This window comes from Scyliorhinus torazame, chromosome 18 (genome assembly GCF_047496885.1).
Source record: "Scyliorhinus torazame isolate Kashiwa2021f chromosome 18, sScyTor2.1, whole genome shotgun sequence".
NCBI lineage: Eukaryota > Metazoa > Chordata > Chondrichthyes > Carcharhiniformes > Scyliorhinidae > Scyliorhinus > Scyliorhinus torazame.
The window spans coordinates 35,350,570-35,638,927 of NC_092724.1; the positions used below are offsets into that span (position 1 = coordinate 35,350,570).

The window sequence follows — 288,358 nt, forward strand, 5'->3', positions numbered from 1 at the left end:
ACTAGGGGCCCATGCTCCTCACTATTACTGGTGAACAACAGGATGTCGTCCACATACTGCACCAGCTTGTGTGGCTCACTGAAACCCTTTAAGCATTCGGCCATGCATTGATGGAAAATGCTCGGGCTGTTGTGGAATCCCTGCGGGAGACAGGTCCATGTGTACTGTTGCCCCTTAAAGGTAAAGGCAAACTTGTATTGGTCTTCCCTTCTGACCGGGACGGACCAAAATCCATTCGAAATATCCAGCACCGTAAAAATTGAGGCGGATGCTGGAATTTCTCCTAACAAGTCTGCCACGGCCGCCACCGTTGGGGCGCAGGCCGGAATGTGTTTATTCAGGACTCTGTAGTCCACGGTGGCCCTCCAGGAGTTGTCCGGCTTCCTCACCGGCCAGAGCGGGGAGTTTACATGGGTGGCAATTGTCCTCAACACCCCTTGCCGCACCAGTGAGTTTAGGGCCACCTCCAAGTCTGCCTCTGCTTCCCGGGGGAAGCGGTACTGTTTCTGGGGCTGGGACATGGGGTCCCCATCTACCCTGACCTCTGTCCCAGTAACTCTCCCACAATCATGCTTGTGGGTGGCGAAAGCAGCCAGATTCTTGCGGACATACTCCCTGAACTCTTCCGGGGTATTCCTCTCCAGGGCTTCTAGATCGTACCCTTCTTTTGGCTGTACCACGCACAAAGCTCCCTTCTCCTGGGCTCTGTCTATTACTCTCAACTCCCTTTCAGTCCCTTCCGTTGCTGCACCCCACAGGCAGTGATTTCTTAGGTCCACCAGGATCTGATGAGCCACTATAAAGTCAGCTCCTAGGATCCCTTTCCCCTCCTGTTCCCATCTCATCAGGACGCATTTCCAGTGCGCCTGGAGTGCCCCTAACCTGATAGACAGGGGAACAGAGAAAAAACCCATTTTTTCGTTCCCGGTAAACCCAATGAGGCTATAGGGTACCCCGCTAGACAGAGGGGATTCTCGGGGATTGTCCGTGTGGACTATAGTACTGGAAGCCCCTGTGTCCAGTAGGTAACTCCCGACCGTATCCTGGACCTCCATTTTTACCCAGGGTCTCCCGCATGGGCCATACTCCAGTGGGCATAGAAAGGTGGGTTGCTGAGGGGCTAGTCATTCGGAGGCTTCCCTGGGTGCGGGGGCGGGCTGACCCTGGCCCGTTGCCATAGCCACCTGTCCTGAGCCTTGCAAAAGGGCTAAAATTTTACTTATCTCGATGGTTCCCGGGGCAGCTGCTCCTGCCACCGGGGTCTGACTCTCTACTGCGGGAGCCCTCTCCTGCTTGCTGGGGTTTTTACATTCCCTCTTGAAATGCCCGGCCTTCCCACACCCGTAGCATACCGGTTTCTTGTCGGAGGTCCGGGTGCCCTCATGCTTCCACTCTCTCTTAGGGGCTGCTGGCACGATTTCGTGCACTTTACCCTTAAGAGGCTTGTCCTCACCCCTCTCCCCATTACGATATGCGAGGGTAAGTTTCCTAAGGACCTCTTCCTCATTAAGGGCCGGGGTCTGCGGGTCGAACCAGTGTTCGGCTTTTGCCCTAACGTTAGGGAGACAGTTGGCAACTAGGGTCTTCAGCCAGTGGGCGGTTCTTTCCCCTAAATTCCGTCTATCCGCTTGAACCCCGCATGCCTCCATATAGACAATCCACAGCCTGTCTGCGAACATGGTGGGAGATTCCCCTGGTTGCTGCTTGGTTTCCCCCACTCTCATGAAAGGGCTCCCCAGATTCAAGCCCATCGCCTCCAGAACAGCAGTCTGTGCGGCCGCCCATGTGTCAGGTCTTCCCCCATTCCCAGAGGTCACTGTCCTGCATAGCTGTGCATCTAGGGTCATCAGGAGCATCCTTATTTGCTCCCCCTCGTCGCAGTCATTAATGCTGGCGGCCTGCTCCACCTCCATAAAATGAAGCGACGGATCCCCTTTTGGAGTTAGCCTGGGAACGTGGGCCACCATCCCCCTGAGCGCGGGTGCCCCATGAGGAATGATAATGTCGCCCTCAACCGGTCCCCTATTCGCCAGCCCCGCCGGGGGACCATACCTTCTTTGTCTGACAGGGCACATCCGCCCTACCTGGGGTTCCTGCTCCTCCTCCCCACTGTCCAGCTCTCCTGCCCCGTTGGGTAGCCCCCCTGTCCCCGGGCTAACCACCCATATAGGAGACGCCGCTATCTGGGGATACACTGCCGACCCCCCTTGGACTTGCCCCTGACCGTGCAGCCCGATCCCCCCCTGCCGACCCGGACACAATCCCGGTGCCTCAGGAGGCGGTCTATTCCCCTTGGCCTTTGGGGAATCATCCGCTGCGAGGAGCACCTTGCCCCTTGGGAACCCCCCTGGACCTACCAGGTGTATCTGTCCCCTGAACTTGGACAAGGTCTCCTCCAACTCCGTTATTCGTGCCTGGCACGGCCCATGGACACAGTCCCCTACTTCCTCGCGAGCCACTCGGTACGCTGCCTGGATGTCCCGGAACTTCCCCTCCAGCTTCCTACACTGCTCTGTACTCCGAGCATAGAGTTCCTGGAGCCTCCGTTCCTTTTCTTTACCCTCCACTATCTGGCAGTGGAGATAGTCCTTCTCGCACCGCTTAGACTCGCTTTCCTGTTTCATTTCTGCCAATTCCTCCCGCAGTCGTTCCGCTGCGCTAGCCTCCTGCTCTAACTCTTCGATCCTTTGCTCTGTGTTGACTACCTGCTGAGACAGGCAAACCAGCCAAACTGCCTTCTCCAAGTGCCTTTTGTGCGCCTTGCTTTCTGTCCATGCAGCCGCTGCCATTACCGGTTGCTCCGCATTGATCAATTCTGAGACCCAAGGTTTGGTGAGGTTGACCTTTTGCCACAAATATGAGGATATTCTCTCCTCCATTTTGCTTCGTTCCCTCACCCCCTCTGCCAAGTCACATACTCCAAACCACCGGGGTCCTGCCGCGGTCGCCATTGTAGAGGGTGCCGTCTTCGCTACTCCACTACTGGGCCGATATCTGGGGTTTGAGTATCTGTGTGTGTCTCTCTCCAGCTGACACTGAAACTTCAGAGGCCAGGGGATGTCGCACTGGGACACTTCCACTGAAGAGAGCACTGATTCAAGCCTGCCGTTTATTCCTAACCGGCAGCCTGAGGCTTATATCACACAGATCTCCAGACCCCTACCAATACCCAGGTGATTCTCTCTCTTGCCGGTGGTGTAACACCCACCCGGTTCCTACTTCGCTAGAGTAGCTTTCCCAAGAGAGAGAATAGGACACTGCTGTTTATTTCCTAACCAGCAGTCTGTCCTGAGTGAATCGCTCAAGATGACCCTCGATTCTTGAACCCGGAATTAAGGTGAGGAGTATTTTAACAATGACTTGGTCAGAGATCGCTGGTGAAAGATTGAAGAATTTAAACGACTCCAATTATCATCAAATCAAGGTTTATTGCAAAACCCAGGTCAAAATCATCAACAGAAGAAATACAATAAAATCTTATGCTCTAATACAAACTAAGTCTATTCAAAAATAATATATCGGACACAACGAAAATTCTTATGATTACACAGTTTATAGCAATAGCACAAGGCACAAAACAAGTTCCCTTCCCCAAAGCCTCAACCACTATTAAAGTCAAGGGAGTTTCGCAAGCTGCTGCAGGGTACTTACGGTCACAGGCTGCAGAGGTCAAGTCAGGGGTGCAGAGGTCGAGCCAAGAACGAAGAGAGCCCCAATCGAAAACACAGCCCCTTTTATATTGTTTTACCTGGCTTTGTTCTGTGATCGGCCAGCCCCTTTTGCATTGAAAAAGGTAAGATTTAAAGTTCCCGCTGGTCCCGCCCCCTTTGAGCCGGTCAGAGCTGTATGTTTCCGGGTATTCCTCGCAGGTCCGCTCCTTCCAGCTAGGCAGACCTGCGCGATTTGAATTTGGCGCTGACTCCGCCCCCTCCTTCCAGTGAGTTTCTGCCGGTAGCTTCTGTCAAGATTGGAGTACCTCCCCCAGGTCCGCCTCCAACATGGTTTTTTCTACCGTCCGCGATTTGAATTTGGCGCTGGCTCCGCCCCCCTCCTCCCAGTGAGTTTCTGCCGGTAGCTTCTGTCAAGATTGGAGTACCTCCCCCAGGTCCGCCTCCAACTTGGTTTTTCTCTACCGCTGATCTTACAGGGGCTTTTCCAGCGCAATATGCTGAACCCAGACAGTCTGTTTCCTAGGATAACGAGGTTAAGCTCTCTTGTGAAGAATTTCAGTGTCTTCCAGCTGCTCCGGAGATGGCTGCTATTCTCACCTCGCTATGTTGATGGGGTGTTAATTGGATTCTGCTCTGGTGGAGGCCAGGTCATTTACATTTGCAGGGGGCTATGACCATCCCATTGTCCTGCTTGCAGGCGAGCCTCCTGTGTATTCCCGTGCCCCTTTGTCTGTGTTTTGATGTTATCTCGTTGTCTGGCTCCTTCTTCCTTGTAGCTCCTAGGGGGGGTTTGTAAATATTTATGTACTTATGTCCCTACTCAGCTCAGCGGACCAAGCCTGTTGGGAAAACTGGTTCTGTTTTCTTGGCTGAAAAGTCAGTTTACAGTCTCTGAGTTTTTATTCTTGGGCAGTTCCAAAAAGGCCGAATTGCCCGAAAACCTTACAGTTAGTTGCACTGAACATTATGTAAAGAAGGTGAATTATCAGCTACAATGCTTGCATCTTCTGCCAGATATGTTTTTTGACCTCGAAAAGACTGTCACACATTGAAGCCTCTGAAACAGAATAGTCAACTGCAAACATACAAACAGCCACCACAGTACAAACTGTTACACCAGCTCCACCCTGAACAAGTACAATTGCAAGAATAACTGCACTGAACCCGACAGAAACATTGGCAACTCCAGAAGCATCAATCACAACATTTGTCCCTTCTACAAGTGGTGAGCATGGGAGTGCTACCTAATCAGTTCTGCCATTTCCATTCATTCTGCCAACTTAATGTGCAGAAGCACTTCACTGAATATCATCAAAGGAGTATAGCATGCGGCTGACCACAATTGTCCCAAGAAGAAGAATATGCAGATGAAATTTGCTCATTCATTTTGCTTAAAAATGCCTAGGTTACATTCATAATATCGAGGACATGCGAGCTCAAGGAAAATGTTTTTTGGGCTAAATATGTTCTGTGCCTTTCCTTGCTTTTTATACAACTTCTAAGTCTGTCACCTATGTTCACACCAGTAGAGGAATTTTCAGCTTTAACTACTGAAACATCCACAGCAGCACAAAGCACAGCGTCAACTTCTATCTCAACTATTACAACGGCGCTAAAACCAACAGTGAGCTCCACAGAAGCATTAACTACTGAAGCAACAACAGGCACTACACCACCCCAATCAACAAATGGTGAGTAATTGAAAATACTCTTTGCAATCATCCCATTCTCAGTCCTGAAAATCTACTCATAGTTAGAAACACATGAAGGCAGTATAAAAATAATATATTATTATGTTCTTGGCTGTAATTATACATGGAAAAATCTAGTGCTCATCTCTGCCATGGAGGAAATAGCACAGTGATGTTTACACTGGGCTAATAATCCAGAAACCCCAAGTAATTCTCTGGTGACTCTGGTTCAAATACCACCACTGCAGGTGGGGAAATTTGAATTTAATTTTGAAAAGTCTGGAATTCAAAGTCAAAAGATGACCACAAAATGATTGTCTCTTAAATGTCCCTTCATGGGATGGGCAGTGAATGCTGGCACAGCCTGCGATGCCCACGTCCAGGAACAAATAATAAAATAAATTCTTGCAGCTGTACGTCAGTAATTAACAAAGCCACATTAAATTATTTAATGAAGCCCATTAGACATCAGTGTGAACAAGTCATAAAGGACATGCGGTGTGGAAAAATTAGAATATATTATTCATGCTCCCTATTTAACTGACTAAAATCATTACCTCTTTAAATAATAGCGGCAGAATCATCCACTACAAGCACACAGATAACCACAGCAGCACTGACCTCCCCATCATCTACTCCCGCAACAAGTGAAACAGCTTCAACATCAACAGTGGGCTCTACTGAAGGATCAACAACTGCAGAGTCGACATACACTACGTCACTCTCATCAACAAGTGGTGAGCACACAAAATCACACTTATGCAGCAATTCAAATATTAATCATTTGAAAGTGTTGGAAGATGGAAGTAAATAGCAATAACCATTTTAAACGTCTGGAATTCAAAGTCATAAGATGACCACAAAACAATTGTCTGAAAAAACCATCTGGTTCAATAATATCCGCCAGGGTAGGAAATATGCCACCCTCACGTGGTCTGACCTACATGTGACTCCAGACAAGAGTTGGAAGATCGAAGTATATAGCAAAAACCATCAGGTGATTTCAGCAGTATATTGTTTCCTATAATTGCACCGGATAAATGATATGTAAAATACAATTGGTGGCCATTGTAGTCAAAATTCTCGGCTATTTTATTAGCTATAATCATAATCTATATTACTGCAACAAGCAGGCTTACATTATTACGGCAATGAAGTTACTGTGAAAATCCCCTCGTCGCCACGCTCCGGCACCTGATCGGGTACACTGAGGGAAAATTCAGAAGGTCCAATTCACTTAACAAGCACGTCTTTTGGGGCTCATTATATTTCCGTATACATGTCATTTCACTAAACACTATAAGAGAAATATGCCTAAAAACAATTATATATTGATACATCCTTTCCTGTTCCCTCAATAAGAATGTACACTTTTTAAATCACAGAGCCACCAGTATCGACAACAAATACACAGACTTCCACTGCAGCACCAACATCTATATCAGCACCTCCCTCACCAAGTACAATATCACTAACATCGGAAGCAAGCTCCATTGAATCATCGACACCTGAAGCAACAACCATAACAACATCAATAAGTTCAACAAGTGGTGAGTTTGAGTGCTCTCTGCTGACTTCTAATATTCTGAACTGTTTCACCGACTGCAAGTCTAAAAACACATAATTGAAATTTAACAGACGAATATGGCATGATTTGGGCTATCAATTTGCAAAGTAGAATAATATGCAAATTCCATTTTCTGATTTCTGCATTGTAACATGGGTCATTAGTTAGTTGTTCTCTATATCATGTTATGAAGATAGATTTTCTGCTATAATGTTAGGGTCTTTTTCCAGACATGCTGTATACCTCTTTAAGGCTGTCATCTATTTTAACCGTAGCAACAGAACAGTCGACTCCAATCATACAGACATCCAGTGCAGCACAAACTGTTACATCAGCTGCTCCCTCAACAAGTACAATTGCAACAACAACCGCACTGAGCTCCACAGAAGCATTGACGACTCCAGAAGCATCAATCACAACATCTCTCACTTCAACCAGTGGTGAATATGCAATTGCTCCCTTATCAGTTCTGCCATTTCTATTTGTTATGACAAATCCAAGTGTAGAAACACTCAACTGAAGATTGTCAAGGAGTACATAGCATAGGGCTGCCCAGAATTGCCCAAAAAAGAATAATGCGCAGATGAGATTTGATCATCCGATTTATTTTAAAATGCCTATCATGCATTAGTAATATACATGATACGGGAGTTCAAAGAAGATGAATTTTGGGCTCAACATTTTGTGTGGTTTTTTATGCCTTTTATGCACTTTCTAAGTCTGTCACCTATATTCATAGTAGTAGAAGAAACTTCCGCTGCAGCTACAGAGACATCCACAGCAGCACAAAGTTCGACATCAGCGTCCGTCTCAACAAGTACAACAATGCAAACACCTACAGTGAGCACCACTGAAGCACCAACGACTGAAGCAGCAACAGGCACGACACCACCTCCATCAACAAGTGGTGAGAAAGCGAAAGCACTCTTTGCACCTATTCCATTCTCAGTGCTGAAAAACTACTTGCAGTTAGAAACACATAAAGGCAGTATAAAAATAAAATTAAACTAACTTGATGGCTCTAATTACACATGGAACAATCTGGTGCTCATATCTCGTGGCGCTGTACATGCAGATAAAACAAAGCCATATTAAATGACTCTGCATATCCCATGATACATGAGTCTTAACATGATATAAAGTACAACCGTCGTGGAAAAATGATAATATATTACCCATGCTTCCTGTTTACTGAAGGATCAACAACTGAAGAGTCGACATACAATACGTCACTCCCATCAACAAGTGGTGAGCACACAAAATCACACTTATGCAGCAGTTCAAACACTAATCATTTGAAACTGCTGGAAGATGGAAGTACATAGCAAAAACCATCAGAAGATTTTAGCAGTATGTTGTTTCCGCTAATTGCACAGGGTTAATGAGATGTAAAACACAATTGGTGGCCGAATGTTGTCACAATTCTGGGCTATTTTATGAAGCTGATTATAGTCCATATACATGTCATTTCACAAAAAGTATAACACAAATATGAATAATATCTTTTATATTTTAATCCATCCTTTCTAGTTCCCTCAATAACAAAGTGCACTTTCTAAATCACAGAGCCATCTGTAGCGACAGCACAGACTTCCACTGCAGCACCAACATCTACATCAGCACCTACCACACCAAGTACAATAGCACCAACATCTGGAGCAAGCGCTATTGAATCATCGACAACTGAAGAAACCACAATAACAACATCACTCCTTTCCAGTGAGTATTATTGCTCTCCATTCTATTGTAATATTCTGAATTAATTCACCTGCTGCAACTTTAAAAACACATAATGGAAATGTAACAACAATGGTATATCAGCTATCATAATGTGGAATAATGTGCAACTGCCTTTTGACCATTGCTGCCTTGCCGCCTGGCCATGTTAATTAGCCAACAATATATGAAACTATGAAGGCGACCTTCTCATCGCCTAGAATGCTGCTCCATGCCTGCATATCTCATTACGGCTGTCCTCTATTTCAGTAACAGCAACAGAACATTTCACTGCAAATATGGAGACATCCACTGTCGCACAAACCTCCACACCAGCTCCTCCCTCAACAAGTACATTAGCACCAACAACTACAGGAACCTCCCTTGAAGCATCAACGACAATGACGACCTCCCTCCTCTCAACAAGTAATGAGTTTGCGAGTGCTCTTTTATCAGTTGTAAATTTCTGAATCTTTTCAATCTACTGTCAAGTTAGAAATACAGAATGGAAAGATAGCCCATGATTGTGTTGGCTCTAGAATGTAGGTTCAAATGTGTCCCTACATTTGAACCAGAAGCTGTGGGTTCAATTCCCGCTCAAGGACTTATTGGTAATGGAAGGATAATCATATTGCCGATCGAGCTCCAATTTAAGCAGGGCTGGTATATGCTCCATTATTAAATCTCAATACGTCACCCTGTATTAACATCAGAATTTCACCCCATACCCAGCTAAAGCAGCAGCTTCATACTTTGAAGGCAAAAGAATAGGATGATAGGATATGAACATTTGTGTAACAATGTTGAATGTTCTCTTTCGTGCAACAGAAACATCAACACCATCAGGCAGAGAAACTCCTTCTACAGCTATTCAAACCTCAACAAGCTCAGCTGTGCCCGTGACTACCAATGAAGCATTTACAACAGGAACAACCAGCCTAATGACAGGTACACGCAGCAACAACAATGAGCTGCATATTTATGCAGGGGAGTTCTATCAATTATTTTGATCTTTGTCTAAGAAGTGTTTTTGTACCATCAATTGAAATAGTTTCCACGTCTGTAAGTTGGAATATCTCTGATGTTTGGAAATATAGAGAGGTGGAAGCAGATCTCACCCTCATGCATATTCTGGGCAGTGATTTGCAGGAATGCATCATTCAGCCGCACCATTAACCTGATTGGACTTTGGTCACATATTGACTGCCAGGTTGCAGTAGGGTTGGGTCAGTGGGTTGCAGATGGAAGCTAATGAAATTTCAAACAGAATTAATCAGCAGATTCCACCCAGATGCAATGTATCATATAGATAATACAACTATTGGAAAATCAAAGAAATCTGAGGTTATGGCTGTACAGGAAGCTAAATTGATGGGATACTTCGTGTGTGGCTTCTCCAGCCTGTTCAATTTCTGTAATTTGAGGCATCAGGCAGATCTCCCTGGAAAGCCAATAATGTACTCTACTGATAATAGTGAGCTTTTCAGTCATCAATATTGTTTCAGAGTAAAATTAACATCGACCTCCGGAATCTGCACATGTACAGTTAAACATGAAAATGTGGAAGCTGCTGTCAATTATATTCTTTTCCTTCATCGGCTGTCTTGCAGCTGTTTTTGCTGATGGATCTGCAACAAAATCACTGTTGTAAACATGGGTTAGGTGCTACTAAAGTTGTGACAAATGCTGATGACATATTCAAGTCTATTTCAATCAGAAGTAACTATGTTTTCAATGCATTAGTACGCCAGAATTATTTCTGAACATCCTCTCTGACCGTCAAAAAAAATATCATTTCAGGGTGAACTTATCATTCCTTAGAAGAAAAATAATGTTGCAGACTTTTTAAAATTAAATGTTTTGCTCTTTTCCGTCTTGCTCCTAAAAAACACACTTTATTTCAGTTTCTGAACAATGATTTAAATTTAATAAATGCTTCCTGTTTATTATTTCCTGCTTTGTCTTCTATGAAGATACTCCAATTTCATTGGTTAGCAGATTTCCTACTCGATTGAGAGTTTACAAAATTCAAGCCACCAATGGAAGAGTAAGAATTTCTGCTGGCAAGGTCATTAGAAGTCTCTGGGCAACTGAACAGAGGTGGACAGCCAAAGCTGTTCCTTCACCAGTCTCAAATAAATCTGAGCTAATAACTTGTCATCCTTACTTGAAAAGATGTAGATTTTTTGACCTTAATTCTTTTTGCATCTTTTGTTTTTATAGTGGAACCCCCAATTGTTCCTGTAACAGTCAATCCAAATCTAGGGACACAGGCAAAAGAATTTAATGTAACCTTCACTGTGCTCACACTGTCATTCACATCAAGTCTGCAAAATCTCAGTTCGCCGTTGTATATAGCAAACTCAAGCAAAATCCGTGAAGAGGTATGGTTGTCCAAGTAATTTTGAAAGAAAATATTCGCTTTCAATGTATTTTTCGTACTAAAATGCAACATTTTAATTCCTTACAGCTCAATAATCTGTTTGGCAATAGCAATGTCAAGTCAAAATTCATAAATTGTCAGTCTGTGTCTTTCAGGTAAGAAATTAACATTATTCCGAACAGTCCAAGTTAAACTGAATCCACACCTGAATTTTTATGTTGATGTTCCAGTGACCAGGTTTTAAAAACTTAAATAAAATTTGAAAAGTGTTAGAAAATGATTTTCTCAATGTCATGGATTGATGAGGTCATTGTCAAACTGCATCGTTGCAAACCCCACATACCCAATCTTCCACCATTTCAGAGAGCTGATTCCATGACCTTCCCCACAAAGCGGAAGTCACTTCAAAACTCTGACTGTGAAATATGTCCACACTCATGGCTCGGAGAAAATGGTTTTGCCTCAGGTATTGAATAATGTAGCCGTAGATGAACAGGGAGGCTGCAGGTAGCCCTCCTTCCCATTGTGAAACAATAAGGCAGAGAAAACCACAGTTTTCAGTTTGAAAGACCAACTCCAATGCACTTGCTATTTGTTACTTTATCTGTGACAACAAAATGAGATAAGACACTATGGCCAGAATTTGACGTGTTCCCTATTCCCCACCTTTCCCAAGTGGGGTAGGTGTGTGGGAACACGGTGGTGCTGCCAAGTTGGCAAAATTACTTGGGTTCCATATTTGCAGCATCACACCTATTTCTATTGATATTTAATGAACTGTGGGAGATAGTTAACAGCCTGCTTGCCCATAGGCCAATTAGACCATTCTAAACATCCAAATAATACACAATTAAGGGCTTCTTCCTCCCAACAATGGTATATTACCAGTGGTTTGCGGTGCCCAGGACACTTGGCGAGGTCACTTCGTAAAGCTTAGCAGATATCAACCACAGGGTGAGAGTGGTGGCTCCTAATCAGGTACCCTGTGCCCAACAAACTCTTTCCTGACGTACTCTGCTCCACCATGTGAGTGACACAACCACCGTCCCAAACCCAGCTGCCACCCCCCTTGTGGGGTACTTTGTAAGACCCTTTACCTTGTCAACAGGTTAATTTATCTTTACTCTGGGTAAAACTGTCACAACAATTTGGATGAAATTTCACCAAGGTAATAAACATTTATTAAACCATGAATCAATGATAAATACTGACTACAATGCAGGTTGATTAGGTAATTTGTGTGACAAACCCTGTCGCGGTTGTAATCCAATAATAAAACCCTCTGTGTATGTCTTTTGAGCAACTCACAAAATTGTTCCAACCACTGCAGATATTTCTTTGCACCATAGAAACCCTACAGTGCAGAAGGAGGAACAATGAGTAGGCACTGACCTTCCGAAAGAAACCTCTACCTAGGCCCAATTCCCCGCCATATCCCCGTAACCCCACCTAACGTTTAGGGGCAATTTAGCAAGGCCAATTCACTTAATCTGCACATCTTTGACTGTGGGAGGAAACGGGAGCACCCGGAGGAAACCCACGAGGCATGGGGAGAATGTGCAAACTCCACACAGTCAGCGGAGTCAGAATCAAACCTGGATCGCTGGCGCTGTGAGGCAGCAGTTCTAACTATTGTACCACTGTGCTGCCCTTCCCCCTTTATCCCATGTCCTAATCATTTTATCGAGCTTTGCTGATAATAGCAAAGCTTTGACTTGAATAGATTGACCATCATGCTTTGTGATTTGAGCCCACAGTGCAGTTCAGTACAGTTATTTATATATCTTCAGTATTCAGATCCTTTATTTCTATGTTACCACCATTGAACAGATTTGACACACACAGGATTACACTAAAACCAGTCTACATTGTATAATATCATAGTAATAAGATATTAGTTCCATGATTAAAAAGTGTTTGTACGGTAAAAATGTAAATAATATGTCATTTTAAAACTTCCAGCCTGGACCCTGCATTACCCAGGTATAACTTATATTCCCAACTTCATGATCAATCTTGTTTTGTCTGCCCGAGTGGCACTGTTAGGAAAAGGGAGCTGCCAGCAGGCAAGGGGCAAAATGAATAATTGAGGGTGGGACCGACCCAACTTTTAAGCTAACATGTAGGCACCCGTTTCTGTTCGCTTGGTAAAATTTGTTCATAGCAACCTTCTGTCCACTTGTGGCAGCATCGAGTGGAGAATATCCAATACCCCGGCATTGTGTTCTTGAATAATGCTCATGCCACTAAATAGCCTCAGCCTTATCCACATGTACAAACACCAAAACGTACAGTAGTGTGAAAAATCCTCACTGCCTTTTCAAACACTAAGAAATGTACCATCATTCAGAAAATAACGATCACATAGATGACTTCAGAAATGTATCGTGCAAATTTTAAGCACAGCTTTCGAATGTTGAAAACTATTGGCCTGGAATTTACAGGATTTCCGAAGGCGCCTAGACAGCTTTCATTGTCAATATGGTGCAGGTTAATGCAGAAATCCTACATTTGCTGCTTGTGATCCACTGCTCTGCCAGTTCAGGGAAAGTGAAGCTTCGATGAGGATCCACCAACACCAGACCCACCACCCCCTCACCCCCAACACAAAACTCACTCCCACCCCCACCCCATCCATCCAGTGCCAGCAATCACTGAAATCATTTGATTTGCCGACATTTCCCATTTTCCACTCTGACACTACTGTGAGCCATCACCAGAAGGTTAAGCCTTAATTCAACAAGGAGTCAATATCAGTACTCAATGTTTCTAACTTAAATCCATGTGAATGTCACAATCTATATTTTATTCTCAGCAATGTATTTTGAGAGTGATTTGATTGTACATGTTATTCATTTCCTGCTTGGCTGTCTATGACAATTCTTGAATGTAATTGTTTTTTGGGCTACCTGGGGCTGGTTTAGCACTCTGGGCTAAATCGCTGGCTTGTTAAGCAAAACAAGGCCAGCATCGTAGGTTCAATTCCCGTACCAGCCTCCCTGAACAGGCGCCGGAATGTGGCGGCTAGGGGCTTTTCACGGTAACTTCATTGAAGCCGACTTGTGACAATAAGTGATTATTATTATTATTACCTGGGAGTGATACTGTTGCAGTCTCGCACTGGCAATCCCCATTCACAATCTTACAATCAATTGCACATTGAAAGAGTTGGATTTCTTGCCACAGAGAATGTGAAATCTCACAGTGAGGCTTTCTATGAGGCGAGTGGCTAGTGCTCATGCTTCACCGCGGAACACAAAAACCCAGCCATTCAATGATTCTGCGTTAAATTTAAAATTTTAAAACAAATTAATCACCTGGTTTGTGTATGTGGCAGGCCTGCAAGTGATGGCAGCAGTACGGTTGAGGCAATCTGCACTTGGAGTGCTACTGCTCAAGTTGATAAAGTTCTACTCTACCATGAATTCCAAAACAACACGCAGGGCATCACCACCTTCGGACCATATTCACTGGACAGCAACAGCCTCTTTGTCAATGGTAAGTGCTCATTTTCATTAAATATTGATCTGATTTTACATAAAATTGCGGAGTCTGCAATTTCTCCCGTGTCTGCGTGTCTTTCCTCCGGGTGCTCCCACAAGTCCCAAAAGCCTGCTTGTTGGGTGAATTGCAAATTCTGAATTCTGCCTCCGTTTCCCGAACAGGCTCCGTAGTGTGGCAACTGGGGGATTTTCACAGTAATTTCATTGCAGTATTAATGTAAGCCTACTTGTGACGCTAATAAAGATTATTACTAATCTGTATCTGACACATGTAATTAATTGCAGTTTTAACATAAAGTTATTTCACCTCCTGAAGTCATCCATTTCATTTCTGATTTTTCAGGTTATCATGAATCAATTGTTTTAACCAGTAAGTATTATAACTATCTTGGTTCTGTTAATATTGTTGTTTAGTATCTCTACAATCTTACAACAACTTGACCTGAGACAATAAACATGTTGTGAAAGCTTTCTCTGTGCCATACTGAAATTATAAGCACATTCTCTCTTGCTCAGTTTAGGACCGCGCTGGAACTAATACACAGATAAACATTGATTCTTGTGTTAGTTGGGAGCACTCTCACCAATGTTTCAGAAACTTGCAGGTTCAAGTCCAACCGCAGGACTAAAGTGCAAAAATCTATATTGTCACACCAGTGGGGTGTTGCACTCATCACTGACTCTGAAGTTACTGAAGTTAAATGTTCCACACACTATTGTGAAAAAGAGCAGGGAGATATCTTTCTACCAACATCACAGAAAACAGTTTATTTGGCCATGATCGCACTGCTGTATGTGAGCTTGCAACATTTCAACAGTGACTATCCTTCAGAAAAAGAACTTTGTTAGCTATAATGTGCTGAGGGACATCAGATGTTCGTGAAAGGTGCTACATCATGCAAGAATTTTATTTTTACTTTATTGTAGAACTTAAACTATGTGGTGAATATGATTGCCTGAAAAGATATTGATTAAACTTTTAAAATTTGGAAATGTAAATGCTAAAGCACATATTGAGTGGGAAACGTCTGAATTAAAAGTAAAATCTGGTGCTCAATGAATTTTGATTCAATCAGTAGAATTAGTGGCTGCAGGTAGGGTTTAAAAATTAAGAATTTGTATATTTACTATAAATGTAACTGAAAACGGGACTGTCCTTACTGTTGCCCAAAGATCTCAGTTCACTGAACTGCTCTTGCAAAATCAATTTTGTTACTAGCCTTCGGTAATAAAATGCAATCTGTTTCAAGTTTGACCATAACGTCAATTTATGTAGAAAAATAAATATCACACACAACTGAGCTTTTGATCATATTTGATCATATTTCTCAGATTATCAATGATATGAGCAAGAAGAGATTGGTAATAATACTGTGAGATATTCATGTATGAATGTTTAACATTGTTGGCATGGTGGCACAGTGGTTAGCACTGCAGCCTCAAAGTGCATTGGACCCAGGTTCGATCCCGGCCCAGGGTCACTGTCATGTGGAGTTTGCACAGCTATAATATGAGGGTCTTGTTCTAGATATGCTGTACACCTCTTTAGGACTGTCACCAATTTTAAACGCAGCAACAGAACAGTCGACTGCAAACATAAAGGGCGGGATTCTCTGACACCCCGCCCCTGGCCAGGTCGGAGAATTCCCGGAGGGCGGCATGAATCCTGCCCCGCTGCTCCGACGCCAGCTTCTCTATTCTCCGGTGCCGGTTTGCGGGCAGGGGCGGAGTTTACGCCGCGCCGGTCTAGGGCCGTTGGCAGCAGCCCCCCCCCCCCGGCAATTCTCCAGGTCCCGATGGGCTAAACAGCCGTCGCTTCCTGGCCAGACCCACCTGTGTGAAATGGACATGGTCCATCATGGTGGGACCTGGCATGTAGGCTGGCTAGGTGATTCCTCGGGTGGGCGCGGGGGTATCTGGCTCCAGGGGGGTGCCCCCACGGTGGCCTGACCCGTGATTGGGGCCCACCGATCTGCAGGCGGGCCTGTGCCATGGGGGCACTCTTTCTTTCCGCGCCGGCCTCCGTGGGGCTCCGGCATGGCCGGCGCGGAGAAGAACCCCCCTGGGCATGCGCAGGAAACAGGCCGGCCGGTCTGCGTATGCGTGGAATCACGCATGCGACAGCTCGTGTCGGCACCTCGACACCCGTTGGCATGTCGCCAACCCCTCCGTCGCCGGCCTAGTCCCCGGAAGTGCGGAGGATTATGCACATTCCGGTCGGCCCGACGCCAGAGTGCTTCGCGCCGCTCTTGGTGCCGGCACGCGCCATCCAGCCAGTTGCGGGAGATACCCGCCCAAAGACTTCCACTACTGCACAAACTGTTACATCAGCTCCACCACCAACGAGTACAATTGTAACAATAACCGCACTGAGGTCAACAGAAACATTGACAACTCCAGAAGCTTCAATCACAACATCTCTCCCTTCAACAAGTGGTCAGTGTACGTGTGCTCTCTTTTCAGTTCTACCATTTCTATTCGTTCTGCCAACTCCAAGTGTAGAAACACTGTACTGAAAATTATCAAAGGAGTATAGGATGTGGCTGTCTACAGTTGACCCAAGTAGAATAATGTGCAGATGAGATTTACTCATTCGTAATGTTTCAACATGTCTTGGTTATATTAGCAATATCAATGACACACGATTTCAAGGAAGTTGATTTATGGGCTCAACGTTTTGTGTGTTTATCCGTGCTTTTTATACACTTTCTAAGTCTAATATCTATTTCCATAGCAGTAGCAGAAACATCCACTGCAACTACTGAGACATCCACAACAGCACAAAGCTCAACATCAGCTCCCGTCTCAACAAGTACACCAACGCAAACAGCCACAGTGAGCTCCACTGAAGCACCAACTACTGAAGCAACAACAGGCACTACACCACCCCTATCAACAAGTGGTGAGTAACCGAGAGCACTCTTTGCACCTATTCCATTCTCAGTCCCGAAAAACGACTCAGGTAGAAATAAATAAAGGCAGCAAGAAAATAATATAATATGATGGTGATGGCTGTAATACGTGGAACAATCTGGTGCTCGTATCTCTTGGAGCTGTACCTTCAGTTAAAACAAAAGCATGTTAAGTGACTCAGCAAATCACGTGATACATGAGTATTAACATAATATAATGGACACACATTGTGGAAAAATGATAATATATTACCCATGCTCACTGTGCAACTGAATAAAATCATTACCTATCTCAATAATAGCGGCAGAAACATCAACTACAAGCACACAGACAACCACAGAGGCACAAAGCTCCCCATCATCGCTGCCCGCAACAAGTCAAACAGCATCAACATCAACAGTGGGCTCTACTGAAGGATCAACAACTGAAGAGTCGACATACACTACGTCACTCTCATCAACAAGTGGTGAGCACACAAAATCACACTTATGCAGCAATTCAAATATTAATCATTTGAAACTGCTGGAAGATGGAAGTACATAGCAAAACCATCAGGAGATTTCAGCAGTATGTTGTTTCCTATAATTGCACAGGATTAATGACGTGTAAAACACAGTTGGTGCCTTAATGTTATCACTATTCCAGGCTATTTTATCCAGCTCATTATAGTTCCCTATACATGTCATTTGACAAAAACTATAACACCAATATGAGTAAAAACTGTTATATGTTGATCCACCTGATAGTTCCATCGACTACAATGCACACTTTTTAAATCACAGAGCCATCAGTATCGACAGCAAATGCACAGACTTCCACTGCAGCACCAACATCCACATCAAATCCTACCACACCAAGTACAATAGCACCAACATCTGGAGCAATCTCCAAAGAATCGTCGACCACTGAAGCAACGACAATAACAACATTAATCCTTTCAACAAGTGGTGAGTATGTGTGCTCTCTGCTCAGTTCTAATATTCTGATCTGTTTCACCAACTGCAAGTATAAAAACACACCATGGAAATTTAACAGAAGAATATGGCATCATTTTGGCTATCAATATGCAGAGTTAAATAACATGCAAATGCCACTTTGTGTTTTCTGCTCTGCAACATGGCCATTAGTTAGTTGCACGTTATATCATGCTATAAAGGTGGATTTTCAGCTATAATGTTGTATACCTTTATAAGTCTGTCATGTATTTGAACTGCAGCAGCAGAACAGGTGACTGCAAACATACAGACATCCACTGCAACACCAGCTGTTCCATCACCTCCATCGTCAATGAGTACAATTGCACCAACTACCGCATTGAGCTCAACAGAAACATTGATAAATCCAGAAGCATCAATAACAACATATCGTTCGTCAACAAGCGGTGAGTATACGAGTGCTGCACTATCAGTTCCACCAGTTGTATTTGTTCACTAACTCCAAGTGAAGAAACACTTTACTGAAGTTTATCAAAGGAATATATCATGTGGCTGCCCTCACTTGCCCCAAGTAGAACAATGAGAAGAAGAGATTTTCTCATTTATGATGTTTTAACGTGTCAAGGTCACATTAGTGATATCCATGATATAGGAGTTCAAGGAAGTTTTGTTTTGGGCTTGAAGGTTTGTGTGTTTTTCCATGCTTTATGTGCACTTTCTAAGTCTATCACCTATTTTCACAGCAGGAGAAGAAACTTTGGCTGCAACTACATTGGCAGCACGGTAGCACAGTTGTTAGCACAGTTGCTTCACAGCTCGCAGGTTCCGAGTTCGAATCCTGGCTTAGATCACTGTCCATGCGGAGACTACACATTCTCCCCGTGTATGCGTGGGTTTCCTCCGGGTGCTCCGGTTTCTTCCCACAGTCCAAAGTTGTGCAGGTTAGGTGGTTTGGCCAAGATAAATTGTCTTTAGTGTCCAAAGGGGTTGCTGGGTTACCGGTATGGGGCGGAGTTCTGGGCTTACGTGGGGTGCTCTTTCCAAGGGCCAGTGCAGACTCGATGGGCTGAATGGCCTCCTTCTGCACTGTACATTCTATGATTCAATGACATCCACAGTAGCACAAAGCTCAACATCAGCTTCCGTCCCAACAGGTACAACAGCGCAAACACCTACAGTGAGCTCCATGGAAGCATCAACTACAAAAGCAACAACAGGAACTACATCACCCCCATCAACAAATGGTGACTAACCAAAAACACCATTTGCACATATTCCATCCTCAGTCCTGAAAACTACTCATAGTTAGAAAGAAAGAAATGTAATATGAAAATAATATATTATTACGGTGATGGCTATAATTCAACATGGAACAATCTGGGGCTCATATTCCCTGGAGGTGTACCTTCAGTTAAAACAAAGCCATGTTAAATGACTCAGTAAATCCCATGATACATGAGTATCAACATTATTTTAAGGTCAATTGTTGTGGACAAATTGTAACATATTACCCATGCTCCGTGTAACTGAATAAAATCATTACTTCTTTCAATAATAGCGGCAGAAACATCAACTACAAGCACACAGACAACCACAGCAGCATTGACCTCCCCAACATCTACTCCCGCAACAAGTCAACCAGCATCAACATCGACAGTGGGCTCGACTGAAACATCAACAACTGAACAGTTGACATACACTACGTCACTCCCATCAACAAGTGGTGAGTAACTGAAAACACTCTTTGCACCTATTCCAATATTAATCATTTGAAACTGCTGGAAGATAGAAGTACACAGCAAAAACCATCAGAAGATTTCAGCAGAATGTAGTTTCCTATAATTGCACAGGGTTAATGAGATGTAAAACACAATTGGTTCTCTAATGTTGTCACAATTCCAGGTTATTTTATCCAGCTTATTGTCTTCCCATTTACATGTGATTTGACAAAAACTATAACATACATATGAATAAAACCTGTTATAAATTGATCCATCCTTTTCAGTTACCTTAGAAATATACACTTTTTAAATCACAGAGCCATCAGTTTCGACAGCAAGTATACAGCCTTCCACTGAAGCACCAACATCTACATCAGCACCAACCTCACCAAGTACAATAGCACCAACATCTGGAGCAAGCTCCATTGAATCAGCGACACCTGAAACAACGACAATGACAACATCAATCCTTTCAACAAGTGGTGAGTTTGAGTGCTCTCTGCTGACTTCTAATATTCTGAACTGTTTCACCGGCTGCAAGTATAAAATCACATAATGGAAATGGAACTGAAGAATTTGACATGATTTTGGCTGTCAATTTGCAGAGTAGAATAATATGCAAATTCCATTTTCTGATTTCTGGGGCGAAATTCTCCCCCAACGGCGGGATGCCCGCCGACTGGCGCCAAAGCCGGCGCAAATCAGACGGGCATCGCGCCGGCAAAAAGGTGCGGAAGTCTCCGCATCTTTGGCGGCCTAGCCCCAACATTGAGGGGCTAGGCCGACGCCGGAGGGATTTCCGCCCCGCCAGCTGGCGGAAATGGCGTTTGTTGCCCCGCCAGCTGGCGCGGAAATGCGGCGCATGCGCGGGAGCGTCAGCGGCCGCTGTCAGTTTCCCCGCGCATGCGCGGGAGCGTCAGCGGCCGCCGAAAGTTTCCCGCGCATGCGCAGTGGGGAGAGTCTCTTCCGCCTCCGCCATGGTGGAGGCCGTAGCGGAGGCGGAAGGGAAAGAGTGCCCCCACGGCACAGGCCCGCCCGCGGATCGGTGGGCCCCGATCGCGGGCCAGGCCACCGTGGGGGCACCCCCCGGGGTCAGATCGCCCCGCGCCCCCCCCCAGGACCCCGGAGCCCGCCCACGCTGCCTGGTCCCGCCGGTAAATACCAGGTTTGATTTACGTCGGCGGGACAGGCAGTTTCTGGGCGGGACTTCGGCCCATCCGGGCCGGAGAATCCAGCGGGGGGTCCCGCCAACCGGCGCGGCTGGATTCCCGCCCCCGCCCAATCTCCGGGAGCGGAGACTTCGGCGGGGGCGGGGGCGGGATTCACGGCGGCCAACGGCCATTCTCCGACCCGGCGGGGGGTCGGAGAATGACGCCCCTGCATTGTATCATGGTCATCAGTTAGTTTTACTCTATATCATGTTAAGAAGATAGATTTTCAGCTGAAATGTTAGGATCTTGTTCCAGACATGCTGTATACCTCTTTAAGGCTGTCATCTATTTTAACCGCAGCAACAGAACAGTCAACTGCAAACATACAGACATCCACTACAGCGCAAACTGTTACATCAGCTGCTCCCTCAACAAGTACAATTGCAACAACAGCCGCACTGAGCTCCACAGAATCATTGACAACTCCAGAAGTATCGATCACAACATCTCTCACTTCAACAAGTGGTGTGTATGCGATTGCGCCCTTATCAGTTCTACCATTTCTATTTGTTCTGCCAAATCCAAGTGTAGAAACACTCAACTGAAGATTGTCAATGGAGTATAGCATATGGGTGCCCTCAATTACCCAAAAAATAATGCACAAATGTGATTTGCTCATTCGTGTTGTTTAAAAATGCCTAGGTTACATTAGTAATGGACATGTTATGGGAGATCAAAGAAGGTGATTTTTGGGCTCAACATTTTGTGTGTTTTCTGTTTTTATACACTTTCTCAGTCTATCCTATTTTCATAGCAGTAGAAGAAACATCCACTGCAGCTACTGAGACATCAACAGCAGCACAAAGCTCAAAATCAGCTGCTGCCTCAACAAGTACAACAGCGAAAACACCGAGAGTGAGCTCCACTGAAGGATCAACTACTGAAGCAACAACAGGCACTACACCACCCCTATCAACAAGTGGTGAGAAACCAAAAACACTCTTTGCACATATTCCATTCTCAGTACTGAAAAACCACTCACAGCTTGAAAGACATAAAGGCAGTATAAAAATAATATAATATTAACTTTCTTGGCTATAATTGTACATGGAACAATCTGGCGCTTATATCTCGTGGAGCTGTACATTCAGTTAATACAACGACGTTAAATGATTATGTAAAGGCCATTAGCCATAAGTGTTAACATGATATATAAAGTACAACCGTTGTGTAAAAATGATTATATATTACCCAAGCTCCCTGTTTAACTGAATGAAAGTATTACCTCTTTCAATAACAGCTGCAGAAACACCAACTACAAGCACACAGGCAGCCACAGCAGCACTGACCTCCCCATCATCTAATCCCGTAACAAGTGAAACAGCATCAACATCAACAGTGGGCTCTACTGAAGGATCAACAACTGCAGAGTCGACATACACTACGTCACGCCCATTAATAATTGGTGAGCACACAAAATCACATTTATGCAGCAATTCAACTATGCATTACTTGAAACTGCTGGAAGATGGAGGTACACAGCAAAAACCATCAGAACTTTCAGCAGCATATTGTTTCCTGCAATTGTGCAGGCTTAATGATAATTGCTGGTCTAATGTTGTCACAATTCGTACCATATTATCCAGCGGATTATCTTCCCATATACATGTAATTAAACATGTAAATAAAAAACTATGACACAAACATGAATAAAAACTTTTATCTGTTGCTCCATACCTTTTCAGTTCCCTCAAAAGTACACTTTTTAAATCACAGAGCCATCAGTCTCGACAGCAAGTACACAGACTTCCACTGAAGCAGCAACGTCTACATCAGCACCTACCTCACTAAGTACAATAGCACCAACATCTGTAGCAAGCTCCATTGAATCATCGACACCTGAAACAACGACAATGACAACATCAATCCTTTCAACAAGTGGTGTGTATGAGTGCTCTCTGCTCAGTTCTAATATTCTGAACTGTTTCATCGACTGCAAGTATAGAATCACATAATGGAACTGATGAATTTGGCAAGATTTTGGCTATCAATTTACAGAGTAGAATAATATGCAAATTCCATTTTCCGATTTCTGCATTGTGACATGGTCATCAGTTAGTTTTACTCTATAACACGTTAAGAAGATAGATTTACAGCTGAAATTTTAGGATCTTGTTCCAGACAAGCTGTATACCTCTTTAAGACTGTCATCTATTTTAACCGCAGCAACAGAACAGTCAACTGCAAACATGCAGGCTTCCACTGCAGCACAAACTGTTACATCAGCTGCTCCCTCAACAAGTACAATTGCAACAACAGCCGCACTGAGCTCCACAGAAGCATTGACAACTCCAGAAGCTTCGATCACAACATCTCTCACTTCAACCAGTGGTGAGTGTGTGATTGCTCCCTTATCAGTTCTACCATTACTATCTGTTCTGCCAATTGAGTGTAGAAACACTCAACTGAAGATTGTCAAAAGGAGTACATATCATTTATGGCTGCCCAAAATTGCCCCAAAAAGAATAATATGCAGATAAGATTTGATCATTTGAATTATTTAAAAATGCCTATCTTACATTGATAATATACATGATATGGGAGCTCAAAGAAGATGATTTTGGGGCTCAATATTTTGTATGTTTTTCAATGTTTTTATACACTTTCTAAGTCTATCACCAATTTTCATTGCAGTGGAAGAAACTCCCGCTGCAGCGACTGAGACATCCACAGCAGCACAAAGCTCAACATCAGCTTTCGTCTTAACAAGTACAACAGCGCAAACACCTGCAGTGAGCTCCTCTGAAGAATCAAGTACTGAAGCAACAACAGGCACGACACCACCCACATCAACAAGTGGTGAGTAACCAAAAACACTCTTTGCACTTTTCCACTCTCAGTCCTGAGAAACTACTCATAGTTAGCAACACATAAATGCAGTAAAAAAATGATATAATATTATCTTGTTGGCTCTAATTTTACATGGAACAATCTGGTGCTCATATCCCGTGAAGCTGTACATTCAGTTACAACAAAGCTATGTTAAATGATTCTGTACACCCCATGATACAAGAGTATTAACATGATATGAAGTACAAATGTTGTGGAAAAATGATAATATATGACCAATGCTCCCTGTTTAACTGAATAAAATCATTCCCTCTTTCAATAATAGCGGCAGAAACATCAACTCCAAGCACACAGACAACCACAGCAGCACTGACCTCCCCATCATCTACTCCTGCAACAAGTCAAACTGCACCAACATCGTCAGTGGGTCCGACTGAAGGATCAACAACTGAAGAGTCGACATACACTACGTCACTCCCATCAACAAGTGGTGAGAACACAAAATCACACTTATGCAGCAATTCAAATATTAATCATTTGTAACTGCGGGAAGATGGAAGTACATAGCAAAAACCATAAGAAGATTTCTTGTTGCTTCCAATAATTGAACTGGCTAAATGAGATGGAAAACACAATTGGTGCTCTAATGCGGCCACAATTTGAGGCTATTTTATCCAGCTCATTATCTTCTGATATACATGCGATTTGACAAAAACTAGGACACAAACATAAATAAAAACATTTATATATTGATCTATGCCTTTCCAGTTCCCTCAAAAGCAATGTACACTTTTTAAATCACAGAGCCATCAGTATCGGCAGCAAGTACACAAACTTCCACTGAAGCAGCAACATCTACATCAGCACCTCCCTCACCAAGTACAACAGCACCAACATCTGGGGCAAGTTCCATTGAATCAACGACAATGACAACATCAATACAGTCAACAAGTGGTGAGTATGAGTGGTCTCAGCTCAGTTCTAATATTCTGATCTGTTTTACTGACTGCAAGTATAAAACCACATCATGGAAATTTAACAAAAGAATTAAGCATGATTTTGGCTATCAATTTACAGAGTAGAATAAAACGCAAATTCCATTTTCTGATTTCTGCATTGTAACAAGGCCATTAGTTAGTAGCACTCTATATCATGTTAAAAAGATAGAGTTTCAGCTGTAATGTTCGCATCTTGTTCCAGACATGCTGTTTACCTCTTTAAGGCTGTCATCTATTTTAACCGCAGCATCAGAACAGTCGACTGCAAACATACAGACTTCCACGACAGCACAAACTGTTACATCAGCTGCTCCCTCAACAAGTACAATTGCAACAACAGCCACTGTGAGCTCCACAGAAGCATTGACAGCTACAGCATCATCGATCACAACATTTCTCACTTCAACAAGTGGTGTGTATATGAGTGCTCCCTTATCAGTTCGACCATTTCTATTTGTTATGCCAAATCCAGGTGTAGAAACACTCAACTGAACATTGTCAAAGGAGTACATAGTATATGGCTGCCCAAAATTGCCCCCAAAAGAATAATGTGCAGATGAGATTTCATCGTTCGAATTATTTTAAAATGCCTATCTTACATTAGAAATATTACATGATATGGAAGCTCAAAGAAGATGATTTTTGGGCTCAACATTTTGAGTGTTTTTCTATGTTTTTTACACACTTTCTAAGTCTGTCTCTTATTTTTATAGCAGTCGAAGAAACTTCCGCTGCAGCTACTGAGACATCCACAGCAGCACAAAGCTCAACATCAGCTTCCGTCTCAACAAGTACAACAGCGCAAACACCTACAGTGAGCTCCACTGAAGCATTAACTACTGAAGCAACAACAGGCACTACACCACCCCCATCAACAAATGGTGAGTAATCGAAAATACTCTTTGCAATCATCCCATTCTCAGTCCTGAAAATCTACTCATAGTTAGAAACACATGAAGGCAGTATAAAAATAATATATTATTATGTTCTTGGCTGTAATTATACATGGAAAAATCTAGTGCTCATCTCTGCCATGGAGGAAATAGCACAGTGATGTTTACACTGGGCTAATAATCCAGAAACCCCAAGTAATTCTCTGGTGACTCTGGTTCAAATACCACTACTGCAGGTGGGGAAATTTGAATTTAATTTTGAAAAGTCTAGAATTCAAAGTCAAAAGATGACCACAAAATGATTGTCCGAAAAACCCATCTTTTTCAATAATATCTGTCAGGGAAGGGAATATGTTGTCCTCACCTGGTCTGACCTACATGTGACTCCAGACACAAAGCAATGTGGTTAACTCTTAAATGTCCCTTCATGGGATGGGCAGTGAATGCTGGCACAGCCTGCGATGCCCACGTCCAGGAACAAATAATAAAATAAATTCTTGCAGCTGTACGTCAGTAATTAACAAAGCCACATTAAATTATTTAATGAAGCCCATTAGACATCAGTGTGAACAAGTCATAAAGGACATGCGGTGTGGAAAAATTAGAATATATTATTCATGCTCCCTATTTAACTGACTAAAATCATTACCTCTTTAAATAATAGCGGCAGAATCATCCACTACAAGCACACAGATAACCACAGCAGCACTGACCTCCCCATCATCTACTCCCGCAACAAGTGAAACAGCTTCAACATCAACAGTGGGCTCTACTGAAGGATCAACAACTGCAGAGTCGACATACACTACGTCACTCTCATCAACAAGTGGTGAGCACACAAAATCACACTTATGCAGCAATTCAAATATTAATCATTTGAAAGTGTTGGAAGATGGAAGTAAATAGCAATTACGATTTTAAACGTCTGGAATTCAAAGTCATAAGATGACCACAAAACAATTGTCTGAAAAAACCATCTGGTTCAATAATATCCGTCAGGGTAGGAAATATGCCACCCTCATGTGGTCTGACCTACATGTGACTCCAGACAAGAGTTGGAAGATCGAAGTATATAGCAAAAACCATCAGGAGATTTCAGCAGTATATTGTTTCCTATAATTGCACCGGATAAATGATATGTAAAATACAATTGGTGGCCATTGTAGTCAAAATACTCGGCTATTTTATTAGCTATAATCATAATCTATATTACTGCAACAAGCAGGCTTACATTATTACGGCAATGACGTTACTGTGAAAATCCCCTCGTCGCCACGCTCCGGCACCTGATCGGGTACACTGAGGGAAAATTCAGAAGGTCCAATTCACTTAACAAGCACGTCTTTTGGGACTCATTATATTTCCGTATACATGTCATTTCACTAAACACTATAAGAGAAATATGCCTAAAAACAATTATATATTGATACATCCTTTCCTGTTCCCTCAATAAGAATGTACACTTTTTAAATCACAGAGCCACCAGTATCGACAACAAATACACAGACTTCCACTGCAGCACCAACATCTATATCAGCACCTCCCTCACCAAGTACAATATCACTAACATCGGAAGCAAGCTCCATTGAATCATCGACACCTGAAGCAACAACCATAACAACATCAATAAGTTCAACAAGTGGTGAGTCTGAGTGCTCTCTGTTCAGTTCTAATATTCTGAACTGTTTCACCGACTGCAAGTCTAAAAACACATAATTGAAATTTAACGGACGAATATGGCATGATTTGGGCTATCAATTTGCAGAGTAGAATAATATGCAAATTCCATTTTCTGATTTCTGCATTGTAACATGGGTCATTAGTTAGTTGTTCTCTATATCATGTTATGAAGATAGATTTTCTGCTATAATGTTAGGGTCTTTTTCCAGACATGCTGTATACCTCTTTAAGGCTGTCATCTATTTTAACCGTAGCAACAGAACAGTCGACTCCAATCATACAGACATCCAGTGCAGCACAAACTGTTACATCAGCTGCTCCCTCAACAAGTACAATTGCAACAACAACCGCACTGAGCTCCACAGAAGCATTGACGACTCCAGAAGCATCAATCACAACATCTCTCACTTCAACCAGTGGTGAATATGCAATTGCTCCCTTATCAGTTCTGCCATTTCTATTTGTTATGACAAATCCAAGTGTAGAAACACTCAACTGAAGATTGTCAAGGAGTACATAGCATAGGGCTGCCCAGAATTGCCCAAAAAAGAATAATGCGCAGATGAGATTTGATCATCCGATTTATTTTAAAATGCTTATCATGCATTAGTAATATACATGATACGGGAGTTCAAAGAAGATGAATTTTGGGCTCAACATTTTGTGTGGTTTTTTTATGCCTTTTATGCACTTTCTAAGTCTGTCACCTATATTCATAGTAGTAGAAGAAACTTCCGCTGCAGCTACAGAGACATCCACAGCAGCACAAAGTTCGACATCAGCGTCCGTCTCAACAAGTACAACAATGCAAACACCTACAGTGAGCACCACTGAAGCACCAACGACTGAAGCAGCAACAGGCACGACACCACCTCCATCAACAAGTGGTGAGAAAGCGAAAGCACTCTTTGCACCTATTCCATTCTCAGTGCTGAAAAACTACTTGCAGTTAGAAACACATAAAGGCAGTATAAAAATAAAATTAAACTAACTTGATGGCTCTAATTACACATGGAACAATCTGGTGCTCATATCTCGTGGCGCTGTACATGCAGATAAAACAAAGCCATATTAAATGACTCTGCATATCCCATGATACATGAGTCTTAACATGATATAAAGTACAACCGTCGTGGAAAAATGATAATATATTACCCATGCTTCCTGTTTACTGAAGGATCAACAACTGAAGAGTCGACATACAATACGTCACTCCCATCAACAAGTGGTGAGCACACAAAATCACACTTATGCAGCAGTTCAAACACTAATCATTTGAAACTGCTGGAAGATGGAAGTACATAGCAAAAACCATCAGAAGATTTTAGCAGTATGTTGTTTCCGTTAATTGCACAGGGTTAATGAGATGTAAAACACAATTGGTGGCCGAATGTTGTCACAATTCTGGGCTATTTTATGAAGCTGATTATAGTCCATATACATGTCATTTCACAAAAAGTATAACACAAATATGAATAATATCTTTTATATTTTAATCCATCCTTTCTAGTTCCCTCAATAACAAAGTGCACTTTCTAAATCACAGAGCCATCTGTAGCGACAGCACAGACTTCCACTGCAGCACCAACATCTACATCAGCACCTACCACACCAAGTACAATAGCACCAACATCTGGAGCAAGCGCTATTGAATCATCGACAACTGAAGAAACCACAATAACAACATCACTCCTTTCCAGTGAGTATTATTGCTCTCCATTCTATTGTAATATTCTGAATTAATTCACCTGCTGCAACTTTAAAAACACATAATGGAAATGTAACAACAATGAGAGTCTTTATATCAGCTATCATAATGTGGAATAATGTGCAACTGCCTTTTGACCATTGCTGCCTTGCCGCCTGGCCATGTTAATTAGCCAACAATATATGAAACTATGAAGGCGACCTCCTCATCGCCTAGAATGCTGCTCCATGCCTGCATATCTCATTACGGCTGTCCTCTATTTCAGTAACAGCAACAGAACATTTCACTGCAAATATGGAGACATCCACTGTCGCACAAACCTCCACACCAGCTCTTCCCTCAACAAGTACATTAGCACCAACAACTACAGGAACCTCCCTTGAAGCATCAACGACAATGACGACCTCCCTCCTCTCAACAAGTAATGAGTTTGCGAGTGCTCTTTTATCAGTTGTAAATTTCTGAATCTTTTCAATCTACTGTCAAGTTAGAAGTACAGAATGGAAAGATAGCCCATGATTGTGTTGGCTCTAGAATGTAGGTTCAAATGTGTCCCTACATTTGAACCAGAAGCTGTGGGTTCAATTCCCGCTCAAGGACTTATTGGTAATGGAAGGATAATCATATTGCCGATCGAGCTCCAATTTAAGCAGGGCTGGTATATGCTCCATTATTAAATCTCAATACGTCACCCTGTGTTAACATCAGAATTTCACCCCATACCCAGCTAAAGCAGCAGCTTCATACTTTGAAGGCAAAAGAATAGGATGATAGGATATGAACATTTGTGTAACAATGTAGGGGCAGCACGGTAGCACAAGTGATTATCACTGTGGCTTCACAGCGCCAGGGTCCCAGGTTCGATTCCCCGCTGGGTCACTGTCTGTGCGGAGTTTGCACGTTCTCCCCGTGTCCGCGTGGGTTTCCTCCGGGTGCTCCGGTTTCCTCCCACAGTCCAAAGACGTGCAGGTTAGGTGGATTGGCCATGCTAAATTACCCGTAGTGTCCATAAAGGTTGGGAGGGGTTATTGGGTTGCGGGGATAAGGTGGAAGTGAGGGATTAATGTGGGTCGGTGCAGACTCGATGGGCCGAATGGCCTCCTTCTGCACTGTATGTTCTATGTACTGTCTATGTACTGAATGTTCTCTTTCGTGCAACAGAAACATCGACACCATCAGGCAGAGAAACTCCTTCTACAGCTATTCAAACCTCAACAAGCTCAGCTGTGCCCGTGACTACCAATGAAGCATTTACAACAGGAACAACCAGCCTAATGACAGGTACACGCAGCAACAACAATGAGCTGCATATTTATGCAGGGGAGTTCTATCAATTATTTTGATCTTTGTCTAAGAAGTGTTTTTGTACCATCAATTGAAATAGTTTCCACGTCTGTAAGTTGGAATATCTCTGATGTTTGGAAATATAGAGAGGTGGAAGCAGATCTCACCCTCATGCATATTCTGGGCAGTGATTTACAGGAATGCATCATTCAGCCGCACCATTAACCTGATTGGACTTTGGTCACATATTGACTGCCAGGTTGCAGTAGGGTTGGGTCAGTGGGTTGCAGATGGAAGCTAATGAAATTTCAAACAGAATTAATCAGCAGATTCCACCCAGATGCAATGTATCATATAGATAATACAACTATTGGAAAATCAAAGAAATCTGAGGTTATGGCTGTACAGGAAGCTAAATTGATGGGATACTTCGTGTGTGGCTTCTCCAGCCTGTTCAATTTCTGTAATTTGAGGCATCAGGCAGATCTCCTTGGAAAGCCAATAATGTACTCTACTGATAATAGTGAGCTTTTCAGTCATCAATATTGTTTCAGAGTAAAATTAACATCGACCTCCGGAATCTGCACATGTACAGTTAAACATGAAAATGTGGAAGCTGCTGTCAATTATATTCTTTTCCTTCATCGGCTGTCTTGCAGCTGTTTTTGCTGATGGATCTGCAACAAAATCACTGTTGTAAACATGGGTTAGGTGCTACTAAAGTTGTGACAAATGCTGATGACATATTCAAGTCTATTTCAATCAGAAGTAACTATGTTTTCAATGCATTAGTACGCCAGAATTATTTCTGAACATCCTCTCTGACCGTCAAAAAAAATATCATTTCAGGGTGAACTTATCATTCCTTAGAAGAAAAATAATGTTGCAGACTTTTTAAAATTAAATGTTTTGCTCTTTTCCGTCTTGCTCCTAAAAAACACACTTTATTTCAGTTTCTGAACAATGATTTAAATTTAATAAATGCTTCCTGTTTATTATTTCCTGCTTTGCCTTCTATGAAGATACTCCAATTTCATTGGTTAGCAGATTTCCTACTCGATTGAGAGTTTACAAAATTCAAGCCACCAATGGAAGAGTAAGAATTTCTGCTGGCAAGGTCATTAGAAGTCTCTGGGCAACTGAACAGAGGTGGACAGCCAAAGCTGTTCCTTCACCAGTCTCAAATAAATCTGAGCTAATAACTTGTCATCCTTACTTGAAAATATGTAGATTTTTTGACCTTAATTATTTTTGCATCTTTTGTTTTTATAGTGGAACCCCCAATTGTTCCTGTAACAGTCAATCCAAATCTAGGGACACAGGCAAAAGAGTTTAATGTAACCTTCACTGTGCTCACACTGTCATTCACATCAAGTCTGCAAAATCTCAGTTCGCCGTTGTATATAGCAAACTCAAGCAAAATCCGTGAAGAGGTATGGTTGTCCAAGTAATTTTGAAAGAAAATATTCGCTTTCAATGTATTTTTCGTACTAAAATGCAACATTTTAATTCCTTACAGCTCAATAATCTGTTTGGCAATAGCAATGTCAAGTCAAAATTCATAAATTGTCAGTCTGTGTCTTTCAGGTAAGAAATTAACATTATTCCGAACAGTCCAAGTTAAACTGAATCCACAACTGAATTTTTATGTTGATGTTCCAGTGACCAGGTTTTAAAAAGTTAAATAAAATTTGAAAAGTGTTAGAAAATGATTTTCTCAATGTCATGGATTGATGAGGTCATTGTCAAACTGCATCGTTGCAAACCCCACATACCCAATCTTCCACCATTTCATGATTCCATGACCTTCCCCACAAAGCGGAAGTCACTTCAAAACTCTGACTGTGAAATATGTCCGCACTCTTGGCTCGGAGAAAATGGTTTTGCCTCAGGTATTGAATAATGTAGCCGTAGATGAACAGGGAGGCTGCAGGTAGCCCTCCTTCCCATTGTGAAACAATAAGGCAGAGAAAACCACAGTTTTCAGTTTGAAAGACCAACTCCAATGCACTAGCTATTTGTTACTTTATCTGTGACAACAAAATGAGATAAGACACTATGGCCAGAATTTGACGTGTTCCCCATTCCCCACCTTTCCCAAGTGGGGTAGGTGTGTGGGAACACGGCGGTGCTGCCAAGTTGGCAAAATAACTTGGGTTCCATATTTGCAGCATCACACCTATTTCTATTGATATTTAATGAACTGTGGGAGATAGTTAACAGCCTGCTTGCCCATAGGCCAATTAGACCATTCTAAACATCCAAATACACAATTAAGGGCTTCTTCCTCCCAACAATGGTATATTACCAGTGGTTTGCGGTGCCCAGGACACTTGGCGAGGTCACTTCGTAAAGCTTAGCAGATATCAACCACAGGGTGAGAGTGGTGGCTCCTAATCAGGTACCCTGTGCCCAACAAAATCTTTCCTGACGTACTCTGCTCCACCATGTGAGTGACACAACCACCCTCCCAAACCCAGCTGCCACCCCCCTTGTGGGGTACTTTGTAAGACCCTTTACCTTGTCAACAGGTTAATTTATCTTTACTCTGGGTAAAACTGTCACAACAATTTGGATGAAATTTCACCAAGGTAATAAACATTTATTAAACCATGAATCAATGATAAATACTGACTACAATGCAGGTTGATTAGGTAATTTGTGTGACAAACCCTGACGCGGTTGTAATCCAATAACAAAACCTTCTGTGTATGTCTTTTGAGCAACTCACAAAATTGTTCCAACCACTGCAGATATTTCTTTGCACCATAGAAACCCTACAGTGCAGAAGGAGGACCAATGAGTAGGCACTGACCTTCCGAAAGAAGCCTCTACCTAGGCCCAATTCCCCGCCATATCCCCGTAACCCCACCTAACGTTTAGGGGCAATTTAGCAAGGCCAATTCACTTAATCTGCACATCTTTGACTGTGGAGGAAACGGGAGCACCCGGAGGAAACCCACGAGGCCTAGTCAGCTTTCATTGTCAATATGGTGCAGGTTAATGCAGAAATCCTACATTTGCTGCTTGTGATCCACTGCTCTGCCAGTTCAGGGAAAATGAAGCTTCGATGAGGATCCACCAACACCAGACCCACCACCCCCTCACCCCCAACACAAAGCTCACTCCCACCCCCACCCCATCCACCCAGTGCCAGCAATCACTGAAATCATTTGATTTGCCGACATTTCCCATTTTCCACTCTGACATTACTGTGAGCCATCACCAGAAGGTTAAGCCTTTATTCAACAAGGAGTCAATATCAGTACTCAATGTTTCTAACTTAAATCCATGTGAATGTCACAATCTATATTTTATTCTCAGCAATGTATTTTGAGAGTGATTTGATTGTACATGTTATTCATTTCCTGCTTGGCTGTCTATGACAATTCTTGAATGTAATTGTTTTTTGGGCTACCTGGAGCTGGTTTAGCACTCTGGGCTAAATCGCTGGCTTGTTAAGCAAAACAAGGCCAGCATCGTAGGTTCAATTCCCGTACCAGCCTCCCTGAACAGGCGCCGGAATGTGGCGGCTAGGGGCTTTTCACGGTAACTTCATTGAAGCCGACTTGTGACATTAAGCGATTATTATTATTATTACCTGGGAGTGATACTGTTGCAGTCTCGCACTGGCAATCCCCATTCACAATCTTACAATCAATTGCACATTGAAAGAGTTGGATTTCTTGCCACAGAGAACGTGAAATCTCACAGCGAGGCTTTCTATGAGGCGAGTGGCTAGTGCTCATGCTTCACCGCGGAACACAAAAACCCAGCCATTCAATGATTCTGCGTTAAATTTTAAAACAAATTAATCACCTGGTTTGTGTATGTGGCAGGCCTGCAAGTGATGGCAGCAGTACGGTTGAGGCAATCTGCACTTGGAGTGCTACTGCTCAAGTTGATAAAGTTCTCCTCTACCATGAATTCCAAAACAACACGCAGGGCATCACCACCTTCGGACCGTATTCACTGGACAGCAACAGCCTCTTTGTCAATGGTAAGTGCTCATTTTCATTAAATATTGATCTGATTTTACATACATGTACCTGGTGAAATCTTTATTTCAGAGACATTCCCACTACTGCTGCTCTGCCATCCTACCGCCACCTCACTCGCAAGCAATGCTCTAACTTTACAATCATTTTTTTAACTGTCAATTCCTGTCGACTGATTCTCTGCTACTCTGTTGGCTTCCTTATCCTTGGCCTGTTGCCTCTTACTCACTGTCATTCACTCCTGATCAGGTGACCGCATCTTGTTATTGCTCTGCTGGTTCTAGTCTATTCATTGGTGAAAGCAAACAGCTAAATGAACAAAAACAATTATTGTGTGAAATCCACTTTAGAGTTTTGAAAAGTTTAACTTTGAAAATGTGCAATATCGTATCCAAGCCATCACAATATCTGACACTTGAGTAAGTGGGCGGCACGGTAGCATAATGGTTAGCACTGCTGCTTCACAACACCAAGGACCCAGGTTCGCTTTCTGGCTTGGGTGACTGTGCGGAGTCTGCAATTTCTCCCGTGTCGGCGCGTCTTTCCTCCGGGTGCTCCCACAAGTCCCAAAAGCCTGCTTGTTGGGTGAATTGCAAATTCTGAATTCTGCCTCCGTTTCCCGAACAGGCTCCGTAGTGTGGCAACTGGGGGATTTTCACAGTAATTTCATTGCAGTATTAATGTAAGCCTACTTGTGACGCTAATAAAGATTATTACTAATCTGTATCTGACACATGTAATTAATTGCAGTTTTAACATAAAGTTATTTCACCTCCTTAAGTCATCCATTTCATTTCTGATTTTTCAGGTTATCATGAATCAATTGTTTTAACCAGTAAGTATTATAACTATCTTGGTTCTGTTAATATTGTTGTTTAGTATCTCTACAATCTTACAACAACTTGACCTGAGACAATAAACATGTTGTGAAAGCTTTCTCTGTGCCATACTGAAATTATAAGCACATTCTCTCTTGCTCAGTTTAGGACCGCGCTGGAACTAATACACAGATAAACATTGATTCTTGTGTTAGTTGAGAGCACTCTCACCAATGTTTCAGAAACTTGCAGGTTCAAGTCCAACCGCAGGACTAAAGTGCAAAAATCTATATTGTCACACCAGTGGGGTGTTGCACTCATCACTGACTCTGAAGTTACTGAAGTTAAATGTTCCACACACTATTGTGAAAAAGAGCAGGGAGATATCTCTCTACCAACATCACAGAAAACAGTTTATTTGGCCATGATCGCACTGCTGTATGTGAGCTTGCAACATTTCAACAGTGACTATCCTTCAGAAAAAGAACTTTGTTAGCTATAATGTGCTGAGGGATATCAGATGTTCGTGAAAGGTGCTACATCATGCAAGAATTTTATTTTTACTTTATTGTAGAACTTAAACTATGTGGTGAATATGATTGCCTGAAAAGATATTGATTAAACTTTTAAAATTTGGAAATGTAAATGCTAAAGCACATATTGAGTGGGAAACGTCGGAATTAAAAGTAAAATCTGGTGCTCAATGAATTTTGATTCAATCAGTAGAATTAGTGGCTACAGGTAGGGTTTAAAAATTAAGAATTTGTATATTTACTATAAATGTAACTGAAAACGGGACTGTCCTTACTGTTGCCCAAAGATCTCAGTTCACTGAACTGCTCCTGCAAAATCAATTTTGTTACTAGCCTTCGGTAATAAAATGCAATCTGTTTCAAGTTTGACCATAACGTCAATTTATGTAGAAAAATAAATATCACACACAACTGAGCTTTTGATCATATTTGATCATATTTCTCAGATTATCAATGATATGAGCAAGAAGAGATTGGTAATAATACTGTGAGATATTCATGTATGAATGTTTAACATTGTTGGCATGGTGGCACAGTGGTTAGCACTGCAGCCTCAAAGTGCATTGGACCCAGGTTCGATCCCGGCCCAGGGTCACTGTCATGTGGAGTTTGCACAGCTATAATATGAGGGTCTTGTTCTAGATATGCTGTACACCTCTTTAGGACTGTCACCAATTTTAAACGCAGCAACAGAACAGTCGACTGCAAACATAAAGGGCGGGATTCTCTGACACCCCGCCCCTGGCCAGGTCGGAGAATTCCCGGAGGGCGGCATGAATCCCGCCCCGCTGCTCCGACGCCAGCTTCTCTATTCTCCGGTGCCGGTTTGCGGGCAGGGGCGGAGTTTACGTCGCGCCGGTCGTGGGCCGTTGGCAGCAGCCCCCCCCGGCAATTCTCCAGGCCCCGATGGGCCAAACAGCCGTCGCTTCCTGGCCAGACCCACCTGTGTGAAATGGACATGGTCCATCATGGTGGGACCTGGCATGTAGGCTGGCTAGGTGATTCCTCGGGTGGGCGTGGGGGGATCTGGCTCCAGGGGGGTGCCCCCACGGTGGCCTGACCCGTGATTGGGGCCCACCGATCTGCAGGCGGGCCTGTGCCATGGGGGCACTCTTTCTTTCCGCGCCGGCCTCCGTGGGGCTCCGGCATGGCCGGCGCGGAGAAGAACCCCCCTGGGCATGCGCAGGAAACAGGCCGGCCGGTCTGCGTATGCGTGGAATCACGCATGCGACAGCTCGTGTCGGCACCTCGACACCCGTTGGCATGTCGCCAACCCCTCCGTCGCCGGCCTAGTCCCCGGAAGTGCGGAGGATTATGCACATTCCGGTCGGCCCGACGCCAGAGTGCTTCGCGCCGCTCTTGGTGCCGGCACGCGCCATCCAGCCAGTTGCGGGAGATACCCGCCCAAAGACTTCCACTACTGCACAAACTGTTACATCAGCTCCACCACCAACGAGTACAATTGTAACAATAACCGCACTGAGGTCAACAGAAACATTGACAACTCCAGAAGCTTCAATCACAACATCTCTCCCTTCAACAAGTGGTCAGTGTACGTGTGCTCTCTTTTCAGTTCTACCATTTCTATTCGTTCTGCCAACTCCAAGTGTAGAAACACTGTACTGAAAATTATCAAAGGAGTATAGGATGTGGCTGTCTACAGTTGACCCAAGTAGAATAATGTGCAGATGAGATTTACTCATTCGTAATGTTTCAACATGTCTTGGTTACATTAGCAATATCAATGACACACGATTTCAAGGAAGTTGATTTATGGGCTCAACGTTTTGTGTGTTTATCCGTGCTTTTTATACACTTTCTAAGTCTAATATCTATTTCCATAGCAGTAGCAGAAACATCCACTGCAACTACTGAGACATCCACAACAGCACAAAGCTCAACATCAGCTCCCGTCTCAACAAGTACACCAACGCAAACAGCCACAGTGAGCTCCACTGAAGCACCAACTACTGAAGCAACAACAGGCACTACACCACCCCTATCAACAAGTGGTGAGTAACCGAGAGCACTCTTTGCACCTATTCCATTCTCAGTCCCGAAAAACGACTCAGGTAGAAATAAATAAAGGCAGCAAGAAAATAATATAATATGATGGTGATGGCTGTAATACGTGGAACAATCTGGTGCTCGTATCTCTTGGAGCTGTACCTTCAGTTAAAACAAAAGCATGTTAAGTGACTCAGCAAATCACGTGATACATGAGTATTAACATAATATAATGGACACACATTGTGGAAAAATGATAATATATTACCCATGCTCACTGTGCAACTGAATAAAATCATTACCTATCTCAATAATAGCGGCAGAAACATCAACTACAAGCACACAGACAACCACAGAGGCACAAAGCTCCCCATCATCGCTGCCCGCAACAAGTCAAACAGCATCAACATCAACAGTGGGCTCTACTGAAGGATCAACAACTGAAGAGTCGACATACACTACGTCACTCTCATCAACAAGTGGTGAGCACACAAAATCACACTTATGCAGCAATTCAAATATTAATCATTTGAAACTGCTGGAAGATGGAAGTACATAGCAAAACCATCAGGAGATTTCAGCAGTATGTTGTTTCCTATAATTGCACAGGATTAATGACGTGTAAAACACAGTTGGTGCCTTAATGTTATCACTATTCCAGGCTATTTTATCCAGCTCATTATAGTTCCCTATACATGTCATTTGACAAAAACTATAACACCAATATGAGTAAAAACTGTTATATGTTGATCCACCTGATAGTTCCATCGACTACAATGCACACTTTTTAAATCACAGAGCCATCAGTATCGACAGCAAATGCACAGACTTCCACTGCAGCACCAACATCCACATCAAATCCTACCACACCAAGTACAATAGCACCAACATCTGGAGCAATCTCCAAAGAATCGTCGACCACTGAAGCAACGACAATAACAACATTAATCCTTTCAACAAGTGGTGAGTATGTGTGCTCTCTGCTCAGTTCTAATATTCTGATCTGTTTCACCAACTGCAAGTATAAAAACACACCATGGAAATTTAACAGAAGAATATGGCATCATTTTGGCTATCAATATGCAGAGTTAAATAACATGCAAATGCCACTTTGTGTTTTCTGCTCTGCAACATGGCCATTAGTTAGTTGCACGTTATATCATGCTATAAAGGTGGATTTTCAGCTATAATGTTGTATACCTTTATAAGTCTGTCATGTATTTGAACTGCAGCAGCAGAACAGGTGACTGCAAACATACAGACATCCACTGCAACACCAGCTGTTCCATCACCTCCATCGTCAATGAGTACAATTGCACCAACTACCGCATTGAGCTCAACAGAAACATTGATAAATCCAGAAGCATCAATAACAACATATCGTTCGTCAACAAGCGGTGAGTATACGAGTGCTGCACTATCAGTTCCACCAGTTGTATTTGTTCACTAACTCCAAGTGAAGAAACACTTTACTGAAGTTTATCAAAGGAATATATCATGTGGCTGCCCTCACTTGCCCCAAGTAGAACAATGAGAAGAAGAGATTTTCTCATTTATGATGTTTTAACGTGTCAAGGTCACATTAGTGATATCCATGATATAGGAGTTCAAGGAAGTTTTGTTTTGGGCTTGAAGGTTTGTGTGTTTTTCCATGCTTTATGTGCACTTTCTAAGTCTATCACCTATTTTCACAGCAGGAGAAGAAACTTTGGCTGCAACTACATTGGCAGCACGGTAGCACAGTTGTTAGCACAGTTGCTTCACAGCTCGCAGGTTCCGAGTTCGAATCCTGGCTTAGATCACTGTCCATGCGGAGACTGCACATTTTCCCCGTGTATGCGTGGGTTTCCTCCGGGTGCTCCGGTTTCTTCCCACAGTCCAAAGTTGTGCAGGTTAGGTGGTTTGGCCAAGATAAATTGTCTTTAGTGTCCAAAGGGGTTGCTGGGTTACCGGTATGGGGCGGAGTTCTAGGCTTACGTGGGGTGCTCTTTCCAAGGGCCAGTGCAGACTCGATGGGCTGAATGGCCTCCTTCTGCACTGTACATTCTATGATTCAATGACATCCACAGTAGCACAAAGCTCAACATCAGCTTCCGTCCCAACAGGTACAACAGCGCAAACACCTACAGTGAGCTCCATGGAAGCATCAACTACAAAAGCAACAACAGGAACTACATCACCCCCATCAACAAATGGTGACTAACCAAAAACACCATTTGCACATATTCCATCCTCAGTCCTGAAAACTACTCATAGTTAGAAAGAAAGAAATGTAATATGAAAATAATATATTATTACGGTGATGGCTATAATTCAACATGGAACAATCTGGGGCTCATATTCCCTGGAGGTGTACCTTCAGTTAAAACAAAGCCATGTTAAATGACTCAGTAAATCCCATGATACATGAGTATCAACATTATTTTAAGGTCAATTGTTGTGGACAAATTGTAACATATTACCCATGCTCCGTGTAACTGAATAAAATCATTACTTCTTTCAATAATAGCGGCAGAAACATCAACTACAAGCACACAGACAACCACAGCAGCATTGACCTCCCCAACATCTACTCCCGCAACAAGTCAACCAGCATCAACATCGACAGTGGGCTCGACTGAAACATCAACAACTGAACAGTTGACATACACTACGTCACTCCCATCAACAAGTGGTGAGTAACTGAAAACACTCTTTGCACCTATTCCAATATTAATCATTTGAAACTGCTGGAAGATAGAAGTACACAGCAAAAACCATCAGAAGATTTCAGCAGAATGTAGTTTCCTATAATTGCACAGGGTTAATGAGATGTAAAACACAATTGGTTCTCTAATGTTGTCACAATTCCAGGTTATTTTATCCAGCTTATTGTCTTCCCATTTACATGTGATTTGACAAAAACTATAACATACATATGAATAAAACCTGTTATAAATTGATCCATCCTTTTCAGTTACCTTAGAAATATACACTTTTTAAATCACAGAGCCATCAGTTTCGACAGCAAGTATACAGCCTTCCACTGAAGCACCAACATCTACATCAGCACCAACCTCACCAAGTACAATAGCACCAACATCTGGAGCAAGCTCCATTGAATCAGCGACACCTGAAACAACGACAATGACAACATCAATCCTTTCAACAAGTGGTGAGTTTGAGTGCTCTCTGCTGACTTCTAATATTCTGAACTGTTTCACCGGCTGCAAGTATAAAATCACATAATGGAAATGGAACTGAAGAATTTGACATGATTTTGGCTGTCAATTTGCAGAGTAGAATAATATGCAAATTCCATTTTCTGATTTCTGCATTGTATCATGGTCATCAGTTAGTTTTACTCTATATCATGTTAAGAAGATAGATTTTCAGCTGAAATGTTAGGATCTTGTTCCAGACATGCTGTATACCTCTTTAAGGCTGTCATCTATTTTAACCGCAGCAACAGAACAGTCAACTGCAAACATACAGACATCCACTACAGCGCAAACTGTTACATCAGCTGCTCCCTCAACAAGTACAATTGCAACAACAGCCGCACTGAGCTCCACAGAATCATTGACAACTCCAGAAGTATCGATCACAACATCTCTCACTTCAACAAGTGGTGTGTATGCGATTGCGCCCTTATCAGTTCTACCATTTCTATTTGTTCTGCCAAATCCAAGTGTAGAAACACTCAACTGAAGATTGTCAATGGAGTATAGCATATGGGTGCCCTCAATTACCCAAAAAATAATGCACAAATGTGATTTGCTCATTCGTGTTGTTTAAAAATGCCTAGGTTACATTAGTAATGGACATGTTATGGGAGCTCAAAGAAGGTGATTTTTGGGCTCAACATTTTGTGTGTTTTCTGTTTTTATACACTTTCTCAGTCTATCCTATTTTCATAGCAGTAGAAGAAACATCCACTGCAGCTACTGAGACATCAACAGCAGCACAAAGCTCAAAATCAGCTGCTGCCTCAACAAGTACAACAGCGAAAACACCGAGAGTGAGCTCCACTGAAGGATCAACTACTGAAGCAACAACAGGCACTACACCACCCCTATCAACAAGTGGTGAGAAACCAAAAACACTCTTTGCACATATTCCATTCTCAGTACTGAAAAACCACTCACAGCTTGAAAGACATAAAGGCAGTATAAAAATAATATAATATTAACTTTCTTGGCTATAATTGTACATGGAACAATCTGGCGCTTATATCTCGTGGAGCTGTACATTCAGTTAATACAACGACGTTAAATGATTATGTAAAGGCCATTAGCCATAAGTGTTAACATGATATATAAAGTACAACCGTTGTGTAAAAATGATTATATATTACCCAAGCTCCCTGTTTAACTGAATGAAAGTATTACCTCTTTCAATAACAGCTGCAGAAACACCAACTACAAGCACACAGGCAGCCACAGCAGCACTGACCTCCCCATCATCTAATCCCGTAACAAGTGAAACAGCATCAACATCAACAGTGGGCTCTACTGAAGGATCAACAACTGCAGAGTCGACATACACTACGTCACGCCCATTAATAATTGGTGAGCACACAAAATCACATTTATGCAGCAATTCAACTATGCATTACTTGAAACTGCTGGAAGATGGAGGTACACAGCAAAAACCATCAGAACTTTCAGCAGCATATTGTTTCCTGCAATTGTGCAGGCTTAATGATAATTGCTGGTCTAATGTTGTCACAATTCGTACCATATTATCCAGCGGATTATCTTCCCATATACATGTAATTAAACATGTAAATAAAAAACTATGACACAAACATGAATAAAAACTTTTATCTGTTGCTCCATACCTTTTCAGTTCCCTCAAAAGTACACTTTTTAAATCACAGAGCCATCAGTCTCGACAGCAAGTACACAGACTTCCACTGAAGCAGCAACGTCTACATCAGCACCTACCTCACTAAGTACAATAGCACCAACATCTGTAGCAAGCTCCATTGAATCATCGACACCTGAAACAACGACAATGACAACATCAATCCTTTCAACAAGTGGTGTGTATGAGTGCTCTCTGCTCAGTTCTAATATTCTGAACTGTTTCATCGACTGCAAGTATAGAATCACATAATGGAACTGATGAATTTGGCAAGATTTTGGCTATCAATTTACAGAGTAGAATAATATGCAAATTCCATTTTCCGATTTCTGCATTGTGACATGGTCATCAGTTAGTTTTACTCTATAACACGTTAAGAAGATAGATTTACAGCTGAAATTTTAGGATCTTGTTCCAGACAAGCTGTATACCTCTTTAAGACTGTCATCTATTTTAACCGCAGCAACAGAACAGTCAACTGCAAACATACAGGCTTCCAGTACAGCACAAACTGTTACATCAGCTGCTCCCTCAACAAGTACAATTGCAACAACAGCCGCACTGAGCTCCACAGAAGCATTGACAACTCCAGAAGCTTTGATCACAACATCTCTCACTTCAACCAGTGGTGAGTGTGTGATTGCTCCCTTATCAGTTCTACCATTACTATCTGTTCTGCCAATTGAGTGTAGAAACACTCAACTGAAGATTGTCAAAAGGAGTACATATCATTTATGGCTGCCCAAAATTGCCCCAAAAAGAATAATATGCAGATAAGATTTGATCATTTGAATTATTTAAAAATGCCTATCTTACATTGATAATATACATGATATGGGAGCTCAAAGAAGATGATTTTGGGGCTCAATATTTTGTATGTTTTTCAATGTTTTTATACACTTTCTAAGTCTATCACCAATTTTCATTGCAGTGGAAGAAACTCCCGCTGCAGCGACTGAGACATCCACAGCAGCACAAAGCTCAACATCAGCTTTCGTCTTAACAAGTACAACAGCGCAAACACCTGCAGTGAGCTCCTCTGAAGAATCAAGTACTGAAGCAACAACAGGCACGACACCACCCACATCAACAAGTGGTGAGTAACCAAAAACACTCTTTGCACTTTTCCACTCTCAGTCCTGAGAAACTACTCATAGTTAGCAACACATAAATGCAGTAAAAAAATGATATAATATTATCTTGTTGGCTCTAATTTTACATGGAACAATCTGGTGCTCATATCCCGTGAAGCTGTACATTCAGTTACAACAAAGCTATGTTAAATGATTCTGTACACCCCATGATACAAGAGTATTAACATGATATGAAGTACAAATGTTGTGGAAAAATGATAATATATGACCAATGCTCCCTGTTTAACTGAATAAAATCATTCCCTCTTTCAATAATAGCGGCAGAAACATCAACTCCAAGCACACAGACAACCACAGCAGCACTGACCTCCCCATCATCTACTCCTGCAACAAGTCAAACTGCACCAACATCGTCAGTAGGTCCGACTGAAGGATCAACAACTGAAGAGTCGACATACACTACGTCACTCCCATCAACAAGTGGTGAGAACACAAAATCACACTTATGCAGCAATTCAAATATTAATCATTTGTAACTGCGGGAAGATGGAAGTACATAGCAAAAACCATAAGAAGATTTCTTGTTGCTTCCAATAATTGAACTGGCTAAATGAGATGGAAAACACAATTGGTGCTCTAATGCGGCCACAATTTGAGGCTATTTTATCCAGCTCATTATCTTCTGATATACATGCGATTTGACAAAAACTAGGACACAAACATAAATAAAAACATTTATATATTGATCTATGCCTTTCCAGTTCCCTCAAAAGCAATGTACACTTTTTAAATCACAGAGCCATCAGTATCGGCAGCAAGTACACAAACTTCCACTGAAGCAGCAACATCTACATCAGCACCTCCCTCACCAAGTACAACAGCACCAACATCTGGGGCAAGTTCCATTGAATCAACGACAATGACAACATCAATACAGTCAACAAGTGGTGAGTATGAGTGGTCTCAGCTCAGTTCTAATATTCTGATCTGTTTTACTGACTGCAAGTATAAAACCACATCATGGAAATTTAACAAAAGAATTAAGCATGATTTTGGCTATCAATTTACAGAGTAGAATAAAACGCAAATTCCATTTTCTGATTTCTGCATTGTAACAAGGCCATTAGTTAGTAGCACTCTATATCATGTTAAAAAGATAGAGTTTCAGCTGTAATGTTCGCATCTTGTTCCAGACATGCTGTTTACCTCTTTAAGGCTGTCATCTATTTTAACCGCAGCATCAGAACAGTCGACTGCAAACATACAGACTTCCACGACAGCACAAACTGTTACATCAGCTGCTCCCTCAACAAGTACAATTGCAACAACAGCCACTGTGAGCTCCACAGAAGCATTGACAGCTACAGCATCATCGATCACAACATTTCTCACTTCAACAAGTGGTGTGTATATGAGTGCTCCCTTATCAGTTCGACCATTTCTATTTGTTATGCCAAATCCAGGTGTAGAAACACTCAACTGAACATTGTCAAAGGAGTACATAGTATATGGCTGCCCAAAATTGCCCCCAAAAGAATAATGTGCAGATGAGATTTCATCGTTCGAATTATTTTAAAATGCCTATCTTACATTAGAAATATTACATGATATGGAAGCTCAAAGAAGATGATTTTTGGGCTCAACATTTTGAGTGTTTTTCTATGTTTTTTACACACTTTCTAAGTCTGTCTCTTATTTTTATAGCAGTCGAAGAAACTTCCGCTGCAGCTACTGAGACATCCACAGCAGCACAAAGCTCAACATCAGCTTCCGTCTCAACAAGTACAACAGCGCAAACACCTACAGTGAGCTCCACTGAAGCATTAACTACTGAAGCAACAACAGGCACTACACCACCCCCATCAACAAATGGTGAGTAATCGAAAATACTCTTTGCAATCATCCCATTCTCAGTCCTGAAAATCTACTCATAGTTAGAAACACATGAAGGCAGTATAAAAATAATATATTATTATGTTCTTGGCTGTAATTATACATGGAAAAATCTAGTGCTCATCTCTGCCATGGAGGAAATAGCACAGTGATGTTTACACTGGGCTAATAATCCAGAAACCCCAAGTAATTCTCTGGTGACTCTGGTTCAAATACCACTACTGCAGGTGGGGAAATTTGAATTTAATTTTGAAAAGTCTAGAATTCAAAGTCAAAAGATGACCACAAAATGATTGTCCGAAAAACCCATCTTTTTCAATAATATCTGTCAGGGAAGGGAATATGTTGTCCTCACCTGGTCTGACCTACATGTGACTCCAGACACAAAGCAATGTGGTTAACTCTTAAATGTCCCTTCATGGGATGGGCAGTGAATGCTGGCACAGCCTGCGATGCCCACGTCCAGGAACAAATAATAAAATAAATTCTTGCAGCTGTACGTCAGTAATTAACAAAGCCACATTAAATTATTTAATGAAGCCCATTAGACATCAGTGTGAACAAGTCATAAAGGACATGCGGTGTGGAAAAATTAGAATATATTATTCATGCTCCCTATTTAACTGACTAAAATCATTACCTCTTTAAATAATAGCGGCAGAATCATCCACTACAAGCACACAGATAACCACAGCAGCACTGACCTCCCCATCATCTACTCCCGCAACAAGTGAAACAGCTTCAACATCAACAGTGGGCTCTACTGAAGGATCAACAACTGCAGAGTCGACATACACTACGTCACTCTCATCAACAAGTGGTGAGCACACAAAATCACACTTATGCAGCAATTCAAATATTAATCATTTGAAAGTGTTGGAAGATGGAAGTAAATAGCAATTACGATTTTAAACGTCTGGAATTCAAAGTCATAAGATGACCACAAAACAATTGTCTGAAAAAACCATCTGGTTCAATAATATCCGTCAGGGTAGGAAATATGCCACCCTCATGTGGTCTGACCTACATGTGACTCCAGACAAGAGTTGGAAGATCGAAGTATATAGCAAAAACCATCAGGAGATTTCAGCAGTATATTGTTTCCTATAATTGCACCGGATAAATGATATGTAAAATACAATTGGTGGCCATTGTAGTCAAAATACTCGGCTATTTTATTAGCTATAATCATAATCTATATTACTGCAACAAGCAGGCTTACATTATTACGGCAATGACGTTACTGTGAAAATCCCCTCGTCGCCACGCTCCGGCACCTGATCGGGTACACTGAGGGAAAATTCAGAAGGTCCAATTCACTTAACAAGCACGTCTTTTGGGACTCATTATATTTCCGTATACATGTCATTTCACTAAACACTATAAGAGAAATATGCCTAAAAACAATTATATATTGATACATCCTTTCCTGTTCCCTCAATAAGAATGTACACTTTTTAAATCACAGAGCCACCAGTATCGACAACAAATACACAGACTTCCACTGCAGCACCAACATCTATATCAGCACCTCCCTCACCAAGTACAATATCACTAACATCGGAAGCAAGCTCCATTGAATCATCGACACCTGAAGCAACAACCATAACAACATCAATAAGTTCAACAAGTGGTGAGTCTGAGTGCTCTCTGTTCAGTTCTAATATTCTGAACTGTTTCACCGACTGCAAGTCTAAAAACACATAATTGAAATTTAACGGACGAATATGGCATGATTTGGGCTATCAATTTGCAGAGTAGAATAATATGCAAATTCCATTTTCTGATTTCTGCATTGTAACATGGGTCATTAGTTAGTTGTTCTCTATATCATGTTATGAAGATAGATTTTCTGCTATAATGTTAGGGTCTTTTTCCAGACATGCTGTATACCTCTTTAAGGCTGTCATCTATTTTAACCGTAGCAACAGAACAGTCGACTCCAATCATACAGACATCCAGTGCAGCACAAACTGTTACATCAGCTGCTCCCTCAACAAGTACAATTGCAACAACAACCGCACTGAGCTCCACAGAAGCATTGACGACTCCAGAAGCATCAATCACAACATCTCTCACTTCAACCAGTGGTGAATATGCAATTGCTCCCTTATCAGTTCTGCCATTTCTATTTGTTATGACAAATCCAAGTGTAGAAACACTCAACTGAAGATTGTCAAGGAGTACATAGCATAGGGCTGCCCAGAATTGCCCAAAAAAGAATAATGCGCAGATGAGATTTGATCATCCGATTTATTTTAAAATGCTTATCATGCATTAGTAATATACATGATACGGGAGTTCAAAGAAGATGAATTTTGGGCTCAACATTTTGTGTGGTTTTTTTATGCCTTTTATGCACTTTCTAAGTCTGTCACCTATATTCATAGTAGTAGAAGAAACTTCCGCTGCAGCTACAGAGACATCCACAGCAGCACAAAGTTCGACATCAGCGTCCGTCTCAACAAGTACAACAATGCAAACACCTACAGTGAGCACCACTGAAGCACCAACGACTGAAGCAGCAACAGGCACGACACCACCTCCATCAACAAGTGGTGAGAAAGCGAAAGCACTCTTTGCACCTATTCCATTCTCAGTGCTGAAAAACTACTTGCAGTTAGAAACACATAAAGGCAGTATAAAAATAAAATTAAACTAACTTGATGGCTCTAATTACACATGGAACAATCTGGTGCTCATATCTCGCGGCGCTGTACATGCAGATAAAACAAAGCCATATTAAATGACTCTGCATATCCCATGATACATGAGTCTTAACATGATATAAAGTACAACCGTCGTGGAAAAATGATAATATATTACCCATGCTTCCTGTTTACTGAAGGATCAACAACTGAAGAGTCGACATACAATACGTCACTCCCATCAACAAGTGGTGAGCACACAAAATCACACTTATGCAGCAGTTCAAACACTAATCATTTGAAACTGCTGGAAGATGGAAGTACATAGCAAAAACCATCAGAAGATTTTAGCAGTATGTTGTTTCCGTTAATTGCACAGGGTTAATGAGATGTAAAACACAATTGGTGGCCGAATGTTGTCACAATTCTGGGCTATTTTATGAAGCTGATTATAGTCCATATACATGTCATTTCACAAAAAGTATAACACAAATATGAATAATATCTTTTATATTTTAATCCATCCTTTCTAGTTCCCTCAATAACAAAGTGCACTTTCTAAATCACAGAGCCATCTGTAGCGACAGCACAGACTTCCACTGCAGCACCAACATCTACATCAGCACCTACCACACCAAGTACAATAGCACCAACATCTGGAGCAAGCGCTATTGAATCATCGACAACTGAAGAAACCACAATAACAACATCACTCCTTTCCAGTGAGTATTATTGCTCTCCATTCTATTGTAATATTCTGAATTAATTCACCTGCTGCAACTTTAAAAACACATAATGGAAATGTAACAACAATGAGAGTCTTTATATCAGCTATCATAATGTGGAATAATGTGCAACTGCCTTTTGACCATTGCTGCCTTGCCGCCTGGCCATGTTAATTTGCCAACAATATATGAAACTATGAAGGCGACCTCCTCATCGCCTAGAATGCTGCTCCATGCCTGCATATCTCATTACGGCTGTCCTCTATTTCAGTAACAGCAACAGAACATTTCACTGCAAATATGGAGACATCCACTGTCGCACAAACCTCCACACCAGCTCTTCCCTCAACAAGTACATTAGCACCAACAACTACAGGAACCTCCCTTGAAGCATCAACGACAATGACGACCTCCCTCCTCTCAACAAGTAATGAGTTTGCGAGTGCTCTTTTATCAGTTGTAAATTTCTGAATCTTTTCAATCTACTGTCAAGTTAGAAGTACAGAATGGAAAGATAGCCCATGATTGTGTTGGCTCTAGAATGTAGGTTCAAATGTGTCCCTACATTTGAACCAGAAGCTGTGGGTTCAATTCCCGCTCAAGGACTTATTGGTAATGGAAGGATAATCATATTGCCGATCGAGCTCCAATTTAAGCAGGGCTGGTATATGCTCCATTATTAAATCTCAATACGTCACCCTGTGTTAACATCAGAATTTCACCCCATACCCAGCTAAAGCAGCAGCTTCATACTTTGAAGGCAAAAGAATAGGATGATAGGATATGAACATTTGTGTAACAATGTAGGGGCAGCACGGTAGCACAAGTGATTATCACTGTGGCTTCACAGCGCCAGGGTCCCAGGTTCGATTCCCCGCTGGGTCACTGTCTGTGCGGAGTTTGCACGTTCTCCCCGTGTCCGCGTGGGTTTCCTCCGGGTGCTCCGGTTTCCTCCCACAGTCCAAAGACGTGCAGGTTAGGTGGATTGGCCATGCTAAATTACCCGTAGTGTCCATAAAGGTTGGGAGGGGTTATTGGGTTGCGGGGATAAGGTGGAAGTGAGGGATTAATGTGGGTCGGTGCAGACTCGATGGGCCGAATGGCCTCCTTCTGCACTGTATGTTCTATGTACTGTCTATGTACTGAATGTTCTCTTTCGTGCAACAGAAACATCGACACCATCAGGCAGAGAAACTCCTTCTACAGCTATTCAAACCTCAACAAGCTCAGCTGTGCCCGTGACTACCAATGAAGCATTTACAACAGGAACAACCAGCCTAATGACAGGTACACGCAGCAACAACAATGAGCTGCATATTTATGCAGGGGAGTTCTATCAATTATTTTGATCTTTGTCTAAGAAGTGTTTTTGTACCATCAATTGAAATAGTTTCCACGTCTGTAAGTTGGAATATCTCTGATGTTTGGAAATATAGAGAGGTGGAAGCAGATCTCACCCTCATGCATATTCTGGGCAGTGATTTACAGGAATGCATCATTCAGCCGCACCATTAACCTGATTGGACTTTGGTCACATATTGACTGCCAGGTTGCAGTAGGGTTGGGTCAGTGGGTTGCAGATGGAAGCTAATGAAATTTCAAACAGAATTAATCAGCAGATTCCACCCAGATGCAATGTATCATATAGATAATACAACTATTGGAAAATCAAAGAAATCTGAGGTTATGGCTGTACAGGAAGCTAAATTGATGGGATACTTCGTGTGTGGCTTCTCCAGCCTGTTCAATTTCTGTAATTTGAGGCATCAGGCAGATCTCCTTGGAAAGCCAATAATGTACTCTACTGATAATAGTGAGCTTTTCAGTCATCAATATTGTTTCAGAGTAAAATTAACATCGACCTCCGGAATCTGCACATGTACAGTTAAACATGAAAATGTGGAAGCTGCTGTCAATTATATTCTTTTCCTTCATCGGCTGTCTTGCAGCTGTTTTTGCTGATGGATCTGCAACAAAATCACTGTTGTAAACATGGGTTAGGTGCTACTAAAGTTGTGACAAATGCTGATGACATATTCAAGTCTATTTCAATCAGAAGTAACTATGTTTTCAATGCATTAGTACGCCAGAATTATTTCTGAACATCCTCTCTGACCGTCAAAAAAAATATCATTTCAGGGTGAACTTATCATTCCTTAGAAGAAAAATAATGTTGCAGACTTTTTAAAATTAAATGTTTTGCTCTTTTCCGTCTTGCTCCTAAAAAACACACTTTATTTCAGTTTCTGAACAATGATTTAAATTTAATAAATGCTTCCTGTTTATTATTTCCTGCTTTGCCTTCTATGAAGATACTCCAATTTCATTGGTTAGCAGATTTCCTACTCGATTGAGAGTTTACAAAATTCAAGCCACCAATGGAAGAGTAAGAATTTCTGCTGGCAAGGTCATTAGAAGTCTCTGGGCAACTGAACAGAGGTGGACAGCCAAAGCTGTTCCTTCACCAGTCTCAAATAAATCTGAGCTAATAACTTGTCATCCTTACTTGAAAATATGTAGATTTTTTGACCTTAATTATTTTTGCATCTTTTGTTTTTATAGTGGAACCCCCAATTGTTCCTGTAACAGTCAATCCAAATCTAGGGACACAGGCAAAAGAGTTTAATGTAACCTTCACTGTGCTCACACTGTCATTCACATCAAGTCTGCAAAATCTCAGTTCGCCGTTGTATATAGCAAACTCAAGCAAAATCCGTGAAGAGGTATGGTTGTCCAAGTAATTTTGAAAGAAAATATTCGCTTTCAATGTATTTTTCGTACTAAAATGCAACATTTTAATTCCTTACAGCTCAATAATCTGTTTGGCAATAGCAATGTCAAGTCAAAATTCATAAATTGTCAGTCTGTGTCTTTCAGGTAAGAAATTAACATTATTCCGAACAGTCCAAGTTAAACTGAATCCACAACTGAATTTTTATGTTGATGTTCCAGTGACCAGGTTTTAAAAAGTTAAATAAAATTTGAAAAGTGTTAGAAAATGATTTTCTCAATGTCATGGATTGATGAGGTCATTGTCAAACTGCATCGTTGCAAACCCCACATACCCAATCTTCCACCATTTCATGATTCCATGACCTTCCCCACAAAGCGGAAGTCACTTCAAAACTCTGACTGTGAAATATGTCCGCACTCTTGGCTCGGAGAAAATGGTTTTGCCTCAGGTATTGAATAATGTAGCCGTAGATGAACAGGGAGGCTGCAGGTAGCCCTCCTTCCCATTGTGAAACAATAAGGCAGAGAAAACCACAGTTTTCAGTTTGAAAGACCAACTCCAATGCACTAGCTATTTGTTACTTTATCTGTGACAACAAAATGAGATAAGACACTATGGCCAGAATTTGACGTGTTCCCCATTCCCCACCTTTCCCAAGTGGGGTAGGTGTGTGGGAACACGGCGGTGCTGCCAAGTTGGCAAAATAACTTGGGTTCCATATTTGCAGCATCACACCTATTTCTATTGATATTTAATGAACTGTGGGAGATAGTTAACAGCCTGCTTGCCCATAGGCCAATTAGACCATTCTAAACATCCAAATACACAATTAAGGGCTTCTTCCTCCCAACAATGGTATATTACCAGTGGTTTGCGGTGCCCAGGACACTTGGCGAGGTCACTTCGTAAAGCTTAGCAGATATCAACCACAGGGTGAGAGTGGTGGCTCCTAATCAGGTACCCTGTGCCCAACAAAATCTTTCCTGACGTACTCTGCTCCACCATGTGAGTGACACAACCACCCTCCCAAACCCAGCTGCCACCCCCCTTGTGGGGTACTTTGTAAGACCCTTTACCTTGTCAACAGGTTAATTTATCTTTACTCTGGGTAAAACTGTCACAACAATTTGGATGAAATTTCACCAAGGTAATAAACATTTATTAAACCATGAATCAATGATAAATACTGACTACAATGCAGGTTGATTAGGTAATTTGTGTGACAAACCCTGACGCGGTTGTAATCCAATAACAAAACCTTCTGTGTATGTCTTTTGAGCAACTCACAAAATTGTTCCAACCACTGCAGATATTTCTTTGCACCATAGAAACCCTACAGTGCAGAAGGAGGACCAATGAGTAGGCACTGACCTTCCGAAAGAAGCCTCTACCTAGGCCCAATTCCCCGCCATATCCCCGTAACCCCACCTAACGTTTAGGGGCAATTTAGCAAGGCCAATTCACTTAATCTGCACATCTTTGACTGTGGAGGAAACGGGAGCACCCGGAGGAAACCCACGAGGCCTAGTCAGCTTTCATTGTCAATATGGTGCAGGTTAATGCAGAAATCCTACATTTGCTGCTTGTGATCCACTGCTCTGCCAGTTCAGGGAAAATGAAGCTTCGATGAGGATCCACCAACACCAGACCCACCACCCCCTCACCCCCAACACAAAGCTCACTCCCACCCCCACCCCATCCACCCAGTGCCAGCAATCACTGAAATCATTTGATTTGCCGACATTTCCCATTTTCCACTCTGACATTACTGTGAGCCATCACCAGAAGGTTAAGCCTTTATTCAACAAGGAGTCAATATCAGTACTCAATGTTTCTAACTTAAATCCATGTGAATGTCACAATCTATATTTTATTCTCAGCAATGTATTTTGAGAGTGATTTGATTGTACATGTTATTCATTTCCTGCTTGGCTGTCTATGACAATTCTTGAATGTAATTGTTTTTTGGGCTACCTGGAGCTGGTTTAGCACTCTGGGCTAAATCGCTGGCTTGTTAAGCAAAACAAGGCCAGCATCGTAGGTTCAATTCCCGTACCAGCCTCCCTGAACAGGCGCCGGAATGTGGCGGCTAGGGGCTTTTCACGGTAACTTCATTGAAGCCGACTTGTGACATTAAGCGATTATTATTATTATTACCTGGGAGTGATACTGTTGCAGTCTCGCACTGGCAATCCCCATTCACAATCTTACAATCAATTGCACATTGAAAGAGTTGGATTTCTTGCCACAGAGAACGTGAAATCTCACAGCGAGGCTTTCTATGAGGCGAGTGGCTAGTGCTCATGCTTCACCGCGGAACACAAAAACCCAGCCATTCAATGATTCTGCGTTAAATTTTAAAACAAATTAATCACCTGGTTTGTGTATGTGGCAGGCCTGCAAGTGATGGCAGCAGTACGGTTGAGGCAATCTGCACTTGGAGTGCTACTGCTCAAGTTGATAAAGTTCTCCTCTACCATGAATTCCAAAACAACACGCAGGGCATCACCACCTTCGGACCGTATTCACTGGACAGCAACAGCCTCTTTGTCAATGGTAAGTGCTCATTTTCATTAAATATTGATCTGATTTTACATACATGTACCTGGTGAAATCTTTATTTCAGAGACATTCCCACTACTGCTGCTCTGCCATCCTACCGCCACCTCACTCGCAAGCAATGCTCTAACTTTACAATCATTTTTTTAACTGTCAATTCCTGTCGACTGATTCTCTGCTACTCTGTTGGCTTCCTTATCCTTGGCCTGTTGCCTCTTACTCACTGTCATTCACTCCTGATCAGGTGACCGCATCTTGTTATTGCTCTGCTGGTTCTAGTCTATTCATTGGTGAAAGCAAACAGCTAAATGAACAAAAACAATTATTGTGTGAAATCCACTTTAGAGTTTTGAAAAGTTTAACTTTGAAAATGTGCAATATCGTATCCAAGCCATCACAATATCTGACACTTGAGTAAGTGGGCGGCACGGTAGCATAATGGTTAGCACTGCTGCTTCACAACACCAAGGACCCAGGTTCGCTTTCTGGCTTGGGTGACTGTGCGGAGTCTGCAATTTCTCCCGTGTCGGCGCGTCTTTCCTCCGGGTGCTCCCACAAGTCCCAAAAGCCTGCTTGTTGGGTGAATTGCAAATTCTGAATTCTGCCTCCGTTTCCCGAACAGGCTCCGTAGTGTGGCAACTGGGGGATTTTCACAGTAATTTCATTGCAGTATTAATGTAAGCCTACTTGTGACGCTAATAAAGATTATTACTAATCTGTATCTGACACATGTAATTAATTGCAGTTTTAACATAAAGTTATTTCACCTCCTTAAGTCATCCATTTCATTTCTGATTTTTCAGGTTATCATGAATCAATTGTTTTAACCAGTAAGTATTATAACTATCTTGGTTCTGTTAATATTGTTGTTTAGTATCTCTACAATCTTACAACAACTTGACCTGAGACAATAAACATGTTGTGAAAGCTTTCTCTGTGCCATACTGAAATTATAAGCACATTCTCTCTTGCTCAGTTTAGGACCGCGCTGGAACTAATACACAGATAAACATTGATTCTTGTGTTAGTTGAGAGCACTCTCACCAATGTTTCAGAAACTTGCAGGTTCAAGTCCAACCGCAGGACTAAAGTGCAAAAATCTATATTGTCACACCAGTGGGGTGTTGCACTCATCACTGACTCTGAAGTTACTGAAGTTAAATGTTCCACACACTATTGTGAAAAAGAGCAGGGAGATATCTCTCTACCAACATCACAGAAAACAGTTTATTTGGCCATGATCGCACTGCTGTATGTGAGCTTGCAACATTTCAACAGTGACTATCCTTCAGAAAAAGAACTTTGTTAGCTATAATGTGCTGAGGGATATCAGATGTTCGTGAAAGGTGCTACATCATGCAAGAATTTTATTTTTACTTTATTGTAGAACTTAAACTATGTGGTGAATATGATTGCCTGAAAAGATATTGATTAAACTTTTAAAATTTGGAAATGTAAATGCTAAAGCACATATTGAGTGGGAAACGTCGGAATTAAAAGTAAAATCTGGTGCTCAATGAATTTTGATTCAATCAGTAGAATTAGTGGCTACAGGTAGGGTTTAAAAATTAAGAATTTGTATATTTACTATAAATGTAACTGAAAACGGGACTGTCCTTACTGTTGCCCAAAGATCTCAGTTCACTGAACTGCTCCTGCAAAATCAATTTTGTTACTAGCCTTCGGTAATAAAATGCAATCTGTTTCAAGTTTGACCATAACGTCAATTTATGTAGAAAAATAAATATCACACACAACTGAGCTTTTGATCATATTTGATCATATTTCTCAGATTATCAATGATATGAGCAAGAAGAGATTGGTAATAATACTGTGAGATATTCATGTATGAATGTTTAACATTGTTGGCATGGTGGCACAGTGGTTAGCACTGCAGCCTCAAAGTGCATTGGACCCAGGTTCGATCCCGGCCCAGGGTCACTGTCATGTGGAGTTTGCACAGCTATAATATGAGGGTCTTGTTCTAGATATGCTGTACACCTCTTTAGGACTGTCACCAATTTTAAACGCAGCAACAGAACAGTCGACTGCAAACATAAAGGGCGGGATTCTCTGACACCCCGCCCCTGGCCAGGTCGGAGAATTCCCGGAGGGCGGCATGAATCCCGCCCCGCTGCTCCGACGCCAGCTTCTCTATTCTCCGGTGCCGGTTTGCGGGCAGGGGCGGAGTTTACGTCGCGCCGGTCGTGGGCCGTTGGCAGCAGCCCCCCCCGGCAATTCTCCAGGCCCCGATGGGCCAAACAGCCGTCGCTTCCTGGCCAGACCCACCTGTGTGAAATGGACATGGTCCATCATGGTGGGACCTGGCATGTAGGCTGGCTAGGTGATTCCTCGGGTGGGCGTGGGGGGATCTGGCTCCAGGGGGGTGCCCCCACGGTGGCCTGACCCGTGATTGGGGCCCACCGATCTGCAGGCGGGCCTGTGCCATGGGGGCACTCTTTCTTTCCGCGCCGGCCTCTGTGGGGCTCCGGCATGGCCGGCGCGGAGAAGAACCCCCCTGGGCATGCGCAGGAAACAGGCCGGCCGGTCTGCGTATGCGTGGAATCACGCATGCGACAACTCGTGTCGGCCCCTCGACGCCGGTTGGCATGTCGCCAACCCCTCCGTCGCCGGCCTAGTCCCCGGAAGTGCGGAGGATTATGCACATTCCGGTCGGCCCGACGCCAGAGTGCTTTGCGCCGCTCTTGGTGCCGGCACGCGCCATCCAGCCACTTGCGGGAGAAACCCGCCCAAAGACTTCCACTACTGCACAAACAGTTACATCAGCTCCACCACCAACGAGTACAATTGTAACAATAACCGCACTGAGGTCAACAGAAACATTGACAACTCCAGAAGCTTCAATCACAACATCTCTCCCTTCAACAAGTGGTCAGTGTACGTGTGCTCTCTTTTCAGTTCTACCATTTCTATTCGTTCTGCCAACTCCAAGTGTAGAAACACTGTACTGAAAATTATCAAAGGAGTATAGGATGTGGCTGTCTACAGTTGACCCAAGTAGAATAATGTGCAGATGAGATTTACTCATTCGTAATGTTTCAACATGTCTTGGTTACATTAGCAATATCAATGACACACGATTTCAAGGAAGTTGATTTATGGGCTCAACGTTTTGTGTGTTTATCCGTGCTTTTTATACACTTTCTAAGTCTAATATCTATTTCCATAGCAGTAGCAGAAACATCCACTGCAACTACTGAGACATCCACAACAGCACAAAGCTCAACATCAGCTCCCGTCTCAACAAGTACACCAACGCAAACAGCCACAGTGAGCTCCACTGAAGCACCAACTACTGAAGCAACAACAGGCACTACACCACCCCTATCAACAAGTGGTGAGTAACCGAGAGCACTCTTTGCACCTATTCCATTCTCAGTCCCGAAAAACGACTCAGGTAGAAATAAATAAAGGCAGCAAGAAAATAATATAATATGATGGTGATGGCTGTAATACGTGGAACAATCTGGTGCTCGTATCTCTTGGAGCTGTACCTTCAGTTAAAACAAAAGCATGTTAAGTGACTCAGCAAATCACGTGATACATGAGTATTAACATAATATAATGGACACACATTGTGGAAAAATGATAATATATTACCCATGCTCACTGTGCAACTGAATAAAATCATTACCTATCTCAATAATAGCGGCAGAAACATCAACTACAAGCACACAGACAACCACAGAGGCACAAAGCTCCCCATCATCGCTGCCCGCAACAAGTCAAACAGCATCAACATCAACAGTGGGCTCTACTGAAGGATCAACAACTGAAGAGTCGACATACACTACGTCACTCTCATCAACAAGTGGTGAGCACACAAAATCACACTTATGCAGCAATTCAAATATTAATCATTTGAAACTGCTGGAAGATGGAAGTACATAGCAAAACCATCAGGAGATTTCAGCAGCATGTTGTTTCCTATAATTGCACAGGATTAATGACGTGTAAAACACAGTTGGTGCCTTAATGTTATCACTATTCCAGGCTATTTTATCCAGCTCATTATAGTTCCCTATACATGTCATTTGACAAAAACTATAACAACAATATGAGTAAAAACTGTTATATGTTGATCCACCTGATAGTTCCATCGACTACAATGCACACTTTTTAAATCACAGAGCCATCAGTATCGACAGCAAATGCACAGACTTCCACTGAAGCACCAACATCCACATCAAATCCTACCACACCAAGTACAATAGCACCAACATCTGGAGCAATCTCCAAAGAATCGTCGACCACTGAAGCAACGACAATAACAACATTAATCCTTTCAACAAGTGGTGAGTATGTGTGCTCTCTGCTCAGTTCTAATATTCTGATCTGTTTCACCAACTGCAAGTATAAAAACACACCATGGAAATTTAACAGAAGAATATGGCATGATTTTGGCTATCAATATGCAGAGTTAAATAACATGCAAATGCCACTTTGTGTTTTCTGCTCTGCAACATGGCCATTAGTTAGTTGCACGTTATATCATGCTATAAAGGTGGATTTTCAGCTATAATGTTGTATACCTTTTTAAGTCTGTCATGTATTTGAACTGCAGCAGCAGAACAGGTGACTGCAAACATACAGACATCCACTGCAACACCAGCTGTTCCATCACCTCCATCGTCAACGAGTACAATTGCAACAACTACCGCATTGAGCTCAACAGAAACATTGATAACTCCAGAAGCATCAATAACAACATATCGTTCGTCAACAAGCGGTGAGTATACGAGTGCTGCACTATCAGTTCCACCAGTTGTATTTGTTCACTAACTCCAAGTGAAGAAACACTTTACTGAAGTTTATCAAAGGAATATATCATGTGGCTGCCCTCACTTGCCCCAAGTAGAACAATGAGAAGAAGAGATTTGCTCATTTATGATGTTTTAACGTGTCAAGGTCACATTAGTGATATCCATGACATAGGAGTTCAAGGAAGTTTTGTTTTGGGCTTGAAGGTTTGTGTGTTTTTCCATGCTTTATGTGCACTTTCTAAGTCTATCACCTATTTTCACAGCAGGAGAAGAAACTTTGGCTGCAACTACATTGGCAGCACGGTAGCACAGTTGTTAGCACAGTTGCTTCACAGCTCGCGGGTTCCGAGTTCGAATCCTGGCTTAGATCACTGTCCATGCGGAGACTACACATTCTCCCCGTGTATGCGTGGGTTTCCTCCGGGTGCTCCGGTTTCTTCCCACAGTCCAAAGTTGTGCAGGTTAGGTGGTTTGGCCAAGATAAATTGTCTTTAGTGTCCAAAGGGGTTGCTGGGTTACCGGTATGGGGCGGAGTTCTGGGCTTACGTGGGGTGCTCTTTCCAAGGGCCAGTGCAGACTCGATGGGCTGAATGGCCTCCTTCTGCACTGTACATTCTATGATTCAATGACATCCACAGTAGCACAAAGCTCAACATCAGCTTCCGTCCCAACAGGTACAACAGCGCAAACACCTACAGTGAGCTCCATGGAAGCATCAACTACAAAAGCAACAACAGGAACTACATCACCCCCATCAACAAATGGTGACTAACCAAAAACACCATTTGCACATATTCCATCCTCAGTCCTGAAAACTACTCATAGTTAGAAAGAAAGAAATGTAATATGAAAATAATATATTATTACGGTGATGGCTATAATTCAACATGGAACAATCTGGGGCTCATATTCCCTGGAGGTGTACCTTCAGTTAAAACAAAGCCATGTTAAATGACTCAGTAAATCCCATGATACATGAGTATCAACATTATTTTAAGGTCAATTGTTGTGGACAAATTATAACATATTACCCATGCTCCGTGTAACTGAATAAAATCATTACTTCTTTCAATAATAGCGGCAGAAACATCAACTACAAGCACACAGACAACTACAGCAGCATTGACCTCCCCAACATCTACTCCCGCAACAAGTCAACCAGCATCAACATCGACAGTGGGCTCGACTGAAACATCAACAACTGAACAGTTGACATACACTACTTCACTCCCATCAACAAGTGGTGAGTAACTGAAAACACTCTTTGCACCTATTCCAATATTAATCATTTGAAACTGCTGGAAGATAGAAGTACACAGCAAAAACCATCAGAAGATTTCAGCAGAATGTAGTTTCCTATAATTGCACAGGGTTAATGAGATGTAAAACACAATTGGTTCTCTAATGTTGTCACAATTCCAGGTTATTTTATCCAGCTTATTGTCTTCCCATTTACATGTGATTTGACAAAATCTATAACATACATATGAATAAAACCTGTTATAAATTGATCCATCCTTTTCAGTTACCTTAGAAATATACACTTTTTAAATCACAGAGCCATCAGTTTCGACAGCAAGTATACAGCCTTCCACTGAAGCACCAACATCTACATCAGCACCAACCTCACCAAGTACAATAGCACCAACATCTGGAGCAAGCTCCATTGAATCAGCGACACCTGAAACAACGACAATGACAACATCAATCCTTTCAACAAGTGGTGAGTTTGAGTGCTCTCTGCTGACTTCTAATATTCTGAACTGTTTCACCGGCTGCAAGTATAAAATCACATAATGGAAATGGAACTGAAGAATTTGACATGATTTTGGCTGTCAATTTGCAGAGTAGAATAATATGCAAATTCCATTTTCTGATTTCTGCATTGTATCATGGTCATCAGTTAGTTTTACTCTATATCATGTTAAGAAGATAGATTTTCAGCTGAAATGTTAGGACCTTGTTCCAGACATGCTGTATACCTCTTTAAGGCTGTCATCTATTTTAACCGCAGCAACAGAACAGTCAACTGCAAACATACAGACATCCACTACAGCGCAAACTGTTACATCAGCTGCTCCCTCAACAAGTACAATTGCAACAACAGCCGCACTGAGCTCCACAGAAGCACTGACAACTCCAGAAGTATCGATCACAACATCTCTCACTTCAACAAGTGGTGTGTATGCGATTGCGCCCTTATCAGTTCTACCATTTCTATTTGTTCTGCCAAATCCAAGTGTAGAAACACTCAACTGAAGATTGTCAATGGAGTATAGCATATGGGTGCCCTCAATTACCCAAAAAATAATGCACAAATGTGATTTGCTCATTCGTGTTGTTTAAAAATGCCTAGGTTACATTAGTAATGGACATGTTATGGGAGCTCAAAGAAGGTGATTTTTGGGCTCAACATTTTGTGTGTTTTCTGTTTTTTATACACTTTCTAAGTCTATCCTATTTTCATAGCAGGAGAAGAAACATCCACTGCAGCTACTGAGACATCAACAGCAGCACAAAGCTCAAAATCAGCTGCTGCCTCAACAAGTACAACAGCGAAAACACCTAGAGTGAGCTCCACTGAAGGATCAACTACTGAAGCAACAACAGGCACTACACCAACCCTATCAACAAGTGGTGAGAAACCAAAAACACTCTTTGCACATATTCCATTCTCAGTACTGAAAAACCACTCACAGCTTGAAAGACATAAAGGCGGTATAAAAATAATATAATATTAGCTTTCTTGGCTATAATTGTACATGGAACAATCTGGCGCTTATATCTCGTGGAGATGTACATTCAGTTAATACAACGACGTTAAATGATTCAGTAAAGGCCATTAGCCATAAGTGTTAACATGATATATAAAATACAACCGTTGTGTAAAAATGATTATATATTACCCAAGCTCCCTGTTTAACTGAATAAAATTATTACCTCTTTCAATAACAGCTGCAGAAACACCAACTACAAGCACACAGACAGCCACAGCAGCACTGACCTCCCCATCATCTAATCCCGTAACAAGTGAAACAGCATCAACATCGACAGTGGGCTCTACTGAAGGATCAACAACTGCAGAGTCGACATACACTACGTCACGCCCATTAACAATTGGTGAGCACACAAAATCACATTTATGCAGCAATTCAACTATGCATTACTTGAAACTGCTGGAAGATGGAAGTACACAGCAAAAACCATCAGAACTTTCAGCAGCATATTGTTTCCTGTAATTGTGCAGGCTTAATGATAATTGCTGGTCTAATGTTGTCACAATTCGTACCATATTATCCAGCGGATTATCTTCCCATATACATGTAATTAAACATGTAAATAAAAAACTATGACACAAACATGAATAAAAACTTTTATCTGTTGCTCCATACCTTTTCAGTTCCCTCAAAAGTACACTTTTTAAATCACAGAGCCATCAGTCTCGACAGTAAGTACACAGACTTCCACTGAAGCAGCAACATCTACATCAGCACCTACCTCACTAAGTACAATAGCACCAACATCTGTAGCAAGCTCCATTGAATCATCGACACCTGAAACAACGACAATGACAACATCAATCCTTTCAACAAGTGGTGTGTATGAGTGCTCTCTGCTCAGTTCTAATATTCTGAACTGTTTCATCGACTGCAAGTATAGAATCACATAATGGAACTGATGAATTTGGCAAGATTTTGGCTATCAATTTACAGAGTAGAATAATATGCAAATTCCATTTTCCGATTTCTGCATTGTAACATGGTCATCAGTTAGTTTTACTCTATAACACGTTAAGAAGATAGATTTTCAGCTGAAATTTTAGGATCTTGTTCCAGACAAGCTGTATACCTCTTTAAGACTGTCATCTATTTTAACCGCAGCAACAGAACAGTCAACTGCAAACATGCAGGCTTCCAGTACAGCACAAACTGTTACATCAGCTGCTCCCTCAACAAGTACAATTGCAACAACAGCCGCACTGAGCTCCACAGAAGCATTGACAACTCCAGAAGCTTCGATCACAACATCTCTCACTTCAACCAGTGGTGAGTGTGTGATTGCTCCCTTATCAGTTCTACCATTACTATCTGTTCTGCCAATTGAGTGTAGAAACACTCAACTGAAGATTGTCAAAAGGAGTACATATCATTTATGGCTGTCCAAATTTGCCCCAAAAAAGAATAATATGCAGATGAGATTTGATCATTTGAATTATTTAAAAATGCCTATCTTACATTGATAATATACATGATATGGGAGCGCAAAGAAGACGATTTTGGGGCTCAATATTTTGTATGTTTTTCAATGTTTTTATACACTTTCTAAGTCTATCACCAATTTTCATTGCAGTGGAAGAAACTCCCGCTGCAGCTACTGAGACATCCACAGCAGCACAAAGCTCAACATCAGCTTTCGTCTTAACAAGTACAACAGCGCAAACACCTGCAGTGAGCTCCGCTGAAGGATCAAGTACTGAAGCAACAACAGGCACGACACCACCCCCATCAACAAGTGGTGAGTAACCAAAAACACTCTTTGCACTTTTCCACTCTCAGTCCTGAGAAACTACTCATAGTTAGAAACACATAAATGCAGTAAAAAAATGATATAATATTATCTTGTTGGCTCTAATTTTACATGGAACAATCTGGTGCTCATATCCCGTGGAGCTGTACATTCAATTACAACAAAGCTATGTTAAATGATTCTGTATACCCCATGATACAAGAGTATTAACATGATATGAAGTACAAATGTTGTGGAAAAATGATAATATATGACCAATGCTCCCTGTTTAACTGAATAAAATCATTCCCTCTTTCAATAATAGCGGCAGAAACATCAACTCCAAGCACACAGACAACCACAGCAGCACTGACCTCCCCATCATCTACTCCCGCAACAAGTCAAACTGCACCAACATCGTCAGTGGGTCCGACTGAAGGATCAACAACTGAAGAGTCGACATACACTACGTCACTCCCATCAACAAGTGGTGAGAATAAAAAATCACACTTATGCAGCAATTCAAATATTAATCATTTGTAACTGCGGGAAGATGGAAGTACATAGCAAAAACCATAAGAAGATTTCTTGTTGCTTCCAATAATTGCACTGGCTAAATGAGATGGAAAACACAATTGGTGCTCTAATGCGGCCACAATTTGAGGCTATTTTATCCAGCTCATTATCTTCTGATATACATGCGATTTGACAAAAACTAGGACACAAACATAAATAAAAACATTTATATATTGATCTATGCCTTTCCAGTTCCCTCAAAAGCAATGTACACTTTTTAAATCACAGAGACATCAGTATCCGCAGCAAGTACACAAACTTCCACAGAAGCAGCAACATCTACATCAGCACCTCCCTCACCAAGTACAACAGCACCAACATCTGGGGCAAGTTCCATTGAATCAACGACAATGACAACATCAATACTGTCAACAAGTGGTGAGTATGAGTGCTCTCAGCTCAGTTCTAACATTCTGAACTGTTTCACAGTCTGCAAGTATAAAACTACATAATGGAAATGGAACTGAAGAATTAAGCATGATTTTGGCTATCAATTTACAGAGAAGAATAATATGAAAATTCCATTTTCTGATTTCTGCATTGTAACATGGCCATTAGTTGCACTCTATATCATGTCAAGAAGATAGAATTTCAGCTGCAATGTTAGCATCTTGTTACAGGCTTGCTGTATACCTCTTTAAGGCTGTCATCTATTTTAACCACAGCATCAGAACAGTCGACTGCAAACATACAGACTTCCACTACAGCACAACCTGTTACATCAGCTGCTCCCTCAACAAGTACAATTGCAACAACAGCCGCTGTGAGCTCCACAGAAGCATTGACAGCTCCAGCATCATCGATCACAACATTTCTCACTTCAACAAGTGGTGAGTATGCAAGTGCTCCCTTATCAGTTCTACCATTTCTATTCGTTCTGCCAAATCCAATTGTAGAAACACTCAACTCAACATTGTCAAAGGAGTACTGTCGTGGAAATTATAATAAAGGCAAATTCTTCGAGGTTCGATTTAAGGAAATTTATTTACACAAATATAATTGTGGAGAGAGAGTGTTCTGGCTTTTTAGCCAGTCCACGACACTCTGAGATTCGATGGAAGGAAGCATATCTATATAATCTGAAATAACAGCTTGAAGTAAACAGTCATGTTTATATTAAAAAGACAATGGAAAGTACATAAGATGAAATATGTAGTACGTATGTTCTTGCCCTTGGCTAAAAACAACTCGAGTACACATTTTGTTGTCTTTTGGAGGAGATTGTGTTAACATAATAACGCCGAGACCAATATATGAAGCAGTATTTTGTTTATATTACCTGAGCTACTTATTTTCGTTCAAAAGCAGTGTTAAACTATATAGACGGGCATTTTCCCAGCTTGCTTCTAAGTTGGCAACTCATTAATTTCCCTTCCACAAGTACATAGCATATGGCTGCCCAAAATTGCCCCAAAAAGAATAATGTGCAGATGAGATTTCATCATTCGAATTATTTTAAAATGCCTATCTTACATTAGGAATATTACATGATATGGAAGCTCAAAGAAGATGATTTTTGGGCTCAACATTTTGTTGTTTTTCTATGTTTTTTACACACTTTCTAAGTCTGTCTCTTATTTTTATAGCAGTCGAAGAAACTTCCGCTGCAGCTACTGAGACATCCACAGCAGCACAAAGCTCAACATCAGCTTCCGTCTCAATAAGTACAACAGCGCAAACACCTACAGTGAGCTCCACTGAAGCACCAACTACTGAAGCATCAACAGGCATTACACCACCCCCATCAACAAGTGGTGAGTAAACAAAAACACTCTTTGCACCTATTCCAGTATTAAACATTTCAAACTTCTGGAAGATGGAAGTACACAGCAAAAACCAGCAGAAGAATTCAGCTAAATGTAGTTTCCTATAATTGCATAGGCTTAATGAGATGTAAAACACAGTCTGTGCCCTAATATTGTTACAATTCATGGCTATTTTATCCAGCTCATTACCTTCCTATGTACATGTGATTTGACAAAATCTATGACACAAACATGAATTAAAAACTCTAATAAATTGGTCCATCTTTTCAGTTTCCTCAATAACAATGTACACTTTCGAAATCACAGAGCCATCAGTATCGGCAGCAAGTACTCAATCTTCCACTGAAGCAGCAACATCTGCATCAGCACCTACCTCACCAAGTACAACAGCACCAACATCTGGAGCAAGCTCCATTGAGTCGACGACACCAGAAGCAACAACAATGACAACATCAATCCTTTCAACAAGTGGTGAGTATGAGTGGTCTCAGCTCAGTTCTAATATTCTGATCTGTTTTACTGACTGCAAGTATAAAATCACATCATGGAAATTTAACAAAAGAATTAAGCATGATTTTGGCTATCAATTTACAGAGTAGAATAAAACGCAAATTCCATTTTCTGATTTCTGCATTGTAACATGGCCATTAGTTAGTTGCACTCTATATCATGTTAAGAAGATAGAGTTTCAGCTGTAATGTTCGCATCTTGTTCCAGACATGCTGTTTACCTCTTTAAGGCCGTCATCTATTTTAACCGCAGCATCAGAACAGTCGACTGCAAACATACAGACATCCACTACAGCACAAACTGTTACATCAGCTGCTCCCTCAACAAGTACAATTGCAACAACAGCCACTGTGAGCTCCACAGAAGCATTGACAGCTACAGCATCATCGATCACAACATTTCTCACTTCAACAAGTGGTGTGTATATGAGTGCTCCCTTATCAGTTCGACCATTTCTATTTGTTATGCCAAATCCAGGTGTAGAAACACTCAACTGAACATTGTCAAAGGAGTACATAGTATATGGCTGCCCAAAATTGCCCCAAAAAGAATAATGTGCAGATGAGATTTCATCATTCAAATTATTTAAAAATGCCTATCTTACATTAGGAATATTACATGATATGGAAGTTCAAAGAGGATGATTTTTGGGCTCAACATTTTGTCTGTTTTTCTATGTTTTTTACACACTTTCTAAGTCTGTCTCTTATTTTTATAGCAGTCGAAGAAACTTCCGCTGCAGCTACTGCGACATCCACAGCAGCACAAAGCTCAACATCAGCTTCCGTCTTAACAAGTACAACAGCGCAAACACCTACAATGAGCTCCACTGAAGCACCAACTACCGAAGCATCAACAGGCACTACACCACCCCCATCAACAAGTGGTGAGTAAACAAAAATGCTCTTTGCACCTATTCCAATATTAATCATTTCAAACTTCTGGAAGATAGAAGTACACAGCAAAAACCAGCAGAAGAATTCAGCAGAATGTAGTTTCCTTTAATGCACAGGCTTAATGAGATGTAAAACACAGTCGGTGCCTTAATATTGTCACAATTCGTGGCTATTTTATCCAGCTCATTTTCTTCCTATGTACATGTGATTTGACAAAATCTATGACACAAACATGAATTAAAAACTCTAATAAATTGGTCCATATTTTCAGTTTCCTCAATAACAATATACACTTTTTAAATCACAGAGCCATCAGTATCGGCAGCAAGTACACAAACTTCCACAGAAGCAGCAACATCTACATCAGCACCTCCCTCACCAAGTACAACAGCACCAACATCTGGGGCAAGTTCCATTGAATCAACGACAATGACAACATCAATACTTTCAACAAGTGGTGAGTATGAGTGCTCTCTGCTCAGTTCTAACATTCTGAACTGTTTCACAGTCTGCAAGTATAAAACTACAAAATGGAAATGGAACTGAAGAATTAAGCATGATTTTGGCTATCAATTTACAGAGAAGAATAATATGAAAATTCCATTTTCTGATTTCTGCATTGTAACATGGCCATTAGTTGCACTCTCTATCATGTCAAGAAGATAGAATTTCAGCTGCAATGTTAGCATCTTGTTCCAGACATGCTGTATACCTCTTTAAGGCTGTCATCTATTTTAACCGCAGCATCAGAACAGTCGACTGCAAACATACAGACTTCCATTACAGCACAACCTGTTACATCAGCTGCTCCCTCAACAAGTACAATTGCAACAACAGCCGCTGTGAGCTCCACAGAAGCATTGACAGCTCCAGCATCATCGATCACAACATTTCTCACTTCAACAAGTGGTGAGTATGCAAGTGCTCCCTTATCAGTTCGACCATTTCTATTCGTTCTGCCAAATCCAATTGTAGAAACACTCAACTCAACATTGTCAAAGGAGTACTGTCGTGGAAATTATAATAAAGACAAATTCTTCGAGGTTCGATTTAAGGAAATTTATTTACACAAATATAATTGCGGAGAGAGAGTGTTCTGGCTTTTTAGCCAGTCCACAACACTCTGAGATTCGATGGAAGGAAGCATATCTATATAATCTGAAATAACAGCTTGAAGTAAACAGCCATGTTTATATTAAAAAGACCTTGGAAAGTACGTAAGATGAAATATGTAGTACGTATGTTCTTGCTCGTGGCTAAAAACAACTCGAGTACACATTTTGTTGTCTTTTGGAGGAGAATGTGTTAACATAATAACGCCGAAACCAATATATGAAGCAGTATTTTGTTTATGTTACCTGAGCTACTTATTTTCGTTCAAAAGCAGTGTTAAACTATATAGACGAGCATTTTCCCAGCATGCTTCTAAGTTGGCAACTCATTAATTTCCCTTCCACAAGTACATAGCATATGGCTGCCCAAAATTGCCCCAAAAAGAATAATGTGCAGATGAGATTTCATCATTCGAATTATTTTAAAATGCCTATCTTACATTAGGAATATTACATGATATGGAAGCTCAAAGAAGATGATTTTTGGGCTCAACATTTTGAGTGTTTTTCTGTTTTTTACACACTTTCTAAGTCTGTCTCTTATTTTTATAGCAGTCGAAGAAACTTCCGCTGTAGCTACTGAGACATCCACAGCAGCACAAAGCTCAACATCAGCTTCCGTCTCAACAAGTACAACAGCGCAAACACCTGCAGTGAGCTCCACTGAAGCACCAACTACTGAAGCAACAACAGGGACGACGCCAACCCCATCAATAAGTGGTGAGTAAACAAAAACACTTGTTGCACCTATTCCAATATTAATCATTTCAGACTTCTGGAAGTTGGAAGTACACAGCAAAAACCAGCAGAAGAATTCAGCAGAATGTAGTTTCCATAATTGCACAGGCTTAATGAGATGTAAAATACAGTCGGTGCCCTAATATTGTCACAATTTAAGGCTAATTTATCCAACTCATTATCTTCCCATGTACATGTGATTTGACAAATTCAATGACACAAAAATGAATAAAAACTCTTATAAATTGGTCCATCCTTTTCAGTTCCCTCGAAGTCAATTTACACTTTTTAAATCGCAGAGGCATTAGTATCGACAGCAAGTACACAGACTTCCACTCTGGCACCAACATCTACATCAGCACCTACCTCACCAAGTACAACAGCACCAACATCTGGAGCAAGTTCCATTGAAACAACGACACCTGAAGCAACGACAATGACAACATCAATCCTTTCAACAAGTGGTGAGTTTGAGTGCTCTCTGCTCAGTTCTAATATTGTGAACTGTTTCACCAACTGCAAGTATAAAATCACATACTGGAAATGGAACTGAAGAATTAAGCATTATTTTGGCTATCAATTTACAGAGAAGAATAACATGCAAATTCCATTTTCTGATTTCTGCATTGTAACATGGCCATTAGTTGCACTCTATATCATGTCAAGAAGATAGAATTTCAGTTGTAATGTTAGCATCTTGTTCCAGGCTTGCTGTATACCTCTTTAAGGCTGTCATCTATTTTAACCGCAGCATCAGAACAGTCGACTGCAAACATAATTGTCCAAAACTTGTCCAAAATTGCCCTTAGTGTTGGGTGGGGTTACTGGGTTATGGGGATAGGGTGGCGGTGTTGACCTTGGGTAGGGTGCTCTTTCCAAGAGCCGGTGCAGACTCGATGGGCCGAATGGCCTCCTTCTGCACTGTAAATCCTATGAATCTATGATACAGACAGCCACTACAGCACAAACTGTTACATCAGCTGCTCTCTCAACAAGTACAATTGCAACAACAGCCAGCCGCTGTGAGCTCCACAGAAGCATTGACAGCTCCAGCATCATCGATCACAACATTTCTCACTTCAACAAGTGGTGAGTGTGCAAGTGCTCCCTTATCATTTCTACCATTTCTATTCGTTATGCCAAATCCAATTGTAGAAACACTCAACTCAACATTGTCAAAGGAGTACTGTCGTGGAAATTATAATAAAGACAAATGCAGATGAGATTTGATCATTCGAATTATTTTAAAATGCCTATCCTACATTAGGAATATTACATGATATGGATGCTCAAAGAAGATGATTTTTGGCCTCAAAATGTTGAGTGTTTTTCGATGTTTTTTACACACTTTCTAATTCTGTCACCTATTTTCATAACAGTAGAAGAATCTTCCGCTGCAGCTACTGAGACATCTACAGCAGCACAAAGCTCAACATCAGCTTCCGTCTCAACAAGTACAACAGGGCAAACACCTACAGTGAGCACCACGGAAGGATCAACTACTGAACAAACAACAGGCACGACACCACCCCCATCAACAAGTGGTGAGTAAGCGAAAGCACTCTTTGCACCTATTCCATTCTCAGTGCTGAACAACTACTCGCAGTTAGAAACACATAAAGGCAGTAAAAAAATAATATAGTATTATCTTGTTGGCTCTAATTATACATGGAACAATCTGGTGCTCATATCTCGTGGAGCTGTACATTCAGTTACAACAAAGCCAGGTTAAATGATTCTGTATATCCGATGATACATGAGTATTAATATGATATAAAGTACAACCGTTGTGGAAACATGTTAATATATTACCCATGTTCCCTATTTAACTGAATTAAATCATTGCCTCTTTCAATGATAGCGGCAGAATCATCAACAAGCACAAGCACACAGACAGCCACAGCAGCACTGACCTCTCCATCATCTACTCCCGCAACAAGTCAAATAACATCGACAGTGGGCTCTACTGCAGGATCAACAACTGAAGAGTCGACGTACACTGCTTCACTCTCATCAACAAGTGGTGAGCACACAAAGTAACACTGATACAGAAAACAAATATTAATCATTTGAAACTGCTGGAAGATTGAATTACACAGCAAAAACTATCAGAAGATTTCAGCAGTATGTTGTTTCCTATAATTGCACAGGGTTAATGACGTGTAAAACACAATTGGTTCCCCTAATGTTGTCACTATTCCTGGCTATTTTATCCAGCTCATTATAGTTCCATTCTACATGTCAAGTGACCAAAACTATAACACAAATATGAATAAAAACTTTTATATGTTCATCCACCTTATAGTTCCCTCGATTACAATGTACACTTTTTAAATCACAGAGCCATCAGTATCGACAGCAATTACACTGAGTTCCACTGCAGCACCAACGTTGACATCAGCACCCACCACACCAAGTACAATAGCACCAACATCTGGAGAAAGCGCCAATGAATCATCGACACATGAAACAACGACAATGTCAACATCAATGCTTTCTACAAGTGGTGAGTATGAGTGCTCTCTGCTCATTTCTAATATTCCAATCTGTTTCACCGAATGCAAGTATAAAAACACATAATGGAAATTTAACAGAAGAATGTAGCATGATTTTGGCTATCAATATGCACAGTAGAATAACATGCAAATCCCATTTTGTGATTTCTGCATTGCAACATGGCCGTTAGTCAGTTACATTTTTTATCATGTTATGAAGGTCGATTTTCAGAAGCAACAAATACAACATATCTTCCATCAATAAGTGGTGAGTAAACGAGTGCTCCCTTTGCAGTTCTACCATTTCAATTTGTTCCACCAACTGCAAGTGTAGCAACAATTTACTGAAGATTATCAAAGGAGTATATCATGTGGCTGTCCACAATTGCCCCAAGTCGAACAATGTGCAGATGTGATTTGCTTATTCATGATGTTTTGCATGTCTAGGTCACATTCGTAATATCCATGACATGGGAGCTCAAGGAAGTTAATTTTTGGGCTCGAGGTTTTACGTGTTTATCCGTGCTTTTTGTAGACTTTCTAAGTCTGTCACCTATTTTCATACCAGTAGAAGAAACTACTGAGATATCCACAGCAGCACAAAGCTCAACATCAGCTTTCGTCTCAACAACTCCAACAGTGCAAACCCCTACAGTGAGCTCCACTGAAGCACCAACTGCTGAAGAAACAACAGGCACTACACCACCCCCATCAACAAATGGTGAGTAACCGCAAACACTCTTTGCACCTATCCCATTCTCAGTCCTGATCAACTACTCATAGTTAGAAGCCTATGAAAGCAGTATAAAAATATTATATCATTACGTAGCTGGCTCTAATTATATTGCAACAACCTGGTGCTCATGTTCCTTGGAACAGTTGAAACAAAGTCATGTAAAATGATTCAGTAAATGCCATGATACATGAGTACTAACATGATATAAAGTACAACCACTGAGGAAGAATTATAATATATTACCCATGCTCACTGTTCAACTGATTAAAATCATTACCTCTTTCAATAATAGCTGCAGAAACATCAACTACAAGCACACAGGCAGCCACAGCAGCACTGACCTCCCCATCATCTACTCCCGCAACAAGTGAAACAGCATCAACATCAACAGTGGGCTCTACTGAAGGATCAACAACTGAACAGTTGACATACACTACATCATTCCCATCAACAAGTGGTGAGCACACAAAATAACACTTATGCAGCAATTCAAACATTAATCATTTGAAACTGCTGGAAGATGGAAGTACACAGCAAGAAACATTCGAAGATTTCAGCAGTTGTTGTTTCCTATAATTGCACTGGCTTAATGAGATGTAAAACACAATTGATGCCCAAAGGCTGTCACAATTGGAGGATATTTTATCCAGCTCAGTATCTACCCATATACATGTTATTTGAAAAAACTACAGCACAAATATGAATAAAAACTTATGTATATTGATCCATCCTTTCCAGTTCCTTGAGTAACAATGTACACTTTTTAAAACGCAGAGCCATCAGTATCAGCAGCAAATATACAGACTTCCACTGCGGCACCAATATTTACATCGGCACCTGCCTCACCAAGTACAATAGCACCAACATCTGGAGCAAGCTCCATTGAATCAATGGCAACTGAAACAACCACAAGAACAACATCAATCCTTTCCAGTGAGTATTATTGATCTCTATTCAATTGTAATATTCTGAATTAATACACCTGCTGGAACTCTTAAAACACATAATGGAAATTTAACAACAAAGTATACCTTGGGCGAGATTCTCCGATCCCCCGCCGGGTCGGAGAATCGCCGGGGGCTGGCGTGAATCCCGCCCCCGCCGGTTGCCGAATTCTCCACCACCGGATATTCGGCGGGGGCGGGAATCGCGCCGCGCCGGTTGGGCCCCCCCCGCGATTCTCCGGCCCGGATGGGCCGAAGTCCCGCCGCTAAAATGCCTGTCCCGCTGGCGTAGATTAAACCACCTACCTTACCGGCGGGACAAGGCGGCGCGGGCGGGCTCCGGGGTCCTGGGGGGGGCGCGAGGCGATCTGGCCCCGGGGGGTGCCCCCACGGTGGCCTGGCCCGCGATTGGGGCCCACCGATCCGCGGGCGTGACTGTGCCGTGGGGGCACTCTTTCCCTTCCGCCTTCGCCACTGTCTCCACCATGGCGGAGGCGGAAGAGACTCCCTCCACTGCGCATACGCGGGAATGCCGTCAGCGGCCGCTGACGCTCCCGCGCATGCACCGCCTGGAGATGTCATTTCCGCGCCAGCTGGCGGGGCACCAAAAGCCTTTTCCGCCAGCTGGCGGGGCGGAAATTCGTCCGGCGCCGTCCTAGCCCTTAAGGTTGGGGCTCGGCCCCCAAAGATGTGGAGCATTCCGCACCTATGGGGCGGCGCGATACCCGACTGATTTGCGCCGTTTTGGGCGCCAGTCGGCGGACATCGCGCCGTTTCTGGAGAATTTTGCCCCTTGTATCAGCTATGATAATCGAAAGTGCAATAATGTGCAAATGTCTTTTGCCCATTAATGCCTTGCCACATTGCCATGTTAATTAGCCAACAATATATGACTATGAATGTGACCTTCCGGTTAGAATGTTAGGATGCTGCTCCATGTCTGCATATCTAATTATGGCTGTCCTCTATTTCGATAACAGCAACAGAACATTTCACGACAAATATGGAGACATCCACTGTAGCACAAACCTCCACACCAGCTCCTCCCTCATCAAGTACATTAGCACCAACAACGACAGCAGCCTCCCCTGAAGCATCAACAACAATGACGACATCCCTCCTCTCAACAAGTCGTGAGTTCATGAGTGCTCTTTTATCAGTTGCAACTTTCTGAATCTTTTCAATCTACTGCAAAGTTAGAAATACAGGATGGAAAGATAGTCCATGATTGTGTTGGCTCTAGAATGTAGTTCGTGTCCCTGCATTTGAAACAGAAGCTGTGGGTTCAGTCCCCACTCCAGGACTTGTTGACCACGGAAAGATTTTCATATTGAGCTTCAGTAGGTTGATAATCATATTGCCGATCGAGCTCCAATTTAAGCAGGGCTGGTTTATGCTCCATTATTAAATCTCAATATGACGCATTGTGTTAACACCAGAATTTCACCCCATATCCAGCTAAAGCAGCAGCTTCATAATCTGAAGGCAACACAATAGGATGACTGTCGGATATATGAACGCTGTGTAACAATCCTGAATGTTCTTTTTTGTGCAACAGAAACATCAACACTGTCAGGCAGAGAAACTCCTTCTACATCTATTCAAACCTCAACAAGCTCCGCTGTGCCCGTGACTATCAGTGAAGCATTTACAACACGAACAACCAGCCTAATGACAGGTACACACAGCAACAACAATGAGCTGTATAGTTTTTGTAGAGGAGTTCTTTCAATTATTTAGATCTTTCTCTAAGAAGTGATTTTGTCCCTTCATTTGAAATGTTTTCCCTGTCTGTAAGTTGGAATATCTCTGATGTTTGGAAATAAAGGGAGGTGGAAGCAGATCTCTCCCTCATGCATATTCTGGGCAGTGATTTGGGGGAATGCATCATTCAGCCGCACAATTAACCTGATTGGACACTGGGCACATATTGAGTGGATCAGTAGGCTGCAGATCGAAGCTAATGAAATTTTAAACAGAATTGATGAACAGATTTCTGCAGATTCCACCCAAGTGCAATGTATCAAATAGATAATACAACTATTGGAAAACTCAGAGAAATCTGAGTTTGTATCTGTATCGGAAGCTAAATTAACAGCATATGTGCAGTTAAACATGAAAATGTGGAAGATGCTGTCAATTATACTCTTTTCCTTCACAGGCTGATTTGCAGCAGTTTTTGCTGATGGAATCTGCACCAAAATCACTGTTGTAAATGTGGGTTAGGTGTTACTATAGTCGTGCCAGATGTTGATGAAATATTCAAATCTATTTCAATCAGAAGTAACAATGTATTTAATGGAATGGTATGCCAGAATTATATTTGAACACCTTCTCTGATCCTGAACACAAAGTTAAATCAGGGTGAATTCATAGTTCCTTCGAAGAAAATTTATGTAGCAGACTTTTTTTATTTAAAATCATCAAATGTCACGGTTGTATTTTGCTCTTTTCTGTCTTCCTCGTAGATAAAGTGCATCAAACACGCTTTATTTCAGTTCCTGAACAATGATTTAAATTTTATAAATACTTCCTGTTTATTATTTCCTGCTTCATCTTCTCTGAAGCTACTTCAATCTTATTGGTTGACAGATTTCCTACTCGATTGAGAGTTTACAAAATTCAAGCTAACTATGGAAGAGTAAGAATTTCTGCTGGCATGGCCATTAGAAGTCTCTGGGCAACTCAATGGCCAAAGCTGTTCCTTCACCAGTCTCAAATAAATCTGAGCCAATAACTTGTCATCCTTACTTGAATAGATGTCGATTTTTTGACCTCAATTCTTTTTGCATCTTTTGTTTTTATAGTGGAACCCCCAATTGTTCCTGCAACAGTCAACCCAAATCAAGGGACACAGGCAAAAGAATTTAATGTAACCTTCACTGTGCTCACACTGTCATTCACATCAAGTCTACAAAATCTCAGTTCGCCGTTGTATATAGCAAACTCAAGCAAAATTCGTGAAGAGGTATGGTTGTCCAAGTAATTTTGAAAGAAAGTATTCGATTGCAATGTATTTTTCATACTAAAATGCAAAATTTTAATTCCTGACAGCTCAATAATCTGTTTGGCAATAGCAATGTCAAGTCAAAATTCAGAACTTGTCAGTCTGTGTCTTTCAGGTAAGAAATTAACATTATTCTGGACAGTCCAAGTTAAACTGAATCCACACCTGCATTTTTATGTTGATGTTCCAGTGACCAGGATTTATTTCAGAAAACCAAAGTAAAATTTTACAAGTGGTAGAAAATGATTTTCTCAATGTCATAGTCTGGTGAGGTCATTTCCAAACTACATTCTTGCAAACACCACAAAACCAATCTTCCACCATTTCAGAGAACTCATTCCATGATCTACCTCACAAAGCGGAAGTCACTTCAAAACTCTGACTGTGAAATATGTCCACACTCATGGCTCTCTGAGAGAATGACTTTGCCTCAGGTATTAGATAATGTAGCTATAGATGAACAGGGTGGCTGCATGTAGTCCTCCTTCACATCTTGAAATAATAGGGCAGAGAAAACTGCAGTTTTCAGTTTGAAACACCCGCTCCAATGCACTTGTTTATTGTTACTTAATCTAAAACAACAAATTGCGATCAGATACAATGGCCAGAATTTTACATGTTACTCCATCTCCCCTTTCCCAAGGGGGATGGGTGTGTGAGAGCACAGCAGGGTTGCCATGTTGGGAACATGAACTTGGGTACCGTATTTGCAGCATCACACCCATTTCAATTGGTATTTAATGACCAGTGGGAGATAATAAACCGCCTGCTTGCCCACAACTAATTAGGCCACTCTAAGCATCCAAATAATACACCATTAAGGGCTTCTTCCTCCTTGAATGGTATTTTGTCAGTGGTATGAGGTGCCCGGGTCACATGGCGAGGTCACTTCGTAAAACTTAGCAGCACGGATGTCAACCACATGGTGAGAGGTGTGGCTCCTAATCAGGTACCCTGTGCCCAACAAAAACTTTTCTGAAGTATTCTGACCCCACCATGTAAGTGACACAGCCACCCTCCCAAACCCAGCTGCCAGCCCCCGTGTTGGGTACCGTCTAAAACCTGATACCTTGTCCAAAGGTTAATTTCTCTTTACTCTGGGTAAAACTTGACTAATCCTCATACCACTGAATAGCCTCGGCCTTGTCCACGTGTACAGACACCAAAACGTACAGAAGCGTGAAAAGTCCTCACTGTCATTTCAAACACCAAGTAATGTACCATCATTCAGAAAATAACGATCACATAAATAACTTCAGACATCGATCCTGCAAACAAATTCTAAGCGTAGCTTTTTCATGTTGAAAACTATTGACCTGGAATTTACAGGGTTTCCGATGGCGCCTAGTCAGCTTTCATTGTCAATACAGTGCAGGTTAATGCAGACATCCTAAATTTGCAGCTTATGATCCACTGCTCTGTCAGTTCAGGAAAAATGAAGCTTCACTGTGGATGCGCCAACACCACACCCACCACACCCTCACCCACCCACCCCAACACAAACTCACTCCCACCCCAATCCACCTAGTGCGAGCAATCAGTGAAATCATTTGATTTGTCGAAATTTCCCATTTCCCACTCTGGCATTACTGTGAGAAATCCCCAGAAAGTTAAGCCTCAATTCAACAAGGAGTCTAGGCTGGTTTAGCACAGTGGGCTAAACAGCTGGCTTGTAATGCAGAACAAGGCCAGCAGCACGGTTCAATTCCCGTGCCAGCCTCCCTGAACAGGTGCCGGAATGTGGCGGCTAGGGGCTTTTCACAGTAACTTCATTGAAGCCAACTTGTGACAATAAGCACTTATTATTATTATTAAATCAATACGCAGTGCTTTCTATGAGGCAAGTGGCTAGTGCTCATGCTTTGCCGCTGAACACAAAAAAACAGCCATTCAATGATTCTGCATTAAGTTAAAATTTAAAAACAAATTAACCACTTGGTTTGTTCATGTGGCAGACTTGCAAGTGATGGCAGCAGTACGGTTGAGGCAATCTGCACTTGGAGTGCTACTGCCCAAGTTGACAAAGTTCTACTCTACCATGAATTTCAAAACAACACGCAGGGCATCACCACCTTCGGACCGTATTCACTGGACAGCAACAGCCTCTTTGTCAATGGTAAGTGCTCATTTTAATTAAATATTGATCTGATTTTATACACATTGTACCTGGTGGAATATTTATTTCTGAGGCATTCCCGCTCCTGCTGCTCTGCCATCCTACTACCACCTCACTCGCAAGCAATGCTCGAACTTTACCATAATTTGGCTCACTCTCATTCCTTGCCGACTGATTCTCTGCGACTCTGTTGGCTTCCCTACTCTTGGCCTGTTACCTCTTACTCACTGTCATTAACTCCTGATCAGGTGGCCGCACCTTCCTGTTGCTCTGCTGGCTCTAGCCTAATCATTGGTGAAAGCAAACAGCTAAATGAACAAAAACAGTTATTGTGTTAAATCCACTTTCGAGTTTTGAAAAGTTTAGCTTTGAAAATGTGCAATATCTTATCAAAGCCATCACATTATCTGACACTTGTCTAAGTGGGCAGCACGGTAGCACAGTGGTTAGCCCTGCTCCTTCTCAGCATCAGGGACCCAGGTTCAATTCCCCGCTGGGTCACTGTCTGTGCGAAGCCTGCACGTTCTCCCTGTGTCTGCGTGTGTTTCATCCGGGTGCTACGGTTTCCTCCCACAGTCCAAGACGTGCAGGTTAGGAGGATTGGCGATGCTAAATTGCCCTTGGTATCCAAAAAGGTGAGATGGGGTTATTGGGTTTGGGGATAGGGTGGAAGTGAGGGCTTAAGTGGTCGTTGCAGATTCGATGGGCTGAATGGCCTCCTTCTGCACTGTATGTTCTATGTTCTATAGCTGCCATATGTAATTAATTGCAATTTTAACGTAAAGCAATTGAACCTTCTTAAGTTATCCATTTCATTTTTGATTTCAGGTTACCATGAATCAATTGTTTTAACCAGTAAGTATGATAACTATCTCAGTTCTGTTAATATTGTTGTTTAATATCTTTTCAATCTTACAACAACCTGACCTGGGACAATAAACATGTTGTGAAAGCTTTCTCTGTATCATACTGAAATTCTAAGCTCATTCTCTCATGCTCAGTTTAGGACCGCGTTCGAACTAATAAACAGATAAACATTCATTCTTCTGTCAGTTGGGTGCACTCTCGCCAATGTTTCAAAGAAATGCAGGTTCAAGTCCAACCGCAGGACTAAAGTGCAAAAATCTATATTGACACACCAGTGGGGTGCTGCACTCATTACTGACTCTGAAGTTACTGAAGTTAAATGTTCCACACACTATTGTGAAAAAGAGCAAGGAGATATCTCTCTACCAACATCACAGAAAACAGTTTATTTGGCCATGATCGCACTGCTGTATGTGAGCTTCCAACATTACAACAGTGGCTATCCTCCAAAAAAGTAATTTGTTGCCTCTCATGTGCTGAAGGATATCTGTTGTTCGTGAAAGGTGCTACATCATGCAAGAATTTTATTTGTACTTTATTGTAGAACTTAAACTAAGTGGTGAATCTGATTTCCTGAAAAGGTATTGATCAAACGCTTAAAATTCAGAAATGGAAATCCCAGTTGCTAAAGCATCTATTGAGTGGGGAACAGGTGAACTAAAAGTAAAATCTAGTGCTCAAGAATGATCATTCAGTCAGAATAATCAGTGGCTACTCTGAACAAGGAGTTTTTGATCATATTCCTCAGATTCTCAATGACATGGGCAAGAAGAGATTGATTATGGAATGATGCTGTGAGATATTTATGTATGAATGTTTAACATCGGCGGCACGGTGGTGTAGTGGTTAGCACTGCTGCCTCCAAGTGCTGAGAACCCGGGTTCAATCTCACCGGGTTCGGTCACTGTCATGTGGAGTTTGCACATTCTCCCTGTGTTTGTGTGTGTCTCACTTCCACAACTCAAAGATGTACAGGGTAGGCGAATTGGCCATGCTAAATTGCCACTTAATTGGAAAATGATTGTTTAACATTAGGGGCAATGCTGAGCCATTCAAATCAAATGTGTTTTAATAGTTCTGCTGAAATGCCAAACAGTGAGATTTCAGGAAACCGCATTGAAGAAGAAGTGTGTAATCAGAGCAAAGATAGAGAATGGTGTCCATGGAGCATTTCGCCGAATGCCTTCTTGGCGCAGTTGTTCGCATAAATATTGTATATTTGCTTTGCAACATGGCCATTACTTTGTGGCACTCTATATCATGTTAAGAAGGTGGATTTTCAGCTATAATGTTAGGATCTTGTTCCAGACATGTTGTATAGCACTTTAAGGCTGTCACCTATTTTAACCTCAGCAACAGAACAGTCGGCTGCAAACATAAAGACTTCGACTACAGCACAAACTGTTACATCAGCAGTTCCCTCAATGAGTACAATTGCAACAACAGCCACACTGAGCTCAACAGAAGCATCGATAACGACATCTCTCACTTCTGCAAGTGGTGAGTTGACGACTGTTCTCTTATCAGTTCTACCATTTCTATTCATTCTGCCAACTCCAAGTGCAGAAACACTTTACCGAAGATTATCAAAGGAATATAGCATGTGGCTATCCACAATTGCTCCAAGTAGAACAATGTGCAGACAGCATTTGCTTATTCAGGATGTTTTAACATTTCTCAGTTACTTTAGTAATGTCCATGACATGGGAGTTCAAGTAAGTTGTTTTTTGGGCTGAAGGTTTTTTGCTTGTTTATCCATGCTTTTTTGTACATTTTCTAAGTCTATCACCTATTTCCATTCCAGGGGAAGAAACCTCAGCTGCAGCTACGGAAACATCCACAGCAGCACAAAGCTCAACATCAGCTTCCATCTCAACAAGTACAACAGCGCAAACACCTACAGTGAGCACCACTGAAGGATCAACTACCGAAGCAACAGCAGGCACTACACCACCCCCATCAACAAGTGGTGAGTAACCAAAAACATTCTTTGCACCTATTCCATTCTCAGTCTTGGCAAATACTCACAGTTAGAAAGACATTAAGGCAGTATAAAAATAATATAATATTATCTTGTTGGCTCTGATTATACATGGAACAATCTAGTGCTCATATCTCGTGGAGCGGTACCTTCAGTTAAAACAAAGCCATGTTATATTACAAAGTGAATTCCATGTTCAATGAGTATTAACAAGATATAAAGGACAACCGTTGAGGATAGAGTATAATGAATCACGCATGCCTCCCGGTTTAACTGAATAAAATCATTACCTTTATCACTACTAGCGGCAGAATCATCAACTACAAGCACGCAGACATACACAGCTGCACTGACCTCCCCATCATCTACTCCCGCAACAAGTGAAACAGCATCAACATCGACAGTGGGCTCTATCGAAGGATCAACAACTGAAGAGTCAACATACACTACGTCACTCCCATCAACAAATGGTGAGCAGACAAAATCACACTTATACTAAAATTCAAAGATGAATCATTTGAAACTGCTGGAAGATGGAAGTACATAGCAAAAACCATGAGATTATTTCAGCAATATGTTGTTTCCTCTCATTGCACAAGGTTAATGATATGTAAAACACAATTGGTGCCCTAATGTAGTCATAATTCCAGGCTATTTTATCCAGCTCATTATCGTTCCATATGATGTCATTTGACAGAAATGATAACACAAATACGAAGAAACATTTTAGATTGATCCATCCTGTTCAGTTCCTTCAATAACAATGTACACTTTTTAAATCACAGAGCCATCAGTATCGACAGTAAGTTCACAGACTGCATTACCAACATCTAGATCAGCACCTACCACACCAAGTACAATAGCACCAACATCTGTAGCAAACTCCATTGAATCATCGACACCTGAAGCAACGACAATGACAACACCAATCCTTTCAACAAGTGGTAAGTATGAATGCTCTCTGAGGGCAGCATATGGCGCAGTGGTTAGCATTGGCATTGCGGCGCTGAGGACCCGGGTTCGAATCCCGGCCCTGGGTCACTGTCCGTGTGCCGCTTGCACATTCTTCCCATGTCTGCGTGGGTTTCGCCCCCACAACCCAAACATGTGCTGGTTAGGTGGATATGCCATGCTAAATTGCCCTGTAATTGGAAAAAGAAAAATAATTGGCTACTCAACATTTTTTTTTTTTAAATGAGTGCTCTCTGCTCAGCTCTAATATTCTGATCCATTTCCCTGACTGCAAGTATAAAAACATACCAAGGAAAGTTAACAAAAAAGGTGACATGATTTTGGCTATCAATTTGAATAGCAGAATTCCACCAACTTCAAGTGTAGAAACGTTTTACTGACTATCATCAAAGAGTACCGTGTGCAGCACGGTAGCACAGTGGTTAGTACTGTGGCTTCACAGCGCCAGGGTCCCAGGTTCGATTCCCCGCTGGGTCACTGTCTGTGCGGAGTCTGCACGCTCTCCCCGTTTCTGCGTGGGTTTCCTCCGGGTGCTCCGGTTTCCTCCCACAGTCCAAAGACGTGCAGGTTAGGTGGATTGGCTGTGATAAATTGCCCTTAGTGACCAAAAAGGTTTGGCGGGGTTATTGGATTACGGGGATAGGGTGGAAGTGAGGGTTTAAGTGGGTCGGTGCAGACTCATAGAACAAAAACAATACAGCGCAGTACAGGCCCTTCGGCCCACGATGTTGCACCGAAACAAAAGCCATCTAACCTACACTATGCCATTATCATCCATATGTTTATCCAATAAACTTTTAAATGCCCTCAATGTTGGCGAGTTCACTACTGTAGCAGGTAGGGCATTCCACGGCCTCACTACTCTTTGCGTAAAGAACCTACCTCTGACCTCTGTCCTATATCTATTACCCCTCAGTTTAAAGTTATGTCCCCTCGTGCCAGCCATATCCATCCGCGGGAGAAGGCTCTCACTGTCCACCCTATCCAACCCCCTGATCATTTTGTATGCCTCTATTAAGTCTCCTCTTAACCTTCTTCTCTCCAACGAAAACAACCTCAAGTCCATCAGCCTTTCCTCATAAGATTTTCCCTCCATACCAGGCAACATCCTGGTAAATCTCCTCTGCACCCGCTCCAAAGCCTCCACGTCCTTCCTATAATGCGGTGACCAGAACTGTACGCAATACTCCAAATGCGGCCGTACCAGAGTTCTGTACAGCTGCAACATGACGTCCCGACTCCGGAACTCAATCCCTCTACCAATAAAGGCCAACACTCCATAGGCCTTCTTCACAACCCTATCAACCTGGGTGGCAACTTTCAGGGATCTATGTACATGGACACCTAGATCCCTCTGCTCATCTACACTTTCAAGAACTTTACCATTAGCCAAATATTCCGCATTCCTGTTATTCCTTCCAAAGTGAATCACCTCACACTTCTCTACATTAAACTCCATTTGCCACCTCTCAGCCCAGCTCTGCAGCTTATCTATATCCCTCTGTAACCTGCTACATCCTTCCACACTATCGACAACACCACCGACTTTAGTATCGTCTGCAAATTTACTCACCCACTCGATGGGCCGAATGGCCTCCTTCTGCACTGTAAATTCTGTATGTTCTGTATGTACTGTATGTATGTAGTACAGCATGTGGCTGTCCACAAACGCCCCAAGTAGGACAATGTACAGATGAGATTTGCTCTTTCATGATCTTATGACATGTCAAGGTTACATTAGTAATATCCACGACATGGGAGTTCAAGGAAAATGATTATTGGACTCAAGGTTTTGCGTGTTTTTCCATGCATTTTGTACACATTCTAAATCTATCACCTATCTCCACAGCAGCAGAAAAAACATCCGCTGCAGCTACGGAGATATCCACAGCAGCACAAAGCTCAACATCAGCTTCCATCTCAACAATTACAACAGCGGAAACACCTACAGTGAGCTCCACTGAAGCACCAACTACTGAAGCAAGAACAGGCACTGCACCACCCCCATCAACTAATGGTGAGTAACCAAAAACACTCTTTGCACTAATTCCACTCTCAGTCCTGAAAAACTGAGAGTTAGAACCACACAAAGACAGTATAAAAATTCAATAATATTGTATTTTGCTGTTGGCTATAATTAAACATGGAACAATCGAGTGCTCATCTTCCTTGGAGCTGTACCTTCAGGCAAAACAGAGCCAAGTTAAATTACTCAGTAAAGCCCATGGTGCATGAGTATGAACAAGATAATGGACATGTGATGTGGAAAAAATATAATATATTACCCATGCTCGCTGTTACATGGAATAAAATCATTACATTTTTCAATAATAACAGCAGAATCATCAACTACAAGCACACTGACAACCACAGCATCGTTGACCCCCTCATCATCTAGTCCCGCAACAAGTCAAACAGCATCAACATCGACAGTGGGCTCTACTGAAGGATCAACAGCTGAAGAGTCGACATACACTACGTCACTCCCATCAACAAGTGGTGAGCACACAAAATCACACTTATGCAGCAATTCAAATATTAATCATTTGAAAGTGTTGGAAGATGGAAGTAAACAGCAAAAACCATCAGGAGATTGCACCAGTATGTTGTTTCCTATAATTGCACAGGCTTAATCAGATGTAAAACACAATTAGTGCTCTAATGTTTTCACATTTCGAGGCTATTTTATCCAGCTCATTATATTCCCATATACATGTCATTTCATAAAAATTATAACACACACATGAATAAAAACTTTTATATATTTATCCATCCTTTACAGTTCCCTCAATAACAATGTCCACTTTTTATATCACAGAGCAATCAGTATCGACAACAAATACACAGACTTCCACTGAAGCAGCAACATCCAGATCAGCACCAACTTCACCAAGCACACTTGCACCAACATCTGGAGCAAGCTCCATTGAATCAACGACACCTGAAGCAACGACAATGACAACATCAATCCTTTCAACAAGTGGTGAGTATGAGTGCTCTCTGCTCAGTTCTATGATTCTGAAATGTTTCACCTGCTTCAACTCTAAAAACGTAATGGAAATTTAACAACAAAGTATATTTTTCTATCAGCTATGATAATGTAGAGCAGAATAAGGTGCAAATGCCTTTTGCCCATTGCTGCCTTGCCAGGCCATGTTAATTAGCCAACGATATATGAGACTATGAAGGCGACCTTCCGGTTAGAATGTTAGGATGCTGCTCCATGTCTGCATATCTAATTATGGCTGTCCTCTATTTCGATAACAGCAACAGAACATTTCACGACAAATATGGAGACATCCACTGTAGCACAAACCTCCACACCAGCTCCTCCCTCATCAAGCACATTAGCACCAACAATGACAGCAGCCTCCCCTGAAGCATCAACAACAATGACGACATCCCTCCTCTCAACAAGTCGTGAGTTCATGAGTGCTCTTTTATCAGTTGCAACTTTCTGAATCTTTTCAATCTACTGCAAAGTTAGAAATACAGGATGGAAAGATAGTCCATGATTGTGTTGGCTCTAGAATGTAGTTCGTGTCCCTGCATTTGAAACAGAAGCTGTGGGTTCAGTTCCCACTCCAGGACTTGTTGACCACGGAAAGATTTTCATATTGAGCTTCAGTAGGTTGATAATCATATTGCCGATCGAGCTCCAATTTAAGCAGGGCTGGTTTATGCTCCATTATTAAATCTCAATATGACTCATTGTGTTAACATCAGAATTTCACCCCATATCCAGCTAAAGCAGCAGCTTCATAATCTGAACACAATGGAATTGAATGACTGTCGGATATATGAACGCTGTGTAACAATGTTGAATGTTCTCTTTTGTGCAACAGAAACATCGACACCGTCAGGCAGAGAAACTCCTTCTACATCTATTCAAACTCAAACACACTCAGCTGTGCCCGTGACCACCAGTGAAGCATTTACAACACGAACAACCAGCCGAATGACAGGTACACACAGCAACAACAATGAGCTGTATAGTTTTTGTAGAGGAGTTCTTTCAATTATTTAGATCTTTCTCTAAGAAGTGTTTTTGTCCCTTCATTTGAAATGTTTTCCATTTCTGTAAGTTGGAATATCTCTGATGTTTGGAAATATAGAGAGGTGGAAGCAGATCTCTCCCTCATGCATATTTTGGGCAGTGATTTGGGAGAATGCATCATTCAGCCGCACAATTAACCTGATCAGACGTTGGGCACATATTGAGTGCCAGGTTGCAGTAACATTGGATCAGTGGACTGCAGATGGAACCTAATGAAATTTTAAACAGAATTGATGAACAGATTTATGCAGATTCCATCCAGGTGCAATGTATCATATCGATATTACAACTATTGGAAAATCAGAGAAATCTGAGTTTATGGCTGTACAGGAAGCTACATTAGTGGGATACTCCGTGTGTGGCTTCTCCAGCCTGTTGAATTTCTGTTATTTGAGTCTTCAGACAGATCTCCCTGGATAGACCATAATGTCAGTAATCAACATTGTTTCAGAGTAAAATTAAGAGCGACTTCTGGGGCGAAATTCTCCCCCAACGGCGCGATGTCCACCGACTGGCGCTAAAAACGGCGCCAATCAGACGGGCATCGCGCCGGCCCAAAGGTGCGGAATGCTCCGCATCTTTGGGGGCTGAGCCCCAACATTGAGGGGTTAGGCCGGCGCCGGAGGGATTTCCGCCCCTCCAGCTGGCGGAAATGGCGTTTGTTGCCCCGCCAGCTGGCGGAAATGGCGTTTGGTGCCCCGCGTCAGCGGCGGCCGACAGTTTCCCACGCATGCGCAGTGGGGAGAGTCTCTTCCGCCTCCGCCATGGTGGAGGCCGTGGTGGAGGCGGAAGGGAAAGAGTGCCCCCATGGCACAGGCCCGCCTGCGGATCGGTGGGCCCCGATCGCGGGCCAGGCCACCGTGGGGGCACCCCCCGGGGCCAGATCGCCCCGCGCCCCCCCCAGGACCCCAGAGCCCACCCACGCCGCCTGGTCCCGCCGGTAAATACCAGCTTTGATTTACGCCGGCGGGACAGGCAATTTCTGGGCGGGACTTCGGCCCATCCGGGCCGGAGAATTGAGCGGGGGGTCTCGCCAACCGGCGCGGCCCGATTCCTGCCCCCGCCCAATCTCCGGTACCGGAGACTTCGGCGGGGGCGGGACTCACGGCGGCCAACGGCCATTCTCCGACCCGGCGGGGAGTCGGAGAATGACGCCCCTGGAGTCTGCATATGTCCAGTTAAACATGAAAATGTGGAAGCTGCTGCCAATTATACTCTTTTCGCAGGCTGTGTTGCAGAAGTTTTTGCTGATGGAATCTGCACCAAAATCACTGTTGTTAAAGTGGGTTACCATAGTCATGCCAAATACTGATAAAATAATCAAGTCTGATTGGTTGACAGATTTCCTGCTCGATTGAGAGGCTGGGACCACACTTCTAGCGAATTGTGTAACTAGGGCTGTAGATAAGGGTTTTAAACAAAATTGGAGGGGGAGGATTCAGTTGCAGGGGGCACTAGAAACCCCAATTGAAAGGAGGAGGTAAGAGTGGAGGTTAGCAATGGGTTGGATGGTAACCAGACAGAACAGTTGGATGTCTTTATGCACTAAGGAATTGTAGAAGAGTATGGAAATTTAACATGAAAACAAATTTGAAAGCTTCATATCTAAATGCAAGAAGCATTCGTAACAAACTTAATGGGCTAACTGCGCAAAAAGAAACAAAAGTTCTGAGATGGTGGGGATTACTGAATCGTGGTTATAGGGAGACAAGTCTGGGAATTAGGCTGTATAGTTTTGTAGATGGAATACTTCAATCTTATTGGTTAACAGATTTCCTGCTTGACTTAGAGGTTACCAAATTCAAGCGAACAATGGAAGAGTAAGAATTTCTGCTGGCAAGGCCATTAGAAATCTTTGGCCAACTAAACAGAGGTGGACAGCCAAAGCTGTATCTTCACCAGTCTCAAATAAATCTGAACTAATAACTTGTCATCTATACTTGAATAGATGTAGATTTTGTGACCTCAATTCTTTCTGCATCTTTTGCTTTTATAGTGGAACCCCCCATCGTTCCTGTAACAGTCAATCCAAATCAAGGGACACAGGCAAAAGAATTTAATGTAACCTTCACTGTGCTCACACTGTCATTCACATCAAGCCTACAAAATCTCAGTTCGCCGTTGTATATAGCAAACTCAAGCAAACTTCGTGAAGAGGTATGGTTGTCCAAGTAATTTTGAAAGAAAATATTCTGGGTGGGATTCTCCCAACGGGAGTCTAAGTGCCGACGCCGGAGTAAACACCGGAGTGTTTTACTCTGGCGTCAGCACCCGTTCCCAGACCCCGGGCGAAGTTCTCCGGTATCGGCACGATGTCCGCCGACTGGCACCCAAAATGGCACAAATCAGTCGGGCATCGCTCCGCCCCAAAGGTGCGGAATGCTCCGCATCTTGGGGGGCCGAGCCCCAACCTTAAGGGGATAGGCACGCGCCGGACGAATTTCCGCCCCGCCAGCTGGCGGAAAAGGCCTTTGGTGCCCCGCCAGCTGGCGCGGAAATGACATCTCCGGGCGGCGCATGCGCGGGAGCGTTAGCGGGCGCTCACGGCATTCCCACGCATGCGCACTGGAGGGAGTCTCGGTGGGGGGGGCCGCCAACCGGCGCGGCGCGATTCCCGACCCCGCCGAATATCCGGTGATGGAGAATTCAGCAACCGGCGGGGGCGGGATTCACGCCAGCCCCCGGCGATTCTCCGACCCGGCGGGGGGTCGGAGAATCTCGACCCCCATTCTCATAATAATAATAAAAAATTACTGTGAAAAGCCCCTAGTCGCCATATTCCGGCGCCTGTTCGGGGAGGCCGGTATGGGACCTCCATTCTGGGGCCTCTGTGGGGCTGGCAGGGACGTGGTGCGGTTTGCATGGGTGGGACCTCGACGCGGCATCGGAGACCCGGCGCCACGTAAAAGATGCGGCGCCTTGGGTCTCGCGCATGCGCAGTTGGGCAGGTGCCAACGAGCGCATGCGCAGTGGCCTTCCTCCCCCAGGCCGCCCTGCACAAAAATGGCGCAGGGATATAACATTGCCGGCGGAGGAAAGGAGGCCCGCCGATTGGTGGGCCCCGATCGCGGGCCAGACACCATCAGAGGCCCTCCCCGGTGAGGGAGGCCCACCCCCGAGCGTTCCCAACACCAGCGACCAGGGGTGAACGGCGCCGGTGGGACTCTGTCATGTTGGAGAGGCCGCTCGGCCCATCCGGGCTGCAGAATCGGCGGCCTTGCCGATTCCAGCAGCCGGCGACGTGCCAAACGTGCCAGCGCAAATGGCGCTGATTCTCCGCACCTCGGAGAATTGCGCGCCGGCGTTGGGGCACCATGGCACGGTTGCTCCGATTCTCCGGCCCGGCGCAGGGCTCAGAATTTCAATGGATTTTCCGTACTAAAATGCAATATTTTAATCCCTTACAGCTCAATAATCTGTTTGGCAATAGCAATGTCAAGTCAAAATTCAGAAGTTGTCAATCTGTGTCTTTCAGGTAAGAAATTAACATTATTCTGGACAGTCCAAGTTAAACTGAATCCACACCTGAATTTATATGTTGATGTTCCAGGACCAGGATTTATTTCAGAAAGCCAGAATAAAATTTTACAAGTGGTAGAAAATGATTTTCTCAATGTCATAGTCTGGTGAGGTAATTTCCAAACTGCATTCTTGCAAACACCACAAAACCAATCTTCCACCATTTCAGAGAGCTGATTCCATGATCTACCTCACAAAGCGGAAGTCACTTCAAAACTCTGACTGTGAAATATGTCCACACTGTTGACTCTGACAGAATGATTTTGCCTCAGCTGTAGAATAATGTAGCCATAGATGAACAGGAGAGACTATAGGAAGTCTTCCTTCACATCTTGAAATAATAGGGCAGAGAAACCAGTTTTCAGTTTGAAAGACCCATGCCAATGCACTTGTTAATTGTTACTTGATCTGAGACAAAAAATGAGATTAGAAACTATGGGTAGAATTTTTATGTGTTACCCCACTCTCCACCTTCCCCAAGGAGGATAGGTGTGTGGGAGTGTGGCGGTGCTGCCAAGTTTGGACATAAACTTGCATATTTGCAACTTCTATTGGTATTTAATGAACAATGGGAGATAGTAGACAGCCTGCTTGTCCATAAGCCAATTAGGCTGCTCTAAGCATCCAAATAATAGACAATTAAAGGCTTCTTCCTCCAACAATAGCATTTTACCTGTGGTACGAGGGGCCCAGGTCACTTGGCGAGGCAACTTCCAAAAACTTAGCAGCACGGATGTCAATCACAGAGTGAGAGGTGTGGCTCCGAATCAGGTACCCTCTGCCCAATGAAAACTTTCCTGAATACTCTGACCCCACTAGATGAGTGATACAACACCCAGCTGCTAGCCCCCTTGTTGGGTACTGTAAGACCTTTGTCTAAAGGTTAATTTGTCTTTATTCTGGGTAAACCTGACACAACAACTTGGTTGTACTTTCACCAAGATACCAAACCTTTATTAAACCATGAACCAATGATAAATACTGACTAAAATACAGGTTAATTCATTACTTTGCGTGCCAAAGTCTGTCTCAGTGGTAATCTGGGGGTGAAATTCTCCCGAAACGGCGCGATGTCCGCCGACTGGCACCCAAAACGGCGCCAATCAGACAGGCATCGCGCCGCCCCAAAGGTGCGGAATGCTCCGCATCTTTGGGGGCCGAGCCCCAACATTGAGGGGCTAGGCTGACGCCGGAGGAATTTCCGCCCCGCCAGCTGGCGGAAACGGCCTTTGTTGCCCCGCCAGCTGGCGCGGAAATGACATCCCCGGCCGCTGACAGTTTCCCACGCATGCGCAGTGGAGGGAGTCTCTTCCGCCTCTGCCATGGTGGAGACCGTGGCGGAGGTGGAAGGGAAAGAGTGCCCCCACGGCACAGGCCCCCCCCGTGGATCGGTGGGCCCTGATTGCGGGCCAGGCCACCGTGGGGGCACCCCCCGGGGCCAGATCGCCCCGCGCCCCCCACAGGACCCCGGAGCCCACCCACGCCGCCTTGTCCCGCCGTTCAAAAGGTGGATTAATCCACGCCGGCGAGACAGGCAATTTATCGGCGGGACTTCGGCCCATCCGGGCCGGAGAATCGAGCGGGGGGGCCCGCCAATCGGCGCGGCGCGATTCCCGCCCCCGCTGAATATCCGGTGCCGGAGACTTCGGCAACCGGCGGGGGCGGGATTCACACCAGCCCCCGGCGATTCTCCGAACCGGCGGGGGGTCGGAGAATGACGAGCTGATAACAAAATCCTCTGTGCATGTCATTTGATCAACTCGTAAAATTGTTCCAACTGAAGCCCCGATGCTTCTGGGGGATATTATTTTGGACCATAGAATCCCCACAGTGCAGAGGGAGGCCCATCGAGTAGGCACCGAGCTTCTGAAAGAAAAGTGTACCTAAGGCCAATTCCTCGCCAAATCCCCATAGCCCTACCTAATCTTTGGGGGAAATTTAGCATGACCAAGCCACTTTATCTGCACAATCTTTGACTGTGGGAGGAAACAGGACCACCTGGGGGAAACCCACGCAGACACCACTGGAGAATGTTCAAACTCCACACAGTCACTAAGTTAATAATCAAACCCGGGTCCCTGGCGCTGTGAGGCTGCAATGCTAACCACTGTACCATTATGCTGCCTGTACCCTTTTTTATCATGTCCTCACCATTTTGCAAAGCTTTGCTGATAATATCAAAGCTTTGACTTGACTAAATTGACCATCATGCTTTGCAGTTTGAGCCCACAGTGCAGTTCAGCACAGTTATTTATATAACTTCAGTATTCAGATCCTTTATTTCCAACTTACCACAACGGGACAGACTCCACACACTACACCACAACCAGTCGACATTGATTAATAAGGAATTAGTTGCATGATTAAAAAGTGTTTGTACAGTAAAAATGTAAATAATATGTCATTTTACAACTGCCAACCTGGCCCCTGTATTACCCAGGTATAACTTACATTCCCAACTTCATGACTAATCTTGTTTTGTCTGCCCGAGTGGCACTGTTAGGAAAAGGGAGCTGCAGCAGGCAAGGGGCAAAATGAATAATTGAGGGTGAGACCGACCCAACTTTTAAGCTAACATGTAGGCACCCGTTTCTCTTCACTTGGGAAAATTTGTTCATAGCAACCTTCTGTCCACTTGTGGCAGCATCGAGTGGAGAATATCCAATACCCCGGCATTGTGTTCTTGAATAATGCTCATGCCACTGAATAACCTCGATCTTATCCACATGTACGGTCACCAAAACGTACAGAAGTGTGAAAAACCCTCACTGCCTTTTCAAACACCAAGTAATGTACCATCATTCTGAAAATAATGATCACATAAATGACTTCAGAGATCGACCGTGTAAACAAATTCTAAGCTTAGTTTTCTCAGGTTGAAAACTATTGGCCCGAAATTTACAGGGTTTCCGCTAGCGCCTAGCTATCATTGTCAATACAGTGCATGTCATCCGAAATTTGCACCTTGTGATCCACTGCTCTGCCAGTTCAGGAAAACAAAGCTTCGATGAGGATCCACCAACACCAGACCCACCACCCCCTCACCCCCAACACAAACTCATTCCCACCCCAACCCTAATCCACCCAGTGCCAGCAATCACTGAAATCATTTGATTTGCCGAAATTTCCCATTTTCCACTCTGACATTACTGTGAGACATCCCCAGAAAGATAAGCCTTGATTCACTGAGGAGTGAATATCAGTACTCGATATGCCTAACTTAAATCCATGTGAATGTCATAATCTATATTTTGCTCTCAGCAATGTATTTTGAGAGTGATTTGAGTGTACATGCTATTCCCTTCCTGCTTGGCTGCCTATGACAATTCTTGAATGAAACTGGTTGTTGGCATACCGGGGAGTGATACTGTTGCAGCCTGGCACTGGCAATCCCCATTCAGCAAAGTTACAATAATTTTCACATTGAAAGGGTAGAATTTCTTGCCACAGAGAAAGTGACATTTCTCAGCGAGGCTTTCTATGGAACACAAAACCCCAGCCATTCAATGATTCCGCATTAAGTTTAAAATTTAAAACAAACTAATCACCTGGTTTGTGTATGTGGCAGACCTGCAAGTGATGGCGGCAGTACGGTCGAAACAATTTGCATTTGGAGTGCTACTGCCCAAGTTGATAAAGTTCTGCTCTACCATGAATTCCAAAACAAGACACAGGGCATCACCACCTTCGGACCATATTCACTGGACAGCAACAGCCTCTTTGTCAATGGTAAGTGTTCATTTTAATTAAATATCGATCTGATTTTACATACATTGTACGTGATGGAATCTTTATTTCAGAGGCCTTCCCGCTCCTGTTGCTCTGCCATCCTACAACACCTCACTCACAAGCAATGCTCCAACATTTCTACCATTTGGCTCACTCTCAACCCTTGGCGACGGATTCTCTGCTACTCTGTTGGCTTCCTTATCCTTGGTCTGTTGTCCCTTACTCACTGGCATTCACTCCTGATCAGGTGATCGCAACTTGCTGTTGTTCTGCTGACTCTAGCCTATTCATTGGTGAAAGCAAATATCTAAATGAACAAAAACAGTTATTGTGTTAAATACTCTTTATAGTTTTGAAAAGTTTAACTTTGAAAATGTGAAGGGAACCAGTGGCCTAGTGGTTAGCACAGCTGCCTCACGGCACTGTGGTCCCAGGTTCGATCCCAGCTCTGGGTCACTGTCCATGTGGAGTTTGCACATTCTCCCCGTGTCTGCATGGGTTTCACCCCCACAACCCAAAAATGTGCAGATTAGGTGGATTGGCCACACTAAATTGACCCTTAATTGGAAAAAATAATTGGGTGATCTAAATTTACAAAAAAAATGTTTTTAAATAAAACTTTGAAAATGTGCAATATCATATTCAAGCCATCACATGTATCTGATATTAATCTAATCTATATCTGACACATGTAATTAATTGCCATTTTAACTGTAGGTAATTTAACCCTCTTAAATTATACTTTTCATTTTTGATTTTTCAGGTTACCATGAATCAATTATTTTAACCAGTAAGTATGATAACTATCTCTGTTCTGTTACTACTGTTGTTTAGTACCTCTACAAAGGTTCCTTTGAACTAGTTTCACAGGTAATCTTACAACAACTTGACCTGAGACAATAAACATATGGTGCAAGCTTTCTCTGTGCCAAACTGAAATTATAAGCTCATTCTCTCGTGTTCAGTTTAGGACCGCGCTAGAACTAATACACAGATAAACATTCATTTTTTTTCAGTTGGGAGCACTCTCATCAATGTTTTAGAAACTTGCAGGTTCAAGTCCAACCGCAGGACCAAAGCACGGCAATCTAAATTGACACACCAGTGAAGGCCGCACTCATCACTGACTCTGAAGTTACTGAAGTTAAATGTTCCACACACAATTTTGAAAAAGAGGAGGGAGTTATCTCTCCAGCAACATCAGAAAAAACAGTTTATTTGGCCATGATCGCACTGCTGTATTTGAGCTTCCAAACAATCCAAAAGTGACTATACTTTGTTGGTTAAAATGTGTTGAGGGACATCTCATGTTCGTGAAAGGAGCTACATCATGCAACTGTCCACTAGGGGCTGGTTTAGCACAGGGGTAAAACGCTGGCTTTGAAAGCAGACCAAGGCAGGCCAGCAGCACGGTTCAATTCCCGTACCAGCCTCCCTGAGCAGGCTCCGGAATTTGGCGACTAGGGGCTTTTCACTGTAACTTCATTTGGAGCCTACTTGTGACAATAAGCGATTTTCATTTTCATTCACTAATATTGTCCAATGATTCTCAGTTGACTGATCTGCTCGTGCGAAATCAATGTTGTTATTAGCCCTCGGTAATAAAATGCAATCATAGCATCAATTTATGTAGAAAAATAATTACACACACAACTGTCATTTTGATCATATTCTTCAGATTCACAATGACATGGGCAAGAAGAGATTGATTATGGAATGATGCTGTAAGATACTTATGTATGAATGTTTAACATCGGCAGCACGGTGGCGCAGCGGTTAGCACTTCTGCCTCACAGTGCTGAGGACCCGGGTTCGATCCCGGCCCCGGGTCACTGTCGTGTGGAGTTTGCACGTTCTCTCCATGTTTGTGTGTGTCTCACCCACACAACATAAAGATGTACAGGGTAGGCAAATTGGCCATGCTAAATTGCCACTTACTTGGAATAAAAAAGATTTGGGTACATTTAAATTTATAACAGAAAATGAATGTTTAACATCTACATCTGAAACTTCTTTTTGTTATTTTAGGGGCAATGGTAAGTCATTCAAAACAAATGTGTTTTAATATTTCTGCTGAAATCCTTAACAGTGAGAATTCAGGGGCGGAATTCTCCGGAAACGGCGCGATGTCCGCCAACTGGCGCCCAAAACGGCGCCAATCAGACGGGCATCGCGCCGCCCCAAAGGTGCGGAATGCTCCACATCTTTGGGGGCCGAGCCCCAACATTGAGGGGCTAGGCCGACGCCGGAGGAATTTCCGCCCCGCCAGCTGGCGGAAACGGCCTTTGTTGCCCCGCCAGCTGGCGCGGAAATGACATCTCCGGGCGGCGCATGCGCGGGAGCGTCAGCGGCCGCTGACAGTTTCCCACGCATGCGCAGTGGAGGGAGTCTCTTCCACCTCCGCCATGGTGGAGACCGTGGCGGAGGCGGAAGGGAAAGAGTGCCCCCAGGGCACAGGCCCGCCCGCGGATCGGTGGGCCCCGATCGCGGGCCAGGCCACCGTGAGGGCACCCCCCGGGGTCAGATCGCGCCGCGCCCCCCCCCAGGACCCCGGAGCCCGCCCACACCGCCTTGTCCCGCCGGTAAGGTAGGTGATTTAATTTATGCCGGCGGGACAGGCAATTTATCGGCGGGACTTCGGCCCATCCGGGCCGGAGAATCGAGCGGGGGGGCCCGCCAACCGGCGCTGCGCGGTTCCCACCCCCGCCGAATATCCGGTGCCGGAGACTTCGGCAACCGGCGGGGGCGGGATTCACGCCAGCCCCCGTCGATTCTCCGACCCGGCGGGGGGTCGGAGAATGTCACCCCAGATAACTACTGTGTAATCAGAGCGAAGATAGAAAATGGTGTCCATGGTACATTTTGCCAAATGCCACCTTGGCGCAAGGGGGCAGATGCTGAGATCAATTAATGTGCAATTCATATAGCTTATTGTCTCCCTCAATAACAATACACACCCATTTTAATAATAGCAGCAGAAACACTGACAACAAAAACACAGACCTCCCTGGCAGAACAGACCTCTACATCAACTCCTGCCTCTACAAGGACAATTGCACCAACAACTACATTGAGCTCGACAAAAGCGGTGACAACTAAAGAAAACACAATTGCAACATCACCCACTTCAACAAGTGGTGAGTACGAGTGCTCTCTTCTCATTAACATCACTCCAATTCCTTTCAATCTACTGCAACTTCAAAAAAGCATAAAATAATATCTGGGGCGAAATTCTCCGGAAACGGCGCGATGTCCGCCGACTGGCGCCCAAAACAGCGCAAATCAGACGGGCATCGCACCGCCCCAAAGGTGTGGAATCCGCCACATCTTTGGGGGCCGAGCCGCAACCTTGAAGGGCTAGGTTGGCGTCGGACGAATTTCCGCCCCGCCAGCTAGCGGGAAAGGCCTTTGGTGCCCCGCCAGCTGGCGCGGAAATGACATCTCCGGGCGGCGCATGCGCGGGAGCGTCAGCGGCCGCTGACGGCATTCCCGCGCATGCGCATTGGAGGGAGTCTCTTCTGCCTCCGCCATGGTGGAGACCGTGGCGGAGGCGGAAGGGAAAGAGTTCCCCCACGGCACAGGCCCACCCGCGGATCAGTGGGCCCCGATCGCGGGCCAGGCCATTGTGGGGGCACCCCCGGGGCCAGATCGCCCCGCGCCCCCCCCCAGGACCCCGGAGCCCGCCAGCGCCGCCTTGTCCCGCCGGTAAGGTAGGTGGTTTAATTTACGCCGGCGGGACAGGCATTTTAGTGGTGGGACTTCGGCCCATTCAGGCCGGAGAATCGAGCGGGGGGGCCCGCCAACCGGCGCGCCGCAATTCCCGCCCCCGCCGAATATCCGGTGCCGGAGACTTCGGCAACCGGCGGGGGCGGGATTCACGCCAGCCCACGGCAATTCTCCGACCCGGCGGGGGGTCTGAGAATCTCGCCCCTGATGATTATTGCTTTGCAATATGATTATGCTCTGTTACTGAGTAGGTTGCATTATAGAACATACAGTGCTGAAGGAGGCCATTCGGTCTGCACCGACCCACTTAAGCCCTCACTTCCACCCTATCCCCGTAACCCAATAACCCCTCCTAACCGTTTTGGTCACTAAGGGTAATTTATCATGGCCAATCCACCTAACTTGCATGTCTTTGGACTTTGGGAGGAAACCATAATTATAATCTTTATTAGTGTCACAAGTAGGCTTACATTAACACTGCAATGAAGTTACTGTGAAAATCCCCTGGTCGTAACACTCCGGCGCCTGTTCGGGTACACAGAGGGAGAATTGAGAATGTCCTGTTAACCTAACAAGCACGTCTTTCGGGACTTGTGGGAGGAAACCGGAGCACCTGGAGGAAACCCACGCAGACACGGGGAGAACGTGCAGACTCCGCACAGACAGTGACCCAGCCTGGAATCGAACCTGGGACCCTGGCGCTGTGAAGCCACAGTGCTAGCCACTTGTGCTACTGTGCTGCCCAAATTAGTTCTGAGAAGACGAGTTTTGTGCTAAATGTGTGGGTGGTGTTCCATATTTTTTATATACTTCATTAAGTCAAACATTATTTTAATAACAGCAGCATCAAATACTTTGACTGCAAACATAGTCATCCACAGCAGCACCAACCCCCACATTAGCTTCTGTCTCAAGAAGCACACTAGCGCTACAGTGAGCTCCATCAATCACACCATCACTCCCTTCAACTTTGCAGAGTTGAATAATGTGCAGATGATGCGTGTGATTACTGAGGGCGGCATGGTTTCACAGTGGATAGCACTGTTGCTTCACAGCACCAGGTCATGGGTTTGATTCCTGCTTGGGTCAGTGTCTGTACGGAGCCTGCACGTTCTCCCCGTGTCTGCGTAGGTTTCCTCCGGGTGCTCCGGTTTCTTCCCACAAGTCCCGAAAGACGTGCTTGTTAGGTTAACAGGACATTCTTAGTTCTCCCTCTATGTACCCGAACAGGCGCCGGAGTGTTACGACCAGGGGATTTTCACAGTAACTTCATTGCAGTGTTAATGTAAGCCTACTTGTGACACTAATAAAGATTATAATTATGATGTTGCATCATGGCTATGATCCATTATTGAGTATGTTGCATTATTCATGAGTCTAAGAAGTCTTTTGTGTTATAAAGTTGTATGTTTTTCCATGTTACCATGCTGGGATGTTGTCCCATGTTTTTTGCAGGTCTCATTAAGTCTATCACCTATGTCACTAACAATACAAGATTTGACTGCAAATACACATACTGGAAAAGTAACAAAAGTTTACAGTAATATTTTGGCTATAACGATGAATGGAAGAATTAAGCGCAAATAACTATTGGTGCTTCACTGATATTGTAATATGGCTATGTTGTATAACTTAGTAAGTTTCATTAGAGAGGAGTGTGAACAAAATGTAGAACATAATATTAATTTTAAGTGATTAATGTATTGTTCAAACCTTTGTTGATCACCAACAACTACAGCGACCACGATTGTAGCGTCAACAACTGAAGCAACGACAACCACAACACTCCCTGCAATAAGTGGTGAGTACACAAGTGTACACACTGATTCCTTTACAGTTGTTGCAAGTTTAGAAAGTTGTAATTGAAAATTGGGAAAAGATTATCAGGTGCCATCTAACGGAAAGGTTTCTAAGTGTCATTCATGACGGGTTTTGCTGGGAGTTTCAGCCAGTTCTGACAGTGAGTTCCCCACCGCTATCTAACCGCATTTAGACACATTTTTCGGTCCTGTGGTGTTTTTCCCAATGAAGCGCACACTTCAAATTTTTTGAATCACTGGGGAGCTGAACTCATTTGCCAGACTGGCGCCTCAGAGATCGGACCACCATTTTGAAAGGGTGCCCCGATCTCTAAGTGGGCTTGTGGGTTCACCCCCACCCACGGGCAATGTCACCACCCCCCCCCTTCCCCCTCCCCACACACACACACCTGGGAATTACTCCACGCCCCCCCCCCCCCAAGTGAGGACACCCAGCTCTGGGATCGCTAAGCCCCCCCCCTCTTTCCAGTCCTTCCCTCGCCCCTTTTGGCTGCGCACCCCCCACCCCAGGACCCCCACCCTTCCTCAAACCAACCATCCAGAGGCCCCTTCGTACCCGCCTTGCAGCCCCCACCCTTCAATCCTCCCCTCCACTCTCCTTACATGTGAATGGCCACCCTTGGAAATGCCACCCTGGTACCCACCACGCTGGCAGTGTTCCTGGCAGCTTTGCAGTGCCACCTGGGCATCTTGGTAGTTTCAGGGTGGCAGTGCCAAGGTTTCCACATTCAAGAGGGAGGGCTAGGTGGCCACCCTGCTCTGTCCCGGACCATCCAGGGGCCTCGGATGGTCCGGGAGACCCCCCAGGTGCCATTCCACCTGGTTTCTGTACTGAACGGTGCCCAGCTGGGACTCGGTGGCAAGACCGCTAGATCCCAGGAGCCTGATAGATCTTGGGTCAACACATCCTGCCCATTGTGGGCAGGATCCTGACCATGATGCCTTGCGAGACCTGGGAGGATCTCCCAAGACATTCTGGCTGTCAGGAAGCCCGTGGGAGGCCTCTCCCGACATATACCGGCCACGTTGCACTCCCATTCGGGTGTAACTTGGCTGCATGCTGCAGCCCACAAATGTACGTGGAAGAACAATGTGCACATACTTTGTGCATTGCAACATCTAAAAATGTGCAGGTTAGGTGGATTGGCCATGGTAGTGTCCTTTCGTGACAAGGGATGTGCAGCTTAGGTTATGGGGTTACAGGAATAGGAGGGATGTAAGTATGGGTAGAGTCAGTGCAGACTCGATTTGAAAGGTCAGTGCAGACTCGATGGGCCGAATGGCCTCCTACTGCACTGTAGGGATTCGATGATTCCATGGCTGAGTTACATTGTTTCTGTTTCACTATGTATGAATCTCAATAAACTATCAAGAGTAACTTTTGAGTAATAATCTGTCTTGTTTATCACAATAACGACATTACATTTTTAATAATAGCGATTGAAACAACTGCAAATACACAGACTCCAACTGCAGCCCCTGCTTCTACATCAGCTCCTACCTTAACAAGTACAGTTGCAGCAATGCCTACAGCGACTTCAACCAATGCATCGACAACTGAAGCAACATCATCTCTCCCTTCAACTAGTGGTGAGTAAGCGAGTGCTCGCTGATCAGTTGTATCATTCTAATTCCTTCAATTCTATCGTACATTTCGGACTATATGAAAGAAAATAGCAAAAGATAGGTTGATGTTGATTATGCAGATTTGAATAATGTGCTTTTGGTGTGTTATTACTGATGATGCACCATGGTTTTGTTACTGACTATATTTTATCATCTGTGAGACTAAGAAGATAACTGCATACTGGTGGGAAACCAATTCTTTCACTTCTGCCAAATTCTTTCCGTACTTTGAACCCGTTGGTTGAGCCATGAGAGAATTCAGCCCATTGACTCACCACCCATATTTGGTTCCCTCTGCCCCACCCTGGAAATTAGCTAAAGTTACCACATGGCATGGGCAAGCCCCCACTCATGTAAAATATCAGTGGCAGCAATATGAGACCCTTTCGTGGACATAAACCTGGGAGGACCTGTAAAGGTTAGGTCAGTGCAGATAGGATGTCAACCCATTGTATTTTACATGATCCTCCTCTTCAACGCTACTGGCGGAGAGCATAAACTCCAAGTTTTTAATGCAGTAGGGTGCCAGTATTATTTATGAACAACTTCTTTGGTCCTGAAAGAATAAATTTACACAATTTGGAACCGCATTCCCTCAGAAGAAAATAGATGTCCCATATATTTAAAAAATTGAAGATAAAGTTGTATATGCTTTTCTGCTTTGTCCCTTTGATGTCTCTCAGCCAAGCACTATTCTACTTTCTGTACAATAACTTAATTTTAATATATAGTTCTTGTTTATTACTTCTGCTTTATATTTTATGAGAATTCATCAATCCAAACAGTTAAGCAGATTTCCTGTTGCTTTCCAGCATTGTTCTTATCAGGTGCACCATTCCAAGTCCTTTAAGTCCACTGAAAATGTAACAAAAGATGAGAACCAGGATTCTCCATTCTGGAGTATAAGTGCTCCCGCCAGCGGAGTATCGGGACTGGTCTCCGCTAATGCTGGAAGTGGGGCCCCGGTGCGAGTCTCTCTCCTATAAATATATGCATGGTGGAGAACTCACAGGATTCCGTCAGAATCTCGGTGTCTGGGTGCCATATTGAGCGGGTGGCCTGATACCGAGGTGCAGTGGCAGGCCCCCTCCCACTTCAACATTAATCCAGCACTCCCTCGGGCTGACAAGGAGGGCCATCCTCCCCACAGCATGGGAGTAACCGGCCCCTCGCCCAGCACGTACGCATCAGGGTTATCCAATCCCCTCCCCATCAGACCCGATTCCCCCAAAGACTCCCTCATCCTCTTATCAGACCCCTCCAACGTACCCCTTCTGAGACGCACCAGTCATCCCCATCAGTCACTCCCATCAGACCCCCCCCCCCCCCCCCCATGAGAGACCCCCATCAGGCACCCCAGCCTGAAAACCAAAGAGCAGTCCAAACAACACAGTGGCAAATCATTGCATTTCCACTTACCCTTTCCTAACATCTGCTGCCTCAAACACAAGTCTTTAAAGAAGCAGCTGTTACAAGTATCAGAGGCTTCCTCAAAAGCCAAGTTCACTTGGAAGGGCTTCAAATACCTGACAACCTTTGAAATGAAAATCTTTCATTCAATTTCACACAGCAATTTATTCCACTTGCCAGTGATTGACAGTTTTGTTGGTGCAGTCACAGGTGCTTGGTGGAGTGTTTATTTATCTTTCCTTTCATGCTTGAATGCATCTCCATTACCCTGATTGAATGCTAACCACAATGTTTATAAACTCTCTTGTTATGATTGACAGCTCCTCGCCACATCAAAAGCAGCAAAGTAGTTTCTGCTTTGAAAAAGAGGAAAAACTCCTTTGCTGAATTCAAAACTACTCCCAATCCTCAGGTCTGCTGTTTTTTTTCTAGACAATTTGTATTCCTCTTCCTTGGATCTAATACTCAGGCATGATACCCTGGGCTGATGCATGGTCACTTCTAGCCCCACTTGACCCAGAGTTGCAACACAGGTGAAATTAGATTATATTTAAAATACCCTAGGTCCTTGGTTGAGCCCAATAGACTACAATCATCAGGATTGTAACTTTAACACAAGTAACCTTTTATTATGTATAGTATTATAAGTAAACAAACAGAAAATGTAACTGACTATTACCCCTTTCCCCACCACTCCCCATAACTACCCCCACTCTCTACACACATACACAAACAATAGAGAGTGGAAAGGGATATATCCTGTTATTGCTGCTCTGACAATCATACATTGCACTGGTAGTAATCCTGAGATCATTACTTCTGAAGTCCTACTTTTCAACTTATTTCCGAACTCCCTGCATTCTGCTTTTATGGCTTGAACCCTTTCTTTACCTATGTTGTTTATTCCAATGTGTACCATGACTACTGGCTCTTTACCCTCCCCCTCCTTAATGTATATTACCCTTACAATTGAATCCCCTATAACTATTACATTCCTTTTCACTCCTGTGTGCAGCAGAGCCAAATGTGTTGCAACATATTTGGCTGGTATTGCTTTCCCCTGAGAGGCCATTGCCCCAACAGTATCCAAAGCGGTTTTGCAGAGGATGTATCACAGAAGGTTCTTGCACAGCCTGTCTAATCCTCTTGCTCTGCCTGTTGGGCACCGATTCTCTTTCTGCCTATGGAATATTAGCCTGCAGTGTGACCACCTCTTAAAATGTGCTAACCACGATACTCTCTGCCTTACGAATACTCCAGTGCCCCAGCACCACTTCAGCTCTGAAACACGGGCTTCCAGGAGCTGCAACTGGAGACTCTTCCTGCACACATGCTGGCTCTGGGCACTGGAAATGTTCCCGGCTTCCCACATAAAGCAGGAAGAGCATACCGTGGCCTTAAGCCGTCCTGCCATGACTTGCCCAATTCAATTAAACCTTTTGGAAAATACTTAAAATCAAAGAGTAACAATTATTCTAGGGCCTTTTTTTCCTTGTCCTCGTTACTACAGAATATAGCCCTTACAAACTATAAGTGAGATACGTACCCATCTGTACTCACCCAATCTTCTGCTTCCAGTTTCCCCATGTCACTTTTGAATTCTGACATCACCTCAGGCATTCCAAGCTCCAAGTTAGCACTCTGCTCTCAGTCTCATTATTTCTGACGCCCTTATATCCTCCTGGCTCTGCTCCCATTCTCGCTCTTTTTCACGCTCCTTTATCCTCCCAGCTCCGCTCTCAGTCTCCTGATTTCTCGCGCTCATTTTTTCCGCCACGGCTCCGTTCTCTAACTTCATCTTCCTTTGTTTGCCAAATTACTTTTTTTCACTTCAACTTCATTTAACTTTACTTCCCAATTGCTAACGTTCCTTCAGGAACTACCTTTTAATGAATTTACCGTTTTCCTGTGATGTCACTCCTGACTTGTTTTTCAAACTCAGTCCCCTGCCCCAGTAGAAGTGTCCCTCGCAGATCCAGCTGTATCCGATCCTGGAATTATCATTATGATCTTTTATCATTTTAAAGGCTGATGAAAATCAAAACTATTTTTAATAAGGGGTACGGAAGCATTATTTCTGACGAACCGCTGAGGTCCTGAAAAGATATTTTAAAAAGTGTGGAATTTAATTCCCTTCGCGGAAAATTGATGTTGCAGAGTGTTAAAAAAACTACAAATAATTTTATGTAGCTTTTGTGTTTTGCTCTTTCATTTGTTTCACTCAATCCCTTTTGTGGGACCCAAGATCTATTTCACTTTCTTTACAATCGTTTAAAATTTGTATATTTTTCCTGCTTATTATTTGCTTCTATGATTGGTTGAACAGCTATCCTGGTCGCAGACACTTAGATCCTCAAAAGCGGGGTCCAAATTCAAGCTGGCCACTCACAGAAGAATCTCGACCAAAACGATATTGTCCTTCCTTGGACAGATTTAAATTTTGTGACCTCACTCTACATTGCATCATTTTGTCTTTTAGTGGAACCCCCCATCGTACCTGTAACAGCCAAACCAAATCAAGGGATACAGGCAAAAGAATTTAATGTAACCTTCACTGTGCTCACACTGTCATTCACATCAAGCCTACAAAACCTCAGTTCACTGTTGTACACGGTTGAATCAAGGAACATTCGTGAAAAGGCAAGTATGCTAGCTTTGTCACTTGAGAAGAAAGCATTTTTTTAAATTGCATTTTCATACTAAAATGAAACATTTTAACTTTCTACAGCTCAATAATCTGTATGCCAATAGCAAAGCAAAATCAACATTCTCCAGTTGTCAGTCTGTTTCTTTCAGGTAATAAACTAACTATTTATCTGAAATCTCCAGGTCAAAATGAATCCGCGACGTATGTGCATGTGCCCTGGAGATATTATGTAAAACAACCATATAATTATAATAGTGTTAGAAAATGATTTCCTGGATGTCATTGTTTGATGGGGTGATTTCCAAACTGCGTCGGTGCATTCCAAACATACATAACCTTTGCCAACATAACAGAACTGATCTTACTACCTGCCTCTCAAAACAAAAGCCACCTCAAATTACAGTAAATATGGGACAAGATAGGCTTCCTATATCTTGGATTCTAAGAAATAACTTTACCTCAGTAGTTGAAAAATATACGTGTGGATAGACATGTGGGGCAAAATTTTCCGGTATCGGCGCGGTGTCCGCCGACTGGCGCCAAAAACGGCGCAAATCAGTCCAGCATCGCGCCGCCCCAAAGGTGCGGAATCCTCCGCCCCTTGACTGGCCGAGTCCTAACCTTGAGGGGCTAGGCCCGCGCCGGACTGATTTCCGCCCCGCAAGCTGGCGGAAGTGCCCCGCCAGCTGGCACGGAAATGACATTGCCGGGCAGCGCATGCGCGGGAGCGTTAGCGGCCGCTCACGGCAACCCCGCACATGCGCTGTGGAGGGAGTCTCTTCCGCCTCCGCTATGGTGGAGACCGTGGCGAAGGCGGAAGGAAAAGAGTGCCCCCACGGCACAGGCCCGCCCGCAGATCGGTGGGCCCCGATTGTGGGCCAGGCCACCGTGGGGGCGCCCCCCAGGGCCAGATCGCCCTGCGTCCCCCCCCCCCCAGGACCCCAGAGCCCGCCCGCGCCGCCTTGTCCCGCCGGTAAGAGAGGTGGTTTAATCCACGCCGGCGGGACAGGCATTCTAGCAGTGGGACTTCGGCCCATTCGGGCCGGAGAATCGCGGGGGGAGGCCCGCCAACCGGCGCGCCGCGTATCCTGCCCCCGCCGAATCTCCGGTGCCGGAGAATTCAGCAACCGGCGGGGGGTCGGAGAATCTCGCCCTGGTGTCTATCCACTCTCAATATCCTCCTTTCGATGATTGCAAATACCCTGAAATATTAGGGCAGGCACAACTGTAGAATGGTGAGTTTGACAGAACCAAGCCAATATAATGACTAACATGCTTGCTAATTAGCATCGTGTTCAAGACAACAGAAAAGGATCAGAGGTTAGGGCTGGAATTCTATGCATCCTCCTGTGAGTGGGCTAGCAGTGGGGGGCAAAATATCAGGTGATATATGGCAGCAGCAGATCCACTATTAGTGGGTCTGCTTGCTTGTACTCTAATCAAGGTCCTTAACTGGCCAAGTAAAGGACTCGTAAGAGCCTTTTCTCTCCGCTGCAATTAGTTTACCCGAGGCAAGGTTGCCCAGGACACTCGGTAAACAATGGAGCTACCATCACCGAACCCCCTCCCCAAGCTACTCCCCGCTACCACTGTGTGTTCCACCCCACCGCCCTCAAAATGATCCCCCCCTTCCCCCACTCATTGGGGCCGGCCTGTGTAGCCGCAGTGAAACATTTAGCTGCCTGTGTGGCTCCAAGGCTCCTCTTGATGGAGGCTGCCTGTACTCCCAAATGCAATGACCACTCCTTGGGGTATTGCTGGGAGTGGGGAGCTGCTACCATCTGATTAGCCAATGGCTATCAAAGGGAGACGTTAGCCCCTATAGTGGTTACAGTTCCACCTGAGCCAAAACACGGTGAACAGCGGTAAAATTGGCTTACCAACTTGGTCAAGTGGAGGCGGACTCACCCCTGAACTTTATACTGGTCCTGCAGGGCCACCGCCTCCAGATAAAATTACCTCGTATCAATCACAATAGTGTGCTCCTAAGATATTACAGTAGCATGTACACCGAATATCAAACAAACTGATGCTGTTGAGGAGTGTACTTTTAGATGATTAGAAAATGATGGAGAACACATCCAATCACAATGAGTTATCCAATGTGGCTAAGAGGTGGACGGGTAAATTGAAAGGCTTCAGCAATTTTCTGTTGACCTGGGTCAGGCCCTAAGTGCAGCACATCCACTGAACCAGCGTTGAATTCTGGACCAAATCGACTGCCATCGAATAATGCTCAGCCCTCTCAATGTGCACCGTCACCAAAATATACAGAACTGTGAAAAGACTCCTCACTTCTTTTCAAATACCACGTAATGTACCATCATTCAAGATTATTTAGATGAATTCAGAAATCTATTCGGCAAACAATTAATACAGCAATGTAACTTTCTTGAAAGATCTTTGCCTGGAATGTCCAGATTTTTTGACAGCAACCAGTCAGCTTCCACCATCATTACCACTTTGAATCTGAGCACAACTTCAGGATTCAATGCAAGCACAGATTAATCTGGAAAGTGCTTCCCCAGAACAGGGCTAGATCAGGCTGAGCCATGTGTTCACAAACACCATGCCCCCCCACCCCCATTCCCACACACGCAGCACCAGCAAATCAATGCAAACTCCCTCTTTCCACTCTTACATTGCGCAACAAACCCCCGCAAAAATTCAGCTTTATTTCAATGAGGTGTAACTGGGTTTTTCATTTCCTGGTTGGCTGTCTTATTCTTGAACGTTAAAGGCTGTTTGGACACCTTGCTGAGATTGACGCTAGCAGTCCGCATTAAGTAGTAGTACAATCAACTGCACGTTGAGAGATTTGTGATTTTGCCACTGAGATCGTGAGATCTCAGTGATGCTTTCTATGAGGTCAGAGGCTCTTGATTCACTGTTCACTGCAAATTTCAGACAACTGAGCGTTATGCTTAATATTTTAAAACAAATTAACCATCTGGGATTTGTATGTGGCAGACCTGCAAGTGATGGCAACAGTACGGTTGAGGCAATCTGCATTTTCAAAAGGAATACAACTGTCCAGCAGGTTGATAAAGTTCTACTCTACCACGAATTCCGAGACAACACACAGGGCATCACCACCTTAGAACCATATTCACTGGACAGCAACAGCCTCTTTGTCAATGGTAAATGCTCATTTTAATTAAAGAGTTGTTTATTTTTACTGTAATCAGTTAAGACTTTATCTCATAGCCATTCTCAATCCTGCTGTTGTATCATCAGCACATTTTTTGCAAACAATGCTCTGTACTCTATAAACACTTGGCTCAGCCTCAACCCATGACAATCTTTCCATCATAAGGTCAGATGTGGGGATGTTCTCCGACGATTCCATAATGTTCAGCACATTTGCAACTCCTCAGATACTGAAAGAGTCCATGTCCAAATGCAGCAAGACCTAGTCAATTTCCAGACTTGGGCTGACAAGTGGCAAGTAACGTTTGCATCACACAAGTGCCAGGCAATGACCATCTGCAACAAGAGAGAATCTAACCATCACCCCATGACATTCAATGGCATTACCATCACTGAATTCCCCACCATCAACATCCTGGGGGTTATCATTGACCAGAAGCTGAAATGATCTCGCCATATAAATATTTGGCTATAAGAGCAGGGTACAGTCTCGGAATCCTGGAGCAAGTACCTAACCTCCTGACTCACCAAAGCCTGTCCTCAATCTCCAAGGCACAAGTAGGGATGGAATATTCTCCCCTTGCCTGGATGACTGCAGCTCCAACTCAAAAAGCTCAACACCATCTAGGACAAAGCACCCCACTTGATTTGCATACCTTCCACAAACATTCATTGACCCCACCATCGACGCACAGTCACTGCAGTGTGTACCATTTACAAGATGCACTGCAGGAACTCACCAAGGCTCTTTATACAGCACCTTCCAAAACTTTGACCACTAACATCTAGTCGGACATGGGCATCAGATACATAGGAATAGCACCACTTAAAAGTTCCCCTACAAGTCACTCACAATCCTGATTTGTAAATGCATCAGTGTTCCTTCAATAACGTTGGGTCAGAATTCTGGAACTTCCTCCCTGACAGCATTGTGGTTGTATCTACACTTCATGGATTGCTGCGGTCAAGAAGGTAACTTACCACTAACGTCTCAAGGACAATTAGAGAGGGGAAATAAATGCTGGCCTAACCAGCGAAGACCAAATCCCTTGAATGATTTTTTTAAAAACCCTGGCCTACTGGTTCTCTGCAACACTCAATCTGTTGGCTTTCTCACTCTGGTCTGTTGCCTCTCACTCGATCACTCGCACTCACTACTGATAGTTGACTCCACCTTGCTGTTGCTCGCTGAACTCTTGCTTATTCATTTGTAACTCGTGAGAGATAACAGACGCACACGTTATTGTAACATCCAGTTTCGCATTTTCAAAAGTTTAATTTCTTACAAGATGTGAAACGTCTTATCCAAGTCATCACATGTTTCTGAGACTGGTTTAATTGATATCAAACTCATGCAATTTAAAAGAGAAGTATTTTAACCAGATTAAGTGACTTTTCCAAATTTTTTTTTCCAGGTTACCATGAATCAGCCGTTTTAACCAGTAAGTATGGTAACTAAAATAAAAGCAAAATATTGCAGATACTGGGAATCTGAATCAAAAACAGAAAATGCTATTAAAAACCCAGCAGGTCTGGCAGCATCTGTGGAGAGAGAGATAGAATTAACATTCTGAGTCCATATGACTGTTCTTCAGAATATGAGAACTATCTCTATTCAATTGCTGTTTAATATCTGTGCAAAAGTACCGGTGAATCAGTTTCACCAGTAATCTTAAAACATTCAGATCTGAGCCAAGAATTGGACTCGGAACGTATCCTCTGTGTGATAGTGAAATTGCAAGCACATTCTTCAGCAATTTGTTTAGGATTCTGCTTGAACTAACACACAAATTAAAACCCCCACTGCTGATAGTATTCTCATCTCTGACTCGAAAGCATGCGGGTTCAAGTTCCACTGCAGACTATAGCGCAATAATCTGTACTGACTCTCCAGTGGAGGGCTGCACTGTTAATGTTGCAGCCTCTCCATTGGAAGTAAAAGATTCCATATGCTATTTTGAAAAAGAATGGGAGGATGTTCCTTAGCCAACACAACAAAACCCCGATTATCTGGTCATGGTCACATTGCTCCATGCGATTATCCTAAGTTATAATAGTGGCAACAGTTCAATTCTTCATTGGCTGTAAAAGTGCTTTGGGATGTCTGACGGCCATGAAAAGTGCTATACAAATACAAGACATGCATTTTGTTTCTTTCTTTTTATTGGACTGAAACTGAATGCTAAAATACCATTGGCTAGAATCAGATTGTTAAAGCATTTAAAATTCAAGAATAGAAATTTCAGTTGCTGTAAGTTCCGGTGGATGGGTAACATGGGAATCAAATATAAAGTCTGGGGCTGGATAAATCATTCAGTCAGCAAAACTTCTGATTGCACTGAGCAAGTAGCTTTTAAACCCAGGTGCCCGTTTATTTACTACAATTGAACCTGTACAATTATACATTCCTTTTTATATTTTTGAATAAATTATCCATTAATGCCAGAAAATTCTACACCTCATCTTACCGATCAATTCCACCTCATTGAAAATTTTATGTAATAAAATGCAATCTATTCTTGGGATAATTATGGAATGATTTTGTGTTGGAAAAAAAAAATCACACAAAACTGTCATATTGATCATATCACCCAAATTATGAAGAGATTTGTCATGGAATGATAATGTCGGATATTAGTGTATAAACACCTACAACAATGGGATTTCAGCTAACTGTATTGAGCAAGAAGAGACTAGAGGGATAAAGGGTTGAGTAGAAAGATGTAAGCAATGAGACGAACGTTGTGGAGTATCAAAACTGCATAGACCATTTGGGACAAATGGCCTGTTTCTGGTCTGTAGATTGTGGTTCAGAAATTAAGCTCAACAGTATCCACATTTTGAGCAGGTAAGGATGCAAAACAGTGAAAGCGGTACGTATTACCGAATATCGTCAAGGTGCATGTGCCAGTGTGTGTCTGGTGAATGACCGCCTGAAGCATGCAGATTCAGTGATATCTGCAAAGCTGATTTGATTACAGTGCTGACATTTTGAAGCTCAATGCTCCCACCAATGTACTTCTTATTTCCCTCAATAACAAGATGCATCCATTTCAATCACATCTGCACAAACATCAACAGCAAATATACAGACCTCCAGGGCGACACTGACCTCTACATCAGCGCCTGCTTCAACAAGTACAATACCACCAATAGCAACAGCAAGTTCCAGTAAAGCATCTACAACTGAAGCAACCGCAAGCGCAACCTCACTCACTCCAACAAGTGGTGAGTACGAATGCTCTCTTGTGAATTGTGCTATTCTGATTCATTTTAAATCTACTGTAACTTCAGAAATACGTTGTGTAACAAAATCTTGAAGTATGTTAGCAACTATTACGCAGTGAGAATAAAATCCAAAGAGACATCTGGTGAATAATATTTGCAACATGGTTATTTGAAATTATTTCTAAGATGATGATTTCTGCAATATGTGTTTGTATGCTCTTGCATGTTTTTTGTAAATCTCATTAAGTCTAACGCCTACTTTAGTGATAGCATCAACAGAAACTTCATCTGCAAAGATACAGACATCCACTGCAGCACCAAACTCCACATCAGCTGCTGCTTCAATGGGAACAATAGTATCAACAATGACAGTGAGCTCTACTGAAACATTGACAATGGAAGTAACAGCAATCACATCACTCACTTCACCCACTGGTGAGTACACAATTATTCTTATCATGCACATAATTCAAAGTCCTTTAAATCTGCTGTGATTTTAGAATCACATACTGGAAACATAACCAAAGATCAGAGGTCGTTGCTGACTACCATTGCAATAAAGTGCAAATGACCAGTTGGTATTGTGCAGTCCTTTCCGATGGAACCAATCCAGAAGTTGCTGTTATAGTGTGAACTTAGGCTAGTTAGCACAGATACAGTGTTTAAAAACTGGTAAACTTGGGGACTGACGTCATGCCAAATTTCAGATCTTGCTGAAATTGGGCCGAGCAGTTTGGGCCATGGGCAGTTTCGGTCAAACTGGGTCAGATGGGGTCAAGGAATGGGGACACTCGACGTGCAGGAATGGACCAGTGCAAGCGCTGGGATGTGGATAACTAGTCAGGTGTCACACCGCTCCAATTTAATGCCTAATTGTCCCAGTAAGTTGGGTTTTTTTTCATTTACTGAATTAAGACTGATGCAGGGCACCTTCTCAAAATGTTCAGTTTTTAGAAAACTCTGGTTTTCAGCCAGACAGATTTGGGAGACGGTAATGAGAGTTAATAATTCTAGAGACAAACAAAACGTTTAAGTTGAACTTTTGTGACGATGAAAATATCATTTTAAAAGTATGAGAGCATCATTCCCTCAGAAGAATATAAATTTTGACTTAAATCAAAATAATTTGATGTAACTTTTGCATTTTGTTCTTTTATTATTCCCATGTGTATGACCCAAGATCTATTTCACTTTCTGTACGGTGGTTTAACTATAGTATCTGTTTCTTGTTTCTTATATCTTGATGTGGTTTCGATGAGGATTCTTTAATCTGATTGGATGAATAGCTTTCCTCTCACAGAGATACTTGAGATACTCTATAGAGAGGTCCACTGACTGTGGAAGAGCAGGAATCTCTGTTGAATCATAGAATCATAGAATTTACAGTGCAGAAGGAGGCCATTCGGTCCATCTAGTCTGCACCGGCCATTTGAAAGAGCACCCTACCTAAGGCCCACCTCCCCCCTATCCCCACACCTCCACCCTATCCCCGTAACCCCGCCAACCTTTTTTGGACACTAAGGGCAATTTAGCATAGATAATCCACCTAACCTGCACATCTTTGGACTCTGGGAGGATACCAGAGCTCCCCAGACATGGCGAGAACGTGCAGACTCCACACAGACAGTGACCCAAGCCGAAAATCGAACCTGGGACCCTGGAGCTGTGCTAACCACTGTGCTACCGTGCTGCCCTTGGACCATGCTGGACTTCAGGGGCGAGATTCCCCGACCCCCCGCCGGGTCGGAGAATCGGCGGGGGCTGGCGTGAATCCCGCCCCCGCCGGTTGCCGAATTCTCCACCACCGGATATTCGGCGGGGGCAGGAATCGCGCCGCGCCGGTTGGCCCCCCCCCGCCCCCCCCGCGATTCTCCGGCCCGAATGGGCCGAAGTCCCGCTGCTAAAATGCCTGTCCCGCCGGCGTAGATTAAGCCACCTCTCTTACCGGCGGAACAAGGCGGCGCGGGCGGGCTCTGGGGTCCTGGGGGGGGTGCGGGGCGATCTGGCCCCGGGGGGTGCCCCCACGATGGCCTGGCCCGCGATCGGGGCCCACCGATCCGCGGGCGGGCCTGTGCCGTGGGGGCACTCGTTCCCTTCCGCCTTCGCCACGGTCTCCATCATGGCGGAGGCGGAAGAGACTCCCTCCACTGCGCATGCGTGGGAATGCCGTCAGCGCCCGCTGACGCTCCCGCACATGCGCCGCCCGGAGATGTCATTTCCGCGCCACTGGCGGGGCACCAAAGGCCTTTTCCGCCAGCTGGCGGGGCAGAAATTCGTCCGGCGCCGGCCTAGCCCCTCAAGGTTGGGGCTCGGCCCCCAAAGATGAGGAGCATTCCGCACCTTTGGGGCGGCGTGATGCCCAACTGATTTGCACCATTTTGGCCGCCAGTCGGCGGACATCGCGCCGATACCGGAGAATTTCGCCCCAGAAGTCCACTAAATGTCTGTGGACAATTACACTGGAGGTGAATGTTAAAAGTTGTTCCATCACCACTCTCAGAAAATTCTCAGCGAGAAGCTTATAATCCTTCCTTGAATAGATTTAAATTTTGTGGCCTCACTCTGTATTGCATCATTTTGTCTTGTAGTGGAACCCCCCATTGTACCTGTAACAGCCAAACCAAATCAAGGGACACAGGCAAAAGAATTTAATGTAACCTTCACTGTGCTCACACTGTCATTCACATCAAGTCTGCAAAACCTCAGTTCACTGTTGTACACGGCTGAATCAAGGAACATTCGTGCAAAGGCAAGTATGCTAGCTGTGTCACTTGAGAAGAAAACATTCTATTTCATTGCCATTTTCATACTAAAATGCAACATGTTAATTTTCTACAGCTCAATAATCTGTATACCAATAGCAAAATAAACGCAACATTCTCCAGTTGTCAGTCAGTATCTTTCAGGTAAGAAATTAACTATTTATCTGAAAGTTCCAGGTCAAACTGATCCCCAACATATGTTCAAGTGCCCTGGAGATATTGGGCAGGATTCTCCGACCCCCCCCCCCGGCCGGGTCAGAGAATTGTCGGGGGCGGCGTGAATCCCGCCCCTGCCGGCTGCCGAATTCTCCGGCGCCGGCGATTTTGTGGGGGCGGGAATCGCGCCATGCTGGTCGAAGGCAGCGGCCTCCCCGGCGATTCTCCGGCCCACGATGGGCCGAGTGGCTGCCCGTTTTCGGCGGGTCCTGCCGGCGTATGTTACTACAGGTACTGGCGGGACGTGGCTCCGCGGGCGGCCTCTGGAGTCTTTGGGGAGGCGCGGGGTGATCTGGCCCCGGGGGGTGCCGCCATGGTGGCCTGGCCCGCAATCGGAGCCCACCAATCCACGGGTGGGCCTGTGCCGTGGGGGCACTCTTTCCCTCCGCACCGGCTGGTGTACCGGTCCGCGATGGCCGGCGCGGAGATGAACCCCCCCTACGCATGCGCTGGGATGACGCCAGCACACACTGGCGCTCCCGTGCATGCGGCAACTCGCGCCAGCCGGCGGAGGCCCTTCAGCGCCGGTTGACATGGCGCCAAGCCCCTTCCACGCTGGCCGGCGCGGCGCAAACCACTCCCGCACCGGCCTAGCCCCTGAAGGTACGGAGGATTCCGCATCTTTGGGACAGCCCGACGCAGGAGTGATTCACGCCACTCCTTTGCGCCGGAGATGCCCGCCCCGCCGGTTTCCGAAGAATCCCGCCCATTATGTAAAACAACCATGGGCGGGATTCTCCACGAACCGGCGGGGCGGGCCACTCCAACGCCGAGGAATGGCGTGAACCTCTCCAGGGTCGGGCCACCGCGAAGGTGCGGAATCCTCCGCACCTTCAGGCGCTAGGCCAGTGCCGGAGTGTTTGTCGCCAAGCCAACCGATGCGGAAGGGGCTTGCGCCACGCCAACCGATGCCGAAGGGCCTCCGCCGGCTGGTGCGAGTTGGCGCATGCGCGGGAGCGCCAGCGTGTGCTGGCGTCATCCTAGCGCATGCGCAGGGGGGTTCTTCTCCGCACCGGCCATCGCGGAGGTTGACACCAGCCGGTGCGGAGGAGTGTCCCCACGGCACAGGCCTGCCCGCGGATCGGTGGGCCCCGATCGCGTGGGGGCACCCCCGGGGCCGGATCCCCCCGCGCCCCCCCCCCGAGGACTCTGCAGGCCACCGTGGATCCAGGTCCTGCCGGTAAGGACCTGTTGTGATTTACGCCGGCGGGACCCGCCGAATATGGGCGGCCACTCGGCCCATCGCGGGCCGGAGAATCGCCGGGGGGGGGGGGGGGGGGGGGCGGGGGGGGGCGCTGCCAGCAGCGCCGACCGGCGCCCCGCGATTCCCGCCCCCGCCAAAACTCCGGCACCGGAGGATTCGGCAGACGGCGGGGGTGGGATTCACGCCGCCCCCCCCGGCGATTCTCCGACCTGGTGGGGGGTCGGAGAATCCCGCCCCATATAATTACAATAATGTTAGAAAATGACTTCCTCGATGTCATAGTCTGATGGGGTAATTTCCAAACTGCGTATGTGCATTTCCCACATACCCAACCTTCATGAATGTGACAGAACTGATCTTACGTTCTGCCTCACAAAATGAAAGCCACCTCAAATTAGTGTACATGTGGGACTGCGATATGCTTCTTCCATCTTGACTCCTGCAGAATGACTTTGCCTCAGTTATTGAATAATCTGCCTATAGTTAAGCGGGTGATGCCATTGAACCTCCTCCTTTAGAAGGTTCTAAACATCTTGAAATACTAGGGTGGAGAAAACCAGAGGTTATTGAGTTTGACAGAACCAAGCCAATATGTTTGTTAATTATTACATTGTCCAAGATGACAATGGGGGGCATAAAATAGGGTGCCTTGTTAACGGCAGGGTTTTCTCAGGTGGCCGGATTATCTGAAGGCTAATTGAGGCTTTAATTTGCCAATAAATAACTTCTTAAGGGCCTCATCCAACTGCAGCTAGTATTTGACCAGAGGCAGGAAGTGCTGAGAGCACATGATCAGTCAGCCACAAGAAATCTGGAATTGATGCCGTCTGAGAGAGTGTCTTCTGCTCCAGCATCCTGTCAGTAATGGAGCCAGCTGTTCCCAAGTTATTCCTCCCACAATTGCCTCTTCCTCTACAGCCCTCCTGAACCCAGCACCCTTCTGCCCTCGCTTGATCTTACTGGCCTAGGATCCTACCTTGGACTGACCTGGTTCCATGCCTCCTCTGATTGGAGACTACCTGTCATCTCAGTTGTGGTAACTGCTTCTTCTGGGGTTGCTGGGGTTAGAGAGTTGCCAGCCTTCTAATTGGCAAGGACTTCCTAGCCAATAGGGGCTGAAGTCCTGCCCCATGCTAATGAACTGCCTAACGGCTGTCAAATTGACTTGCGCCAATCCACCAAGTGGAGGCCTTTAAGGAAAGAAATCAGCTTACATGTGACTCGAGACCAACAACAATGTGGTTGACTCTTAACTTCCCTCTGAAATGGCCTAGTAAGCCACTCAATTTAGGGGAAATTAGGGATAGGCAACAAACTCTGGTCTTGCCGTCAATGGCTACGCCTATGAATCTGAAATCAACTTCCGGATTTAACGCAAACATAGGGTGGGATTCTGTGTCCCGCCACACCAGGGTTCGGCGCGGCCCCAGGATTCTCCGTCTCGCCAGGTGGCCAATGGGGTTTCTCATTGTGGGCAGCCACACGCTGTTGGGAAAACCCCAGGCTGCCGGTGCAACAGAGAATCCCGACAGCGGAGAATCCAACCCATAAATTAATACGGGAATGCTGAAATTGTGGCTTGTGATTTGCTGCTCTGGCTCACCAGGGATACTCCCTGCTCCACCCCCGACACACATCCCATACACCCAGTGGGAGTAGTCAACGAGAACTTCCCTTTCCACTCTTATTTCCAGAAGAGCCTACAAAAATTACGCTTTATCTCATTGAGGAGAAACTGGGGGCGGGATTCTCTGACCCCACGCCGGATCGGAGAATCGCCGGGGGCTGGCGTGAATCCCGCCCCCGCCGTTCCCGAAGTCTCTGCCACCAGAGATTCGACGGGGGCGGGAATCACGCCGCGCCGGCGGCGGGAATCGCGCGCGCCGTTCGGTGGGCCCACCCCCGCCGATTCTCCGGCCCGCAATGGGCCGAAGTCCCGCTGCTGGAATGCCTGTCCCGTCAGCATGGATTAAACCACCTATTGAACGGCGGGACAAGGCGGCGCGGGCAGGCTCCGGGGTCCTGGGGGGGGGCATGGGGCGATCTGGCCCTGGGGGGGTGCCCCCACGGTGGCCTGGCCCGCGATCGGGGCCCACTGATCCGCGGGTGGGCCTGTGTCGTGGGGGCACTCTTTTTCTTCCACCTTCGCCATGGTCTTCACTATGGCAGAGGCGGAAGAGACCCTCTCCCCTGCGCATGCGCGGGGAGGCCGTGAGCGGCCGCTGACTCTCCCGCGCATGCGTCGCCCAGCGAAGACCCTTTGGCCCCGGCTGGCGTGGCGCCAAAGGCCTTTCCCGCCAGCCGGCGGAGCGGAAACCACTCCGGCGCGGGCCTAGCCCCTCAAGGTGAGGGCTTGGCCCCTAAAGGTGCGGAGACGTCCGCACCTTTGGGGCGGCCCGGCGCCGGAGTGGTTCCCGCCACTCCATTACGCCGGAACCCCCCGCCCCGCCGGGTAGGGGAGAATCCCGCCCTGGGTTTTAATGCCAATATGTCTAATAAATGCTGTTGAACAATCCATGAAAAAATACTTCCGTATTTGTGAAATGTTGTTATATCTCCCTATTATCAGTAATTACTGGATTTGTAAAACCAAATTGTTTCAATAATTGAAGTTATCCCTAAAGTTCATGGTATTTCAGCTTCTACCTTAGCTCTAGTGGGGGGATTAACTCCGTGGGTGGCATGGTAGCACAGTGGTTAGCACTGTTGCTTCACAGCTCCACGGTTCCAGGTTCGATTCCCGGCTTGGGTCACTTCTGTGTGGAGTCTGCACGTTCTCCCCGTGACTGCGTGGGTTTCCTCTGGGTGCTCCGGTTTCCTCCCACAAGTCCCGAAAGACGTGCTGTTAGGTAATTTGGACATTCTGAATTCTCCCTCTGTGTACCCGAACAGGCGCCGGAATGGGGCGACTAGGGGCTTTTCACAGTAATTTCATTGGAGTGTTAATGTAAGCCTTTGTGACAATAAAGATTATTATTATTTTCTATCCCCGTTTTTGGTGGGCATGAATGGCAGCGGGGGCAGAGTCCCCAAATAGCTTTGAGACCGGTGGGATATCCCCGCTCGATTGTCTCCACCCCCACCAGTGACGTAACGGCGCTTCCGCCATGCAATGACAGGAATCACATTTGAATTAATTTAAATGTAATTAGCAGGACAGTGCCAAGGGGTAATGCTAGGGGAGGGGGGCCTTCCATTGGGGAAGTTCAGGATGGGGTCCGGAGGGGGGGGGGGGGGCGGGAAGGTGGTGTGACTGTGGTGGTGATTCCCTGAGGGGAAGCTTTCTTATGTTCGTGGGGGAATCCATTTTATTAGATCGGGGTGCCCTTTTGAAAGCTGAGACTGCTGGTGGGGCAGACTCCGTCACAAAGTAATGACGGGGGATCAGCCTTCAGGATTTCTTTTAACTGAGTGTCAAGACATATAATGGGAAAAGCTGGTAATGAATCTGGCGGACTTCACTGGGATTCTCCATTTACCACCTCTGCGATCGTGAATCCCAATTGGGTGGAGAATCGCCAGAACTTTTCCCATTCTCCGCTTCACTGGACTGCCTTGGCTGCTCATCAGCTGTCAGGCAGAGCACTTCAAGCTGAAGAGCCCACCTCAAGGTAAAAAAAGTCAGACCAGAAGGATTTTGTTAAGCAGAATGCTGCCTGGGATCACCATGCTAAGGGTGATCTTCAGATTGTTAAGGGCTGGAAGGGGCAGACGAGACACAGGGCCCCATCCCAGGGAGGAGTGGGGGAGGCTCCTGTGGTGAACCCCTTACCAACAGCCCAAACCCACCCAACCTCCAGGACCTTTGGAGGGTTCCCTACCCCCCTAGCCAAGCAGTGTTTCAAAATATATGTTTCAAAATTTATTTTGTTCACAATGCGTTACATTTCCTGGTTGCCTGTCTATGAGAATTCTTTCATGTTATTGGCAACCTAGACATCTTGATGACACACTGCAGTCTGATGCTAGGAACCCCCATTAAGTAATGCCACACTCAGTTATACATTGAGAGTTAAAATTCTCACCAAGGTGATAGAGAGATCTCTCAGCAAGGTTTTCTTTGAGCTCAGAGGCTAGTGTTCTTGCATTGCGTCAATGTTACATTTAAAGTTTTAATAAAATAAATTAACCTCCTTTCCTATGTATGTGGCAGACCTGCAAGTGATGGAAACAGTACAGTTGAGTTAACCTGCATTTTCAAAAAGATTGCTAATGCTCAGCAAGTCGATAGAGTTCTACTTTATCATGAATTTCGAGACAACACAGAGGGGATCACCACCTTTGGAACATATTCACTGGACAGCAACAGCCTCTTTGTTAATGGTAAATACTCATTTTAATTCTGTAGCGCACAAAGACTCCGTGAGACGAATAGAGTGAAGTCGATGAGGCTTTATTAAGCGTGTCTGTTCCCCCGCAGCTCGATAGTAGAATGGCCAGCGGGGGAGGACTCCGGCTTCTTATACTCCGCCTTCAGGGCGGAGCTAGAGGTCAACGGCCAACCAGGACCCGGGATCTGTCAGCCAATGACATTAGGGCTTCCAGTCCCACATGACCCCCAATACATACTACCACATTCATCCCTTGTCAAAAATGAACCCGGCGGGGTGATGCTTCGTATGGTGGTAAGGGTTTACAGGGCTGGTCCTGGGAGGAAAAACATTCACATGGCAATACAGCATTGTACAATTTTGTCCTGTTTCAACTATTTACAGAGGGAATAGGGAGAAAAGCAAAAATGTTCTTGTGAAAAGTCCATATTTTGGTTTAGATCGACGCCACGAGTCGGTCGGGCGGTCTGGTCGTCCGTGTCGATCGCCTCAGCCCCGGTGGTGGTGGTGGTGCTTGTACCGGTGTTGTCGTCTCCGGGAGCCTTACGGTTTCAGCTTGGGCTTTATCCTTGGTCAGGCCTCAGGGAAGTGGAACCGATCCTCCTGGGAAGGGGGCGGTCGCGGGGTGCGGCGGTGGCAGGAAGGGGGTTGGGTGAATGGTGTCGGGGGGGTGTGTGTGTTGCCGGCGGGTGCAGATCCCGCAGGGAGACTGTGTCCTGTCGGCCGTCGGGGTACTCCACATAAGCGTACTGCGGGTTCGCGTGGAGGAGGTGAACCCTTTCGACCAACGGGTCCGCCTTATGTGCCCGCACATGCTTTCGGAGCAAGATGGGTCCTGGGGCCGCCAGCCAGGTCGGCAGCGACGTTCCAGAGGAGGACCTCCTAGGGAAGACAAGGAGACGCTCATGAGGCGTTTGATTAGTGCTCGTACATAATAACGACCGGATGGAGCGGAGAGCGTCCGGGAGGACCTCCTGCCACCGTGAAACTGGGAGGTCCCTGGACCGTAGGGCCAGTAGGACGGCCTTCCAGACCGTGCCGTTCTCCCACTCTACTTGCCCGTTCCCCCGGGGGTTGTAGCTGGTCGTCCTGCTTGAGGCTATGCCCTTACTGAGCAGGAACTGGCGCAGCTCGTCACTCATGAAAGAGGACCCCCTGTCGCTGTGGACGTATGCGGGGTAATCGAACAGTGTGAAGATGCTGTTCAGGGCTTTAATAACTGTGGCCGCGGTCATGTCAGAGCAGGGAATGGCAAAAGGGAAGCGGGAGTATTCGTCCACCACATTAAGAAAATATGCGTTGCGGTCGGTGGAGGGGAGGGGCCCTTTGAAATCGAGACTGAGGCGTTCAAAGGGGCGGGAAGCCTTAATCAGGTGTGCTCCATCCGGCCTGAAAAAATGCGGTTTGCATTCCGCGCAAATGTGGCAGTCCCTTGTGACTGTACGGACCTCCTCTAAAGAGTATGGGAGATTGCGGGACTTGATGAAGTGGAAAAACCGAGTGACCCCCGGGTGGCAGAGGTCCTCGTGGAGGGTTTGGAGGCGGTTAATTTGTGCGTTGGCACATGTGCCGCGGGATAGGGCATCGGACGGCTCGTTCAGCTTTCCGGGACGATACAAAATCTCGTAGTTGAAGGTGGAGAGCTCGATCCTCCACCTTAAGATCTTGTCGTTTTTGATTTTGCCCCGCAGTGCATTATCAAACATGAAGGCTACCGACCGTTGGTCCGTGAGGAGAGTGAATCTCCTGCCGGCCAGGTAATGCCTCCAATGTCGCACAGCTTCCACTATGGCTTGGGCTTCCTTTTCCACTGAAGAGTGGCGGATTTCTGAGACGTGGAGGCTCCTGGAGAAAAAGGCCACGGGTCTGCCCTTTGGTTAAGGGTGGCCGCTAGAGCTACGTCGGAGGCGTCGCTCTCGACCTGGAAGGGGAGGGACTCGTCGGTGGCGTGCATCGTGGCCTTTGCGATATCCACTTTGATGCGGCTGAAGGCCTGGCAAGCCTCTGTCGACAGAGGGAAGGTCGTGGTCTGTATTAGGGGGCGGGCCTTGTCTGCGTACTGGGGGACCCACTGGGCGTAGTATGAAAAGAACCCCAGGCAGCGTTTCAGGGCTTTTGGGCAGTGCGGGAGGGGGAATTCCATGAGAGCGCGCATAGGTTCGGGGTCGGGGCCTATTATCCCATTGCGCACTACGTAGCCCAGAATGGCTAGCCGATTGGTGCTAAAAACGCACTTGTCCTCGTTGTACGTGAGGTTCAAGGCTTTGGCGGTCTGGAGGAATTTTTGGAGGTTGGCGTCGTGGTCCTGCTGGTCGTGGCCGCAGATGGTTACATTGTCGAGATACGGGAACGTGGCCCGCAACCCATGTTAATCAACCATTCGGTCCATCTCCCGTTGGAAGACCGAGACCCCGTTTGTGACGCCAAATGGGACCCTTAGAAAATGGTATAATCGCCCGTCTGCCTCGAAGGCTGTGTACTTGCGGTCACTTGGGCGGATGGGGAGCTGATGGTAGGCGGACTTGAGGTCCACGGTGGAGAAGATTTTATATTGGGCAATCCGATTGACCATGTCGGATATGCGGGGGAGAGGGTACGCGTCTAGTTGTGTGTACCTGTTGATGGTCTGGCTATAGTCTATGACCATCCTTTGTTTCTCCCCTGTCTTCACTACTACCACCTGCGCTCTCCAGGGACTATTGCTGGCCTGGATTATGCCCTCCTTTCGTAGCCGCTGGACTTCGGACCGAATGAAGGTCCGGTCCTGGGCGCTGTACCGTCTGCTCCTCGTGGCGACGGGTTTGCAATCCGGGGTGAGGTTCGCAAACAAGGACGGGGGTTGCACCTTGAGGGTTGCGAGGCCGCAGATAGTGAGTGGGGGTATTGGGCCGCCGAATTTGATCGTAAGGCTCTGTAGATTGCATTGGAAATCTAATCCCAGTAAGGTGGGGGCGCAGAGTTGGGGAAGGACGTTTAGTTTGTAGTTTTTGAACTCCCTCCCCTGCACCGTTAGGGTAACTATGCAGAATCCTTGGATCTGTACGGAGTGGGATCCTGCAGCTAGGGAAATCTTTTGTGCGCTGGGATAGGTGGTCAATGAACAGCGTCTTACCGTGTCGGGGTGGATAAAGCTCTCCGTGCTCCCGGAGTCGACTAGGCATGGTGTCTCGTGGCCGTTTATTAGCACCGTTGTCGTCGTCGTCTGGAGTGTCCGGGGCCGAGCTTGATCGAGCGTAATTGAAGCGAGACGTGGTTGTAGTAGTGGAGTGGGGTCCGTTGTGTCCGTCCAAGATGGCGTCGGGGATGAACAAAATGGCCGCCCCCATACATCGCACGTGGCTGGCGGGTCACATGATGGTGGCGGGGGTGGACAAAATGGCCGCCCCCACGCGTCGTACAGGTCTGGGGAGGTCCAAGATGGCGGCGCCCTTCCTCCCCTCGTGGTGGCCAGGACCCAAAATGGCGCCGTCTGCGGGTCGCACATGGGGCGCTGGGGAGCGCTAGGACCGCGCGGAGCCGTCTGCGGGTCGCACGTGGGGCGCTGGGAGCGCTAGGACCGCGCGGAGCTCCCTCACCGGGGACAGCGGTGGTCGGGACCCAAGTTGGTAACGCCGGCGGGTCAGACGTGGGGCGCGGGGGGGGGGGTTAGGGGGGCGTTAGGGACGTGCAAAACTCCCTCTTCTCCGTGGAGAGTGGTGGTCGGGATCCAAAGCGGTAGCGCCGGCGGGTCATACATGGGCTGCGGTGGGGGGGGTTGGGGAGCGTAAGCGGCGTGCAGAGCTCCCAGTTCTCCCGGGACCGCGGTGGTCGGGACCCAGAGCGGCTGCGCCTGCGGGTCGTACATGGCGTGCTGGGGGGGTTGGGGAGCGTAAATGGCTTGCAGGGCTCCCTGTTCTCCCGGGACGGCGGCGACCTCGCGGGACAGGCACACAACCGCGTAATGGCCCTTTTTCCCGCAGCTCTTGCAGATAGCTGCGCGGGCCGGGCAGCGCTGTCGGGGGTGTTTCGCCTGGCCGCAGAAATAGCAGCGGGCGCCCCCGGTGCGACTTGGCGTTTGGACCGCGCAAGCCTGAGGGGTGTGCGGGGGGGGGGGGGGTTTGTCGCGACGGGTACGTACAGGGCCCAATGGGCTGCCGCGCGGTCGGGGCCGTAGGCGCGGGTATTACGCGCAGCCACGTCTAGGGAGGCTGCTAGGGCCCGGGCCTCTGAGAGTCCTAGCGACTCTCTTTCTAGAAGTCTTTGGCGGATTTGGGAGGAATTCATACCTGCCACAAAAGCATCGCGCATTAACATGTCCGTGTGTTCATTTGCGTTCACCGAAGGGCAGCTGCAGGCTCGTCCCAAAATCAGCAGCACGGCGTAGAATTCGTCCATCGATTCTCCGGGACCTTGCCGTCTCGTCGCGAGCTGGTAGCGAGCGTAGATTTGGTTAACTGGGCGGACATAAAGACTTTTCAGTGCTGCGAACGCCGTCTGGAAATCCTCCGAGTCGTCGATGAGGGAGAGACCTCCGTGCTCACCCTCGAGTGCAGGACTTGTAGTTTTTGATCTTCTGTGACCCGGCCGGTGGCCGTTCTGAGGTAGGCCTCGAAACAAGTCTGCCAGTGCTTGAAGGCTGCTGCCGTGTTCACTGCGTGGGGGCTGATTCTCAGGCATTCCGGAATGATCCTGAGCTCCATAGTCCTTTTTAGGCACGCTTAATAAATTATAGTGCACAAAGACTCCGTGAGACGAATAGAGTGAAGTCGATGAGGCTTTATTAAGCGTGTCTGTTCCCCCGCAGCTCGATAGTAGAATGGCCAGCGGGGGAGGACTCCGGCTTCTTATACTCCGCCTTCAGGGCGGAGCTAGAGGTCAACGGCCAACCAGGACCCGGGATCTGTCAGCCAATGACATTAGGGCTTCCAGTCCCACATGACCCCCAATACATACTACCACAAATTCAATAACTATTTAATTTTATTTACACTGTAAACCAATTGAAACTTAATTTCAGAGGCACTGGCCGGAATTTCCCAGGCGTTCTCGCATACGGGATCTTCCAATCTCGCCACCAGTGAAATCCCGCCACAGGTTTCCCAGCAGTGGGGGTGCATAGAATGGGAAACGCTACTGACGGTGGTGGAACCGAAGATCCCCCCGTGGCCAATGGCAGGTCACCTCCGCCGCCGCGAAACACAGAACGGGGGTGTGGAAAATCCCACCGATTCTCTCTCTAGCTGCACTCTCATCCCGCAAATATCTCTCGCAGTTGGTGCCCTGTCCTTACTAATCACTTGACATCTCACCCTTATCGACTGATTGTCTTCCATTCTTGGGGTGGGATCATCCTCCCACCCGCGCGGTGTGTTTTACAGTGGTGGGGGCAGCCCACCATCAGCCGGTGGTGGAGTCTGCTGGTCCCTCTGCTGTCAACGGGTTTTTCCGTTGTTTGCACCCTCCACTGCCGGGGAACCCGTATTCGGGGGTTGCCGGCGATGGGACTGGAAGATCCCGCTGGTAGGAGTGGTTCGAAAATTGTGGCCTTAATCTGTTGGTTTCATCTCCCTTGCTCTCAGGGTTTCCTGATCTGCTGATTCCACCTTGCTATTGTCTCTGCTAGTTCATGCCTATACATTGCGAAATCAAAGAGCTAGCATCCATTCAACATCCATATTAGCCGTTTCAAAAGTGCAATTTCTTACCAAATGTGAAATATCTCATCCAAACCATCACACGTTCCTGACACTGGTTTAATTTATATCAAACTTTCTTCAAATGAATCGCAATTTTAAAGGGAAGAATTTCAACAAGCTTTCTTATCTTTTCCAAATATATTTGTTTTTTCAGGTTACCATGAATCAGCTGTTTTAACCAGTAAGTATGAGAACTAGCTCTGTCCCATTAATATTGCTGTTTAACATCTCGACAAAAGGTATCATTGAATCAGTTTCATGTGGAATCTTACAAAGCTGGACCTGAGACAAGAATCGGATTGGGAATGCTTCCTCTGGTGTGTTCGGCATGGTGAAATTCGCAGCATAAGACCATAAGATAGAAGAGCAGAATTAGGCTATTCGGCCCATCGAGTCTCCTCCATCATTTAATATAATATATAATACATAAAATCAACCTTCACTCCTGTGCCTGCAGTGATTCTGTTGGGTGTACTATAAGTGAGAAACTTGCCAGACTAATCTATTCCTTTGTCTTCTGCGTATGTATAAGGAGGACCTTCTAGCTCCTGTGGATACAGAACAACTCTCCTCCAATTCATCTCCTCCACCAAGACTTCCAGTGCAACATCGGAAGACCTGGGTGTCCATTGTCCCATATGTTCAGCCACTCCTTTGCTTTTCCCCAAGTCACATTCAGCTTCTCAGGGACTCCCAGCAATTGCTTCAGCTACAGTTCATGATCCTTCAAGTGTATCAGGCTAGTTTGAGCAGTGCAGGCTAGCTTTAAGTAATGCTAGCAAGCCTTGATTTCGGACCCCCTCCAGATATGTGCAGCCAATGGATAACACAATCAGCACTGGATGCATGTAGAAGTCCAGTGAATGAGCAGGCAGAATGAAGACGGTAATCTGTCTTTACAACGCTACTCCCAGCTTATTATCAGGGAACATCCAATTTAGCCTCCTCAATGTAATTTAATCTTTCAACAATTTGTAAACTAACATTCCAGAACATCACATCAGGGTTTTTTAAAGTAAATATAGCAGTCACAGCTTCTTAGAGTTGCATAGAAATTGTTATATTGAGGTGCGAAAGCAACATTTGCTCTCAAAAGGATTTAGAAGCGAAAAAAGATTGAAATGCCACCACGGAGTAAAGGCACTGTGCTCACACTGGTTGAAGCTGAATTAGCTCAGTTGTCTATAGACAGCTGGTTCGTGATGCAGAGTGAGGCCAAGGTTATTCATGAAGATCCCACCTTCTCAACCATGCCCCTTGCCTGAGGTGTGATTCTCAAGTTAAACCACCACCAGTCAGCTCTCCCCCTCAAAGGGGAAAGCAGCCTGTGGTCATATGGGACTACGGCGACTTTACTTACTTACTTCCATGAGAGTCAGGCTGTGTCCAGTGCCATGAAAAAGAAATATAAACATGTGCAGAACTGTTGTTCCCTCAATCTTCAAAGGCAACCGCACAATGCTAAGACAATGGGCAAGATCTTCCGGCTGTTCACACCAGCGGGATCTTCCGATACCGATGACAACGCACCCCCACTGCGGGTTTCCCGGAGGCATGAGGTGGGTTGAATGGGAAATCCCATTGACAGCGGCGGGATCAGAGGATTCCGTCACTGGTCAATGGCGATCCGCCTCTGCCACTAGAAAACATGCCGCGGGGGACGGGAAATGTCTGCGCAATATTATTATTATTTTATCCCAATCTCCAACAAATATTATCTTTAGATGCAGCTCATTATGTGAAGTAAAACTGTTAATTATTACTCTAAACACTATTATTTAATTTTATAAGCCCTCTTTTATGTAAAACATTAAATATTGCAGGTGAGGTGAAAGCAGAGTATTGCTTCAAAGTAAGTTAAGCAAATAAGATCAGATAATTAACGGTCAGTGTGAAATCACGTTCCAGGGCTGATCACAGCTGGAAGTGCATTTCGTGCCCGCTCCTTGCCCGCCGGCTGGGTGTTTCCAACGGACAAAAATGTCAGGCCCAGGTTTCGGGATCAAATGTCATAGGGCAAATTCTTAACTGATCCGTTTTATATGTTGTCAAAGAACACAACATTATTGCAGATGTAATGCTCCCATTTATATTCAGCACATCCTTACATTTCCTGTTTAATAATTTCTTGAAATACTGGTTTAATGAAATGTGGAGGTTCAACTAAAATTTATGTAGAAGGTGTTGGGTCCATTCTTTCTTTCATGTGAGGACTGTGAAGACACTGATCCTAATGGTGTATGTAACTAGAATAGGAACAGCAGATTGTATTTGGAACCATATTTGCCAGCCAAATATAATATGGAACTAGTCATCTTAAAGAGTAAGGAGGTTTTAATTCATCATTAGAGAAGCAATTCAACCCAAGACCAGATGACTGCATGCTCCATACCTACTCATATGGGCTTTCTAATGGAAAAGCATATCTGTCAGCATTTCAAGAACTTCTGTTAGTTCTGTACTTGGAATAACACCAGCAGCCCAAAATTAAAATAAGCAGAAGACTCCAAATCAATAAGACACTCCACAAAATTAGGACTATTTCTTGCATAAATAAACAAACAGCTGCTTGTTCACTGGAAGGAGAGGTTTGCTTCTAATTTTATATGTGATAGGAAATGATGTTGGATAGTCTTTCGAGTAAGTTATCTCAATAAACTTTGTAAAGTGCGAGCTCCACCTTGAAATCTTCTGTGATTTCAATATTGTTGATTTATTGGTTCCATTATCTTTAATACAAATGGTACCATCACAGAGACGCTTGATTCTTAATTTTAATGCATTGTTGTGTTTCTGGATAGCTAAAACACCATTTGTGACCACTTCTCCAAACCTGCAAACAAAGCCCTTTGAGTTTAATGTGACCTTCATTGTTACGAACCTGGCTCTGACAGCAGATCTGCAGTCGCCCAATTCTGAACTGTACAAATCTGCATCAAATGTTATTGTTCATCAGGTCAGTCAACAAATTATTATTACAAACGTGTATTTTAATTGATAATATTACATTTGTCTCTAAAACTCTGATTGTTACTTTTCTTCAGTTGAATGGGCTGTTTAATGACAGCAATATCAAGAGAACATTCCAAAGCTGCAGAGTTCGCTCTTTCGGGTAAGGAATATTGACATTGAAACTTAGCGCTATTTGTTTCAAGATTACATTAATGTTCAGTAAATTAGTTCATATAACATAAATGTTAAAACAGGTTGAATTTCTGGTTATTTTACAGAATTTTGACGTCTCACTGATTAGATCATTAGTATTATTTATTTGTTTCTGTTAGATGTCTATAATTGCTGTAAACAACAACGCTTTCCTGTAGTTTACCAAAACATTTTGAGATGTGAGATTTTATTGAATAATTAAAATGATAGATTTTCCTGAGCAACAGGATCCAAAACAGCATCAGGTCTGAGATTCGTGTACCTTGTCAGACATAAAGGAGGAGCTGCAGTTTTAACCAGATTGTTATAAACAATGTCAGGAATTTACATCTTTGATCTCTGCTATTTCTGCAAGCTAGGATAACGGAAGGATTGACAGTAGTCATGTTACACTGTATGTCCATTGAGCAGCATATTCTTCTATTGATAAATGCACTTGAACTCTAGTGCTTCAATAATAATAATCAAATAATCTTTATTATTGTCACAAGTAGGCTTACATTAACACTACAATGACGTTACTGTGAAAAGCCCCTATGATAATATTAGAGGATTACTAACACTAAATGTTGCTTCTCCTGAGCAAGTCTTCGTCCTGGTAAATACTCAGCTGATGTATTGTTTCTGGGAAAAAATACCATTCACATGGCACCTCAGTGAGGTTAGTGCTGCCATGCACCCTGAAGTTGTGGGTTTAAGCAGTTAACCTACTCTAGCTATAAACCTCCTTGGCTGGTTAACTCAGTTGTCTAGATGCTTAGCATATGAGTGAGAATGACACTAAAAGTGTGCGATTTGATCCCGTTGTAGCTGGAGGATTTGGGGCCTGCCTCTGATCCCTGCCCCATAGTAAGCCATGGTTATCTGACCTTGAATAATCAAGCATGGTAATTACAGAGGAAGAATTTTGCATCCATAGCAATCATCAACTCTATGAAGTGAATGGATATGGGGCGGATTCTCCGTTCCGACCCCTAGATCGGGAAAGGTGATTGGGCGGAGAATCGGTCTTAACGCCAGACTCGCAGCGGGTGCCGGGGTCACGCCAAATCGTAATTCTCTAATACCTTGGCAGCAACGTCAATGCATTCCACTCTGTATGTAAATTCTGTTCGCTTATCATCGGCGGACCTGACGGTATTTTCTAGGGCCTCAATGATGCTCCCCAACTCCCAAACATGAGGATCACTTGGGCATTTAAAAATCGGGAAACAGGCGCCGTGGCTCTTAAGGGAGAAAGAGGAGATAGGAAATGCAGAGGCAGTACTGTGGACTGCCAGTCCTGACACTGGCCGGGGCGGGGGGAGGGGGGCCTTGGTGGTGACCAGAGGATGGGCCATGGAGTCCCCCACAGGACCGGTGTCCAGGCATATACTGCCATTGCCGCAGCCTGCAAGGCACCTATGTTGCTGCGTACCCCACTGACCCCCCCATCTTGGCCCGAGGCTCTGCAGAATAACATCAGCCTCATGGGTGCCTGGTGGCCATCAAGGTGACAGTCGCCCTGAACATCTATGCCAGGGGGTCCTTCCAGGCGCTGAGTGGGGACCTGTCTGGGATTTCACGGGGCTCAGTGCATAGGTACATCTGCGCCATCATGGAGGTGCTATATGCCCAGCCTGCACTATATCCATTTCAATATAGACCGAGCCCACGAGGATGCCTGGGCAGCGGGGTTCGCTGCAGTCATCGAGATGCCCCGGGTCCAGGGGGTGATTGACAGGATGCATGTTCCCTTACGAGCAACTGCAGATGACAGGCTGGTCTTCACAAACCGAAAGGGGTTCCACTTGAAGAACGTGCAGCTGGTGTGTGACCATGAGATACGCATCATGCACTTCTGTCCCCAATACCTGGACAGCATGCACAATGTTTTCATCCTGGTACACTTGACCATTCCTGCCTCTTCGAGGCATCCCCTTGGTTTGGAGATTGGCTCCTGGGTGACGAGTTATCCGTTGTGGCCGTGGCTGATGACGGTTATCCGGAGGCCACAGACCGACGCGGAGCCATGCTACAGCTACATCCATGCTGTAATCAGGGGCGTTATCAAGCAGTGCTTCGACGGACTTCCGGTGGCGGCCATGGAGGAGTAGGTTGCACATTTGATAGCTCCCACCTGTGACGGACTTTTGGCCCTTTTTTCCCCGTTTGTTTCCAGATTTTATTGGATAAATCGGTGAAGAGTGAGACAGTGAGGAAAAATCCCCCTCCAGTATATGGAGAATTGGATCAGAACTGGCCGTGTGAGAAGACAATGTCCTACAAGGAAGACACAAGCAGAGCTGGCAACACGGGAAAGCATGGCGGAGAGTCAGGGCCGCGGGGAAACGGCACAGTGGTCGACGCAGCAGCTGGTGAAGTTTTTTGAAGATTGCTTCATCAAGCTTAAGAAGGACACGCTGGACCCGATCAAGGCTTCGATTGATCAAGTGGTGCAGAATCAAGAAACCCACGGACGAGCGATCCAGGAGGTGGAGGAAAAGGTGTCTGAGCACGAGGAATACATAACCGTCCGAAAGACCAAGGTGGAGATGATGAATGACCACCAGAAAAGAATGCAGGAGAAGCTGGAGGACCTGGAGAATAGGTCCAGGAGATAGAATCTGAGAATCGTCGGCCTTTCTGAAGGCAGTGAGGGACCGGATGCGAGGGCCTATGTGACAAACATGCTGGAGAAGTTGATGGGGTCTGAGGCGTTTCCTTGGCCCCTGGAAATGGATAGAGCGCACAGAGCCCTCGCGAAGAAGCCCTCGGCGAAGGAGCCGCCGAGGGCGATGGTGGTAGGTTTACACCGATTCCTGGACAAGGAACACGTTCTGCGGTGGGCCAAGAAAGTACTGTACACACTCCTGTCAGCATCAACGGGGCCAAGGTGGAGATGGTTAGCAGTTTCAAATTCCTAGGTGTGCACATCTCCAAAAGTCTGTCCTGGTCCACCCACATCGATGCTACCACCAAGAAAGCACAACAGCGCCTATACTTCCTCAGGAAACTAAGGAAATTCGGCATGTCCACATTGACCCTTACCAACTTTTACAGATGCACCATAGAAAGCATCCTATTGGGCTGCATCACAGCCTGGGATGGCAACTGCTCGGCCCAGGACCGCAAGAAACTTCAGAGAGTCGTGAACACCGCCCAGTCCATCACACGAACCTGCCTCCCATCCATTGACTCCATCTACACCTCCCGCTGCCTGGGGAAAGCAGGCAGCATAATCAAAGATCCCTCCCACCCGGCTTACTCACTCTTCCAACTTCTTCCAAAGGGCAGGAGATACAGAAGTCTGAGAACACGCACGAACAGACTCAAAAACAGCTTCTTCCCCACTGTCATCAGACTCCTAAATGACCCTCTTATGGACTGACCTCATTAACACTACACCCTGTATGCTTCATCCGATGTCAGTGCTTATGCAGTTACATTGTATATGTTGTGTTGCCCTATTATGTATTTTCTTTTATTCCCTTTTCTTCCCATGTACTTAATGATCTGTTGAGCTGCTCGCAGAAAAATACTTTTCACTGTACCTCGGTACACGTGACAATAAACAAATCCAATCCAATCCAGAAAGATTGGAGCAGCAAGTCGGAGAATTGTGAGCTGCGCATTTATGAGGACCTGGGCACGGATTTGGCCAAGAGGCGAGCTGGGTTTAATCGGGCAAAAACGGCCCTCATTAAGAAGGGGGTGAAGTTTGGGATGTTGTACCCAGCCCGTCTATGGGTCACACATGAGGAATGTTACTTTTACTTTGAAACACCAGACGATGTATGGACTTTCATCAAGGAAAAAAGACTGGAGTTGAGCTAAAAGACACTGAAGCCTTGGAGAGTACTGGAGTGGCGATTTGTTGTCAATCACTTTTGTGCTGGGTTGAATAAGTAGTGTTATGTGTAATAAGGGGCTGTTTTGATGGCTAAAGTTAACTTTGTCTTACTGGGAGCTGGTTCGAGGTTTTCTGGGGTTGTTTTTTTCTCTGGGTGTTTTTTCACTGTTTTTTCTGATGTTTGTTTACTGGGGAATGTGATGTTTTGAATATGTTTGTCCAAGTGGGGGGAGAGGGGAGAGAACAATGGGGAGACAGACTGCTTGGTGCCATGGGCGGGTGCTATCACGTTAGCCTAGTCAGCTAATTCACGGAAGCACAGTGGGGGGTGAGCAGGTGCTAAGCTGTAGCCTGATATGGGGAGTTGGGTTTCTAGTGCTGTTACGAGGGGGGGGGAGGGAGAGGGGTTGAGGGAGAGGGGGGAGCGGGAGCTGCTTTGCTGACAGGGGAGGAACTGTTACGAGGGGACAAATGGGAGGTCGGGGACGGTGAATGCGTGAGGGGGGGCTTGAGAAACGCGGGGGCACGAGCTGCAGGCTGGCCTGAAAAGGGTGATGGCTAGTCAGCGGGGGTAGGGGGGGGGAGTCGTCTCCCCTGGCCAGGCTGATTACACGGAACATGAGAGGGTTGAATGGGCCGGTCAAGAAGGCTCACGTGTTTGCGCATTTGAGGGGTCTGAAGGCGGGGGTGGCAATGTTACAAGAGACACACCTAAAGGTTATAGACCAGACTAGATTGAGAAAGGGGTGGGTTTGCCAAGTATTCCACTCAGCGCTAGGCTCAAAGACCAGGGGGGTAGCGATCTTGATCAATAAACGAGTGGCATTCGAGGCAGGGAGAATCATGTCAGATAAGGGGGGTAGGTACATAATGGTGAGAGGGAAGCTGGAGGGGGTGCGGGTGGTACTCGTGAACGTATATGCTCCGAATTGGGACGATGTGGAATTTATGAGGCGGGTGTTAGGTAAGTTCCCAGACGTGGAGTCACATAACTTGATTATGGGAGGAGATTTTAATACAGTCATTGGACCGGTCAAAATCCAAGACAGGGAGGATGCCTGCCGCGGCAAAGGAATTGAAGGGGTTTATGGAATAGATGGGGGGAGTAGACCCATGGAGGTTTGCATGGCCAATAGCGAACGAGTTTTCTTTTTTCTCTCATGTCCACAAGGTATACTCTCGCATTGACTTATTTGTTCTGAGCAGGAATCTAATACCGGGGGTGGTGGATACTGAGTACTCGACAGTCGCAGTGTCGGATCATGCCCCACATTGAGTGGATCTATGGGTTAATTTGGAGAGAGGACAACGCCCGCTGTGGAGGCTGGATGTGGGTTTTTTTAGCGGACGAAGCGATCTGTGGGCGGGTGAACAAGGCCAACCAGAACTACCTGGAAACAAGTGATACGGGGAGGTCTCTGCAGCAACGGTCTGGGAAGCTTCAAAGGCAGTGGTCAGAGGAGAATTAATCTCGATACGGGCCCACATAGAAAAAGCGGAACGGGCTGAGAGGGATAGGTTAGTTGAGGAGATACTCCAGGTGTCAGGAGATACTCGGAGGCCCCGGATGCGGGGCTACTTAGGGAGTGGCGGAGATTACAGGCGGAGTTTGGGCTGTTGACTACAGGGAAAGCAGTGGAACAGTTGAAGAAGGCAAGGGGGGCGATTTATGAATACGGGGAAAAGACAAGCAGAATGTTAGCGCACCAGCTCTGAAAAAGAAAGGCGGCCAGGGAGATAGGGAGAGTAAAGAGTAGAGGTGGGAATACGGTCCTAGACCCAGTGGGGGTGAATGATGTGATTAAGGACTTTTACAGTAAATTATATGAGTCGGAACCCCCGACGAGGTTGGAGGGGTTGAGGCAGTTTTGGATCAGTTGAGGTTCCCGAGGGTGAATAAGGATCTGGTGGAAGGGCTGGGAGCCCCAATTGAAATTGAGGAAATAATTGAGGGGCTGGAGGTCTACCCGGTGGAATTCTATAAGACGTTTTCAGAGATATTGAGCCCACTGTTGGTGAGGACATTTAATGAAGCAAGAGAGAAGGGAGTCCTCCCCCCAACAATGTTGCACGACTCGATTTCATTGATCCTGAAACGGGAGAAGGATCAAGAACAATGCAGGTCATACAGGCCAATTTCTCCACTTAATGTGGATGCCAAATTGCTGACTAAGATACTTGCCACAAGGATAGAGGACCGTGTCCCGTGGGTGATAGGGGAAGACCAGACGGGATTTGTAAAGGGCAGGCAACTCGAGGCCAATGTTCGAAGGCTTTTAAATGTTATTATGATGCCCTCAGAAGGAGGGGAGGTGGAGGTGGTGGTAGCGATGGATACGAAGAAGGCTTTTGATCGGGTGGAGTGGGATTACCTGTGGGAGGCGCTGGGAAGGTTTGGGTTTGGTGAGGGTTTCATTGACTGGGTACGATTGCTCTATCAGGCACCAGTAGCGAGTGTGCGTACGACCCGGCTGAGGTCGGGGTATTTTAAATTACACCGAGGGACGAGGCCAGGGTGCCCCCTCTCCCCGCTACTGTTTGCTCTGGCCATAGAGCCAATGACCATGGCGTTAAGATCCTCGAGGAACTGGAAAGGGCTGGTTCAGAGGGGGCGAGCACCGGGTCTCCCTTTACACAAATGACTTGCTCTTGTATATCTCAGACCCATTGGAGGGGATGGGGTAAGGAATGCGGATCCTGGGGGCATTTGGTAATTTTTCAGGGTATAAATTGAACATGGGGAAAAGCGAGATGTTTGCGATCCAGGCAAGAGGGCAGGAGAAGAGAAGAGACTGGGAGAGATGCCGCTTAGAATGGTAGGGAAGAGCTTTCGGTATCTGGGAATCCAGGTGGCCTGGGAATGGGAGGCACTGCACAAGTTAAACCTATCCCGGCTTGGAGAACAAATGAAAGAGGACTATAAGAGATGGGACATGCTCCCGCTATCACTGGCGGGGAGGGTACAGACTGTGAAAATTACAGTCCGCCCCAGATTTCTGTTTGTCTTTCAGTGCCTCCCCATCGTCATCCCGAGGGCCTTTTTCCAGCGGGTGAATAAGGTAATTGCGGGCTTTGTGTGGGCTGGTAAAACTCCACGAGTGAAGAAAGTGTTGCTGGAGCGCAGTCGGGGGGAGGGTGGGTTGGTGTTGCCGAACTTCTGCAATTACTACTGGCAGCTAATATAGCCATGATTAGGAAGTGGGTAGCGGAGGAGGGGTCGGTGTGGGAGCGGATGGAGGCGGCGTCATGTAAAGACACAAGTTTGGGAGCACTGGTAACGGCACCGCTTCCGTTTTCGCCGGCCCGATACTACACAAGCCCGGTGGTGGTGGCGGCTCTGAGAATCTGGAGGCAGTGGAGGAGATATAAGAGAGTGGAAGGAGGATTGGTTTGGACCCTGATTTATAATAATCATCTGTACTGGGTAGGCTGGATGGTGGGTTCCGGAGATGGCAACGGGCAGGAATTAGGAGGATGGGGGATCTATTTATAGACGGGAGCTTCCCCAGCGTGAAAGCTTTGGAGGATAAATTTGAATTGCCAGCAGGGAACGGGTTTAGGTATCTGCAGGTGCGAGACTTCCTGAGAAAGCAGGTCCCGGCCTTCCCGCTGCTGCCGCCACGGGGGATACAGGGCAGAGTAGTTTCCAGCACCTGGGTGGGAGAGGGGAAGTTATCGGATATTTACCAAGAGCTTTTGGAGGCAGAGGAAACTCCGGTGGAGGAGCTTAAGGGCAAGTGGGAGGACGAGCTAGGAGGAGAGATAGAAGCGGGTCTGTGGGCGGATGCCCTAAGCAGGGTTAATACATCCTCATCATGTGCCAGGCTTAGACTGATACAATTTAAGGTAGTCCAACGGGCACTCATGACAGTGGCCCGGATGAGCAGGTTTTTGGGGGTAAAGGACAGGTGTGTGAGGTGCGCGGGAAGCCCAGCAAATCATGTCCACATGTTTTGGGCATGCCCGAAGCTTAGAGGTTTCTGGCAGTGTTTCGCTGAGGCAATGTCCACGGTACTCAAAACACGGGTGGTGCCGAGTCCGGAGGTGGCGATCTTTGGAGTGTCGGAAGAGCCGTGAGTTCAGGGGGCGAAAGAGGCTGACGTCTTGGCCTTTGTCTCCCTGGTATCCCGGAGAAGGATCTTATTAATGTGGAGGGACTCAAAGCCCCCAAGTGTAGAGACCTGGGTTAGTGACATGGCTGGATCTCTCAGTCTTGAGAAAATAAAGTTTGCCTTAAGTGGGTCAATGGTAGGGTTCACCCGGACGTGGCAGCCGTTCGTCGAGTTTCTCGGGGAAATTAAACTGTCAGCAGAAGCAGTATTCCAAAGGGGGTGGTGGGGGGAGGGGGGAAGGGCCGGACTTGTGCCCTAGCTCCTAACTCTACACTGTGCCCTGCACCCGGGTCAACTTAACTGGCGGTACATCAGGAGTGGAGGCGGCCTGCTGTGATTCCCGCACTGTGACCTGGGTCTCCTTTGGCGGCCATCTTCTGGTGTGATTAGGGTCATCCTACTCGCGTATCCCAGACAGTGTGGTGCCACCGTGTTATGCCTACTGCCCATGTAATGCACGAGGGATCGGAGGGGGATAGTCCACGACGCTACAGTGTTCCAGCACCTCCCCTGGGGGGGGTCACCAGCATGGGCCCCTTCACTTCCTCCTCCCTCGGGGTGCCTGATGGCCCCGGGGCTACTCAATGGGATGCGGGTGCAGGCGGAGCGAAGTCCCGAGGCTTCCCCGCCACCTGGTGCTGCCAGTCCTGGAGGACCGCTCTCGTCTTGACTAGGGTCTGAATGTTTTCAGCCATGGAGCACAGGAAGTGGATGACCACTGTCTGGGACTGCATTACATCATGCTGTGACTGTGCCACCACCCTCTGTGTCTGTGCCACAACAGCCAATGACTGCGCCATCTCCACTGGGACTGGGCCACTTACACCTGTGTCTGTGCCACATCGTCCAGCGCCTGGGCAATGCAACTGATGCTCTCAGCCATGGCCCGCTGTGACTGGGCCACGCTCTGCAGTGCAACTACAATGTCCAGGTGGCTCTGGTATATGGCTGCCTGTGATAGGGCAGCCCTATCCTGAGCCTCAGCCACCATCTGTATCGATTGCCCCAAGGACTCCACCTCGGATGCCACCCATACGGCATTGGCCTGGGTGGCATGCATGGTCGGCACCACCTCCTACTCCTGCAAGAGGTTGAACTCCTCCAACTGCACCTGCAGGTGCTGGATGCTCGTCGACAACCCGTCATGTAGCCACTGACTCTGCGATTGCATTTCCGCAAATGATGGGACCGTCCGCTCCAGAAGCCAGAAATCCATCTGGACAGCATCTAGTCCCTGGGGTCATCCCACCCTCTGACTGTCCACCCCCTCGAGGGTTCCTACTTCCACATGAAGAACCAGAGCATGTGTGTGGTGTGCACCAGGTAGCCTCCCAGGGGACTCTTCACGAAAGTGCCCAACCAAGGTGAGTGGCTCTGGGATGGTGGAGGGTGTTGAAGACAGCTGTGACAGGAACGGTGTCTTCCCTGGACTCGAGCTCCGGGATGCCTTGGGTCACGGGGTTCTGGTCGGCAGCTCCCATCCATGTCAGTGTCATCCTCGATGTCGCTCAGCACATGGGGTTGCGGTTGTGGTTGGGGTGTGGGGGCGATGGGTGTAAGGGTGACACATGAGCCATGGGTAACCGCAACTCAGTAGGATCTCACTTCCTCGCCCGACGGCGACGTCCGTCCCAGTGACTGCCCTTTGTTCGGGCCCTCCGATCACATCCAGTGCCCTTTGTTCTGCTGCAGTGAGGGGCCGCATGTCCGGCGATGTCCTTCCTGTCTTCTCCCTCTCTCGGTTGTGCACGACCTTCTCCTTGGCGGGGGAGGGGGGGTTACCGGTGTTTACGATGGGGGTTGGTATTAGAGGCACAGTGCTGTCTATGCAACCTGGCTGCCCTCAGGAGGTCATGCAGTTTCCTTCGGCACTGCTGGCCAGTCCTCGTGGTGTTACCCACAGCGCTGACGACCTCTGCCACCTGTGTCCAGGCCCGGTGAACAGCGGCAGCTGGCAGCCACCTTCGCACCCTGTGGTTAAGGACCTCTCCTCCAAGGTGTCCAGCAAGGTCTCCAGTTTGGCATTTGCAAACCTCTGTGCCGCTCGCCTTGCTGCCATCTTGTTAGCTGGGATGAGGGTGCGTGGAGAGTGCCGAGTGCATATGCGGCTGCAGCTTGCCAGCCTCCTGAGTGTCAATCACGAACTCGCTGAATCCAGCATAATTTCTCTTTGGAATCGATCACGTTCCACGTGGCGCCAGTGCTAGTTCCTTAACGGTCGGTGAATTGGTCAAGGTGCGACGCCAGTTTTGCTGTCACAGAAGTCCACTAGACTTGTCCCGGTGTCAACACTTAGTCTCAGGAATGGAGAACCCATCCCATGGTTCTGGAAACAAAACTGTGTTGATGCCTTGTGAATGTCAACCATTAAAACCACGGGAAATACATGCACCATTTCAAGCAAATAAAAATATCCCTGGACAGAGGAATTTCAACGTGCACAATAGTCAATCAGCATGATTAAACCCCAGTTACTCCAAACTATTCACTTAAACACATAACTGCTGTACATTTTAGGTAGACCACATTGAGGATATTCAGCCCCAGTACTTTTAAACATTTTCTCATGCTCAGGGCTCAAGCTCAAGGTTCTTCCCTGCGTTTTAGATCCTCACTGACTTCTTTGTATCTGTGTTTATTTCACAGCCCGGCAAACATTGAGGACATCAGTGTTGATGCAGTCTGCACTTTCAGAAATAATTCTATTCCTCAGGAAGTTAATAAAGTCATCGTGTACCATGTGTTCAGAGACAACACAAAGAGCATCTCCACATTGGGAACATATGCACTCGACAACAACAGTCTCTACGTGAATGGTATTTAACATTTAAAGGAGATAGTCCATCTTGTTACATTTCATTTTGTCAACTAAATTGAAGATGATTAAATCAAGTCCATCAATTTGATTTCACGATTTAATAATACTTTTATTTTGATTTTTCAGGTTACCACGAACCTGTTCCTTCACCTAGTGAGTATAATTTCAAATTTGTGCTTTTTAAGCATTTTGGTTTCTGACAGTGATTGGTGTCAAGAAAATTCTTGCTTGAACCTGATTTATGTATGTCAGACATACTTGGGACATTTCCTGTTTAGTGCTTCTAGTTTTTCCTATTTCTTTAAATAATTTAGTTCTATGATTGGACTTGAAAATTTGTGAAGTTTCAACCAGGGATCCTGTATGTGCTATGACATCCTGTATGTGCTGTGACATTCTGTCACCTTCTGTGAATCATTCACACGGACTGATACTAAAGCTGCAAGGAGCTGGAACAGGCAGTCTGCACTTAAAATTACACACACAGCCCAAATTTAAAGGATGCAAGAGACTCCAAGTCAGTAAGAGATTCAACAAAGTCAGGACAATTTCTACACAGATAAGCAAACTGGTGCAAGTCAACCAGGTACGATAGTTTTTAGCAAATATTTCTGTATAGTCCTTTGAACGAATGCCATCACCAGACTTGAAAAAGCCCTCTAACTCTAGCTTGAAATATTCAGCGATGGTTTCTGTATTTCTGGTTTATTTTGTCCCACTGTCTTTAATACAAATGATGCAGTCACAGATATGTTTGACTCTCAATTTTAATGTCCTGTTGTGTTTCTGGATAGCTATAGTACCACTTGTGACCACATCTCCAAACTTGCAAACAAAGCCCTTTGAGTTTAATGTGACCTTCATTGTTACGAACCTGGCTCTGACAGCAGATCTGCAGTCGCCCAATTCTGAACTGTACAAATCTGCATCAAATGTTATTGTTCATCAGGTCAGTCAACAAATTATTATTACAAATGTGAATTTTGATTAATTTTATTACATTTGTCTCTAAAACTATGACTGTTACTTTTCTTCAGTTGAACAGGCTGTTTAGTAACAGCAGTATCAAGAGAACATTCCAAAGCTGCAGAGTTCGCTCTTTCGGGTAAGGAATATTGACATTGAAACTTATCGGTATTTGTTTCAAGATTACATTAATGTTCAGTAAATTAGTTCATATAACATAAATGTTAAAACAGGATGAATTTCTTATTATTCTACAGAATTTTGAATGTGTCTATGATCAGATCATTAGCATTAGTTATTTATTTCTGTTGAATGTCTATAATTGCTGTAAGCAACATTGCTTTTCTATAGATTTTCTATAAATCTAACATCTCACACTTTGCGATGTGAGATTTAAATGACTGATTAAAATTATAGGTTTCCTTGAGCAAAGTTCAAAAACATCATCAGGTCCGAGATTCTTGTACCTTGGCAGACAGAAAGGAGGAGTTGCAGTTTCAACCAGATTGTTGTAAACAATGTCAGAAATGTACATCTTTGATCTCTGCTAGTTCTGCAAGCTAGGATAACGGAAGGATTGACAGTAGTCATGTTGCATTGTGTGTCCATTGAGCAGCTCTTCTATTGATAAATGCATTTGAACACTACATGTGTTTAATTGGCAATACTAGAGGATTAATAGCATTGAATGCTGTACTTTCTCCTGATCAACAGACTTCATCCTGGTAAAGACCCAGCTAACTTATTGTTTCCTTGAAAAGTACCATTGTCAGTGCTGCCATGTATGTTGGGGTTGCGGGTTCAAGCAGTTAACCTGCTCTAGCTACAAACCTCCTTGGCTGGTTTACTCAGTTAGCTAGATGCTTCGCATGTGGTTGAGAATTACACTAAATGTGTGCGATTTGATCCCTGTTACAACTGAAGAGGATTTGGGGCCTGCCTCTGAGCCTTCCCCCATAATAAGCCATGGTTAGCTGACCTTGAATAATCAAGCATGCTAATTGTAAAAGAAGAAACATTTTGCACCCATTGCAAATCAACTATGAAGTGAATAGATTTGTGTTGATGCTTTGTGAATACCAGACATCAAATACCATTGGCAATACATGCACCATTTTACCCAAATATAAAAATCCCTGGGCAAAGGAATTTCAATGTACACAATAGTCAATCAGCATGATTAAACCCATTTACTTCAAACCTATGCACTTAAACACACAACTACTGTATATTTTAGATAGACCACATTGAGGAAATTCATCCCCACTGCTTATTAACATTTTCTCATGCTTGGGGCTCAAGGTTCTTATCTGATTTTTAGACCCTGCCTGACCTCTTTGTATATGTGTTTATTTCACAGCCTGGCAAATGTTGAAGACACCAATGTTGATGCAGTCTGCAGTTTCAGAAATAATTCTATTCCTCATGAAGTTAATAAAGTCACTGTTTACCATGTGTTCAGAAACAACACAAAGAGCATCTCCACCTTGGGAACATATACACTGGACAACAACAGTCTCTACGTGAATGGTATTTAACATTTAAAGGAGATTATCTATCTTGTTACATTTAATTCTGTTGATTCAATTGAGGGTGATTAAACCAATTCCATAAACTTGACTTCACGATTTGATAATACATTTCCACCACACCGTTTTGATGCAAAACACGTCATTTTGATTTTTCAGATTACCATGAACCTGTTCCTTCGACGAGTGAGTATAACTTGCAACTTGTGTTTCTTTAACATTTTGGTTTATTACAGTGGGAAACTCTTTCTTGATCCCGATTTATGCATTGTCAGAAATATTTGGGAAGTTTCCTGTTTAGTGTTTCTCGTGTTTCCTATTTCTTTAAACAATTTTGTTCTTGGAATTGAGAATTTTAAAAGTTTCAACCAGAGATAGGAACATAGGAATTAGGAGCAGAAGTGGGTAATTCAGCCCTTTGCGCCTGCTCCGCCATTCAATCAGATCATAGCTGATCTCTTCCTGGTCTCAAATCTACTCCATTACCTGTTCTCCATATCCCTTTTACCCAATTTTAAAATCAGTAATATATCTATCTTCTTCTTGAAACTATTTAATGACTCAGGTTCCACCACATTATGGGGCAGCAAGGTCCACAAATTCACCACCCTCTGCGAGAAATAGTTCGTCCTTCTAATTTGTGTTCTTAATCTACCGCCTCTCTACATCTATGACCTCTTGTTCTAGATTGCCCTACAAGGGGGAACATGTAGTCTGCATTTATATTGTCAATCCCTTTTAGTATTTTATATACCTTGATCAGATCCGCTCCTCATCATTCTAAACTCCAGTGAGTATAAATCCAAACTGTGTAATCTTTCGTCTTACATCAACCCTTTCATCCCCGGAATCAATCTGGTGAACCTCCTTTGAACTGCCTCTAATGCCACCACATGCTTCCTCAAATAAGGAGACCAAGGAATAAGGGATCCGATAAGTGCTATGACATCCTGTATGTGCTGTGACATTCTGTCACCTTCTGTGAGTCATTCACATGGACTGATACTAAAGCTGCAAGGAACTGGAACAGGCAGTCTGTACTTAAAATTACACACACAGCCCAAATTTAAACGATACAGGAGACTCCAAGTCAGTAAACGATTCAACAAAGTCAGGACAATTTCTACACAGATAAGCAAACTGGTGCAAGTCCATTAGGTACGATCATTTGGCCCAATTGCATGTGCGATAGCAAATATTTCTGTATAGTCCTTTGAACGAATGGCATAGTCAAACCTGAAATAAACCCTCTAAGTGTACCTTGAAATGATCTGCGATGGAATCTATAGCTCTGGGGCTGGTTTCTCCGATCCTCCATGCAGAAATCACATTCAGCGCAGGGGGCGGAGAATGGTCGTTAACCCAGAAATTCGGACCGGCGCTGCTTCCGCGATTCTCCGGTCCCTGGAGAATTGCTCGAGAATCACATGCGCGCAAACTACGCGGCACGGGTAGGGGGCCATTGACAGAGGCCCGCCGCCCGATTCTCCGCGCGCAACCTGCCGAGTTCCTGACGCCGTGGTTCTAACCACCTGTCGGCCGTCTGGAACATCGGGTAGTGGCTGCAGATTCAGTCCGCGGCCACCCTGGTGAGGGGCGGGGGGATCGTTCACCAGGGGAGGGCCTCATGGACAGCCAGGCAAGTGATCGGGCGGCACCGATCCGCGGGCGTGCACGATCTCGGGGGGGACCTACTTCTTCTATCACGGTCCCCGGTGCGAGTCCGCCATGTCACACAGGGCGGCCGCCGCCGTGCGCATGTGCGGACTCCTGACTGGAGGTGCGGAGCCTCGTATCCGCAGCCTGAGCTGCGAGAACCACTCCGGGGCCCTGCAAGCCGCCTGCTGAAGGGAGAATCACTCAGAACTTTCTTAAGGAAAATCCAGAGTGAAACGCCAGTGTTTTTATGCTGGCGTGGAGACATAGCCCCATTATTGGAGAATCCAGCCCACGGTTTATTTTGTCCCACTGTCTTTAATGCAAATAATGCAGTCACAGATATGTTTGATTCTCAATTTTATTGTGCTGTTGTGTTTTTGGATAGCTTTAGTACCACTTGTGACCACATCTCCAAACCTGCAAACAAAGCCTTTTGAGTTTAATGTGACCTTCACTGTTACTAACCTGGCTCTGACAGCAGATCTTCAGTCGCCCAATTCTGATCTGTACAAATCTGCATCAAGTATTATTGCTTTACAGGTCAGTCAACAACTTATTATTACAAAAGTGTATTTTGATTAATTATATTACATTTGTCTCTAAAACTATGATTGTTACTTTTCTTCAGTTGAACAGGCTGTTTAGTAACAGCAGTATCAAGAGAACATTCCAAAGCTGCAGAGTTCGCTCTTTCGGGTAAGGAATATTGACATTGAAACTTATCGGTATTTATTTCAAGATTTGATTGTGTCTCTATGATCAGAACATGAGTATTATTTATTTGTTTCTGTTAGATATCTATAATTGCTGTAAGCAACAGCGCTTTCTTATGGTATACCAAACACTTTGAGATGTGAGATTTAAATGATTGATTATGTAATGAATCCAAGGAGGCAGAAGTCCCTTCACCAGAACTCCTTTTACTTACAAAACCAACAGCAGAACACCCTGACACTCCCTGTTATATACATAGAAAGGGGTTCCCTGATTGGGCCACTAATCAGGGAACTCGTATTCTAATTGGCTAATCTCAAAGACCGGAAGTCAGTATACCCCTCCCCCCTCCCCCCCACCCCTCCAAAGTCCGATGAGCCCCTGCGCCCGTTTTTTCCGTTGAGAGCGTCTGAGGGGGGGAGTTCACTTCTTTCCTCCGACAGCAGGGGAACAGCCCCGGTGTTATTCATATCAGAGCCCGATGTCCTCACAAGTGATGCCGGAGTGGCGTGAATATTCTGTTTGGGAGGACTGTCCACGGTCCTTGGTGTGCTGGTCTGAGTCCGTTCCAGGGGAGGAAACGAATCTGAGGCCCGCACCTGGTCCAGGTCCTTTTTTACTATGTGTTCCTACACGTTTCTCACATGACACAGGTCCTGTCCTGGCCTTGACCATTCCTGCGACCAATGTGTGGCCATTCGCACAATTTCTAACCCATACTTTTTCACCCGTGTTGAACTGCCTTTCTCGGCGAGTGTTGTCATGGCCCCTGCATTGGGCCTCTTGGTGTCGTTCTACTAGTAGGCTTAGCCTGGTTCAGAGTCTTCTGCCCATTAGTAGCTCCGCCAGTGCTATTCCAGTTGTGGCATGTGGGGTTGTCCTATAGTTGCCAGCGCGACAGTTTAGTGTCTACTGATGCTGCTGACTGTTTTTTCAACGCGACTTTTAGGGTCTGGATGGCTCTCTCTGCCAACCCATTTGATGCCAGGTGGTATGGTGTCGTCCTTATGTGCTGAATGCCGTTTGACTTCGTGAATTTTGTGAACTCCTGGCTGGTGAAAACCGATCAATTGTCTGAAACTAACACATCTGGGATAACATGTTGCAAACGAGGTGCAAAGTTTTCCAATGGTTGCTGTTCTATTTGCTGAGTTCATTTTGTAGACCTCCCGCCATTTGGAATGGGCGTCTGCTATCACAAAAAACATTGAAGCCATAAATGGACCTGCAAAATCAACATGCAGTCACGACCATGGTCTACCCGGCCATTCCCAAAGGTGCAGCGGGGCTGCCGGTGGCACCTTCTGCCCTTGTTGGCATTCTTGGCAATGACCTACCAATGCCGCTATGTCTGTGACCAGGCCCTGCCACCAGACATAGCTCCTGGTCAGCATCTTCATTTTTGAGACTCCAGGATGCCCATGATGTAGATTGGCCAGTATGGCTCGACAGCCTTGACTTGGAACTATTACTCGAGCCCCCCATAGCAGTATCCCGTCCTCCACAGTGATCTGCTCTCTTCTGCTCCAGTTGGGGTAGAATTCCACCTGAACTGGTCTTTCCACCTCCCCCCGTCAGCACAATGTGTTTTTTTTCGCCAAAAGTGGGTGCCTTTGTGTCCACAAACAAATGTTTTGTGCTGCCACCGGAAGGGTGTCCAGGAAATGTAGTGTCATCACCGTTTCTTCTATTCTGGGTACCAATGGCAGGGTGTCCGGTATTGGCAGCCTGCTTAGTCCATTGGCTTTTTCCATCTGGGTTCCCGGCCGGTGCTCCAGTTAATAGAACATAGAACATAGAACATAGAACAATACAGCGCAGTACAGGCCCTTCGGCCCACGATGTTGCACCGAAACAAAAGCCATCTAACCTACACTATGCCATTATCATCCATATGTTTATCCAATAAACTTTTAAATGCCCTCAATGTTGGCGAGTTCACTACTGTAGCAGGTAGGGCATTCCACGGCCTCACTACTCTTTGCGTAAAGAACCTACCTCTGACCTCTGTCCTATATCTATTACCCCTCAGTTTAAAGTTATGTCCCCTCGTGCCAGCCATATCCATCCGCGGGAGAAGGCTCTCACTGTCCACCCTATCCAACCCCCTGATCATTTTGTATGCCTCTATTAAGTCTCCTCTTAACCTTCTTCTCTCCAACGAAAACAACCTCAAGTCCGTCAGCCTTTCCTCATAAGCTTTTCCCTCCATACCAGGCAACATCCTGGTAAATCTCCTCTGCACCCGCTCCAAAGCCTCCACGTCCTTCCTATAATGCGGTGACCAGAACTGTACGCAATACTCCAAATGCGGCCGGACCAGAGTTCTGTACAGCTGCAACATGACCTCCCGACTCCGGAACTCAATCCCTCTACCAATAAAGGCCAACACTCCATAGGCCTTCTTCACAACCCTATCAACCTGGGTGGCAACTTTCAGGGATCTATGTACATGGACACCTAGATCCCTCTGCTCATCCACACTTTCAAGAACTTTACCATTAGCCAAATATTCCGCATTCCTGTTATTCCTTCCAAAGTGAATCACCTCACACTTCTCTACATTAAACTCCATTTGCCACCTCCCAGCCCAGCTCTGCAGCTTATCTATATCCCTCTGTAACCTGCTACATCCTTCCACACTATCGACAACACCACCGACTTTAGTATCGTCTGCAAATTTACTCACCCACCCTTCTGCGCCTTCCTCTAGGTCATTGATAAAAATGACAAACAGCAACGGCCCCAGAACAGATCCTTGTGGTACTCCACTTGTGACTGTACTCCATTCTGAACATTTCCCATCAACCACCACCCTCTGTCTTCTTTCAGCTAGCCAATTTCTGATCCACATCTCTAAATCACCCTCAATCCCCAGCCTCCGTATTTTTTGCAATAGCCTACCGTGGGGAACCTTATCAAACGCTTTGCTGAAATCCATATACACCACATCAACTGCTCTACCCTCGTCTACCTGTTCAGTCACCTTCTCAAAGAACTCAATAAGGTTTGTGAGGCATGACCTACCCTTCACAAAGCCATGCTGACTATCCCTGATCATATTATTCCTATCTAGCTGATTATAAATCTTGTCCCTTATAATCCCCTCCAAGACTTTACCCACTACAGACGTGAGGCTCACCGGTCTATAGTTGCCGGGGTTGTCTCTGCTCCCCTTTTTGAACAAAGGGACCACATTTGCTGTCCTCCAGTCCTCTGGCACTATTCCTGTAGCCAATGATGACATAAAAATCAAAGCCAAAGGTCCAGCAATCTCTTCCCTGGCCTCCCATAGAATCCTAGGATAAATCCCATCAGGTCCCGGGGACTTATCTATTTTCAGCCTGTCCAGAATTGCCAACACCTCTTCCCTACGTACCTCAATGCCATCTATTCTATTAGCCTGGGGCTCAGCATTCTCCTCCACAACATTATTGGTACGTTGCCAGTAGTAGGGCCTAGCATTGGATCCGGGCCAAAGCTATTGGTGGCACGGCCTTTTCTTCTTTCAGCAAGCCCAGCAAAGACTTGTGGTCTGTGATTTTCATGAATTTCTACCCATACAATTACTGGTGAAATTTCTTCACTGCAAAGATTACAGCCAGTCCTTTTTTAATTTGGGCGTACTTTCGCTCTGCTGTTGCTAAAGTCCTGGAAGCAAATGTAATAGGCCTTTCCTGACCGTTTTGATCCTGATCTGTGTGCCAGAACTGTCCCAATGCCATATGGAGATGTGTCGCAAGTGAGCACCAACTGTTTCCTGGGGTCATAGTGTGCCAAGACGTTTTCTGAGGAGAGCTATTGTTTGATCTTCTTGAAAGCCCTGTGCTGAATTCTCCATTTGGGAGACTAAGTTCCCACGCCATCATTGAAACGGTGGTGTTTTACGCCAGGAAAACTGGCACACCCATTCGCCGTTTTGCTGGGGGCTGGCAGGGAGGCAGCGTAGAGCTCCCATCTCTAAGAGCCGATATGGCCCAGAGCATGGCCGGGTCTGTGGCGGCGTATGCGCATGGTGGCAGCCTGCAGCGGCCGCGCCGTGCTTCATTGCGGACTCAGCCCGTGGACCGCAAAAGTAGTACCCCCCCTTCGGCCGCTCGTGCGCCCCGGACCGCCTGACCACAGTGCCCCCAGCCCCGAATGAAGCCCCCCACTGCCCGCAGATCGGCCTTCCCCCGACTGTGGCGGCGTGGGACTGAGATCCGCAGCCACTCTAAGTTCATGATGGGTGAGACCATGAGAGTCCCACGCTGTCGGGAACTCAGCCGATCCGGTACGAAACATCACTGGGCAAGCCTCAGGCAATGGCCTGAGGCCATGGATATGCCACTTTTCAGGGGGCGCAGCATCGTGAAAGCGGTGCCGCCCCCAATTTTGGCATCATCGGGGATTCTCGACCACCTCGCCGAATGCAATTTCGGTGTCAGGGAGCGGAGAATGCAGCCCCTTGTATTGACATGCTTGCCCCTTTTTTAGTAATTGGTGTAGGGGGTCCAGGATGGAAGCCCTGTTTCTGTATGAACTTTCCATAATACGTCACCAGTACTAAAAAAGATGTGGTGGGGGCCGGGGCATCTTTTATCGCCCTCACATGATCCTCCAAAAGGTGTTACCCTGACTTGTCAATCTTTTACCCCAGATAAGTTACATGAGGTTCCAGAAAAACATATTTCTCCCTCTTTAGGCACACGTCTGCTGCTAAAAACCTCCTGAGGACTTCCTCCAGGTTTTGCAGGTGTTCTGCCCTTGTTTTTCTCATAATGAGGACGTCATCTAGGTAAATGGTGACCTCTGGTAACCCTTGCAATGTATTCCCCATTTTCCTCTGGAATATCGCACAGGCTGACGATACCCCGAAGGATAATCTTGTATACTGAAAAAGGCCCTTCAGGGTGTTTATCGTTGAGCATTTTTGCGACTCATCGTCCAGGTTCAGCTGTAGATATGCGTGGCTCATGTCCAGCTTTGAGAATAAGAGTCCTCCAGCCAGCTTTGCATACAAATCCTCAAACCAGGGAATTGGGTATTTGTCCAGTTGTGAGTAGCGATCAATTGTTTGTTTGCAATCTCCACAAAGGCGGACTGAACAGTCCGGCTTAAGAATAGGCACTACAGGTCCTGCCCATTCTGCAAATTGGACCACTCTTATTATTCCTTCACGCTTTGATTTCCGTATCGACTTTTTGCCTCAACACGAAAGGTAGCGTTCATGCCTGGTAGAATTTTGGGACTGCCTCTGGACCTACGTGTAATGTCGCCTTCGCTCCCTTTATTGTTCCGAGCCCTTCTCGGAAAATCTCTGGTTATCTGCACAGGATTTCGCTCAGGCGACTATTTTCCAGCTGGATATCTTTTAGTCAGTTTTGTCCCAATAAGTTCGGTCCCACAACTTCCACTACCATTGAAGGCAGCCTAACCAGTTGCTCACCATAAGCCACCCGTACATGTTCCCAATACTCTGTGGTTCCTCTGTGTGCTTCCTCAGTTTTGCCGATGTCCTGGTTAGGGATAAGGGTTGGAGTCCAGTATGAATTTTATTAAATACTGTTTCCCCTATCACTGATATGGTTGCTCCGTGTCGACTTCCATTAATGTGGGACGTCCATTCAACCTTACGGCTAGTTTAATGGGTTTTGATTTAACCACCGTTGCACAAGTTAGTGGTTCCTTGTCGGAGGTAAGTCGGCCTTCTAGTGTGTGCATTGTCCTGTACACCGGCCTACGTGTCCTTCTCCAAAATATTTGTTTTGGTCTTCTATTTCTCCTCTCTGGCTCCGATATCTGGCAACAACTACAATATCTTGCCGGACGAAAGGCTGCAGGGGCTGCCGTCTGTCTGGTCCTAATTTCCCTTTGCTTGGGAGCGGTTCTGCGAGTGGGCCTGGGTTCCTTAGTATCTGAGTCATTCCTGAGGGTGGCTATGCAGTTGCCTATCCCCCAGCAGTAGTTCCCTAACTCAGTTTCACTGGTGTGGGTGTCTACCTCCATCGGAGTACCCTGTAACTCATGTGCTCCGCTTGCTTGTTTCTAAGGACAAAGCCAGCTGCAATGCATGTTTGCAATCCAGCTCGGCCTTTGCTAGCAGACGTTTTTGTATTGCTAAATTACTTATTCCGCACACCAACCGGTCTCAGACCATCTCATTTAGCGTCAGGCCAAATTTGCAAGTCCCTGCTAATCGCCTTAATCTTGTTAAAAAATTAGTGACTGACTCCCCTGTGTCTCGGAATGCTGAGTAAAACCGGTACCTTCACAGGATCAGAGGTGGCTTAGGGTCACAGTACTCTTTTACTAAGTCCGTCAATTCCTGGAAAGTTTTCATGCCCGGTGCCTCCGGACAAGTGAGACTGCGCATAATGGCAAAAGCTGCCAGCTCACACGCGGTCAGCAGAATGACCTGTTGCCTTTCATCCAGAACCATATCGTTCGCTCTAAAAAAGTACTTTATCCGCTCAACATATTGGGCCCAGTCTTCCACTGCAGGGTCAAAAGAATCCGACTTTGTAAATAAAGGCATTTCGCCTGTCAGTGGCTTACCCTCAATATGTGGCTGCTGCTAAAGAGCAGGTTCATTCGGGTCGTTCCATTTTACTCGTCGCCACTATAATATATCCACAGAGGCAGAAGTCCCTTCACCAGAATTTGTTTTATTTCCAAACGAACAGCAGAACAACCATGTGCATTCGGCTTGCTATTTACATTGGGAGTTCAGAGAATCTGACACTCCCTGTTATATGCAGAGAAAGGGGTTCCCTGATTGGGTCACTAATGAGGAAATTTGTATTCTAATTGGCCAATTTCAAAGGCCAAGACCCAAAACATTATTAGGTCGGAGATTCTTGTACATTGTCAGACATAAAGGAGGAGCTGTAGTTTCAACCAGATTGGTGTAAACAATGTCAGGAATGTACATTTTTGATCTCTGCTATTTCTGCAAGCTAGGATAACGGAAGGATTGACAGTAGTCATGTTGCATTGCCTGTCCATTGAGCACCATAACTTCTATTGATGAATACAGTCGAACGCTACAAAACGGTTAGCACAATGAGGGCATAGTTGCACAGTAGTTAGCACAGTTGCTTCACAGTTCTGGGGTCCCAGGTTCGATTCCCGGCTTGGGTCACTGTCTGCACTTTCTTCCCATGTCTGTGTGGGTTTCCTCCGGGTGCTCTGGTTTCCTCCCACAGTCCAAAGATGTGCAGGTTAGGTGGATTGGCCATGCTAAATTGCCCTTAGTGTCCAAAAAAGGTTGGGTGGGGTTACTGGGTTACGGGGATAGGGTGCAAGATGTGGGTTTAGGTAGGCTGGTCTTTCTAAGGGCTGGTGCAGACTCAATGGGGCGAATGGCCTCCTTCTGCCCTGAAATTCTATGATTCTGTGATGCTTCAATGAGAAAATTAGAGTATTAACAGCACCAAATGCTGTTCTTTCTCCTGAGCAACATTCTTCATCCTAGGAAAAGCCCAGCTGACTTATTGTTTCCTTGAAAAATATCATTCACATTGCACCTCAGTGAAGTCAGTGCTGCCATGCACGCTGGGGCAATGGGTTCAAGCAGTTAACCTGCTCGAGCTATAAACCACCATGGCTGGTCAATTCAGTTGCCTAGATGCTTCGTCTGTGGTTGAGAATGACACTAAAAGTGTGTGATTTGATCGCCGTTACAGCTCGAGAGGATTTGGGGCCTACTTCTGGGCCTTGCCCCAAAGTAAGCCGTGGTTAGCTGACCTTGAATGATCAAGAATACTAATTGTAAAAGAAGAATTTTGGACCATAGCAAGTCATCAGCTCTATGAAGTGAACAGATTTGTGTTGATGCCTTGTGAATACCAACCATCAAATACCATTGGCAGTACATGCACCATTTTAACCAAATAGCAAACTCCCTGGGCAAAGGAATTCAATGTACACAATAGTCAATCAGCATGATTAAACCCCATTTACTTTAAACCAATTCACTTAAACACACAACTGCTGTACATTTTAGATAGGCCACATTGAGGAAATTGAGCCCCAATACTTTTCTCATGCTTAGGGCTCAAGCTCAAGGTTCTTTTCTGTAATTTAGATCCTCACTGACTTCTTTGTACATGTGTTTATTTCACAGCCTGGAAAATGTTGACGACACCAGTGTTGATGCAGTCTGCACTTTCAGAAATAATTCTATTCCTCAGGAAGTTAATAAAGTCACTGTTTACCATGTGTTCAGAGACAACACAAAGAGCATCTCCACATTGGGAACATATGCACTGGACAACAACAGCCTCTACGTGAATGGTATTTAACATTTAAAGGAGATAGTCTATCTTGTTACATTTCATTCTGTTGACTAAATTGAGGATGATTAAACCAATTCCATAAATTTCATTTCACGATTTAATAATACATTTTCACCACACTTCTTTGATGCGAAACACGTTATTTTGATTTTTCAGGTTACCACGAACCTGTTCCTTCAACCAGTGAGTATCATTTCAAATTTGACTCTCTTCAACATTTTGGTTTGTTACAATGGGTAATGTCAAGGAAACTCTTTCTTGAACCCGATTTATACATTGTCAGAAATATTTGGGAAATTTCCTGTTTAGTGCTTCTAGTTTTTCCTATTTCTTTAAACAGTTTAGTTCTATGCTTGGAATTGAGAATTTTAAAGGTTTCAACCAGAGGTAGAAACATAGGAATTAGGAGCAGAAGTAGGCAATTCAGGCCTTTGTGCATCCTCTGCCTTCAATCAGATCTTCTTGGTCTCAAATCTACTCCCTTACCTGATCCCCATATCCCTTTTACCCAATTTCAAAATCAGAAATATATCTATCTCCTTCTTGAAACCATTTACTGACTCAGGTTCAACCGCAGTGAGTTCCACAAATATACCACCCCCTACGAGAAGTAGTTACTCCTCATCTTCTTTCTAAATCTACCACCTCTCAACCTACATCTATGACCTCTCGTTCTAGATTGCCCCACAAGGGGGAACATTTAGTCTACATTTCCATTATCAATCCCTTTTAGTATTCTATATACCTCGATCGGATCCCCTCTCATCCTTCTAAACTCCAATGAGTATAAACCCTAATTGTTTAATCTCTCCTTCCACCTCAACCCTTCCATCTCTGGAATCAATCTGCTGAACATCCTCTGGACTGCCTCCGATGCCACCACATCCTTCCCCCAAATAAGGCAACCAAGGGATAAGGGAACCGATAAGTGCTATGACATCTTGGATGTGCTGTGACATTCTGTCACCTTCTGAGAGTCATTAACATGGACTGATACTAAAACTGCAAAGAATTAGAACGAGCAGTCTGTACTTAAAATTACACACACAGCCCAAATTAAAAGGATATTGAAGACTCCAAATCAGTAAGAGATTTAACAAATCAGGACAATTTCTACACAGATAAGCAAACTTGTGCAGGTTCACCGGTACGATCGCTTTTGCCCAATTGCGTGCGCGATAGCAAATATTGCTGTAAAGTCTTTTGAATGAATGGTATCACCAAAGCAGAAATATTATGCGATGGTTTCAATATTTCTGGTTTACTTTGTCCCACTGTCCTTAATGCAAATGATGCAGTCACAGATATGTTTGATACTCAATCGTAACACGTTGTTATGTTTCTGGATAACTACAGCACCACTTGTGACCACATCTCCAAACCTGCAAGCAAAGCCCTTTGAGTTTAATGTGACCTTCACTGTCACTAACCTGGCTCTTACAGCAGATCTGCAATCTTCCAATTCTGATCTGTCCAAATCTGCATCAAAGATTATTGTTTATCAGGTCAGTCAACAACTTATTATTACAAATGTGTATTTTAATTAATTATATGACATTTGTCTCTAAAACTATGATTGTTTATTTTCTTCAGTTGAACAGGCTGTTTAGTTCCAGCAATATCAAGAGAACATTCCAAAGCTGCAGTGTTCGCTCCTTCGGGTAAGGAATATTGACATTGAAACTTCGCGCTATTTGTTTCAAGATTACATGAATGTTCAGTAAATTATTTAATATAACATAAATGTTAAAACAGAATGAATTTCTGTTTATTCTACAGAATTTTAATTGTGTCTCTATGATCAGATCATTAGTATGCGTTATTTGATTCTGTTAGATATCTAAAATATCTGCAAGCAACAATGTTTTTCTATAGTTTACCACTTAGAGATGCGAGATTTAAATGAATGATTAATATGATTGAATTTCCTGAGCAAAGACCCAAAACCTGATCAAGTTCCAGATTCTTGTACCTTGCCAGGCATAAAGGAGGAGTTGCAGTTTCAACCAGATTGTTGTAAACAATGTCAGGAATGTACATCTTTGGTCTCTGCTATTTCTGCAAGCTAGGATAACGGAAGGATTGACATTAGTCATGTTGCATTACATGCCCATTGAGCTGCATACTCTTCCATTGATAAATGCACTTGAACTCTGATGCACTAAGCGTCAAGAACCACAAAGACAAGTGAGACTTTAACTCAGGCTTGAATATACTACATGGGAGGCTTACCCGACACAGACGACCCCAGACAGAATGGGGCCAGTCCCAGAAGAGGGTTCTGATACTAACTCACAGGGGAGTGGCTAAGGCGGAGCTCTCCGTGGCCAGGTCGGGTTACCTACCAGTGACCGAACCTCTGCAGAGCTACAGTACAATACACAGTATTACAGGGCCACATTACACACAACTATTATATACTATGTACAATGGTAGGGAAGTACAGTGGTGTATCACCACAAACTCTACAAGTGATTCAATGAAAATATGAGAGGATTAAATAGCTGTAAAGACCCAGCTAACTTATTGTTTCCTTGAAAAATACCATTGTCAGTGCTGCCATGCACTGTGGGGTTGCGGGTTCAAGCGGTTAACCTGCTCTAGCGACAAACCTCCTTGGCTGGTTTACTCAGTTAGCTAGATGCTTAGCGTGTGGTTGATAATTATACTAAACGTGTGCGATTTGATCCCTATTACAGCTGAAGAGGATTTGGGGCCTGCCTCTGTGCCCTGCCCCATAGTAAGCCATGTTTAGCTGACCTTGAATGATCAAGAATACTAATTGTAAAAGAAGAATTTTGGACCATAGCAAGTCATCAGCTCTATGAAGTGAATAGATTTGTGTTGATGCCTTGTGAATACCAACCATCAAATACCATTGGCAGTACATGCAGCATTTTAACCAAATAGCAATCTCCCTGGGCAAAGGAATTCAATGTACACAATAGTCAATCAGCATGATTAAACCCCATTTACTTTAAACCTATTCACTTAAACACACAACTGCTGTACATTTTAGATAGGCCACATTGAGGAAATTGAGCCCCAATACTTTTCTCATGCTTAGGGCTCAAGCTCAAGGTTCTTACCTGCAATTTAGATCCTCACTGACTTCTTTGTACATGTGTTTATTTCACAGCCTGGAAAATGTTGACGACACCAGTGTTGATGCAGTCTGCACTTTCAGAAATAATTCTATTCCTCAGGAAGTTAATAAAGTCACTGTTTACCATGTGTTCAGAGACAACACAAAGAGCATCTCCACATTGGGAACATATGCACTGGACAACAACAGCCTCTACGTGAATGGTATTTAACATTTAAAGGAGATAGTCTATCTTGTTACATTTCATTCTGTTGACTAAATTGAGGATGATTGAACCAATTCCATAAATTTCATTTCACGATTTAATAATACATTTTCACCACACTTCCTTGATGCGAAACACTTTATTTTGATTTTTCAGGTTACCATGAACCTGTTCCTTCAACCAGTGAGTATCATTTCAAATTTGACTCTCTTTAACATTTTGGTTTGTTACAATGGGTAATGTCAAGGAAACTCTTTCTTGAACCCGATTTATACATTGTCAGAAATATTTGGGAAGTTTCCTGTTTAGTGCTTCTAGTTTTTCCTATTTCTTTAAACAGTTTAGTTCTATGCTTGGAATTGAGAATTTTAAAGGTTTCAACCAGAGGTAGAAACATAGGAATTAGTAGAAGAAGTAGGCAATTCAGGCCTTTGTGCACGCTCTGCCTTCAATCAGATCTTCTTGGTCTCAAATCTACTCCCTTACCTGATCCCCATATCCCTTTTACCCAATTTCAAAATCAGAAATATATCTATCTCCTTCTTGAAACCATTTAATGACTCAGGTTCAACTGCAGTGAGTTCCACAAATTCACCACCCCCTACGAGAAGTAGTTGCTCCTCATCCTCTTTTCTAAATCTACCACCTCTCAACCTACATCTATGACCTCTCGTTCTAGATTGCCCCACAAGGGGGAACATTTAGTCTACATTTCCATTATCAATCCCTTTTAGTATTCTATATACCTCGATCGGATCCCCTCTCATCCTTCTAAACTCCAATGAGTATAAACCCTAATTGTTTAATCTCTCCTTCCACCTCAACCCTTCCATCTCTGGAATCAATCTGCTGAACATCCTCTGGACTGCCTCCGATGCCACCACATCCTTCCCCCAAATAAGGCAACCAAGGGATAAGGGATCCGATAAGTGCTATGACATCCTGGATGTGCTGTGACATTCTGTCACCTTCTGAGAGTCATTAACATGGACTGATACTAAAACTGCAAAGAATTAGAACGAGCAGTCTGTACTTAAAATTACACACACAGCCCAAATTAAAAGGATATTGAAGACTCCAAATCAGTAAGAGATTTAACAAATCAGGACAATTTCTACACAGATAAGCAAACTTGTGCAGGTTCACCGGTACGATCGCTTTTGCCCAATTGCGTGCGCGATAGCAAATATTGCTGTAAAGTCTTTTGAATGAATGGTATCACCAAAGCAGAAATATTATGCGATGGTTTCAATATTTCTGGTTTACTTTGTCCCACTGTCCTTAATGCAAATGATGCAGTCACAGATATGTTTGATACTCAATCGTAACACGTTGTTTTGTTTCTGGATAACTACAGCACCACTTGTGACCACATCTCCAAACCTGCAAGCAAAGCCCTTTGAGTTTAATGTGACCTTCACTGTCACTAACCTGGCTCTGACAGCAGATCTGCAATCTTCCAATTCTGATCTGTCCAAATCTGCATCAAAGATTATTGTTTATCTGGTCAGTCAACAACTTATTATTACAAATGTGTATTTTAATTAATTATATGACATTTGTCTCTAAAACTATGATTGTTAATTTTCTTCAGTTGAACAGGCTGTTTAGTTCCAGCAATATCAAGAGAACATTCCAAAGCTGCAGAGTTCGCTCTTTCGGGTAAGGAATATTGACATTGAAACTTCGCGCTATTTGTTTCAAGATTACATGAATGTTCAGTAAATTATTTAATATAACATAAATGTTAAAACAGAATGAATTTCTGTTTATTCTACAGAATTTTAATTGTGTCTCTATGATCAGATCATTAGTATGCGTTATTTGATTCTGTTAGATATCTATAATATCTGCAAGCAACAACGTTTTTCTATAGTTTACCACTTAGAGAGGCGAGATTTAAATGAATGATTAATATGGTTGAATTTCCTGAGCAAAGACCCAAAACCTGATCAAGTTCCAGATTCTTGTACCTTGCCAGACATAAAGGAGGAGTTGCAGTTTCAACCAGATTGTTGTAAACAATGTCAGGAATGTACATCTTTGGTCTCTGCTATTTCTGCAAGCTAGGATAACGGAAGGATTGACATTAGTCATGTTGTATTACATGCCCATTGAGCTGCATACTCTTCCATTGATAAGTGCACTTGAACTCTGATGCACTAAGCGTCAAGAACCACAAAGACAAGTGAGACTTTAACTCAGGCTTTAATATACTACATGGGAGGCTTACCCGACACAGACGACCCCAGACAGAATGGGGCCAGTCCCAGAAGAGGGTTCTTATACTAACTCCGGGGGAGTGGCTAAGGCGGAGCTCTCCGTGGCCAGGTCGGGTTACCTACCAGTGACCGAACCTCTGCAGAGCTACAGTACAATACACAGTATTACAGGGCCACATTACACACAACTATTATATACTATGTACAATGGTAGGGAAGTACAGTGGTGTATCACCACAAACTCTACAAGTGATTCAATAAAAATATGAGAGGATTAAATAGCTGTAACGACCCAGCTAACTTATTGTTTCCTTGAAAAATACCATTGTCAGTGCTGCCATGCACTGTGGGGTTGCGGGGTCAAGCGGTTAACCTGCTCTAGCTACAAACCTCCTTGGCTGGTTGACTCAGTGAGCTAGATGCTTAGCGTGTGGTTGATAATTATACTACATGTGTGCGATTTGATCCCTATTACAGCTGAAGAGGATTTGGGGCCTGCCTCTGTGCCCTGCCCCATAGTAAGCCGTGGTTAGCTGACCTTGAATGATCAAGAATACTAATTGTAAAAGAAGAATTTTGGACCATAGCAAGTCATCAGCTCTATGAAGTGAATAGATTTGTGTTGATGCCTTGTGAATACCAACCATCAAATACCATTGGCAGTACATGCAGCATTTTAACCAAATAGCAATCTCCCTGGGCAAAGGAATTCAATGTACACAATAGTCAATCAGCATGATTAAACCCCATTTACTTTAAACCTATTCACTTAAACACACAACTGCTGTACATTTTAGATAGGCCACATTGAGGAAATTGAGCCCCAATACTTTTCTCATGCTTAGGGCTCAAGCTCAAGGTTCTTACCTGCAATTTAGATCCTCACTGACTTCTTTGTATATGCGTTTATTTCACAGCCTGGCAAATGTTGACGACACCAGTGTTGATGCAGTCTGCACTTTCAGAAATAATTCTATTCCTCAGGAAGTTAATAAAGTCACTGTTTACCATGTGTTCAGAGACAACACAAAGAGCATCTCCACATTGGGAACATATGCACTGGACAACAACAGTCTCTACGTGAATGGTATTTAACATTTAAAGGAGATAGTCTATCTTGTTACATTTCATTCTGTTGACTAAATTGAGGATGATTAAACCAATTCCATAAATTTCATTTCACGATTTAATAATACATTTTCACCACACTTCCTTGATGCGAAACACGTTATTTTGATTTTTCAGGTTACCACGAACCTGTTCCTTCAACCAGTGAGTATCATTTCAAATTTGACTCTCTTTAACATTTTGGTTTGTTACAATGGGTAATGTCAAGGAAACTCTTTCTTGAACCCGATTTATACATTGTCAGAAATATTTGGGCAGTTTCCTGTTTAGTGCTTCTAGTTTTTCCTATTTCTTTAAACAGTTTAGTTCTATGCTTGGAATTGAGAATTTTAAAGGTTTCAACCAGAGGTAGAAACATAGGAATTAGTAGAAGAAGTAGGCAATTCAGGCCTTTGTGCACGCTCTGCCTTCAATCAGATCTTCTTGGTCTCAAATCTACTCCCTTACCTGATCCCCATATCCCTTTTACCCAATTTCAAAATCAGAAATATATCTATCTCCTTCTTGAAACCATTTAATGACTCAGGTTCAACTGCAGTGAGTTCCACAAATTCACCACCCCCTACGAGAAGTAGTTGCTCCTCATCCTCTTTTCTAAATCTACCACCTCTCAACCTACATCTATGACCTCTCGTTCTAGATTGCCCCACAAGGGGGAACATTTAGTCTACATTTCCATTATCAATCCCTTTTAGTATTCTATATACCTCGATCGGATCCCCTCTCATCCTTCTAAACTCCAATGAGTATAAACCCTAATTGTTTAATCTCTCCTTCCACCTCAACCCTTCCATCTCTGGAATCAATCTGCTGAACATCCTCTGGACTGCCTCCGATGCCACCACATCCTTCCCCAAATAAGGCAACCAAGGGATAAGGGATCCGATAAGTGCTATGACATCCTGGATGTGCTGTGACATTCTGTCACCTTCTGAGAGTCATTAACATGGACTGATACTAAAACTGCAAAGAATTAGAACGAGCAGTCTGTACTTAAAATTACACACACAGCCCAAATTAAAAGGATATTGAAGACTCCAAATCAGTAAGAGATTTAACAAATCAGGACAATTTCTACACAGATAAGCAAACTTGTGCAGGTTCACCGGTACGATCGCTTTTGCCCAACTGCGTGCGCGATAGCAAATATTGCTGTAAAGTCTTTTGAATGAATGGTATCACCAAACCAGAAATATTATGCGATGGTTTCAATATTTCTGGTTTACTTTGTCCCACTGTCCTTAATGCAAATGATGCAGTCACAGATATGTTTGATACTCAATCGTAACACGTTGTTTTGTTTCTGGATAACTACAGCACCACTTGTGACCACATCTCCAAACCTGCAAGCAAAGCCCTTTGAGTTTAATGTGACCTTCACTGTCACTAACCTGGCTCTGACAGCAGATCTGCAATCTTCCAATTCTGATCTGTCCAAATCTGCATCAAAGATTATTGTTTATCTGGTCAGTCAACAACTTATTATTACAAATGTGTATTTTAATTAATTATATGACATTTGTCTCTAAAACTATGATTGTTAATTTTCTTCAGTTGAACAGGCTGTTTAGTTCCAGCAATATCAAGAGAACATTCCAAAGCTGCAGTGTTCGCTCTTTCGGGTAAGGAATATTGACATTGAAACTTCGCGCTATTTGTTTCAAGATTACATGAATGTTCAGTAAATTATTTAATATAACATAAATGTTAAAACAGAATGAATTTCTGTTTATTCTACAGAATTTTAATTGTGTCTCTATGATCAGATCATTAGTATGCGTTATTTGATTCTGTTAGATATCTATAATATCTGCAAGCAACAACGTTTTTCTATAGTTTACCACTTAGAGAGGCGAGATTTAAATGAATGATTAATATGGTTGAATTTCCTGAGCAAAGACCCAAAACCTGATCAAGTTCCAGATTCTTGTACCTTGCCAGACATAAAGGAGGAGTTGCAGTTTCAACCAGATTGTTGTAAACAATGTCAGGAATGTACATCTTTGGTCTCTGCTATTTCTGCAAGCTAGGATAACGGAAGGATTGACATTAGTCATGTTGCATTACATGCCCATTGAGCTGCATACTCTTCCATTGATAAATGCACTTGAACTCTGATGCACTAAGCGTCAAGAACCACAAAGACAAGTGAGACTTTAACTCAGGCTTTAATATACTACATGGGAGGCTTACCCGACACAGACGACCCCAGACAGAATGGGGCCAGTCCCAGAAGAGGGTTCTTATACTAACTCCCGGGGGAGTGGCTAAGGCGGAGCTCTCCGTGGCCAGGTCGGGTTACCTACCAGTGACCGAACCTCTGCAGAGCTACAGTACAATACACAGTATTACAGGGCCACATTACACACAACTATTATATACTATGTACAATGGTAGGGAAGTACAGTGGTGTATCACCACAAACTCTACAAGTGATTCAATGAAAATATGAGAGGATTAAATAGCTGTAAAGACCCAGCTAACTTATTGTTTCCTTGAAAAATACCATTGTCAGTGCTGCCATGCACTGTGGGGTTGCGGGTTCAAGCGGTTAACCTGCTCTAGCTACAAACCTCCTTGGCTGGTTTACTCAGTTAGCTAGATGCTTAGCGTGTGGTTGAAAATTATACTACATGTGTGCGATTTGATCCCTATTACAGCTGAAGAGGATTTGGGGCCTGCCTCTGTGCCCTGCCCCATAGTAAGCCATGTTTAGCTGACCTTGAATGATCAAGAATACTAATTGTAAAAGAAGAATTTTGGACCATAGCAAGTCATCAGCTCTATGAAGTGAATAGATTTGTGTTGATGCCTTGTGAATACCAACCATCAAATACCATTGGCAGTACATGCAGCATTTTAACCAAATAGCAATCTCCCTGGGCAAAGGAATTCAATGTACACAATAGTCAATCAGCATGATTAAACCCCATTTACTTTAAACCTATTCACTTAAACACACAACTGCTGTACATTTTAGATAGGCCACATTGAGGAAATTGAGCCCCAATACTTTTCTCAAGCTCAAGGCTGTTACCTGCAATTTAGATCCTCACTGACTTCTTTGTATATGTGTTTATTTCACAGCCTGGCAAATGTTGACGACACCAGTGTTGATGCAGTCTGCACTTTCAGAAATAATTCTATTCCTCAGGAAGTTAATAAAGTCACTGTTTACCATGTGTTCAGAGACAACACAAAGAGCATCTCCACATTGGGAACATATACACTGGACAACAACAGTCTCTACGTGAATGGTATTTAACATTTAAAGGAGATAGTCTACCTTGTTACATTTCATTCTGTTGACTAAATTGAGGATGATTAGTCCATCAATTTGATTTCATGGTTTAATAATATATTACCACCACACCGTTTTGATGCGAAACACGTTATTTAGATTTTTCATTTTACCACGAATCTGTTCCTTCAACTAGTGAGTATACCTTAAAATGTGTGTCTCTTTAATATTTTGGTTTATTACAATGGGCAATGTGAAGGAAATTCTTTCTCTCTGGCTGGGGGCCTCCTGTCTTCCGCCCCGGCCCCTGTGGTCCGACGCATGTTGCGTCAGTGCCGGTGCGGAGAAGGGAACCACTGCGCATGTGCGTGTTGGCGCCGTTGCCACTGTGCATGCGCAGAACCTCCGGTGCCCAGTTGACACCAGCATCGGCAGCTGGAGTGGCGTGGGTCAGTAATTGGGAATTGCTGATCCTGAGGTCGTGTTGACGCCATCGAGAAACGCGACACGTTTCCAACAGCGTCAACGCTTAGCCTCAGGATCAGAGAATCCCGCGCCCCCATCCCGTATGTTAATCTGATAACATTCAGGATGATTAAACAAAATCCATGAATTTTATTTCATGGTTCAATAATTTTCCACCAGACTTATTTCATAGAAAATAAATGATTTTCATTTTTCAGGTTACCATGAACCCATTTCTTCAACCAGTGAGTATGGTTTCTATTTCTGTTTTACTTTAAAATTTCCTCTTTGACAGTCGGCCAGAAATTCTTGCTTATACCCTATTTATATATTGTCAGAAATATATAGGATGCAATGTTTCCTGTTCAGGATATTAGCTTTTCCTGCATCCATAGCACATTTAGATATACACTTGGAATTGAGAATGTTTCAAGTTTCAACCAGGGATCCTGTATGTGTTATGACATTCCGTCTCCTTATGTGAGTCATCTAAGTGGACTGATACTAAAGCTGTGAGCAACTGGAACGGAAGCAACAGTCTGTACTTTTAAACACACAGCACAAACTTAAAAGAAGTAGAAGACTCCAAGTCAGTTAGAGATTCAACAAAATCAGGACAATTTTCTATAGAGCTAAAAATAAAAACTGTTGCAGGATCACCATAGAGTTCCTACAGTGCAGAAGGAGACCATTCGGCCCATCGAGTCTACATCGACCCTCTGAAAGAGCATCCTACCTCAGCCTACGCCCCAACTATATTCCCGTAACCCACCTAACCTGCACATCTTTGGACACGAGGAGTAATTTAGCATGGTCAATCCACTTAACCTGCACATCTTTGGACTGTGGGAGGAGACCGGAGCACCTGGAGGAAATCCATTCGGATACTGGGAGCACATGCAAACTCCACACAGTCACCCGAGTTTGGAATTGAACCCGGGTCCTTGGCGTTGTGAAGCAGCAGTGTTATCCACTGTGCCGCCATGCCGTCAGTTATGGTAGTTTTTTCCCAATTAAATATGAGATATCAAATAGTACTGGATAATCCTTTGAATGAATGGTATCACCAAACCTGAAAAAGCCCTCTGACTCTAGAAACTAGAACAAGAGTAGGCAGTCTGTACTTAAAACTACACACACAGCCCAAATTTAAAAGGAGCAGATAATTACAAGTCAGTAAGAGATTCAACAAAATCAAAACAAGTTCTGCATAGATAAGCAAACTGGTGCAGGATCCCCAGGTATGATAGTTTTTGCCCAATTGCATACGTGACAGCACATGGCTGTATAGTCATTTGAATGAATGGTGTCATCACACTTGAAAAATCCTCCTAACTCCAGCTTGAAATATTCTGCAATGGTTTGTATATTTTTGGGTTATATTGTCCCATTGTCTTTAATACAAATGATAACATTTTATTTTCAATTTAATTCTTTTCTAATGTTTCCTGATAGCAATATCACCAATTGGGAGCACAATTCCAAACGTGCAGACAAACCACTTTGAGTTTAATGTGACCTTCATTATTACTAACTTGCCCCCGACAGCAAGTCTACAATCTTCCAGTTCGTCACTGTATAAATCTGCATCAAAAGTCATTGCTTATCAGGTCTGTTGACAGCTTAATTACTCCAAATACCTATTTGAATAAATGACATAATTTTTAATCACTAAAACTGTGTTCCTTCCCTTCAGTTGAAAAACCTGTTTACTCACAGCAATATCAACAGGACATTCTCAGTCTGCAGAGTTCTCTCTTTCAGGTAATGAATGCTAACATTAAACATTTTCAAGATGATCTCAAGGTTTAGTAAACTGCTGAACATTACACAAATGTTGAAATGGTAATAATAATTCAAGTATTCTACAAAATTCAGGCAACCTCTTTGCAGTGTGAGATTAAAATCAGCGCATAGATCTTGGCCCCTGATCAAAGAGCCAAGGCAGTTTCCTGTCTTAAGTCATTGACTCCTTCAATGTTCCTACTGAGGATAAGAGTTTATAAGTTTTTTCCACAATGTTTTTACACCATATTTTTGCTTTCTGTAAGAGCAACCCTGTAAATAAAATAAAAAATGAACAAATTGATGGCAGTTTGGGGTTAGGTTTGAGGGACATTTATGGGGCAGAATAAAGAATTTTTTTCTCTGCGTCTAACCATGCCAAAGCTGACCTGGGACTGCTTGAAAGGAAGTTTATGGGAGCAAAATTGGGCTGCATGTTGCCTATTTGTTTAAGTGCTGTGCAGATTCCCAATGCTCAACAATGGAATCTGAGACACCCATGCAGCAATTGTGCAGATGGCACCTTGTCTGAAAGCAGCGTGCAGGGATGGCAAATGAAGATGCCGATCTAGTGTACTGTCACAACATTTTGGTATTCACTTACTCTCATGATCACTTCTTGCAGACAGAATTCACTTCCCCATTCAGGAGTGCAGGCTGCATCTAAACAGTGGCTGGCCCCTTGCTGATATGTGCAGTCAATGAACAGTGTGGACTGTTCATGATGGCTGCACTCAGCAATCATTTCAAAGAACAGGCAGTATAAATTTAACCTGCCGCTTGAAACACAATCAATCATGTATCACAATTTTCCATGCACATTTTCAGGGGTCAGCCAACACTCCAGGCATTGAAATGGGTTATGATAATTGGTAACAGTTCTCAGCTGGCATTCATATTAGCTGGAAAACATTTCGTCCCAATATTATATTTTCATGCCAAAGGTTTACGTCTTCCAAGCTGTTAGCAATGTAATGTTTTTTTCACTGATTTAATAAAACATTTGTTTATTTTTCAGCCTGGCAAATGTAGGTAGCACCAAAGTCTACGCAATCTGTACATTCCAAAATGATTCATCTGCCAAGGAGGTTAATAAGGTTACTGTATATCGCCAGATTCAACAACACACGGAAGGCATTTCAACCTTAGGAACATATTTACTGGACCATAACAGCCTCTATGTAAATGGTATCTGCCATTATGTATTTTTGTGTACATGTTATTTTGTGAGCTGCTTGAAGTAATGCAACCATTGGTAAAAATCTAAAATGTTGCAACATTTTTTAATACAATCAATGTTCCCACTGCGCTGTGGGGTTGCAGCAGCTTATTCCATGCTTACTAATATGTGTGCAAACAAAATAATTTAAAGGGACCGCCGCACACTGCAAAAAAACTGGCCAACCACAGCAACAGAATTCTAAAAAGACCATTATTTGTGTGCTCCTGGTGACAAGATGAAAAATTGTTAATGGCACAATTTTCAATTAGGTATAGACTTTCTGATTGGTTATTACACAATGAACCAACAAACAGGTCAAGTGAAAGTCTTTTAACTCAAATGGCCAATATATAAAAACACAACTTTTGTTTTCTCAAAGCCTTATGAATACACCAGGCAAATATTCAAAACTCCCAAGTCTAAGAGCTCATCAGTAAGTTACAAATGAAACAATGGCCCCCAAAATTGGATTGTGTCGAACTGGGATGCAATACTGGTACAGCACCCATTCAGGCAGTTTGCAGGATCACAAAAAGTCTCACTTACTTATTATTGATGTGAAGATGCCGGCGTTGGACTGGGGTGAGCACAGTACAAAGTCTTACAACACCAGATTAAAGTCCAACAGGTTTGTTTCGATGTCACTAGCTTTCGGAGCGCTGCTCCTTCCTCAGGTGAATGAAGAGGTATGTTCCAGAAACATATATATAGACAAATTCAAAGATGCCAGACAATGCTTGGAATGCGAGCATTTGCAGGTGATTTAAATCTTTACAGATCCAGAGATGGGGTAACCCCAGGTTAAAGAGGTGTGAATTGTGTCAAGCCAGGACAGTTGGTAGGATTTCGCAGGCCAGATGGTGGGGGATGAATGTAATGCGACATGAATCCCAGGTCCCGGTTGAGGCCGCACTCATGTGTGCGGAACTTGGCTATAAGTTTCTGCTCGGCGATTCTGCGTTGTCGCGCGTCCTGAAGGCCGCCTTGGAGAACGCTTACCGGAGATCAGGGCATTCAGCCTCTGATCTCCGGGTAAGCGTTCTCCAATGATAATTCATTTGCTTATAATTTGCCTGATAAATGTCCTTTACTGACATTTGTGACTTTAAACTGTCAAGGCATTGTAATGTAATAGTGTCAGGCCCTTTATATGGTCCATAACTAAAAAGCATTGTCAGGTAGGTTTGACATTCATTAATTTGAGCAAGTTACAGAAAGTTTCCCTAATCTTGGGTCAAAAATATGGGAAGTTGAGCTCATCCGCATGATGAGAAAATTATGGTAAATTAGAGGGTAAGAAAAGTCATAAAAGTTTAACCATTTCTATTAGATTTTACCCTATCTGTTTGAATATATCTATTTTATGATATTAAGAACAATTCAAAAAACATACTCATGAATTTTATTCTGTGATTAAATAATTTTATTTCATTCAAGCTCTGCTTTGATTTTTTTCAGGTTATTATGAATTAACTCCCTTACCCAGTAAGTATTATTCTGTTTGGTATCCTTCTCAGTTTTGAACACGTGTATCAATACGAAATGTTGGATTTTGTATGATTTGCTGTAGATTGTTTCCGAATGATGCTGTGTTTTTGTTCAAAGCACTTCACACCACAGCATAGGGCAATCATCCAACACAAACCTACATTGGTTCATTGAGTACATACAATCAGACACAAGACAATTGGGCAGAATTGGCGAAGTAGAATGTGACATGATATGAGAAAAGATGGTACAGTTATTTCCAAGCTCAAGATGCTCTAATTCCAGTATAGAATCCCATACTCATAGGTTGAATTCCCAGGCCTGATTCCTTATTGATAAGCATAAAGTTTTCCTTTATACTTTTCAGCAGCCTCTACAGGGTGCTATGATCTCAGTTGATGTTATAACTGATGTTATTACTGATATAAGATCCCAAACTAGAGCCGTGACACAAAAGACCATTAATGTTTACACTTTTTTCAAAATAAAACGTAGAGTCACAGGACTGCTAATTAATTTTAACAACAAGAAAAAAACATTTATTCAACATGAAAGTTTGCATTTTTATACAATATTCCTTTACCCTCTCAAGATGACCGTTTTAATAAAGACAAAGGGAGTCTGACAAGTAGCACAAAGAAGACGTTTAGTTATAATACGTACTATTTACAAAGGGGCCCAGTTGAACTTCATCGGGTCCTCTCCCTCTGTCATTCAGCTCCTATCTGGCTGACCTTATCTACAACATGGTATCATCCCCATAGTTAGCGGGGAAGCTCATACTCCTCAAGCCACAGGGGGTAAACAATCAACCCAGCCCGATGTGTTCCATGCAAGTTTGTCACTCCCAAAAAACATTTTAAAATCTTCTCTCATAATAATGCTTTCCCTAGCAGTTGCAATCCGAAATCCAGTCCAGGGTTTCCCAATGACACTTTTAAATAAAGTTTCTGCTTCACTTTGACAGCACATCCAGTGCAGGATTTTCAAATCCTCCTTGGTCTCTCAACTTAAGTAACCTTGAGAGGTTCTTTCTGTCCAATTCCCTGGTTATCTGAACTGATTCCTTGGCTGCCTGCCTCTTTGGAGTTCCCTTGTCCTATCCAGCTTCACTCACCAAAATCCTGTCTCCAACTACCAACAAATTCAGCTAAAAACTATGAACCATGGAAATTCCTTCCCTTTGGAAAGTGGCCCCTGTTGCTAAACAACAATACACTTCTGTTTATTCTTTGTGCTATACCCACTGTAAGCACAATAGAGATACAGTTGGAACTTAACCAACCCCCACACATACATCAACTTTTTCCGGCATGGATTTAGAAACCTCATTTCTAATGTTTAAAGTATAAAACTACCTTTATTTTCCTCACAAGGGCCCACTGAAGCACTTGTCACTGCCTCCTTATGAGCAGCGACGTGACTAGACCACCCTATTGTCTCACTGGCCTTCAAATCAAGTCCGTCCATTGGGGGATAATCTTACCAACCTCCTTCCCGTCACACACAGCTGACATTGTGGACTCCACTAGTGAATGTGGACTCCACTAGTGAATTAGCTATCACTAGCACTCTCCACATTGCTCTACAGAATCTCCTTTCATTTGCCAACATCACCCTTGTCACCATGAGCTTATTATGGATGATTACATCAATATCTTGGCCTTGACAGAAACATGACTGCTGGGTGTTAATACTTTCTTCCAAAATGAAGTCTTTCCCTCTTGGTGAAATCTACTACCACTTACCTCGTCCAAATCATTGTGGTGGCGATGTGGCTCTTATCAACAAATAATACTTTGGCCTGAATCCTTTGTACACACTTTTGATCTTCTGTCCTAATATTTTCTTATGTAGTTCAGTGTCAAATTTTGTTTATGAAGCGCCTCTGTTAAAGCTGCTATATAAATGCAAGATGATGTTGTTGATGATGTGAATATATATATATATTTTGGGCTTCACTTTATGTCCTCCAAGTAATTTTAGTTAAAGGAATGTTGAAATTTGTTCCATTCTCATATTAATGTTTCTTGATAGCGGCACCGCCAATTGTGACTCTAAATGTGCCAGCAAAGCCCTTTGATTTCAATGTGACCTTTGTTATAACGAACTTGGCCCCGACTGCAAGTCTACAAGATTTCAGTTCTTCACTACACAAATCTGCATCATTTATTATTGCTTACCAGGTGAGTTGACAACATACAAATTAAAAGGAATATATCTTTAAACTAAATACATCATTCACTGTGGCTGTTTCTTTCTTTCAGTTGAACAACCTGTTTACTAAGAGCAAAATCAAAAGAACATTCTCAAACTGTAAAGTTTTCACTTTCAGGTGAGGAGAGTTGATATTAAACACGATCAGCTATTAAACAAGACAACTTTTACATTATTGTTCAGTCGATGAGCACAATCTGTTTTCTTTTTGTTTGAACAGTGCGACTAAAGTTGATAGTACTAGTGTCTACGCAGTCTGCTCTTTTAGAAATGATTCTGCTCCTCGGGAGGTGAATAAAGTTACTGTGTACCATGAGCTCAGAGACGACATGAAGGGCATCACCACTTTGGGAACCTATTTACTGGACAGTAACAGCCTCTATGTCAATGGTATTTAGCATTTAAAGCAGATACCCTTCCATTAAATACGCGTTAACTTTATTTAATCTTGAATTATGACTTTCCAGTTGGTTTATTTCATTGAACATGTATTTTTGATTTTTCAGCTTACCACGAACCAATTCCTTTGTCAAGTGAGTATGCAATCCACTTATATATTTAATTGATTTTTTTTGTGATATCGAACAACAACATTGTAACTCCTTTATGAATCACTATTTAATGATATTAATCTTTATTATTGTTACAAGTAGGCTTACATTAACACTGCAAAAGTACACCCAACTTATTAGGAATGATCTGCTGTTCAACACTGTTGGATTGTTGATCGAATACTTCATTGTTTAAAAATTAGCCTCAAGTATAATCGGGTTGCTACTTGTCCTTGTGTCCTCTATTTCATAATTAATGTGCAACCTTGCCTTCAAGAGAACTAACACTGTGGCATCATATCCTTGCCCTAGCTCCTGCACACATGTGCCCAAAACGTCACCACGTGTAGCCAAATCCTCCAATCTAGCTTACATGCAGTATATATCTGATGCTATTATCTCTGCTGGATCAGATGAATAATAATAATCTTCAGGAAGACTAATTTCCTCTTTCTCCACAAGACAGGGGGGGTTCCACAACCTCAGAAATAATAATAATCTTTATTACTGGCACGTGTAGACTTACATTAACACTGCAATGAAGTTGCTGTGGAAATCCCCTAGTCGCCTTACTCTGCTGACTGTTAGGTACACTGAGGGAGAATTCAGAATGTCCAATCACCTAACAAGAACGCCTTTTGGGACTTGTGGGAGGAAACCGGAGTACCCAGAGGAAACCCATACAGACACGGAAAGAACGTTCAGTCTCCGCACTGAATGACCCAAGCCGGGAATCAAGCCCGGGACCCTGGCACTGTGAAACAACAGTGCTAACCACTGTGCTGCCGTGCCGTCCTTACATAAAACGATAGAGAGGAAGTAGAGTTTGTTTGTGAGAGAGTCATTCTGGCTGCATTTCAGTCACAGAAGTTCAATGTGCACTCTCCTGCACCCTCAAACCACTAACGCCCTCCGCCCATTCCCCCATTACAGGCAGGCTGCTTGTCTGATTATGATGCTCAGGCGGCACAAACACTGCTACCGGAGTCAATAACAACAAAAGCAACCTACGCTCTGTGTTCCTGATTCCAGGCCCATCTGATTTCTAAACCAAGAGGTTGAGATGTCATGGGCAAGATCAGATTTTAAGGACATGGCAATCGATTTAAACTGTAATGGGTGAAGATAGGAAATGTTTTACCACATAATTTTATGTTCCCCCATTTCCTATTTAATTATTTATTTATTACTTACAGCTGAAGGACCCATTGTGATAGTGACACAACATCCGAATGAGGGTACAAGACAAACTGACTTTAATGTCACCTTCACTCTGAGCAATCTGACATTCACAACAGATTTACAAAACCTCAATTCCTCGCCATATCAATCCACATCACGCCATGTTATCAATTCGGTAAGTCCATACTGGAATTGTACATTATTGATCGATGGGAATCAGACATGACGGTGTGCTCCTCTCTCTAACACGTTTACTGTGGACTTTTTTCAAAGCTGAACAAGCTGTACAGAAAGAGCAAGATAAAGAAAGCATTCTCAAATTGTAAGCTCGCATCTTTCAGGTAGGACTCTGTTCATTATCAGCATCAAAATATTTATACAGAAGCTTGTTATGAGTTTGGTAATGCCTTTGTTACAAAACATAATTTGTTTAAAACAAATGCTGGAAATATTTAGTAGGTCAGTCAATTGAAGACACACACACGCGCACACACACACGTACATGCACACGCAATAGAATAATTTTAAGATATTATGAAGATAGAAGGAACATGAAAGCAAGAAATATATTTACATTCTAAAGGTGTTGAGGTAGGAGAGCTGCTAAATTCCCAGAAGGAAGACGACAAATGATTTTCATTGGAGTAGTGTCAAAGGCCATTGGTAGAGAGGTTGGTGTGGGAGCAGAATGAGAAGAGACAGCAATCCCAGGGTAGAAGTGTTCGGCAATGTAGTCACCTGCAATTAAAAGTCTTGCTTATTTCAGTTTATTAATCTTTGAATTTTCCTAATTAAAATAATGGCTATTATCAGATTGCACCACTATGTAAACAAATACTGAAAATGAATCTTGGTCACTTGACCATCAATGTCATTATACAGTGTAAATATAACTGAGGTATGACTGCTTTGGAAATTAGACCATGCCCACCACTGAAGTCTGCAGCTACCCTTGTCAAAGTTCATGGGAGTGGGGTTCATGAGCTGGGCCTGTGAAGAGGAGGTTAAAAAGGAATATAGATGGGTTAAGTGAGTGGGCAAAGGTCTGGCAAATGGAGTATAATGTGGGCAAATGTGAAATTCCACATTTTGGCAGGAAGAATAAAAAAGAAGCATATTATTTATCTATGTGAGAGATTGCAGAGCTCTTAGGTACAAAGGGATCTGGATGTCCGAGTGCATGAATCGCAGAAGGCTGGTATACAGGGACAGCAGATGATTAGGAAAGCTAATGGAATGTTGTTGTTTATTGTGAGAGGAATTGATGACAAAAGTAGGGAAGTTATGCTTCAGTTGTACAGGACATTAGTGAGGCCACATCGGGAGTGTTGTGTACAGTATTGGTCTCCCCTTTTAAGGACAGAAGGACATGTGTTAGAAACAGTTCTGTGAAGGTTTACGAGACTAATACCAAGAATGGGCAGATTAGTCTTATGAGGGAAGGTTGGACACGTTAGGTTTGTATCCCCTGGAGTTTGGAAGAGTAAGAGGCTACTTGATCAAAACCTTTAAAGATCCTGAGGGGTCTTGGCAGGATGTGGAGAAGATGTTTCCACATGTCAAAGAACCTAGTCTTAAGGGGTCATTGTTTAAAAATAAGGGTCGCTCATTTAAGACAGTGATGAGGAGTCTTTGAATATTTATGAGGCAGAGCTAGATAGATTAGTCATGAAAGCATAGGAACAGAAATTTCAACATTCCAGTAGTTCACAGTGTACATGAGGGCCAGGCAATTTATCTGGACTGAGCTCTTTCTGCTGCTATATGCTCGATAGTAAAATGCTGGACAGGGACAGTCTGCTTGCCTAGAGCCCTTCGCTTATGATGTCAACAGTGAGTGAAGACAATATTCAAAGGCTGTATAATTAAATGAGTTTGGAAAACTCGGGCGATATTCTCCGTTATCGGCGGAAAGTCCGCCGATCGGCGCAAATCCCACTTGCGTCACGTCATAAAAATGGGCCGTTAGCCTCCGGCCCGAAATGGGCTAGCAGCGACGTAACAGGATCCGCGCTTGCGCAGTGGTTCACGCCGTGCAGCGTCATACGCGCTGCAAGGCGTGACGGCTCATAAGGCCGCACAGCTCCCCCCCACCCGACCGCAACACCCGACCGCAACACTCGACTGGATGGCTGGCCGTCGCTCAGCCCCGAGGTTCGAGTCACGCGATGTGGAGGTGCTCCTGGACGCGGTGGAGCAGAGGAGGGACGCCCTGTATCCCGGGCACGGCCGCAGAGTTGCCCCACGCCACAGCCGGCGTCTGTGGAGGGAAGTGGCAAAGGCCGTCACCGCTGTGGCCCTGACACCACGGACAGGCACCCAGTGCCACAAGAAGGTGAACGACCTCATCAGAGCAGGCAGGGTGAGCCTCCCCCATATCCCCCCTCCCACATATCCCCGATATCCCCCCCTCCCCATATCCCCCCTCTCCCATATCCCCCATATCCCCCCTCCCCCATATCCCCCCTCCCCCATATCCCCCTCCCCATATACCCCCTCCCCCATATCTCCCCCATATCCCCCCTCCCCCATATCCCCCCTCCCCCATATCCCCCCCTCCCCCATATCCCCCCCATATCCCCCTCCCCCATATCCCCCCTCCCCCATATCCCCCCTCCCCCATATCCCTCCTCCCCCATATCCCCCCTCCCCCATATCCCCCCTCCCCGATATCCCCCATATCCCCCCTCCCCCATATCCCCCCTCCCCCATATCCCCCCATATCCCCCCTCCCCATATCCCCCCTCCCCCATATCGCCCCCTCCCCCATATCCCCCCCTCCCCCATATCCCCCCTCCCCCATATCCCCCTCCCCATATCCCCCTCCCCCATATCCCCCCATATCCCCCCTCCCCATATCCCCCCTCCCCCATATCCCCCCTCCCCCATATCCCCCCTCCCCCATATCCCCCCTCCCCCATATCCCTCCTCCCCCATATCCCCCCTCCCCAATATCCCACATATCCCCCCTCCCCGATATCCCCCATATCCCCCCTCCCCCATATCCCCCCTCCCCATATCCCCCCTCCCCCATATCCCCCCTCCCCCATATCCCCCATATCCCCAAGTGAATCCAGCCCTAACCTTAACCTCTGCAATGCACGTGCAACCGATGGCGTGCAATCATATACCTGCCTAACACTGTTGCCTTTTACCCCTGCCACCACCCCCCGCCCCCCCACCCCACAGGAGAAGCGCGCACACAACAATAGGGAGCATGTGAGGACTGGAGGAGGGCCCGCTGATGAGAGGCCACTGACCGTACACGAGGAAAGGGCCCTGGAACTGGCTGGCGGACCTGAGGACCGGGAGGTTGCTGATGCAGAGGTCGGGGGCCCACGAGCAAGTGAGCCACCAACAGCCCGTCCCCATATCCCCCCTCCCCTATATCCCCCTCCCCCGTATCACCTGATCACTGCCTGATGTCTAACCATGCATGCTTCATTGTGTATCGCAGGACCAAACGTCCAGGCACCCATCCCCGCAGATGCACACCGCCCGCAGGATGCCCCTCGGAGACCACAGGAGACGGAGAGACCCGCACCCTCCAGCATGCGACGCCCGCAGGATACCCCTCGGAGACCACGGGAGACGGAGAGACCCGCACCCTCCAGCATGCGACGCCCGCAGGATGCCCCTCGGAGACCACGGGAGACGCAGAGACCCGGACCCTCCAGCATGCGACGCCCGCAGGATGCCCCTCGGAGACCACGGGAGACGGAGAGACCCGGACCCTCCAGCATGCGACGCCCGCAGGATGCCCCTCGCACACCACGGGAGACGGCGAGACCTGGAGCAACAGGGAGACGACACCCCCGTCACGTGCTGGAGCGACCACCCAGCGATGAGGGGGGCAGCCACAGGCCCCCGTCACATCCGAGCCAGGACACCACTACCCAGGACACCACTATCCAGGACACCCCTACCCGGGACACCACTACCCAGGACACCCCTACCCGGGACACCACTACCCAGGACACCCCTACCCGGGACAGCACTACCCGGGACACCACTACCCGGGACACCACTACCCAGGACACCCCTACCCGGGACAGCACTACCCGGGACAGCACTACCCAGGACACCCCTACCCGGGAAGACGAAATACCGGACAGTGACTCAGAGTGGATGGGTGGAGACGAACCCCCACCCCAAAGTGCCATGGAGTCAGAGTGGGACGAAGAGCACGACACAACACCACTGCTGTCACCAACACCCTCCACCATCGCAGAAACACTCACCACGGTTGGGCACTTTAGTGATGAGGCGTCTGGTACACTCACTGGTGCGCACAACACAGCCGTCCCGGTACAGCAGGTGGAGGTAGGAGCAGCAGAGGGACCGGGCGGTCGGAGTGCAGCCCAGGCCAAGCGAACATCTGCCGCCCAGATGGATCCCGGGTTCCTGCAGTTACCACACCCACACATAGATCCGATGCAACCACCGACACGGAGACGAGCGAATAGGGTGACGGGTGGCTTGCGGCGGCTGCGGTCGCAGGTGGAGGAGTCCACCCGCGTCCAGGAGCTGGGAGTGGTCCCGGTCATGCGTGCCACCCAGGCTGACACCGCACGGGTGGCGTCCGCGGTGGAGGCAATGGGTGCGACGGTGTCAGACATGGGGAACGGTTTGCGAGGCCTGGGGCCTTCCGTGCAGGCGGCGTCTGTGGCCCAGGAAATGGCTGCCCTCTCACAGGAGGCCATGAGCCAGTGCCAGCGCCAGATGGCAGGGGCGCTCAACGCCATAGCCCAGTCTCAGCAGGCCATGGCCCAGTCTCAGCAGGCCATAGCCCAGTCTCTGCAGGCCATGGCCCAGTCTCTGCAGGCCATGGCCCAGTCTCTGCAGGCAATGGCCCAGTCTCAGCAGGCCATCGCTGAGGGCATCGGCGCCAGTGGCCATGTGCGAGACGGCGTCGCACTGTCACAGACAGGGTTTGACAACCCCCTGGGCTCCATGGCTGCAAACCTGCAGACCCCTGTCGATACCAACACGGGCCTCCAGGACTGGCAGCGCCAGATGTCGGGGGCGCATCGGATGGCCAGTCCGTTCGCATCCCCCACCCATGTAGAGGCCTGGGGGCCATCAGGCACCCCGAGGGAGGAGGAGGTGGTGTGGTCCGTCCCGGCTCCCTCTGTAGGGGAGGTCCCGGTACACCGCGACACCTCGGACTCCCCCCCTTCCGTCCCAGGTGCATCGGGTGGGCAACGGGCAGGACAGGCTGGCAGCTCGCCATCCCAGTCGCCCGGGCCGCAGCCTGGCCCATCTAGGCCAGGACGCCCCAGGAAACGGCCGCCAAAGGGATCCAGTGTCAGAGGGCAGGAATCACAGGAGTCCACCTCCAGTTCTGCTGTACCGTCTGGGGAACCACGTAGACGTAGTCAAAGGGCCCGTAAGGCCAAACAATTAGACACTGAGTAAGTTGGCACGGGTGCAGGGCACAGATGAGTTTTAGGGGCTAGGGCACGTGCATGAACTCCTTTGGTTATTAAAGTCAATGTTACACCTACCGAAGCTGCCTTTGTGCTCTGTCCAAAGTGTGCGGGCGTGTCATGTACGTTGAGCGCAAGTGTGTGTGTGACGGGTGGTCTTACCTCAGCCCCAGGTGAGTCTGCCCCCTTCCCCCTGGGCCGCCATCAACATCCCCCGGGCAGAGGACGGAACCGTGCGCTGCAGTGTCACAGCCGCATGCAGGGATGGTCCGGGTGGATGGTGGTACTGTGGCCATGGGTCAGACATAGTCCAACGATGTAGAGCCAGGAGCTCATCGGAGGGCGGGTTGTCATCATCCTCCATGGCCTGCGATAGACACGCGTCCACCCGCAACTGGGTGAGCCCGGCCCGTTGTGCCGCCGGTGGATCGGCAATTGGGGGGGGGGGTGGTGTGCATGCGGGTGGGGTGTGTGGGGTTGGGGAGGGGGGTGAGGGTGCTGGGTGGGTGGATGGGTGGGGGGTGTGGGTGGTCGGCTGTTGCCATGGTGTGCGGTCTGTGGCCATACTACCCGATTCCCACGCCCATCTAGTCAGTGAAGCGGGCGTCTATCAGTCTGTCCCGTGCCCGCTGGGCCAGCCGGTAACGGTGGACAGCCACCCGCCTGTGTCTACCCCGTCTGCCCTGACCATTGCCCCCATCCCCCTCATCTGGGGAGGACTGCGCCTCTTCCTGCTGCTCCTCCACTCCGCCCTCCTCTGCCTGCGGCACATCGCCCCTCTGCTGTGCTATGTTGTGCAGGTCGCAGCACACCGCAATGATGCGGCCGACCCTATCTGACCGATACTGGAGGGCGCCCCCAGAGAGGTCCAGGCACCTGAAACGCATCTTCAGCACGCCAAAGCACCTCTCGATCACTCCCCTTGTCGCTACATGGGCATCATTGTAGCGGTTCTCCGCCTCATTGCGTGGCCTCCGTATAGGCGTCATCAGCCACGATCGCAATGGGTAGCCCCTGTCGCCCAGCAACCAGCCCCTCAGCCGGGGATGGCGTCCCTCGTACATGCCGGGGATGGATGACCGCGACAACACAAATGAGTCGTGTGCACTGCCTGGGTGACGGGCGCAGACGTGCAGGATCATCATGCGGTGGTCGCAGACCACCTGTACGTTCATCGAATAGGTCCCCTTCCTATTAGTGAACACGGCCCTGTTATCTGCAGGTGGCCGCACGGCGACGTGCATCCCATCGATCGCGCCCTGGACCATGGGGAACCCGGCAACGGCAGAGAAGCCCACGGCCCGGGCATCTTGGCTGGCCCGGTTCACGGGGAAGCGGATGTAGCGGTGCGCCATGGCATAAAGGGCATCTGTCACTGCCCGGATGCACCGATGTCTGCGATGTGCCGGACAGGTCCCCACTCGGTGCCTGGAATGACCCCGTTGCATAGATTTACATAGAATTTACAGTGCAGAAGGAGGCCATTCGGCCCATCGAGTCTGCACCGGCTCTTGGAAAGAGCACCCCACCCAAGGTCAACACCGCCACCCTATCCCCATAACCCCATAACCCAGTAATCCCACAACACTAAGGGCAATTTTGGACACTAAGGGCAATTTATCAAGGCCAATCCACCTAACCTGCACATCTTTGGACTGTGGGAGGAAACCGGAGCACCCGGAGGAAACCCACGCACACACGGGGAGGATGTGCAGACTCCACACAGACAGTGACCCAAGCCGGAATCGAACCTGGGACCCTGGAGCTGTGAAGCAATTGTGCTATCCACAATGCTACCATGCTGCCCCCTGCCTGTTGCATAAAGGTTCAGGGCCACCGTAACCTTGACGGACACGGGGAGAGGGTGTCCCCCGCCAGTGCCACGCGGTGACAGGTGTGCCAGCAGGTGGGAGATGTGTGCCACGGTTTCCCGGCTCATCCGGAGTCTCCTCCTGCATTCCCGGTCCGTGAGGTCCTGGTATGACTGCCGGGGCCGGTACACACGGGGCGCCCTCGGGTGCCTCCGTTGCCGTGGGGCCGCGACGTCCTCCTCCCCCTCCTCGTCCTGTCGGTCAGGTGTCCCTCCAGCCTGGGCGGCTGCCGCCTGCCCCTCTGCGGCAGCCTGCGCCGCCTCTCCGGCACGCTCCTCCTCCTCCTCCTCATCCAGGGCAACATAGACATGAGCGGCTGCCACCACGGTGGCCAACATCGCTGGATGGTCTGAAAACATGATGGCCTGGTGGGGGGGAGGGGAACGACGACATGTCATCATTGCCCATATCCCCTCCTCCCCCCAGCCAGGTGGCATGGACCGCATGGGTCCAACTGTTGGAGGCTGGCACCTGGCCAGGTGGACCAACTCATTTGCCCTCCCATCATCCACCCCGGCACGGACCCCCCCCAACCTCCACCCCGGCACGGACCCCCCCCCAACCTCCACCCCGGCACGGACCCCCTCCCAACCTCCACCCCGGCACGGACCCCCCCAACCCCCAACCTCCACCCCGGCACGGACCCCCTCCCCAACCTCCACCCCAGCACGGACCCCCCCCCCAACCACCACCCCGGCACAGACCCCCCCCCCCAACCTCCACCCCGGCACGGACCCCCCCAACCCCCAACCTCCACCCCGGCACGGACCCCATCCCCAACCTCCACCCCGGCACGGACCCCCTCCCCAACCTCCACCCCAGCACGGACCCCCCCCCAACCCCCAACCTCCACCCCGGCACGGACCCGCCCCAACCCCCAACCTCCACCCCAGCACGGACCCCCCCCAACCTCCACCCCGGCACGGACCCCCCCCAACCCCCAACCTCCACCCCGGCATGGACCCCCCCCCCCAACCTCCACCCCGGCACGGACCCCCCCCAAACCTCCACCCCGGCACGGACCCCCCCCAACCTCCACCCCAGCACGGACCCCCCCCAACCCCCAACCTCCACCCCAGCACGGGCCCCCTCCCCAACCTCCACCCCGGCACGGACCCCCCCCAACCCCCAACCTCCACCCCGGCACGGACCCCCCCCAACCCCCAACCAACCTCCACCCCAGCACGGACCCCCTCCCGGCACTCCCCCGGAGCCCAGCCTACTCTAACCACCACCCCCCCCCCCCCCCCCCCGCCGCACACACACACACACAAGCCGAGACACACCTCCTCCTCACGCAATCAGTCTGCGGCCACGCCATTTCCTGCCCAGAGCCAACCCCCCAGGCCGTCACTCACCTCCTCGCTGGTCGGCGTGAGCCTGGAGCACCGGGTCACGCCGATGAAAAGGAGGTTTGATTCACGTCGACGTGAACGGTCATCACGTCGACGGGACTTCGGCCCATCCGGAAGGGAGAATATCGGCGGGCCGAAAATCGGCTGCCTTGCGCAGACCCATGACATTCTCCGCGGCAGCGGCGCCATTAACGCCCCACCGACTTTTCTCCCTTCGGAGACTTCGGCGGGGGCGGGGGCGGGATTCACGGCGGCCAACGGCCATTCTCCGACCCGTCGGGGGGTCGGAGAATGACGCCCCTCAAGTCTCAATCATCTGAGGATGCTTTTGGGTTGAACTATTTGAGGTCTTTAGTTGAAACCTATTGTGTTTTAGAACAGGTAACGGTGGGGCTATTAGCACCATATTAGAGACTGGGAGTCACAAACAGTTGTCTTTGGCCATAGCTGGCTGAGGCAGACATAATGGGCGAAATTCACCCCCAACGGCGCGATGTCCGCCGACTGGTGCCAAAAACGGCGCCAATCAGACGGGCATCGCGCCGGCCCAAAGGTGCGGAATGCTCCGCAACTTTGGGAGCCGAGCCCCAACATTGAGGGGCTAGGCAGGCGCCGGAGGGATTTCCGCCCCGCCAGCTGGCGGAAATGGCGTTTGTTGCCCCGCCAGCTGGCGTGGAAATGCGGCGCATGCGCGGGAGCGTCAGGGGCCGCCGACAGTTTCCCGCGCATGCGCAGTGGGGAGAGTCTCTTCCCGCCCCCGCCCCTGCCGAAGTCTCTGGTACCGGAGATTGGGCGGGGGCGGGAATCGGGCCGCGCCGGTTGGCGGGACCCCCCGCTCAATTCTCCGGCCTGGCTGGGCCAAAGTCCCGCCCAGAAATTGCCTGTACCGCCGGCGTAAATCAAAGCTGGTATTTACCGGCGGGACCAGGCGGCGTGGAATGTTATATAATGTAAGGAGTGTCACTTCCAGGGGTTGTGAGATGTTAGCACTTATTCACGTTCAATCTACTCAGAACCTTCCAGAAGTCAACATGGGACCACCTACAGCCATTCATCCAGTAACTGTTCAATTTGAAAAAATGAAGGGGAAAATAAAATTGCCAGGCTGATGGGGATATGCATATATTTTCCTTCCTGTGTCCTGACCGGGACACATGTTCCGATAAGGTCAACTTACAACTTGCCTCTTGCTAACTAAAACTCATGACATATAAAAAATATTTGTTTAAAACTTACATTTAAAATTCTATTTTCAATTAAATGTTCAAGTAACCCACTCTCAACAGGCCAATTTTAATCTATCAATCTATGCTCTATTTCAGCATTATATTGTAAGATTGAAACAAGTATAGTGATCTCAGTTACTTTAAAAAGATTATCATGTATTGTTTTGCAAAATATCCAGAAATATTGGAACCACAGAAAACTTTTGGTGCAGAAAGAGCCTATTCAACCCATCATGTCTGCATCAGCCAAAAAAAGAGAAAAAAATAAACTAGCCATTTCTTTTTTAAAAATAAATTTAGAGTACCCAATTCATTTTTTCCAATTAAGGGGCAATTTAGCGTGTCCAATCCACCTAACCTGCACATCTTTGGGTTGTGGGGACGAAACCCACGCAAACACAGGGAGAATGTACAAACTCCACACGGACAGTGACCCAGGGCCGGGATCGAACCTGGGACCTCGCCGTTGTGAGGTTGCAGTGCTAATCACTGCGCCACCGTGCTGCCCATCTAGCCACTTATTTAATCCCACTTTCCAGCAGCCGGTCCGTAGCTTTGCAGGTTACAGTACTTCAGATGCAGATCAAGGTACTTTATAAATGAGTTGAGCATCAACCACCCACTTAGGCAGCAAATTCCAGATGCCCAGCACACTCTGGGTGAGAAGGTTTTTCCTCATGTCCCCTCTAATCTTTTCACCAACCACCTTAATTCTATGCCCCCAGTAATTGACCACTCAGTTAGAGGAAACATGTCTTTCCTGTCTACCCTATTCAGGCCCCTCATAATTTTGTGCACCTCAGTTAGGTCATCCCGTAGCCTCCTCTGATCTGAGGAAAACAACTCTTTCCCATCCAATCTCACCTCAAAGCTGCAATTTTCAAGTCCAGGCAACATTCTTGTAGATCTCCTCTTTACTCTCTTCAGAGCAATTAGGTCCTTCCTGTAATGTGGTGACCAGAACTGTGCACAAATCTCCAGCTGTGGCCCAACCAGCATTTTAAACAGTTCCATTGTCACATCCAGCTTTTGTATTCAATACTTTGCTCAAAAAAGGAAAGCATTCCGTAAGCTTCCTTGACCACCTTGTCCACCTACTCTGCCACATTTAAGGACCTGTGGACATTCACTCCAAAGTATCTTACTTCCTCACCCCCTCTCAATATCTTCCTGTTTATTTGTTTGCCTTCCAAAATATATTGTGGGGGGGGGGGGGGGGGGGGGGGGGGGATGTTCCAGGCCTGTTCGCTACAGGTACAAAACCCATTATAGCTGCTAACTCTCCTGATCCATAATGGGATTTATGTCAGGGAGATCTAATATTTTGGGAGAAAATTCCACCCATTATCACACACTTTTCTGGATTGTATTCCATTTGCCACGTCTCTGTCCACTTAACCAAACCTTTGATGTCATTCTGGAGTCAACAGCTATCTTCGCTATTAATTACACGGCCAATATTTTGCGTCATCTTCTCAATCATCCCATTTAATTCGAAATTATTAATGTGTACAACAAACAGCAAGGGCTCCAATACTGAACCCTGCCACAGTTTTCCATTTGCAAAAACATCCATTGACATTTGCTTCCTATCAATGAGCCACTTGTGGATCCAAACTGTCACCTTCTACAGTATCCCATTTGATCTCTCTTTTCTGACCAGTCTGCTGTGTGGGATCTTATCAAATGCCTTACTGAAATCCATGTCGAGAACATCCACAGCACTACCCTCATCAATTCTCCTTGTTACTTCCTCAAAACATTACATGACGTTAGTAAGACATGATTGGCCCCGAACAAAACCATGCTGACTATCCCTGGTCAATTAATGCCTTTGCAAGGAATGATTTATCTTGTCTCTCAGAATTATTTTCACACCAGACTGACCGGCTGTAATTTTCTGGCTTATTTATCCCTTGCACCCTTTTTAAATAACGGTACAATATTCATAGAATTCCAATCCTTTGGGATTTTAGTGCCAATAATAAATCAGTGATGTTCACACATTCATTGTTTCTTTCCTTCCACAGGCCTGGAAATCGAGGCAATACTGAAGTTGAAACATCGTGTGCTTTTAAAAATAATCCCACTGTGAAAGGAGTTGATGCAGTTACTGTTTATAATGAATTCAGAGACAACACTGAAAAAGTCACTGCATTAGGAAGTTATTCACTGAACAAAAACAGCCTCTATGTAAATGGTATGTCCTGATTCAAATTAAATAATAAAACTTGAGCAGCAACTTTACTGGGCAAACATCTCTGCCTCGTGACGCCTCAAACATGAACCGTGATCAGGCGGAGAATCGGGCGTCCAGCCAAAGTTGAAGTCCGTGCCCGTTGCCGATTCAGGTGCCATGCTCCGGTCCCTCGCTGGTGGCGATAATGAGGTTTGCTTCCCGCGCCAGCATGCAGAGCCAGCATTTTCATGCATTTAAATATGATTAGCGGGTTGGACAAAAGTCTGCTCTGCCCTTCCACGATGCTCCACTCGTCTCAGGCGGAGGTCTCGTGGGCAAGAATTACTACAAGTATTTGCAAACGTGGACTGGGCACCATGGCTGCGGAGGGGGAGTGGGAGGCTAAAAAAACACTGAAAAACTGTTGGGCTTGCTGGAGGATGGCTGCCCTGGGCCGGGGCCAGTGGAAAGTAATGATGTTCTGCCAATTATGAGGACTTGGATGTCCTCTTGGTATCGGGGTGACCTGGCTCAGACTCCTTTTCCAGCAGGTTTGTCTTTTAAAATTACCCCTTTGGTGCTACTTACAGGCTCCTGGCTGCTTACACTACTGAGTGCTGCCTGTGTCCTTTAAATGATCAGAAGGCCTCTGGTGATCTGGGAGCCCACGCAGGCCGCCCCTCTGGAGACACTTGTAATCCAGATGTATCATCAAGGGTCAAGCGCAACCAGATGCCCCACCAGATGTTGGCACACTTCAGAAGCACTGTCCCATTGCAGAGGAAGCAGGGGGTCCGCTGAGCTCACCCCAACCAGAAGACACCTCGACCGTGGCAGATGGAATCCTGCCTGGTTCTCTGCCGCTCTCAAGGCAGAGGATTCTCCAGTGACTCCCACCCCTCTGGATCACCAGCTGTCTCCTCCTGGTGAGACTGGCAGTGCTGACTGCCTCTGCTGCCACTTCCCTGGCAATGTTCAAGAAGTCAAGATTGAGTCTGTGGTCCACGCTGGATAGGAAGATGGCCCTCCACTCCTTACTGGCATGGAGCTATGGGTCCACCTTGGACCCCCAACCTCAGGGACAGGTCTTCTCTGAGCCATCTTGGTGGTTGCAGTAAGTGTGTGGTAAGTGGAGCGCTTAAAAATATCTCCAGCTGCCAGGCTCTTTATCACGAACTCCGGCCCCAGCAGTTAGAACGGCGGCTGGGCCAGGTATTGCTCAGAATTTGCGCCAGCAGAGTACTGACCCATTAGCATGTCTGCTAATGAATAATCAAGAAGCAGATCATGAGAACAGAAGTTTTAAAAAAATTATTCAATGTAGATTACTCCCTTTCGTGACCAGAGAGGAGTCCACAACGAGAGGGATAAAGAAACTTGTTTTTATTAAGAAACAATTATTTATACAATATGCTTAGGGTCCCGGCTGTGACTGCTCGGCTCGGCTCCCATTCAGGCTGAGCTTTTATTGCCAGAGTCCATAACTGCTGATGGGCCCCCGCCCCTCAGTGGGGAAGCTCATATTCTACGAGGTTGATGGTGAGGCCAATTGGTCCGTCCCCGTAGGTCTCACGTGGGTTATAACACACCCAGAAGGTGGACAGGTATTATGGGCAGAATGTTTTTCTTCTGAGTGCTGCACAGCCAGTTTTTCTCGCCATATTATCCAGCACTTAGGAAGAAAGAATTCCTGGAGGTGTGCCAGGGCGGGACCTGAAACAACAGGCAGCATCGACTTTCCAGACTTTAAAAAGGACATACCAATGTCCAATAAAAAAAAACCTCTTGCCACCCGCACCCACCCTATGGAGCTCTCCAAAGAAAACTGTGTCCCCTTCCATGCCCCCAGCACTGTCCCTTGACACTGCCTTCTGGCACTGTCCCCAAGGCATGACCCAGCCATGTCCCTCGCTCCGGGGGTTGTCCTTACCTGTGCAGCACCAGCGCGTTGCTCCAGATCTGTTGTAAACCTCGCCTAAGTGACGTCACATCAGCAAGGGAGAAAATCCCAATGTGGGAAGGTGATCCAGCGGGAAAGCCCGCTAATGGGATGATACTGTATTTAAATGAGATTCCCAACCTTTCTGAGTGGGAAACCCATTGCGTCAATGGCGGGCGGGGAACGATCGCATCATAAGATCTCACCATCAAGAATCTCGCTTATGGCCTCTCATGGGATTTTGTGCCCACATCACCGATTGCGCCCGGGTTTGCTGCAGGGTTACAATCTCAGCCTCCACTTCTAATTTTTAGAAACATAAAATTAACTTTGAATGCTTTTTGTCATATATTTCAGAACTTCAATAATAAGTGATATTCTTGCTAAAACCGTGAGCAGCATATTTACATTTCTCATCTTAATTTCAGGTTATCGAGAATCAGAACCAACTACATCACCAGCTATATCTTTACCTGCAGTCCGGGATGGGGACTTGTCATTTGAGCTTAACTTCACGATAATAAACAGAAATTTTACTGAAGCACTTAATGATCCAAATTCCCCGCAATATCGAAGCATCGGTGCCAATATTACCAGAATGGTAAGGATTATATTCCAGACACTGTTTTAAATGTAAGCTCGTTGTGCAGAAGACCAGATAATTTCAAACAAAATTCTCACTGGAGAGTTATTTAATTCTTGATGTGTGATTGAAAAAATAAATTATAATCGACTTCATGGATCTTGGTTTCAACATTGTAAGATTCATTTCACATTTCTGAATGCAATCTGAACTTACCAAAGTGTATATTTTTCAGCTCACAGGGCTGTTTAAGAAGAGCTCTTTAAAGAACAGCTACCGCATTGCTAAAGTTATAAGGCTGAGGTAAGAGGATTTATTGTGCTTGTTGGAAATCATTGAAATTAAGCAAAAGAAAAGGCTTTGGCTGCCCCAGCGCCAATCCAGGGGCGTCATTCTCCGACCCCTCAGAGGGTCGGAGAATGGCCGTTGGCCGCCGTGAATCCCGCCCCCGCCCCCGCCGAAGTCTCCGAAGGGACAAAAGTCGGCGGGGCGTTAATGGCGCCGCTGCCGCGGAGAATGTCACGGGTCTGCGCAAGGCAGCCGATTTTCGGCCTGCCGATATTCTCCCTTCCGGATGGGCCGAAGTCCCGTCGACGTGATGACCGTTCACGTCGACGTGAATCAAACCTCCTTTTCATCGGCGTGACCCGGTGCTCCAGGCTCACGCCGACCAGCGAGGAAGTGAGTGACGGCCTGGGGGGTTGGCTCTGGGCAGGAAATGGCGTGGCCGCAGACTGATTGCGTGAGGAGAGGTGTGTCTCGGCTTGTGTGTGTGTGTGCGGCGGGGGGGGTGGTTAGAGTAGGCTGGGCTCCGGGGGAGTGCCAGGAGGGGGTCCGTGCCGGGGTGGAGGTTGGGGGTTGGGGGGGGACCGTGCTGGGGTGGGGGTTGGGGGTTGGAGGGGGTCCGTGCCGGGGTGGAGGTTGGGGGTTGGAGGGGGTCCGTGCCGGGGTGGAGGTTGGGGGTTGGGGGGGGTCCGTGCTGGGGTGGAGTTTGGGGAGGGGGTCCGTGCTGGGGTTGAGGTTGGGGGTTGGGGGGGTCTGTGCCGGGGTGGAGGTTGGGGAGGGGGTCCGTGCTGGGGTGGAGGTTGGGGGTTGGGGGGGTCCGTGCCGGGGTGGAGGTTGGGGGTTGGGGGGGTCCGTGCTGGGGTGGAGGTTGTGGGTTGGGGGGGGTCCGTGCTGGGGTGGAGGTTGGGGGGGGGCTCCGTGCCGGGGTGGAGGTTGGGGGTTGGGGGGGTCCGTGCTGGGGTGGAGGTTGGGGATGGGGTCCGTGCCGGGGTGGAGGTTGGGGGGGGGTCCGTGCCGAGGAGGGTGATGGGAGGGCAAGTGAGTTGGTCCACCTGGCCAGGTGCCAGCCTCCAACAGTTGGACCCATGCGGTCCATGCCACCTGGCTGGGGGGAGGATGGGATATGGGCAATGATGACATGTCGTCATTCCTCTCCCCCCCCACCAGGCTGTCATGTTTTCAGATCATCCAGCGATGTTGGCCGCCGTGGTGGCAGCCGCTCATGTCTATGTTGCCCTGGAAGAGGAGGAGGAGGAGGAGGAGGAGCGTGCCAGAGAGGCGGCGCAGACTGCCGCAGAGGGGCAGGCGGCAGCCGCCCAGGCTGGAGGGACACCTGACCGACAGGACGAGGAGGGGGAGGAGAACGTCGCGGCCCCACGGCAACGGAGGCACCCGAGGGCGCCCCGTGTGTACCGGCCCCGGCAGCCATACCAGGACCTCACGGACCGGGAATGCAGGAGGAGACTCCGGATGAGCCGGGAAACCGTGGCACACATCTGCCACCTGCTGGCACACCTGTCACCGCGTGGCACTGGCGGGGGACACCCTCTCCCCGTGTCCGTCAAGATTACGGTGGCCCTGATCTTTTATGCAACGGGGTCATTCCAGGCACCGAGTGGGGACCTGTCCGGCATATCGCAGACATCGGTGCACCGGTGCATCCGGGCAGTGACAGGTGCCCTTTATGCCATGGCGCACCGCTACATCCGCTTCCCCGTGGACCGGGCCGGCCAAGATGCCCGGGCCGTGGGCTTCTCTGCCATGGCCGGGTTCCCCATGGTCCAGGGCGCGATCGATGGGATGCATGTCGCCGTGCGGCCACCTGCAGATAACAGGGCCGTGTTCACAAATAGGAAGGGGACCTATTCGATGAACGTACAGGTGGTCTGCGACCACCGCATGATGATCCTGCACGTCTGCTTCCGTCACCCAGGCAGTGTACACGACTCATTCGTGTTGTCGCGGTCATCCATCCCCGGCATGTACGAGGGACGCCATCCCCGGCTGAGGGGCTGGTTGCTGGGCGACAGAGGCTACCCATTGCGATCGTGGCTGATGACGCCTATACGGAGGCCACGCAATGAGGCGGAGAACCGCTACAATGATGCCCATGTAGCGACAAGGGGAGTGATCGAGAGGTGCTTTGGCGTGCTGAAGATGCGTTTCAGGTGCCTGGACCTCTCTGGGGGCGCCCTCCAGTATCGGTCAGATAGGGTCGGCCGCATCATTGTGGTGTGCTGCGTCCTGCACAACATAGCCCAGCAGAGGGGCGATGTGCCGCAGGCAGAGGAGGGCGGAGTGGAGGAGCAGCAGGAAGAGGCACAGTCCTCCCCAGATGAGGGGGATGGGGGCAATGGTCAGGGCAGACGGGGTAGACACAGGCGGGTGGCTGTCCACCGTTACCGGCTGGCCCAGCGGACACGGGACAGACTGATAGACGCCCGCTTCACTGACTAGATGGGCGTGGGAATCGGGTAGTATGGCCACAGACCGCACACCATGGCAACAGCCGACCACCCACACCCCCCACCCATCCACCCACCCAGCACCCTCACCCCCCTCCCCAACCCCACACACCCCACCCGCATGCACACCACCCCCCCCCCCATTGCCGATCCACCGGCGGCACAACGGGCCGGGCTCACACAGTTGCGGGTGGACACGTGTCTATCGCAGGCCATGGAGGATGATGACAACCCGCCCTGCGATGAGCTCCTGGCTCTACATCGTTGGACTATGTCTGACCCATGGCCACAGTACCACCATCCACCCGGACCATCCCTGCATGCGGCTGTGCCACTGCAGCGCACGGTCCCGTCCTCTGCCCGGGGGATGTTGATGGCGGCCCAGGGGGAAGGGGGCAGACTCACCTGGGGCTAAGGTAAGACCACCCGTCACACACACACTTGCGCTCAACGTACATGACACGCCTGCACACTTTGGACAGAGCACAAAGGCAGCTTCGGTAGGTGTAACATTGACTTTAATAACCAAAGGAGTTCATGCACGTGCCCTAGCCCCTAAAACTCATCTGTGCCCTGCACCCGTGCCAACTTACTCAGTGTCTAATTGTTTGGCCTTTCGGGCCCTTTGACTACGTCTATGTGGTTCCCCAGACGGTACAGCAGAACTGGAGGTGGACTCCTGTGATTCCTGCCCTCTGACACTGGATCCCTTTGGCGGCCGTTTCCTGGGGCGTCCTGGCCTAGATGGGCCAGGCTGCGGCCCGGGCGACTGGGATGGCGAGCTGCCAGCCTGTCCTGCCCGTTGCCCACCCGATGCACCTGGGACGGAAGGGGGGGGAGTCCAAGGTGTCGCGGTGTACCGAGACCTCCCCTACAGAGGGAGCCGGGACGGACCACACCACCTCCTCCTCCCTCAGGGTGCCCGATGGCACCCAGGCCTCTACATGGGTGGGGGATGCAAACGGACTGGCCATCCGAGCCCCCCCGACATCTGGCGCTGCCAGTCCTGGAGGCCCGTGCTGGTATCGACAAGGGTCTGCAGGTTTGCAGCCATGGAGCCCAGGGTGTTGGCAAACCCTGTCTGTGACTGTGCGACGCCGGCTCGCACATGGCCACTGGCGCCGATGCCCTCAGCGATGGCCTGCTGAGACTGGGCCATGGCCTGCAGAGACTGGGCCATGGCCTGCAGAGACTGGGCTATGGCGTTGAGCGCCTCTGCCATCTGGCGCTGGCACTGGCTCATGGCCTCCTGTGAGAGGGCAGCCATTTCCTGGGCCACAGACGCCGCCTGCACGGAAGGCCCCAGGCCTCGCAAACCGTTCCCCATGTCTGACACCGTCGCAACCATTGCCTCCACCGCGGACGCCACCCGTGCGGTGTCAGCCTGGGTGGCACGACTGACCGGGACCACTCCCAGCTCCTGGACGCGGGTGGACTCCTCCACCTGCGACCGCAGCCGCCGCAAGCCGCCCATCACCCTCTTCGCTCGTCTCCAGGTCGGTGGTTGCATCGGATCTATGTGTGGGTGTGGTAACTGCAGGAACCCGGGATCCATCTGGGCGGCAGATGTTCGCTTGGCCTGGGCTGCCCTCCAACCGCCCGGTCCCTCTGCTGCTCCTACCTCCACCTGCTGTACCGGGACGGCTGTGTTGTGCGCACCAGTGAGTGTACCAGACGCCTCATCACTGAAGTGCCCAACCGTGGTGAGTGTTTCTGCGATGGTGGAGGGTGTTGGTGAAAGCAGTGGCGTTGTGTCGTGCTCTTCGTCCCACTCTGACTCCATGGCACTTTGGGGTGGGGGTTCGTCTCCACCCATCCACTCTGAGTCACTGTCCGGTATTTCGTCTTCCCGGGTAGAGGTGTCCTGGGTAGTGCTGTCCCGGGTAGGGGTGTCCTAGGTAGTGGTGTCCTGGGTAGTGGTGTCCTGGGTAGTGGTGTCCTGGGTAGTGGTGTCCTGGGTAGTGGTGCCCTGGCTCGGATGTGACGGGGGCCTGTGGCTGCCCCCCTCATCGCTGGGTGGTCGCTCCCGCACGTGACGGGGGTGTCGTCTCCCTGTTGCTCCAGGTCTCTCCGTCTCCTGTGGTCTCCGAGGGGCATCCTGCGGGCGTCGCATGCTGGAGGGTGCGGGTCTCTCCGTCTCCTGTGGTCTCCGAGGGGCATCCTGCGGGCGGTGTGCATCTGCGGGGATGGGTGCCTGGACGTTTGGTCCTGCGATACACAATGAAGCATGCATGGTTAGACATCAGGCAGTGATCAGGTGATACGGGGGAGGGGGATATAGGGGAGGGGGGATATGGGGACGGGCTGTCGGTGGCTCACTTGCTGTTGGGCCCCCGACCTCTGCATCAGCAACCTCCCGGTCCTCAGGTCCGCCAGCCAATTCCAGGGCCCTTTCCTCGTGTACGGTCAGTGGCCTCTCATCAGCGGGCCCTCCTCCAGTCCTCACATGCTCCCTATTGTTGTGTGCGTGCTTCTCCTGTGGGGGGGGGGGGGGGGTGGTGGCAGGGGTAAAAGGCAACAGTGTTAGGCAGGTATATGAATGCACGCCATCGGTTGCGCGTGCATTGCAGAGGTTAAGGTTAGGGCTGGATTCACTTGGCGATCTGGGGGAGGGGGGATATGGGGGAGGGGGATATGGGGGAGGGGGGATATGGGGGAAGGGGATATGGGGGAGGGGGATATGGGGGAGAGGGGATATGGGGAGGGGGGATATGGGGGAGGGGGGATATGGGGGAGGGGGGATATGGGGAGGGGGGATATGGGGAGGGGGGATATGGGGGAGGGGGGATATGGGGGATGGGGGATATGGGGGAGGGGGGATATGGGGGAGGGGGGATATGGGGGAGGGGGGATATGGGGGAGGGGGGATATGGGGGAGGGGGTATATGGGGGAGGGGGGATATGGGGAGGGGGATATGGGGGAGGGGGGATATGGGGAGGGGGGATATTTGGGGGGGGATATGGGGGATATGGGGAGGGAGATATGGGGGAGGGGGGGATATGGGGAGGGGGGATATGGGGAGGGGGGGATATGGGGGAGGGGGGATATGGGGGAGGGGGGATATGGGGAGGGGGGGATATGGGGGATATGTGGGAGGGGGGATATGGGGGAGGCTCACCCTGCCTGCTCTGACGAGGTCGTTCACCTTCTTGTGGCACTGGGTGCCTGTCCGTGGTGTCAGGGCCACAGCGGTGACGGCCTTTGCCACTTCCCTCCACAGACGCCGGCTGTGGCGTGGGGCAACTCTGCGGCCGTGCCCGGGATACAGGGCGTCCCTCCTCTGCTCCACCATGTCCAGGAGCGCCTCCACATCGCGTGACTCGAACCTCGGGGCTGAGCGACGGCCAGCCATCCAGTCGGGTGTTGCGGTCGGGTGTTCCGGTCGGGTGGGGGGAGCTGCGCGGCCTTATGAGTCGTCACGCCGTGCAGCGCGTATGACACTGCACGGCGTGAACCACTGCGCAAGCGCGGATCCCGTTACGTCGCTGCTAGCCCATTTCGGGCCGGAGACTATCGTCCCATTTTTATGACGTGACGCAAGTGGGATTTGCGCCGTTTTTTGCGCCGATCGCGGACTTTCCGCCGATAATGGAGAATTTCGCCCCAGATCTTTCTCTTCCCTCCCCTCCACTCACTCCACTGACCTGATCATGACTAGAGTCCTCAACCCTATGTAGATTGCGAGTGATCACTCCCAAAGTTTCTGGTTACATCTTCCTGCCACGGGTTTCAGGTTCCATCCCCCAGCCAGGCACTCAATCTAGCCAGATGTTGGGAATTAACACTGCTGCCTCATAGTATCAGGGACCCGGATTCGTTTCTGATCTTGGGTGACTACCTGTATGGAATTTGTACATTCTCCCCATGTCTGCGTGGGTTTCCTCCGGGTGCTCCGGTTTCCTCTCACAGTCCAAAGTTGTGCACGTTAGGTTCATTGGCCGTTTTAAATTGCCCTTAGTGCCTAAAGGTTAGGTGGAGGTACAGGGATAGGGTGGGGGGAGGGGGGGAGTGCTCTTTCAGAGGGTTGGTGCAGATTTGATTGGCTGAATGGCTTCCTTCTGCACTGTAGGGCTTCTATACTTTATTTAAATGTTCCTGTGCCAACCCTACACAGCTCTGAACAGGAGCATAAGCCCAACTTCAGGGTTTAAAACTGTTTTCTGATTCACTACACTGTCAACCATGTCACATGGGGAGCAACAGACATGAAATGTACAAAGAATAATACAGCACAGGAACAGGCCCTTCAGCCTTCCAAGCCTGTACCGGTCATGCTACCACCCTTAGCCAAAACCCTCAAAACTTCCTAGTTCCGTATCCCTCTATACCCATCCTATCCATGTATTTCCATGTTTTTGGGATCCTTAAGGGGGAGGGGGAGCAGCCCCAACTCGTGGTCCACATAGGTACCAACGACATAGGTAGGAAAAGGGATAGGGATGTAAGGCAGGAATTCAGGGAGCTAGGGTGGAAACTTAGATCTAGGACAAACAGAGTTATTATCTCTGGATTGTTACCCGTGCCACGTGATAGCGAGATGAGGAATAGGGAGAGAGAGGAGTTGAACACCTGGCTACAGAGATGGTGCAGGAGGGAGGGTTTCAGATTTCTGGATAATTGGGCTCATTCTGGGGTCGGTGGGACTTCTACAAACGGGATGGTCTACCAGCAGGCAGGAAGTGTACCAGCAGGCAGGAAGGTGGTTTAAAGTGTGTCTTCTTCAATGCCAGGAACATTCTGTTGCTAACTTTTGGTTGGCTCTTAAATCGTAATTTGCTCTGTTTGTTTAACCTTTGCTTTGGAGTCGCCAGGTATCTTTATGATACCGCCACGAGGTTCAAGTTCAAGTAATGATCAATAACTCAAAACACCAATTAGTAAGATTCAAATCAAAACACATTTATTATACACAGTCAATCGCTACTCATGCATAAATTCTACTTAATAAACTATCTCTATAACTAACAGGCCTATATGTAGCTTTGGACTGGCCCACCAGGTCAGGGGAACAAATGGCCTTTCGTCCAGGTCCTGAGTCTATGGGATTAAAAAGCTGGTATGGACTGGTAGCTAGGAGCGCCTATCTCGTAGCGAGTGTTGACTTGAGACTTACTTGCTTGGAGGCAGCTTGGACAGTTCACTCTCAAGGGTTGATTCGCTGCTGAGTGATCGTGCCAAGAAGGACGATTTGAACTTGGGGGCTTTACTTTATAGTCCCCAGGGGCTTCCCGCCCTTTGGGGCGGACCCCGTACCTGGTTCCAAGTGATTGGACTACTTTCCGATCACTTGGATCGATTTCTCCAATGCTGGAGCGGTTCCCTGATCGCTAGGCGGTCCTAATTGTCCGTTGGCCTTCCTTTGTCTTGGCTCCTGCTGGCGCTGAGGAGTCTGACTTGGTTTTGTTTACCTTTACAGTTGCCATTGTGCCTGGGGATCGCACATTACTATGTAGATGGCTGCTACATTACTATGCAGATGGCTGCTACATTACTATGCAGATGGCTGCTGGTTTCGGTGCTGTCTGGTTGTTTTGCAGGTTCCAATATACATGATTCCTGTATTTGCTAGTCTTTGCCTGTGTTGGCTGAATTTCCCTTCAGCCTTTGCGGATCTCCATTTTAAGTCGGGAAGTGGCCAACTCAGGTGGCTACAGTCCGGAATAAGGTGGGTGAACTTGCGGCATGGGTTGGTACATGGGACTTCGATGTTGTGGCCATTTCGGAGACATGGATAGAGCAGGGACAGGAATGGTTGTTGCAGGTGCCAGGGTTTAGATATTTCAGTAAGCTCAGGGAAGGTGGTAAAAGAGGGGGAGGGGTGGCATTGTTAGTCACGGACAGTATTACGGTGCCAGAAAGGACGTTTGATGAGGACTCGTCTACTGAAGTAGTATGGGCTGAGGTTAGAAACAGGAAAGGAGAGGTCACCCTGCTAGGGGTTTTCTATAGGCCTCCGAAAAGTTCCAGAGATGTAGAGGAAAGGATTGCAAAGATGCTTCTGGATAGGAGCGAAAGCAACAGGGTAGTTGTTATGGGGGACTTTAACTTTCCAAATATTGACTGGAAACGCTGTAGTTCGAGTACTTTAGATGGGTCCGTTTTTGTCCAATGTGTGCAGGAGTGTTTCCTGACACAGTATGTAGATAGGTCAACGAGAGGCGAGGCCATTTTGGATTTGGTACTGGGTAATGAACCAGGACAGGTGTTAGATTTGGAGGTAGGTGAGCATTTTGGTGATAGTGACCACAATCCGATTACGTTTACTTTAGTGATGAAAAGGGATAGGTATATATCGCAGGGCAAGAGTTATATCTGGGGGAAAGGCAATTATGATGCGATGAGCCAAGACTTAGGATGCATCGGATGGAGAGGAAAACTGCAGGGGTTGGGCACAATGGAAATGTGGAGCTTGTTCAAGGAACAGCTACTGCGTGTCCTCGATAAGTATGTACCTGTCAGGCAGGGAGGAAGTGGTCGAGCAAGGGAACCGTGGTTTACTAAAGCAGTCGAAACACTTGTCAAGAGGAAGAAGGAGGCTTATGTAAAGATGAGACATGAAGGTTCAGTTAGGGCGCTCGAGAGTTATTAGTTAGCTAGAAAGGACCTAAACAGAGAGCTAAGAAGAGCCAGGAGGGGACATGAGAAGTCTTTGGCAGGTAGGATCAAGGATAACCCTAAAGCTTTCTATAGATATGTCAGGAATAAAAGAATGACTAGGGTAAGAGTAGGGCCAGTCAAGGACAGTAGCGGGAAGTTGTGCGTGGAGTCCGAGGAGATAGGAGAGGTGCTAAATGAATATTTTTCGTCAGTATTCACACAGGAAAAAGATAGTGTTGTCGAGGAGAATACTGAGATTCAGGCTACTAGACTAGAAGGGCTTGAGGTTCATAAGGAGGAAGTGTTAGCAATTCTGGAAAGTGTGAAAATAGATAAGTCCCCTGGGCCGGATGGGATTTATCCTACGATTCTCTGGAAAGCTAGGGAGGCGATTGCTGAGCCTTTGGCTTTGATCTTGAAGTCATCTTTGTCTACAGGAATAGTGCCAGAAGACTGGAGGATAGCAAATGTTGTCCCCTTGTTCAAGAAGGGAAGTAGAGACAACCCCGGTAACTATAGACCAGTGAGCCTTACTTCTGTTGTGGGCAAAATCTTGGAAAGGTTTATAAGAGATAGGATGTATAATCATCTGGAAAGGAATAATTTGATTAGAGATGGTCAACATGGTTTTTGAAGGGTAGGTCGTGCCTCACAAACCTTATTGAGTTCTTTGAGAAGGTGACCAAACAGGTGGATGAGGGTAAAGCAGTTGATGTGATGTATAGGGATTTCAGTAAAGCGTTTGATAAGGTTCCCCACGGTTGGCTACTGCAGAAAACACAGAGGCATGGGATTCAGGGTGATTTAGCAGTTTGGATCAGAAATTGGCTAGCTGGAAGAAGACAAAGGGTGGTGGTTGATGGTAAATGTTCAGACTGGCGTCCAGTTACTATTGGTGTACCACAAGGATCTGTTTTGGGGCCACTGCTGTTTGTCATTTTTATAAATGACCTGGAGGAGGGCGTAGAAGAATGGGTGAGTAAATTTGCAGATGACACTAAAGTCGGTGGAGTTGTGGACAGTGCAGAAGGATGTTACAAGTTACAGAGGGACATAGATAAGCTGCAGCGCTGGGCTGAGAGGTGGCAAATGGAGTTTAATGCAGAAACATGTGAGGTGATTCATTTTGGAAGGAATAACAGGAAGACAGAGTACTGGGCTAATGGTAAGATTCTTGGCAGTGTGGATGAGCAGAGAGATCTCGGTGTCCATGTACATGTACATAGATCCCTGAAAGTTGCCACACAGGTTGAGAGGGTTGTTAAGAAGGCATTTGGTGTGTTAGCTTTTATTGGTAGAGGGATTGAGTTTCGGAGCCATGTTGCAGCTGTACAAAACTCTGGTGCGGCTGCATTTGGGGTATTGCGTGCAGTTCTGGTCGCCGCATTATAGGAAGGATGTGGAAGCATTGGAAAGGGTGCAGAGGAGATTTACCAGAATGTTGCCTGGTATGGAGGGAAGATCTTATGAGGAAAGGCTGAGGGACTTGAGGCTGTTTTCGTTAGAGAGTAGAAAATTAAGAGGTGACTTAATAGAGGCATACAAGATGATCAGAGGATTGGAAATGGTGGACAGTGAGAGCCTTTTCCCTTGGATGGTGATGTCTAGCACGAGGGGACATAGCTTTAAATTGAGGGGAGATGGATATAGGGCAGATGTCAGAGGTAGGTTCTTTACTCAGAGAGTAGTAAGGGTGTGGAATGCCCTGCCTGCAACAGTAGTGGACTCGCCCACACTAAGGGCATTTAAATGGTCATTGGATAGACATATGGATGATAAGGGAATAGTGTAGATGGGCTTTAGAGTGGTTTCACAGGTCGGCGCAACATCGAAGGCCGAAGGGCCTGTACTGCGCTGTAATGTTCTATGTTCTATTTGTTGAGATGCCTTAAAGATGCCTAAGTGACAGAGTGCAGCTTGAAACTTTGATGCAGTTTATTACGGAATGCTGAAGTTCTTCAGGCTGCATTGCATAATGATACTGTGCAAATTAAAGTTTAACTATTCCTACAATGGTTGCTCTTATACAAATATTTAGGATAAGGTACCTTGATTCAAATTTGATATGTAAACATTTGTGATATAGACCGAATCGTTGAATCTTAAATATTTCATTGTCTATGAGTTGTCTGTGTGTTGTCAAGCTATTCATTCATTTATGTTACCCACATTTGTGAAAGAAAATTAATATTTTTTTCTTTCACTTTGAATATCCCTATAGGTCTGGATCAGTTGATGTTACCAGCAGATGTTACTTCAATCCAAATGTTGCAAGTGAACTAGTGACGGCAGAAAGAGTCAGGACAGAATTTGCTGCTGGAACAAGTAAAACAAGCTTGCTTGGAAATGTCTACATGCTGCGCAATGACAGTTTGACAGTGGGTAAGTATCAACTCTAATTGCCTTTATTTATAAATAGTTCATTTGAATTAGTAATTAATATGAATTAAGGCTAGTTGACTACTGTGCAAAAAATGGACACGAGTGATTTGTTTTGGGGGGTCGGGGGGTCAAATAGTGATACTAAGCAGAGTTCTGAATTTGACATGGTCCAAGTAGGAAGATAGTGCAGGAGTTGCATTATTAGGGTTCGGGTTACCTACAGTAGAAGCAGTGGCAGAGTCACTGGAAGGTCAAGGTAGGTGGATGGAGGGAGTTAGCTCAATCATTAATGAGTTACACAGATTATAAAAAACCTGGTGACTATACATTCTCTACAACGTCACCAGCATTGCAGTTTTGAAAAAAAGCATCCCGGCTATCATTGATAATGTACAATTAATTTTGGAGTTTTTCAGATTTTGCTCTTGTGGGAATTAGCAATAAACATTATTTGACGAAGTCAGTTATTTGTTATAAATACTAAGCCCATCAACAGGAACACTTAAAAAGAACTTTCAAAATAATGTTGCAACTGACATGATGACTGTAAATTAGATTTTGAATGACAGGACGCTGGGTTTCACGCCTGGTGCAATCAAAGTTTCAACTTAGCATTGAAACCGGTGTCTGTTTTTGAATTGGGAGCTAAATTCAACAGCGTTCAAAAATGGGCACTGTATGTTTAACTCCAGTTCACTGATTGCAATGCACCACGATTCTCGTGATTTAATTACCCAGTCATGGCTGACCTCGTCGTTGATAGGCTGGATGCATCAGCAAGGGACCAATAACCTGAGTGGCTAGTTTCACTATAAAGGTAGCCTGCACATTTGAACTAGGAGATGCATTGCCACTGGGAGCTTTAGGGGGTCAATTTGCCCTGGGAAAAATAATTTAAAATAGCACAACCGGGAGAATGGCGACTCATCGTTTCCGGACATTGTACTGGGTGCCTTGGCGGAGGAATTGGAAAGAAGGAGAGATGTCCTGCATCTGCATGGGGCACAGAGGCCTCAAGATGCATACTAAGGGGACAATGGGCGAGATTCTTTTGGTCCACCAGCAGCGTGTTTTTCAGCAGTGCGCCATTCGTGGGCAGCGAGATTCTATACTCCCACTGCCTGTCAGTGGGATTTCCCATTGTAGCCACCTCATGCCGCCAGGAAACCTGCTGGCGGGGGTGCCCGCCAGTGGTAAAAGTGAATTGCAACGACCGGAGAATTTCAGCCAGTGGGAGCAAATAGTCAGGGAGGTGAATGGCAGGTTTCTAGGGACCTGGATGCAGTGCTACGCACAGGTTATAACTCCATGGAGGCGGGGGAGCTGACCATTATTGAGATAGATATTTCTGAGGCAGTGGCAGTGCTTGGACGGAAACCATTCAAGATGATGGTACCCTCATACATAATGACACTTCTGGCGCAGTGGTTAGCATTGCTGTCTCACGGCGCCGAGGTCCCAGGTTCGATCCTGACTCTGGGTCACTGTCCATGTGGAGTTTGCACATTCTCCCCGTGTTTGCGTGGGTTTCGCCCCCACAACCCATAGATGTGCAGGGTAGGTGGATTGGCCATGCTAAACTGCTCCTTAACTGGAAAAAATTAATTGGGCAGTCTGAATTTTAAAAAAAATACATAATTACCCTTCTTCCATTGCACCACCCTCATTCGAGCTCTCTGCTGATTTCCAATCACCTCTTCTTTTTGTGCACTCCCACCCCTCCTGGCACCACAACCATATCATTGTGCCATTCCTCCTTCATACACTCAATGAGGTACCAAATGACAAGATTGCTTCGCCTTTGTAAGACCCAGATGAGAACTTTGATGGGATATCTACTGACGAACGTTGAGGGGTATGTACAATGAAATGCTTGGTGTATTGGGAAGCCAGAAAACCATCAAGGAGCATGGAGGAGTCCAGCACAAACCAGCACAGGGTTTTGCACAGAGCGTGGAGCCCATCTTTCCCAGCACGGAAGTTGTGGTCAACTCTATTTGAACACAACGTCTCATAGCCAATATCACAGCTTCCACAGCAGGACAAGCAGCAATGACCCAGTGTCTGAGTGCAATCTCAGACCATGTCATAAAAACTCAGCTTATTTACGTGTAACTTCAGACTGCTGCCATTGTGTCTGTGGATTGCAGTCTTCAAAGGGATTGGAGGGTATCACGGCAACCCTGCACGTCAACAGATTTCTAGGATTGCAGAGGTGCCATCTCCATGGAGCACAATCCTGCTGTCCTCTCTCAGGGTTTCTGCATTCGTCATCCCAAGCCAGTCATTCTGCCAGTGCCCTCGCCACTGCTAGCTCCGGCTGCTGCTGTCCAGAAGGAGAATGTGCAACCCGAAGTTGAGCATTCTAGGTTCAGAGCTACTCAAGATTGTCGGCCAAGTCCAGCTGCAATCTTCCACACTGAAATTCGGAGGGTGTCAGACACTGAGTCCGTTGTGTTGGAGCACCAGGACAGGTAAAAGCACACAGAAAACGGGCATTAACCTTTCTACATGATGTGGCTTGATTTTATTAGCTTTGTAATTTTGAAGTGGTTTCCATTTTGCTTTAGTAGCCAGGCAGACCAAGTGAACCGGCAGAGAAATTTTGGACCAAAACTGGGCCTCCCACCTGCACGTGTCATCTCTCTGCTCGAACTACCGACTCTTCCGGGAGGCCTGATGTGCCTCCTCCGCCCTCCTAAATTTGGAAATACAATACCTAGTTGGGTTCTCGATCACCAGCCCAGGAGCAGTTCAGCTGGCGTGATACCTCTGGTTGAATGAAGTGTTGAGTTGTACAACAACACAAAATTAGCCAGCCTCTGGCGAAGTGGTTTATCGGGTTGCTTTTTCATGGCATTCTTGAAAGCTTGAACAGTCCATTTGACACTAGGTGGTAGGGGGCTGTCGACTTGTGTTGTATGCCATTTGCACTCACAAAACGCTGGAAATCATCACCAGTGAAGGGGATACTATTTTCCAAAACAATTGACTCAGGAAGCCCATGAATGCAAAACAATTGGCACAAGGCATCTGCCATGACCACCCAAGGTAGTGGTCCCCATCTCTTGAACTGATAACCACTTTCTACGGGTACCTCCCAGCACCAAAAACACCTTTTCCAGGAATGGGCCCGCATAATCAATGTAGACCCTGGTCCACCGGCGACCTGGCCATTCCCTTGGGTGAAAACTAGTGGAAGGCGGCAAAAATTGTTGCATTTGGCAAAGGTGGCACTGTTATACTAGTTCTTCAATGGTTTTGTCTGTGCCTGGCCCCCGGACATAAATGCACGCTAACATCTTCATCTCTGTCTTCCCGGGGTGGGCACTGTGAAACTCTTGAAAAAGGAGTCCCTTGGCCTGAGGCAACACGACCACCTGTGATCCCGACAGAATCATGTCATCTTCACATGTCAACTCATCTTAACTAATAAAGTAGGGCCTCAGCTATTCTTACTTCTCGTAATGCCAGCCAGTCTGTATCGTTCATTGACCTTTGAAAGGATAATGTCTCTTTAGGTCCAGTTACAGATGCGTCCCACAGACACTGGCAAAGAGTCTAGGAGGTTTAAGACTAGAATGATCTCCTGGGGTACAGATTGAGGTGGAATGCTCTTCAGTAGGGGCAGACAGCTTAATGCATATACAATATCAATTTGTGTCTCAGGCCGGTGCTGTAAGACATAGTTGTAAGCCGCCAACAGCCGGGTCCAATGCTGCCAAGCCTGTGGGTGGTATGGGCTTATCTTCCAGTAACAGGCCCAGTAATGGCTTGTCGTCAGTCACTATTTCGAACTGTCGACTGTACACATACTGGTGGAATTTCTTCACACCAAATATGACAGCTAAGCCCTCCTTCTCAATCTGGGTGTATTTTCGTTCTGTTTCAGAAAGGTCCCTCGAGGTACAGGCTACAGGACGTCCCAAACCATTTACAATTTTATGGGATAAAGTGGCCCCTATACATTAAGGGGGCCAACACATGTCAGCACTATTGGTTTCCCCAGACCAAAATGCACCAAGAGGTTTGATGATTGCAGTGTTTGCTTCACAACTCGGAAGGCCTTCTCGTGAGGCTCCCTCCATTCCCCCCACTGATTCTTCCTTAATAACGGGTGTAATGGTGCCAATGTTGTGGCTCGATCCAAGGAAGGACTCAAACTCCCTAACATTTCTGGGTGCGGGAACATTTCGTATGGCCTTGACCTTTTCTTCCACTGGATGCCACCTTGTCGCAACAATGTAAAATCCTGGGTACGTCACGTCTGAGGCCTGAAAAGTACATTTTTCAAACGATACCGAACGCCAGTCTGATATACTGGAAGAGGCCTTTATGGGTATTGATTGTAGAAAATCTCTGAGACTCCTCATCCACCTCCAGTTGCAGGTAGGCATAACTGAGGTCCAATTTTGAATAGGTGAGGCCCCCTGTCAGCTTGGTATAGAGGTCTTCAATTCAGGGAATCGGATACCGATCGACCTGGGCAGCTTGATTTATTATCGGCTTACATTTGCCACAAATCCGAATTGGTCGATCAGGTGTAAGGACAGGCACTAGTGGCGCCGCCCACTCTAAAAACTGAATGGGCTTGGATATACCCAGCCCTTCCAATCTCTTTAGCTCTGCTTCAATCTTCTGATGAAATGCTTATCGCACTGGTCTGGCTCTGAAGAACTTGGATGTCGAATCGGATTGACATATACCTTGACTTTTAGGCCTTTCATCTGACCTAATTCTTTGTGGAACATGTTTTCATATCTCTTTGAGGCACTTGGAGGAGGCCATCACACATTTTAGTGATTTCCAGCCAGTAGAACCTAATCTTCTGTAACCAGTCTCTTTCCAAAAGACTGGTTTTGTGTCCTTCCATGATAACCAAAGGCAGATTGGTCTCCTGCCCTCTGTCAGCCACTGAGGTGTTGGCTGTTCAGAGGATCTTCAAAATCTACCCCCAGTGAATGTCGAAAGCTTGGCTGTAGTACTCTCTGTTCCTGCACGTAGATATTACTTACCCACGATGGTCACCGAAGCCCTGGTGTCGAATTCCATTTTAAGGGGTCTACTATTTACCCTTAAGACAATTTCAATTGGAGGCATCTTATTCAATTGGACTATATTCAACCGGTGCATTGCATGCTCATTTTCAGAGCTCTTCTCCACTATGTTCAGTGGCGCTGTGGACTCCTGCTGCTGCTGTTCCTTTGGAATTGGCGCGCTTTGCCTTGAATGGCAACGTCCTGGAATGTGCCCCCTTCGGTTGCAATGGAAGAACACAAACTCCCGAGCATGGCAGGTCCCCTGAGGATGGTCCCCCTCTCCCCCCCTCACCTTGGATTCAGTTTGATGCCCCGATCCCTTCCCACTCCTTGGGTTCCGGTTCTGTACTGAGGACCGTGTCTGAGGTGTGCCTGTTGATCCTGCCACAGACCTTGCGGTGGTACCACCCAATACTTGGTTAGCCTCCCTTTCAGTCACACTCTGAAGGTCAGTGACACCTTTTTTAACAAATACCATCATCTGAGCTATCTCGGTCATTGTTGCAGCGTAATCAACGTCTCCACCTGAAGTGTCTTCTCCATATTAAGGTTATGGATCCCATAAACAAACTGGTTGCACAATATGCCACTCAGCAAGGTCCCAAACTCACAGGGATTCTCCGACCCTCCGTGTCAGAATCGCGCTCAGCGCGGGGGCGGAGAATAGCCATTCATGCCAGAAATCCGGCGCTTCCGCAATTCTCTGCAGACCAGCCAGTCGCAAGCGCGGTCGATGCGGCGCCGGCTGGGGGCCATTGGAACAGGCCCCCACAGCGATTCTCCGCGGTCGACTGGCCTAACTCCCGTCGGCGTGGTTTACATCTGGTACCACCCGCGGGAGCTGGGACCCGCGGCCGCGGTCTTGGTGGGGTGTAGCGGGAATCTGACTCCGGGTGGAGGGAGCCTCAGCGGTGGCCAGGCTCGCGATTGGGATCCACTAATTGGCGGGCCATCGCGGTCTGGGGGGACCTACCTTACTCCGTGTGGGCCCGCTGTGTGGCTCTGCCATGTTGGCGGCGCCCGTGCCGAGGTGGGCCGCCGAGCACATGCGCGGACCCGCTTGTGGTCGCCTTGTGCATGCGCAGCCGCACGGTCTGGACAGCAGGGCCCAGCCGGCAGCCAGAGCTGCGTGACGCTGCTGGGGCTCTGCTAGCCCCCTGGAAAATGGAGAATCACCCCGGATTTCCGAGGAAAAAGTTTGGAGTGTTCTCGCCCATTTTCCAGCGGGCATGGGGACTTAGTCCCCAAAAGGGAGAATCCCAGCCAAGGTCTTTGAGTTGGGTGCCTCCAGGAATGTGAGGTTCCTAATCAAATTGTACTTTTGGGGCCCGCAAACTTCTGCCTATCCTTGCCTGTGATCTTGTTCATGTTAAAGAAGAACCAGAGCAGTTTGATGTACTGACTCCATGACTTAACCCCTAAGTCAAATGGGTCTAGTTTCCCAATTCGAGACTTTTCCACTCACAATTTAAATGACTCTGACACTTTCTGGAGCTTCTCTACTTTCTCAATTGTTCCTTCTTTCCCCTCGATTCACGATGACTGTCAGCTTAGACCGAAAACATTTATCTCGTCACCGCGAGGTGGCTTGAGACATAAACTGGAGACTTCCAGTAAAAGAAAAGGGGGATTATTATGAAAGGAACAGGCAAAGAACACTATACAACAGGCCTTTACACTTCAGCACCCTCTTTCACACTGCCTGGGGTTCTATTCGCAGAGCCCAGCACAAACTCCCCATCGGCTCCCCATCGTGTACTCCCACATGATTGGCCCCGAGCCGATCACGTGGTCTGTGGAACCCGTCCCCTTAAACGGGCCATGCTCCCACACCTAGCTTTGTTAAAAATTTGTTAATAGGACATGGGCATAATCTGTGTAGGCAAGATTTGTTGCCCAAACCTAATTTTCGTTGAACAAGTGGCGGTGAGCCACCTCTTTGAGCCACTGTAGTCCATGTCATGAATGTACACTGTTAAAGTTGGTACTATAGAGCCATTGGTCTGAGACAATAATGGTGGTATCGCAATGTCTGCGACTATGTGAGTTGTATTGCCCAGTCTATCACAGTTGGATTAAAGGCACTAAGGATATCTACCAAAGCAATCTTATATAGGTAACACTGCTTTGGGTCAGCTAAAGTTGAAGTTAACTTTTCACACAATGTCACAGAGTGAACAATCTTTTTCAAAACTGTCTTTTTTTTACTTGTGGTACAGAGTAGTAAACTTCTTCTAATGTATTGTACATTTAACCAAAGGCGTATTTAAAGTTTTGGTGGCCCAGCGCTCTCCCTCTTTGCTGGACCCCCAAGTCACACCCCACCCTCTGGTGACATGGTGACCTGCCCCAAATGACAACAAGCCCTACCCTAAATGGCATTAAACCCCACCCAAAATGACATCAATGCTCTCCTGATCCCATCCACCTCAATGCTACCTGATCTGACCTCTGTTCTCACCCTCGCCGGTTCCGTTGCCCAGCTCTCCTGACACACAGCCCAAGCCTCTGGTCGGGTCGCCCCGCTTCTCCCCAAAAGCCACGTGGAGCCTGCCTGGCCCTCGCACCTCCCGACTGCTCACCTCTTGCTCAGGTTGGGTGGGAAGGGGGGTTGAGCTTCGACAACCGCATATGCTTTTGGCTGGCAGCCTGGCTGCTGTTGGCTTTATATGGCCTGCCCTGCCCTCTGCTCTTTGTTTGGTTGGTTTTCTACCATCCGACCTCCTCAGCCCTGGCCTGCAGGTCAAGAGTCGCCCACTGCTCCCCTCAACGGCCGTTGGCCAGTGCCTCCTTCTTGGTTCTCACTGAAGGCCCCACAGGCTCGTACCCTGATGTAAGGTTGCCAACCTCAGTTTTGCCTCAGGCTGCCGAGCCCAAATGCCGAAGACCTGGCTGCTGTTTCACTAAAGGAACATTCAAAAACTCACACCAGGCAATCAGGAGATCTGTCTGAACTGCTCTCTAGTCTCCACCACTCCTCAACGTCTGGGATAGCATTTTCCTGCTCTAAGGGGCTCCTCCAGTCAGAGCCAGATGTGGTTCTGCATTGCCTGCTGATAGGCCCAAGAATTAGCCTTTTTTGAAAATTCAGAGCTACCAGGCTCTGATTGGTTCTCCCACAGCCATCTGTCAGTATGGGGCCTCCCCATTAGCCAGGGCCGCACACTGCCGCACTGTGTGTTTCATTGTAAGTCCGCCTTTGCATTTAACCTCATTCAAATGAGGCCATACGAGGGATAATTGCATGAATTTGTGCTCCCCGTGGGAACCTTGCTCAGAGAACCAGGACTATGGCGCTGTAGCTCTATCTCTTACTCCAATTCCTTTTACCTGCAGCAGTCCCACTGGATATAAAAGATTGCAGAACTACCCCATGTAACTCAAATTGACTGGACATTTCACACTTAAGTAAATTATTGTACATCATCGCAATGAGAAGATTTTATTCAATTATATTTCACTATTAATTGTCCTGTATCCTGTATTTTCTATGCAGAAGCTAAAGAACCCGTCTCTGCCAGCAAAATAGAAATTCCTTATTGGGGAATCATACTCATCGTCCTAGGTGTGCTTCTCGTACTACTTCTGCTCTTCCTCTTGGGTTTACTGGTATGTACATTGGATTTTTCAATATTTTGCACAGTCCTGAAATCTAGAAATGCACAGTATGTAATGGAAAATTGACTGAACAAGATCATTACGTAGGCATGACATATAAAATCACTGGTCAACTCAGTCATAAAAATCATTTGTCTCTGAGGCTTAACAGCACAGAATTATCATTATTATTTCAATTTAAGTGCAGAATAAATTCTATTACTTCCGTTTTTCGAGTAAACCTGCTCAAAACATGAAAACGTGGGTTGGTAGCACAGAGCAGGTCAGTCAGCATCTCCAGAGAGAAAATACCGTCAATTTTCCAGGTGGATCCTTTCTTCAGATCTGGAAAGAAAGACAAGCCAATAAGGGAGAAAGGGCAACAACAGACTCCGTCATACCACCAGCACCACCCACTGTAAAATATCTAAAGGTCATAGAGAAAGTCTGAAGTGACTAAAGTCAGTATTCAGATCTTAACGGCATATTACCCAAGGAGAGAGATAGGACACTCTTCCTGAACTCAGTTGGAACATGATGTGGGGATGCCGGCGTTGGACTGGGGTGAGCACAGTGAAGAATCTGACAACACCAGACTAAAGTCCAACAGGTTTGTTTGAATCACTAGCTTTCGGAGTGCAGCTCCTTCATCGGATGTGTTGTAACAGAAGAGGAGCCAAATTCGTCAGTTGGAACAGAATAAGAACCAAAAGTTCATGGGTCAGTGTGGGAATAGGAGGGGAGGTTGCAGCAGTGAGCTATACTGAAATCATAATCAAACTTGCAGAAATAAAGATTGCAACATGAAATACAGTACACTAGGTTGGAGATTAGTGCAAATCATTACTCCCTGTGCTTGGAATGTATTTTTTTCCTATTATCTGTCCCCAGTTAATTACTGTAGCGTCACCCTCATAGTCAGCAATTTTGATGAAGAGAGTATGGACAGGTTATTCCATTCTGGCAGAATCTTCGTGTACATTTGGCTTTTCACGTGTCTTGTGGTTGCACTCCTAACCCTGGCTGATTTTCCTGTGTCAGGGGTCATATTTCACTACAATGGACCTTGAATCCCTATTGCAGCCCAGTTTTGTTGGAGGCCAATTATTTTTACGAAAGTGAAATTGTTGCATGGTCAAAGCTGCTATTTAAACTGCTTGTCTGCTCCGATAGTAATCCTAAGTACCAGAACTGCCGTGTGTTTTCTGGGTGTTATAACTCTGCAGGAGGCTAGGGGATCTGCAACCTCAGAGGTCCTGGGGCTTCACCTGAGTGCGGTCTGTCTAGATTGGGTGGATGGAGCTACCCCCTTAATCCAGAGGCTCTGGGACATAAATACCTCTTGGGCCGGGCGCCAGAGACCCTTCAGGAGGAGAAGGTGTAATAAATATTTGAGTTTCTTACAGTTATCACTTCCGGGTGGTCGCTTGCCTGGGACATTACACTATGATATAAATAACAGAGGGTATCGTGTATCGCATCAAGTGTTTCATTTCAATTTTCTCAGCCCTATTAGAACAGATGTATTCTATTTCTTAATCACTTCCAATGAAATTTCTGGATGTCTGATCTTCCCCTGCCACAGCTTCACAGGTGAGCCAGTGTTGGTCAAACAGAAAATTCCAACTTGGTTTTGGAGAAATAGTTGCAGTAGATTTAAACATCGTGGCAAATGACACTAAACAACACTAGTCATACCTCCTAAGCCATCAATTGATAAAAGTTGGGAGAGAGCGTTGATTAACATCAGAATATTATTCCCGACAACATTTGATTTCAGTGGGCAAGATTTGGAACTGCTTCAAATCCTTTACTGTGGTCATTAATATTTCTGTTTTCAGTGCCATTTCCTGCTGCTCCATTAGTACGAGCAGCAAAACACGTAGATTTCCCATCACAGTAAATTGCCCTTCTGCTCTACAACTTTAAAAGAGCAATGTGTAAAATAGAACTGTTCTCTAACAAAGCAGACTGAACATAGAAGAGCTTAGCCATCCTCAGCTGAAGATGAGTGGCACCTGTGCATTTTGGTATTATTTAGGTAGCATTTCAAGTATTATTTATAGAACTACCTAATAAATTATAATATTTCTTGTGTGTTTACTAACCAACAATATTTTAATCTTCCAGATTGCATTCTGTTTGAAAAGAAAGAACCATGCATCCTACGATGTGATGCAAAACCCTTCTGGCTTCTACTTTCTGCATCAAAAGTTCTACTGATAAGAAATACTGACAATAAAATTGAATCTTGGTAATAAGTAGCAACCATGCAAAATACAGTTGGTTAAAGTAGAAATAGCATAGGACAGTTATGTAGCCATATAGAACTAGTCTAAAATCAGTTATATGCTGGAACTCTCTACATTCCTCTAGGATACATTAAAGATTATACTTGAAGAAAGCACGCAAGGAAAATATAGATTTTATATCGGTGATGGAATGTTCAGGTATTAAAACAAAAACAAAACAAGAAAAATGTCAAATAGTGGAATGTGTTTTCTTTATGGATGTTTCATTTGTGAATCAGTTGCCATAACTTATTGACACTCTTCTGCATTTTCTTAAATGTTACATTTATCTGTATTGTCTTTACACAAATTTCAAGAACGTGAAATTTGACAATAGAATTATTGTTGTGCTCAAATGTTTTGACTGTATAATTTTAGTAAACTATTTAAAATAATTTTGATGACAGAAGAAATAGGTCAAAGTATTTATAAAATTATTATTTTTCTGGGTGATGAACATTTACAAAGCTGTCTATTTTTGTAAATCCTTTCATGTAATGAAATCGAAGAATAATCTATTCAATTAAACAATTGTTGAGACCGTATTTAATTAATAACAGCAGTGTGTTGTGGATCAGATTACTATACAAAATGATCTCGGGAGCCCATAGGTACAGAACGAACGTTTATTGACCAACGCTTTGGGAGAACATTACCCCAGAGAATGTCTCTGAAGCAGGACCCTACCCAATTGAAAAACCATGAAATATTTATACATTGAGAGTGATGTGCGCAGTACATTGCTTAAATTCTAACATTGCCTGCCTTGGGTTTATATTAAACAATTTGCATATTTTCACGTGGCAGGGTGTATGCTATCTCAAGAATTATTTATCTGTCTTCCCTACCTCTTAGAGGTTCCTCCTAACCTCTTGTTGCTATTAGGCTCAGCCTTGCACTGCTAGCTTTGTCTGCTAAATCAGGGGCGAAATTCTCCGGTATCGGCGCGATGTCCACCGACCGGCGCCAAAAACGCGCAAATCAGTCGGGCATCGCGCCGCCCCAAAGGTGCAGAATCCTCCGCATCTTGGGGGCCCAGCCCCAATCTTGCGGGGCTAGGCCCGCGCTGGACTAATTTCCGCCCCGCCAGCTGGCGGAAAAGGCCTTTGGTGCCCCGCCAGCTGGCGCGGAAATGACATCTCCGGGCGGCGCATGCGCGGGCGCGTCAGCGGCCGCTCACGGCATCCCCGTGCATGCGCAGTGGAGGGAGTCTCTTCCGCCTCCGCCATGGTGGAGACCGTGGCGAAGGCGGAAGGAAAAGAGTGCCCCCACGGCACAGGCCCGCCTGCGGATCGGTGGGCCCCAATCGCGGGCCAGGCCACCGCGAGCCCCCCAGATCGCCCCGCGACTCCCCCAGGGCCCCGGAGCCAGCCCGCGCCGCCTTGTCCCGCCGGTAAGAGAGGTAGTTTAATCCACGCCGGCGGGACAGGCATTCTAGCAGCGGGACTTCAGCCCATCCGGGCCGGAGAATCGCGGGGGTGGGGCCTGCCAACCGGCGCGGCGCGATTCCCGACCCGCCGAATCTCCGGTGCCGGAGAATTCGGCAACCGGCGGGGGCAGGATTCATGCCAGCCCCCGCCGATTCTCCGACCCCCCGCCGGGTCGGAGAATCTCGCCCCAGGTCTTTGAAGTACTATAGAAGTCAACAGGCATTCAAGATACTGACATGGGCCCTGGAGATATCTGAGGCTTATTGACACCAGCTGGCTTGTAAGCATCCAGCTAGTAGTGCTTGCCACATCAGCATGTTAGCTGGCTAATGTCTTTACCCTGAACGTGGAATTGTACATATCCTTTCGAATACAAGTTTTCAAATCCTTCTAAAAGTCCCTTTAGTAGATTACATAGATCTCCTAGTCCCATTTGATGTAATCATTTAGCCCACCATAATCCATACTCATTACTTGCCCAAATAAATTGTTGCACTAAACCGTAATCATTATTTCCCTGCAACAAGTGCTGTATGCTGAACATTGTAATCTGCATTAAAATTACATGTTTTTGTCAATTAAAATTGATGGTATAAGACAGCAACCCAGGTCCAAGATAACCCAAATGCAGGCCCAACTCTGATAAAGAGCTTTGCAAGTAGGACTGGATATTCATTTTTTTAAATCACTTTCATACTGTGTTTATTGTAACAAAGTCAAGGAAACTGTTTTAAATTCTGACAAGTGGCTTCCGGCAGCCATTGCATTCTCTATAAATCTTCTTTATTAATTTTATATTGATTTTGTATTTAAAGCCAGTCATGAAACAGATAAGAGATGTACCTTGATTACATAATAATTAGTTAATTAATAGATAATTACATTTCAGTAGAGTGCATTAATACATCATAGAGCTGATGTTTCTGGAAACATCTAGGATTTGTGAAATCTAGAATCAAATAAAGAGATAACATTACGGTATGAAATAGTTCTATTGCATTCATAGAATTTTCATAGAATTTACAGTGCAGACGGAGGCCATTCGGCCCATCGAGTCTGCACCGGCTCTTGGAAAGAGCACCCTAACCAAGGTCAACACCTCCACCCTATCCCCATAACCCAGTAACCCCACCCAACACTAAGGGCAATTTTGGACACTAAGGGCAATTTATCATGGCCAATCCACCTAACCTGCACATCTTTGGACTGTGGGAGGGAACCGGAGCACCCGGAGGAAACCCACGCATACACGGGGAGGATGTGCAGACTCCGCACAGACAGTGACCCAGCAGGGAATCGAACCTGGGACCCTGGAGCTGTGAAGCAATTGTGCTATCCACAATGCTACCGTGCTGCCCTCAAACTCTGATTCCTACCTAAAATAATGAAATAAGAAGGTGCACCTACTTGAGGATTAATCGAATTAATCGTATATCAAAATCGACCAATTGTCATGTTACAGCAGTCCCAACTAGGACAAGGTAATAGTGATTTTGGGATAACAATTACATTTTTGGTGGGGGGGGTGGGGGGTGTGGGGGGGGGGGGGGGGGGGGGGTGGAGGAGTGTTGTCTTCCTTGCTGGTCATATACTGAAGATCTCTTAATGCAGGATTCCTGGACAACAACTGTTCCAGATAGATTTGAAAGCTCTCAAGGTAGCATTCCTAAAAGAATTACTGTCAAATAAGGAGTTCACGAGGGTTACATTTTTACAGTCTGATCATCCGCAAGACATTTTAAGGAGTCGTTGTCTTACAATTCTAAGTATATATTTCTCTTTTAAGAACCCTGTTCTAAAATTTACTATCCAAAGATCTGCATTTGCCTTAATTAGTTGACATCTTGTCCGAACCAAAGTGAATTTCTGAAATGGCAAAATCAAATGGTTGAAATCAATTACGTTTCAGACATAAACCGATAAATGGGCTTTTGTTAAGATCTATACAGGTAGAAATACAGCTGCTGTGGCAGCTTTCAGAGGCCTGCAGCAATGGTGATGGTCATTGACTGCAGCAACCACAAGGCCTAAAGGTCTATTGCAGTAGTTAAAAAGGTAATAACCCGCAAGTACTTACAGGGTGTGAACAATTAACTTCCCCATGAACCTTGCGGAACGGGAACTCTCCTGTTAATGGGCGGGGTACCTCTAAACAATGTATAGTCGTGTGGATGTAAAGCTGGCCTGTTAGTCACTGGCAAGGCAGACTCAGTTGGGGTCCACTGTGTGATGTATATAATAGTTATTGCAAATAAACTAAGTTTCTTTGAACATCTCAATGTGCGGCCTTATCAAAGGACTATTATTTTAATAATGCCAGCAAACCCAATCGGAACCATCAATCTGGATGGAAAGAGGGCAAGGCTAACCATCTGCTTCTATGGAGCACTTCTCCAAATGTGCGATTTAAATAGCATTCCAATTATACCTAGGAAATCCTCAGAAGTCCCTCGTAGCACAAAGGCAGCAGAAGCCTTGTCTTGAACGTCTCGGCATTCCCCACAAGGAAAGCTGCCACATATTTTGTTGTCGTGAATAACAAATAGGGTTAATTCCTTGATTCATGTTGTGATTAAAGTCAAGGAATCCAGAATAGGAGCGGCCCGGTGGCACGCTGGTTAGCACTGCTGCCTCATGGCGTGGAGGACCCAGGTTCCATCCCGACTCCGGGTCACTGTCCGTGTGGAGTTTTGCATATTCTCCCCGTGCCTTCATGGGTCTCACGCCCACAACCCAAAGATGTGCAGGGTAGGTGGATTGGCCATTCTTTTGAGGTCCACCAACAAAACAGAAGAAAGGAAAACAAACTGAAGGACAAAGCAAAAAAGGGCCGCTCCTGTTAGGGGCACTGCCCGAACATAACAAAGATCAATGGAAACTTAAAAAGCATCAAATAAGAGTGTAGTTGAAGGGGTCAATAAAGCACCCCAACCCCTGCGGTGCCCACCGCCTCGATGGTGCCCGTGGACATCGCATACTACCTTTCCAGGGACACCCAGCCACGAATGTAGCTGCGGAAGAGGGACAGACAGTCTGGCCGGACGACCCCCTCAGTTGCCCGCTGCCTGGACCTATAAATGGTGCGCTTCGCCAGGCCTAGGAGCAGGTTCACAAGGAGGTCTTCCGCCCCTCTCCACTTAGATTAGGAGCGTGGGCCTGATGTGCAAACAAAACTCCAGCAAAAGATTGGTTAGAAAACTAAAAAGAGAGTGCAGCCTAAAATATGTAACATAGACATGGTCCACGGACTCCACAAAGCCGCAAAAATGGCAGGCTTCTTGGGTGTCCGTGAATCGGTGCAATCAGTGATTGTACGGCACTGATGCATGCAACACCCCCCACCCCAGGTCCCCAAGATTGAGGGGGAGGAGTCCTCCATGGAAGGACCTCTAGTGGGGACCTCTGCCGCCGGAGGGCAACAAGCATGCCATGGCGTGTCCGGACGATGGCGAGGGTAAGGAGGTGAAGGATGTGCAGCAGCAGCCTGTACAAGAAACCCCTCCGCGCAGTGCGAAAAGGCACGGAGGGTATTTCCGCGAGGCGGCTAGGATTGTGGGGCACCAGCCCCCAGGGAAGGTTTTGGGGCCTGGGACCAATGTGGAATTACGTCCGGGCAGGGGTTCGCCCAGACGGGATACCATCACACACCTGCGCGTCCTCCAAACCACAAGTGCCATCGGGTCCGAGCACAACCGTTTTGAGGTCTCGGGTGGCATTGGCTGCGAGCCGGACGTCCACCGCTGCACGGTGTGCTAACTCATGGGGCGTCATACAGCCCACTCCACCGCCACCCAGCAAGTCCCCGATCCGGGTCACCCCGGCAGCCACAGCTCGCTCCTCCGCCAGCCACTCAAAATGGTATTGGTGGAGGTGCGGATTCCTGAGCAGCGGCTCCCTGATGACAGCCACCACTCCTGACGGGGGGAGGGGGGTGGGGGGCTGCGGCACAAGACAACCATGTTCCAGACTTTGAGCAGGTCCTGATAAAAGATGGGCAGCGCCTGCAGAGGGTAACGAAGATCCTGCAGATCTATGAACAGGAGCTGCACGTCATAATTCAGGCTGTGCACCTGGCGGAAGAAATGCATCGCCAGGACACACCATCGTGGAGGGGGCTCAACGTAAAGGTATCGTTGCAGGGTCTGAAGGTGGAAGGGCACCACCGGGGTGCGAAGGCACACCAGCGCCTGGCCGCTCTCCCTATGCGGGAGACTCAGAACCTCAGCAGCGATCCAGTGCAGTCTCCTGTCCCACAAGAGCTCTACAAGCATTCTCTGGATCTTTTTGACAAAGTCAGGGGGAGGGGTCAAAGTGACCAGCCGGTACCACAACATGGAGGCTATCAGCTGGTTTATGACGAGAACTCAACCCCTGTAAGACAGCACTCGGAGCAGGCCTGACCAGAGTCTCAAGCGAGCGGTGCCCTTGGTCTCCAGCTCCTGCCAGTTAGCCGGCCAGGATTCCTCAGCCGGGCAAAGATGGACTCCCAAATAGAGGAGACTGGTCCTGCTCCAGGTGAAAGGCCTCCTCTGGGAGGGGGTCCATCTGCCACGGACCGACCAGGAGTCCGGAACGTTTGGCCCAGTTGATCCTGGCAGAGGACGCGTCGGAGTACACAGCCTGCCATTCTCGCATCCTCGCAGGGTCAGTGAACATGAGGACCACGTCATCAGCGTAAGTTGAAAGGACCACCCCAATGCCCGGCCCGCGCAGAAGCAGTCCCGACAGCCTCCTCAGCAGGAGGCGCAGGAAAGGCTCCAAGCAAATAGCATAAAGTTGGCCAGACAAAGGGAAGCCCTGACGCACTCCTCTCTCAAAGCGAAGGGGCTCCGTCAGGGACCCATTAACCTTAGTCGGATCCGGGCGACAAATTGCGTCCCGAACCCGAATGCTTGCAGAGTCCCGAATAAATATTCGTGGTCCACCCTGTCGAACGCCTTATCCTGATCAAAAGACAGGAAGACACTCGACATACCAGCTCTCTGGGAATGATGGACCAGGTCCCGGACTAGATGAATGTTGTCATGGATTATGCGGCCCGGGACCGTGTAGGACTAGTCAGGGTGAATCATGTGGTCCAGCACGGTGCCAAGGCACAAACTCATTGCCTTGACGAAAATCTTGTAATCCGTGCTGAGGAGGGAGACCGGACGCCAGTTTTTAAGATGGCAGAGATCCCCCCTCTTTGGCAGCAAGGTAATGGTGGCTCTGTGCCATGAGAGGGGCATCTCCCCGGTTGCGATACTTTCCCCCAGGACCCCCGCATAGTCGCTCCCCAGGACGTCCCAGCACGCACAGAAGAACTCCAGGTCAGCCCATCCAGCCCTGGGGTTTTGCCCCTGGACAGGCTGTCGAGGGCGCCGGTCAGCTCCCCCAGGCTTATAGGGGTATCAAGTCTACCGGCGCCCTCCGGGTCGACCAGCGGCATGTCCTCCCACAAAACTCTGCAAGCATCCTCGCTGGACGGATCTGGGGAGAAGAGAGCGCTGTAGAAGCTTCGGATTTGGGCCTGAACCTCCTCCGGATCCGAGACGAGGGACCCGTTGTCGGCCAGCAGCGTAAGGAGCTGCTGACAGACCCCGCGCCTTTTTTCCATCGAGTAGAAGAAGGGGGAGCCGTGATCCATGTCCGTAAGGATCTGGATCCCCGATCTCACATACGCGCCCCGGGACCCGACAAGTTGCAGATCCCACAGAGCGCCCTTCTTCTCTCTGTACACCAGCCGCAAGGCCGGATCTTCATTGGGCTGACGGAGACGTGACTCCAGGTCGAGCACCTCCTTTTCCAACTCCTCGACCCTGGATTTCTGCCTCTTTGTCGACCCCCTCGCATACTCCTGAAAGAAGGTACGCAGGTGAGTCTTGCCCACGTCCCACCATAGCCCCAAGGAGGGGAAGCCTCCCCGCTTCCTTCTCCAGCTGGTGCAGAAGCGACGAAACAAGCCCAGGAACCGCTCATCCTCCAGCAGCAGGTTGTTAAAATGCCAGTGCGTGGACCGCGACTGAGCGTGAGACAGGGCGAGCCCCGCCCACACGAGACGGTGGTCTGAGCACGGCACCTGCTGCACAGAGGCCGTCGGGACACGGGACAGGTACGCCCCTGAAATGTAGAGGCCGTTGATTCTGGACGCTTAAACCCCAGGCCTCACAAAAGTGAAGACGCTGGAGTCAGGATGGAGAGTCTGCCAGACGTCCACCAAGTCAAAGAACCCGACCAGGTTCCTTAACTTCACCACCGCACGAGAGCTGCACTGGGTACCAAGGCGGTCCTTTGTCCCGAGAGTGCAATTTAAATTCACCCCCCAGGACGATGCACTCACCCGCGGCGATGGCGCCAAGGTGAGTGGACATTTATTCGAAAAAAGACGTCTGCTGCTGGCCAGCCTAGAGAGCGTTGACATTCACGAAGTGAAGTACCTCGACCCCCTCACAGACTGTCAAGTGCAGCAACCGGCCTGGCACTGGCTCCTTAACCCCAAAGATCTCCGGCTGAAAATGTGGGGCCAACAAGACAGCCACCCCGCCTAAGCGCAAGGTTAGGTGACTCATGTAGACCCACCCCCCCTCGCCACTCAGGAGCCATGTGGCTTTGTCTCCCGGAGCGGTGTGGGTTGCTTGCAGGAAGTACGCCTCATACTTTCCGACCCAGAGGACCGAGAAGTTCTGGAACCTGCGGAGCGCGTCCCTGCTGCCGTTAATGTTGAGGCTGGCCATGGTCACTTCCATGTCAGTAGTAAAGTGCTACTTTCACCTTTTCAGTGCTCAGAAGCAGCAGAGAAGCGCGGGCCCCTCTGCTCCCTCAGGGGTCCGGAGAGGAAAGATTTCTGCCAGCGCTGCTCAGAAGCATCTGTGTCGCCCGCCTCTTTAACGTAGGCGCGGGAAGACCGGATGAGCAGCGCCAAGTCCGGCGGCTAGCTGCACTCGGTTTCGGCGACCGTGGTTTATGCGCAGAAAATCCCAGACTTGCCCTCGGGGGATGAGGGGCGAGTCGGTGTCGGCCACGAGGGAGTCCACCATCTCGCTGCTGATGGACCCAAAATCATCCCCCGTGCCCCCCACTGAGCAACCGTCCTCCTCCGGGCAGTCGCCGCCTGGGACCGAGTCCTCCACCAAATTGAGTGTGGCGGTCGGCACGGTCCCACCAACCAGCCCTGGGTCTGCCTCGATCCCATCCCCTGGATCATCGACAGATGGGTTCTTCGCAGACTCCTCGAATTGTATCAGGCCCGAGGGAGGTGGCGGCTCAGATCTCCCCTCCTCTTGCGATGCCGGGCCACCGGATAGACCCGGGAACAGTTCCGGAAAAAGCTCCTGGGTGGAGATGGGGACTGCCGGCATCAGAGGCTGGGATGGAGATGGGAGGCGCTCCTCGCCACCACCACCCAATGACCCGGAGGTCAGGGAGCTGTGACATCCCTCCGGCGTTGTAAAAAGGAACAACCCTGGGGTGCAAAATGGCACCGGGCAGAACAGGCCTTCGGGGGTCTCGCCCACACCTAGTCCCGAGGCATCCTGCTCGGGGGGCTGCAACAGCTCAGGTGTCAACAATGATGGACTTTGTCTAATCTCTTCCAGGGGCGCAGTGTAATGTCGAGGGGCAGGGGTCGGGGAGCCACCCGCTCCTTTCCGGGGGGGGTCATGATGTTACTCTCCCCCCCCCCCCCCCAAGGAGTGGTGCTGCTTGCAGGGGGTGCGCTGCGCCGAAGAAATCTCCATTCTCGCAACGCCCCCTCTTCCCTCAACACTTTGCCCCCGGGTTCGAGATGCTGCCGTCGTCTGCGCTGGCCTGGGAGCACGTGCATCACCACCCCCCCCCTTGCTGAGCTGCGCCAAAACGACAACGGGCCTAGTACCCGACGCTGAGGCATCAATGGACCCGGGATGAGCTTGAGTGTCTGCGGTGGCCCCCAGGCCTGAGTTCTGGGGCGCAGGGGTCTCTAGGCTGACGGGGTTGGGGGTATTTGCAGCCGACCCCGCCTTGCCTTCTTTCGGGCCTTGCGGCCTGGTGGATGCCCTTCCCCCTCCACTCCAGCAGCCGAACGGCCAGTCTGCGCCAGCACGGTGTCCCCCTGTAGGGTCAGGGTGGTAATGCCAATGGAGGAGGTGGGGCCGGTGGTGCCACTCGCAGCCACCTTGATGTCAGTGGTGGCTTTGGAAGCGGGGTAGTTCTTCCGCATGTGCCCCACCTTCTTGCAGGTGTGGCACCGCACGTCATCTGCAGACCAGAACATGTGGAAGGTCAACTCTAGATGGAAGATCTCGAATCCCCCCCTCTAATACGTCCTCCAGGGCCAAGCGGATGAAAGCCTGGTGCTGGAAGGAGTAGATGTGCCCGGGGGGGGGGGGGGGGGGCATCCTTCAGGCCGCGAGGGAGAGGAGCTACCTCAGAACGAACCTCCCCAGTAGTTGGAGGTGGGGGAGGAGGAGCTCGGTAGGGAGGTAAGGTGGGACATTGGACAATATGACCTACTCGGCAGTGGCCTCAAGAGGGTCCACTGCCACATAGGTCCTGCCCACCGCGAGCCCCTTTTCAAAGGGTGAGGTGAACCGTCCGCTCTGCCCTCAGGAAAAACACGACTTTCCCGTACATTCGAGAGGCGGTCATAATGGCTGAGGGGCTGAGGACCCCGGCCATCACGCGAACGCACGCCTCTATGGTGACGGTGGGATTGAGCGAAGCGCTTTACGCTCAGCTTTCGGGTCAGCAATCAGAAAGGTGCCGGGGCTGCGGGAGCAGTGGAGGCCGAGGAGGCTACCACCCCCGCACAGATGGCTCTGGTCGGCCCCGCCACTGGCGTAGTTGGAATGGTCATCAGAGCAAGTGCCACGCCCAACCCAATGTGGGCTTTGTCGCGTTGGAATTTAATTGACGAAAAAGATAGTGGGAAGGAGGTTGTCAGGGGAAGAATGAGGTCGAATGACATACTCGTCCCCCTTGGAAGGTATACGGGGGAGCAAAGCAGGGAAGGGAAGAGAAGAGAGAACAAGGAGCACTGTTGGAGGAGGTCAGCAGCACAGGAGGGTGGGGCACCGTAGATGGAATGGTGCCCGAGGTGAAAGACCCCTGAGACTCGGGGTGAAGCTGGAGGGTGGGAGGATTGGGGATCTTCAGCCCAGGAGGGGGCCCAGTAAAAAAACAAAACACAGTCCGTGCTCCCGCCCTAGGTCACCACACTTGAGGTAAGTGATGCTGGTTTAAAGAAGTCTTCGGCCCAAGTCGGGCTCAGAAAAATACAGTCTGTGCTCCACCCTGGAATGACCACCCAATGGAACCAATCTCCTCCCTGCTGGTGTATGGGATCTTCAGCCCAGGAGGGGCCCAGGGCCCAGCAACCACTCACTGTCCCCACCCCGGAACAAGCTCACTAGATGGAATGAAGAAGGCCTGACAGTTGCCCCGGGAGGGGCCCAGCAAACAAACAGTACAAAGGGGTTTTACTCCCACCTTGTTCTCGCAGCCACCTTCCTGTTGTTGTTGTTCCTTCCCTCCTTCCTCCCTCCCTCTCTCTCCCTCCTTCCTCCCTCCCTCTCTCTCTCTCTCCCTCCCTCCCTGTCTCTCTTTCCCTCCTTCTCCCCCTCCCTCCCTCTCCCTCCCTCCCTCTCCCTCTCTCTGAGGCACGATCAATTTGGCTGGAGACGAAGTTGAATCCAAACTGAGGCTTTATTAGTATCAGATGTGTGGCCTCCCACAGCAGCTGGCGAAATGGCTGCGAGCTGAAGGCCACGCATATTTATAACCCGGCTCCTGGGCGGAGCTAGCATGCAGGGGCCACAGGTGAACCTGTAGTGCAGGTTCTACCGTACAACTCTTAATATAGGAACACAGTCGTTTACCACACCCCTCCCTCTCTCCCTCCTTTACTCTCCCTCCCTCCCTCCCTCTCACTCCCTCCCTCCCTGCCTACTTCTCCCTCCCTCACCCTCCCTCTCTCCCTCCCTCCCTCACTCCCCCTCCCTCCCCCTCTCTCCTCCCTCTCCCTGCCTCCCTCTCCCTCCCTCCCTCTCCCTCCCTCCCTCTCCCACCTTTCCTCCCTCCCTCTGCCTCCCTCCCTCCCACCCTCCCTCTCCCCCCTCCCTCTCCCTCCCCCTCCCTCCCTCCCCCCTCCCTCTCCCTCCCTCTCCCTCTCCCTCCCTCTCTCCCTCCCCCTCCCTCTCCCTCCCTCTCCCTCCCTCCCTCCCTCTCCCTCCCTCTCTCCCTCCCCCTCCCTCTCCCTCCCTCCCTCTCTCTCCCTCCGTTTCCCTCCCCCTCCCTCTCTCTCCCCCTCCCTCCCTCTCTCACCCCCTCCCTCCCCCTCCCTCTCTCACCCCCTCCCTCCCCCTCCCTCTCCCTCCCTCCCTCCCCCCTCTCCCTCCCTCCCTCCCTCTCCCTCTCTCTCCCTCCCTCTCTCTCCCTCCCCCTCCCTCTCTCTCCCTCACTCTCTCACCCTCCCTCCCTCTCTCTCCCCCTCCCTCCCTCTCTCTCCCTCCCCCTCGCTCTCTCTCCCTCCCCCTCCATCTCCCTCAGATTCCTGGGAACCCCATCACCTGGAGGTTCAATATTCCCCACAAATAGCCAGTCACACACGTGCAGAAAGCAAAAGTAATTGCAACTGCAATGCCCACTCTGATGATGCCCACTTTTCAATTTTGTGGAGGCACCAGTTCAACCCCTAGACGTTGCTACCACCTGTGCAACTATCTTCACAATGTGGCATGTGAAACACGCAGGACTCTGCAGCAAGGTTACTGGCAAAAAGGTGTAATTGCAGTGTAAACAGATTTACAAAGACAATAAACTGAATTTTTCAATTTTTTTCCCCGAAGTGTTGTCCCAAGCTGGAACAGCAGAAGGCAGCCCGCCAGCTGCCTTGTCAGGCTTTCTCGTTTGAACACCTAGAGAACCCCCCCCCCCCCCAACCCAGAAGAACCTGCACCCCCCAGGGAACTTGACCCCCATGGACAGGGGAGACCCCCTCAACAACAGACATGGGACCTGCCCCCAAAGGAGCCCACCCCTGCCACTTCATCCCAGGGAAACCTCACCCACCCAAACCTCCTGACGAATGGAAGCCCATCCAGCAGTGCCCGGTACAACCAGGGTACTGTCAGGGTATGACCCTCTCCCTTCCTGGGGGCTGCAATTACTTATATGCCCCTGGGAGGTCCCGTTTGTCAAGACCTGTTGTAAAACCTGCCAATTGACATCACGCCGGAGGGATGATGGGGAAGTCCCTATGTGGGGGGTTGATACAGCAGGGAGTCCCGCTAATGACATGTAAATGTATGCAATGAAGTTCCTGATGTTTCACGACGGAACCCCATCACGTCATTGGCAGGAGAGTGGACAATCTTTTTTAAAATAAATTTAGAGTACCCAATTCATTTTTTCCAATTAAGGATCAATTTAGTGTGGCCAATCCACCGACCCTGCACATCTTTGGGTTGTGGGGGTGAGACCCACGTAAACACGGGGAGAATGTGCAAACTCCACACGGACAGTGACAGTGGCCCGGAGTCAGGATCGAACTGGGGTCCTCCGCGGCAGTGACTTACCTGATGAAGGAGCCGCACTCTGAAAGTTAGTGATTCCAAATAAACCTGTTGGACTTTAACCTGGTGTTGTGAGACTTTTTACTGTGTCCACCCCTGTCCTACGCCGGCAACTCCCTATCACTGCTGCAGTGAATGGGAGATTTGGCTGAGTGTCAAATTCTTCGTCCACATGAGCGGCAATAGCGGGGTCCACTGGGATCGGAGAATCCCGCCGGTATCTGAATATAGAATGATAGACACAGGGTGACCACAGAACTGAGGGGAGGATGATGCTGCTTTTGTTTCTTCCAATGCACAACAACAGAAGCAAAATGAGCAGAAGTAGACCATTTGTCCCGTTGAGGCTGCTCCATCATTCAATACAAATATGACTGATCATGGGCTTCAATTCTGGTTTCCTGTCCTCTGCCCATATCCATAATTGATTGCCTCAAACATTTATCAATCCCATTCACAAATATAGTTAGCAATGGATCACCCTAAATCTAGGGTAGAGAATTCAAACTGTTCCGAGCATTTTAAGTGAAGGAACCTCTCCTCATCTCAGTCTTAAAGTTCCCACATCCTGAGACCAGGATGACCAGCTCTTGGGAGAATAAATTAAGGGACACATTGGCATGGGGAACTGTTTGAACAGATTGGGGTTTCTAGCAAACCTGCCAGCAGGGGTGTGCGGTGGGTCTTGGTAAGGTTGGGAGTTAGAAGGCAGGGGGCTTCTGAAAAATGCGAGGCATCCCGGAAACAGGTAACTCAGGACAGGAAACAATAGCCTCTAAATTCTAGGCAATCCGGCCTGAAGCTCTGCCCCTGTGTTCCAGATTTCCCAGCCAGCAGAAACAATCAGCGCCATTCAGCCACTGCATCGCACTCGGCACAGAGCAGGGCGCGACAGGTGAATCCCAGGAGATGCCCAAATTGGGCTTTGCGCCAGGCGCTGAGCCGATTGTGAGTCATCTGAATCATGGATACCGGCGCAATCTGAATCAGGCGCTCGTTGGGTGTGATCCAGATAATCATATTGAAATGATCCATTACGTTCATTGAAATATGCACGGTCATCTTGATGCTGCTCTCGCTCGGTACCCAGGAAACACCGGTCGCACCGTAAGGCCTCAACCGGGCACTGATTAGTACTGATTTCCACATGCAGAGACCAATCGCGAAGGCCACTTTGGGGTCTCGGAGGCCATTGGAGCCAAGTGTGGGGATAATGCGCAGGTACTCTAATTGGCAGGGTATGGCTACTGCTGTCCCACAAGCATTTATAATGGACTCTCAGCTGTTACCTCACTTATTTATAACCTAGATGATGAAACAGAAAGCCACAATTTCAAATGTGCGAATGACACAAAGGGAGGTGGCACTGAAAGCAATGTAGATGGAAGCATGACATTACAAAGAGATGCTGATAGATTAGGTCAAAGAGAGAAAATGACAAATGGGTTTCAATGTAGAGAAATGTAAGATCACCGACTTTAGACCTAACATTGATAGAAACAGTTGGTGAGATATTCTGGCCCCATTCGCTGGCGGGATCGTCTGTGCCTGCCAATGTCAAACAACGTTTTCCTGGCTTGCCATGCCAGGTCCAAAAAGTCCCAGCCAGTGCCAAAAATGGATGTTCCTCCTGTTCATACATGAATGTACGTGGGCTCTTTGACCAGGGCAATGAGAGCTCTGTGCAAGGAACCCCATGCAGACACTTTTCCACCTGTCTCCACCAGCCTCAAAAGTAGAGAGACCATTGCTTCAGCATCATAAAAGACCGACCACATTATCCCTTGTTACCCAGGACCATTCACGTGGGATAATGGATGTTTGCAGTCGCGAGTTGGCTGACCTCCACCAACCGTGCCCCTTCGAGACATCCGTCTGCCTCCGTCCCTTCATCCCCACCTTTGACTGAAGTTGATACAAATGACACAGAATAAGTCCCTTGCTGGGAATTCGATGCTATGAGACCCTTGAGTCAGGAATAAACTTGGTGCAATGCAGGTTCACCGTGGAGAGTGAGCATCCTTGACATTCAGTTCCCTCATAATTATTCAGGTTTTCCTTTAGTCAGCCACTTGTGCTGACCTTGAACTCCGCCCACCTGAAAAAACTCTCCTCCCACTTTGAGGATTCATATGTCCAGCGCAACTGTGTTGTCAAAAACAGTCTTGGGAAAATGGTGTGTAATTTTTCATACATGTTCCATCTCTTTCTATCCTCCCCTATCACCCATCAACTTCTACCCATCGCTATAGAACCACACAATGTCATCATCACTCCTCTACCTTCTGTCCCCCTTGAACCTCCCCCCTCGCTAGATCAAAGAGCAATGACTCCATACAAATTCATGTACGAAGGGGAGGAATATACCTCTCTGGTCTTCCTGGACCATATAATGATCCGCCTCCATATGACTTCCCTCCCGTCAGTCACCACAATCCCCATGTCCATCCTGACCCTGTCTTTGCTCATTATCCGAGACATCTGTCCTGTCCCCCTGTGTGACTCACCCGATGAGACCTTCACCAATCAAACTCTCATCTTGGATCTCCCACCCTACCAAATCCCATTTCCCCCTCTGACTGTGACTGTTCTCTTTTAACTCAACGGCCCTGAGTTATTTCCCCTGCATGAGCCACCTCTGACACTACCAATCCTGATATCAAACCTCTCATTGCCAGATACTTCCCCATTCACTGGACATCCATCCCTATCCCCCACCCCGCTTCCCATACACTCTTGCATCTTCCCTGGACAATAACCCCCCGCCTCCCCCAGCCGCTCTTCCTCGGTGAGCCTGTCTCCCCTGCCCAGCCTTGGTGCAGTTTAGAACACAAGCACTGAAATCTCGGGGTGCTGTTATTTAACATTGCTAAAAGCAATGTCTACATACCTCGAGATGAAGTGAAGCGTGCCAGTGCACAACACTTATATACAGTCAGGAAACACTGTTTTGAAATGGGGAACATGATTCCAGCAGGTTGACCTTTTAATGGGCACTCGTGAGATGCAAATGTGTTTCCTGATGTGGATCAATGGGAAACGTTTAACACACCATCAAAGTCCGGAGAACAAAATTCCAAACTAACTTCTTGCAGTGGGAAACAGACTTTGGCCCACCCCAAATGTTGTGCCCCCGCCCACCACGATCCCTGCCACTAATGGAAGTGGGAAATGCAACCCAGTGTTTCTGCTGCTTGTGGAGTTTAGGACTAAGAGGCATGGCCTAAAATTTAGAGACAGGTTCGTCAGGAATGGAATTGGAAGTGGAATATTTTAAAAGCATCAGGGGTTTTGCCTGCAGGCTGGTGAGCAAACAAAAAATCCACATTTCCCCCTTTTGGGATGCTAGCTAAAACACAGCGGGGAGGCCAGCAATAAGGCCCTACCCCTGCAGTTCAGACACTGGGGGTGGATGCTCCGCATCACCACTTGAGAGACCCTGGCTGCTGCCAAAAGGACAGGCACATGGGTCTCAGTTAAGAAATATGGAGGTGGTCATAGAACTTACAGTGCAGAAGGAGGCCATTCTGCCCATCGAGTCTGCACCGGCTCTTGGAAAGAGCACCCTACACAAGGTCCACACCTCCACCCTATCCCCATAACCCAGTAACCCAACCCAACACTAAGGGCAATTTTGGACACTATGGGCAATTTAGCATGGCCAATCCACCTAACCCGCACATCTTTGGACTGTGGGAGGAAACCGGAGCACCCGGAGGAAACCCACGCACACACGGGGAGGATGTGCAGACTCCGCACAGACAGTGACCCAAGCCGGAATCGAACCTGGGACCCTGGAGCTGTGAAGCATTTGTGCTATCCACAATGCTACCGTGCTGGTCTTTCTCTGAGTAGTGACAGTATGGAGAGGGGCACGGTGGAGTTGGCAACGAGGGCAAGGTCGCTCTCAGTGTCATCTACCCCCCACCCTCCACCACCTCTCCCTGTGTCCGGTTCCTCTATCAGACACTGGATACCATTGATTGAGGGGTACCATAACCCCTCCCAATGCCCATAGAGGTGACAAATGGGTCGCACAGTTTTACCTATTGTGCACAACACATGGTGACAGGCCCTCCTACATCTGGATTAATAACCACAGTGACGGGAAGACGTCCTTCAGTTGCCATTATTTGGCCACACGGGTCCCAATTGGCAGCACGGTAGGAAGTTAAACCCCCGGCCTTTGTGCTCAGAACTTAATTAAAATAATCCAAATCATATATTTTTGTTACACGCTGCTGGCGTATTCATAAATTGTGAAACACAACAACATGTAAGTGTACACCGGACACATTTTAATGTCTCAAGGGTACATTTAGCATCGCCTCTGGTGATTCAGCATCTCTGGGGATGTAACAATTGACTCTAATCACCTTGCCCACGGCTGTGTAATTGACAGCAGCTATTGTTTTTGTGTCAAGAGGCATTTGCTGTTTGTAGATTTCTCCTGTAAACAAATGACACCAGAGGGTAGGTTTTCCTCATTGGTTGTGTCAGATTAATGGGCATAAAGTGTATGTAACCAATGGGAAAAGGGACAACAATCTGTTATTCTTGATAACTGGTCATTCAGTTCCATATTCAATGTTTTAGTTATGTTGTGCACTGTTGGCTGAAGTGCCCATCCCCTTGCAGGTAATAATATTCAAAATTCGGCGCTAATTATGTAATTTTGATACCGAACGCCATACCTACTTCTCACAACTGGCTGCATAGATTCTGGGTCACTGGGCAATCAATCAAAAGCTGTGTCATCTGCTGCAAGTGGTATATACAGCAAGACATGACCATGCAGCTGATGCAAAGGTTGGTGCACACCCAAGTCTCTCTCAACAGCAAGTTTCACATAGAAGGTCGAGAATGGGGGTAATGGGCAGGTGCGCTGTTTGGCAGGATGTGGCTAGTCCTGTCCCGCAAGTATTTGCAATGGAGCCTCAATGACTTACGTTATTTATTAATAACCAGATGGTAAAACAGAAAGCCACATGTCTAAACAATGACAGGTGGCATTGAAGCAGTGTAGATGGAAACATAACATTATCAAGAGATATTGCTATAATAGGTCAAAGAGAAAAATTGGCAAATTGGTTTAAACATAGGGGAAGATAAGGTCATCCACTTTGGACCTAACATAGATAGAAGCTGTACACAGGTCCAATGCGCCTTCAGGATATTCTGGTCACGTCAAAATGATTGAACATGTGTCTGGCTTGTCACATCCACCGTTCCAAGGTTGGAAAATCCCGACCAGTGCAAATTCTGAATGGTGAAGTGTCAGAATCAGCGGATCTTCGAAGAGACTTGGGAGTTCAAATACATCGATCGTTAAAGCGTCATGAACAAGCACAGAAAATACTCTAAAAGGCTATTTAAATATCAACCTTTATATTGAGACTGTAGGAATACCAGTCTGCAGAAGTCATGCTGTAGCTATACAATACACTGGTTCGACCACACCTAGACTGCTATTAGCAGTTGTAGGTACCACGCCTTAGGGAGGAGATATTGGCGATGGAGGGAGTGCAGAATGCATTTAGCAAGATCGCACCTATATTGCAAGGTTTGAATTATGGGAGAGAAATTCTGGGATCATACTCCCTGGAATTTCAAATGCAAAAGGAAGATTTGAATTAAACTTTCTCGATATTAAGGGAAAACAGGTGAAGTAAATAGAGAGAAACAGTGTGGAGTCTTCCGGTCGAAGTATGGTGGTGGGCTAGAAAGTCAGCATAATTCCCGCTAAGCGTCAGGGTGGGTGAATACTTGTGGTATTTCATTTTTCAACTCACTAAATCTGCGAGAAGCTTGTCACATTTTTCAGAAGGACAAATAATAGCTCATATAGCAAAACAAGGGTCCAAACTCACCCTCTGATTGACCAGACAGTAACTGTCGCAATTGAACTTGGTGTCAGGCATGAGGGAATGTGATTTACTGAGACTTCTAACTGTGCCAGAAAAAAATGCACAACCTTCTCAGGGAGGCCAGGGTGAGTAGGCAGCAGTGTGCCCCTGCCACTCACCCCGTCCCACACACCTGTAACCCAACCTCCACCCCCACCCCCACCCTGCACCACATGCAGGTATCCATACCAGCTGCCATGGCCGGGTGACCTGGCCACAGAGGCCATCACCTATCCATCCCCTGGGCTGCATACGTCGGATTGTCGAACACTGTCGTCAAATGTGGTCCCCACCCCCACTGGCCAGGAAAAGACCGCACACAACCGCCACAAGTGGAAGAAGACAGGAGGGGGACCGCTGGACCTGTGGCCCCTCAATGTGGCAGCACAGAGGGCCCTGAACGCGGTTGGAGGCCTGGAAGAAAGGGAGGTCACGGAGGTGGAACTCGGCAGCGGCGAGGAAGTGAGATCCCTCTTAGGTGTGGTTCCCTGTGGCACGTGTGTCAGCACCCCCACCCACCCCCATTCCATCCTCACCCCCACACCATCCTCACCACGACAACACCGTCATGGCAACACCACTCTCATCTCCACACCACTCCCCACTCATGCACCACCCTCACCTCCACCCACACCCTCACTCTACACCACCCCCACACCACCCCCTGCACCACCCCCACTCCCTCCCAGCCCACGGTCTAATCATGTGTTTTGGCTTGTGGCTTTCAGGACCTGCTGGAGTTGGGGTAGTCCATCTAGCGCCCTCCGCCCCCAGCCAGTGCCACAGCCAGAGCCCTCCCATGTGCTGAGCAGGAATGGGAGCCTTGGACACCAGCCCTCCACCCGGGACTCAGGACACCCCGTAGCTCGGGTCGGAGGATGACACTGACGTTCCAACACTCTCCAACATTCCAGAAACACTCACCTTGGTTGGGCACTTTAGTGAAGAGGCCCCTGGGACACTCTCTGATGCTCACCACACAGTTGACCTGGTACAGCATGTGGAGGTAGAAACTCCTGAGAGGGCGGACGGTTGGAGGGCAAGCCGGCCCCAGGAAGTAGCTGCTGTCCAGACTGTCTTGGGCTTCTGGAACGGACAGTCCCATTGATTGTGAAGATGCAGTCGCAGCGCCAGGGAATACATAAGGGGTTGTCGGCAAGCATCCAGCACCTGCAGGTGCAGCAGCAGGTGGTGGTGCTGATAATGCGTGCCACCCAGGCCAACACTGCACGGTGACATCCGCGGTGGAGGCATTGGGGGTGATGATTCTGGCCATGGACCAGCATGTCCAAGGCCTGGGGCATTCTGTGCAGGCACGGGCTGAGGCCCAGGACATGGTTGCGACCTCACAGGCGACCATGTCCCAGAACCATCTGGAAATTGCAGTGGCGCTTCTGAGTGTGGCCCAGTCACAGCAATCCACGGCTGGGAGCCTCGGCGGCATTGCCCAGGTGCTGGCCAACATGGCGCAGACACAGAAGGAGATGGCCCAGTTCCAGAGGGAGATGGCGCAGTCACTGGCTGATGTGACACAGTTGCAGTGTGATGTGGCGCAGTCCCAGATGGAGATGGTCCACTCCCTGTGCTCCATGGCCACGAGCATGCAGAATCTGGTTGAGACCATTGCGGGCCTCCAGGACTGGCAGCTCCAGGTGGCGGGGTTGGCCTTGGTGGCAAATATTGTCGATACCACCTCCTGCTGCTACACGCAGTTGGACTCCTCCAACTGCACCTGTCACCTGCCCCTCTGCTGCACGCACCACTGCTACCCTCTCCGCTGCTGCACGCACCTCTGCTGCCCGCTCCACTGCTGCAGCTTCCTCTTCCTCCTCGAGCAGCACCCGCTCATACAGCCGCAGGGCATCCCCCAGGGCTGCGGCGACCAGCAGGAAGGCCACCATTGCTGGTTGTATTCCAATATCCATTGTCTGCAGGGGGTGAAAGATCGACATGTTAATGTGGTGCATACCCCCATGCCCAACCTGGTCCACCGGGCTAAATGGTGGCCTCGGGTGGGATCCACCCCCGCAAGTCACCCCACCCCCCCCATCCCCGCACCCCTGGCCCAGTCAGTGACTGGCACTGTGGGGGCCTCTGGCCCTGGCGCCCATCCCTGATGCCAGGGGCACCATTGGCTGCCACTACCCTTGCCAGGGGCTACAGGTAGGCTGCCGGTGGGTGGCTGCTGGGTGGAGGCGGGGTGTTATGAACGGAGGGAGCACACATACGGCCGGTGACACTGTAGAACTAGGGGCCAAGGTGGGTGGTCAGTGGGTGCGTAGCAAGATGGCCACTGTAATGGCGGTCCGCAGCTGGACACCGCCCCAGTCCCATGGGGGTTCACCCCGGCTACTCAGCCTGTTCCCCCGTCTCACCCCTCCCCCCAGCCCAGGCAGGGCCCCATCCCAGCCAGTGTCCGGGCCGGCAGCCCACAGGCGCTCCTCTCCGTGTCCTATCTCCTCTCTCTCTTCATCAGCATCCATGACACCGGTTTCACAATTTTTAAAAGCACAAGTGAACCGGGCCGTCGGCAACTCGGCCCATCAGAGGCGGAGAATTGCGGAGGCCCCAGAGAATACCGGTTTGGGCACGCTAATGACATTCAAACGGTGTCTACTGTACGAGCTTTCCAGAACGCATGGACGCCTACGTCGAGGCGGCAGAGATTCGCGATTTGGAGTCAAATCGATGCCTGCCGTGATTTTGGCATTGGAACCAATTCTCCGCCCAATCGCGTTTCCCGATTTTGGCATCGGTTAACGGAGAATCCCGCCCCATGTATTTACAGGGGCACCGTCATCTTCTTGTCCAAATCAAATTGGGATCCAAGTTTGTCAGGTGTACAGTTTACAGAAGTAAACAAAGATTAAGCTGATTTTCAACTTTGTTCTTCTCTCTTTTCTGTTTCTAATCAGTTGATCGGGTGACTTTATTCCATCTGGCACAAATCTTTTTTGTTATGTCCTTAATTCTAGGTTTTTCCATTGGAATCTTTCTTTCCTTACGTTTTTAAACGAAGAAGAGGTGTAATGGATGGAGCCAAGAAAGTCAGGTTGTGACAGAGGCCAACTGTTCCCAGCTGTCAATATCCTACATTCACATATACAAACAGAACCACACCTACTTCCAACAACTGGCTGCATAGATTGTGGGTCACTGGGCAATCAGATGAAAAGCTACGTCAACTGCTACAAGTGGCATATATAGCTAGACGTCACCATGCAGCTGGTGAAAAGGTTGGTGCACACCCAAGTCTCTCTCAACAGCAAGTTTCACAGAGAAGGTAGAGAATGGGGATAATGGGCAGGTACACTTTTAGCAGGATGTGGCTAATCCTGTCCTGCAAGTATTTGCAATGGAGCCTCAATGATTTACCTTATTTATTAGTAACCCAGATGTTGAAACAGAAAGCCACATGTTCAAACATGCTAATGGCACAAAGATAGGTGGCATTGAAAGCAGTGTAGCTGGAAGCATAACATTACCAAGAAATATTGCTAGATTAGGTCAAAGCGAAAAAAAAAGACATGAACATCCAGGTACATAAATCATTAAAATGCCGTGAACCAGCACAGAAAAATTCACAAAGACAATTTAAATATTGACCTTTATACCTAGAGTACATGAATACCAGTCGGTAGAAGTCATGCTACAGCTGTACAATGCCCTGGTTAGACCACACCTAGATGACGATGAGCTGTTCTCGGCACCTCACCTTAGAAAAGATATTGGCCATGGAGGGAGTGCAGAATACAGTTAACAGGATGGCACCTATACTCCAAAGTTTAAATTACAGGAGAGATCACAAAAACTAGGATGATATTCCCTGAAATTTTAAATGCTAAGTGAAAATGTGACTAAAGTTTTCAAGGTATTGAGTGGAACAGAGAACCAGTATGGAATTTTTCATAAATATGATATAATATAAAGATGAAAGCAAATTACTGCGGATGCTGGAATCTGAAACAAAAACAGAAAATGCTGGACAATCTCAGCAGGTCTGACAGCATCTGTGGAGAGAGAACGGAGCTATTATTTCGAGTCTGGATGACTCTGTGTCAAAATGTTTCATTCTACTTGAGCGTGGTTGTAAGCAAGGAAGTTGGTGGTCATACTTTTCCGGCTCTATCCAGCCTCTATACGAACAAAACATCAACATCAGCTCAGGAGAAATTGACTTTCTCAAACTCAGATCAACTTGGGTGCCAGAGACATTACTCCTGAATGGGGTCCATTATTTCCGTTATGGAAGCAACATTGTGATGAATGGTTTGTCAGAATAAGGCAGGTAGCAGGCCAAAGGAGATTAAAAGGTGCTAAGCACGACTTCCGGGTGCGGCGATGACCAGCTAAGTCGCACGTTTCGGCAGCTCCCGTTGGATCGGACTTTTGGGCTCTTGATAGGAGCCCCAATGGCAAATTTTAACGGCCAAAATCACTGTGCGGTGAAATAGAAGGGAATCCCCCCCGGATATATATGGAAAAAGGAGAGGATAGCAGCCAGATTGCAGTGGATCCTTTGGAGCAGCGGCAAGGAAGGTAAGCTCGAAGCAAGATGGCATCGGAAGGTGGCCGTTTGGTATGGGGCCCGGAGCAACAAGAGTGCCTGCGGTGCTGTGTGGAAGAGCTGAAGAAGGAGGTGTTGGCCCCGATGCTACAGGCGATTGAAGGGCTAAAGGAGGCACAGAGGACCCAGGAGCTGGAGCTTCGGGTCGTGAAGGCAAAGGCTGCTGAAAATGAAGATGAAATACAGGGCCTGGTGTGGTAGTATGTATTGGGGGTCATGTGGGACTGGAAGCCCTAATGTCATTGGCTGATAGATCCCGGGTCCTGGTTGGCCGTTGACCTCTAGCTCCGCCCTGAAGGTGGAGTATAAGAAGCCGGAGTCCTCCCCCGCAGGCCAGTCTACTATTGAGCTGTGGGGGAACAGACACGCTTAATAAAGCCTCATCGACTTCACTCTATTCGTCTCACGGAGTCTTTGTGCGCTACAATTTATTAAGCGTGCCTAAAAAGGACTATGGAGCTCAGGATCATTCCGGAATGCCTGAGGATCAGCCCCCACGCAGTGAACGCGGCAGCAGCCTTCAAGCACTGGCAGACTTGTTTCGAGGCCTACCTCAGAACGGCCACCGACCGGGTCACAGAAGACCAAAAACTACAGGTTCTGCACTCGAGGGTGAGCACGGAGATCTTCTCCCTCATCGAAGACTCGGAGGATTTCCAGACGGCGTTCGCAGCACTGAAAAGTCTCTATGTCCGCCCAGTTAACCAAATCTACGCTCGCTACCAGCTCGCGACGAGACGGCAAGGTCCCGGAGAATCGATGGACGAATTCTACGCCGCGCTGCTGATTTTGGGACGAGCCTGCAGCTGCCCTTCGGTGAACGCAAATGAACACACGGACATGTTAATGCGCGATGCTTTTGTGGCAGGTATGAATTCCTCCCAAATCCGCCAAAGACTTCTCGAAAGAGAGTCGCTAGGACTCTCAGAGGCCCGGGCCCTAGCAGCCTCCCTAGACGTGGCCGCGCGTAATACCCGCGCCTACGGCCCCGACCGCGCGGCAGCCCATTGGGCTCCGTACGTGCCTGTCGCGACAAACCCACCCCCCCCCCCGGACACCCCACAAGCTTGCGCGGTCCAAACGCCGAGTCACACCGGGGGCGCCCGCTGCTATTTCTACGGCCAGGCGAAACACCCCCGGCAGCGCTGCCCGGCCCGCGCAGCTATCTGCAAGAGCTGCGGGAAAAAGGGCCATTACGCGGTTGTGTGCCGGTCCCGCGAGGTCGCCGCTGTCCCGGGAGAACAGGGAGCTCTGCAAGCCATTTACGCGCCCCAACCCCCCCAGCACGCCATGTACGACCTGCAGGCGCAGCCGCTCTGGGTCCCGACCACCGCGGTCCCGGGAGAACAGGGAGCCCTGCACGTCGCTTACGCTCCCCAACCCCCCTCCCCGTACCCCATGTATGACCCGCCGGCGCTACCGCTTTGGGTCCCGGCCACCACTCTCCACGGAGAAGAGGGAGTTTGCGCGTCCCTAACCCCCCCCCTAACCCCCACCCCGCGCCCCACGTCTGACCCACCGGCGCCACCAACTTGGGTCCCGACCACCGCTGTCCCCGGTGAGGGAGCACCGCGCGGTCCTAGCGCTCCCAGCCCCCTCAGCACCCCATGTGCGACCCGCAGACGCCGCCAATTTGGGTCCCGGCCACCACGAGGGGAGGAAGGGCGCCGCCATCTTGGACCGCCCCAGACCTGTACGACGCGTGGGGGTGGCCATTTTGTCCACCCCCGTCACCATCTTGTGACCCACCAGCCACGTGCGATGTATGGGGGCGGCCATTTTGTCCATCCCCGACGCCATCTTGGACGGCGACAACGGATTCCACTCCACTACTAAAACCACGTCTCGCTTCAATTACGCTCGATCAAGCTCGGCCCCGGACACTCCAGACGACGACGACAACGGTGCTAATAAACGGCCACGAGACGCCATGCCTAGTCGACTCCGGGAGCACGGAGAGCTTTATCCACCCCGACACGGTAAGACGCTGTTCCTTGACCACCTATCCCAGCGCACAAAAGATTTCCCGAGCTGCAGGATCCCACTCCGTACAGATCCAAGGATTCTGCATAGTTACCCTAACGGTGCAGGGGAGGGAGTTCAAAAACTACAAACTAAACGTCCTTCCCCAACTCTGTGCCCCCACCTTGCTGGGATTAGATTTTCAATGCAACCTACAGAGCCTTACGTTCAAATTTGGCGGCCCAATACCCCCACTCACTATCTGCGGCCTCGCAACCCTCAAGGTGCAACCCCCGTCCTTGTTTGCGAACCTCACCCCGGATTGCAAACCCGTCGCCACTATGAGCAGACGGTACAGCGCCCAGGACCGGACCTTCATTCGGTCCGAAGTCCAGCGGCTACTAAAGGAGGGCATAATCCAGGCCAGCAATAGTCCCTGGAGAGCGCAGGTGGTAGTAGTGAAGATAGGGGAGAAACAAAGGATGGTCATAGACTATAGCCAGACCATCAACAGGTACACACAACTAGACGCGTACCCTCTCCCCCGCATATCCGACATGGTCAATCGGATTGCCCAATATAAAGTCTTCTCCACCGTGGACCTCAAGTCCGCCTACCATCAGCTCCCCATCCGCCCAAGTGACCGCAAGTACACAGCCTTCGAGGCAGACGGGCGATTATACCATTTCCTAAGGGTCCCCTTTGGCGTCACAAACGGGGTCTCGGTCTTCCAACGGGAGATGGACCGAATGGTTGATCAACATGGGTTGCGGGCCACGTTCCCGTATCTCGACAATGTAACCATCTGCGGCCACGACCAGCAGGACCACGACGCCAACCTCCAAAAATTCCTCCAGACCGCCAAAGCCTTGAACCTCACGTACAACGAGGACAAGTGCGTTTTTAGCACCAATCGGCTAGCCATTCTGGGCTACGTAGTGCGCAATGGGATAATAGGCCCCGACCCCGAACGTATGCGCGCCCTCATAGAATTTCCCCTCCCGCACTGCTCAAAAGCCCTGAAACGCTGCCTGGGGTTCTTTTCATACTACGCCCAGTGGGTCCCCCAGTACGCAGACAAGGCCTGCCCCCTAATACAGACCACGACCTTCCCCCTGTCGACAGAGGCTTGCCAGGCCTTCAGCCGTATCAAAGCGGATATCGCAAAGGCCACGATGCGCGCCATCGACGAGTCCCTCCCCTTCCAGGTCGAGAGCGACGCCTCTGACGTAGCTCTAGCGGCCACCCTTAACCAAGCGGGCAGACCCGTGGCCTTTTTCTCCCGGACCCTCCACGCCTCAGAAATCCGCCACTCCTCAGTAGAAAAGGAAGCCCAAGCCATAGTGGAAGCGGTGCGACATTGGAGGCAGTACCTGGCCGGCAGGAGATTCACTCTCCTCACGGACCAACGGTCGGTAGCCTTCATGTTCGATAATGCACAGCGGGGCAAAATCAAAAACGACAAGATCTTAAGGTGGAGGATCGAGCTCTCCACCTTCAACTATGAGATTTTGTATCGTCCCGGAAAGCTGAACGAGCCGTCCGATGCCCTATCCCGCGGCACATGTGCCAACACACAAATTAACCGCCTCCAAACCCTCCACGAGGACCTCTGCCACCCGGGGGTCACTCGGTTTTTCCACTTCATCAAGTCCCGCAATCTCCCATACTCTTTAGAGGAGGTCCGTACAGTCACAAGGGACTGCCACATCTGCGCGGAATGCAAACCGCATTTTTTCAGGCCAGATGGAGCGCACCTGATTAAGGCTTCCCGCCCCTTTGAACGCCTCAGTCTCGATTTCAAAGGGCCCCTCCCCTCCACCGACCGCAACGCATATTTTCTTAATGTGGTGGACGAATACTCCCGCTTCCCTTTTGCCTTTCCCTGCTCTGACATGACCGCGGCCACAGTCATTAAAGCCCTGAACAGCATCTTCACACTGTTCGGTTACCCCGCATACGTCCACAGCGACAGGGGGTCCTCTTTCATGAGTGACGAGCTGCGCCAGTTCCTGCTCAGTAAGGGCATAGCCTCAAGCAGGACGACCAGCTACAACTCCCGGGGGAACGGGCAAGTAGAGAGGGAGAACGGCACGGTCTGGAAGGCCGTCCTACTGGCCCTACGGTCCAGGGACCTCCCAGTTTCACGGTGGCAGGAGGTCCTCCCGGACGCTCTCCACTCCATCCGGTCGTTATTATGTACGAGCACTAATCAAACGCCTCATGAGCGTCTCCTTGTCTTCCCTAGGAGGTCCTCCTCTGGAACGTCGCTGCCGACCTGGCTGGCGGCCCCAGGACCCATCTTGCTCCGAAAGCATGTGCGGGCACATAAGGCCGTTGGTCGAAAGGGTTCGCCTCCTCCACGCGAACCCGCAGTATGCTTACGTGGAGTACCCCGACGGCCGACAGGACACGGTCTCCCTGCGGGATCTGCCGCCCGCCGGCAACACACACCCCCGACACCATTCACCCCCCCCTTCCTGCCACCGACGCACCCCGCGACCACCCCCTTCCTAGGAGGATCGGTTCCCCTCCCCTCAGGCCCGACCAAGAATAAAGCCCAAGCTGAAACCGTAAGGCTCCCGGAGACGACAACACCGATACAAGCACCACCACCACCACCGGGACCAAGGCGATCGACACGGACGACCAGACCGCCCGACCGACTCGTGGCGTCGATTTAAATCAAAATATGGACTTTTCACAAGAACATTTTGCTTTTCTCTCTATACCCTCTGTAAATAGTTGAAACAGGACAAAATTGTACAATACTGTATTGCCATGTGAATGTTTTTTTTCCTCCCAGGACCAGCCCTGTAAACCCTTACCACCATACGAAGCATCACCCCGCCGGGTTCATTTTTGACAAGGGGTGAATGTGGTAGTATGTATTGGGGGTCATGTGGGACTGGAAGCCCTAATGTCATTAGCTGACAGATCCCGAGTCCTGGTTGGCCGTTGACCTCTAGCTCCGCCCTGAAGGCGGAGTATAAGAAGCCGGAGTCCTCCCCTGCAGGCCAGTCTACTATTGAGCTGTGGGGGAACAGACACGCTTAATAAAGCCTCATCGACTTCACTCTATTCGTCTCACGGAGTCTTTGTGCGCTACACCTGGTGGTAAAGACAGAGACGCACGAGGCACAGCACAAAAGGTGTGTGGAGAGGTTGGAAGCCCTGGAGGATAATTCGAGGAGGAAGAATTTAAGAGTCCTGGGTCTTCCCGAAGGCGCAGAGGGGGCGGACGTCGGGGCATATGTGAGCACGATGCTTCACTCGCTAATGGGATCTGAGGCCCCGACGGGCCCTTTGGAGGTGGAGGGAGCTTATCGAGTTCTGGCGCGAAGACCAAAGGCTGGAGTAATACCTCGAACCATCGTGGTGAGGTTTCACCACTACAACGACAGAGAGATGGTCCTAAGATGGGCAAAAGGTGCTAAGCACTGCCCACCAAATAGGATATCTCCAGAATATGCTTTGATATTTTTGAAAAAGTTTCATAATGAAAAGGGTGAGACAGTTGAATCTTGCACTTGCAGTCATAAAGGAGGGTCAGGAACGGTCGTCTTGATTCACATCCTACAGCTCCAACTAGAAGAACCAAGAGTGCAGATAGCCGCACGTATCAGCCAGATCCGAGGAACATTGGGGCTGAGGTTTAAGAAGAATTCAAGGGTTGCCACTAAATCCTGGGGGAGTTTGAGTTGAGGTTTGGGCAGAAATCTGGGGTTTTGCCAGTAGCTTTTCGTGGAAGTTTTTATTAATAAGTAGTTGTTTTGAGTATTGTGCGACGTCATTACCCTAGTTTTGAGCTCTTGTATTAGGGCACAGGACTGTTTTTTGTCAATGAACATGAGCTTAAAAGCCTGTGTCTGTGTAAGATTGTCTCTTATAAAATCCTGAAGTCAAGAAATGACAGTAATAATTAAATCAAAGCTTGCGCCTTGCATATCTGGCAATCGCAGCAGGACTTTAAGGTTAAGGACAAATTATGGACAGGATCAAGGACAAGAAACCCTCAATGTAAGGTAGGATATCCAAATATGTAGGAGATAAATTGAACTTCTCTGCAGCGTTGGTGCAGGAGCTGATGAATGCTAACTGCCCTGAGGAGAAGGCAGCAGAGTGGGCGGGTAGCAGCTCATAGAAGAAAGCTAAAGAAAAGCAGTTTGACTTTGTAGCCAAATTCTAAAGAGGAACCTAAGCAAGAACTGGAGGAAAAGAAGGAGTGGAAGTATCAGCGAGGGGCAGGTTTAAGTAGCGAAAGGCAGGAGAGGAGTGCAGGAAGAAGCTTCAAGGAACTCAGTAGACTATTTGCAATGCCGGGTTGCAGAGAGTAAGTGGGCGTGCCAGGCTCAACGGGAGTAAAGTGCCAGCGATCTGGAGAGAGCCAGCAAGTTGAAGGGGCAGCTGGAAGATGATAAGACTGGTTACAATGTAGTGCAGGCACATGAAGAGGCTGACCAGGGTCCCTGTATGGAAAAGATCGGACGCTGATCCCAACATTATCAGGAGCTAGGGGTATGGCCATCCTCATACTGCCATGGGCAGCATGGTGGCACAATGGTTATCCCTGCTACCTCACAGGACCAGGAACCTGGGTTCAAATCCAGCCTTGGGTGACTGTGTGGATTTTGCACTTTCTCCCCGTGTCTGCGTGGTTTTCCTCCAGGTGCTCCGGTTTCTTCCCACAGTCCGAAGATGTGCAGTTGTGGGGATTGACCATGGTAAAATTGACCCATAGGTTAGGTGGGGTTATGGGGATAGGATGGGACAGTGTACCTGGGTAAGCTGCTCCTTCAGAGGGTCGGTGCAGACTCGATGGGCCGAATGCCCTCCTTCTGCACTGTAGGGATTCTATTCTATCTATGGAAGGAATTATACACTGGGACAAAGTAAGGTAAGAGTTTGATGATGGGACTCAATATAGCAGAACATGGCCGGCTCCCGAAGCACTTGGTCCACCAAGACTGATATGCCCTCTGCGACAGCAGGCGGTGGTCCGGCACTGTTGCAAAATGACTATGTAGTCGCCTATAAAACCCTCCAGTTACAGCAGATGATAGCCAATGTGCCAAACCTAAAGCCCGGAGGCATGCCACTGTCCACTTTACTAATAAAGAAGAGATAGGGGAAATTTATAATTGAAATGAGGATGAGATGAACAAGCTGATCTGGTTCTCTCTGGACAAGAAGTTATACCAGAGTTTATCGTAGCTACCAAGATGGGGAATAGAAACGTGAACAGGTTGCAGGATGAGATTTTAATGTTCAGCGCAGCCCCTTCTGACAGGATGAACAGACTTGGCAGCTAGTGAGTGAGGCATCAAATGTGTTTGCAGACAGGTCATGGTCTGTGTATTTGAAGGCTATTAGAGGCAACCAGGATAAATTGCAACTAGACTTGACTGCTAGAAATCATTCGCTGAGGACTCTGGTATCCCACTTTCTGCCATGGATTAAAACGATGGTAGATCATCATTCAACCCTGAGGATCTGACGAATACAGAGGCAGGGGTATTGAGGAAACTGACACAGGGGAACAGTTCAAGCAGAAGAGTAAAGTGCATGAGATGAGGGGAAGCAAAGGGGATAGAAGAGAACGGAAGCCAGAATGGGGCAACTCGGACAAGGCATGTTTTAACTGTGGAAGAATGGGACACTGGCTAAAGAACTGTTGATTTCTGAATGGGAATAAACCAGGGACAGGAGGTTCCTCAGGGTTAAAGCTGCAAAGAAAAAGAGGGTGAATAGGGGTTCCTCAGGCGCAGCGCCTCAGGGAGTGGAAGCAGAGAGGGAAAAGGCAAACAACCCAGTAAAAATTCTGGTAACTGCATTTCAGCAGGTTATGAGCATGGCATAGGGAAAACGAGATGCCGCTGTGAGCAGCAAGAAGCCCAGGTCTTTCCTCATAAATAAGCCGGTCCTGGCCTGAGCATCTGTGTCCATACAGATGAGTCGAGACATCCTGTGTAGAAATGAGAGTGCAAGATGTTAAAAGGGCGTATTTAGTGGATATAGGAGGTTCCAGCATGGTAATCTACACGCCCAATCCAACCAATCCTCCCGGTTCGAGTGGACCTCCATATAAGTTATGCAGGAAAACAGCACTCTGGGACAGCATCTATCACCTTATCGATAGATTTAGGACTCCTCACCATTAAGTGGAAATGTGACGCATTGGGAACTGTCGGAGTTCCTGGCAGCCGTCTTTACATGGGCCCACCATGCCTGTGCAGCTGCACAAAAGAACAAAATTAAGCAGTGCAAACTGTCTGATCACGGAGAGAGGAAGTCAAAACAAACCAGGGCTCAAGGAACCATCAAGAGCTTAATGAATATGAGTCCTTCCCCCAAGGTCAGCCAACCACATGCCACAGGTAGCAGGGAGGGCAGCAATAGGGTCCTCTCCTCAAATCAAAGACACTGGGGACAGAAGTCATGTCTACCGAGGGTTGCCAGCCAATCATAGGCCAGCAGCACTTGTGCTCAGCATCGCCACTGTGGAGACCATAGCTGCTGCCGTAAGGAGTGGTACCAAAGTCCCAGGTAAGTATTACAGGGCTGGGGTTCAGGGGAGGGGGAGGAGGGTGTTTCACGGTGTGGGGGTCACATGGAGACGGGTGCAGTGGAATCAGCAGCAAGGACAGGTGATAGCCCCCATTCCCCCTTCCCCAACTTTTCCCAGTGCCTAGATCCTCTATCAGGCATTGAGTGCCTTTGGTCAAGGGATACAACCCCTACCCTATCAGCCCTACCACCCTGCATGTGCCAAACTGATCACACAGTTTTACCCGCTGCGTCACATGATGACAGGCACTCCAACAGCTAGATTCATGCCAGCAGTGGTGGGATGAGGCCCTCAAGTAGTCATTAAGTAGTCACGGGCAGCACGGTAGCATTGTGGATAGCACAATTGCTTCACAGCTCCAGGGTCCCAGGTTCAATTCCGGCTTGGGTCACTGTCTGTGCGGAGTCTGCACGTCCTCCCCGTGTGTGCGTGGGTTTCCTCCGGGTGCTCCAGTTTCCTCCCACAGTCCAAAGATGTGCAGGTTAGGTGGATTGGCCGTGATAAATTGCCCTTAGTGTCCAAAATTGCCCTTAGTGTTGGGTGGGGTTGCTGAGTTGTGGGGATAGGGTGGACGTGTTGACCTTGGGTAGGGTGCTCTTTCCAAGAGCCGGTGCAGACTCGATGGGCCGGGTGGCCTCCTTCTGAACTGTAAATTCTATGATAGTTATTTTGCCAGTTAAAGGCCTCAATTGGCAGCAAGGTGAGAAGTTAAAACCCTGTGCCTTTCCACAAAACTTAATTCTGGCAGAGACCGGGAGGGTGGCAGCCTTCCAGTACACCACCATAGCTATTGTTATCCAAATGCATTAAATGCGATGGGTCAAAGCCAAGTACATGGTGATAAGATATAGGTTTGCAGATTAGCATGATCTCATTGAATGGCAAAATAGGCTTGGTGGCAAAGTGGCCTACTCCTGTTTCTGTGCTCCTAACCAGGTAGGACGTGGGGAAGTTGATGCGACCATCAATTCACACGAGACGGAGTTGAAGTGAACAGAGGCTTGAATCAGCTAGAACTGTGCCTGCCTGCAACTGCTCTGTACTATGTGCCGCCTGCAGGGCAGCAGCTCTATGTACCTCCCCCAAGGGGGCGGAGCCCACAAGGGCACCAACATGATACAATGCAGAGTAATACAATACAATGGTCCATAGGTGGAGCCCACAAGGGCAACAGCATAGTACAATGCAATACAGTGGTGAATGGCTGCCATAATACATTCACCACAGAAGTGTGCTTTAATGTGTAATGTTTATGATAGAATGTGAATTTTCAAATTGAAATTCGCTGCGTTTTGGAAAAATGAAACTTGTAAAAGATATAGGGTGGGATTGTCTGTCCCGCTGCACCCGTTTTCCTGCGCACTCCTGCCGGCAGCGGGATCCTCCATCCCGGCAGCCGGCCAATGGGGTTTCCCATTGTGGGCACCCCCACGCCGTCGGGAAATCTGTGAGCGTTGGGGCGCTGCCGGCAAAGGGGAGGATCCTGCCGACAGCGACTCCCGCACATGAAGATTAATATTCAAATTGTTTAATGCTTAATGCTTACTGGTGAGGAACTGCAAAGACAAAAATGAGAAGTCTTACTGATAATAATAGCTCACACGTCAAAGTGTCCAAACCCATTCTCAGTTGAGCTTTTACCAGGATAGTAACTGTCGTAATTGAACTTTGTGGCAGGCATAATGGAGTCTTCGATCTGTGCTCTGAGAGGAACTAACAATGCAGTAACTTATCAACCATATCAAATTAAACCTTTCTGGCAAGTTGTGTGAGTGGGAAAATGAATGGCAGATGCAGTCTAATTTGGACAAATGAGAGGTTATCCACTTTGGGAGCAAAAACGGGAAGGCAGATTATTATCTGAATGTCCACATGTCGGAGAGAGAAATGTCCTCGTACAGCAGTAACTGAAGGTGAGCAGCAGGTGCAGAAGGCAGTAAAGAAAGCAAATAGTATGTTGGTCTTTATAACAAGAGGGTTCAAGGAGCAGGGATGTCTTTGCTGCAATTGTCCAGGGCCTTGGGGAGACAACATCTGAAACATTAGGCTGTATTCTCCGCAGCCCGACGCCGTAATTGCAGCCGGCGCGGGGTGGAGAATCCAGTTTGACGGCGTAATCGGGTCCGGCGCCAGTCCAGCATTTCTCCGGGCATCAAAAATTGCCATCACCGCGGAGCACGCCGCGCAGCCGGGGGCACATTGCCAGAGGCCCACTGAGCAAACCTCCGTTCCCGACCGGCCGATTTCCTGATGGCGTGGAACTAATCACCTATTGCTGGACGGGATGCTCGCATAGCGGCTGTGGACTCAGTCCGCGGCCGCCCTGGTTGGGGACGGGCGCATCGCAGCCCAGGCGGCCGGGGTTTAGTGTGCGGGGGTTGAGACTCGGGCGCGCGGCCGATCGGAGGATTTACTTTTTTTGTCCTGCTCCGCGGTCCGAGTCTGTCATGGAGCATGGCGCCGCCGCTGGAGGTCGCCACCATGCGCATACGCGACCTCTGACCCGGAAGTACAGGGGCCCGTATCTGCAGCAAAAGCTGCAAAATTCACTCCGGGTCCCTGCTAGCCCCCTGCAGGGCTATGAATTTATCTAACATTTTTCATGGAATTTCGGGAGTAAAACTCCACCGTTTTTACGCCGGCGTGGGGACAAAGTCTCATTTTGGGAGAATCCAGCCCATTGTGTGCAGTTTTGGTCTCCTTATCTGAGGAAGGATATTCTTGCTATAGAGGAAGTGGAGAGAAGGTTTACCAGACTGATTCCTGGGATGGCAAAACTGACCTATGAGAGATTAAATCAGCTAAGATCATATTTGCTGGAGTTCAGAAGAATGAGAGAGGATCTCATAGAAACCTACAAAATTCTAACAGGACTAGAAGAGTGTTCACAATGGTAGGGGTGTCCGTAATCAGGGATCACAGACTAAGGATTCGAGGTAGACCATTTAGAACTGAGATGAGGAGACATTTCTTCACCATGAGCATGGTCGGGCTGTGGAATTCATTATATTACAATACCCTGGGCAAGTGCGCAGTAAATTCTAGCCCCACTCGACCCGAAGTCACAACAAAAGTGAACTAATCAATAATTCTTCTAAAAATACCCAAAGACTTTGGCCTTTGGCTGCTCAATAACCGCAGTCACAAGGTTTGTATGTTCAAGCATAATTACTGTATATTTATAACAATAACAATCATGGGAAAATGCAGTCAATATAACTGGTTGACTATCACCGAATCCCTGAATCCCACTGCCCCACCCTTTACCCACACACAAACACGAGGGCAGGGGAGAGGAGGGGGGAAAAATAATAATAATTAAGGTCAAAAAGAATCTTTGCTTCAGATGGTGGTTCTTTATCACATTTTCCTCACAGCACGCTTGCTGATTAAAGTCTCTGGTTTACAGTTGGTAATGCAGAGTCATTTATTTAAGTCCCCACAGGTTAGAAACGACAGTCCTCACAGGAAACAGGCTTTCCAAAGAAACACCTTCTCATCAAACTGGGCCTTCAGCTTGAGGTTTGACTTCAGGCCTATATTTTTCTGGAGTGACACTATATTTCACATCAAACCTTGCTTTCAGTTCGTGGTTTGACTTCAGGCCTCTTCAGTCTCAAGAGAACCGCACCCAGACGTGGGAGAGAGAGGGTCAACCCCCACCGTGGCCTTCTGCAGAGGATTTGTTAGATTCAAGAGTTAGTTAGATCTCTTCACCCAGGGTGCCAGTATCAAAATTAAAATGAAAGTTTCCCTCATGACTCTGAAAACATTCCAGGGGGATCAGGTCGATTCACCACTTGTGACCGGGCAGAGCACAGCCTTGTGGGCCAATTCATTGGTCACCAGTCAAATCAATCAAACCACCAGACTAAATCACCAGTCTAAATCAGCACAGCTTTCCGGATTCTTCTGTTTGAATTAAAGCATAGGCCACTGTTTCCGTCTGCTTGAATTAAAGAAACAGGCTGCTTAAAGAAACATTTACATAAATCATCCATGGAACAAAAAGATATCGGCAAAAATAAAAGGGGAAATAAGGTAATAAACAGGAAGGACCCCTACAGCTACCACAGAATGCAGTTGAGTATGTTTTCAAGAAGCAGTAAGATATAGCACCTAGTGCGAAGGGGATCAAAGATGTGGGGGGAAGCTGATACCAGGCTATTGAGTTGGATGATCAGCCATGATCATAACGAATGCCCTTCTCCTCCACCGCTTTTCTATGCATATATAAAGCTTGCATTCTGAACACTGACTGCATTCAGAATCTATAGCTACATAATGTAACCAGCAATAATTAGAAGCCTGTGGGAAAGATCACAAATTGTACTTTTCAATTACAAATTGCTTGCGAATTCGGAGAATAACAAATTGTGAAAGGCAACAACCTGAAAGTGGATACAGGACACACTTTAATGTCTTATGGGTATACTTAGCATCGCTGGTAACATTCAGCCTCTCTGGGGATGTAACAATTGACTCACCTTGCCCATGGCTGTGGAATTGGCAGCAGTAATTATTTTCTATGCCACGAGGTGTTTGCAGTCTGGAGATTTTCTCCTGTAAACAAGTGACACCAGAGGGTAGATTTTCCTCATTGGTTGTGTCTGACTAATGGGCATAAAGTGGATGTAACCAATGGGAAAAAGGACAGCAATTTGTTGTTCTCGATTACTGGCTGTTCAGTTCCATTCTAATTCTATTGTGCATTATTGGTTTGTAAGATGAAGTGCACACCATCTTGCAATTAGCAATATTCAAGATTAAACGACAATGATGTAATTTTGGTACCGAACCAAACTCTTTAAGTATTACAGGGACTCCATCATCTCTTTGTTCAAATCAAATTGGCATCCAAGTTTGTCAGGTGTATAGTTAATTGAAGTAAACAGCACTTAAGCTAATTTTGAACTCTTTTCTTTGAATGGATGGATGCCAAAGGAGTCGGATTTCGACAGACTCAAACTGTTCTCAGCTGTCAGTATCCTACATTCATGTTTATAAACTGAGCCACACCTACTTCCAATAGTTTTCTGCTTAGATTCTAGGTCACCAATCAGAAGCGATGTCACAAGCGGCATGTACAGGTTGAAGTCACCATGGAGCTGGTCTAGCTGATGTAATGGTTGAATGTCACCCCAAGCACTCGCCCACGGATGTTGCAATGCTGACTTATCGAATGGGCCTTTTGGATTGGGTGGAGTGTTATGCTGCTTCACCTTTCTCTACAGATCCATCTTTAAGTTTCCATATTTATTGTGCCCAGCACCGGTGTTTGTTAAATAGTTTTCTTAACCTTGTAAATCCTACAAACTGTGAGTGACATTCAGATAGCCATGTGAGGAAGGTTGCTGGTTGGTATTACCGAAATCAAGCTCAAGTCTCTTTGTTCCCTGCAGCCAAAAGTTAAAATCTACAAAATTGTGAACAGCATAAGATATTGTCATTGGGAAGTTGAGCATCCTTGCACTGACATTAAGGTCTAAAAAGCATGTGGCGTATTCAGCCTCTGAATAGAACTGTTGGTTTATTGAATCAAGCTGGCTCTTGTCCCCTGCAAAGGAGTTGACTTGCCGGATCTTTGAAGGAGTTGTATGTTGACTTAGATAATGAATTACTTCTTCATTACCGGCATGTGGATAATGGTGCAAATTGCTGCCCATTCTTAGTTGCCCAGAGAATGATAATGTCCTGGCTGGGGGCGGGTGGCCTCCATCAGAAATCTCTTCTGATTCGGCACATCGGGACTCCCTCTCTCGAGGCCTATCCCAATCGTGCCACCCAGGAGTCCAATATCCACCCCGCCCCAGGAGCCCTGCCACTTACCTGGCCCCTGTGACCTGACACGTCCCAGGCACATTGCTGTGGTTCCTCTGGCCACTGCTGTGCCTGGATGGGATGGAGATCTGTCGGCCAATCTACTTGGTCCAAGTAAGGACAGATGTCCCACCTGCTGCCAAGCAATGCTCATTATAACCTGTTAGAATCGGCAGCCCTCGCCACCTAAAGAGTTCAGGCTGATAAGTCAATCTTTATGGCAGGATTTTACATCCATGCTGGGTGCAAACCATAAATGGCCCAATTCTCATGGGGTGTCCTCTTAATTTCCATGGAGAAAGGTATGGCAGCCAATTAGTGACCACAGGAGAGGGAAAATAGGTTGGACGGCTCATGCATGAGATCAATGTAAACAGACTCCGACAGTTAATACTTTAAAAAAATTCATCTATGGGATTGGATATGGGCATCGCAGACTAGGCCAGCATTTATTAACCATATCCAATTGCCCTTAAAACGGTGTGGTGAGCTGCCGTGAACCACTGTAGCCAATGTGGTGTATGTACACTCACAGTGCCGTGAGGGTGGTTGTTCCAAGTTTTTGACACAGCGACAGTTAAGGAACTGTGCTCATGGGCGGCATGGTAGGACAGTGGTTAGCACTGTTGCTTCACAACGGCAGGGTCGCAGGTTTAATTCCGGCTTGGGTCACTGTCTGTGCAGAGTCTGCATGTTCTCCCCGTGTTTGCGTGGGTTTCCTCTGGATGCTTCGGTTTCCTCCCACAAGTCCCGAAAGACGTGATTGTCAGGTGAATTGGACATGCTCACTATTCCCTCTGTGTACCCGGACAGGCGCCAAAATGTGGCGATGAGGAGGGTTTTCACAATGACTTCATTGCAGTGTTAATGTAAGCCTACTTGTGACAATAATAATAATTATTATTATGTTTCCAAGTCAGGATGGTGAGTGCCTTGGAGGTCAACTTCCAGATGACGATGTTCCTACATATCTTCTACCATTGGCCTCGAGATGGTAGTGGTTGTATATTTGGGAGATGTTGTTTAATAAGACTTGGTGAGTTCCTGCTGTGCATTTTGTCCTTGTCCTACTAGGTGGTAGAAGTTACGGATTTGGAAGGTGCTGTGGGACGAAGTCTGCAGCTGAGTGCGTTAATTTCAACTTAGAAGCTAGCAATTACAGAATGTTTCAGCACAGCCAGAGAACACCTGATTTGCTAACATGGGCCCGGAGGTCCTCCTTGAAGCTGTAAGGCAATGGAGAGAGGTCCTGATCCAAGAAGAAGAGGCCCCCCACCCAGGTTGAGTATGCATTGATCGTGATAGCTAACACTGTCAGCAGAAGGAGCATTGGGTGCAGAAGTCAAAATCAGTGATGAATAGATTCAATTATCTATTCCTCACTGGCCAAAATGTAAGCTCTTTGCTTAGTGTCTGCCTCCATTCACCGAGTTTCTCCAGATAGCATATGCAGACTTCACGTCATCGGTCAAAATCTGAATGTTCCCCTTAACAAGCTCTCAGTGAGCTAGTCAGCAATCTTAATTGACCTTCTTAATAGATTGGATGGGATTTGGGGGCTGCCATCACCCTGCCCTCACCAACATTGTAAAACCATTTGCTGGCATGGGTATTTTCATTCCCAGCCCACCTCCATTCCCAGCCCCCAGCATGACCTAAATATTCAGCCAGTAGTGTAGGACTAGAACCAGGTGGCAGTAGCACTGACAGGCTCCTTTCCCTGAAGGGTATTCATGACTCTATTGTTTTAAATACGGAAAGCAAAACTGTTTCTCCCAGATCTTCCAAATTGGTCACTTCAAAACCAGGGTCTTCAGGCTTAAAGCAAAGTAACCGGTAAACGGATAAAATCAGTTGATTTAACAATATACTATAAATCAGGAACAACTTTTACCAATGGGATCCTATTTAGTGTAAAGTGACAGACAGCAGGCATGTTAATCTAGCAGCAGTACAGAGGTGGGCAGCACTGACAGGCGACGCACTTGGAGTGTAGGTGGGCCAATTGCTAGTGTGCTCTGCATTCCCTCCTGGTGATCCCCTATGAAGCATGGGGTGAAGTGCTGCAAAGAACACACTGTAAGGCAATAATGTGGAGTTAATCAAAATGTGAAAACAGATGGGAAACGGGCATCTTAGAATCCCCTCTGAGACCAGCAACTTTGTTTTTTCCAGCTTCCGGGATTTGGACTTAAATCATTCTTTCGGCTACCTCCATTCAGGGTACAGTTGTACCAGTCTTCAGAGTGGCTTCTACTCATCTGAGAAAATAACCACCCCTCTCTGTATTTACTTCTACATTTCTACTTGGAAGGGTATCCTAGGTCATTATGGCCCTCCTGTAGTCATTACTACCCCATTTCGGCATCAGCATTAGCCACCAACACTTTCCCACTATTCCCAAAGAGTAAAAAATAAGTAAAAACATACAAAACTAAAAGACTGGCTGCGTTATGGGTTCAAGGTGCCCCCATTGGATATAGAATACTGTGTACTGAATTTTGCATTTCGATTTGTTTATTGTCTTAATCTGCTGGTAGCTCAACAGATCACTGTTCCTGAAAAGAAAATACATAGGGCAAACATAAAATACACAATGTGAACATATAGACACAGGCATCGGTTGAAGCATACAAGAGTGTAGTACTATTCAGTAGAGAAGGTGAGTGAAGAGATCAGATCAGTCCTTTAGAGGGTCATTTAGGACCTGCTGGTAACAGCAGGGAAGAACGTGCTTTTGGATCAGTTAGTGGGTGTTCTCAGACGTTTGTATCTCCTGCCCGATGGGAGAAGTTGGAAGAGTGAATAAGCCAGGTGGGAGGGGCCTATGATTATGCTGCCCGCTTTCCCAAGGCAACGGGAGGTGTAGACAGAGTCAATGGATGGGAGGCGAGTTTGTGTGATGGACTGGGTAGTGTTCACGACTCTCTGTAGTTTCTTACGATCTTGGGCTGAGCAGTTGCCATACCAGGCTGTGATGCAGCCAGATTGGATGCTTTCTATGGTGCATCTGTAAAAGTTAGTCAGAGTCAATGTGGACATGCCGAATTTCCTTAGTTTGCTGAGAAATTATAGGCGCTGTTGTGGTTTCTTGGTCGTAGCGTCGACGTGGGTGGACCAGCACAGATTGTGGGTGATGTGTTCACCTCGGAATTTTAAGCTGTTAACCATCTCCACCTCAGCCCCGTTGATGCAGACAGGGGTGTGTAAAATACGTTGCTTCCTGAAGACCAGCTCTTTAGTTTTGCTGACATTAAGGAAGAGATTGTTGTCGTTACACCACTCCACGAGGTTCTCTATCTCCCTCCTGTATTCTGACTCATCGTTGTTCGATGATTTTGCTGTCAGTCGTAAAGATTTGAAATGTTTACCAGTCCCAAACCAGCTTCAAAATGTAGCATTTTTCGTTAATCATCAGGGAGTCAACCCGCTGTAATCTTCATTCTCGGAATTCCAGTGATTGATTACTTGCAAAGAAACATCAGCACCAACTGGGTGAGCCTCTTTATTCAGTTGACAGAATGATGGCGTGGGAAGTCCCACCAACCCAAATTCCACAAAATCTGTTACATTTCTCAAGCCACAAGAAGTAGTGAAAGACATTTGTCTAGATATTTGAGACATTGCATTTATCAAGTCACCGTTTCATAAATGGATTGGACATTTGGAAAATGTGGAATTAATTAGTGTTTCCACTTGTATCTTTGTGTTTCCACTGGTTGTACTGGATCTAGTAGCATAATGCAAGTATAATTAGGCAAACCAGTGCACTGGGTAACAGAATTTAAGTACAAATTCTGTAAATTGAGTTTTCACGATTGTTAATGCTTGTTTAAAAAATATTGCAGGTTAAGCCTTTGTTTTAAAAGGTTTACATAATTAAAACAGGGTTTTTGAAACTGTGGATCGCGGGTGGGTGGCCGGAGGGTTGCGGAGCAATCGGTTGCGGTCTTCCCGATTGCGGGAACGATACAGTCCTCCCACCAGAAGCGGCGGCAGAGAGCAGGTCACGTGCCCGGCACGTACACTGATGTCTCTCACATGTCCATGCTTTCGCCACAAAATCACGGAGGAGGGATTCCTCCATTTTCTAGCTGCGAACAAGCAAGGCAACAGAACTGTGAAGAAATTAAGGTGGATAATTTAATCAAGGAAAAAACTGAAACCGGGAACAAAGCATTATCAAGATGATTTCTTGAGGTATGGCTTTGTTAATTGTGCAAATCAGGATGCAATACCCATGCGTGTTTTATGCAGGGAAGTACTGGCAAATGAGAGTTAAAACACTCAAATCTTCAAAGGCAATTGAATGGCTTGTTTGAGGATAAAACCCTTGCTTTTTTTCAAAGGATGCAACAAGAATTTAAATAATCAGCTGAAGTCCTTAACAAAAATGTAACGTTGAATGGCAAAGCAAATGAGATCGTGAGGGCCAAACAGTCTCACCTGTCACATTAAAGGTAAGCAAAAATGGTGTATCATGAAGGACGGTCGGCATGGGTTGCGGAGGTCAATCGGTCGGTAAAAGTGGGTCCCAAGAAAAACGTTTGAAAAACACTGGTTTAAAACTATTTAACTTATTCAAAAAAATGGCCAATGCGTAACAATGAAATAAGTAAATGGGTTTGTGTAAATTTTAAGTTATTTTCAGAGATTTAAAATCAGGTTATTCACAGTTGGAGAACTATTACACTTCTCCAAAATGCTTTTTTGCGGTCTTTTATCCATTTTTAGCTGATAAAACTGCACCGAATTAGCATTCTTAAATATATCAATAGACAGATACCTTCAAATAGACTGACCAATTCCACTGATTCATGAAAGATTTTATGCTTGGGATTATGAAAATTAGTTTGAACCGCAACCTTATTTTGGTAAAAAGGTGTAATTTCAAGTGCAGTTTGTACAACCAAAGCCAAAACTATATCCTGTATTTGTTATTCTAACTGAAGTACTGACGCAAATGTTTCCACTGAAAGGTCACAGACTATGTTTAAACAAAGCCACATTGCACATTGTGTGCAAACCTTTACCTGAGCCTGTTAACAAAACTAGGGTGGGATTTTCCAGCCCCACCCGCCATCAAGGTTGTGTGGTCTCGCCGAAAATCATTGGAACTTTGGCTGAGCCACTGAACCTCCTGCAATTCGTCCCGCCCAATGGTTTTTCTCATATTTATAATACACCAGTTCCACTGAAATAGGCAAGAGGTTACATAGAGAATCATGCTGGCTCCCAAAATATATTAAGACATACTTGGTCCTAACCTTAGTTACAAATATTCAGGATTATCTTGTGGGGGCAGGCCTCTGCTCATCAGTTAAAGCCATCAATATTAGGGGGTTTGGCGCGGGATGAGGACTTCTAACATCAGGATTTCTTGTTTCTAGGTCTCAGACGCATCCCAGGTACACCGTCATCACAGGTGTGCCTAGTCTTACCATGATGTGTAGATGCCAGCGTTGGACTGAGGTGGGCACAGTAAGAAGTCTTACAATACCAGGTTAAAGTCTAACAAATCACTAGCTTTCAGAGCACAGCTCTTTCAGCAGGTGAGTGATCATCAAAAGTGATTCAAAACAAACCTGTTGGACTTTAACCTAGTCTTACCAGGTGGATGTTCCTGAAAGGCTCAAAGCCCCACCTGGGGTCCAAGCCTGGATTCTTGACGGTGAGCAGGGCAACAAATATTTAAGTCAGCATTTCATAAAATAATCTCTTAGGCCATAAAGATTCCTCCTTTGGTAGAGGGAAGCGAGCACTTCCTTGCAGTTGGCCTGCTCTTTTCAGGATCCTTCATTTGGGAAAGATGTTGCTGCAGATAAACTCAAAAACTGCTGATGTTTGACGTCTGCAAACACCATCTTCAATGGAGACACTGGTGCAGTACTGCAGTAGATGCTATACAGCCGCTACCATGAGGGTCATGCTGCTATAGACATTAGTCATTAGCAAACTTCACTATCATGCCATGCCCAAACTAGTGAGATATTTTGAGAACAAGTCAAAACAAATCTGCAACATGCATCATTTCTACCTCTTTTTTCCAATCAACACAAAACCTATTAACCCCAAACCATTATTTCCTGTCAGTCAACCAATTTTCGAATCATGCTACCACATTTCTTTTACCAGTGATTTCTGAAACGTTTAACATTTTATTGACTGATTTCTGGAAGTCTATAGACACTAAATTTATTCCATTCCCATTAACTCATAAATTCAGCTAACTGAAAAATAAAGAAATACCACAACCAATCCCAATCCTGTCTTCCCAAAGTACTTTCAGCCTGGGCTGCAAGAATCCTAGATGACTTCCCACAGCTCATATAGTACACCAATAGAGAGCGACCAGAATATGCTGAGGATTGATATTGGAAATTTTCTAATCCATAGAAAGCAGCTACCCTTTACTCCTCAGTTTGTGACTCCAGCTGGTTGCCTGGCCCACAGCACACTAAGTTTTCTGGGGTAAAGTCACTTAAATTATTTGCACAATGTATATAACCTGACAATTTGATGTTGTACAATATTGCTCCAATCGAAGAACAATTTGCAAAGCAAGAAAATCAACCCTTTCCAGTCCAGTTCCACAATATTTAGTCAATGGCAATCAGTAGTCTATGCAGCATATTGTGACATATTCCTAAGGTGCATGAGAAAGTTTCAGCAAAGCTTTACACCTCTTCACTTCATTTTCAAGAGAAAGGCAACTACTGTTACTCTCTTAATAGTTCTGAATACCACAAACTGGTTTTTCAAGAAAATATTTTAAAATCATCCAACAAAGGCAGGTGTGTCTGAAGGTTCATTTTTTCTCTTAAGTATATATGTCATTAAAATAATAGAGCCAGTTTTGAAGAAGAGGTTTGATCACCTGCAGCAATTCAACTCGTCAAAGGATCTAGCCAAGACTGGCAGGTGCTGAATTTTGTATTGTTATCTGTATAAAACTTCAGAGAGACTTGTGAATGTTTGTCAATTATTACAAAGGCAAAGCATTTATATATCCCATCTGTAATATCGTCACGCTATAATGTACCATTTCAGTTGTGTAACAATAGTATTTTTTTCCTGTCATAAACACAGTCAGGAAACACATTCAATGCTCAATTTGTCCATATTGTGCCTTATGCTTTAATAGTAATCCTCTGAGGTAGCCACATGGACAAATAATTAGCAAGTTCAGGGCAGATATATGTGAGATGGTGCATTTTGATAAAAGTAACAGGGCGATCGCACATATGGGTGGCATGGTAGCACAGTGGTTAGCGCTGTTGCATCACAGCGCCAGGGTCGCAGATTTGAATCCCGGCTTGGGTCACTGCGGAGTCTGCACGTTCTCCCCGTGTCTGCGTGGGTTTCCTCTGGGTGCTCCAGTTTCCTCCCACAAATCCCGAAAGGCGTGCTTGTTAGGTAATTGGACATTCTGAATTATCCCTCTGTGAAACGAATAGGGACTGGAATGTGCAGACTAGGGGCTTTTCAGATTAACTTCATTGCAGTTTTAACGTAAGCCCACTTGTGACACTGATAAAGATTATTATTATTATTCTTTGGAAAGTGAAAGTTCCTTTGTTTGGTAGTTGAGCAAAGAAATCTTGGAATACAAATGCACCAGTCACTAAATGTTGTGCCATTGCTTGGCAAGGCCGTGGAAGAAACAAATTGACACCAGGCTTTATTTCTAGAGAGATAGAATTAAAAAGCATGGAAGTTATGCTAATCCTGTATTGAATTATGGTTAGGCCACACTTGAAGTATTGTGTGCAGTTATGGTCACCATATTCATAATAGATATAAAGGCACAGAGAGGGTGCAGAGATTTACACAAATGATACCAGAAATGCTTGGCATACATACCAGGGAAGGATTGACAGGCTGGGTCTCTTTCCTCATGAAAAAAGAAGGGTGACCGAACAGAACAATGGAGCAGAAATAGAGATAATGTTTCTTTTCATGGGAAAACGTATATAAGCGACCATCAGTATAAGATCACAAAACAATTTTAGTGGGGAATTTAGAAGAAACTGCTTTACCCAAACACTAGTATGAATGTGAAACTCACGACCACAGGAACTGGGTAAAATTAACAGTATAGATAAATTTAAGGGGACGCTAGAGAACCAATTGAGGGAGAAGGAAATACTTGGTTATGATTGTAGACTGAGTTCATGATTGGTGGAAGGAGGCACCAGTTGAGTTTAAGCGCCAACATGGGCCAGTGGGGCTAAATGGCCTGGTCTGTACAGTACGCAATATACATTGGTCACCAGAGTTTTGACTGACTTACAAGCCTGAATAAGCTTTAGCACTGAATACCAATTCTGCTGTGTTGATACCATGCTACCCATTTCGATTCACCCTGATATTGACTGTAACCAATTGTTTCAACCACCATAACAATTTGGTCACCAATTTCGTTAAAATAAAAGAAAAAAGACCAGTAATTTCCTCGCAGAGGCAATCACCGGCAGATTGTCACTCTGGAGGTACTTATCCTCATTGAAATTCCAAAGCCCCTATATCGCCCAAGCTGCCTCCATCAACATTCAGGGGTGGGGGATAGGATTACCAAAATGCAACTGGACCAGCCGTATAAATGCTGTGGCTATAAGAGCAGGACAGAGGCTGGGAACTCTGTGTCTCCCCAAAGCCTATGACCCATCTCCAAGGCACAAGTCAAAGGTATGGTGGAACACTCTCCACTTGCTTAGATGAGTGCAGCTCCAAAATCATTCAAGAAGCTTTACATTATCCAGGACAAAGTGGCCCAGTTGATCAGCATCCCATCCACCAACCTAAACATTTTCTCCCACCACCACTGGTGCAATGTGTATCAAATACAGGATGCACTGTAGCAACTCATGAAAGATAATTGAAGTGCACCTTTCAAACTTGCGACCTCTACACCTAACAGAACAAAGACAGCAAATACATGGGAACAGCGCCACCTGCAAGTTCCCCTCCAAGCCAAACACCATCCTGAGTTGGAACGATATTGACTATATTTTTCACTGTCTCTGCGTCAAAAACCTGGAACTCTCTTCATAACAGCACTATGGGTGTACCTATGCACACGGGCTGCAGAATTTCAAGAAGGCGGCTCACAAGCACCTTCTCAAAGACCATGAGGAATGGGCAACAAATTCTGGCCTTTCCAGCAAATCCCACATTCTGGGAGCAAAGAAAGAAAAAAGTGGTGAATCCCCTTCTATAACAACTGCAGGCTGGAGGAACCCTCCCATTGCTGTTAGGGAGTGGGGAATTCCAGGATTTTGGTCGAGCAACGATGAAGAAATGGCAACATACTTCTGAATCATGACTTGGAAGGTAGCTTGCAGATGCCGGTATGCCCAATGCCACTGCCTCCCTTATCCTACTAGATTCTGTTGCTCGTTTTGGATCCCAACAGCGTCGCCAATTGTTGCTAATATTAATGATAATGTTGGTGAACCACAAGCCTTCCCTTATATCGATTAAATGACCACACAACCAGTTAGGTAGTTCAAAAGATGGTTTATTTACATACACAAGAGTTACCTCGACATGCAAACACAATATCTACTACGAGTTAAACTACACCTATCAGCTACAATAACCTATACTTAACTTCAGGGCGACCGACACTGGGCAAATGGATGAGGCCTTTATCTGGATTTCACTTGGCTGGTTCGAAGAAAGTGGCTCTGTCTCTGCTGGGCTCAACCGTCAGGTAGCGATCGTTGGCCATAAACTTGGCTGGCTGTTCCTGCTACAGTTGGGCTGGCACAGGCCGGATCCAAGAGACAGAACACATGGCTATGCTCTCTTTTATCCCTCTGGGATTGTACGCTCTTTGGGGCGGTCCTTAACCTTGGACCCAATAGTTTGACGGCTCTGATCACTGTCTTCGATTTTGGCCAATAAAGGGGCAGGTGCCTTGGTGGCTGGGCGGGTCCTTAGCGGTCATTGACCATGGCAGTTAGGCTCTCTGAGTAAAGGGAGTGGCGCCGATCAGTCTGTAGCTGTACCGGTTTCTTGATTGGAGTTCTATTGTCCTGGGAAAATGGGCCATTAGAATGCAAACGAGGGGTGGTTTCGATCAGGCCTGTTACCCGTGTTTTAGATACACATAGGCTCTGTATCTGTCTGTGTCCTGGGTTGGCCATAATTCCCATGCTCCTTTGCAGGTGGCCATCTTAGATGGCTACAGTGCTTAATGTCATGAATTTGGGAGCTGCTGCAAAGAAGCCTTGCCAGGTTGCTACTGTGTATCTTTTCAATAGTACTGCAGTCATGTTGCACCAATGGTGTAGGGAGTGAATATTTAACGTCATGGATGGGTTGACAATTCACCTGCTGCTCTGACCTGGATTGCTTCAAACGTTTTGAATGTTGTTGGAGCTGCACTATTGACCTATATCTTGTGGTGGTGTACAGCGTTTGGAAGGTCAGGTAGTGAGTCACTCACCACAGAATATTCAGCCTCCGACACGCTCGTGTATCCACATTATTTATTTGGCTGGTCCAGTTAAGTTTCTGGTCAATAGTAGCCCCCAGGATAATGATGGTGGTGGATTACACAGTGGTAATTTCATTGAATGTCAATGGGGACATTTTTAGACTTTCTCTTATCGTAGAATTTACAGTGCAGGAGGCCATTCGGCCCATCGAGTCTGTACTGGCCCTTGAAAAGAGCTGCCTACTTAAGCCCACACCTCCACCCTATCCCCATAACCCAGCAACCCCACTTAACCTTTTTTGGACACTAAGGGCAATTTAGCGCGGCCAAGCCACCTAACCCGCATATCTTTGGACTGTGGGAGGAAACCGGAGCACCCAGAGGAAACCCATGCAGACACGGGGAGAACGTACAGACTCCACACAGACTCCACCCAAGCCGGGAATCGAACCTGGCACCTGGAGCTGTGAAGCAACTGTGCTAATCACTGTGCGACTGTGCTGCCTATCTCTTGTTGGAGATGGTTATAGCCTGGCTTTTGTGCTGTGTGAATTTTAATTGTTTTTTATCGCTCCAAGCCTGAATGATGTGCAAATGTACCACAAGTGGCCGCAGGCTGCTTATCCATATGAAAAGTTGCAAATGGAACTGAACACTGTTCAGTCATCAATGAACATTCCCACTCCAGTCCTGGCAATGGAGGAAAGGTTATTAATGAAACATTGGGCCAAGGACACTGGAGTGAATATAGGTCAAACCAGGTAAGGATGACAGATTTCCTTCCCTAAAGACCATTAGTGAACCAGATGGGTTTTTATGTCGATCCACAATAGTTTTATGGTCATCATTAAATTTTTAATTCCAGATTTTTATTGAATTCAAATTTCACCACCTGCCATGGTTGGTTTCAAACTGGGCTCCCCAGAGCAATACCCTGGGTCACGTAGCCACCTAAAATGGCTGATTCCCGATTAATTTGGCCAAAACCCAATGTAAAATGGCTAACCGGAAAGGCTGATGGGAAAATCAGCCAACAGGGCACAAACGGACAGCTGCAGACAGAACAGCGTATTCGGCTCTGGGGAAGTCGGCCCAGATCGATACCTGCAACCATTAGCAGCTCATCAACCCAGCCATCTGCAGTTTAATCGGCTATCCCCGGGAACAATTGCAACAAATTAGCAATTGAAAGCCGATCCAGACCTCTCGGCGCCAGCAGTGGCCAAGACAAAGAAAGGTGAACGACCACCCCCCAATCAAGGAATCGCCCCATTATTGGAGCATATCGAACCCAGTGATTGGGACCAAGTCCAATCACTTGGGACCAGGGTCAAGGTCCGCCCCGAGAGGCCAAGTATAGGGGCCAAGTTCAGATCGACCCTTCTCTCCCTTCTTCTCCTGCTCGCAACCTTCGCAAGAACCATCGACAAGAAACCGTAAGTTTGACTCCAGCGATCGCTACCCAATAAAGACTCCTAGCCATCGACCTGTATCAGCCTTTGAATCCCACAGGCCAGACCCAATTCGATAAGCCATTCGTTTCCCTGACCTGGTGGGCCATTCCAAAAGTTAAGTATTGGCCTGTAGTGGTAGGTAGTAGTCTAGAAAGTAGGATTATTGTATAAGTATTTATTGCTGTACATAATAAATGATCGTTGATTTTACACTTACTAAGCGGTGTGCTGTCTTATTCATCATAACTAGAGCTTGAACCATGTGGCGGTATCAGAAAGATACCTGGCGACTCGTGAGCAAAGGTGACAGAATTAGAGCTAATAAAACTAAGGCTAATAAGAGCAACAGTCACTAGTCGTGTTAACCTACCGCAATGCCACTGCCTCCCACATGGGCAAAATGCTGCTTTTGGGAAGCTCACAGTACATCAACCAGCAGCTTAAAGCGATTCATAATTTATGGGTTCCTCTTGCTCACACATGCTATTTTTCTTTTAACTCAAATATTTCTTTTTCTTACAGACACCAGTTTCAATAAGGGATTAAAACAAATGTTTTTTTTTAAGGTGTTGTAACATTCTACACATTTGATTTTCATTCCACAGGGAGTTCTACCCTTTGGTTCAATTGACAAATTAGCCTTAGGCATGAGAACCAAAAGAAATATTATGACAGGTATATGTCCTAACATGTAAACTGCCTACACTCCCTGCTGATCTGCAGGTGTTGGATGCCTCAACAAACACCCTTATACATTCTTAGGTTAAGTTTATGTCGAACTTGTTTGCGCATATTGCTTTCCACAGAAAGATAGATGCAAGATTGTTCACATTTATCTCCGTACTTGGAAATCTCTTTCATAGCCTTCCATCAAGAATGTTTTACCATATAAACAGAGACCAAGGAGTGAATCTCCAATTAATGTTTGTCATTTCTATATATACTCCTCATATTCCTAAAGCTGGATTGAGGTTTTGCTATATTCTCTGAGCGCCGCAAAGAGAAAAGGAATGGAGGTGCCACACACTTGGATTTCTTACAAACACGGGATGAGAGGTTTTATTCGGAGATGTTGCTCATACAATCTAAGATGGAGAGCTGCAAGCACAAAACACTCTGTTGATGTCACTACAGGTGACTTAACCTTCCACCAGCAGAGATGTATTCTCTGATACATAACACCCTTAATACAAAAACAACTACTTAACATTTTCACAACAGACCCAACTATGCATTATTTCTTTGATTACATGCAACTTAATAAGACAGTGTCTCAGGTGGACGTCCATTCCTTTTGGGTTGTTCCCAATATTCTGGAACCTGACTACTCGAGACATTGGAAGTGTCCTCTTTTCCTTCTGTAGGTGGTACTTCTTGGGAAGTTACTCCAGTGTCCCTCTCTATAGGTATTGGAAAGTCCTCAGAAACAAAATCTGAACTTGTCTCTATATTTGACCTCTGTTCAGAAATTTCACTGTTTAGATTTTCCAATGGAAATACTTCTTGAGAAGTTTCAGCGATTTCACTTTGTGAAGCTAGTCGTTGGTCAGTATGATGTAACCAAACTCTTTCATCATCCACCTGTACGGTGTATAATATTGCACCTGTCTTTGTTAAGATAACAACAGGTACCCATTTCTCATTTGTAGCGTAGCTTCTGGCTAGCACTCGTTCTCCTTAACTGAATACTTGCTTTTTCGAGTTTTGTTCCCTCCTAGCAACCTGTACTTGTTGTTGTGGATTGACAATCTCTGAAGTATCGGGTGGTATCAAAGATCAAACTATGTTCTCAGTTTCCATTTGAACAGCAGCATTGCTGGTGAACTGTGTCGTTGCATGGGTGGCATTCCGGCAAGATATTAAGAATTGTTTCACTCTTCTTGCGACCTCACGTTGGTCCTTTGATGCTTTTATGGAATGTTTAAGTTACTATGTGAATCGTTTAGCCAATCCATTTGCTGCAGGATGGTACGGTGCGGACTTTTTGTGATGTATACCATTTCCTCTTTGTAAGTTTTTGAATTCCTTCGGAGTGAACAGAGTACCATAGTCACTTCGGACCTGCTCCTGTGCACCAAACCTTGTGAATATTTCATCTGAACAATAGCTCACTCAGTTGGATTTCATAATTACTACTTCCGGCCATTCTGAGTGTGCATGGTTGATGTGTATTCTCTGCCATGGCTGTGTCGGCCATTCCCACTAATGGTCAAGTGTTTCTCAGTTTTGCATACAATTGACATTGCCCCACTTTCCCTTCGATTTAAGCATCTAATCCTGGCCATCAAAAATAACTGCGAGCCAGTTCTTTTACCCTCACCACACCAGGATGTCCCTCATGCAGTTGGTCAAGGACCTGATAATTCAAGCACGAAGGAATATTCCCCATAATAAAACTCTATTCTCACTGTCAACTCAAGTCTTGTGATGTCGGGCTTGAGGTTTGGATTTTTACGACGTACATCTGTCATTGTTCCTTTTTGGAGGATATCCACTATCTTCCCCATCACTGGATCAGTTTGTGTGTATCTCTGAACTTAAGATGAAGCCACAGGTACAATGTCCGCGAGTGAGAAATACAGCATGTTGACAATGCTTGACTTGTAATGGCAATCTTGACACAGCATCAGCATTTACATGTTTCTCTGACTTACGATATTGGATACCATACATGTGTGCCACTAATATCAAAGACCATCTCTGTCACATACATACACAGACACCAACATCAGTAGATTTCTTTCCTCAGTTAATTATGTTTTTCAAGAAAAACCGATGAGTTCAATTTTGAATGTTTTAATTACCATGATGTGTTCTGTTGCGGGAGTAGTACTTTCTAAGGCTGGCCTCGTGTAATTTAGTGATGGGCCTGTAAAAGGAGGCTCCATAGGAACAGGAGTAGGTCATTCAGTCCCTCGAGCCTATCCCATCATTTAATGGGAAAATGGCTGATCTGTGACCTAATTCGTTATACCTGCCTTTGGCCCATATCCCTTAATATCTTTGCTTAACAAAAATATATCTATTTCAGATTTAAAATTAGTAACTGATCTAGCTTCAACTGCTGTTTGTGGGAGATTGTTCCAAATCTCTACCACCCTTTGGAGAAATGCTTCCTAACAGCTGTCATGGATGTTGCACTCCCTCCAAGGCCAAAATATCCTAACTAAGGTGTCATGCCCCGAACTGCTCACAGTACTCCAAACGGGAACTAAACAGGTTTTTGTATAGCTGCAGCATAATCCCTGTGTCTTACCCTCAAAGCCCCCAGATATAGAGGCTAGCATTCCATTAGTCTTTTTGACTATTTTCGGCACTTGTTTGTGGCATTTTAAGGATCTATGCATCTGAACCCCAAAGTCTCTTTGGATATCCACTGGACCTAACCGCTTTCAATTTAGAAAGTGCTCTGCTGTATCCTTTTTGATCCAAAATGGATAACCTCACACTTGCTTACATTGAATTCCATCTGCTACAATTTCGCCTATCCACCTGGTCTATCAATATCTCCTTGCAATTTTATTCTATCATCTAGGCTGTCTACAATGCTACCTAACTTTGTATTATCAGCAAATTTAGATATATGACTTTCTCTGCTGTCATCCAAATCATTAATGAATGTTGTGAATAATTGAGGCCCCAACACAGGTCCCTGTGGTACACCACTAGTTATCTCATGCCAATTAGAATACGTACCCATTATCCCCACTCTGTCATATGCCACTCAGCCAATTTCCTAACCATGTCAATAATTTGCTCTTCACTCCGTGGGCTTCCACCTTAGTTAACAGTGTCTTATGTGGGGCTTTATCAATGCCTTCTGGAGGTCCATGTAAATAACATCCATAGACATTTCCCTGTCCACTACCTTAGTCACCTCGTCAAAAAATTCAATAATAGTCAGGCACGGCCTTCCTCTCACAAATTCATGCTGGCTCTCACTGATCGACTGATTTTTCAAGGTTTTCAGTTACCCCATCCCTGATTATAGACTCCAGCAATTTCCCCACCACAGATGTTAGACTAACCCGTCTGTAATTCCCTGGTTTCACCTTTCACCCTTCATAAAAAGTGGAGTGACATGTGCAATTTTCCAATCCAGAGGGACTACTCCTGAATCTAGGGAATGCTGATAAGATTATAGTTAGGGCATCTACGATGTGCTCCTCTACTTCATGTAACACCCTCGATGGAAACGTCAGGTCCAGGGGATTTGTCACTCTTTGGTTCCATTAGTTTCCTAGTTACTGATGCTGTACTTAGGTTAACTGTTTTAAGTCTCTGTCCTCTATTCATTTTTTCAGAACTTCCGGCAAGTCCTCCTTTTCAACTTTTCAAATATTGAGGCAAAGTAATTGTTCAACACGTCTGCCATTTTCCCATTACCACTGACAATATCTCCATTTTCAGCTTTTAATGGACCCATGGTGCTCTTCACATACTTTAATATGTAAATTAGGTCCATATACCTATTGTAGGGCCTTAGGCAGGATTTTCCACCCCTTCCCACTGGGCGGGATTTGTAGGTCCTGCTGACGGTGACCCCCACCCCTCCCCCTCAGCTCCCCGCAGCAGGGCGGATATGCGACCAGCAATTCACTGAGAGACACGTTGAGAAGTAAACCGTAGTTTTAATCAGCTTACAATGAGCCTGCCTGTGACCTGTACAACAATGAATGCGTCCCCGCAGGTCAGCTGCCTTTATACTTCCTGTAAGGGGTGGAGCCATGGGCGAGCCCGTACATGTTCCGACATTTCCCCCTGTGGGTGAAGCCATACAATGGCCCATAGGTGGAGCCCACAGGGTTAAACACATAATGTAACACGATACAGCAGTAACATGATATCACAGTGCACTGGTGAATTAACAGTAATTCCATTCACCACATTCACCCCGTTTAAAAAATGAAGTCCGGGGGGGTGACGGGTTTACAGATTCAGTCGGTCTGGTGCCTGGATCGTACGTTGCGACCGCCGAAGCACTGGTGTTGCAGCCGTTTCGGGTGGCTGTGGATCTGGGCCCGGAGTAGGCACAGGCGTGGACTCCTGGAGCTGCTCTTCCGGAGCTTCATTCCTGTGGACCGGTGCAGCGGGTGGTAGGGAGCGCGAGCACCATATCGGGGTAGAGGCGCTGAACATGGGAGGTTGGATAGGGGTCGAGGCGCTGAACATGGGAGGTTGGACGGGACCTAGTGTGGGGGTAGTAGTGGTCGTGGTGTCGGAGCCTGCGGGCGCCAGGTCCCGGAGGGAGACGGTATCCTGCCGGCCATCGGGGTGTCTGATATACGCATAGTGTGGGTTGGAGTGCAGGAGCTGGTCCCTCTCTACCAGGGGGTCGGTCTTATGGCTCCGAACATGTTTTCGGAGGAGGACTGGACCCGGTGTCATCAGCCAGGGCGGAAACGAGGCCCCTGATGTAACTCCCCTATGGAAAACAAACAAGCGGTCATGAGGGGTCTGGTTTGTGGCCGTGCAAAGGAGGGACCCAATAGAGTGGAGCGCATCGGGGAGGACCTCCTGCCAGTGAGAAACCAGGAGATTCCTGGACCGTAGGGTCAGTAGGACGGTCTTCCAGACCGTCGCGTTCTCCCTCTCCACCAGCCCGTTTCCCCTGGGGTTATAGCTGGTAGTCCTGCTCGAGGCGATGCCCTTACTGAGAAGGTACTGATGCAGTTCGTCGCTCATGAACGACGAGCCCCTGTCGCTGTGGACATAGCTGGGGAAACCAAATAGTGTGAAGACACTATGCAGGGCTTTGATGACTGTGGGAGTGGTCATAGCGGGGCAGGGAATGGCGAACGGAAAACGGGAGAACTCGTCTATGATGTTCAGGAAGTACGTGTTGCGATTATTGGAGGGGAGGGGCCCTTTGAAATCGATACTAAGGCGTTCAAAGTGCCAGGAAGCCTTTACCAGGTGGGCCTTATCTGGTCATAAAAGTGCGGTTTACACTCCGCACAGATTTGGCAGTCTCTGGTTACAGCTTTGACCTCCTCGATGGAGTAGGGCAGGTTGCGGGCCTTGATGTAGTGGGCGAGCCGGGTGACCCCCGGGAGGCAGAGTTCATCGTGGATAGCACGTAATCGGTCATCTTGCGCACTGGCGCACATGCCGCGGGACAGGGCATCTGGGAGCTTGTTGAGCTTCCCAGGACGATATACTATATCGTAGTTATAGGTGGAGAGTTCAATCCTCCACCTCAAGATCTTGTCATTCTTGATCTTGCCCGCTGCGTATTGTCAAACATAAAGGCAACCGATCGTTGGTCGGTGATGAGGGTAAACCTCCTACCAGCGAGGTAGTGCCTCCAGTGCCGTACGGCTTCCACGATGGCTTGGGATTCTTTTTCGGCCGAGGAGTGTCGAATTTCAGAGGTGGTGAGGGTGCGGGAAAAGAACGGTACCGGTCTGCCTGCTTGGTTGAGAGTGGCGGCGAGAGTGACCTCTGAGGCATCACTCTCCACCTCGAAGGGGGCGGACTCGTCCACTGCGCGCATTGCAGCTTTGGCGATGTCCGCCTTGATGTAGTTGAAGGCCTGGCGAGCCTCGGCTGCCAGTGGAAAAATGGTGGCCTTAAATAGTGGCCAGGCTTTGTCTGCATACTGGGGGACCCACTGGGAGTAATAGGAGAAAAATCCAAGGCACCTCTTCAGGTCCTTGGTGCAGTGAGGGAAAGGGAATTGGAGGAGGGGGCGCATACGGTCAGGGTCGGGCCCTAGGACCCCGTTTTCCACGACGTAGCCGAGGATGGCTAGCCTGGTTGTGCGGAAAACACATTTCTCCTTGTTGTAAGTGAGGTTGAGTTTTTGGGCGGTTTGGAGAAATCGGTGGAGGTTGGCGTCGTGGTCCTGCTGATCATGGCCGCAGATGGTTACATTGTCCAAGTACGGAAACGTGGCCCGCAGCCCGTACTGGTCCACCATTCGGTCAATTGCTCGTTGGAACACCAAAACCCCGTTTGTGACGCCAAACGGGACCCGGAGGAAATGGAAAAGGTGGCCATCTGCCTCAAAGGCCGTGTAGTGGCGGTCCTCCGGGCGGATTGGGAGCTGGTGATATGCAGACTTCAGATCTACCGTAGAGAACACGCGATAGTGCGCGATCTGATTTACCATGTCTGCAATCCGGGGAAGGGGGTACGCATCGAGTTGCGTAAAGCGGTTAATGGTCTGGCTGTAATCAACCACCATCCGGAACTTTTCCCCGGTCTTGACGACCACCACCTGAGCTCTCCAGGGGCTATTGCTGGCTTCTATGACCCCTTCCTGCAAGAGACGCTGGACCTCGGACCTAATGAACGTCCTGTCCTGCATACTATACCGCCTGCTTCTGGTGGCTATTGGCTTACAATCGGCGGTGAGGTTCGCAAAGAGGGGGGAGGGTCGATTTTTAGGGTCGCGAGGCTGCATAAGGTGAGTGGGGGCAGGGGCCCCCCGAATTTAAGAGTTAGGCTCCTGAGGTTACACTGAAAATCGAGTCCTAAGAGGAGAGGAGTGCAGAGGTCTGGGAGCACATATAGTTTAAAATTAGCGTACTCAGCGCCCTGGATTGCTAGGGTTGCAGTAGTGCACCCTTGGATTTGCACCGAGTGCGACCCAGCAGCGAGGGAGATAGTTTGTCGCGTCGGGAATATTGAGAGCGAACAACGTCTTACCATGTCCGGGTGAATGAAGCTCTCTGTGCTCCCAGAGTCGAAAAGGCAAGGTGTCTCGTACCCGTTTACCCTGACGGCCATCATGGAGCTCCGGAGGTGCTTCGGTCGCGACTGGTCCAGGGTGACCGTGCTGAGCTGGGGGTAGCCGGCGGCGTGATTGGAGGTGCTGGGACAGCCCCGCGATGGCTGCTGTCCATGTCGTTCGTACATCTCGGGCGGTGTAGCAGATGGCGGCCAAGATGGCGGCCCCCGTTGGTCGAGCGTGGTGGGCGGTGAGGACAATGGCGTCCAAGATGGCGGCCCCCATGGATCGCACGTGGCCGGCCGCGTGGGTAGGAAGGCCAAGATGGCGGCCCCCATGAGTCGCACGTGTTGTGCGGAGGCGGAGTCGGCAGACACGCTGCCACTTTGCGGGGTCTGCGGGCCTGTGGGTCGGGTCTGTGAGTTCGAGTTTTTAGACCTGGCCAGGCAGACCTTGGCGAAGTGTCCTTTTTGCCCGCAGTTACTACAGTTCGCATTGCGGGCCGGACAGTGCTGTCGGGGGTGTTGGGACTGGCCGCAAAAATAGCAGGGCAGCCCCCCATGATGGGCGGGCAGCCGCGCGGCACAAGCCTGGGCTAGTCTCTGGTCGGGGGCCCACGAGGGGGTCGTGTGGTCGGCGGGGAACGCAGTAAGGCTCTGAAACGCGACTTCTAGAGAGGTAGCTAGTGTTACCGTGTCCTCCAGGTCCTGGGCCCCTTTTTTGAGCAGACGCTGTCTTACATAGTTCGATCGGACCCCCGCCACGTAAACGTCTCGGATAGTGAGCTCCATATGCTGAGGGGCCATAACAGCCTGGTAGTTACAGTTGCACTCGAGGGCTTTGAGGTCGCGTAGGTAGTCATCTAGCGGCTCCCTGGGGCGCTGGCGGTGAGTGGTGAAGATGTGTCACGCGTAGACCTCATTCACGGGCTGTACATATATGCGTTCGAGTAGTGCAAGGGTCTCTGTATAGGGTGCGGCGCCGTCGAGCTGGACAGAAATACGATGGCTCACCCGTGCGTGGAGAAGACTCAGTTTCTGTTTGTCCATGACAGATGGCGTAGACGACGCGGCAAGATAGGCCTTGAAGCATCGAAGCCACTGCAAAAAAAATTCTCTCGCCTCCGCGGCCTGTGGATCAGTTCCAGTCTATCAGGTTTGAGGGCTGATTCCATAGTAGTATTTTAAGCTGATTAAATTGATGCGACCATCAATTCACTGGGAGACACGTTGAGAAGTAAACTGTGGTTTTAATCAGCTTACAACTGAGCCTGCCTGTGACCGGTACAACAATGAATGCGGCCCCGCAGGTCAGCTGCCTTTATACTTCCTGTAAGGGGTGGAGCCATGGGCGAGCCCGTACATGCCCCGACATATCCCCCTGTGGGTGAAGCCGTACAATGGCCCATAGGTGGAGCCCACAGGGTTAAACACATAACGTAACACGATACAGCAGTAACATATCACAGTGCACTGGTGAATTAATAGTAGTTCCATTCACCACAGGGGGGTGATCCATTCAAAGTTCCGTAGACTTTGGCAAAACTGGAAGATCCTGCTGGCAACCTTCCCGTATTGCAGAAAACACATTGCCATGCAGGGAGGGCGGGATCAGGCAGGAGATCCCGGCCCTCGAGTGTTGTTTTCAGATACAATGCATACACCCTGAACACGTCAGTACCTTAATCAGCATTCCTCAATAGGACTGGAGGCTGCTCACAAAGCAGTCCAAAAAACAGTCTTTGTTTTTTCGGTGGGGCGAGAGCAGCAGATGATCTCATGGGCACCCGAAAAACCCCAGCCTATTTGAGGTGCCGCTATCCATATCTTGTCCTACAACCCATATCTCCTTCTACAACCCACACAAATCTCAGCCCACACAGCTGGACAATTCAGCCTGGCATTCAGAATATTTTTATCTCACTGTGAACTACAACAGTGCATTCATTTGACACCCACAGCTCACCAGTGGCATACTAATGAGGCAGAGGCCTCCAATTGGCTCAGTCCGCATACTAAAATAATTAGGCGGATGGAGCAGACATTTTGCTTGCCTCTATTGATTTTGAGCTCTAAAATTGGCCACACATATTCAGAGCAAGAGTGCTAAAGGCAGATACAAAGTGTAGATGCCCTGGAACCGAACAGAAAATATTAATTTCATTGTTCTCGGAGAATCCCTGGAACATCACAAACTAGTGCTGTCAGACAGGGAGGGGAATCATATCAGAAATCGGCAAAGTCCAATTTTGGGCAGGGAAATCTGCATGTAACCCACCGATATATTACAACCTAACCCACCGACATATTACAACCTAACCCACCGACATATTACAACCTAACCCACTGGCGTATTACAACCCCAGACCAGACCTCAACATGGCAAGCATACTGGACCGAAACCCCAATATTTTCATTTATTTTGTAAGACTGAGGAAAGAATGATTCGCTCCAGGAGTGACTGCCTGAAGAAATAGGGCTTTGGTATTTTAAAACAAAACTTTATTATGAATACAATCTTAAACTCTTTAACTTCACACCCCAACACAACAGCTTACAATTACACCTTAAGTGCTACTACTCAATTTCCCATTAAACAGAAAGAAAAGAAACATACAACTCTCAATCCATCTTACTGTGGGAGAATTGTGAACTCTGTGTCAGGCAGATCAGAATTCAACTCCTCTCTCTGAAGTTTTGTCCAAAAACTGCCTCTCTAAAGCTTTTTAAAATGTCTCGCCTGTATTCCTTGACTCCACCCAGCAATGACCTTATTTCCGCAAGCTGAAAAACAAATTATCTCTGCAAGCTGAAAAGCACATTTTCCCCAGGGGCGTTCCCAGTCAACCACAGTCCATTAGTCCAGACTGAAAAACACATTCCTTTATCAATTTCTTCTGCTGGCTGTTAGAAGCACCTAGGCTCTGCAAAACAGGATTATTTTTAAACAAACATGGCTACTGCAGTTAAACACACTCTAACCCCAGGCTTCTGAGCCTTAAATTGCCCAATACTTAGAGTCCATTATTCTGAAAGTCTTCCAATTGTCACAGAAGCAATGGCGGCGGCTCTTTCCACTGCGTCTCTTCACCTAAAAGATGAGCAGGCACTGGATCCATGCCATGTCGCTGGTGGGCAGCCTCTGCTTCGCTTGCCCCACCATCACCTTAGAGTTTCAATGATCTGGGCACCATATTGAAAGGCTGCCCTGAGCAAAGCTGGCAGACTGCAGAAGTTGCTGGAAAGTCATGGCTGCCAAATCCACGAACACACAGCACTGAAGTTCACCGACGCCTCCCTCGAGCACCTGCTGAATGCAGTGGAGGCCCGCCATGATGTTCTATTCCCATGTTCTGGTGAAGACCCTCAACCAAGGTGACCAATCCAACATTGGAGGTGGTGGTATCAACGCCCGGCAGAAGAGGTTAGCCATCCAGTGCCACAGAATGATGTATGATCACTTCTGTTCGGTCCGGGTAATTCACTCTCCTCATCATTCACAACTCACAGCCCCATCCTACAACTACAGAGACTTCACTCAATGTCAGCTCAAGGGACACCACTGCTAACTCTCCAACATGCATCTGCATTTCCATCTTCATCTTCATTTGTCCTTGCATGAATCCTCCTTAAACTCGATCCATTTGGCTTCAGGCAGGAGAAGCAGGCACACAACAAGAGAGATCCCAGATGGGTGGAGGGATGCCAGAACTCAAGGGCCTCACAGACTTTGAGGAGAGTGAGTTAATTGGTCGGTGAGCATATGGACCAATCGTGTGCTGATGGTGAGGTTCGTGTCACTGAAATAAGTGATGGTCTAGCACTGTAGATCTTTCAGACAACCATGCTGTGAGAGATGTGTCCTGGTTCTCAGGCCCCTGCCATGCACTAATGACCTCTCTTTTCTTTTGCAAGCACATTTGGGAAGCAGCTGAGGGGGTCCACAAGCCACATCTTTAACTCCAGCTCCAACTACGGCACTGTAGAGGAATTCACACGCCCCAGCGTAGAAGAGTCCTCATAGTGCTCACCCACACACTCCACCAGCGCAGAGGCACACACCTTAGTGTGACTTCATTCTAGAGTAGCCTCGGGGTTCACAATATGGTGAGCAATGCACTCTCCGATCCCTGGCGCACCTACAGGAACGAGGATCAGCTGGTGCACACTCTGGAGCCATGCAGGTGACTCCAGGAATCTGGCCCATCTGAATTCCTCCCTGCCTGTGACCGCTTCAGCTCCAGCTCCACAGGTCGAGGAGGAAGGCACAACAGGAACCAGAGCCGACTAGGTCCACCCAGGTCTCGGCACGCCAGAGGACATAGAACATAGAACGATACAGCGCAGTACAGGCCCTTCGGCCCACGATGTTGCACTGAAACAAAAGCTATCTAATCTACACTATGCCATTATCATCCATATGTTTATCCAATAAACTTTTAAATGCCCTCAATGTTGGCGAGTTCACTACTGTTGCAGGTAGGGCATTCCACGGCCTCACCACTCTTTGCGTAAAGAACCTACCTCTGACCTCTGTCCTATATCTATTACCCCTCAGTTTAAAGCTATGTCCCCTCGTGCTAGCCATTTCCATCCGCGGGAGAAGGCTCTCACTGTCCACCCTATCTAACCCCCTGATCATTTTGTATGCCTCTATTAAGTCTCCTCTTAACCTTCTTCTCTCTAACGAAAACAACCTCAAGTCCATCAGCCTTTCCTCATAAGATTTTCCCTCCATACCAGGCAACATCCTGGTAAATCTCCTCTGCACCCGCTCCAAAGCTTCCACGTCCTTCCTATAATGCGGTGACCAGAACTGTACGCAATACTCCAAATGCGGCCGTACCAGAGTTTTGTACAGCTGCAACATGACCTCATGACTCCGGAACTCAATCCCTCTACCAATAAAGGCCAACACTCCATAGGCCTTCTTCACAACCCTATCAACCTGGGTGGCAACTTTCAGGGATCTATGTACATGGACACCTAGATCCCTCTGCTCATCCACACTTCCAAGAACTTTACCACTCGCCAAATATTCCGCATTCCTGTTATTCCTTCCAAAGTGAATCACCTCACACTTCTCTACATTAAACTCCATTTGCCACCTCTCAGCCCAGCTCTGCAGCTTATCTATGTCCCTCTGTAACCTGCTACATCCTTCCGCACTGTCGACAACACCACCGACTTTAGTGTCGTCTGCAAATTTACTCACCCACCCTTCTGCGCCCTCCTCTAGGTCGTTGATAAAAATGACAAACAGCAACGGCCCCAGAACAGATCCTTGTGGTACGCCACTTGTAACTGAACTCCATTCTGAACATTTCCCATCAACCACCACCCTCTGTCTTCTTTCAGCTAGCCAATTTCTGATCCGCATCTCTAAATCACCCTTAATCCCCAGCCTCCGTATTTTCTGCAATAGCCTACCGTGGGGAACCTTATCAAACGCTTTACTGAAATCCATATACACCACATCAACTGCTCTACCCTCGTCTACCTGTTCAGTCACCTTTTCAAAGAACTCGATAAGGTTTGTGAGGCATGACCTACCCTTCACAAAGCCATGCTGACTATCCCTGATCATATTATTCCTATCTAGATGATTATAAATCTTGTCTCTTATAATCCCCTGCGAGACTTTACCCACAACAGACGTGAGGCTCACCGGTCTATAGTTGCTGGGGTTGTCTCTACTCCCCTTTTTTGTAAAAACATTGGTCCAGGATTTCTGTCCTGCACTGCTACAGGAGCATGTCACACCGCTACACTCCATGGCTGAGGCGCTTGCTGGAAATCAGTGTCAATGTTAGAAGGGATGGAGGCTTCGCCAGCTCTCTCCAGCTGCTCCTCCCTCACACCGAGGCAGCCAGGTACCCTGGCGCACCTACAGGAACGAGGATCAGCTGGTGCACACCCTGGAGCCATCCAGGTGACTCCAGGAATCTGGCCCATCTGAATTCCTCTCTGCCTGTGACCGCTTCAGCTCCAGCTCCACAGGTCGAGGAGGAAGGCATCCGCCGATGCTGCCTCCAACTCCGTGGTGGACCCTGAGAATGCACCAAGATATAGTAGCTGGGAAAGGAAGCTTAAAAAGTTTTAACTGCACAAGGAGGGGCTTCCTCCTTTTGCTTTGTTCAACCTTCCAGCATATTGATGACGTTACATTGCAGTTACTGAACACGTCAGTTATGTGCACATCTCAATGGGAATTATATCTGCCAGGATGTCCTGGGTTGGGGTTACACAGTTCAGATACTCTCCCGATATGCTCTCTGCACCTTTGAGATGCAGCTGTCCCCCCATCCCATCAGCTTTTGTCTCCAGTGACATTGCGGTCCTTAAGAGTTCAGCTCACGAGGATGCTACAGGATCAGAAGGGGTTAAACCTTCCCTGCTGCATCACCATGTGAGCTGTCATCAGCCAGACAGGAGTCAGACATTCACATCTGCTCTGAGTATCTATGGATTGTCCCCACTACAAGTCGTCAATCATCCTCCTGGAATGAAGGGACTATGGATATCCATTGCGTATCCATGAGAGGAGCCTTATCACAGAGAGTATATGCGCGACCATCATTCAGGCATGAGTTCAATGTTCACAGATGCTATGTGAAGATTGAGGTGTTCTCACTTGATGTCCTCATCAACCTCATTGAATCTAACAGCAGTGTCCCAAGCTCATCCGCCTCGTTGACCTGACCTTAAGGCTGACATCTTCGCCGTTGAGGATGTTCTCGGCCTCATCCCCATTGACGTCCTCCTCATTGGAGGAGAGATTCTGCCTCTCCATCTCCTGCACAGGGAGTTACTTGTCCTATTGCAGCACCAGATTGTGCAGGACGCAACAGGTGAAAAAGGTGCATGACACCCTCTGAGGATTGTATTGCAGGGCTCCAGACTCGTCCAGGCACCGGAACCTAATCTTCAGCATCCCTCTGGTCAACTCGACTAAAGTTGAGCAGTAGCATGAACCTCATTGTGTCTTGTCTCTGCTCCACTCTGTGGCCTCCACACAGGCTTCATCAGCCATGTCCACAGCGGGTAGCCCTTGTCACGGAGGAACCAACCCTGCAGCGCCTGTGGACCCTGAAAGATATTCGGGGTCTGAGAGTGACTCAGACTGTAGGAATTGTGAAAAATCCCTGGGATTGATGCATACACCTGCAGGATTCATTTGGTATGGTTACAGACCAGCTGAAAATTCATCGAGTGGAAGCCCTTGCCATTCACATAGGTGACAACTTGGTGCCTTGGAGCTCTGAGTGCCAAATGAGTGCAGTCGATGGCACTTTACATGTGTACAAAACCAGAGATCTGCACAAAGTCCATTGCTCTTGCTTCCTATCTTGCCTGATCCCTGGTCGAAATGGAACAAAGTTGTGTATCCTTGTGAAGATTGCGTCCTTCACCTGCTTGATGCACTTGTGTGCAGAGGCTTGTAACATCCCGCAGAGGTCACCTGTGGAGCCCTGGAAGCAGCCACCAGTGTAAAAATTGCATGCCTCTGTAACTTTAAGTGACATTGGCAGTGGGTGCTCTCCAAAACCTGTAGAAGGTGGCAGATGTGAGCAATAACTTCCCTGGACATGCATACTCTTCGTCAACACTGGTTCCTGGATATCTGCGGGTATGTTAGGAGCCGTCTGTCGATCCTGTATCTAGTGAGATGCCTCCGAGCGACAGCTCTCTGGAGTTAATTCTCTTCATGTGAAGCAGGCCCTGCCACCCCTTCGTCTTCATGGTTCTGCTCCTGCCTTTGGCAAGCCAGGCGCCTCCATTGATGTCTTTTGCTTCTTTATTCCTGTCTATAAGTGAGAAGAATGACAGGGAGATCCCCAGGCTCCATGTTACTGATGGTCTCCCCACTGTAGTACCAAAGAGAGAGATTTGACAGTTAGCATTCTTCTACAAAGGACCACAATTTGTCCATTAATCATCTGGAGCTGCCACACAAATCCATTGGCTCATGTCCTGGCCACAACATTGATGCCCAAATCTTAGTGTGCATGCCGTTTGAGCAAGGTCCCGGCCAGCCCTGCCCCACACCACATGACAGGGTGAGACAGCTTTGGCCACTCTATTGCATCCTGAGCCCTCATCTCAGGTGTAGACATTGTCCTCACCTTCACTCCAAGGCTTTGCGCTCAGCTTGGCCTATGGGGGCACAATAGGAGCGTTAACATAGAGCGAAGGATTAGGAGTGCTATCCTTGGGCAGTGTGCTATGGCCACCTTTCTATGAGGATACTGTCGCTTGCCCAGTTGGGCAATGGTACAGCACCCACAGTAGTCATTGAATTTGGAAGTCTGTACTCCACGGGTTAATGCTGAGCAGCAATCATTGGTGCTCTCAAACTTTATTGTTGCTTGAGTGGGCACAGTTGCATGACTAGTCTGACGCCAAGCATATCAATTGAGCTCAAGCTGAACAGTTTCATCTGCAATCAAGTCCTGATTATCGACATAAGAACATAAGAACTAGGAACAGGAGTAGGCCATCTGGCCCCTCGAGCCTGCTCCGCCATTCAATGAGATCATGGCTGATCTTTGTGAACTCACCTCCACTCTCCGGCCCGTACACAATATCCCCGAATCCCTTTATTCTTTAGAAAGGTATCTATCTTTTTCTAAAAAACGTTTAAAGAAGGAGCCTCAACTGCTTCACTGGGCAAGGAATTCCAGAGATTCACAACCCTTTGGGTGAAGAAGTTCCTCCTAAACTCGGTCCTAAATCTACTTCCCCTTATTTTGAGGCTATGCCCCCTAGTTCTGCTTTCCCCGACCAGTGGAAACAACCTGCCCGCATCTATCCTATCTATTCCCTTCATAATTTTATATGTTTCAATAAGATCCCCCCGCATCCTTCTAAACGCCAATGAGTACAGTCCCAGTCTACTCAACCGCTCGTCATAATCTAATCCCCTCAACTCTGGGATCAACCTAGTGAATCTCCTCTGCACTCCCTCCAGTGCCAATATGTCCTTTCTCAGGTAAGGAGACCAAAACTGAACTCAATACTCCAGATGTGGCCGCACCAACACCTTATACAATTGCAGCCTAACCTCCCTAGTCTTGAACTCCATCCCTCTAGCAATGAAAGACAAAACTCGATTAGCCTTTTTGCGACTCGTGCACCAGCACACCCAGGTCCCTCTGCACAGCAGCATGTTTTAACATCTTACCGTTTAAATAATAATCCATTCCGCTGTTATTCCTCCCAAAATGGATAGCCTCACACTTGGCAACACTGAATTCCATGTTTTCCATTAGCCTTGCCCTCAGAGACTGACTTACATTTTGGGGGCACCACGCTCTCCCTCTTTGAGGGGGCCCCATGTCACACCCCGCCCCATTCTTCTCACTTACAGCCAGGAGAGAAGCAGAAGACGTGGCGGTCTTCCCCCATTGATGTTAACCCCCATTCCAATGATGTAGAGCCCTGCCCCATCAGAGAGAGAAATGACTGACACCAAAAAGGCCACGATGTGGAGATGCCAGCGTTGGACTGGGTAGAGCACAGTAAGAAGTCTTACAACACCAGGGTAAAGTCCAACAGGTTTGTTTTGAATCACGAGCTTTCGGAGCACTGCTGAGGAAGGAGCAGTGCTCTGAAAGCTAGTGATTCACAACAAACCTGTTGGACTTTAACCTGGTGTTGTAAGACTTCTTACCAAAAAAGGCAGTAAACCTAAGTCCACATGTGAGAACGACTAGAAGAAATAAGATGTTGCTTGCTGCCCAGTTCTCTCTCTCTCAGCCCTGCCTGACTGGCCTCTGGCTCTGGTCGGGTTGCCCCGCTCAAGTTGGCCGATGCTCCCCAATTCCTTGAGCCAAGGCATCGGTGCTTGCCTGGCCTTCTTCACACCTCCCGACTTCTGCTCTGCTCTCGCCTTGGCGATCACTCGTGTGGCCGAGCCCTGGGCCTCACCAACCATGTGTGCTCCTGGCTGCCAGCTATCTGGCCTGGTGGCACTCTCCTCAGCCTTGGTGTGGAGGTCAAGAGTCACCCCGCTGATCCCCTCTTCAACGGTTGTTGGCCAGTACTTTGTCCTTGCCTCACTGCAGGCTTCGCAGACTCGCACCGCAATGTTAGGTCGGCCTCAGGCTGCCTGGCAGGCCGAATTCCAGAGACCTTTGTTGCTTTGCACCTTTACTCAATGAAAGTTCAGAAACTTCACACCAATTCAGGAGGTCCCTGTCTGAACTGTTCTAAGTCTCCAGCACCTCCCAACATCTGGCAAACAGTTTTTCGGCTCTAAAGGGGGTCCACAAACCAGAGCCCGATGTTCTGTTTTACTTGCTGACAGGAACAAGAAATTCGAGTGAGCCTATCAGGAAATTTAGAGGTACTAATTGATGTTCCCACAACAGTCACCTCTCCGAATGGGGCCCCCTGGTGCCTGGGGTCATGCTGCAGCGCCATGTGTTTCATTGAAAGTCAAGTCTCTGGTTGCCCTTGTCAACATCCCGCTTCCACGCGCACCTCCCCCCCCCCCTCCCCCCGAGATTGGGTGGAAGTCAACCTGTGCTGACCCCCCCCCCCCCCCCCGAGATTGTGTGGAAGTCAACCTGTGCAGACTCCCCCCCCCACACACACACACACACACACCCTCCCCAAACCAAAATGAAGCCCATGCCCCAGGCTTCCTTTCTTCTCCCCAGCCCTTCAACGAAGCTGATGCCCCGGCTCGAGGCAGCCTCAGTTAAGCCACTGTTCAGACTTGCCTGTGACTCCACCATCGCCCTTCACCCGGAAGCAACAGAGCGCCTCCACAAGTGTCACTCCAGAATGAGTGCACTCACCTCCAAGCTCCCTCAGAGTTCTGCTTGCCAGGTGTTCGCCTTTCGAAACTAGTCACACATCAGGCCGTTCTGACAACACACCACTGTGGAAGTTTTATTTGATGTGGGGGTATGATTACAACGTATGGGCCTGCTCCTGATATGCTAATGTATTATAACGACATTCCCAATGTTGACCGGCAGAAAACACGGCCCTTCACTGACAGGGGGGAGGGGGTCATCCTGAACCTATGCCACCGCGAAACGTGTCTCCGACCTTCTCACGACATTTTCTCCTCGTGCTTCTAAACCGCCTCGCCGCAAACAGGAGCGGAGATTCCCGCCAGGAAGTATGAATGCCGTCAGGCACCGCTCTCAACTAGATTTCTCTCCGCTGCTGATTCACATCCGAGATCCATCACTGAGTCCCCCCCCCCCCCCCCCCAATCCCTGATCTATGTTGCCAAACTGGCAAACCTCCAGCAGCCTCACAGCAATACTGTCAGACTCCAGAACCCTTATTTCCTTCCCATCAATCTGCCGGATCATTTCCCACTGCTAACAAAGGACCTAGGACCATTCGCTAGTGTCATCAATGAGCAGGGCTTAATCCCATAACTACATAAACACAGGAGTGCCACCCTCCCCATTCCCATTGCAGCTAATACAGCAGAGTTACCTTTATCCTGTACATCTTGCAAACTACCTTTTTTTAAAAAAGAATTTCAACCTTAGAAATGGAATTGAATGAAAACAAAATACAGAGGTAAAAAGATACATGTTGCCCGATATTTACCTCCATCTATTTCTATGTTCTCATTTACAATGACACTGATTAATGAAGAGTTGCAAAATTCAATTTCCAAAGTACCAAAAATAAATTCCAGAATACATTTACACACGAATGCAGCAAATCGACTCCAAAACTGCTCCCTTGAGGGGAATGTTGCCTTACCATTTTTAGCAGCGAAACATAAAGCAACCAATCAATATAAAAGACAGACAACTTAATGATTGCCAATCTTCAGTATAATACTCGGAAACTATCTTAGGTTTGCAAATCCTCACCTTTGTAACACTTATAATTACAATCGATTAAAAGAGTCTGGAAGACATTCAGGTGTCATCAATGTTGCATTTTCTTTCCTGAATAATAAGAATGTACTGTTAATATAAATTTAGTTAAATGTTAGGCTATTTACAGAATATTCTTGTCTAAGGTTAAAAACGTTGCTTTGTGGGAAGCGTATCTAAATGTAGAGATGTACCTACACCACATGGACAGCAGAAATTCAAGAAGACAGATCACCATCACCTTCTCAAGGGCGATTCAGAATGGGCAAGGAATGCTGCAAGAGCCAGTGACGCCCTCATCCCTTGAATGCATCTTTTAGAAGTACCGTAATCGCAAAGGATTCCACTCCCTAAATGCGCATTTTTAATGTGGCCATGCTCAGCACATTGTGCAAGAAAATGCTCGGTATCCTGGCAGCCCTCATGTAAGGCAGTAGATTCCGGGAGTGTAGCCCCCGGGATTCCCGACGACCATTACACCTCTTGAGATCTAACCAGATCTCGCGACACGTCGCAATCTGGGTTCCCCTCACAATGGGCGGGACATAGCCACGCACAGCGAAGTGAGTTTAATAACCCACTTAGCCGTCCTTGCACCGTATCTATCGGCCTCACTAAGGAGACCCCAGCCGGGCGCCGTTCAGTACTGGTCCCCACAAACAGGGAACAGGCAGAACGGTACCGGAGAGGGGGGGGAGGGGTTCTCCCAGGTGATCGGGTGGTCGGATTCCATGCAGGGAGAAAGCCTGGCACTGCCAGGGTGGCCAGGTGGCATTGCCAGGGTGCCAGGTTGGCAATGCCAAGGTACCCAGCTGGCATTTTTCCCATGCCAGGATCAGACATGGGGTGCCTTGCCCATGTGAGATGGGGTGTGGGGCCTCAATGACGCCTTATAGGCGATTTGGGCATTGGGGAGGTTGCGTCAAGAGATCAGGACACCATTTTTAAATGGTGCTGAGTGCTGCGTGTGACCTCAGGGGGGGATGGGGAGGGCGTTCCGCACCCGGACAATAAAAACAGAGTGTTGTTAGATATTGGAGCCGTCCTGGTACTACAAACGCTAGGAACGACCCCATTAATCTTGCCCAGAACGGACTCTATTTTTTTTTAGTTACATCACACCCAATATCTTTATTCTGCGGCAGATTGGTTCATTCGAATATGTTACTGCAAACACAATCCAATTCCGTGTTGAACAAAAATGTCCCACACCTTGGGCGGGATTCCCCGCCGGCGGGTTCTCCGTTTTGCCGGCACCTGGGGGTTTCCCGAAGGCGTGGGGCTGCCCCACAATGGGAAACCCCATTGACCGGCCGGCCAAAGGAGAATCCCGCCGGCGGGTCGGGGCAGAAATATGGTGCGGCGGAACGGAGAATGCAGCCCCTTATTTCCCCTCAATGTCCTTGTTCACAATGCTGAAACAAAAGCCACCACAAACTAAGCATGCATTTCAAGTCAAATGTATCAAATAAACTGTCCAATATTCCATACCAACTGACGAATCACCTTTCTGTAACATTGCCTGCAATCATCTACATGGTCATGAAGTATGTGTACTGCCTGTGTCAGAAAGAACTCACATGGGTCAATCACACGTTACAATTCTTGTGCCTGTTTTCAAGCCTTATCTTAAATTTCCCCAACAATATACAAAAAGGTGAGATCTCTCATTATTTATTCTATCCATTAGATTTTAAATTCCCAGCCAGAGAGCATAAAACTAGGCCCTTTGGCCCATTATGTCTGCGCTGTTCGAAGCTTCAAGCAGCACAATTAAATTTCAATCCGGAGAGGTGTCATCGCCTCTGACGCGCAGGAGCCAACCCTTCAGCCGGGGTGTGTGTGGGTGGGGGATGGGGGGAGGTCTCAAACATGTCAGGAATTAGCGAGTGTGCTAGGTTGAAGGCGTTGTGCACACTGCACGGGTATCGGGCACAGACATGTATGATGCGCAGCTGATGATCACACACCATCGAGTGAAACACCTTTCAGTTGGTGTAGAGTGGCCTGTCATCAGCCGGTGCTCATAGGGGAACATGCATCACGTCAATTACCCCCTGAACCCAGGGCATCACGTCAATGGTGGCGAACCCTGCTGCCTGGGCATCCTGGTGGGCTCAGTCCACATTGAAGTGGATGTATTGATCCACCTAGGCATATAGGGCCTCCATGATGGTGTGGATGCACCTTGTGCACCGGGGTCTGTGAGATCCCAGACAGGTCCCCACTCGCCGCCTGGAAGGACCCCGTTGCGTAAATGCTCTGGGCAACCATCATCTTAATGGCCATCGGGAGTGGGTGTCCTCCCCAATTTTCCCATTGTGTCAGGTGTGCCATCATCTGGCAGATATGTCCATAAGACCATAAGACACAGGAGCAGAATTAGGCCACTTAGCCCATCGAGTCTGCTCCACCATTCAATCATGGCTGATATTTTTCTCATCCCCATTTTCCTGTCTTCTACCCATAACCCCTGATTCCCGTATTGATCAAAAACCTATCTATCTCTGTTTTAAAGACACTCAGTGATTTAGCCTCCACAGCCATCTGCGGCAACGAGTTCCACAGATTCACCACCCTCTGGCTGAAGAAATTCCTCCTCATCTCTGTTTTAAAGGATCGTTCCTTTAGTTTCAGATTGTGTCCTCTGCTTCTTGTCTTTCCTAAAAGTGGAAACATTCTCTCCACGTCCACTCTATCCAGGCCATGCAGTATCATGTAAGTTTCAACAAAGAACAAAGGAAAGTACAGCACAGGAACAGGCCCTTCGGTCCTCCAAGCCTGCACCGACCATGCTGCCCATCTAAACTAAAATCTTCTACACTTTCGGGGTCTGTATCCCTCTATTCACATCCTATTCATATATTTAAATACGATCCCCCCTCATCCTTCTAAACTCCAACGAGTACAGACCCAGAGTCCTCAACCATTTCTCATATGACAAGCTCTTCATTCCAGGGATCATTCTTGTGAACCTCCTCTGGACCCTTTCCAAACCAGCATATCCTTCCTTAGATACGGGGCCCAAAACTGCTCACAATACTCCAAATGGGGTCTGACCAGACCTTATATAGCCTCAGAAGTACATCCCTGGTCTTGTATTCTCGCCCTCTTGACATGAATATCGTATTGTCACTCTGCTCAGCCAGAGTCTTTGACAGCATGCCGGGTCCGGGAGCTCCTCAAATGACAGGCGGTGCCGGTACATCTCCTCCTCCTCAGCCTGTTGGGCAACTGGCTCTCCAACCTGGGCGGCTGCCACCTGTCTCTCTACTACACGGTCCGCTGCTGTATGCTCTGCTGCTGCACACTACGCTGCTGCAGCTTCCTCCTCCTCAAGCAGTCCCAGCTCATACAACTGCAGGGCATCCCCCAGGGCTGCGATGACTAGCAGGAAGGCCATCTTTGCTGGTTGTATTCCAATATCCATTGTCTGCAGGGGGTGAAAGGCTGACATGTTAGCATGGTGCAAATCCCCGTGCCCCGCAATGTCCACCAGGCTAGATGGTGGCCCTGGTTGGCACTGTGGGCTCTGCCCTCGCATTTCTGTTCCCCTGCCATCCATGCACCCCTGGCCCCGTCGGTGCCCAGCACCGTGGGGGCTTCTAGCCCTGGCACCCGTCTGTAATTCCAGGGGCACCGTTGGCTGGCACTGTCCTTGCCAGGGCCTACTGTGGGTGTTGCCCTGTGGGGGATGGTTTGGGGCAACTGGGGTGGGTGTGTGGGTGGGTGGGGGCATCCATATGGTCAGTGTCACTCTGCAGAAACAGGGTCCAAGGTGGGTGGTCAGTGGGTGCACAGCAAGATGGCCACCATTATGGTGTCCCTGGACACCACCCCAGTTCAGTGGAGGGGTCACCCTGACCACTCGGCCTGTTCCTCCCCATCCCCCTCCTCCCTGGCCCTGGCAGGCCCCCCACCCTCACCCCAGCCAGCCTGGTCAGTGTCCTGCCCGGCAGCCCACAGTCGCTCCTCTCCGGGTCCTACCTCCTCCCTCTCTCCCTCATCAGCCACCACGCAAGTTTCACGATTTTAAAAAGCACAAGTGAACCGCGCCATCGGGAACTCGTTCCATTGGAGGAGGAGAATTGGGGAGGCCCTGGAGAATACCAGGTCAGTCCCTCTAATGACATGCAAACGGTGTTCGCCGCTGTCGAGGTGACGGAGAATCGCGATTTGGAGTCAAATTGGGGCCTGCCGTGATTTCAAATTCGGAACTGATTCTCTGCCTAATCACGTTTCACGATTTGGGCGACGGCCAACTGAGAATCCCGCCCAAGATACTTTACTGAGTGGATTGGGAATTTCTTCTCATGGAATTACAGTTGCCTCAGGTGATTCATCCCGACAATTGGATGTTCACAATAAACACCGCTGAAGTCAGCATTCTGTTTCAAAAAAAATTCCCTCTTATCCCCCTCTCCTACATTGTGTCACCCACTGAATCCTTCGTAAAACTGTGAATGGAGCAGAATACAATTAATTGCTGTAGACATATGATGAATCCTCTAGCTCACTGGCAAAATGATTAAAGTTGGGTTTTTTTCTTAATACAATTACAAACACATGTCACTTTAAGAATAAAAGGTTTATGGGTGTGTTCTGCTTGCAGAAGTTGTATCATAATGAAAGCAATTTGATGTCCTCACGCAACTGGAATGTTTTGCCACAACAAAATTTCACCTAATCTTTTTTGTTGAATGCCTTGTGAACATTCTGGGTTGGGTACTAGTATTGACCGGCACCATCAGTGCAGGCAATCGGCTACCACCAACTTTCACAATTTCCACTTTTTTAAGAGGAAGGGCCTGCTAATCTTTCCCAATTAGGCTCAGCTAAATTACCTATTTTGGATTTCAGCCATGCGTTCTGACTGTAAGTAAAGCAAAAAAGTTTTAAGCTTAAATCGTACAACATGAAGGCTGTTTGTTTAAAATTGAAAATCTATGTGCCAGCCTTCCATTGGGGACAAGGCACTCATTTTCATGCATCTTCACACTGTCCTCATCTCTTCGTCATTCATTCTCTGGAAATGCAAACTGTGGACATTTGTACTTATTTCATTCAACAGTTCCTCCCAGTTTTACAAGTTTCTTATTTTTCTTAATGCAAGTTTGGGATCACAATAATGATCGTCAATTGTTGATGCATTGTTTGGTCTTTTTTAAAACTTTTCTGGAGGTCCCAAATTGTATGTGAATTTATTAATTGCAAAAGCACAGGCAGGTGTATTCAGTACTCAGCAAAATCAAAATTGTAATCAGCATTAATGTTGTTAAAATTGATGACAAATTAGGAAACATAAAAATGACAGGTGCATGTATGTATCTGAAGTGATTTGCCTCATGCAATGGATCTGTAACACACTGGAAATGCACTGCTCCGATTTCCCCATCAGGCATTTAATTTAACCCTTCGATGTGGTGTGGTTATATGTGCCAGCCTTCCATTGGGGACAAGGCAGCTAGATCCGGGAGATCGACTGTTGAGGTAACTTTTGGGTAATTGATGGCATGGTTGGTCTGTTGAAAATCAGCGTGTTTTAACAAACGTTAAGGACTGGAAATTGGTCCACACCTTCGGCCTAGCCTCCACCCTCCCTGCAAACAATGGGAAGGATCTGTAAGTTGTTCCAATTCGTCTGCGTAAGTACGTATGTATTCCAGACTGACTTAGAATTAAAGACACTTTCTTGTCCTGTGTGACCAAGACATTTTGTATGACTTCCTCAGTACTTATCCCATTAAGATCTTAACAATAAATGATACTATATTTCATCTGAAATAAAAACAAAAATTGCGAGATGAACTCAGCAGGCCTGGCAGCGTCTCTGAAACGAGAAGCAGGTTAGCATTCCAAGTCCCTTCTACAGAACTGTATTTCATCTGATTTGTTTCTTGGAACATAAGAACAGGAATAGGCTATTCAGTACCTCGAGCCTGGTGAGAGCTAATCTGTATCTTAATTCCATCTACCTGCCTTGGTTCTTAATATCCCTTACTATCCAAGTCCAACACAAACCTACTAACCCTAGTTCGTAAACTTTCATTTGACCTAGCCTCAGCACATTTTGAGAGGCGAGCATTCTAGATTTCCACCATCCTTTGTGCAAAGAAGTGCATCCTAAACGGCCTAATTTTAAGGTTATTCCCCCTCATTCCAGATGCCCCACCAGAGGGAATTGTTTATTTCTGTCTACTTTATCAAATCCTTTAAATTATTTTAAACACCACAATTAAACCAGTCCTTAATATTATCCACACTCTTTTTAAAAATAAATTTAGAGTACCAAATTATTTTTTTTTCCAATTAAGGGGCAATTTAGCATGGCCAATCCACCTAACCTGCACATCTTTTTGGGTTGCGGGGGTGAAACCCACGCAGACACGGGAGAATGTGCAAACTCCATACGGACAGTGACAGTGACCCAGGGCCGGGATTCGAACCCGGGTCCTCAGTGCCGTAGACCCAATGCTAACCACTGCGCAATCGTGTTGCCCATATTCAATGGAATACAAGCCTTGTCTCTACCACCCATTCTCTCAATTTAACATTTTTAACCCGGGTATCTATAGATCTATAATTTCCTAGTTTATCTGTTTTAAATAGTGGCACACCATTGGCAAGTATTCAATCTAAGGGGGAAATTCATAAATTGAGAGAGTTTAGGAAAATCATGACTGGAGCACTCCGGGGTAGAGGGTTAAACATTGGTTTATGATGCAGAGCAAGGCCAACAGCGCGGGTTCAATTCCCGTACCGTCTTGAGGTTATTCATGCCTTCTCAACCTTGCCACTCGCCTGAGGTGTGGTGATCCTCAGTTAAATCACCGCCAGTCAGCTCTCAAATGGGAGAGCAGCCTATGGTCCTCTGGGACTGTGGTAACATTTACCACTATGTTCATCACATTACTGGAAATGGGAAATACATTATCAATAGAAAACTAATGGATGAAATACGTTTAGAAATCATACAAGTTCTGGAATAGTAGAGGCAATCTAACACACAACAGAGCTGTTTTTCCTCATCGTTGCATATATGATTGATTCATAATGCTTTTTATGCCTTGTGCTGAACTTATAAGTTCTCATTCGTTGGCATTGCTAATGTTTTCTGTTGCTGGGAGGAGAGAAATAAGGAGTGCCAGATATGCCTTCTCACAAGAACAAAGTTGCCTCTATTACTAGTTACAAATTACGCCATTAGATAACTCAGACCAAAAGATTTATGGGGCCACGCATTGATAAATCATGTAGCTTTGCAAAAGGGAACCAATTTAAAAAGCAATCAAGCAGGATTTTTAATAAGAAGGTAAAATAAGAAAAGAAAATATGCCAAGTTTCGTATATGGAATAAAATCGTAAAATACAGAACAAGGCCAGTCATGTTGGTGCTGACTCATTGAAAGAACTTGTTAGTTCAGCCACCCACTCTTTACAGCTGCTATGCAAAACTTGCGCCTTCAAGTAAAAGTCTAATTAGCTTCTGAACAATGGGGCAGCACGGTAGCCTTGTGGATAGCACAATTGCTTCACAGCTCCAGGGTCCCAGGTTCGATTCCGGCTTGGGTCACTGTCTGTGTGGAGTCTGCACATCCTCCCCGTGTGTGCGTGCGTTTCCTCCGGGTGCTCCGGTTTCCTCCCACAGTCCAAAGATGTGCAGGTTAGGTGGATTGGCCATGATAAATTGCCAAAATTGCCCTTAGTGTTGGTTGGGGTTACTGGGTTATGGGGATAGGGTGGCGGTGTTGGCCTTGGGTAGGGTGCTCTTTCCAAGAGCTGGTGCAGACCCGATGGGCCGAATGGCCTCCTTCTGCACTGTAAATTCTATGATTCTATGATTCTATGAACGTTTACAATTCAATTTGCTTCTATCACCCTTTCGAGCAGTGCATTTTAGATCATAACTCACTGTTACAAAAAATCCTCATCTTCCACTGCTTCTTTTGCCAATTGCCTTCAATTTAAGCCCACTAATTACTGACTGACCAGAAATTACTGCAGTAGAAACAGTTTCTCCTTATTTACTTGATCAGACTATCTCGAGATATGGGAAAGAGTAGAAATAACAAAAATAAAAGTGCAAACAATATTTCCAAGCTGTTAGCGTTTCAAAAAGAATAATTTAACATTATACAAATGTAGGTATTAAGAAACAGGCTCAAGTTCTTTTTTCCAATTAAGGGGCAATTTAGCTTGGCCAATCCACCTATCCTGCACATCTTTGGGTTGTGGGGGTGAGACCCATGCAGACAGGGGGAGAAGTGCAAACTACACACAGTGTTAGGCTCAAGTTTAACATACTTCAATCTGTGATCAAATCTTCAGTTCCTAAAGTCAAAGGATCCTCGCATCACTTTTTATGTTTGCTCATTGTTTGTAGAATTCAGTAATTTATGCAAAACACCCTTCTGTTATAAAAAGATATTTGAGGAAAAGAGATTAAACAGTCATGATCAATTTATTATTGGTGGTGTGTGTAACACAGCATTTGTGAATAATTATTTTAAGGTTGCAGGAGACTCACCACTCCTGTGATATGTGTGTCTGTGGTGCCACCTAGCGAATTTGTACAGCATATGAAAATATAGTGACAACCATCACTACCTATTTCTAAAGCATACAGCATTTCATTAATATTGTCTTTTTTTAATGAGGCAACTGGGATGTTCCATAAAGAATGCTACATTTTTAAAGATGGACTAAAAGCTTAACAAACACAATCTTGTGCAGTTGTTACTATTCACTTCTCCAACAGACATAAAGCACCCTGTGGCACCATTCAAAGTGGAATCTCCTGTGTCCAGGCCACAATTTATCCTCAACCAACATTACAAAAACATCAAAGCTGATGATTTATATCACTGCTGTTTGTGGGACATTGGTGTGTACAAATTGGCTCATGCATTTTCATAATTACAGCAATGATTGCAGTTCGGAAGTAATTCATTTGTTGTTCGGTATTCTGAGATGGCCTGGGATCATGAAATATGCTAGATAAGTGCAGGTTCTTTGTTTCCAGAAAGAACAAAAATCATACTTCAGTTATCTTCTCAGGTGACCTGAAGAAAACATGATAAAGAGGAATTCTTGGTGGGGGGGGGGGGGGGGCAGCTGAGATTCGTATTTAACTGTGATGAATGCAAAAATTATTATATATTGACTTTTGTATCTGTGACTGTAATGTTATTAAAAGCCTGGGTTAAGGTGGATATTTGTTGCAATAATATTATTAATGAACTTCGGTGAAGGAATGCAGACTACGTGTCTGCTAAAACTGTAATTAAGGAGTTACAAAAGGTGAGGTCATGATTCATTCCAACCACTTACTTGATAACAGATAACGATCTAATGGGATATTGTTATGATTGCAGGAGATACCTTGGACAGTAGATAGAGTTGTATTTAGTCCTAGCTAAGCAGGACATGTGACATTTTGGTGGGATACAGACGATGAGGAGCCAGATCTTGTAGTTTGCATAGGATTTGAGTCTGACAAGACAGAAGGACACCTTAAACAGCAGTTGTTTTGGCGAATGCTGCTGGATTGAGTAGAAGTGAACTGACTCAGCTCTTGAAAGGATCTTGCTCTCCAAAGGTCTCTACACAGCGAAGCAAGTGATCTGTTTGTTAACATTATTTATAAGTGGCATTTGAACTGTTGCTTAATTGGAGTTAATAGCAGGTATAGTTAGTAAGTTTAAGTTTTTCCTTGTGTTTAAAACTATTTAACTGATAATTGTAAAGCTATTTCTTTTGCCGTTAATGTGATTAATTCTGCATGTAAATTAAAGTTTGTTTTAACATAAAATATACATATTGGTCAGAGTCATCACTCCTGGGGTGAAGTATCCTCTCCTCGTTGTTTTACAAATGTAAAATGTTTGGGGTTCTCGTCCAGTACCTAAACAAATGTTGGGGTCTGATCCGGGCGGTAGCATTAAATGGACGATAGAAAACCCACAACCACTTTGCACAATTTTGATTTTCATACTGGACAGGCTGCCACTTCATTGTAATAATAACCTTTACTGGTGTCACAAGTAGGCTTACATTACACTGCAATGAAGTTACTGTGAAAATTCCCTAGTCACTGCAGTCCAGCGCCACAGTTCGGGTGCACAGAGGGAGAATTCAGAATGTTCAATTCACCTAACAGGCACGTCTTTCGGTACTTGTGGGAGGAAACTGGAGCAGCCGGAGGAAATCCACACAAACACAGGGAGAACGTGCTGACTCCGCACAGACAGTGACCCAAGCCAGGAATCAAACCCAGGTCCCTGGCGCTGTGAAACAACAGTGCTAACCACTGTGCTACCGTGCCGCCCATTATCATACACTTTATTCCATCATCTGAGATTAATTTTAACCCTTTTAAACGTTTTCAGTTCAACA

The 288,358-nt window shown here is 46.7% G+C and overlaps 2 protein-coding genes across 2 annotated transcripts; both read left to right on the forward strand.

The window, feature by feature from the left end:
• Positions 1 to 5,932: 5,932 nt before the first annotated feature.
• On the forward strand, positions 5,933 to 19,631 carry LOC140395775 (uncharacterized). Its single transcript, XM_072483933.1, has 16 exons — positions 5,933 to 6,099; positions 6,748 to 6,912; positions 7,205 to 7,369; positions 7,669 to 7,836; positions 8,496 to 8,648; positions 8,916 to 9,071; positions 9,474 to 9,593; positions 10,869 to 11,029; positions 11,116 to 11,183; positions 14,366 to 14,526; positions 14,875 to 14,901; positions 17,266 to 17,433; positions 17,746 to 17,910; positions 18,227 to 18,391; positions 18,661 to 18,825; positions 19,534 to 19,631. Exons 4-16 carry the CDS (start codon positions 7,755 to 7,757, stop codon positions 19,629 to 19,631), a joined length of 1,689 nt encoding a protein of 562 aa, XP_072340034.1. The 5' UTR covers positions 5,933 to 6,099; positions 6,748 to 6,912; positions 7,205 to 7,369; positions 7,669 to 7,754.
• A 2,334-nt stretch (positions 19,632 to 21,965) lies between these two features.
• On the forward strand, positions 21,966 to 209,309 carry LOC140395776 (uncharacterized). Its single transcript, XM_072483934.1, has 122 exons — positions 21,966 to 22,233; positions 22,552 to 22,785; positions 23,028 to 23,192; positions 23,478 to 23,642; positions 23,946 to 24,110; positions 24,427 to 24,591; positions 24,906 to 25,055; positions 41,466 to 41,630; positions 41,923 to 42,087; positions 42,406 to 42,570; positions 42,882 to 43,046; positions 43,332 to 43,496; positions 43,800 to 43,964; positions 44,281 to 44,445; positions 44,760 to 44,909; positions 45,201 to 45,365; positions 45,667 to 45,834; positions 46,511 to 46,675; positions 47,324 to 47,488; positions 47,781 to 47,945; positions 48,246 to 48,413; positions 49,073 to 49,225; positions 49,500 to 49,655; positions 50,396 to 50,515; positions 51,791 to 51,951; positions 52,038 to 52,105; positions 54,358 to 54,518; positions 55,325 to 55,351; positions 57,712 to 57,879; positions 62,261 to 62,425; positions 62,737 to 62,901; positions 63,187 to 63,351; positions 63,656 to 63,820; positions 64,137 to 64,301; positions 64,616 to 64,765; positions 65,053 to 65,217; positions 65,974 to 66,141; positions 66,460 to 66,624; positions 66,871 to 67,080; positions 67,382 to 67,549; positions 67,867 to 68,016; positions 68,304 to 68,468; positions 69,224 to 69,391; positions 69,709 to 69,873; positions 70,789 to 70,953; positions 71,271 to 71,432; positions 71,751 to 71,915; positions 72,473 to 72,625; positions 72,933 to 73,097; positions 73,415 to 73,573; positions 74,565 to 74,717; positions 75,143 to 75,262; positions 76,392 to 76,552; positions 76,639 to 76,706; positions 78,547 to 78,707; positions 79,536 to 79,562; positions 80,928 to 81,074; positions 81,379 to 81,543; positions 81,861 to 82,025; positions 82,341 to 82,499; positions 84,377 to 84,544; positions 84,865 to 85,026; positions 85,346 to 85,510; positions 85,795 to 85,947; positions 86,373 to 86,492; positions 88,581 to 88,741; positions 89,992 to 90,059; positions 93,672 to 93,832; positions 94,596 to 94,622; positions 96,805 to 96,969; positions 99,297 to 99,359; positions 100,816 to 100,968; positions 104,894 to 105,054; positions 105,143 to 105,210; positions 108,032 to 108,201; positions 109,627 to 109,653; positions 111,254 to 111,439; positions 111,704 to 111,874; positions 114,028 to 114,188; positions 114,278 to 114,345; positions 119,775 to 119,944; positions 125,782 to 125,808; positions 128,429 to 128,583; positions 128,672 to 128,739; positions 139,383 to 139,552; positions 139,681 to 139,707; positions 140,349 to 140,503; positions 140,592 to 140,659; positions 141,881 to 142,050; positions 142,209 to 142,235; positions 144,094 to 144,248; positions 144,337 to 144,404; positions 152,530 to 152,699; positions 152,858 to 152,884; positions 154,058 to 154,206; positions 154,295 to 154,362; positions 155,841 to 156,010; positions 156,169 to 156,195; positions 157,370 to 157,518; positions 157,607 to 157,674; positions 159,152 to 159,321; positions 159,480 to 159,506; positions 160,680 to 160,828; positions 160,917 to 160,984; positions 162,450 to 162,619; positions 163,287 to 163,313; positions 164,524 to 164,678; positions 164,765 to 164,832; positions 165,872 to 166,041; positions 167,534 to 167,560; positions 169,601 to 169,749; positions 169,831 to 169,898; positions 170,001 to 170,170; positions 170,287 to 170,313; positions 171,528 to 171,688; positions 171,787 to 171,854; positions 183,425 to 183,594; positions 185,941 to 186,113; positions 186,331 to 186,398; positions 197,665 to 197,825; positions 206,361 to 206,473; positions 208,592 to 209,309. Exons 1-122 carry the CDS (start codon positions 21,966 to 21,968, stop codon positions 208,682 to 208,684), a joined length of 16,539 nt encoding a protein of 5,512 aa, XP_072340035.1. The 3' UTR covers positions 208,685 to 209,309.
• The last annotated feature ends 79,049 nt before the right edge of the window (positions 209,310 to 288,358 follow it).

Bases quoted from the DNA above. Each gene is read 5' to 3' on its own strand.
- LOC140395775 (XM_072483933.1), top strand. From the start codon at position 7,755: ATGCAAACACCTACAGTGAGCACCACTGAAGCACCAACGACTGAAGCA. The intron at 9,072-9,473 runs GTAATGAGTTTG...TTCGTGCAACAG, and splicing joins GACCTCCCTCCTCTCAACAA to AAACATCAACACCATCAGGC. The intron at 18,826-19,533 runs GTGAGTATACGA...CCGTCCCAACAG, and splicing joins ATATCGTTCGTCAACAAGCG to GTACAACAGCGCAAACACCT.
- LOC140395776 (XM_072483934.1), top strand. From the start codon at position 21,966: ATGGACATGTTATGGGAGATCAAAGAAGGTGATTTTTGGGCTCAACAT. The intron at 62,426-62,736 runs GTGAGCACACAA...TTTAAATCACAG, and splicing joins GTCACGCCCATTAACAATTG to AGCCATCAGTCTCGACAGTA. The intron at 62,902-63,186 runs GTGTGTATGAGT...TTTTAACCGCAG, and splicing joins ATCAATCCTTTCAACAAGTG to CAACAGAACAGTCAACTGCA.